Here is a 243,793-nt window from a genome sequence, read left to right as displayed (position 1 = left end):
ACCTCAGGCAGAAAAACTGGTTTAAGAGGTTGGCCAGGGAACCTAGAATTCAGGGAACCACTGACAGATAAGGACAGATGAGAAGCACCAGACAGAAAGTCGCTGGCACTTGGGTGCTCCAGGCACTTGCCACACTATAGAATGTTCGCTCACAGTGGGAACTGTTTGTGTAAGTGCTTATCTCACCCCTATTTAAAATTATTTTCTTTCTTCCTTTCTCTCTTCTCCCTTTCCCTTTCTTTCTTCCTCTCTGTCTGAATTGATTCAATAAATTTTTATTGCTAATTTACCATTTACATGCTAGACTTTGTACAAGGCACTGAAGATTCTAAGGAAAAGCAAACAAATATGTAAATAAAAGGAGGTCACCAAGCAACGAAGTAGAAGTGTGGGCCAGGTTTCAGGGGTGCACAGAGACCTACTAATCTTTTATGGCAGAGCAGGCGATGGGTGTATCCAATGTAAAACAACAACAACAACAACAACAACAAAAAGACCAGAAAGACATCCAGTGAACAGGATGAGAGGAGGACCCAGTGGCACAGTACAGAGGAGGAGGCCCTCGGTCCCCTGAAACTGATTGTTTGGGGAGCTGTGTTCCAATGTGCCTGTGCAGAAGTGAGGGATCTTGAGGTTGGAAGAGTTAGCGGGCCACGTGTGTCATGCTTAAGCACTTAGTTTTAATTCTAAACATTTCAGAGACTACTGCAGGATTTTACGTAGAAGAATGACATGCAGGGTTTTGTTTTTTTTTTTTAAGAGTCTGCAAGACTGGCTCAGGAGTCAGATTGAGTCCAGGGTGTTATTCACGGTTCTACCACTAGGTGGCTGTGTGACCTTGGGCAAGTTATCCTTTCTAGAACTCAGTGTCTTCTTGAAAATAAAAAAAAATACTACCTTCATCATAGGGATTGCTTTTCATTTTATGAGAATGAAGGAAAGCATCATTTATTACCTTCTTAGCACAGCTCTGGCACATAGAAAGCTTTCCAAAACGAACAGCCGCCCTTCCTAGTGCTCATGTCACCTCTGCATTGCTACTCTAATAACAGCTGCTCAGTAACCTGCTGTGACCACGACTCATCTTGGTATAAAAGATGAGTTGGGGACAGGAACAGGCTGGAGGAAGGGAGACCAATGAGAAGGCCTCTAGAATAATCCAGGGTTGAACTTTCTATCTTCTGTGTAGTGTCTAGCTGTCATTTAGATGGTATTAAAAAAAAAAAAAGTTTGTGGAGTCAATGAGAAGGAAGACTGAGCAGAATTTAGTGATTGATTAGCTGAAAGAAATCAGGCAGTGAGTAAAAGATGACTGCAAGGCTTCAAGCTTGGATGAGTGCAGAGTCCTGGTGCTATCGACACGGGGTAGCTCTTTCCCACCCCTGGCCTCTCTCTCAGGCTGTTGCTCATCTGACACCATAGGACGGTTGGCTGCATTTACAATCCCGTTCACTTGCTCAGTGACCATGCTGCAAAAGTCTGCTGTTTTGTCTTTTTCCAGAATGCCTTGTCATACCATAATGAAGGCATATTGGAATTTAGAATCTTCGTATTTTTCAAGTCTTGAACTCCATCTACAAACTGGGTTGTGTATGAGTGTGTGTGTGTGTGTGTGTGTGTGTGTGTGTTGTGGTACTAAAGACTAAACCCAGAGGCATTTTATCTTCAAGCTTCACCCCCAGCTTGATTTTATTTCTTATTTGGAGACAGGGTCTCACTAGGTTAACGCGAGTCTCAATACTTGCTGAGGCTGTCCTCGAACCTATGATCCTTCTGTCCCAGCCTCCCAAGAACAAGGATTACAGGCCTGGCCCAAACTAGGTTTGAATACATCCCTCTGGTTGCTTTAAATCTGCTTTCATTCATAGATCATGCAGATGTCTCAGGAAAGACTATAGCATTTGCACCTAGGTGTAGGGGCATTAATTAGTAGAATCCTGCAATTCTCACAATTAATATTGCTTTGGGAACAAAATATTCTTTATGCTTTGCAATATTATGTAATTATTTTCTCTTCTATCCAAACTAGGCCACATGTTGTTAAAAAACCAAACAACAACAAAAACCTGGCTTGACTTTTAGCTTTTCTATTGCTGCAAATTTTTCCTTCTTCTCTGATTCTGGTGACAATTGGAGAAACATGATAGCATGACTCATGTTCTTATTCTAACCAAATGACCTATGCACTGGTGCCTGGCTTTAGCACAAGGCAATGTGCTAAGGCTGAGGCATGGTTCTCTGGTTTTCTTTCTTTTTCTTGAGATTTACTATTTTATTACTAAAACTACCTTTGTACTGACAAAGACCAAGAGTTTTGAGATTGCCTTGGGCTAGGTTAGCCAGGCTTAAAGCTCTGACAACACTTAGATTGTTTTTAAGAGAGAAACCTTTTGGGGATTGAACCCAGGACCTCACAATTGCTAAGCACGTGCTCTGCCACTGAGCTACACCTCCAGTCCCTAACAGAGAAAATTACAAATGTCTTAAGCAAAACCGAGTGACACATCATAAACAATTTTGCAATGCTCTCTCCTGGTATAAATGATAGAAGTTGACCAGTACAAACTTATGGTCAATCTGCTCTTGAGATTCAGGAAAACATTTGTGAAATAGCTGCCCTGAATTAGGGGAAGTAGAGCAAAGCCCACTGCTATCACAGGCCTCAAAATGGCTGTCTTGACCCCAGCCTCACTAATTTTTGAGTTCCTGCCACTGCTACACCAAGTTAGTAGTTACTTTAGACCCGGAGGTCAAAGGTTAACAGAAAGAATCTCCATGGAGCTCGCAAAGAGCCCTGCTACTGGGTTACTTGATTTTCTCTACTGATCACCTAGAGTGTGTGTGTGTGTGTGTGTGTGTGTATGTGTGTGTGTGTGTGTGTGTGTGTGTGTGTGTTTCAGAAATAGTATGTGAAGGATGGGAAATTAAATGTCTCTGTGGGAAAAAGCAGTGTTTCAGGTTCTCAGCATTTTAGTCAGCTGTTTTCTTACTTTTTCAGACTGTGACGGTACTCTGAAGCTATTAAAATCTATTCCTGGTGATTAAAAAAAGAAAGAAAGAAAAAGAAAAAGGCAAGGATTCAATGGTTCTTTCTCAATTGCCTTGTGTCTAGCAACAACTCTAATTTGCCTTTTTATTTTTCCCAGTGGTGACAAAACAATGCTACTCATATTTGTGGTTGGAAAAAAAAAAATCTCTGCCCTGAATTTCTGTGCTGAGGAGGTAGCAACATGCAAGACTACCTGTGCTGGCCTGTCTTTCCAGGTGAAATGAAAGGAATATGGGTTTCTGGTGGCTGCTTTAAGAGTTTGGCTTAGTGGTAAGGGGGCTGGTCTATGCTGGGTGTGGGAGAAGGGAGGGGTAAGGAGGACTGGAATCCCATTGAGATCACAGAGAAAAGAAACCAGGAAGTAAGGAGAAATTATTACAGTCTGTACATAGCTCAGCATGTTAAAGGCACTCGCTTTGGCCAGTTGGTTATTCATTAGCAAAAGGAAAGGGCTGTGCAGACCAGGCCTGGTGGAATCTCAGGAGCAGGTGTGAATCAGGGAGGCAGCTGTGGGAGACACACTTTACCTGGAGTTAGTATCATTCTCTTGCTAACTTTTTCTTGGGACAAAGGGCTAGGTGGCTGTTCTCTGTTCCCAGTCGTTTGTCTACATAAAGTCCTCTTACATCTGTTTTATTTATCTATTTATTTTTTGTGTGTGTTTGAGATTCCTGAGCAGACAAGAAGAGGCATCTTTCCTGGAGCAGAGCAGCAGCCCATTCCCCGCTTGATCTTGCTGCAGGGCAACAGCTGCGACGCCCCAAAAGCAAGGCGGTGAGTGTCTGCAGGCAGGGCTGGCTGCAGCCAGGCCTGCGGAACTGTTCTGAAACAAGACTCTGCATACCCTCCCAAATGGAGTGAGCTAGAGCTGCTTTCCAAGTTGCCTGGTGGGAGAAAAGACGGTGGATCTGTGGAGACTTACGGGGAGGGGGAAGCCCCTCCCACTCCCCTCTCCCCACCATGGGCTGCAACGTCTGTTTGAGGTTCTGGCAATACTTGGAGCCCTATCTCCCCTGCCTGTCCGGGGTGGTGATTGAGAATCAAGGGGCCAGTTGCCACCCTGAAACTCGCCAGTCACCACAGCAGGAGTCGGAGAGAAGCCATGGTCAGTACTTTGTGGCTCTGTTTGATTACCAAGCTCGGACTGCAGAGGACCTCAGCTTCCGCGCAGGTGACAAACTCCAAGTCCTGGACACTTCCTTTGAGGGCTGGTGGTTGGCCAGACACTTGGAGAGAAGAGGAGATGCCTTCGGAGGCCAGCGACCGCAGGGCTATATTCCTTCCAACTACGTAGCAGAGGACAGAAGTCTCCAGGCAGAACCGTGAGTAGCACTGAGCACTGAGCTCTGCTTTATCTGTTAACCCTCTGAGGGCTGAGAGCCTGTAATGTGTTAGCCTTGCAACCTATCCACCACCGCCCACTCCTCAAAATTGCAGCGAGAGTGGGTGGAAGTCCTGGTAGGTGGTTAATGAAAGCACACCTTGCCTGCAAAGGGAGAGGGAAACTGGCAGGTAAATGTTGAAACAACTTTGGTTACAGTATGTGTTCCCACAGACACTGGGGCATTTTCATGAGCAAAAGCAAAGAGTGTGCCTATGTTTTGGCTGTGAAATGACACGGCTTATTTTAAAAACAGAACTGCATTTCATTTTCAGTAAATCGAAGACTCCTTTAAACCATACTGTCACATTTAAAGTCTCTTCTCCTCCTCCTCCCCCTCTTCCTCGTTGCCCTTGTTTTCCTTCTTTTTATTGGGTTTGGTTTTTGTTATAAATTTTGCAGCATTCAATAGAAACACATCAACTCTAGCCCTACCACAAACCTTAAATCCCCTTCATTCTGATAGGTGCACACAGGCTACCCAACATAGAAGAGAACATTTAGACAGTCCTATTTTTCCAAGTGAAAAGATAGAGACACTTTTCTTTGAATTTTTAGATATGTAACCCAAGCTATCATATCTTTTGGTTATTATAATTAAAAACTGGCCAAGACTTGGTGTAGTGCTATACCTCTATAATCCCAGTACTTGAGAGGCCGAGACAGGAGGTTTGTAGATTTGAGGCCTCAGTATCTCAGTGAGACCCTGTTTAAAAAAAGTCTGGGAGTACAAGCTCAGAGGTAACCCTCCAGTACCAAATCTGGCTAGGTACAACAATTTAGTAAAGTTTAATAAAAAATAATGGCAACATTTCTCCAGAAGACTAGATAAAGATTTATTTTATTTGAATAAACTCTATTAATTATAGTGGAACAAATGATGAAAATTTTATGTACTTATTCACTCCATCCATCCATCCATCCATCCATCCATCCATCCATCCAAGCGTTAGGCACAGCAGTGGGCAGGATGAGTACGGATGAGGCAAGGTTATGTTTGTGGTAGTTGAGTATAAAGTGGAGAAGATCCAGTCTTGACGATGTGCATGTGTGGTCTGGTGAGTTGGGAGCAAGCAGAGACTGTGGCTGTCAGTTTTCAAATGAAATCAAAGACTGGGGATGTTTCTCAGGAAGTAAATTTATTTTATAGAACAGTTCCTAGTGGAGGAATCATTGGAGATTCACTCGTGTGAATAACCCAGGGAATAAGATGGTAGCACAGCTGTGGAATATTGTTGCTGATTTTTAAGCTCAGATGTCCAGATATGAAGGGTGGTTTGGTTATTTTTGAGACTCTTTCCAATACCAAGAGCTTATAAATATTAAGGGTCTTAACTTACTCCTAAATAGAAATGAACTGACATTTATGCTTTTGATGAATGGAATTGATTCTTAAATTGGTTCTTAAGTGAGAAAATCACCTGTGGGAAAATTTATTTTCTATGATAATCTACAGGAAATATCTTTTATTTTTCACTGAATGCTTAGTCAAGTGCACTTCTGTGTTTTTATTACTACATAATTTCCATTTCATATGTGGCACTATGCATATGTTATATTTTGTGTAATATATATTACTAGAATACACACTGTAATGTTAATATTTAGTGCCTTGAATTCACAACCTACTAGTTTTGTTTTTTAATTTTTGGTACTAGAGATTGAACCCAGGGATATTTTACCTCTGAGCGACACCCCTAGACCTATTTTATTTTTTAGTTCGAAACAGGGTCTTATTAAGTTACTGAGGGTGGCCTCGAACCTGCAATCTTCATGTCCTACCCTCCCATGTACTGAGATTACAGATGTGCACCATCATGTCAGGCTTCTACTAGTTTTAAATATATTCAATTCTTTCAACTGCCTGATGCCTCTGTTTCCTCACCTACAAAGTTGCCTAGACTCTGGGTTTCCTAATTATCTGGGAGTACAAGCTTTTATAATTTATATGTAGCTGTTCAGCTACATTCATCCATGCCAGATATAAATGCTAAAGAAGGCAAGTGGAGGAAAAAAAAAAGTTAGCCAAAACTGTAAAAGGAGCAGTGTCATAACTAATTCAGATTGCCTTTGCCTATGGACACAAAATTAGGCAGCTAAACTATTTTGGCTATCTTTTTGACTTTCAGGGACATCGGTTGCCAAGAATACCGGATTTATATCTGCACATACCTTTTGACCTCTTGTCTTAGAGTCCGTTCTCAGCAGTTTCCATCTGTCACTACCTTCCCAGGTCTCTGTAGTGGGCTTCCCTGGGAATCTCCACATCTACTGGAATAAGAACATGGTGTCAGGAAATGTACCACTTGGCTTCCTGACCAGGGCAGGCTACTTGTTTTCTAGTGTGCATGGAGGCTTCACCTGTGAACCCAGGTCACTCCAAAGGTTCTTATCACAATATGGTTAAATTCCTTTAATTTTTTTTAGAACAAGGAGCTCTAGTCTCTAGCATTCCACTCCATTTCAAAGAGAAGTGATTTAACTTAGCAGTCTTCAGAGTAGGGTGTCCAAAAGCACACAGTCCCAGGGACTCATATAAAACAATTTTTCTTAAAACTTTTTCTTTAGAGACTTTGTTTTTTCCAAACGTATGCTTTATTTTTCCTTTGAAAGTTAATGTGGCTTACTGAGGTTAGTAAAAAGAATTTAGGAAAGAATATTGTGTAAATAGAATTAAAGACTGTTTTTGTTTGTATTCACACATATGAGATGAGTGGACAATGGAAAATCAATGTTGAGTCGTCTAGTTCCTAAGGAGACCAGTTTAATGCAGTGTTGATTAATACCCATCTCTTTATGTCTTTATTCTTAGTTTGCATTAGTAAGAAATCAGGACAAATCAGTTGAAAGTTTTAGTTTTGGGTTTGTTAACATTTTTTTTTTTTTACTACTTGGAAGTAGAGATGTTGAAAAAAGAACTAGACTATTGTTAAATCAATTTACTAATCGATTATTATTCTACTTAGAAGTACTTTAACTTTTCTGAATATCTTACATTAAGTGATATAATAACCCAGTTCTTAAAGAATTTTGCCTTTGTGAAGAACCATTGTATTTATCTTCAATTTGAATTCATTCCTGGATCCTTTTATAGATGAGTGTTTTTCTTCAACATCTTCAACATGGAATCCTCAAAAACACTACACTTAGAGGTCTTATTACTCAGAGCTCTCTTTAAATATATTATTCAGTGTTTTTAAAGATATAAAGTTCACCCAGAAAATAATGGCATGGCAATTACATATAAATCTTGAAGCCAAGAAAAATAGCTTTAACTTTCATTGCTTTTATTGTTAAAAAAAATCAAAGATTGCAGCATTCTGACAAAAAGCAAAATGATCAGCAATGGTATAATTTATACATAGCATCATTTGTCTACAAAGAGCTTAAAAAGTTTTTTGCCCAGTTGTTTAGGTGTGCCTTAGATGTCATACCTGAACTTTTATGTTAAATTGAACCAGGGTCAGGGATGAGGCCAGTTTAGTTTCCTGGAGAGGGGATTGGGGAGGAGGGGAGTGGGCAAATGTAACTACACAAGCCAGCAGCTGATATTTTACATCAAACCTGACCACACAGGCCAAGGGTAATAGGAAAAACAATTTGATTCCCCTTTGCATATGGAATATTTTTCAACAGCAACAAAATACACTGTCGTAATTTTGACTCTATAAACTTCTCCAAGATTTAAATAAAGGTTTCATGAAAAATAAAATTGAGGCTCAGGATATAGCTCAGTGATAGGGGACTTGTCTATCATGAGAAGCCCTGGGTTTGATTCCCAATAGCATGGGAAAAATAAAAATCAGATCCCTAGAATAATCTATGAATTTTATTTTTAAATTAAGCTCCATTTGTTTCTGCATCATAGTCTTGTGCATTTTATTACATGAGGATTCATCCTGGTGCTCTGAGTCCATTCCATGAGCCTAGTATGGTGCTAGGTGAATGGTTCTGCATAGTTGCTTTTTGGGGTATATAACTTGGTTTTAGGTTAAGAAGTGTCTTTTCACTTGAGTATGAAACTGAAGGCTATGAAGTTTCTCTCCACCCCCTTAACTTAAGGATGGCATACCTTTGTGTATTGCAGGGAGCTACCAGTACAATGCTTTCTTTGTATCTCTTGTTAACAGAGGAGGCAGTGTTTCGTAGACACAGTTTTCTTTTTCTCTTCTTTCCCTATAAAGGTACATTCTTTCCAGTTCTTTACCTGTTTACAATTTTAGGGTCTGCCTTAAAAAGAGAAAGCAGGAATACATATTTATAACTCATAATTTTGATGATAATTAATCTTGTGGGATAAATGTGTTAGAATGTTATGAAGTACGGAGGTAGAGGAATTTCTCTCCCTCCACATAGGACATATTTTCCTCTTTAATGTGTTAGACAAGTTATTTTAAGATTCTGTATTATCTAAGGTCAAGGCCATCATCTGGCTTAAAGAAAGCAGCATGGTGAAATAAAGTGGCGAATTTTTGTAAAGATTCTTACCTCGCCATTTAAGAACAGATTGAGGCTGCACTGTTTGATGATTTGAATACTGCAGAATTTAATAATTGAAGACAAGTTGTACACAGGGTTCCTAGTCATTTCCCATCTAGATGTCAATTTCTCTCTTAGCTGAGATATGCAGTCAGCTTTTGAATCTTAAATTAGTCAAAGATAAGAGAAACAATGTGGTTTAAAATTAAAATTGCTGGCCAGGCGTGGTGGTGCACGTTTGTAATCCGGGCATTTGGGAGGCTGAGACTGGAGGATCGTGGTTCGTGGACAGCCTCAGCTGCTTAGTGAGGCCCTTTGCAACTCAGTGAGACCTTGTTTCAAAGTAAAGAATAAAGAAATAGGACAGGGGGTGTAGCTTGGAGGTCGAATACCCCTGGGTTCCATCCTCAGACCCGCAAAAATAAATAAATAAATGAATAAATAAATAAATAAATAAATAAAAATTTAAATTGTTGTTAGTAAGGAAAGGGAAAAAGCACCAGAATATTCATAATTCAATCTGGCATAGTAGATTTTAATCACCTATAGGCAATCAACCCTCCAATTATTTTTTCCAAATTATTTCTTTCCCTTTGTGTTTGCTTTCACTGAATACTAAAAGCTCATGTGTTGAAATAAAAATACTGTAATTTCAGTTCTCTAAAAAAAGTATGTTTAGATACTACTGTTTCAGAAACTAAGTTAAAAGAAATATGTATTTACATACATATGTACAACATAAATAATGTAAAATACATTTTTTTGTGTGTGGGTCTGGGGATGGAACCTGGGGCATTCGACCTCCGAGCTACACCCCCTGTCCTATTTTTTTTTTTTTTTTATTCTTTATTTTGAAACCGGGTCTCACTGCAGAGGGCCTCACTAAGTAGCTAAGGATGTCCGCGAACCGCGATCCTCCAGGTCTCAGCCTCCCAAATGTTGGGATTACAAGCATGTGCCACCACGCCCGGCTAAAATACATTTTAAATGTACATTTGGTTGTCTATCAAATAAAATATTTTGGATAAACCCAAGGTGAGAATTTTAGGACAGATAGTTAATTAATTTAATTTTATTTTTATGGTTCTAGAGATTGAATCCAGAAGCATTTTACCTCCAAGTTATGCTCCCATCCCTATGTTATTTTTTATTTTGAAACAAGGTCTCAAAGTTGCTGAGGGCCTTGCTTAGTTGCTAAGACTGGCCTAGGACCTGTTATCTTCCTGTCTCAGCCTCCCAAGTACTGGGATTATAGGTATGCATCACCACACCCAGTTAGGACAGATAATTTAAATTACTCCAAAGCATATTTTTAATTAATTAATTAATTAATTTTTGGTGGTACTGGGGTTCCTGGAAACACTTCTACCTCCGGGCTACACTCCCAGACCTATTTTATATTTTTTTTATTTGGAAACAGGGTCTCTTAAGCCTGTGAGGCTGGCTTCGAACCAGCTCTATTCTCCTGTCTCCGTCTCCCAAATGCTGGGATTACAAGCATGTGCAACCACACCCGGTTTATTTATTTCTTTTTGTGGGTCTGGGGATGGAACCCAGGGGCATTCAACCTCCGAGCTACACCCCCTGCCCTATTTTTTATTCTTTATTTTGAAACATAATCTAAGTTGCAGAGAGCCTCACTAAGTAGCTGAGGCTATCGAGAACCACGATCCTCCAGTTTCAGCCTCCCTAACGCTGGGATTACAAGTGTGTGCCATCACACCTGTCTCCAAAGCATATTTTAGATGTCATGAGATTAATTAGGAACATCTATTATTAAGTGACAGCATTACCTATAGAACCATGACATGTTCTACTCTCCCTATTCTTTGAATCGTCATTATAAACTAATTACCATGATGTAAAATAACACAACAAATATGTTGCTAAAATAATATATTGAAAACTTTTATCTAAAGCTGGGCGTTGTTGTGCATGCTTGTAATCCCAGCATTTGGGAGGCTGAGATAGAATTGGTTTTGGACAGCCTCACCTACTTAGTGAGGCCCTTTGCAACTCAGTGAGAACTTGTTTCAAAAATAAAGAATAAAATAATAGGGCTGGGCGTGTAGTTTGGAGGTAGAATGCACCTGGATTCAATCCCCAGTACCGCAAAAACAAAAACAACAACAGCAAAAAGAACCCTTTCATCTCAAGTTACTACTTAGTAAGGCCCTTTATAACTCAGTGAGACTCTGTTTCAAAATAAAACAATAAAAATAGGACTGGGGGTATTATTTGGAGGTAGAACTCCCCTGAATTCCATCCCCAGTACCATAAAAAAACAAAAACAAAAATAAAACTTTTTGTTAGGGTTTTGGGGAACTGTCCCCAGGGATCTTTGTTAGACCCCTGGGAATAATTTCCCCAAAACTCCCCAAAGAAACAAAAAAACAGAAAAACAGAAAAAGAGGAAAAGATAGAAATACAGGAGATAGAAATATAGCCCCATGCCAAAAATGGTATGGCGGGGTGACTCGAAATGAATACACCAAAGGCATTCATTACACGGGGACCGGACTTTTTATACCCATGACATCCATCTTGTTTACATAATTCTGAAGTAGTGAACATCCCTGTAAGGTACCTCCCCCAGCAAGAAGGGCAAGGTCAAACCCTGCTCCATCCTCCCTAGATCATCATGTAGATCTGTCTTTAGATAAAGGCCTAGTTCTCCTCTCCTATTGACTGGTTAATTGCTTTTGGCTAGGTTAATTTACATTGGAATAGTTGTCTGCTTTTAGGCAGAAACCAAGTCCTTGCACAGATTTGCCCCTTACCCAATTTTTGAAATATATTAATAATCATAGCTTTCTCAAATTTTCCTAGGCCATTCCCAATACTGGTACATTTTATCTCGGGTATAATATTATATGAATTTTCATGTTAATATTACCATACTGTGTTTATGTTGATATAACTGCATATTTATCTCAGTTTGTTTTACAATGATTTTTTATATAAGTTGTCATAATTTTTTTGTGTGTATGTGGTACTGGGAACTGAACCCAGGGCACTTTGCCACTGATTATATATATATATATATATATATATATATATATATATATATATAAAATTTACTTATTTGCGGGTCTGGGGATGGAACCCAGAGGCATTTGACCTCCGAGCTACACCTCCTGCCCTATTTTTTATTCTTTATTTTGAAACAGGGTCTCACTAAGTTATGGAGGGCCCCACTAAGTAGCTGAGGCTTTCCTTGAACCGCGATACTCCTGTCTCAGCCTCCTGAATGCTGGGATTACAAGCGTGTACCACCACACCCGGCTGAATTTTATTTTTTATTTTGAGGTAGAGTCTGCTTAAGTTACCCAGGCTAACCATGAACTTATAGTTCTCCTGTCTCACCCTCCCAAATAAGTAGTTTTACAAGAGTACACCTCTGTGCCCAGTGTATCATCACCATTTTAAAGAAAAATTATAAATAATTGTTAATTTTTTAACAATAAACTGTCTAAGAAAAATGGCGAGGTCTCCTGAACTGTGAGAAAATTTTTCTTGTTTAATTCCCCCTCACAAAGAAAAGAAAAAGTGGCAAAGTCATAGAAATGAGGAAAAGAGGAACCAATTGAAATCACAGTTAAAGGTTAATTAAGTGCAGTTTTAAATAATTAATTAATGGCAGTAAAACCTGATTATGTGCACCTCAAAATAATTCTGGAAGCAATGAAGTGACATAGTAAGGGATTATTAAAATAAGTAGGAGTTATTTTTTCAAGGAAAAGGGATAAACATAATAATGTGAAAGTTTCTATTACAATATTTCATTCAAAATCTCTTTAGCAGAAGTATTGATTACTTTTTTCCTTTTAGGTTTTCAACAAATTACTAATAATGAAAAAAAGGGGAAGAAATAACTACACTCTAGTTTTAAAGATCAGAAGCTGAATTTCAATTTAATTGAATTTAGTCTTTTTATTTTTTTCTTAAATCAAAGGCACTATTGGTGAATTTTGTGTGTGTGTGTGTGTGTGTGTGTGTGTGTGTGTGTGTGTGTTACTAGAGATGGAACCCAGAGACCTTCTATCTCCGGGCTACACTCCCAGACCTATTTTATATTTTATTTGGAAACAGGGTCTCACTAAGTTGCTGAGAGGCTCACTAAGTAGCTGAGGCTGGCTTTGAACCTGTGTGATCCTCCTGTCTCACGCCCGGCTCTTGGTGAATTCATTTAAATGCTTGGGTCATCTGTTCATATAACCTAAAGTTTCTTTTTGATAAATAAAAGTGAAGCATCTCACCAAATTCATATACAGTAAAGGATTAACTTTTTTTTGTGTGTGTGTGGTATTGGGGATGTAACCCAGAGGCATTCTACCTCTGATCTACACCCCCAGCCCTATTTTTTATTATTTTATTTTTTTGAAACAGGGTATCACTAAATAGCTGAGGCTGACCTTGAACCGGTATTCCTCCAGTCTCAACCTCAAAATACTGGGATTATAAGCATGCACCACCACGCCTGGGTGAGGATTAATTTTTAAAAATGAGTTGCTATGTATTATGCACTTTAATTTGTCTTTGTGTCTCTCAAGAGAGAAAAAAAAACCCCTCAAAATTATTTGCCACAATTAATTTTCTGCTCATTAGCTCAAAAAGGAAAGAAAAAGAAAGTTATCTTAGTATTTTTCAATTATGAAGACTTCAGTGAGAATCTACATGTTAAATCAAAATTATAGTGACTTTTGTGTTCTTCCAGTTGATATTTTAACTTGATTCTAACATTAGTGGTATAAAATCCTAATTGGGATATAATGCTGGTTGCTCTTTGTAACCTGTGCTCTGGTATGCTTAAAGTCACAGGCTAAAGCTGGATGTGGTGGCACATGCTTATAATCCCAGTACTTGGGAGGCTGAGACAGTTGGATAGCAGGTTCGAGGACAGCCTCAGCAAGTAGTGAGACTCTCATCAACCTGCTGAGACTCTGTTTCAAAATAAAAAATAATATAGGACTGGAAGTATAGCCAAGAGGTAAAATATTCTTGATTTCAATCCCCAGTAACACACACACACACACACACACACACACACACACACACACATACACACACACACACACACACACACACAGGGTAAGGGCTATAGGGATGGATCTGGAACTGACTCTGGCTCTATGGTGACTTAGTTGTGTGACCCTGAGCAACTTATTGACCATACCACCTCAGTTTCTCATCTGTAGAGTAAAATTAATAATGATCCCCATCTCATGTCCAGACAATGCTTATTATGCACAGCATCACACTAAGGTTAGGGGCAAGGTGATGACTTTGTTATATGGCATAAATTATGTGGCATATATGAGATATGACATACAGGAGACTGCAGAAAGGGTGCAATATAAAGCACCTTAAGCAAGAAACATACTAAGTGTTTCATATTGGTTAGCGGTTCCTCCTGTCTAGGTGGGTCACACCTTCTACAGCTCCATTCTAGTTGTCACAATATTCTTCCTGTGCAGCGGATTCCCTGTACACCGAGCATCTTCCGTCTCTGACAGTTCCATTCTGTCCCTCACCTGCAGCTTTGGTCTTCTAAGAGGCTATTCTGTCTGCTGAAACCCTTGCCTTCCTCTTCCTGTCTGGCTCTAACTGGCCCCTCAGGTCTCGCTGGCTGCCTTCTTTGTTCCTCCCTCCCCAGGCCTTTCCCAGCATTCTAGACTAGGGTAGGTGTGCCTCATAGAGCCCGTGGCATCCTTTTTCATTCTTGCTAATTTATTTTCTGCAAGACTATCAGCTCTGGAAGTGAGTGGCTGGGCGCAGAGCCATCTCCTTGCCCCTAAGCTTAGTGTGATGCTATGCATAACAAGCACTGGATGGACAAGTGAATAATTAAGCAAAGGGTTGCTACAAAAACAGAAAACCTATAAAGGTTTTCTCCAACTCTTTCTTTTCCAGTTGCTTTTTTTTTTTTTTTACCTACCCAAAGCATCTGCATTAAAGACACAAGCCATTTTTCTCTTAATGAACTGTTCATATCTTAATTTTTGGTTTGACTCACAGTTAAAGAAGCATAATTTCTATGCTTCCAGAAATCAACTGATTTCTCATTTACCCTGGGAAGAAAATACTGAGGGTCACAGACTGATTCAAAGATTCTTTATAATGTAGAATGATTACCAAGCTGGCAACAAATTACAAATCTCATGAAAATGGCATCCAAAAATCACATAGACACATATTAAACTATACCATGGTTACCTTCATAGTAGAGAAACTACTGGCCACAGCTTTTAAATGGACAGAAAACTAAAATCTAATTTACAAAATTAATGTTGTAGGGCTACACTTATAATTTCATTTTTATGGTCAACATATATAATTTAAAATGATTATGTATGTGAAATATTTTTCAGCTTATATATGCTGAAAGTTTGACTCTAATGAACATTAATAGACCTTTCACTGCTACAACTGTAAAACATTACCAAACAAAATAATTTCATCTTTTTTTTGGTTAATTTTCTTACTAATTAACTGCTAATTTCTCTGCAGCATTCTCTGATTCCAATTTTTAATGGGGGCCTTAGCATGAAAAGCACAGGGCCACTTTCTCTGGGGAAGGTAGTTATGCAGATTAATAGCAGCTTTAATGGTATTTCAGGGCACTTTATAGCTATTTCCCCAAAAGCCTACAACTTTAGCATTGGTTTATGTGACTGTTTCTTTGAAGATTAATGAAACGGAAGAATTCTGCTAAAATGCATAGATGCAAATATAGATCACGTGATCTGCATTAGCCACCTTATTGCTTATTTGGCTAAATTTGATGCCATCATATACTATCCCTTGTGTAAGATCTTTCTGGCATGATGTCAATTTTTTCTACCAAGGTTATATATTTTTTAAAGTTAGATGTTTTTGTGTTTACGAACTGAGTTAACTTGTATGTCAATATCTGTAATGTTTTTATTTATGTCTTCTTTAAAATTTTTATACGCTATATTTTATAGTGCCTTTAAATTCAGACTAAATTTCTCAATTAGAGATTTTTTTCATGCTTTCTTGTGCCTTTTTGAGGGTAAAATGAAAATGAGATTCAAGGAATGCAAGCACTAGAAGCTTTTGAACCTTATACTATGTATCTTATATTGAAATAAATATCCTAACAAATAGTGCATACAGCATTGGCCCCTTGATTTGAGAGATTCAGAAGAATCCCATGTAGTCCCTCTGAAGCACCATCCTGTTGGCAAGACTTGGGGTCACTGCAGTGCTACTCTGATCTCACATGTATCTTTTTGCCATTTCCAAATGTTAATGAACTATGACATACCAAGACATCATCATGCAAGCCCCAGCTCTGTGCTGCTCTCAGTCACTCTCCAGGAACCATTTCTGGAGGGCACCTGTTATACTCCTGAGATGCAGAATTCACAACACTTGTTTCAAAGTCTTTTTGACATTTGGTTTTTTTTGTATGTGTGGTACCTGTATTAAACTCAGGGGCCTTCTTCCTCTAAGATACATCCCAGCCCGATCTTATTTTTATTTTGAAACAGGGTTTTTATAGGTTAATGAAAGTCTCACTCTTTGCCAAGGCTGTCCTTGACCTTGAGATCCTACTGTCTCAGACCCCCAAGTACTAGGATTATATGCATGTGCCACCAGGCCCAGGTCTCTTTGTAATTGCTCATGATTGCAGAAAATTGTTTTTAAGGAATTGATATATTTAGTCAACAAATTTGTTGTGTGTACTTACTCTATTAAAGGCACTATTTCTATCACAAAAATTATAAGAATTAATATGGGTGTGTTTCTTCTCCAGAGAATTTTACAATCTCAGGAATTAAGGCTAATAAACCTGAATGTTACGTCAATGCCCTTCAGACCTCTGGGAGCACTTCTAGAGTGGGGCATTACTCGTTGCAGGAAAGGAGAACACACAGCATGAGGAAGAGCAGATGCTCTCAGGGAGAAAGAACTCCTTAAATTCAAGGGTATGATTTTGGGGAGGGATTAAGGAAGCACGACCTGGCTCTGGATGGGATGTTGTCAAAAAGTGGAGATAAGTGTGTGGTTGCGTATCAATAAAACTTGTTGAGAAGGAAGAAAGACTAACTGGAAGGCTGAAGCATTGGTGAAGAAAGAGCAATCACTCAGATTATAGATAGGCAGATGCTTGGTTATTTTTATAGTGGGAAAATGTTCATGTTGTGTGGGCCCTTCAGTCATGATGATGAGCTGATGTGATCTCATTTTTGTCTTGGTCCCTCATGGTCACAGAGTGGCCTTGTTTGATGTCAACATTCTGTGAGACTGTTTATGTTTCACAGGGGAAAACCAAGGCCTTCCCGTAAGTGCCTGGTGAGATCCTGGATGTCCGGGGCAGCTTAGCAGTTTCTCAGTATGGACAGATGCAGATTAATGCTGGAAGAGGAGCACATACTGTCAGTCATGTAGCACGCATGAAAAAGTAATTGGTTAATGCATGAATGAGGAAACAAATACATGGATTAATGTGAGCAGAGGTCTTAATTTGGAAGGAAATGATACCTGTCCTTCTAGGTTCAGATCATATGATCCTCTTCCTAGAAGCATTTCCCAGCCTTCATAGAAAGAGTTAATAATTCTTCCCTATGAGTTTGTATTTATTGTTAGTGGAGCAAAAGATTGTAATAATTGGCACTTAAGAGCTTCCCATTGTGTTATCCACCACAGAAACAATCTATTTGCATTGTTTTTGTCTCATATCTTATAACAACGCCATGAGGTAGATGCTTTTGTTATTATTGTTTGTAGATGTAGAGGCTGAAGGAGGTTATAAGAGCTAATTTCAATTTGTGGCACTGGTAAAAAAAGAACAGGGAGGTAAGCGATTTCATGAATATAGACTGAAGACTTAAGAGGGAAGGAAATAACTAACATATTTGAATATCTTCATGATGCTAAACACAAAAACTAATTTAATCTTTATAATAGCTCTGTATGGCAAGTTTTCTTATCACTATGTTTAGAGTTAGAAATTTGAAACCAAAAATTAAATAGATTCTGGAATATTCTTATCTGGTAAGTAGTAGAGAGGCAAAACTACAAATTAGATTAAGAAAAAGAGAGAATGAAATAAAAAATATGTGATTTGGGACTAGGTAAAGAAATATTCACTCACATAATAATTTGGGGGTAGAAAGAACGGTTGAAGCAGAAAGGAAGATAGTACATTTAATTGTAGGTCTGTCAAATTAGAAGTCCTATTAGAACAGCTCAATGAAAATAGCCAAAACAAATTCAGAAACATTACAGCACGACAAAGGACAAGTCTATTCTGTAAAGATGAATTTTGAAGTCATTCACACAGAGGAGTGACAAATGTCATAGGAATATAGGAACCACAGAGTGTTGTAGATGTCATTAGGATCATAGGAACCATAGTACCAGAGTATAAAACATAGGAGAAAGGGACAAAGACCAAGTCTTCAGAGATGCCCACCATTTCGCCGAGGGAGTGTGCAGTAGAGATTGTGACTGCCACCTCAGGGCCATGCCATCTTGTGACCCTGCTCTTAGGTAGCCTCCTGCCACACTGAATCAGCGTGGTCAATTTACTTTCTTGGACCAACAAGACAAGAGTAACTGTGACAAAAGCAGGGACTGACCTGCACAGTGCTTGCATGTTGGGGTTTCCTTTCTCATTGCTCTTGGGATTCTCTAAGTACCACAAAAATCCTCAAGCTAAATTCCAGAAGGGTGAGGGCCCGAGCAGTGACTCAGCAGCCCAGCTCAGATCAGTGGAGCCTCCTTCCATCTACTAACCTCTGTGAGTGCACTGAAGAGTTGATATGAAGCAAACAATACGGGGAAGAAGAGTCATCGAAGGACACTGTGAGGAACTTAAGAAACTAGAAGAAAAACAGTAGCATCTTTCTTTCTTTCTTTCTTATTTTTAATCTCTCTCTCTTTCTTTTTTTTCAGTACCAGGGATCAAACCCAGGGCCTCCAGCATGTTAGGCAAGCATTCCAGTTTGAGATGAGGTTATGGTGCTGCCCATGCAGGCCTGGAACGTATGATCCTCCTGTCTCAGCCTCTTGAGTGACAGGGATTACAGGTTTCTGCTGCAGTTTCCAACCCTCAAAGCATCTTTTTTTTTTTTTTTTTTTTTTTAATGCAAAAAGAACAGCAAGAAGGAAGTTTGGGAGTGAAATACCAAGGAAAGGTCAAGGTAATGAGGAAGAGGTAAGGATGTTAGGTTTGCTGGAGGATTGCTGGTGACACTAGAGAGCAGTTTTATGAGGTAATGATGGTTGACAGCATGCGATAAGGAGAAAGAGTTTGGAAGAGCACTTTTCTTTCTGTCTGGGACTCTTGCACTGGGAGGGTTAGGCTGGGTTGAATCATAGGAAAATTATAACATGGTAGGTCCACACATGGAGCTTAGATCTATTCTGAGACTCAGAGTGGAGGGCAAGCAAATGCCCAGCTGCCTTTGCTTGTGAGCAGAGCCTGCTGGGTCCTGAAGGACTGATCTGGTTAGGGGTTTACAAAATGCTTAATGCTCTTTAGCTTGTCAGAGCTGGTAGGTATTTGGCATTCTCCAGTGGGGGTGGATACCTAGTACTTGGTCATTAAGGAAGAGTAAGAATAGGCTGAGGCTTTGATCTGGCTTTCCAAAAACTATTTTTAAAATCCATCAGAGTTTTTCTCCTGGGTGCTATATTTTAGGGTTAGGGATCACACTGAGGGAAGACTAGACTCCATCTTCGATCTTAAAGAGAAGTAGCAAAATTTATGTTACTTTTAAAGAAATTTGTCAGCTGGGCATGGCCATACATACCTGTAATCTCAGGATTTGGGAGACTGAGATAGGAGGATCACACGTTCAAGGATAGCCCTGTCAATTTAGTGAGATCCTAAGCAACTTAGTGAGACCCTGTTTCAAAATAAAAAAAGGTAGGGGGTTTAGCTCATAGGTAGAATGTTCCTGGGTTCAATCCTCAATACAATAAAAATAAGAAGTTTGTCTATGGAGTAACTTCAGAGATCAGATGTAGGACAGGAGATGAAGGAGGTAGAAGGGTGAGAACTTACTTGGAAAGACTGAATAAAGTTAATCACTCTTCAGAAATACTTAAATATTTAATGTTATATCTGTATCTCTATTTTAAAAATTTCTTCCCTTGGCATAATATTAGCACATTTTTCTGAAACAAAAAGAATGCGTTTAGATTTACCTATCTGAGGAATCTTTTATACAGGAGGAATACATGGCCGTTTTGCACTTTTCAGAAACCCCCTTGGGGAGGGGGTTAGGTAAGGCCTGGTTTTCTCTTTGGGATGCTGTGTAGTTACAGAGTATCCTCGACCTAGCCTCAGGCTATTCAAATACAGTGATGTTTCAGATAAAAACAATACAAAAACGATCCAGTAACTTGTATCTGTGTAATGTAGTAGTTGGTAGCAAAACAGGCAGATAGTGGTTTTGATGTTGAGTAACTTAACTCAATGCTTTCCTATCAAGTGTTACTTATAGAAGTAGTAGTTTTGGAAAATAAAGTTATGTTATTGACTTAGTATAATCTCATACAATGACTGAAAGCAAAATAGTTACATAACAATTATTCACTTTTTTTTTTCAGTACTGAGGATGGATCCCAGGGGCATTCTGCCTCCAAGTTACACCCTCAGCCCTATTTTTTTATTCTTTATTTTGAAAAAGTGTCTCTTAATTTTGAAACAGGTTTGTGGCCAGCCTCAATAACTTACAGAGACTCTCAGCAACCTAGCAAGAGCATATTTCAAAAAGGGCTGGAGGTATAGCTTGGAAGTAGAATTGCCTTGGGTTCAATCTCTACAACCATAAACAAAACAAATCAAACAAACAAACAAACAACAACAACAAAACCCCAAAGAGTCACGAGTATATTAATCACGAGGTCAAATATAGAAATTATAATTGATTATATGTAGTTCAGAATAGAATTCTACTCAACCATGAAAGACAACATTATCTTATCAGGACAATGGATAGAACTGGAGAATATTATGCTAAGTGAGATTAGCCAGACTCAGGAAGTCAAAGATGATGTATTTTCTCTCATATGTGGAAGCTAGAGAGAAAACAGGAAACAAAAGGTATCTATAAATAATGCAGAGACAGACCAGTAAGAGGGGGCTGGGAAAGAGAGAAGATGGAAGAAAGAAACATTTAAATAACAGGGGAATGTCTTCCCACCCGACCCACCATCACAAGTATGGACAGTTACTGCATCCACATTTGCAGACATATTTCTATGGAACACATTTAGTTTGATAAGTATATTATTTATTTTACAATTTCAGTTTTGTATACCTTTCATATTTTTAATGCAATTGTTTTGTAAAATTTATTTTAACTTGAAAGTATGTTTTTAATTCCCTTTATTTAATTACTGGACTGTGTGTGTGTACACACACACATTTAAATGTTAATGTGTGGGGCATACTTATGAAAATTTCACATTGGAAACCATAGTGGTATTGAAAAAAAATCCAACATCTGCCAGTGTGTATTTTTTTCTGCTGGTTTAAGAGAAGATATTTGACAGTTTTCCTACTTCCTACAGAGTCATCCAAACCCAGATATTGCTGAGGAGAATATATGGATGTGAAATATGTGTCTTTGTTTTTGTTCTGCCTTAGATCATAACTATGTGATAAATATTGTCATAATCTGTTATACTAAAATTCATCAGCCAATGTTAGATAAAACGTCTGCCTTGTAGTCTCTAATCACTTTCACGTATATAATTGCTTTTTCATTTTGATTTGTAGAAGAGCTTTATAGTAGAAATACCAGTAAACAACTTTTATACTATTAAAAGGCTTTTCCCCATCCTAAAAAGAAAATAATAATTCTATTGTGATACAAGAAGGTGTAGCTATCACTCCCACTCACCTGTGCAGGGAGGCAGAAGGAGGAGCTGTGGGATGTGGAGGGAAGTGCAGGAAGAGCTGTGTGTATGTGCGCTTCATCACATTGGGCCTCACAATGATGCGTAATTGCAATGTACTAACAAAATAATTTAAAATAAACAAACATATGGAATGCAATGACAAAGAACAGAAATGATTCTGTTTACTAGGATTGTAAATTAAAGAAAGTAATATTTAAAGGGAGCAAATAAAAAAGACATGAGGAATTAGAGGAAATGAGAAAGGGACCGATGAGCAGACAGGTATAGCCTGCACTGGTTTGTAGACTAGGTAAGGATGCTGTGCTGTGTATGGGCATATGTCAGTCAAATATGGGCATTCAGGGAGAGTCATGATTTACTATTACATTATCATTATTATTTTTTGAGGAACTGGGAATGGAACTCAGAGGCATTCTACCTTCGAGCTATACCCACAGTCCAATTTTTTATTCTTTATTTTGAAACAGGGTCTCACTGATTTGCAAAGGGCCTCACTAAGTAGTAGCTGAGGCTGTCTGAAAACTGAGATCCTCTTGTCTCAGCCTTCCAAAGGCTGGGATCACAAGCATGTGCCATAACACCTTGCTCTATGCTTATGTTATTTTTAACTATATTAAAAAATATCTAATGCTCTTGCATTTGTGTTATTAAAGCATTTGACCATCACCAGATGCAGCTTTTTGTCTCCTGCTTTATATCTCTGTTCAAAGTGAAAAAAATATAATACTAATCTTTGTCACTGAAAGTGAGATAAACACATTTCTTCCCTCATTATGTATTTATTTATTTATTCATTTATTTTTGTGCTACTAGGGATTGAACTCAAAGTCATTAAACCTCTGACTACTGCACCCTCTCCCAGCCCTATTGTGTTCTTTATTTTGAAACAGGGTCTCACTAAGTTAGTGAAGGCCTAGCTAAATTGCTGAGACTGGCCTTCAACCTGCAATCCTCCTATTTCAGACTCTCAAGTACTGGAGTTACAGGCATGTGCCTTCTTTATGCCATCCATGTTATCGATTATAATTTGGCATTGATTATCTTTCATAAAGGAAAAAGAAAATCCACAGACATCCACAAACATATTGGATACACAGAGAACAAAGGATCCTGAAGATGAATTGACCTCTATAGCGGGCAAATGGGGTTAAAGCAACTTGGTGGTGATAAAAGAAATGATTTACATTTGCTAATAGAAAATTGGGTACATTGGCCAGTTGGTATGACAAAAGGATTTTGTAGGGAATGATAGTAAATTAATAGCTTTGCTTGGCTCCCAGTGATTCAAAGTCACAAAGAAATCTGATACAATTAGATGGCCCTGACATTCTCTGTTAGAGCAACCTTGAAATGCATGTTATTTGCTGGTTTAGTAGTCAGCAAAATACCATCTTAATAATAATTGTAATAATAATAATAATAAACACTTCTACTTTGCTGGCACTTTTACAAGTAGAATAGGAAATTACTTTTTAAGGAATTAAAGGAATAGTTAAACATGGAATGGACAAGGTTCATGTAAACTTCTGCACAATTCCAGTGTTGATGTCTAGAACAGAGGCCATTTATTTCCTTAAGCCTATCTGTACATTTACATTTGTAGTAGACTGTTCTGTGTCTGGTAAAGCCATCTCACTTTAATGGACAGAATACTATTTTTTCCCTCTTGAAAAAATATTTTAGGTTTTTCTGGCTTTGAAAATAGCTTCACAGAAGCGAATCTTCCCCAAATGCAAAATAAAAACATCTCCCAGGAATCTTTTCTCAACATTTCTTGGAAGAAAAGATATTTTAAAACCTTTTTGTTTTAATGTTTCTAACTGCATCATTGCATCCCAACAGACCTTTGAGCACATAGCGATTGCGTTTTGTACTATGGGTATTATGAGAAAAATGATCCCGGCTTATTTTTTAAGCCTATACTCTTTAGTTATCCATCTGACATATTTTAGCAATTTTTTGTTTACCATAACTTTGTGCTGCTGGGTAGAAATAAGACAAAAAATAATGGATGGTTTAGTTTGATCCAGCAGAGTCAGTATATCTGCTGAGGACAACTTAAGTAATCGGCTCACTGTGTTCTAGGAGCTTACCTTACTTATCTCATGGATCTCACTCTGCTGAGAGAGACGGGCCAACTATCTCTGTTGCTGGAAGATTTGTCATGGAAAGAGGCTTTGTCCAAGCAAAGAAGGAAACTTTGTCATTTCTTCTTAAATTGCGGATCTATTTTCAGAAGCACAGTGTTGGCTTAAAGTCATTTAAAAAAGAACAGACACCTCTCCCACTGCCTATCCTTTTTCTGTTTAGAGACTTTTCCTCGAATGGGAAACTAAAATTAAATCATGCTTAATGGAACTTCCAGGTAATGGTGATTGAGAGAGCCAGATGAAGAGAAAGAAGAGAGATGAAGACAAAATGGTGGTGAAAAAAATAGGACTAAGGAGAAGAAGGCAATACTTAAATTTCTATCACAACAGGAAGTAGCCAGAGTCAAACAATGTCTGTGAACATTCTCTACTGTAAATAGAAACCATAGAAACAGATATCCACCTGCTCACTATTTATTCGAAGGTAGTTGTTGCAACACAGAAGCTCAGTACCTGTTATTGGCTACCAATATTGAGAAAAGAAATCTGCAGTGCAGTAGGGATTAAAGAAGACATTTAATGATAACTCTGTTGAGGGGATAATCAGTTGAAAGCTTAATTTCATGGAGTAGCTACAAGAACGATATGACAATTTTCCCTTGCTTTTTCTTTTTTTGATTCAGGCATTTGTTACATTTAATCCAAACATTCTAGCTACCATGCACTACTACTTTGCTAGTCAAATAGAGTGGCAGATTATAACTTTAAAATGGAATTTTCAATCAATGTTATTAGGTGCGGGTTTCTGAAATTATGTTTTAAATGGTTGAGTAGGAGTGAGTAATGGTTATGGCTAAATTAGAAAAGAGTGAGGTTGTAAGCCAGTTTAAAATGTGCATGATTCTTAAGGCTTCTGTGGGCTCAACTGAAATTGAATATATGGGGATCGATTTCTTATAAAAATTCTTGACCCCTTAAATTCATGACTATCATTTTAAGTTCTGTTTAGTAAAGATTTTACTTTAGTAATTTAATAAAGAATTTAATTATTTTTCAGAACGAATTTCTTCTTGGAAGGCCATGCAATAGCAAACAAATAAAATTAGTATTCTTAACTCTTAAAAACAATTCTTGACTCCATTTCCCCTCTGGCTATAGCATATTAAATATCTCTCTCATACAGCAAAACTGCTTAAAAATGTCCGAACTCAGAATCCTGTTTGTTTCTTTTTTCTCTCTTTTAGTGTTTTATTATCAAAATTTGCAAACATTTACAAAAAATATAGAAAATAGTGCCTCCCCAAACACTATTATTCAACTTAAAAAATGTCAAAATATAGTAATCTTTTTTTTTCTTCTTTTTGCCTGTACCACCACCACTATTATTCAAAGCAAATCCTAACATGTACATATACAGATATAATTCTATTTGAACATGATTTTGTAATAATTAAAAATATTATTAATAAGCAACTATAATTATAATGATCACTCCACCCAAAATAACCCTAAAATCACTAAATATCCAGGGAGAGCAGAACTTCCCATAATTCTATGATTTGTTTTATATATCTTATTTATTTGAATCCTAATTTGGGGGATTCATTTGTGGTTTGTTCTTGAATCTAAATAAAGTCCATTATTAAAACAAATTTTTTTCTTTTTCTTTTTGTGATACTGGGGATGGACTCCAGGGGCATTCTACCTCTGAGCTACACCCCCAGCCCTATTTTTTTATTCTTTATTTTGAAACAGGGTCTCACTGAGTTGCAAAGTAGCTGAGGCTGGTCACTAACTGTGATCAGATCCTCCTGTCTCAGCCTCTCAAATGCTGGGATTATAAGTGTGCGCCAACACAGCCCAGTTTTTTTTTTTAGTCTCTTTTTATTTATTTATTATTTTTGTGATGCAAGCAGGGCTTAACACATGCTAAGCATGAACTGCACCCCAGCTTTAGTCCTTTTTAATAAGGACCTCTCCTCTATGTTTGTTTATTTTGTTTACCTGCAGTTTCTCACAATCTGAATTTTGCTAATTTATTCTCTCTTGAAATCACTGTGATTAGATTGTCTCTTTTACTATCCCAGAAAGCCGTTCCTATCAAAGGTCATCAAGGAAACTTCATGACATAACACTGTTGGTCAGTTCCTAGCCTGGGTTAGCTTATTAACATTGTTTTAGTACACTTGATAATTCTATCATCCGTAATATATTTCTTTTAATCAGTCTCTAGGACAGCCACTCACCTGGTCTCATCTCATCCCTCCAGCTTGGATTTTTTTTTTTCTACTTCCTCTTTCCCCTGTCCATCAGATGTCAGAGTCCCAGAGTTCTAAACATGCTTCTTTTATCAAACTATCTTCTTTTTTTTGTGTGTGTGTGATACTGGTGATGAAACCCAGGGACATTCTACCTCCGAGCTATACCCCCTGCCCTATTTTTTATTCTTTATTTTGAAACAGGGTCTCACTGAGTCGTAAAGGGCCTCACTAAGTAGCTGAGGTTGTCCACGAACCATGATCTTCCTGTTGCAGCCTCCCAAATGCTGGGAGTACAAGCGTGTGCCCCCACTGCAGGCAATGCCCTTACTTTCTGGGTCATTTGTTTGACATGTGACTCAATAATCTACTCAACAGTGCCATATCAAGATGAAAATTTTCAATTCCAGATATTTCCAATACTTCCATAACTGAGCTCTTACATTGCTCCCATGAACCTGCCACGCACAGTCTTCCGCAGGTAGCTCTGCCGTGGCCAGTGTCCACCCATTTGTTCAGACCAAATATCTTGGAATCATTCTGACTCCACTTTGCCTTCCACACTTCACTTCTAATCACTGAGCATAGCATTTTGCTTCTTCCTTCACAGTATATCTACAAATCAATATTCTGTAGCAGCAGCCTGTGGCACCTTCAGTTTCCATCCCTCTTGCTCTTGCAATCTGGCTTAGTGTTATAGTCTTTCCCCTGACTTTCCTAATTCAGCCCTTGCCCTAAATACAATTGCTGCTAAATTCAGTAGACAGTGACTCTGTTATAATGCCCAAATAGTAAAAATGCTTTTTATTTCAGTTCTCTAGCAGTTTCCCATTTTATTTGGTTAATCCTTGAATCTCCTTGCAGTGACGTCAAGGCCCTATTGATCTCCTTTTTCCACTGTTACTTCTGACTTCAGTCGTCATTTCTCAGCTCTTGGCTTCTTCTACTTCTGCCGCAGGGCTTTGGGGTGTGGAGAAAAATAGAGACCTAGCTGAAAAATCACTTTGTAAAGTTCTGTTGAGCTCCTAGAACTGGAATTGTATTGCTCAATAAATTTAAAATTAAAAAAAATAGGGAGAAAAATTAGTGGATCAATTAGAATTGAGAAGCTAAACTTTGCTAATGGTCTCAGACAAAATACCTTGATTTGGGTTAGGCCAAATCACCCCTAAATTTTTTATTTTGATACTTAGTGGGAAAATGTTTTTCTAGGTCCATATATACTCACCCTAAAAATACTGGTAAACATAGTCATATTCAAAGTCTATGGATTCTTGTGGGAAAGACTATTATTCTCACTTTGACTTTTGGATTGAAATATGACCTTTTAATTAGCTTGACCTGGTATTTCATCAGGGTCTGGTATTAAAAGCTGGTTCATATTAGTCAGTGGCTGCCTGTTTTTTGTTTCATAGTCTTGAGAACTCAGTCTTTCTTACTCAAAGATTCTAAGAAAAGGAAGGGAAAATGTGAGAGTTCAAAATAGTCTGTCTCATTTCTAACAATGACAGTAAAACCTATGCTATGAATAAATAGGTATCTAGATTTTAGTCATAAGCATTACAAAATCCCCAATTATGTTTTTCTGTTATTTATATCTTTAGAGAAGAATTTTGTTTTGCAGTGAATTCAGTGCAATATGTATATGCCTACAGTAGCTTTGAACATAGAAAAATAATGTGAGTCAATTCTTTAGTGTCACCACGTAAAATTATTTTCTATCCGAAAGATGTTTCTCTCTTCCCTAAGAAATTAAACACACAGCCATGAAATATAAATGAATATGTGCTTTCCATCATGCTACTTGACATTTTAGTTGACATTAACCAACATTAATTAACAATGTAAAGTGTTTAAACATAGTGTGTAATAACAATGCCTAGCTAATTATGTGTGTTCATTGGTCTTCCTTATGTTTATTAGAGATTTACCTTTGGACACTGTATTATCAAACAAGCTTATTAAGCCGACAGCATGTGTTGTGATTTTTCTGCTATGTTTATTCTGCCATTTTCCACCTTCCTTAGGATACTGGCATTGGATGCAGGTTCCATGGTTTGTACCACAGGGCTTAGAGAAGGGGTCACCTCGGGTGAGAAGTTGATTGGAGGTAGTCTTAGAAAAAAAAGAAAGCTGCTTTCTTGCTTTGATTTTGGTTATGTTAATATTAGATTTTTTCAAAATGGATTGAGTGCTTACTATTTCTTGATTATAAAAGCTAATAAATTCTCTCTACAAAAAGTTTCAGGCAGTAGCCAGAAAGGTGAAAAAATACAATTTTCTCTCATCCGAACACTTTACATTTCCTATGTATGTCTCCTTTAAGGAATTTTTTGTTGCATATCAGTCCTTTTAGAAATTGTGTGTCCATTCATACACATATGTATGACAGGAATCACATATTTATTATGTAGAAATTATATGTGTTATTTGGACATTACATGTGTGTGTTTGTATAGTACTTATAACCACTTACCTGCACTAGAATCTAGTGATATTTTCAATTTTTACCTTTATATTTCCATTAGGTAAGAAGTAGTATTACTATTTGCATTTTTTTAAGCTAGCAAAATAGAATTGATTTACTGTGTTAAATAATCTTTTCAAGTTTTCCTTTTGTGAATTGATATTCACATGTTTTGCTCCTATTTCTCTGGGATGTTGTTTTATTCAAATGCAAGAAAACAGTATGAGGAGAGCAACTCTTTTTCTCTCATATATATTTTGAAAATAATTTTAATATTCTTTGCTTGATTTTCTTTTTTTCTTTTTGGCTGGAGATGGAACCCAGGGCCTACACATGCTAAACAAGTCCTCTATCATGGAGCTGCATCCCGAGCCCTTCCGCTCTCCTTTTAAGTTTGGTTATGTTGTTTTGCAGCACAGAGTTTTAAAATTTTATGTAATATTAATTGTCATCCTTTTATTGTATAATTTGTACCTGTCTTGATTTTTTTCAGAAAGGATTTAATTAATGGTCTCCATGTGCTCAACCTTGTGGGTGAGTTTTAGAGGTGATACAGGATTCGTGAACTCATAGATGTTGGAATTCAGTGAGGGATTCTTTTTGTTAGGAAACAGTCTTATTTTTGGTATCTATTACCTTCTTTTATGTACATTTTGTATCACAATTTAGTTGTAGTTTCAGAATTATGCTAAAGCCTTATTAGTGTAGAGTAATGGTAAGTCATTCTCTGTAAATCTGGAAAGAATGAAAAGATAGATAAGTTTGGGGGAGTTTAATTTACTGCTTTGTTAGATTGACATCTTTTGCTAAGTAGTCTATCAGTTACCACAGTGATCATCTTTTAGGAATTTCAAATATCTTAGAGCTCGGAACATTTTTCATGTCAATTGTCATGCCATTTCTAAAAATGAATTTTATTGTTCCCAATCCATTGTATCATATTTTGAAAATAAATTGATTAAAGATAATATGGTATATATTTATGATAGTTTCATCCTTCAAGGAATAAATTGAAAGAAACTCAAACCGAATCTAATCCTAGTCAATTTAGTTATATTTTTGTGGTAGAGATGGAGGTTGCACAACTTTGTGCCAGCCCTTGGATCCTAATTCTAATTGGTTTAGATGGATGACATCTATTCCTTGGATCAGCTCCTTATTTCTTCAAATTGAGATAATATGGAGATTAGAATAGAAATTGAAAGTATATTGTTTTTAATGTGCTTTTCTTGTTTCTCTACCATCCAAATTGTTAAGGTTCAGTTTTTTTTTTAATTGGGGATTGAACCCAGGGGGTCCTTTACCACTAATTTATGTCCCTGGCTCTTTTTATTTTATTTTGGAGCAGAGTCTCACTTGAATTCTTGATTCCTCCTGCCTTAGCCTCCTGTGTTGCTGGTTTACAGGTGTGCACCAGCATGCGGTTCCAAAGGTCCAGTTTAAATCCAGGCTTCTGCATTACCTCTCCCTTCAACCACTACAGCTAGGTTTGATTTTTCTCTTTAAAATTCACTGAAATGTTTTTGGCACTTAATCATATGCTATCTTATGATGACATTTTTTAATATTACTAAAACATTTTCCCAAGTGATATATATATATATATATATATATATATATATATATATATATATGAAATTTATTATGTAGTTATAAAAATATCTTAGTTTTCATGTGCATATGTCTTCCACATGAAAGTAGCCAGGGTACATAGTCTATTTTTTATTTCTATGCACTTTAATTTCTGTCTTCATATAATTTTTTCCAATTTCCATAATAATCCTGTCAGTGAGCACCACATGACTTAACTTTTCTTTTGATAGTTACCATTTAATTTTTCTGTCACTTTTTATATTTCTAGTGTTTTGAATAGCATAGCAACAACTGACTTCCTACATAAGAATTTTCCCATGTTTTTTATGATTTTTTTAGGATTAATTCCCAGGATTTAAATTACTGAGACAAAGGAATGAACAGTTTTAAGGCTTTTAAAGTTTGTTGCCAAATTTATTTAAAAAGTATTCCACTAACACAGTATAGGGCAGTTATACCATCACAAATCTGTATCACTACCTGGTATTATCATCATTTTTTTTTTTTTTTTTTTTTTTGGTGGTACTGGGGGTGGAACCCAGAGGCTTTCTACCTCCGGGCTATACTCCCAGACCTTTTTTATAATTTATTTGTAAACAGGGTCTCCCTAAGTTGCTGAAAGCCTCACTAAGTAGCTGAGGCTGGCTTCGAACCCGTGTGATCCTTCTGTCTCATCCTCCCAAGCGTGAGGATGACAAGCGTGTGCCACCACGCCCGGCTTATCATCATTTTTTTTCTGCCAGGAAATGACATTTGTTTAAAATTTTTTTTGTGTGGTAACAAATTTGAATTCTTTCTTTACATATCCCTTTTCCAATTGCATTTTACCCTAATATTTTTCAGACTTTTATCCATTTAAAAATTGAATACCCTCCCTTTAATATTATATATAAACTTTATTAAAAAAACATTCACGTGGTGTATTAGTCTTTTAGAGCTGCCGTAACAAAGGACCCACAACAGGTGGCTTAACAGAAAGTTATTGTCTTACAGTTCTCAAGGCTAGAGAAGATCAGTGTTTGGCAGGCTGGTTCCTTCTGAAGTCTGGCATGCCAAGGTCCTTCTGAAGTTCAACTCCTAGTACTGATAAAATAAAATGAAATATAATAAAACAAAATAGTCTAAATTCAATATTCTTATTTTAGAAATGTTAGTGAATACCTATTTAGTCACAGCATGTGTAGTAGAGACTTATCCTTTGAAATAATCAGATAAATGTAACTTAAGTATTCCCCTGTGCTCTGTGAGCTACTCTAAAAAATTAATTGCACCTGAGAAGAGGGTAATAGGGAACCCCAATTTATAGCTAATTAGTCTGAAGTACAGGTCATGACCCGAGACTTGCAATTGGCACTTAAAAAGACCAGCATTTTTTGATCATTTCTGTACTTTTTGACATTCAATGCATTGATAAGAAACATGCACGTAGATTTGTTTTTAAAATCAGTCTTATGACCTGTGACTTGATGGAGCCATTTAGGCCAACTTACATTCATTTTACATTTATATTCATCTTACATTTATAATCATCGTGTTATCATCTGTTAACCTATGTGACACAAAAACGTGCTTGTCTCTTTTCCCTTGATACTATTTGGACTGTGTTTTCATTTTACTTTATTCCTATGAGGGGAAGAGTTTATTTAATCTTAAAGAATAGTCTGTTTGGACTGCTCGATTATTTAAATATGTTCTCTCACTAATCCTTGCAATTTCCATGTAAAGTAATTAGTATCTCTGTCTTGTCTAACAATTCTCAACTCATCTACATATCTTCCCAGTGCATCTAAGAGTTTGGGATGGTCCACAGTCAACTCTAAGGCCAGACCCAGTTCCTGCAGGAACACACCACCACATCATGCATTAAGCAAACATAGTGGCTAGTGTCCAATATTTTTGAGGTGTGTTGAGAACCCTTCATCATCTCTTCCTTCTGTACCTTTTTTGCTTGCCCCACTTTAACACCTTTCTCCACTATTCAACCTGTCAACTTGACCTCCAGTGGTCATTTCTTCAGTTACCACGTCATCCTGGTAGCTTCACTAGCATGCTGCTTTTTCTCCTTTCTGATAGGTCATTTGTAGGATCATTTCTTAAATACATCACCTTGTGGCTTCTCAGAACCTTTTCTTCCCTGATTACTCATGTAAACAGAGAAGCTAGCCCTTTCTAACTTAAAGAATATGGCTCATTGAAGGATACCTTATCCACATTCCTGATATATTTTTAAAGATTTTTATTGGTGCACTGTAGTCATTCATTTTAATGGTGTACAAGATGTTAGAGGCATAAATGTACACATCACTCATTTAGCCCTTTCCCAATTTCTACCCCACTCACTTCCCCCTCCCTCCTCCTCATGTTTTGCTTAGTGAATGACTGATATGTTTGTCAATATCCATCATGTACATTGAGGAATTTCTCTTCCCCCCTTTCATTACACTCAGTTAGGTCACCTTATTTACTCATTCATAGTTTCTCCTTTGTCTAGAGTTCCTTTTATGACCCTTTTTCACCCTAACTTTTGCATATTAGGGAGAATATCCAATTTATTACTTTTTGTGACTGACTAATCTCACTTAGCTGACATTTTTCAGCAATAAACACAAACTCAGTTGTTTGTATATGTATATATGTGTGTACCTATGCAAATATGTGTACACTTCTTAAGTAACTAGGGTTATATCTTCATTGGCTACTCTAATTGTCCATATTATGCACTGGCCATGAGAGTAGGGCCTTAAAATATAACATTTTTGAACACTATAATAAATCAATAATTAGTCTAGGCTCACCTTTTCTTCAGTTGCTTAGAATTTCCTTACTATTCAGCAGGTCTGTATACTATCTCATTGGCTTAAAGTCAGGCATAGACATTGGTGCTCTGGGACTTTGCTCTTTTCCTAGGAGTCAATATCTATCTACTATTTATTCCATTCTTTCTTCTTTTGAAAAATCTTATTGCTAATCTTTTTTTGCTATTGACATTTTTTCCCCATGAAGATTGTGGGAACTCTATTACAAATAGTGACTCAAATACTTTGAAAATGTGGCACAATCTGCATTTTAGAATCTTACATTGTAGCAATTTGTAACTGCAGAAACCATTAATGTCTATAGTACATAAACCTCAACTTTTTTCCAGTTTTTTTAAAATTCCACTCTTGACATTTAGGAGAGGAAGTGATTTGTGAATAATAGTGGCTTTTTAAAATTAAGTTTTTATTTTGAGACAGTTGTAGATTCACATGCATGTGACAGAAATAATACTTAAGAGATCTGGTATACACTTTATACTTTTAAACTGCTTTTCCTAATAGTACCATCTTTAAGTTACACTACAGCATCACAGCCAGGATACTGATACTGTTAGAGTCAGATACAGATACACACATTTCTGTCCACACGAGCATTCACCCTGTTGTTCAGTTATAGCCAGCACTGCCCTGCTTCTGCTTCTTACCACGCCTTCCTCCTCTCCTGCCCCCAGCCCCTACCCCTGATCTCTGGAAACCACTAATCTTCATTTATTTAATTTTATTTAAAACATTATAAATTGGAGTCATATATTTTGGGATCGACTTTTTTATCTAGTAACATTTCCTGGAGATTAATCCAAGGTGCTGTGGGTATCAGTGACTTATTCTTTTTTATCATTGTGCAGTATTTCACAATTTGGATGTAGAGACCCCTGGAGAAACCGGGCCCAGTCATAAGACCCTGAGTCCCGGGCGGGTGTCAGGCGGGGCATGCCGGACCCCAGAAGAGTCGGGGCCCAGGTCGCAGGACTCTGGGCCCCGGGCCAGACTGCACAGAGCACGCCAGACCCCTGGAGAAACCGGGGCCTGGTCGCAAGGCCCTGGGCCACGGGCGGGGGTCAGGCAGGGCACGCTGGACCCCTGGAAGAGCTGGGGCCCAGGTCACAGGACTCTAGCCCCAGGCGGAGTCATGCGGAGCACGCTGGACCCCTGGGGAAACCAGGCTCGGGTCACAGTGCGACTGAGTGCCTGAGCCCACAACCTCCTCAAACCACACATACTGTCTTCTCTTATTAAAAAAAAAAAAAAAAGGAAAAGAAAAAGAAATAAGAAAAATATCAGAGAGGGGTCAAGAAGGCCGTGGTGGATGCCAGGATACTGGAGATGCAGACAAAACTTATCCAAATGAACTGGAACTTTTGGAAAAATTCCCCGCGAAGGAGGACTGCTTCTTCTCTACATTGTTAAGAATCTTGGACATCACCTGTAAGGAAAGAGTTTAGCGGAGACCTAGGAGAAAGGCGGTGTTGAAAGCAGTCTCCTCGATGGCTGTGGAGACTTGTATTCAGGAGAAGTAGAAATCGGATCCTACCAACCTTATTTCTTTGGAGAATTACACCAAATGTCAAATGCTACCGTCGCGCATACTTAGGAACACTGGACAACATTCAGAGTGGAAAAAGAGCTTGGGAAAGATTTGAAATGGTGGGGGCAGTGGCAATGGCAGTGGCGAGTACTCAGGGGAGGCAGAGATCTGATGCATTACACCTGGAACCTTTGAAGTAATGACCCCAGAGGCAGAACGCTACCACCATGCACCCTTGAGAACGTGGGACAAATGTCTGGGCAAAGAGGGTGCTTGGATTGGAGCCTGCTGAAGGGTGAGGCCAGCGACGGACACAGCAAAGCTGGGATTGGAGCCTGCCGTGAGGCAAGGCCGGTGCTAGGGCCTCCGAGGCTGGGATCGGAGCCTGCCGAGGGGTTAGGCCGGTGCTGGGGCCAGCGAGTCTGGGATCAGAGCCTGTCGTGAGGCAAGGTCGCTACTGGAGTCTCCGAGGCCGGGATTGGAGCCTGCCTAGGGGTTAGGCCGGTGCTGGGGCCAGCAGCCGACATCGGAGCCTGCCATAAGGCAAGGCTGCTATTGAGGCTTCCAAGGCCGGGATTGGAGCCTGTTTTGAGGCTAGGCCGGTGCTGGGGCCACCGAGGCCAGGATTGGAGCCAGCCGAGAGGTTAGGCCGGTGTCAGGGCCAGTGAGACCATAATCGGGGCCTCCCATGAGTCAAGGCTGCTGCTTGAGCCAGCGAGGTCTGGATCAGTCCACCGGGTAGCCAGGCCACTACTGGGGCCATCAAGAGTGGGATCGGTACTTGCAACGCCGCATGCAAAGAGAAATATCGCAGAAAATAAAAGCCAGATGCTTCCCCTAATCAGCAAAAACTAGGAGGAAAGGGGCAACTGCAAGAAGTTGAGCTATAGAAAGGGCCCTATATTGAAGCAATTAAGGTGACCAATCAGAGGGTATGGAATAGGGGAGGATGGAGCCTCTTTAAAACCCAGGAGGTACATTAACAAATGTATCAAAGTTAATCACCAAACAAGCATGGGATCGAGGGAGGGGGAGGGAATGGGATGGGGAGTGGATGAGGGCTAATTGGATGATGTGTGCTTGTATATCCTCTCAAGTCTTGTATTCCAATGTGATATATGATTACAATGCACCAATAAAAATAAATTAAAAAAATAATTTGGATGTATACAGCTTACCATTCACCCATTGAAGGGATTTGAGTTGTTTCCAGTTTCTGTTTATTAGAATTAAAGACACTACAAACACTCTAGTACAGGTTTTGGTGTGAACATATATTTTTATTTCTCTGGGATGAATGCCCAAATGTGTACTTGCTGGACCATATGGTATTTGTATGTTTAGTTTTTCAAAAACCTGAAAAATGTTATTCAGAGTAACTGTGCCATTTTACTCCGATCAGCAATATTTTGTCTTGCTTTTAGTGCTAGGGATTGAACTCAGGAGCTTACTTACTCTAAGCCTCACCTCCAGTCCTTTTTATTATTTTATTTTGTGACATTGTTTTGCTAAATGTTAAGGGACTCACTACATTGCTGAAACTGGCCTTGAACCTGCAATCCTCCTGTCTCAGCTCCCCATGTACTAGGATTACAAGTGTTTTTCACTATGTTAGGCTTCTATCACCAATGTAAAAAAAAGTTTCTCCACAGTCTCATCTAAATTTAGTATCATTACAATTGTTTATTTTAGTTATTCTGATAAGTGGTAATGATATCTTCTGATTTTTATTTTCATTGTCTTAATGGGTAACCAGAATTTTTGTGTTTAGATTTTGTATTTCATCCTTTAGAATAAATCTTTCTTTGTGTCTTTTGCCTATAATTTTGAGTAGATTTTCGCTACTGTTTTAAAGAGTTCTTTATAATTCTTGATTTCAGTCCTTTATCACATATGAGGTTTGCAAATACTTTATACATTTTCTCTGTCTTTACATTGTTGTTTTATCCTTCTATGTGCTTTGACAAAGAAAACCTTTGTTGAGATTTTTTTTTGTGGTCCTGGGGATTGAACCGAGGGGCATTCTACCTCCAAGCTACACCCCGAACCTTATTTTTTTATTCTTTATTTTTTGAAACAGAGTCTCACTAAGTTGCAGAGGGTCTCATTAAGTAGGCTCGCTGTGAACCTGTGATCCTGCTGTCTCAACCTCCTAAATACTGGGATTACAAGCATGCACCACCACCCCAGCATTGTTGAAGTTTAATACCCATATTTTCCTACTATGAATCATAATTTTGGTGTCAAGGCTAAGAACTCTTTGTTGGCTTTCAGTCACTGCAACAAAATACCTGAGCCAGATAACTTATAATGAGCAATGTTTATTTTGGGTCATGGTTTCAGAGGTTTCCAACCATATTTGTGTGGTCCTCTTGTTTCGGACTTGTGATGGCACAGTACATCATGGTGGAAACATGTGGCACACAAGAAGCAGAGAGAGAAGTAGGAAGGGGCCAGGATTCTAATATTCCTTCCATGAGCTCTGCCCTCAATGATCTAAGTTCCTCCCATTAGGCCTCACCTCCTAAAGGTTCTGCCATTTCTTCCTCCTAATAGCACCACAGACCAGGGACCAAGCCTTGAGCACTTGGGCTTTTCATATGCAAATGATAGCAAAATCTTTGTGTAGCCCTAGATCCTGAGAATTTTCTCCTTGCTTTTTGATTTGAGAATCAGATTAGAGCATTATTTATTTACTTCTGAACTGAAATCAGTAGTGTTGATTCCAAAGTTGAACCTATGTAAGTGAATAAGTGGATGAGAACATTAGCCATAGACTATACAGTTGGAGTCTTTCTTTAAAAAATATTTCTTAATGAGTCTTATTGTAGTCTTTTGTAGGCACTGTTTTGAAGGAAGGAAAAATCTGCCAAAATAGGACCCCTGTTTTCTTTATAGAGTTTTTGGTAGATTACTAGAATGAAGGACACTCAATGGAAGTGTCAAGAAGACATTGAGGTACTGGGTACTTTCTCATTTATTTCTACTTTATATAATTTTGAAATTGGGTTGTGGGTCGCAAAGGAGGCAAACACCAGCCAAGTTATTAATGGCCTCTTTAATTAAACTGGCACCTTCAGGAAAGGTCTGCCAACCATAGGGGAAGGGACTGATGACTGAGCAGCAGAGTCACTCGGTTAGCAGAATTGGTCAGCAGAGTCACAGTCGGTCGGCAGAGTCACGTGGTAGAGAGGAAGCGAGGATATTCATGTAGCCGGGATCTTGGGGTAGAGATAGTGATGTGGAATGTCATCCAGAGTCTCGCAGCATCTGGAGTCTGCCTCGCAATGTCTGGAGTCTCGGGACACCTGGAGTCTCCTGACACCTCTGCTTCTGGCTTCTGGGTTCTGCCTTTTGTCCCCGCTGTAGGATCCCATGGGGGAAGGGAGGGACCTGACCTATAACTTTACTTTTTGTAAGGCCTATAATGAACACTCAGTTATTTCGTACCACATTGTTACAGAAGAAGAGATTGAGGCCAAAGTCTGTGCAACATGTGAATCATGCTCATTTACAAAGAGTAAACTAGCTAACTTTGGATTCAAGCCTGAGCAGAGAATGGCAGCTTGTTCTCCTAACACCACTTACCAACTTGTATTACCGAACCACTGTTAGATGATTCATATAATTAACAGGATTACAATACACAAAGGTTAGGAATAGGTAAATACACTATTCAGAAACAGGCCATAACGAAGAAGGATAGAACTGTATGATTGGTGTTTGGGTCTTCTAATAGAGTAGTCTTAAAAGTTTAAAAATCAAAATTACAAGAGTGTGCCTTCAAGCTTTATTATTTCTAGAAGAAAAACTTATTTGCTTTGAAAATATGTTTATGATGACTTCATCATTTGGTAGGAGTTCCTTTTAGAACTGAAATTCAATAGAATAGTTACAATTAAAAACAGAGTAGTTTCCCTATATAGATTTTAAGATAAAGCGTTAGTCTTTTTTTTTTTTTTTTTTTTTTTGGTGGTACTGGAGGTAGAACCCAGAGGCTTTCTACCTCCGGGCTATACTCCCAGACCTATTTTATATTTTTATTTGGAAACAGGGTTTCACTAAGTTGCTGAGAGCCTCACTAAGTAGCTGAGGCTGGCTTCGAACCTGCGCGATCTTCCTAATCCTCCTGTCTCTGCCTCCCAAGCGTGGGGATTACAAGCGTGCGCCACCACGCCTGGCTTATATTGTTCATTTTTGCTTTTATTATAAAAATGACTAACGCTGCCGGGTGTGGTGGCGCACGCTTGTAATCCCCGTGCTTGGGAGGCTGAGACAGGAGGATCGCACAGGTTCGAAGCCAGCTGTGCTAGTTTAAGAGACCCTGTTTCAAAAATATAAATAGGTCTGGGAGTGTATCCCGGAGGTAGAAGGGCTTCTAGGAACCCCAGTACCACCAAAAAAAAAAAAAAAAAAAAAACAGAACAATAGATTTTTGTTTAGTTTCTCGTCTTCCTATATACTTTCTAAAACTCCCAGCTAATTAGCAATATAACTTTTCATGACAAATGCTACAGATTAGTGAATTTCTTTACTTTAGGCTTGGAGTCCCAGTAGACCTCTGAAACTTGTGAATATTTCTGTATCTTTATGAATGATAAAACAGTTGCAGTCTATGTGGTATCATTTGACAGATGTTCTGGGGCCTCAACTGATTTCAATTTTTTCTTGCATGAATCCTGAAATTCTTGCTGCTATTTGATTTAAAACCCTCTCTCCTAAAGCCTTAAAAAAAAGTAAACATCTTACCGGGAAGCTGATATTATCTGCAAGCAACTCACATTTCAATACCCAATTTTTTTTTCTTCTGAGAATAGGAAATTAAGGAAGTACAAGCCAGAGAGTTATAGTCACTTATGACAGTCTAGAGAGAGAGAGAGAGAGAGAGAGAGAGAGAGAGAGAGAGAGAGAGAGAGAGAGAGGTTTTTAGAAACTCATGGAAGCAGAGATAAATTTCATGAAAAGAAGATTTCTGAGGTCAGATTTTCCAATTGAATACTTTTTGCCAAAGCTGACCTAGATATTTATTTTCAGGACTAATTAAGGAAATATAATGGTTATAAAAACTACTTAATATAGTTTTAGAGTTACTAAAAACTAACTTTTAAAGCACAGTTTATATACAGTAAAATGCACAGATCTTAAGCTTACATTTCAGTGAAGTTTAAAAAATGTATAAATCCATTCAGACACACAGTTAAGATGTAGAACATTTTCATTCCTTCGGAAAATTTCCTATGCCACTTTTCCTGTATAATTTCTCTTTAATGCTGTGATTTCTATCACAGTTCCTTATTGTTGTCTATTGTGGTACTTCATACCAATGCAATCAATCATGCATTACTTTTTTGTGTGTCTTGCTTCTTTGGTGTAACATAATGGCTTTAAGACTCAACCATACTGTTGTATGCATAACGAGCTTGCTGAGTTTTAATGCTGAGTGCTAGTTCCTTGTATGAGTATACCACAAGCTGTCTTTTCAGTCTCTTGTTGATGGGCATTGGGCTGTTTTCCATTTTTGCCCATTACAAGTAAAGTTGCTGTTAACATTTTTTTTGTGCAAATCTATTTGTGAATAGAATGTTTTCATTTTTTCCTAAGTAAAAAGCCAAGAGTAGAATTTCTGTGTCATTGGGTAAATTTGTGTTTAACTTTATAAGTTACTGCCAAATAGTTCTCCAAAGAGTTTGTATTATTTTACATTTTATAGCGATGTAGTAGAGTTATTCCACATCCTTGCCAATATTTGGTGTTAGTCTTTTTTATTTTAGCCATTCTGTTTAGTATGAAATTTTCTTAAAGGGGTTTTAATTTACATTTCTTTGATGTCTATTGATATTGAGCACTCTTCCTATGCTTACTGGCCAATCTTATGTCTCCTTTTGTCAAAAATTTGTTAAAGTATTTTGCCCATTTTTAAATTCAATATCTAGTCCTACTTGGAGTTAGTTTTTATTGACTGATCCCCCCACAGAGTGTGGTGCACACTTTCCTGTTTTTTTGCTCTGTTGCTAATTTTTGGTTGAACAAAGAATACTGTCGTAGCTACTATAAATTCTGCTGTGCTTTTTTTGTAAATTATTTTGTTTATGTTTTATTAGATAGCTATACCTTGAACTTTAACAGCAAACTTTGTCTACATTAACATATATATATATATATATAACATATATATAACATATATAACTACTTATATCTCTGTTCTGACCTTTGGTCACCATTGAGTACGATGTTAGATGAAAGGTCTTTATTGTTGTCCTTTTTCAGAATGAGGAAGTTTTCTTCTATTTTATCATTGCTAAGTATTTTTGTTTTTAATTATGAGTAGATGTTAACTTTTCAAAAAGATTCTTCTGCATATATTGATCTGATTACATAGTTTTGCCTTTTTTTTTTTTTTTTGGTGGTACTGGGTGTGGAACCCAGGGGCTTTCTACCTCCGGGCTATACTCCCAGACCTATTTTATATTTTATTTGGAAATAGGGTCTCACTGAGTTGCCGAGAGCCTCACTAAATGGCTGAGGCTGGCTTCAAACCTGTGCGATCCTCCTGTCTCAGCCTCCCAAGTGCGGGGATTACAAGTGTGCGCCACCACGCCTGGCTAGTTTTGCTTTTTAGTATATTAGTATGGCTAATTACATTGTTGACCATCAAATAAAAATCAGTCTTCCTGGGCTAAACCTCACTTATTTGTGATATATTTTTTATTTTGAACATTCTTTTATTTGATTTAATAGTATATTTAAATATTTTTTGTATCAGTGCTCGGCAGATATATTTATCTGTAGTTTTCTTTTCTTTTTTTTTGTAATGCTTTTGGTTGGTATCAGGGCAATTCTGCCCATGAAATTAATTGGAAAATATTCTTTCTTCCTATATTTTCTGAAAGAGTTTATATATAAGATTGCTTTTATGTTTTTCTTAAAATTGGTAGAAATCTCCCGTGAAGCATGGAGTTTTCTTTATAAGATGGTTTTAAATTATTAACACAATTTTTTGAACAAATGTAGGGTTACTAAAATTTTCTATTTCTCCTCCTGTGGTTTAGTAAACTATACTTATCAATAAACATGTCTATTTTATCCAAGATGTCAAATTTATTCCCAGATAGCTGTTAACAATATTTATTTATCATTATTATTTTATGGTTGGTGGAAATCTTTCACGGCTATTTTATTTTATTTGTACTGAGGGTGGAGCCCAGGGGCTTTCTACCTCCAGGCCATATTCCCAGACATATTTTATACTTTATTTGGAAACAGGGTCTCACTAAGCTGCTGAGAGCCTCACTAAGTAGCTGAGGCTGGCTTCGAACCTGTGCCATCCTTCTGTCTCAGCCTCCTAAGGGCTGGGATTACAAACGTGCGCCACCATGCCCAGCTTCACTGATAGTTTAATGTCTGTGATTGGTCCTACTTTTAATTGTTAATGGTGATAATTTATTTATTGTTTTATTCTTTAGACAATATTTCTTTTTTTTTTTTTTTTTTCTGGTACTGGGAATGGAACCCAGTACCTAGTATCAAGGGGCATTCTACCTCCGAGCTATACCCCCAGGTTCTACTTTTTATTTATTTATTTATTTTAAACAGGATCTCACTGAGTTGCGAAGTGCCTCACTAAGCAGCTGGAAAATGCTTTACCACTGAACTGTAACCATAACCCCACCCCCTTTTCTTTTAGGCATATTGGGGTTTATACCTAGGGCCTTTAGCATGCTAGGCAAGCACTCTACCACTGAGCTACATTTCCAGCCACCCAGCCCTGATAAAATATTTTGTTTGAGACCCGGCCTCGCTATCAATATTGACCTTGAATTTGTGATTATGCATCAGCCTCTCAAGTAGCTGAGATAACGAGCATGTGCCACCATGCCTGATTTGGAGATGTATGCCTTTTATTAATCTTCCCCAAGTCAATGCTTTCCTTGTGTGCTTTCTATTTATTTTGACCATTTCCCACAATTGTCTTTAATTTCTCTTTTTTTTCCATGTCTTTTGGGTTTAATTTGTTCATTTTACTTGTTGAAAGGAAATATTCAACATGGTTTTTAAAAACGTAATAGAAAGATGCTTAGAACACTGATGTTGAATGGATTTTTTGCAATCTTATTTTTATTATCAAGAGTTATTTTTAAGGGACATGACCATTACTATAAATTTAATTTCAACTAATTTTGTATAATAGGTATGAAGATTGAAAGCAGCATAAAAAAACAAAAGGCAGAAATTTTATTTCCTACTTGTCAAACCAAATTTCTAAAAATAGCAATTTAATTTGAAAGTAGAAGTATGGATATATATCTCAGACAATTATACTGCATAGGTCTTTTTCTTACAGCTTTTGTTTTACCAGCCACTGTACCTGAAATTTTGTCTGTACCATTGACATATTGATCACACATGCCAATTATGAAACATTTCCTCATGATATATTTCTCTTAAAACTTATTTCTTCAATTATCTGACATCAAAATGATATATGGTGTAGTTAGATAGTTTTTTATGACCCATTTATTTCTTCTTTTTATATGAGAGTATACATTATACTTTTCCAGCTATAAGGTAAAGTTATAAATACTCATGGTCTTGTGTGGTTTTCTTTCCTCCAGCTCTTGGCAAGCTCGAACAAATATTTATCTATTTCAATATTTTTTCTATCCACAGGAAATAAGATTTAAAAATGATCATTGTTGAAGCTGGATGTTTGCAAAAAGTGACTATTAAACTAGTTTCTTCACTTTGAAATATGTTGGAAATTTATTTAATTCAGTTTTAAAATGTTTATCATAAGCATCAGTATAGAAACTCAAAAAACTGAAAACAATTTGGTTTTGATTTGTTTTATTTTTTGGGGGGAAAACTGGAGATTCATCATAGGGGCATTTTATCTCTAAAATACACCTCTAGCCCTATGTTATTTTTATTTTTTGAAAGAGGGTCTTACTAAGTTGCAGATAGCCCCACAAAGTTGTGAAGGCTGGCTGTGAAACTGGGATCCTCCTGTCTCAGCCTCCCAAGTACTGGGATTATAAGCATGTGCCACGATGCCAGGATAAAAATTGTATCTTGTCATTGAGATGTCCTGTCTATGAAAATATCCAAACACAGATGGATGTCGTGAGCTGATAGCACATACAATCTAGAGAGAAAATCCTCGTTAGTAAAAGAAATACAAAATTATGTGTACTAAAATTTGATAAGAAGGATAATATTTATCTGGACTAAAAGAAAAAAATCTCTGAATTATTTAAAGATGACAAGTAATCAATAATAATAATAATAATAATAATAATAATAAATGATGATGATGATAATAATGTATTAACTACCTGCTCTTCTATCCATTTGTCCCTATATTTTCAACTTCATTCTCCTTGATTTTTTCAGAAGACAGCTTTTATAATATCACTTTCTATATAAAGAATAAATTACAATTTGGTTTTACTTTTGAAATATCTGATCAAATTTATTTTTTATTTTTAGTACTAGAGATTAAGCCCAGGGGCATTCTACTTCTGAGCTATATCACCAACTGTTTTACTTCTTGTTTTTAAACAGGTTCTCACTAAGTTGCTGAGAGCCTCCCTAAGTCTGGCCTTGAACTTGCAATCCTCCTGTATAAGCCTCACAAGTACTGGGACTATCTGCCTGGCTCTGATCAAATTTTTATTTTTGATAATTTAGAAAAGTTTTTTTAAGCTTCATTAACTCATTATTTGTAATATCATTCACAGTTTTGGTATTGCTTTACTTAAGTATCTATTTGAATCTCATTTTGCTTTCCAGTTTTCATATTTTCTTATATAACCAGGTCTACATATTAACTACAAATAGAAGTTATTGTTTAATTCATAAAAATGCATTTTATTATTCAGCAGGAACATTTTTAGAACATTAAGTGTTTCTCTTAATAAGTCATAACTATTTCTGGCCCACTCTGTAGAGGGGTATTATTATTTTAGGTGCATATTTCCTACTTCACATTCTGCACAATTTTAGAGAGGCCACATGTAGCCACTTTGTAAATATGCTAATATTTACAAATATTACAAATATGGCACTGCTGATGACTTGCATGGAGGATAGTAGCATTTCTCTTGGCTCTAGTTCCCCTCTCCACCAAATGGTTACCAGCTGCGACTACCCCAAGATTTACACGATAAGGCATGATGTAGGTTATGACACTGCAAAGTATAAAGTAGGATCTTAATGTTATCTTCATGATAATTATTATTGTCACCCTCCTGATAATATCATGGCCATCTGATTGACTATGAAGTTGCTTATGACAGGTGAACCTAGACTTGATCATTTGCTTTGTACCAGACCTTTGGATATTTCTCTATTTTTTTCTGCTGTCTGAAATTATTTAGTCAGCTTTTACTTTTAGTCATAAGACTAAGATCCCCTAATAGCTATTTGCTCATCATTCATGTATTTGCTCAATGATATTGAGTATATTTAATACCAGGTATTGTGCTAGACCTGGGAATTGCAATGATAGGCTAAAATCTGATAACTTTTTGTACGTTCTCTTGGAGCTTGCAAGTATAATGGGAGAAAGTAGGAATTATCAAAAGCCCTGAACAGAGTAAACCAAGGAAGAGGATATGAAAGAGCACAGTTCTCAGTCACACCTAGTCTAGAGAAGAATGTTTACCTACCACAGACCTTTGAGCTGCAAATCAGACACTGAGTATGAGTTAGTGGGAAATGCAGCTCTCTTATATAACAAACCTACCATGATTCATCTTTGCAGAAATCTGTTCCTCAAGTCTGCTTGGGGTCCCAATTCTAAGGCTTTATTTAGTGTATTCCTGTCCTGTGTCCCCATTCCAACAGCAGACCATTTCATATCCATAAGTTGTAAAAATCTCTTTCCTGGACCATAAAGGAGAGACAGGATGGATTCCCTGTCCTCCTTATTAGTTTTAGACAGTGAGGTTAAATTTGTGTTTCAGTACCTGGAAAAGTCTTTCCATCATCAAACTTGTGGAATGAAATCTTATTTAACTGCAATTTGTTAATTAATAAGTCATTGAGATGGGACATATTTCAGTTTCTTTAAATACATATCTGTATAATAAATAGTTTACATGCTCTTTATAAATGATATTTATATTGTCATCAAAACATATTCTCTTATGAAGATGCATTGTAAGAACAAGCATTTTAATCTAGTTAAAAAATTCACTATTTTAACAAAATTGCATTATTTAAGACACAAATATAACTGGCAGGAACTCCACCTTTCACCCTTATCTCGGGTCATGGACTTGTCCTAGACATTGAATGTGCTTAATTCTGTCACTAACCTCTGCTATGGGTAATGGTATGCGAGGTACTTTGCCTAAGGATTTCATGGGCCGAAGAAGAGACTGTTTTCAAAACTCTGGTTGTCTGTGTTGCTGAAAGACAAGGCCTTTATTTTATTATTTATTTATTTATTTATTTATTTATTTATTTATTTATTTATTTATTTATTTATTACTGGGGGTAGAACCAAGGAATTCTACCTCCAAGCTGCACCTCCAGCCCTATTTTTTATTCTTTATTTTGAAACAGGTCTCACTGAGTTGCAAAGGGCCTCACTAAGTAGTTGAGGCTGTCTGCAAACCATGAGCCTCCTGTCTCAGCCTCCTGAATCCTGGGGTTATAAGCATGCACCCCGACGTCTGGCTGCAAGACCTTTATTGACCAGAACAATTTAATGAACAGTGGTTTATACAAAAGAAGACTCAGAATCTAGTTTAGAATGAGGTTTGATATGCATACAAAGGCATGGGGTAGTTGTATTGTAATAGCCTGGGAATGAGAGGAGAGTAGCCCTAGTAACTAACTGGTCAGAGGGTCCTGGGCCAAGGGGAAAAGAAGGTTTGGGGAAAGGTTATCTTCATGAGAAAGGACATATTCCATTGCTATGAACTGATATTTCTGGTGTGTTTGAGTGCGTTTCTTATTTAGGATTGTACCGAAAGCTTTGATGTCCACTAACTGCACATTTGGCTTGAATTTATAAATGATGGGTAGGAAATAAAAGGTTGGGGTTTATTGCGGGCAACAAGGGTAGAGTGTCCCAAAGAGAACAAAGGTTGAAGCTGGCTACAGTAGGACCACTCAGGATCAGGAGCAGGCCTCCCTTACAAACACAGGGCGATGCTTTTGAAAATGGGGCCCAGGTTCCACCTGAGACTCTCTGCTGCACTTGGGGATTGCAGCACCTGAGCTCCGCTTCAGACCTTCTTGTAGTATTCTCCTTGTGCACACTTTTACTAGGAAATTCCTTAGAAACTGGAGTTTGAGAGAGGAAGCTAATCTCCAGTGATCACTGATGTGTCTTGGGGTTGGATGTGCAGTTGGCAATTCTTCCAGATTGCCTTTCCCCATAACATAATTAAGAAGTGACACTCCCTTCTTCACTAATTCTAGGCAAAAACAAGCAGGAAACTCATTTTCAGATTTCAGAAAAATCTACCACTACTGGCTGAGCCTTCCCTTTGTTTCCTGACAAATAGCTTGTTGACACCAAAAACAAAAGGTGTATTTTCTGGCACTATTCTGGCTTCCCTTTTGACAAGAACAAGCTGCTTTAGGACATGTTCAGGTTCTGCCATTTTAAGTCCCAGTGTGTGGCATTTGTGTGAGTTACAAAGAATCTCATGTTATTAATGTTGGTGTTATAATTGGTAATTATTACTGATAGCAGTGTTTAATGAGTATCTGGATGCACAGAACCAAATAATTTTGAAGAGAGAGAAAACACTTGCTTGTTTTGACGTTTGGTGGACTTTGTGTCTTACATCTTGTCAACCTGAGGGCACCTGTGCATCTGTGATGGTAACTATGGACACACACACACACACACACACACACACACACACACTCTCATCTGTGTCCCACATGCTGATTAAAATTTCACAGTAGAGATTTTTCTCTGCACTGTATGCTTGCCAAAAAATGAAAGACAAGCCAGTTGTGACCGGCCGTGCATATCTGTAATCCCAGTATGTGGGAGGCCGAGACAGGAGGATCGCAGGTTCATAGCCAGCCTCGGCAACTTAGGCCCTCCACAACTTAGTGTTTTCATACAAATAAAAAATAGTGCTGTGGGTACAGCTTATAGGAAGAATGTCACTGAATTTAATCCTTAGGCCACAAATAAATAAATAAATAATACGAAAGACAATTATATTTAAATTTAAGAGACATCTATGAAACAAATCTACTTTAAACTTTCCATTACAATTGAAAATGTTGTTTCTACTCTATGTATGGTTATTTTTTGTAAAACATTACTCTTTCTATTAAAAAAAATTTTCTCCCTTCTTTAGCTAAAGACCTGCAGCCTCCCCAACCCCATTTCCCAAAAGCTCCTTAGATGATAGAATCTGTGTGGCTTCTGATGCTCTATATTTCTGTACACATCTGTGATGGAAAAGTTGGTGGGCATTGTTGATTTCTTAATTAGAAACAAATGCTAATAGATATTGGCTAAACTGCAGTGAAGAAATTTGGATATTGGGTCCAATCCTAGAGTGGACTGTGGTCCTCATTCATCTCTACCTCTGAAAGGTATGATCCAAGTTTTCTCCACATTCTCCTGATTACTTTGACTTTAGGAACACATGGGAAAGCTTCCTGGAATTCCACCTGCCATATACTGCTGCCTACTTAGAGTAATTTAACAAATGTACTCTCTCCTTTCTCCTTTACTTTTCTTTTTTTTCTTCTCTCCTTTGCACTTATCCCCTTCATGTATACTGTATAGTTTACATATTTATTTTGTTTGTCACCTGTCTTTCTCTATTAGTACGTGAGCACAGCAAAAGCATGCTTGTTCCGCTTACTGCTCTACTTTATTTCTGCCGACTAGCACTTTCCTGGCACTCAGTGAGTACCTGTGAAATGAAAATGATGACTGAGCTGTGTGGTGGTAGGTTATGGCAATGGTCCTGTTACCAGTGTTAGTATGAATCCAGATGAAAAACTCTCAGCCTTTGTGAAGGAGGTACTTAGTTTCTGTCACAGTCATCTTTGAGAATTTAATGAAGTAATGAGTTCTTTCCCAGAAACAAAAGTATATTTGTACTAAAACAAAATTATGCATGAAAATTTCTTAATGCTCTGCTGTTTCCCCTTTTTCCCTTCCTCGTAGAAGAACTCTTCCTCACTTCTGCATTCCATATCTCCACCTTTTAAATGTGTTCATTATACAATATTTGAAGAGCAATCATATTTTCCTGATGAGATCAGAACTTAAAACTACCTAATGTGGTAAATATTATGTAGAGTATCTTATCTCCTAGTGGGCTTTTCAAATTTTGCTGAGGTAGATATTTCTACTTATTTCTTCCATGGCCTTAGTAGTTTCTCTGTAAAATTACTTGTAAACATCAAAGACCCGTCTCTTGTTTCTTTCTATCTACTGTTGCCCACCAAACCAATGCACTCACAGCCATGTAGTTGATTCTTCTGTGTACACATGCCCTGTCCTTCATTTCATTGGATTTCTCATCTCTTTCAAATCCTCTTCAAAGCATATTTTCTTTAAGAAGGCTTCCGTCTTTTGGTGCAGCTAATGGTTAATTTCTCTGACTGCACAGACACTTACAGTTACATGCTCTTTTTTTGCTTTTGTTTTAGCATTTAATTTTAATTATTACTAAAATTGGTTTGTTTTATGCCTCCTTGATACTCTAGAAGTCTCAAAGGGAAGATAATAGGTCCTTTTTTGCCTAATTGTCATCTTTTCTGTATACTGTTAATATAAAATTAATATTAATGACATATCTCAACATATTAATCACATATAAAGCTACATAACAATTAGTTACATAGGTAATAAGGCATATTAGCTCAAAAGAAGGTTAAGATACTTTTAAGATGTTTACAATATTTTATTTGAGATTAAAGAACGTTTATGAAGCAGTATGGTGGTGCTTGCCTGTAATCTCAGTATTTGGGATGGCTGAGATGAGATGATCAAAGGTTCAAAGCCAATGCAGGGAAACTTGATAAGATCGTGTTTCAAAATAAAAGAATAAATAGGGCTGCGAGTGTTGCTCAGGGGTAGAATGTCCATGGGTTCAATCCTCATTACTCCTTCCCCCCTCTCCCCCATTATGAAGCTTAGTGATGGCACAGCGCATTGTTTAAGTGTGAAAGGAACAAGTACCGCTGCTGGAACATAAGCCCCTGGTTTTGCTGGTGTCCATTGTGATGGTGAGGGCAAGTGCAGTAGCAATTATAAAATATTATGAATATCACTTCTGGTATAGTTAAAAAGGAAAACACGTTCACTCTTCATCCTTTGTAATAAAAACCTGGATCCAGGAAATGCAGAATGGGCTACTAAATCTGAAGTGTAACATTATTGACTCATCGTAAGTGGGTACACACCCCAACTACTAACTGACTAAACTGAACATTTAGCTATTTTTCTTTCTTGTAGGCATTTTCCAAAGAATAAGTTACTTCATAGATCTTTTAAGAATGCTCAGTAAAGTAGATGACATACTTCTCATGACACTGGGCATTAAATTCTTTGCAAATATATGAATTAAGTTATTTTCATTTATTTAGAATGAGAAAAGAAATAGTTCATCAGAGGAGGTAATTATATTTTTGGAGGGATAGTGGGAAACTAAGAGGTACTGTCAGTTCTCAAATTAATGTCCCATCTATCCAGTAAGATGTATAGGACTACCCAGAAACTCACAGTAAAAATAGGAATGAACATTTGTGGTGTTATGTGATGTAGGACATTTATATACGCCCAGTCACATTTGCCTTCTTGGATATGACAGGCAAAGATGGAAACTAATGATTAATCTTTTAAACTCTTATTCTTCTAGTCTCTGGGACAAACATTATCACAAATATTGTACAAAATGGAAGCAGATAGGTTAAGGCCTTTTTTTCAGTCTTGATAATTGGCAGAGTTCTTACATATATATACACACTTTTTTTTTCTTTTAAAAGAGAAGTCACTATTGGCTTCCATTTCCTTTTGCTCAAATAGGGGATGGGCATAAAGAATAAACAGTGCTTTGAGACTAAATGCCTGTCTGAACTTTGTTGTACATTTTATGAACTTTTTTTTGTGTGGAGAATTATGTACTTTTGATAACTAGACTCAGGGAAGTAGCTCTATGTTATAACCAGATTCTTTGGCAAACAGTCACCTCCTTCAGTAAGGAAAGCACAAATAGCTCACCTTACTTCCTCTTTAGTGTAGTTCCTCTAAAATTCCACTTTCAGCATGGTTAAGGTGAATAACAGAGATAGAAAGGCTTTATTAAGTGACCCAAGCAAAAATTTCCTGGTTTCTGTGGGACTGAAGTCCTTCCTCAGGTACAGACTTTAAGTGATGTTGTGGCTTTATTACACATTCTTTACAAATGTGCATCCTGAAAGGCTTATATTTTGAAGTGCTGAGAATTCAGCTTCATTTTTTCTTTTACTTTTACATTCATATGCAAATGATCCCTTCCCGAGGAGAGATTAGATTGAAATCTGTGGTCTAAGGTCAATTAACATTAGCCTAAGATCTGCAAGGGAACTGACCCATAGGAGATAGGGTGCTTGACATTGCAAGCTACCTGGCAAGCACCAATAAGAGATCTCATGAAAACATAGGTGTTATCTAAAGTTGAATGTTCAGTATAAACACACACTCTATAAAATGCCCACACTGATGTAGAGTGTATTAATGGTTTCATTAACAGGTGTTTTTTTACATCTCCAAAGGCCACTGCTTCCTGCCAGACATAGGCAGAGTTAGATTTAACCGTTGGCCTAAGGAGTTCTGCAGCCACAAGTGAACATAAAGAAAAATCTGAAATAAACAAATTAATAAAAACACAACACTAGCTTGTATATACTTCATGTCAGACTGGAAGTGCAGTCAGGCCTATCTTGAGAACACAAATGCAGTGTTGGTGGTGTGAGCAGAGGAGAGAGACTGAGCTAATGCATACAAAACCTGTGAGGAGGCTATGCCTGGCTCCTTATATGTGACCAGGAAATATAAACCATTAATTTAAAGAGAATAGATAGTAAAATATTGCCATAGGGCTGGGGAAAATGAAAAAGAAGGAATAAATCAGAAAATGCATGAGAACGTTATTGCTATTTTCTTTTCTTTGATCATACTTTGCCGTGTTGGGGGTGGTGGCGGCGGAGGTGGTAGCAGGGTGACTTACTGTCAGCTAAGGGGACACTGAGTCCAGGAAGAGTTTGGAGAAAGAGACAAACCTGACTACCTGGAAAGGAAGAAACTTCACGGTGTTTTGTTTTTCTCTGGCAACTTTGAAACAGAATGGCTCAAGAGAAGCTGATTCCCAGGCTTTCATTTAGTTACCAGAAAAGATTAAATGTGGTTTTCAGTGTGCCCTGCCAGCTGGAGGTGTTTTGCAAAGGTTCATACCACTGAAACCTCCGGAGCTACGGAGCCACGCTTTGAGGACAAGAGTTGATTACATGTTACATGTAAGCCTTAAGTAAAAGAAAAACAAAACAAAAACATTTAAAAAATATAGATATCAATCAAATGTTAGGGTGTTAGCATACAAAGTAGGTACCAAGGGCACCTGCAATTGGAGCTACTACAGAGTGTGTGTGTGTGTGTGTGTGTGTGTGTGTGTGTGTGTGTGCGCGCACACGCGGTACTGGGAATTAAATCCAGGGGCATTCTGCCTCTGAGCTACATGTAACATGATGAAAATATTAGACATTCTTGACCCTAAGCTCTCATGGACAAATCATCCCGGGTACCTTACCTTCCTCTGGAGAGTTTTGCTAAGTAGACCCTCCTGCTTTTCTGTGAGTATACAACTTTTTTTTTTCTTTTGAGACTGTTTTTTTTTTTTTTTTTTGGTACTGGGGTTCCTAGAAGCCCTTCTACCTCCGGGCTATGCTCCCAGACCCTTTTTTTTAATATTTTTATTTGGAAACAGGGTCTCTTAAGCTAAAATATTAGCTTTTAAAAACAGTCTCAAGCCAGGCGTGGTGGCGCACGCTTGTAATCCCCGCACTTGGGAGGCGGATCGCGCAGGTTCGAAGCCAGCCGCCTCACTGGCTTAGGAGACCCTATTTCCAGATAAAAATGTAAAAATAGGTCTGGGAGTGTAGCCCGGAGGTAGAAGGGCTTCCAGGAACCCCAGTACCACCAAATAAATAAATAAGTAAATAAAAGCATATTTTTTTCAAGATCTGTCTATGGAAGTTGAAGGCCAGCTGTCTTGTATTTTAGGGAGATATTGGAAAACATATAAAACTTTTAAGGTTAACTTTTGTAAACCTTAGTCAGCTGTTGCCTGGCATGGGTTTCCAATTTACAAACCATAGGAGGAGCTGGGTGTGGTAACACAGGCCTCTAATCCCAGTATTTGGGAGGCTGAGACAGGGAGATTGCAGGTTTGAGACCAGTCTCGGAAACACAGCCAGACACTCAGCGACCTAACAAGATTCTCTTTCCAAACAAAAACATAAAAAGGGCTGGGAATGTAGCTCAGAGGCAGAATGCCCCTGGATTTAATTTCCAGTACCGCGTGCGCGCGCGCACACACACACACACACACACACTCTGTAGTAGCTCCAATTGCAGGTGCCCTTGGTACCTACTTTGTATGCTAACACCCTAACATTTGATTGATATCTATATTCTTTAAATGTTTTTGTTTTCTTTTTCTTTTACTTAAGGCTTACTTTGTCTTTTTTTTTTTTTAAATACGGAACTTCCAATTAATCATGCTGCAGATTTTGTTAGTTGTTTTGAATTAGTAAAATGGGCTACTGCCACCTGGTGGCACTGTGTCCTAGTTAGGGATGACAGAAGAGTCACAGGGACAAAACTTTCAATATGAAGTACGTTCATGTTCATATCTTCACTTGTGTTCTATCATGACCTCAAATACAACCTGATTAAAACAAATGTTTAATTTCTCCTCTTAAAATGTGTTGTACACAAATGTGCCTGGACATCAAGCTCTATACAGATGTGTTTTTTAATCTCAAAACAAGGTTGCAGGGTAGTTATTATTAAACGAGGAAGTTGAGGCCTGAGAGGTTAAGTATGCCGTCACTCTTAAGTGTGCCTTCACTCTGCCTTTCAGGATGCTGCCTGGTAGATTGTACTGTAATCACTCAGACTTGAAACTGGAGTCACGTAGGATCTCTCATTTCCCATATTCTTTTGAGATTTTTCTTATATCTATCAGTTTTGCCAAATTTTTTTTTTAGTATGGATCTTTACAACATGTAGACTTTTGTAACATTATCTTTTTTTTTTTTTTTTTTTTGCGGGTCTGGGGATGGAATCCAGGGGCATTCGACCTTCGAGCTACATCCCCTGCCCTATTTTTTATTCTTTATTTTGAAACAGGGTCTCACTAAGTTGCGGAAGGCCTCACTAAGTAGCTGAAGCTGTCAGCAAACTGCGATCTTCCGGTCTCAGCTTCCTGAATGCTGGGATTACAAGTGTGTGTGCCACCATGCCTGGCTTTTATTCTTTATTCTGAAACAGGGTCTCACTGACTTGCAAAGGGCCTCTCTAAGTAGCTGAGGCTGTGCGAACTATGATCCTCCTGTCTCAGTCTTCCTAATGCTGGGATTACAAGCATGTGTCACCATGCCTGAGTGTAGTATATTCTTAAATGACTTATTTTAATTGTTTTTCATATTTAAGTAAAGTTTAAAATGATCTACAACTACATCTTATTGTAGAGAATATCCAAATTATAGGGTAGAATACTGAGTAAAAACTGGACATCTTCTGTCACCACTTTCATCAGCTCTCACTAATCTCCAAGAAGTAAGCACATAAAAGTTTTGGCTTTTTTGTTGGTTCATTCATTCATTCATTCATTTGTACTGGAGGTTGAACCTAGCTCTACCACCAAGCTATGTTCCCAACATGTTTTTTATTTTTGAAACAAGGTCTTGCTAAGTTGCTAAGGTTCTAGCTAAGTTGCTGAGGCTGGTCTCAAACCTGTGATCCTTCTGTGTTCTGAAATTTACTTTATAAATTTAACAATTTATTATAGATCTTTCTCTATCAGTGCCATAGACCATTATACTCAGTAGACACTTGACAAATGTTTGCAAAATACAATTTAGAGTTCCTTTTATCCAAAATAGGTATTTTTGGTTCTGTTTTTATCTAATTGGAAGCATTTCTCTCTTAGGATATAAGTTATCATAGATCTTCTCTCCTTTCAATTGTTATTAATCAATATCCCTTTCATAGAATGGTATGGTATATCAAGAAATATTATTTTTATTAAATATCAAAATCAGTGTGTGTGTGTGTGTGTGTGTGTGTGTGTGTGTGTCATTTCACTGGATACTTTTTCACATGTAAGTGCTAAATTGTAGCTTGTTCTCACTGTCTTGCATAACTTTCTAATATCTCTGTTTTTCTTGTAGGTCAGTAGTTTTCAAATTTTACTGTGAACCAGATCTACCTGGTAGGCTTATTATCATATGCCAGGCCCCTCCCTTAGAATATTTGATTCCAAAGGTCTGGAATGAGACCTATGAATTTTCATTTCTAAAAAAAATTCTGTGTGATGCAGATACTTTTGGCCTAGGGACTCCACCTTTGAGGACCAGTGATCGTGTGTGTGTGTGTGTGTGTGTGTGTGTGTGTGTGTGTGTGTATGTGTATGTGTGTATGTGTGTTTAGGTACTGGAGATTGAAATAAGGGCATTCTACCTTTGTACTACACTCCCAGTCCTTTTTATTTTGTTGTTTTGAAACAGGATCTCACTAGATTGTGGAAAGATTTTTTAAGTTGCTGAGACTGTTTTCAAACCATCAGTCATCTAATCTCAGCCTCACAAGTACTGAGATTACACTCAATTTACAAGTTTCTTTTATACACTTTATATCTCATATCTAGATCCTTTATCAGCACTTACTGCTTACTACCCACAAGAACTGCAGTCTAAAGAGAGGTTAGAAATGGCTGTGGTGGACCCCAAGGCTGGGTCTGTGTTCCCTCCCAGAATGGGGCCAGCAGAGCCCTAAAAGGCAGGGTTGATGAGAGCCACACTCCTGCCAACATCTCAGACTTCAAATTAGGACTAGTTTGCACGTGTGCAGTGGGTAGAGTTACGGTCCTCCTGATAGTCTTCAGTATCACATGCTCTAAAGATTGCACTCGACACCAGATGTGTCATCTTTGAGTATGAAGGGTGGTATTACAATGCCACTACATCTAGAAAAAATTTTCATTTTCTCTCTTCCTGAAGAAGCTCAGCCAAGTAAAATTCTACCTAAGCTTTAAGTGAGTTGATATATCAAGTTGAATACTTGCATGCATTTCATCATTACTATATATTTAATTCTGAGTCAGTAAAGCCATGTGTCTATCTATTAAACAAAAATCCAAATAGCTGGTACGGAAAGGATTTTAAAATGTTACGACAAGCCAGGCATATTGGCCCATGCCTATAATCACAGTACTTGGGAGGCTGGAGACAGTAGAATCACAGGTTGGATAACAGCCTCAACAAGTTGTGAAACTCTCATCAACCCAGTAAGACCCTGTTTCAAAATAAAAATAAAACAAGGTGTGGAGGTACATGCTTTTGATCCCAGCATTTGTGAGGTTGAGACAGGAGGGACACTTAGTGAGGCCCTTTACAACTCAGTGAGACCTTGTTTCAAAATAAAGAATAAAAAATAGGGCTGGTGGTGTCACTTGGAGGTAGAACCTTGGGTTCCATCCTTGGGTTCCATCCCTAGTACTGCAAAATAAATAAATAAATAAATAAATAAATAAATAAATAAATAAATAAGGTTAGGGGTGTAGCTTAGAGTTGTTAGACTGCCCCTGGGTTCAATCTTCAGTACCACCAAGAAAATAAAGTCTTTATAAATGTAGTAAAACTGCTTTATCTTTAATAAATTGATGTAACAAAACTGCTTGCATATATATATGAAATATATATAATATGAAAACATATTATTTTATAGAGTTGGTTATCCAAGAAACAAATATAAAGTATGTGTATAAAACTTATATAAAGGAGCATTTATGCTAAATAATAGAATTCATAAGATATAATAATTTTAAGAATCTAACTTGTTAGATAACTTGTGATTCATATAAAGTTTGCATATTTATATTTTGATGAAATATTTTAGCATTGATGAATAATCAATGCACTTTGAATCAAGAACATGTATTGAGCTAATGAGTATATTTCATCCATGTTATTTCTTTGCTTGAAATATTTGTATGAAGAAATTTTGCCATTTCTGGAAATGCAGTTAAAGGAATGCTTGAATATTGCAACTAAGTTGCTTTCATTAGGCATGCATATAGCTATAAAAATTTTGTACAGGTTTTTAAATGTGTTTGCTTGAACTTTATACAAACAATATTATAATAATATGCATCATTCTTTTACTTCCTTTTGGCCCTAATGATTTATTTAACTTCTGTTTAATATTCCATTTAATATCCATAAGTAGGTGTATTTATTCTCCTATATTGGACATTTAGATCGTCTCCATTTGGTACTAGGGGAATGAACCCAAGGCCTTGTGTATGCTAAGTAAGTGCTCTACCACAAAAATTGTTTCCAACTTTTCTTTTTACTTTTATTTGCATTTATTTGATGTTGATTTTGTTCAACATAAGTTTTTTGTTTCTTCAGTTTCTTCTGGAATATCTTTTTCTTCTGTGCATCCTCTTCTTCTCAGTGAGGGTCATCTCAGTGTTGGAGAAGGACTCATGTATGGGTTAATTTGACTATGAACTCTGTATATAGGGTGATACATTTTAGAGGCTTTGTTCACCTGGATGTGTTTGATGACCAGAGAACCAACATCTAAACCCTTAAGTTCAGCATTGCCTTTTGCATTTTTAAGCATGTACATCAAAATTTCAGCACATCTTATTAATGATATTAGCATTGTTTATTGAATGGTCTACCCTTACCTCACTCATTTCTATGTTTGGGTCAATGTGAGTTTTTATTATGTTCTAGTATTCTCTAGTTCTAGTATTCATAGTAGGAAACATTAATTTCTATTTTTCTATGAACTCATCACATACTTTAGAATATTTCCATGCTTTAACGTTTTCAGTTGGACAAACGCGAGTCTGTGGATGTTGACTTGGCCCTGACATTGAATCAGCTTGGTGTTCATCAGTGTAGTCTGCCAAGTGTTTCCAATTCTCTGTTTTCTGGGAAATAATGGGATTGTACTTTCAGCTCTCTTTGCATTTTGCCATGACCATGTTACTCATTTGCTAATCCTTACTTTCATGAGAAGAAGATTTAAATAGAAGCTCTGGGAACTAGCGTGGTTTGCTTCACTTTTATGTGCTGGCAGCATCATGGAGCTGTAGAGAGAGCTTTCTTGGCTGAGATAGGGCAGAGCTCTACATGACCTTCAGTAGTAGACATGCAGCTGAATGAAAACAGCTCTGCTGTTTTATATCACTGAGTGGTTATTAGTTCATATCGGTTTCTACCCGTCGATATACAATATAGACTGGCTCTGATATTAAAGATCTGTAGTTTTTTGTTAGGTTGATCACATTGGCAAATGTGTGTGTCTAGCATCTGATTCTTAAGTTTGTAGAAGGGTAAGGAGAAGAGGATAATGACAAGAGGTGGAGATGGCACCAACAGGACCCTTTCCAGACAGAAGCAGACCTTTCACATGATCTCTCCACTCACTAAAGTTTTCTTTAAATCAGTAAATTCCTCCTAAACCTGAAAAATCATATCCTATTATGTGGGGGAAGGGTTGGACAGTGATGTAGGTAGGAAAACAAAGTAGTTAACCTTTGGAGGAATTAACAGTTTTAATCCATTATACTTTAAGGTGGAGTGTGTAAGTCCTTTAATTGGAAGCTTTGCCTTCCGCTGTCTAGGAGGTATTAGTGAGGCTTGGGCAGTGTGGTGGTGATGGGGAGTAATGTAAGAGTCTGGAACATGTGTGTATAGGCAAAGCCTACACAGGGGCTTTGGCTTTGATGGAAGGAGGGTACAGGATCAAAGATAGGCTTCAGGGGTGAGAAAGGATGGAGAGCAGACATCAGTCAAATTTCTGACTTGTGATTTCTTTTTATGAATCTTGGTATGGGTTTCAGACGCCCTGAAAACTTATCACAAATGTCAAAAGCTACCATTTATATCTGTAACAATTTTCTAAAGTATATCAAACGTTTTTGATGTTAGAATATTTTCTTGCCAAACCTCTTGATCCTAAAAAAGTGAATGTTGATTGGATAATTAAGACTTACAATATCTTTCGTTTTAGGTGGTTCTTTGGAGCAATCAAAAGAGCAGATGCAGAAAAGCAACTATTATATTCAGGAAATCAAACGGGTGCCTTTTTAATCAGAGAAAGTGAAAGCCAGAAAGGAGAATTCTCCCTTTCAGGTAAGGCATTGTTTTGTGTGTTTGGAGTATGACTTTGAGAGTTTGCAGTCACAAACCTGTTATGTGAACATGGACATGTTAATTTTAAACTTGCCTTATTTATATTTTATCTTCACAATAGAACCAAAATTAAATCTACTGAACTGCTCAGGAGTAATGTATTATTAGCAAAACATTTCTCTGTGGCTAGAAGTCTTTATAAATAGTTTCGAGGTTATGAATTCTAGATATGAAATAGAAAGCACAGGGATCTGGCTATGTTTTCTCATTTTGTAGTATCTAGGATCTTTTAGGAAAATGATAGGCAAGAAGCAAAAACTACACTGTTGACAAGATCAATTTGGCCACAGTGCAGTTAAAATTTGTTCTCTCTCTTTCTCTCTCTCATTTCACCTGTGTTTTTATGGTAAATAAAAACTAAATTGGAATTAACCCTGTGCTTTTAATGAACCCTGTGACATGTATGACATGGTCAAATGCAGCTTTGCAGCCAAAGGCCAAGTATATATTTATACCACTTGAAGAAAACAGAAGCTCAGACCTGAAAAATATCCTAAGAGTATGGATGATGGCATATATACCTTTGCTTTAAAAAATTTGTGTTTTTAGCTGTATGTTGCAATGCTGTAGAATGTTCTTAAAGTCTCTATACCAATTCATTTCTAAATGTGAGAATTTCTTCTTGCCTTATTCTGATTTCTGTTTGGAAAAGGTTGGCATTTGTGTTATCATATTTTCTAAGCAAGTATTGTAACCTGGCTTAAGTGTAAATTTTGCTTTCTTCATATTGACCTGCAATAGTGCCTGCCTGTCTGGTTGAGATGGAAATCAGGGCTGCGTTCCTGGTGCCACAGTGAAGCAGGCCCTGAGCCCATATATACTGAAAACTTTGACTTGACCTGAGTCTGTCCAGATTGTGTGTATTTGGCCCCTGTTATCTTTCTACACATATGGTGGTCCCAAATACCAAAGCAGATGGGTTGGAGCTGGAGAGTCAAGGGCAGTGTTGTCGAGGCAGGTTTTGCAGAGGGTCCTGACTTCAGTTCTGCATATTCTGGCACTGAGTTGGTATGCTATTCCAGAATCATGGGGATTCAGCCTCACTCCTCTTTAGCTCCAGGGGTCAGAGGCCAGCAAATGCTGCTCTGATGAGCATTCTTGAAATGTTCCCTGACCTTCTAAATATTGCTTATACCCATGGTACTATTGAAAATATTTAATGATGGGCTCAGAATAGATACTCTACCAGGTTGGGACTTCACAGTAGTGCACACTTGTGCAAATCCAGGTGGCATATGTGAATCTTTTACGTAACATTTTGCTGATTATGAAAAAAAGCCTAAAATGTTTATAAATAGAAGAGTCGAAAGAAGAATAATATATAATAAACACTCACTGAAGATGTTTTAAGTTTAAAATATCTTTCCTCTCAGGTTTTTTTCTATACTTGACCTATAAGTATATGTTTTTATACACATACATATATACTCATATCTCCATATATATAAAGCAAAATTGAGATGATCCTGTGAATAATGAAAGATATGTCTGTATATACATATGTCTATAGCATAAGTCTATATGTGCATATATAAACATATGTATACAAACATAGTTCTTCATGTATGTGTGATATAAATCCCAGCTCCATTTTTACATTTCTATTTTACAGTGTCCTGTGAAAACTTTTTAATGTTCTTTAATATTCTATACTATTATTTTTAGAAACCACATAACTTTCTATTGTATGGATATATGATCATTTTATTTGACCTATTTCATATTTTGTACAGTTTTTTTCAGTGATTTTGCTGTTATAACATATGATACAGTGGACATTTTTATAAATAAATATTTGAATATTTCCATAAGAATATTATATTTATTCCCCCTCCCTTTTTCCCATGCTTGGCTTAGTGATTGATATGTTTAAGTACATCATGTGCTTTAGAGAGTTTCTCTCTTCCCTCCTCCCATCCCCTCAGTTAGGTCACCTTATTTGCTTATCTATAGAATCTTCTTCTTCATCTAGAGATGGGTGGGAATTGGGTAAGAGCTAACTGGGTGATGTGTGCATGTATGTCTCCTCCATCTTTTATCTCATTAAGATATATGAATACAATGCACCAATATAGAAATTTTTAAAAAGAATATTATATTCAGAGGAAGAAAACTGAATCTTTTTGTAATCTCTTAGAAGAGCTATAAGAGAATTCCTTGTTTAAATGCATCCATATAGCCGGGCGTGGTGGCGCATACTTGTAATCCCTGCGCTTGGGAGGCAGAGACAGGAGGATCGCGCAGGTTCGAAGCCAGCCACGCGTGCTGGCTTAAGAGACCCTGTTTCCAAATTAAAAAAAATATATAAAAATAGGTCTGGGAGTGTAGCCTGGAGTTCTGTAGAAGGGCTTCCAGGAACCCCAGTACCACCACCAAAAAAAAAAAAAAATGCATCCATATTTGTTTAGTTGTCTTTTCCAATATTTATATATGAAAATAATTAGGTGGTAGTTAGCTCATCAATAACTAGATTAAATGTTTCAAGGTAGCATTAAAATGTAGGGGAAAAACATTTCTATGAGAAACAAACTCAGAATTACCCTACTTATATCTTTTAATAATGCTCAAGCTACAGTGACTGTAGAACATTCTCTAAGAAGAATATTATGGAACAAAACGGCTTTACAGGCTTAGCACAAAATCAGAAGGATATTGGTTGTTATGTGTTGTGAATACTCTGGAGCTTGCTTATGGATTTAAGAAGCTTTGTCCGCCTTGCTTGGAGACCAGCATATCATTAGAGATTCTTTTTCAATGAAGTCAAACAATTTAGAGTCTTTTGAACAAATTATCTGATTGCTGTGTATTCACTGGGGGATAAAGTAAATGCATCCATTATGTCCTACTGAAAGGAAATTTTTCTTATTAGCCAGAGGGAAGGCTCTATAGGAAAGAAATGAGCAGGAAAAAGGTCTTCGACATATCTACATCTAACAAACAAACAAACACTCCCAATTGCTGACTGTTGATTATAACAAGGGCTCTTCCAATGTATCACTCATGGATTTATTTCATAGTGCAGTTTTCTCCTTAATCAGTCAGAATTGATGGTCTTCAATTTTGCTGACTGCTGGGCTGCTAAAGGCAAGGAAATAATATTCCTTTTCTATCTCTGTCACTCCCACATGAGTTTTCCTTAGAAGTATTGTCTTTATTCCTTGGGCAACAATGGCTTGCAGCTGTCAGAGAAGAGCTTCATAAGAGAGCATGATTTATTGATGCTGGGGTTCCCAAGGTTGGGGGTGGGTGCTAATTGGGTTGTTGTGATCCTTGCATGGCTGTCGGCTTTTGTGAGGTCTGAGTAGCTTGGAAAAGAGAGCCAGGGCCATGACACCTCTCATAATGCAAGACACTAATTAGCTGTGAATTACAGCAGCACTTTTGGATATTACATGTTATATGTGGTAGCCAGGGAATCGGTCTTCATTAGACACATGACAGGTAGTTTTAGTGGCCCTACTGGAATTTGTCATTAGTAGTGAATTGTTTTCCTGATGAAAAATATAAATTTCTGACTGCATGTCAACTGGTTTGGCTATTTTTGACATTAATCAATTACTTAAAAGGAAATTTTTACTGTTATTATCATTAATATTAATTTGATGTTTGATGTCTCCTAAAGCATTTAGATTGCTGTTTAAAGTAAATTCTTAAAAAGAGTGCACAGTGAGGCTAAAACGGAGTTGTGGGTGAAGATTTTTGGAAAGATTCTGCATTATACCTTGCAGTTTTCCTTTAGCTGTCTCTACATATAAAAATCTATAGGGTAGTAGAGAGACTTGCAAATTCATCCCCAATGAAAACTTTTCAAGATCAAATAATACACTGAAGAGGGAAGATGTTTGAAAAGGTGACTACATTGAAGCATAACCCCCAAATAATCTTAATAACAGTGTAACTAGGAACTGATAATTTTTATTTATACTTTTGTTTATTTCTTTGACAAACAATAAAAGTGCCTACTATGTGCCATGCCCTTTGATAGGTGAATGGAAACAAAGCCCAGCTTTGTATCTTTCTAGAAAAAGATTAGTATACAGTGGTCTTTTGAAGAAGTGGGAGTGTGGCTGAGCTCAGAAGAGGCGACCAGGAAGCCTGAAGCTGAGATTAGGTGCAGCCTCTCTTGGTGGGGTGGGTGATGGTAAGTTGGCTCAGAGGGCCCTTGGCTGGGCAGTCCAGAAACTACTCCCAGGGTTCTTTTCTGCACAGTCCTGCTTGTCTCCACAGATGAGCCTTAAACAAGCATAAAGTTATGAGAAAAGGAAAGAAGGGAATGGAGGTGGGAAATATATAGAGGGTAAAACCAAATGGAACTGATGGTTGATTGAATATGAAGTAAATTAAGGGAGAGTGAAGACTGGTGGTCATATCTCTGACTTGAGATGGGGGCAATGGTGGCTTTAGCCACATGAACTTTATAGGAGGACCTGATTGATAGGGAGAGAAGGTGGAGCCAGGGAATACCTCAGAAGGCACTTGTGGGCACCTTTATCTCTTTTTTGAGTTGTTTCTTTTTACTCAAAAAATTTCACTGATTTTAATTTAGCAAAGAATAATTAGACATTCCTCATAACCAAAAGAGGTTCAGAGTTGTTTCTACTGATTTTGATTATAGTATTTTCTGTGATAAAGTTTCATTATAGTGAACATGAAGGTTCCATGTAGTATGCAGAGGTTTTATGTTAATTATCTATGGCTTCTGCGAAGCTTTAGAGAGTATAAAGTGTGCATTTCAGGAGACATTTAATTTTAAAATAAATATACTAGAATTTTCACAGACAAATGCTTTTCTTCTCAAATATTTATTACTGTTGCTCTAAGGATTGCAAAAGGCAATTCTGCCATTTGTGCAATACTTGAAGCAACATTATTCAATTAACTGATTTAAGGTAAAGCATTTATTCAGTTATGTAAATTCTAGTATGTTTATTTTAAAATTAAAAAAAACAGTATAATTTCCTTTCTAGAAAGACTGTTTACTTGATGTAATATGTATGTGACATTCCTTAGGTGGGGCAATTATGTGTTCATTAAAAGGAACTTTGATATGAAATACTTGGAAATGGCCAGTATTATCTGAAGCAACTTTCTGAATAATATTAATAACTGAATAGCTTGAAGGATACCACATACTTATAACTTTCTAAATATTTTCTGCATGTCTTATAAATTAAGCCTAAAGGTAATTAAAAAAAAAGCAGTGAGAATGGGTGTGTATCCTCTCATGTTCTCCTTGCATAGATTTTTATGTTGAATTTACATATTCAGAGATTCAATTATTTATGAGCAACTCTTTCACTATGGGTAAAAATGTGCTTTTCAAATTATATTATAAACTCCTTGCAAAAAGCGAACATTTTTATTGTTTCTGTTTCATGCTTCTTTTCTATCTCCATAGTTTCCAGTAGTTTTGTAAAGACAGTGGACATTTGAACACTCACCTCTTGATGCTGTAGTCTACAAGGAGAAAAGATAAGCAAGGTCATTGTCACTTTTTATTTTTTTATTTTTTTGGTGGTACTGGGGTTCCTGGAAGCCCTTCTACCTCCGGGCTACACTCCCAGACCTATTTTTACATTTTCATTTGGAAACAGGGTCTCCTAAACCAGCGCGCGCGGCTGGCTTCGAACCTGCGCGATCCTCCTGTCTCTGCCTCCCAAGCGCGGGGATTACAAGCGTGCGCCACCACGCCCGGCCATTGTCACTTTTTAAACCTCTCAAGTTTGGGCAATGTAAGATCACAAATAATCTTCCTATCTGTTGTGTTTTAGACTTAGAAAGATAATTTTACAAGTTGACAGATCAGTTTTCTCCCCAGGTAATACGACTTTCATAGAAGAGACAAGCTGGAAAAGGATATCACTTGTTAGTGTGATTTTCTATCTCTTGGCTAGAAACAGAGTTCAGTCCCAAAGTCACTTTACACAAGACTACTCAGCTACCATCATTGCGCCCAAACTTTGCAGACCTGCTGACTCTTTCTAATCTGACTTTGGCCCAGTGGCAAAAGGTTCTGTGTTTCATTATCAGTCCCTGGAGCCATCCATTCATTCTTCATTTAAAATTAATGTGGACCTTGTGGCCACTAGCATTTGTCAGTAACTCTATTATTATTAACCATGACTGTAAATATAATTGTATATCCTAAGTAGGAGCAAGTGTTAAATGACTGGAAAAAAATTTTTCCTTGAATTTATTATGCAATGAAACTTCAATGGATTCTGGGAGCATTTTGATGTTGGTTAAATATGTTTTGCTTTTTAAAAAATGCACATGCTGCAGAAAGGAAATTTTATGTTAATAACTCCAGTATCTCATATAAAATATATTAAATTTTAAACATGTTGGTGCCATCTTAGAAAATGCTTTTTAATTAAAGTCATAATTTAGTTGTGTTCAGTTTAATTGCAAATATCATTGACTATAATAGCAACTGACTTTTAGGTAAGTTATGGTTTATGCTGTCTTTTCTAAACATTACTACTAATAAGCTATATTTCAGATGTTTTAAATACTCTATAAAGTTAAATTTTATTATGTCATACATATATGTGTGTGTCTATACACACACAGATAGATAGGAGAAGTACTTTTTCTCTAGGGCACTGGCTCATGGAGCAATACTTTATTGAAAATCTATGACTAGCATTTCAGAAACCATAGTATTCTTTACAGGACTTATATTCACCCCCCACCTTTACTTTTTTTGTTTGTGAACCCCTTGTATTGACTCATTGAAATCTTTTGCTTACTTAAAATAGTTTTGTATTGTTATTTTGAACTATGTGAAAGAAGGCACAACAAAAAATGATGTAAACTATTGTGTTTTGAATGTTGCTATAAAAACCAGTTTTCAGATTGATATTCTCTGAAGTTAGCATCCCTTATTTTCTATCCAACTATCAAGAACATACATTAGAACTGGGTGTGGTGGTGCACACTTGTAATCATAGTACTTGGGAGGTTGATATAGGAGGATTAGGGTTCGTGGCCAGCCTCAGCTACTTAGGCCCTAAATCGGGCTGGAGGTATAGCTTGGTGGTAGAATGCACCTGGGTTCAATCCTCAGCACCACACACAAACACACAAATAACATACATAAGAGATGAAGACTCATAGTAGCTCTACAAACTGTCTACCAATCAGTGATTTGTTAGAATCTGTATGGATATTTTTCCTGTGGGAATATAGATGAACTGAGTCATTGGGAGAGGCTGAAATGGTTGATATAGTTAATACATTGCATACTTTCACCTAAATTTGCCAACTGTTAGCAGTGACATTTACTTTTCCTTGTCATCATTCTAGATACATATATGCATAAGTTGCAGATTTCAGGTGGCTTCAATTCTAAAAACACTGTTGCTTTGTAGTATGCATATCCTAGGATTATAGATAGTCTTCTACATTACCATTTTACCATTAGTAAACCCAAGAGATTTCACACTAATACAGTAATATCATCTATTATAGAATACATACTCAAATCTCTCCAAATGTATTTTCTAGGTCTGTATTTATTTGCTGTTTGATACAATGAGGGATTATGCATTGCATTTGGGTATCTCATTTTTATCTAGAAGAGTCAAAAGCCTTCAACAGCTTCCCTTTAGGAAGCATATAAGTTTCTATTTCTTTGCCATTTCAGCTCTTTATAGCTTTACTGAAACCAATTTCCTGTCTAATCTTATTACTTTAAATCATACTATGCTTCTTGAAAGATTTTAACCAACTATTGTGTGATTAATCCTGCATTTCTGGTCTTCCTAATTTTTGTTTTTGTTCTTTGACCAATGTACTCAGGTCTTACCACAGTGTGTATCGGGCATGTTTTTCTCAGCAGTTTTCTGTTGTCAAGATTTTTGATAAATGATTTTTTGTGAAGGTTAGATGGTTTTAAAATGAATGCTCTGGTGTTTCTTTCTTGCTGCACCTCGTTTTCATATAGAAAAGATTCTCAAAAATACTGAGAGCAACATTTTGAACTATCTTCTAACCACTTATTTATTCACCAAGTCATCCATTCACTCATTCATCCCGTAACTTTCATTGTGAAGTACAGTCTTCACTATGCCTGGCAGCGAGCGAAAGCACCAGGAAAGTAGTGTGCACAAGTTACTTTTCTATTCAGATCATGTCCATCCTTGAGAACTTTCTTATTTGAAAAACATAGTGCTCCTCATATTATCATTGTTATTTTCTGTGATACACATTTGAACCTTTAACAAAGTGTAGACCTGTAGATTAATAATCTGTTATCACCAATTTGCTTGGATAACTAACAAAGGTATTGCATTAGTCATGGTAAATTCAATATGGGTTCTATTTTTGGATGGCGAGCCAGTGCCAGACTGAGAATGACCGATCTCTCTGGTTCTCTGCCCATCTAACATTTGATTTTAATGATCTCTTGGTAAAAAAAAAGGGGGGGGAGATTAAAAAAATTTTGAGCAGTATGAAATAGAGAGAGGCAAAGAGAAGAGGGAAGGACATATCAAAAGCCAGAGCACCATGTTTTGAACTGAACAGGAAATTAATGTGTCTTGACTCTATAGACGAAAGCCAGTGGCCCACAGGCCTTCCAGTACCACCTTCTCTCAACTGGTGAGCACTATATTACAGTTTATATCTCAAGTAAATAACAACTAAGTGTGTGTGGCTTCCCAAGACTTCTTGATTCTTAAAAATGAAACTATATATATATATATATATATATATATATATATATATATATATGTGTGTGTGTGTGTGTGTGTGTGTGTGTGTGTGTGTGTGTGTGTGTATGACACTCTTTTTTTTACTGTAAGTGGAAAAAATGTATTATTGAAAACTACTAAGCTGGGTGTGGTGGTGCATGATTGTAATCCCAGCATTTGGGAGGCTGAGACAGGAGGATCACGGTTCACCGACAGCCTTAGCTACTTAGGCCCTTTGCAACTCAGTGAGACCCTGTTTCCAAAAAAAAAATAGGGCTGGGGGTGTAGCTCAGATGTAGAATGCCCATGGGTTCCATCTTCAGTACTGCACAAACAAAAACAAAGAAACAAACAAAAAAAACTGTAAAATTAAGCCTAAGTAGTGTACTTTACATAGTGCCTATATGAAGAGACATTGTATGATGGCCACTTTTTTTGCATTTACATATGAACCCTTCATTTTGAAACTCAAATATTATGGCAGTTTCTTTTTCCTCCCCACATAACAGCTCCTACCATTGGCCAGCTTCCACTCGAACATGTGCTCCCTCTTGTGGCATATCAAGGAATAACGTCATTATGCAAACAAAAGTTTGCTTTAGTTTTTAATTTTCAGTAGCCATTTGTTTATGGGAAAGGGATAAATACATTATTGTACTTGAAAACAAATTTATGATTTTAATATGTTTCTAGAATTGTGCTATAAATGAAAGCACACCCAGTTGGCAGTGGCTTTACTTTATTAATCTCAAAAGATCAGCCAAAGTTTATTAAATTTTTCTTAATTATTTAGGCATCTAGTTTCTATGTGATGATTGTTATGCAAAATGTGCTCATAATATAGAAAGTGAACAAAATAAATACAATCCAATTTAATAATATAATGGCACTATTTTTATACGACATATTTAAAATGATATATGCATATTAGCTAATTTATAACTATTTATCAGAATCCCATCAATCATGAAGTCATTTCTAATGCATTTTAGAGACATGCTTTGCATTAATTTGCTAGAAACTTTGGCACAGGCACTATAATCTGAGAAAATATTCTGTTGTTTTAAAAGCCTATGCATAACAAGGACTGAATTTATTTTCCCATTTGTTTCAGCAGGGTAGGGACTTTCTTTCACTCCCTTCTCTCTGAAGAGCTATTTCCTTACCACCTGCAGATGTTGGTAAAAAGGTTTTGTGAAAAGTAAAATATGGAGGAGGCAAAAGCATAAAATAAAGGAAAAAGCAAAAATTGTGCTTATTTTTATGTAATTATACGTTTTCTGTATCTCTATTATCTGTGTAGTCCTGAAAAAAGAGATGATTCATGCCTGAAAAAACTTGTGGTTCATTTATTCATTCATCCATCAAGTATTTACTTAATTCCTACTATGTGCAGATGCTGGGCTACAATGGAAAACAAGACAGTCCCTGCTTCATGAACATACATTCCTAGTTGGCAGCAGAAAGGGTATGTCAGCTAATGAGAAAAGATGCACTCATAAAGGAAAGATAATTATTCACTTATTGTGTTATTTTGGTTTTTAATAAAGTAAGCTAATAATCAAAATCAAGGAAAACAATTTTTCTGTACATTACATGTTGGTGTAGAAATGGAGATTGCTTCTTTACATTGGGAAATTGAGAAGAATCTGGAAGCAGAATTTTATGCTAAGATTAACTGGGTTGGAAAGACAAGGCCATCAGTGGTTCAACTGGATTTTCCATCAACAGAATTTTGGCTTATGATAATGAACTGGGAAGCCAGGTTGCTTGGCTTGAGTTTTCTCTTAGCAGTGTAGTGTGGCTTTGGGCAAGTTTCTTTGCCTCTTCATGCCTCAGTTTCTTTTTTAAGAAAAGCGGAAATTAAAAATAGTATATAGGCAGGTATGGTGGCCTACCCCTGTAATGTAAGCATTTGGGAGGCTGAGACAGGAGTATCAGTAGCCCCAGCAACTTAGTGAGACTGTCAGCAACCTAGTGAGACCCTGTTTCAAAACAAAAAATAAAAAGAACTGGGAATATAGTTTAGAGGTAGAATGTTCTGGGTCCAATCCTTAATACCCCCTCCCCCCTGCACACTGTCTAACAAAAAATAAAAAGAACTGAGAATATAGTTAAGGGGTAGAATGTTCTGGGTCCAATTCTTAATATACCCCCCCCACATACACTGTCTACCTTTTTATTTTGTGGTGATATTTGGATTCAATGATTTAATACATAAAAAAGTGCTCAGAGCACAACCTGGTGCAAAGAAACAAAGAAGCACTATAAATGTTGGTTGTGGTCATTAGCCTTAAACCAGAGCTTGCTCAGGATGCTGCTGTGGTGTCTGTGACCCCAGCAGGACCATGAGGTTGCCATAACTGCTGGGTGGGATGAAGGGAAGAAGACACTGGACTCCTTCTTTCCTCTTTCTAATCCATGGTGTAAAATTTGGTGTAGCAGCTCATTCTGTGTATTTTGGTAATTTCAGGAATAAAAATGGAGTATTAGGAAAGTCAGTGGAACTGCTATTGGAGGAAGAAGAATTACCAGTGAACAGAGCAAATTCCAGTGTTAGCGAACATTATCCCTTGTTACCCATGTGATCCCCACCATATTTCCGGGGGCATGCCTTTGTCACGATGATGAATCTTCAGAATTTCAGGTTTTGTCTAAATGCTTAAGTATGTGTTTCAGTTTTCTCTTTCAAAATGTAGTTATCATAATGTAGACTCTACCACAGGAGAATATTACCATGGCTATTTCTGTAAGGGTCTTTGCTTGAATATTAGGATTAAAGAACTTGAACTGGAGAGATAACCTAGCCAAAGCACTCTTCATAACTGAAGGAATTGGAGGCCAGACAGGGTAAGTTATTTCATCAACCTAATACAACTTGGTGTGAACTCATAGCTAGTTCTAAACCTGGATCTTCAGGGAGGCTTCAGGTTGAGGCCAGCCTCAGTAACTTTAAAAAGACCCTGTTAAACAAACAAACAAACAAACAAACAAACGAATGGCTGGTGATATAGATCAGAGGTAGACTGTCCCTAGGTTTATCCCCAGTACCAAAATAAATACATAAATAAAGCAAGCAAGCAGGCAAGCAAGGGTCTAGGGGTATCGCTTAGAGGTAGAATACCCCTAAGCTCAATTCCCAGTACCAAAATAAAAACTACATCTTCTGACATCTTTTATATATTATTCAGTAGTGACATTTCTTTAAAGTGTCTTACATATATAATTTTCACATGAAGCAGGTTTTATTATTACCACCAATTTACAGATGAAAAAATTGAGGAGTGTAGAGAGTCAAGTAGCTTGCTCAAGTCCACACAACTAGAAAGGAAAGAAGAACCTGAGATTAATAGCCAGGCGATTTGGCTTAGAGTGTGTGGACATTCACCCTCTTGTGCAGTAAAAAGGAGTGCATCAAAATCCATATTTGATAGATATTTCATTCATCTTCTTTTTAAAAATCATCATTATAGCATCTATATATTTTTAAAGCATCACATAAAAACCTTAGTTACAGTGTTTTGTTCTCACCCCCTCTTTGACTTTATCTTATTTCCTATTTCCTGAAAGGTCTGATAAAGAGAAGCCACCCAAGGAAAGCCCATGCTAGGGGTAGGCTTAGTGGTGTCATCTACATGAGGTTTTGGAAGCAGAGAGCAGTGGCTACCATGCATAAAATGCTTGCCCTGATTTAGGCATATTTACCATAATCTTCATAATGATCCTGCAAGGAGTATTCTATATCAATGAGGAAACAGAAACTTACAGTGGTCAAGTAAATGGCTTTGCAAATATGTAGCCGAATTCTCTGAATCAGTTTTTTTTTTTTGAGACCAAGTCCAGATAATTCCCCACCACACTGCCTTCTAAAGAAAAGGTTTAGGGTAAAATCACTATTACCAAGTGGCCTTCCATCTGCAAGTACTTTGGGTCACGCTCATTAAAGCTTTCTTGTACTGTGATAGAAAAATGCTCTGTGAACTTAAAGCAAAGACCTCCATACTATCACCAAATTAGTACATTAATTTTGTTTAAAAAATCAGATCAGATCTGTGCATGGAGGTGCATGTTTGTAATCCCAGTACTTGAGAAGCTGAGAGAGGAGGATCACAGGTTCGCAGCCAGCCTCAGCTACTTAGTGAGGCCCTCTGCAACATAGTGAGACCCTGTTTCAAAATAAAAAAATAGAAAATAGAGATGGAGGTAAAAGTCCCCTGCATTCAATCCCTAGTACCACAAAAAAAAAGACAAAAATAAAATCAAATACATGTAGCAGAATTTAGCAAATTCCAATAGAATTGGATGTTGGTCATGTAGTTTAAAGTTTAATTCAGTAGCTTTTAAAGATTTTTCTATTCTCCCTCAGACTTATTTGGTTGGGAGTAGGGAAATATGTTTAGGATCTTTTGAATAGAATTACAGGAAAAAAGAAGCAGAATGAATGAACATCAAAACTCACACAACAAGTCATGTTCTGCTTGTGTCTTACTTCTGTGGGTTTATTGTTAATGCATTCATTTGCATACCTACCTGTTTGTCAGACATGTACTGAGAACTCTTACTGGTTCAACAGGATACAGAGCTTAAGACATCAAACCTTCTGGGGCTCCTTTGGTTGCTTAGTAGCTGAGTGACCTTGAACAAATTATTTAAGTGACCATTGCTTCATTTCCCCACATCAGGGTTAATGTAAAAATTCAGAGATAATGTATACAAAGCTTTTGGCTCCATAACTGACATACAATAAAAAGCTCAACAAATATTTGTCATGATGATGATGATGAGATGGTTCTTGCTGGACACTAGCATAATAAAGAAGTTAAGATATATTTTTCATAATCAAAGGGCTCAAAGTCCAATAGGAACAGTGCAGTGAAAATTCGTAGGTGTAATATAGGAACAATATTCCCATATATTTTGTCCAAATGATATCACTAAGCCTGCCCCTGGCATGGGCTTTCCTTAGGTGGCCTCCCTTTAGCAGACCTTTCAGTGAGTAGGAAATAAAGACAGAGAAGGGGTGGGATGAATTTGATAATAAAAGTGGGATATTACAAGCCAAGGGAGCTGTTCTGCTTCCTTTGCTCCTAGCTTAGGCTAGGAGGTTTAAGACAGAGAGAGGTGCCTGAAGTTGGTCTTGAAAAATGAATTAGTCTGTAATATATAAATAGAAAGTCATTATAGTTGTAGTTAACAGTTTATGCAAATGCACAGTGATAGGAAACAAACACAATAGCATATTCAAGGATAAATGATTAAACCTAGAAGACTGGGTGCAGCAGAGAACTCTGTTATGGGATCTGAACTTCAGGCAACTGGGAGTATTTGAGCTTTAAGGCAGAGTAAAAAATCCAAATTTGCATTTTATTTATTTATTTATTTACTTACTTACTTATTTTTTATGGTACTGGGAATTAAACCCAGGGACTTCTACCTCTGAGTTACACCCCAACCCTGATTTTTAATCTTTATTTTGAAACACAGTCTCACTAAGTTGCAGAGTCTCACTAAGTAGCTGAAGCTGGCCACAAACCTGTGATCCTCCTGTCTCAGCGTCTCAAGTACTGAGATTACAAGCTGAAGTTTCCATGCCTCGCTCAAGTTTACATTTTAGAAAGACTCCTCCTGTGACTATGGAGGAATGACAGAAAGGCTGTAGGCTGAGGAAGTAGCATTTGACCTTACTGAAACACTCCAGAAAAGTGATACTTAGGGGCTGCTCGAGTGATGGTAGAGGGGCCACACTGCTTGATAGAGCATAATGCCCAATCAGGGATAAGGAGTCTGGAAGGGAAGGAATAGGCTGATCTCTTCAACATTTGCTTAAGACTGGATGCCATTAACCGAGATGAAAAATCAAAGCAAAGAGGAAGCTTGGAAATAAGATACTGTAGACTACATTTTTGCTTGTTTTATCTGAGGTTTCTGCAATGACTTAGGACATGAGTGAGGACAGCATTACAGAGAGTGACTGGAGAGTCATCACATGAGCCCCCAGAAGAGGAAGCTAAAGGTCTGCGACATATTCAGGAATAGGTTTTAACACGTTATGCTTTGTCTCGGTTCAGGACCAGCGTTAAGAGGGTAGATGGAGAGAGAAGAGCTTGAGAGGCTGCAAGACTGAAAGTGGAGTCTTGGTATTAGATAGTGTAAAATGTTTCAAAGACAGAATTCTCAACCTATTATTTCCATTTGAGAGGGTCAGTTGCAGAAATACACCTTGTGCACAGTCTTGTTATAGTACTGTTGCTCTAAGTTTGCTCTTTTAGAGCCTTGAGGAGTGCATTGTGATAGGGCCCTAAAAATACTTGCTAATTGACAAGTGAGAGAGAGAGAGTGTGAGGATTAGGATTGTGGGTTTCAGAGTCTCACTGCCTGGTTTTGAACCAAGCACTAATACTTCTGGTTCTGTATTCTGAGGCAAATTACTTCCTCCATGTGCTAGCTTTCCATTGCTGTGAAACACCTAAGATGAGTCAGTTTAAAGGAGGAAAGACTTTATGGTCAATAAAAAATTTGTTAAAAAATAAATAAATACAAAAAATAAAACAAAATAATAAAAAAATAATAAAATGTTGCATCTGTGCTTAAAAAAATAAAGGAGGAAAGACTTAGTTTGGCTGAGGGTTTCTGGGTGTCAGACTGTTGTTGGTTGGTGGCACTGCTTTTGAAATTACCGTCAGGCAGAGCATCATGGTGGGTAATGGATGGTGGGGCAAAGCAGCTCACTTCATGGCAACTGCAAAGCAAAGAGAGAGAGGAGAAGAGAATGGAGTCCTAGCCCTTTCAAGAGCACACACCAGTGACGTCCCTTCCCTCCACTAGGCCTCTTTAAGATTCCACCTACTTTCCAATAACACCACAGGCTGGTGGCCAAACCTCTAGCATATGGGCCTTTGGGGGGCATTTAAGATCCAAACCATAATACTCTACAAACTTTAGTTTACTTTCTTACCAAATGGTGAAAATAGCATTCATACTCTGTAGAGTTGTTCTGAGGATTAAATGAAATATTACGTAAAGAAGCACTCAGCAAAGTGTTTGCTTGAGGTATTTGCTCAACAAAACTTATTATGTAAATGATGCTACCTTTATCTTGCACAGAAAGAGCCATTGGCCCCTATTTCCTTAGAAGATATACTTTAACAGATGAATGGATTGCAAAATTATGAAAAATACACATTGGAATTCTACTCAGCAATAAGGAAGAACAAAATCACATCTCTCGCAAGAAGATGGAAAGATCTGGAGAACATTATGTTAAGTGAGATCAGCCAAGCACAGAAAGAGAAGGGACATATGTTCTCAAATATGCCCAAACTAGTAGTATTAGGGATATCAGAGGGACTCCAGATAATGGAGGGAAACCTCAGCAAAGCTAGAAAGGAAGGGTAGGAAAGGAAGAAGGCTGAAGTTGATTAACGGAGGAGGTACTTTTGCATATGTGCATGAGCGTGAATGTAGCATGGTCAACCTGGACACTCATTGTTGGGATGGGGAGAAAGGTGAATGGGGCAAGGGCACCAAGCATTGTATGAATGTATGCCTTTTCCAATATGATCCACATAAAACAAACAAATAAACAAACAAACAAACGATGAGGATTGGTCAGCCTTTCAAGTGTAGGCGGTGACTAGGAGATGGTTTGTCTTTATGAGAAGTGTTTTTACCTGAATATGGCCTGAACTATGTTTTCACCAACTTTTATAAAGAACCAAATTTATACAGAATTTTCCCTTTGTAACTGAAATATATATCATATATTTATATATATTTATATTTGTGTGTCACTTAATGATAGGGATATGTTCTGAAAAATGTATCATTAGGCAAATTTATTTTTGTGTGAGCATCATAGAGGGTATAGGGTATACTCATATAAATTAGAATAGTGTAGTCCACTGTACTCCTAGGATATATGGTATAGCCACATAGGATCTGTTGTTAACTGGTATATTGTTATGCAGCACAGAACTCTGTGTGTATGTGTGTGTGTGTGTGTGTGTGTGTGTGTGTGTGTGTGTGTGTGAGAGAGAGAGAGAGAGAGAGAGAGAGAGAGAGAGAGAGAGAGAGAGAGAGAATGAATAAGGATTGGCTCACACAATTTTGGAGGCCCAAGATCTGTGGGGTAAAGGCTCAGGAAAGCCAGTGCTGTTGTAATTATTTGGTCTGAGTACAAAGGCCTGAGAACCAGGGGAGCCAGTAGTATAGATACTGGAATTCAAAGGTCCAAAAACTAGGGGACCTGATGTGTAAGAAAGAGGATGGATCTTTTGGCTCAAGGAGAGTCAGTTTTTCCTACCTCTATCCATTATTCAACTTAAGTACTCAACAATTGTATGGTATTGGCCCACATTGGTGAGGGTGGATCTTTAATGACTTAAGAAATGTCCTCACAGATATACCCATATATGTTTTACCAGCTAACTGGATATCCCTTAGCCCACTCAAGTTGACACATAAAATTAATCATTCTAGTACTCTTTATCTATTATATATCTGAACTAAAGACATCTTATATCATGGATTCTTATTTCATTTTATGAAAATTTGTAAGAATGAGAGAGCTATATGTTTTCAGAAATAAAATTGAATAACTAGCAGTTACCAATAGTTGCCTTGAAACTTGAAAAATGGAAATAGTATCTACTGTGAAATTAAATTAGTTATAGGCAAACATAATTTATAAAAAAGATAAAGAATTTAATGATTTTAAGGCATCTTAATTATTGTTGGTTACATTCCTCCATGACATTGATGTTCACTCTGTTTCTCATGTCCAGTAATTACTGAAAGTAGTGAGGAAAGGGGACAACTTGAGGCCTGAGTTCTTTATCATGGTAGAGACTTTCTGAGAGTTCTAGGAGAGTTTTGAAAGGGAGGAGGAAAATGGAGCTTTATAAAGTGTTTTTTTTTTTTTTTTTTTTTGTTTTTTTTTTTTTTGGTGGTACTGGGGTTTCCTGGAAACTCTTCTACCTCCGGGCTTACACTCCCAGACCTATTTTATATTTTTATTTGGAAACAGGGTCTCTTAAGCCAGCATGGCTGGCTTTGAACCAATGAGATTCTCCTGACTCCTCCTCCCAAGCACGGGAATTACAAGCGTGCGCCACGTGCACCACCATGCCTGGCACGCTTTATAAAGTTTTGAACCATGCAACAGCCTACTGAGAAATGAGTAAGTTGTCACCTTTTATTCTTCAATCAGAAAATAGGCAATAAGTGGTTAATGGTTTCTGTTGTTCTTACCATCGTTCACAGGTCCCTTTTCATGGCTAGGCCTGGATTTCTCCTATTAATAACTAACAGGTGATGTCAGATCTTTAGGTTTTGTTCTTCTCATTAGTGTACATTTTGAAAATATTTAAATTTCTTGTAGTTTCCATATCATACTGCATTTTCCTTGAGTCTTTTCATTAACAGAGTGCTAGAATTTGCAAATAACGTGTAACCTCATATTCTCCTTTCAGAAGAATCTCATAATTTATAGCTTCAAAACTCCTATATACAAGAATCTTAGAGAATTAGCCTATTCTATTGTTGGAAAGTTATTTAATTAGAAATTGCTTCTTTCATGCAGTTGGTGCACCATGTCAGTTGATTATTTATCATTTCATTTGTGCATATTTTTACTTAAGTCTACAAAAGCATTTAAGTTGTCTTATAATGCCAACACAGAGCATAAAGCCCAGCCAAACATAAAAAGGATAAAATCAATGAAAAAGAACAGAGAAAGAGATCTTGCTGAGCCTCTAATGGGAGATAATTATCACAGTTTAGAAATCAGTTTAGCCAGGGGTTCTCTGGTGGGAAAGGCAAAATGAAAACACACTGTGTTTCTCATAGGCTTAAAAGGCAAGATGAATTAGGATTTGAAGCATTAAATTTAAAGAGAAATGAGTTTATTTTTTATATAAAGAATATCAAGTATCACACTAGACAGTGCTTTGAGCAAAAAGGTAGCCATTGTCTTTAAATGGGTAATTTTTATATTATGTCTCTAAAATCTCTGAATGCATTATGTATGTATTCTTATTTTAAAGGCAGTATACATTTATTACAGTTGATTTGGAAAACAGATGGAGTAAAACACCCACAAATCTGCCAATCGAATGGTTATTTTCATGTTGGCAAATTTAATTATCTTCACCTATATGCAATTATGATTTCCACAAGGAGCCTCAGCTGGAATCCTTCAGCAGTAGAGGGCTCTGGGACATGTGAGATATATCCTCATGTTTGCAATTATAATATTCTTTTAATTTTATATCCCACTTACTTCATTAATATATTATTTCTAGATATTTTTGCAATTATACAATTTTTTGCAATTAACTCTCAATTTTCAGATTTACTACGACCTAACAGCCATTTAATCCTATAAAAATGCTGCAGTGAACATCCTTGGGCATATTGCTTTTCCTCTTTGGGGGTGATTAACTGTTTTGTTTCAGTTTCCCATGCAAATACTATTATTAATTTTATGTTGGAAATTGGTCCACAATAATGGACATTATAAGAACCAAGCCTTTGCAATATGTTGGTGCACTTCTATTAAGAATGTTTTGATGATCCTCCTTATTACATTTTCTTTATGAGAATCTATACGTGAAAAATTTTTCTTATTTTAATACAGAAATAAGCTGTGTGTGTTTGTGTGTATGTTTTAGACTAATAGTTTGTTAATATTTTTCTTCTGGGAATCAGATAATTGATATGCTTTCCCTTTTACTCTAAGCTGCTAGAGAAGCATAGAGCCAAAGATTTGGCCCAAATTTCATTAATTTGGATGGGTATCTGAATGTACTTATGTAAACATACTGGCCTTATTCCTAGAGTCATCCTTTTTTTTAACCTTTTATCCTATTCTTTTATTCACTTATTTTTATTATAGAATACTGGATTCTTTATTTTTTAAATTTATTTTTGGGGATTTGGTCATTGATCCTAGGACCTTGTGTATGCTAGGCTGGTGTTCTTTCACTGAGCTACATCCAGCTCCCATCCACTTATTTTAAATTTTATTTTGAGATATTTGTAATTTATTCAAGACTTTGAACCCTTCTGAAATAAGGCAGGAATATAACTAAATAAATACATGTGAATATTTGAATTATTTCCTTAGGGTAAATTTTGAAAAGTAGAAGCACTGGCTCCTATGTCACAGTATATCTGAGCCCAGTGAAAGATTTTCTGCAGGGAACTGAAATAATATAATTCAACTACGTTAATTTCTGATGATTTATTGCAGATGTAATATCATGTGAGAAGTTGAGTCCTGAGAAAAATAGTCAAGTTATTTTTTTTGAATGTTTCTCTGCAATATTAGATGTTGGAAACACTAGTTTCATGCAAAATCTTGATGGACAAATTTCTATTAAGTTAGCTGACAAAATTTTGAATGTTACAATTATGCATTGTTAATTTATCTATCTGATTTTGATACCAGATATATAAAAAATAAAATGTCCATTTTATTCTGAAAAATTGTGAGCCAGCTAAACTGAATTAAGCTTCAGAGCTAGATACTGATGGCATGGTGGCTTGGTCTATTTCAATAGGGGCCTGGACTATAGGGATCTTAAGAATAAGACCAACATTTTTCTCACAACTGTGATATGTGTTTGAATAGGTCCATGGTTCAGGCCACGATTGCTGTGCTACATAGTGTGAAAGAGGGTCAGTTTTTGACTGCACAGGTTACTGATTCTGTTGCCTCTGACTATAGAGTTACCTCAGCTGGACTTCTGGACCAGTAACAATCGTGAAAGTTCTCAGCATATGGGGGTTCTCAGCTGTGTCCTCCAATAGCTTTTTTAGTAAATATAGTTGTCTAATATAGACATATTCTTAATGAATCTTCACCCAACTCACTCCACTAGTTTCACAGTAAAACTTATTGAATGGTGCTTGTAACACACTCAGTATTCCTGGTGAGGAGTCAGGTACCCGTCACTTCCTAGTTAAGTCATCCACATACTCATTTCTGTTTATCTTCTTTGGTAGTAATGGATTTTTTTCCCCTCAAAAAGGAGAAGATACCTTTTCTACATAATGCCACTTTAATGTTTTATGATGGATATTCTTTCTCCTTTCAAAATTACTCATACTGGAGTCCTTATATTATACTGAGCAAGAATTCAGTATAAAAGAGTAGTGTCTTGAATTCTGTTTTAATGGGAGATGCAACATAATAACTCAATTATACGTTATTTACTTATTGATATAGAACTAACTCCATATGAGTTCTGAGGCAGTGGTACAGGGAGAGCCATCCCTGTTTTCTTTGTAATAGTTTTGAAAAGTATAATCAAATCTTTTAAAGATAAACTAAATAAATAGGAGTTTGTAAGTGCAAGAGCTGTCTCAGCTAAAATTAATGGTAATTTCTTCACTGAATACGGTAGCCATTGTGCTATCCAGCTATTATTGTGCAGAGTGGAAAATGGTACTTTGGAAGTGCCTTTCTTTTGTTGAAAATGCTATTTGATAACACTGATATTGTAATACAGTACTCACACATTGCACATAAGTAATATCTATCATCCTTTGTGAACAATGACACTCAAACTATCCCTGTGGGGGCATATAGATAAGATCATTATTCTCATTTTCTAGATAAGGAAACTGAAATGAAATTCCTTGCCTAAGGTCAAAGAACAAATCACTGGCAGAATAAGATTAGGGTAGAGTGTTCTTGATTTTCAATCCCTTGCTCAATCAACGAAGTCATATTGTTTTACTCACTATGGGAACAGATTATTATCAGTCAGTAGGAATAAAGCTATGCCCAGAAGATGCCAGAAGACCTGCTGAAAAATGGAAATCGGTTCAATCAACCATTTGTTTATCTATAAAATGCCAAACTACTGATTGCATTGATATTTTTTACTGAACCGACTAGAAGCCTTTATGTCTTTCAGAAACAGCTCTGAACTTTGTGTTTATGCTGTGTTCCAAAGTTAGTTTCTGGGAGGCTCTGTCTTTTAAAATCTAATTTTGTGAACATTTTGGCTTTCATATTATATAATGTGTTTAGAATAATGTGTTTCCAGTGTGGTAGAGTTGGGACAGAGGTTTTTTAAGAGTGCTTTTAGATAAAATCTCCTGGCAGTTCTTTATTTAGTGGCTGACAACCCCTTTTCTGAAAAAGTGCAAAATAAGACCTTATTGCTAGAAGAAAGCTGGACTTCTGTATCTGTCACCAACTATATATAAATGCTCTGGAGCCTGGAAAATAGGACTGAAATTTCAGACCCCATCAAGATTACATGAATTCCTCCTCCCAAATAAGTCACTCTGGGTGTTAGGGTGGCCAAAAAGGTGACCCATGGTGTGGTCCAAAGAGAAGTTAATGTGCAGAAATAGATGAGGTCTTTAAACATTCAACAAACTTTTATTGTATTCTTTCATGCTTACCTACATTTCTTTCTTTTCTTTTCTTCTCTTTTCTTTTTGTGGCCCTGGGGATCAAACCCAGGGGCATTCTACCTCTGAGCTATACCCCCAACTATGTTTTTTATTCTTTATTTTGAAACAGGGTCTCACTGAGTTGCAAAGGACCTCACTAAATAGCTGAGGCTGTCTGTGAGCTTTAATCCTCCTGTCTCAGCCTCCTAAGTACTGGGATTACAAGCATGCACCATCATGCCCAGATCCTACATCTCTGCAATATATCCTAATACTTGGATATGTTCTGGTAAATTAATCAGTTGACAGGTGAAACATTTCCCCCTCTCCAGGTCAAACAGCATAAAGAAGAGTAAAGATGTAATCTCAGGATTCCCTAGTCTTTTCACTTAATTCAATCATAAGGGTACTGACTTTGTTAATAGATGATTGCATTATATTTTGTAGTTAGCCATATATATATATATATTTGCAGTTGAACTACTAACATACTTAACCAACCTGATCTCATAGTACTTTATAATTAAAAAATGTCACATAGTCGGGCTTGGTGTGCACACTTGTAATCCCAGCATTTGGGAGGCTGAGACAGGAGGATCACAGTTATCAGACAGCATCAGCTACTACTTAGTGAGGCCCTTTGCAACTCAGTGAGACCCTGTTTCAAAATAAAGAATAAAAAATTGCCACAAACATTACCATTCACTTGTAATCTGTAGGATTTGTAATAGGTTTGGTTCAATAATAAAGATCACAATAAACCACAATAGGAAAAGCAAATTCTTTTCTCCCTAGTTCTAAGCTCTCAAAATTCATTTTTATTAGGAGTGACAATTTTCAAGTGTGTGGACTCTACTATTTAACAAGTTAAAATGACTTTTAAAACATAGTTTCAAGCCTGGCATGGTGGCTCACACATGTAATCCCAGTACTTGGGAGACTGAGACAGGAGGATTGCAGGTTCGTGGCCAGCCTCAGCCTCAGTTACTTAGTGAGGCCCTTCACAACTTAGTGAGACCCTGTTTTAAATGAGGTATAGCTCAGACGTAGAATGCCCCTGGGTTCAACCCCCAGTAACACACACACACACACACACACACACACACACACACACACTTGCATATTTTAGATTTGATTAATCATAATATATGCACTAAAATGTGCATTTATCCTAACTACAATGTATTGAATTACATTGATATAGCTTCTGTAGTCTAATTTTTAAATAATACATATCTCTTAGTTTTGTTTGGATTTAAAACTTGAAGGAACTACATATCAATGTCTGTGATGTCAGTTGAGATAGAAAAATTTTATCATGTTTATGTTGCAAAAACCAAGAAGATATTGACTTGAGACTGTTGTTTAATGGTATTTATATTCTATTTAAAGGAGTTTTTATTTTTCCTTTAAAAAGTAAGATTCCACAGAAGTTTTAAGTCTTGAAAGTATTTGTATAACTACTTGTTTAATTTTGTAGCAGACATTTAAAAAACCTAAGTTTTATTTTATTTCAAATTCAAGAGTTAGCTGGGTGTGGTGGCACACACTTGTAATCCTAGTACTTGAGAAGTTGCAAAAGGAGTATTGCAAGTTCGAGGACAGCCTTAGCAAGTAGTGAGACTCTCATCAACTCAGTGAAACTTCTGTTTCCAAGTAAAAATAAAATAGGGCTGGCAGTGTAGCTCAGAGGTAAAATGCTCCTAGGTTCAATCCCCAGTGTCCTTCCCCAAATATTCAAGAGTTAATTAAAACAGTCATTTCATAGATATTAATGTTAGTTGTTACTTTTTGCCAAGTTCTGACTAGGTATTGGACCATCACAGCAGAGTCCTTGCCTTTTATGAAGATACCTTTACTATGATAAATACCATTACAATTTTATTGTCATGAGCTGGAGGTGTCTTAGACAACTTGACTTATTATCTGAAACCCACTGCTATGGCATGTCTTAGAGTCACCAGGCCCCTAGTGTGAATCCTGGCTGTGCTACCTACTCACTTAAAAATGGTACTGGGAATGAGCCCAGGGACATTACCCCTGAACTACACCCCAAGCCCTTTTATTTTAAAACAGGGTCTCACCAAGTTGCCGAGGGTCTCTCAAAATTGTGAAGGCTGGCATTAATCCTGCAATCCTCCTGGTTTAGCTTCCCAGTACTGGGATTACAGGCATGCTTTATCAAGCTCAGTTCCTGCTCACTTTTTGTTTTTTGGTGGTACTGGGGTCCTTGGAAACCCTTCTACCTCTGAGCTATACTCCCAGACCTATTTTATATATTTTTTATTTGGAAACAGAGTCTCTTAAGCCATCCCCGAACCTGCGCGATCCTCATGTCTCCACCTCCCAGGTGCGGGGATTACAAACAGGCACCACCACGCCAGGGTGGGGCGTGGTGGCACATGCTTGTAATGCCCGTGCCTGGGAGGCAGAGACAGGAGGATCGAGCCAGTTACTCTGTTTCCAAATAAAAAAATATGCAACCCCAGTACCACCAAAAAAAAAAAAAAAAAAAAATCGCTTAAAAATCACTGATATGACCATTATAAAGATACAACAAGAAAATGTAAACTGTAAAACAGTGCTTAGCATAGTGCTTAGTTCAATAAATATGGCTATAAAAGAATATTTAAATGGAATTATTAACGAGACTGCCAAATAAAATCAAAATCAAATTCCAGAACCAGGTTTTGCAAAGGATTTGATGAGAGATTAGTATTGCTTCTCTTGGGTCCTTCAGTTCATTAATGATTTTAAAAGATACAACATGTGGAAGAAAAGAAAGAACTTGTGAGGATATTTTTCTTTTATAGGAAATGGTGAGCACACTGTCTCCCCTTTCTTCCTTATACCTGATGCAGGCTGAGAGGCTAAGGCAGCCTGGGGCAGGAGGATGGAGGTGCCTCATGGCATCAGCCTCTCCTCCCAGTGATCAATTGTCAAGGCAAGGACTGCCCCATCTCCTGTGAGTATTATTTTAGGACAGTCAATAGGCTGCCTATATGAGCAATGTGCTGGGGACCTACAGATAGTTTGGAGGGGTTTTGGGTTCCACTTACGTGTCCAGAGAATGAGGGAAGTCTTCTAGAGGAGGATGTATTGGGTAAAATACCAAGGAAATAAGAACTGAGAGGCAACGGGATGCATGTAACCTGGGAAATACCTGTCTCTTAGGAGCTGCCTGGGGAGATCCTGCAGGGATGGAAAAGTGCCAAGAAGCTGCCTGACTGTCCACAGAGGAGTCAGTTTGAAAATCTGCCATCAGCTCATAGTGTGAGGTCCACTGCAGTTGGTGCTTCTGAGAGTGAGCTTTGTTCCTTCATCCCTTCTCTCTCTGCTCCTACACTGGATACTCAGAATTCAGCAGGCAAGGGGAAGGAAGCAGCTGTAAACAGAGACACGGAAAGGAAGCCACCTATATACTGCCTTTTACTTGGCTGCCTTTCAGCCTTAAGCAGAACTGGTTTGAGGCATTGGAGAAAATTGGATGCTCAGTCAATGAGTAGAATGCTTTTGGTTAATATCTTGCACTGGGTATTCTAAGTTTGAATTGAGACTGTGTCTTTGATTTTGAGTGCCATAGGACTGTCTGATACCTAAAAGGAAGCACAGAAGCTTCTGCTGGAGCTTTTATCTAGGGACAGAATAATGTAATCCTTACTGAACACAAAAATGAAAGAGTATTGGGAAGAAGGGGAAAGGCACATTATTACATTATTAGTTGTGCTTTTTGCTGTATTGGTGTATTATTGTTGATGCTGTTATAGAAAGGCTGCCTTCAAATTTAGTATTGTATTTCTATAGTCTTCACTTTTATTTGTTACTATACATTAATTTTTTTCTGGCTTATAACAAATACTTTAATCCACTAGTCAACTCATTTAGTGATTTAGGGTGGCATTTTGTAACCAGGTTTCTCAGAATGCTTACTAGAAAATATATTTGATTAAAATTAATATTCTTTTTAAAATACTTTTACTGGTGCATTATAGTCTCATATCATAATGTAGCTCATAGTGATCTTGATGTACATGCATACAGCATTTTTGAGATGTTTTGCATCCAGCGTAAAAATTAAGTATCATTTACTTAAACATTACAGATTTAAATATTTTAGTATGCACCATAATGTAGCATTTGGGGGACTTGACCATGAACAGGAGTAGATAACTATTCTTTTTTTTTAGTATTCTTTTAAGTTGGTGATACACATAAACAAAATCACACGGTTTTTAAGAGTTTAGTTTGATGAATACTCACAGAATAAATTCATTTAACCAACACTCAGTCACAAAGTAGAATTACACCCTATTCACTGATTTTTATATCAGCTGTTTTGCTTGTTTTTAAGCTTTTACATACTAGAATTGTATTTTGGTGTTTGTGATATTACCTCATGTTGTGATGTATTGTTTACAAATATGTATTGTATCCCACTGGACAAATGTGAAGCAATTTATTAGTCGATTCTGTTTCTTAGTTGACAGACATTTGGATTGTTTCCAGAATTACAGTCATAAATAATGCCACTAAAAGCATCCTTATACATGTGCTTTGGTAATATATTTTGCATTTTTGTTGAATTTATACTTAGGAGAGGAATTACTACATTATGGTTATGACTATGTTCAAGCTTAGTAGATGCCATGGTTTGAATATACAATGTCCCCAAGAAAAGCTCGTGTGTTGGCAACGCAAAAACATTCAGAAGTGAAATCACTGAATCAGGGCTCTAATATCACCAGTGCACAAATTCATTCGATGGATTAATAATTTAAGTGAATTTACTGGGCGGTAGTGTAGGCAGGTAGGGTTGGCTAGAGGAGGCAGTTTACTGGGGGTGTGGCTTTGTGGCGTATACCTATCCCTGGCTACTTTCTGTCTTCCTCTACTTCTGGCTATCATGAGCATCTATCCTTCACCATGGCATCCCCTGCTGCCATAATGTTTCTGTCTTGGAGTTTGCCTGCCATGGACTGTAACTCTAAAATCATGCGTCAGATAAACCTTTTTTCCTCCGAGGTGTTCTTGTTTGGTATTTTGATTGTAATGTTGAAAAGGCAAACTAAAACAGTAAATTAAAACAAGCAGTTTTACAGCAGGGGTTGTAAAAATCACACCATCATGAGCCATGTATGAGACGTCATTCTACTGCCTTGTCAACTTTGGATATTGTTTTGTTTTTTTCATGGGAGCTAGTCTGGTATGAGGCAATTGTTTCTTAAAGAAGGCTTGCCCTAGCCATTGTCATTGCCTTAGCATACCTCCATGCTGGGATTGGGGTGTCTTCTACCTAACATCGCTTCAGGTGCACCTAGTTATTGAAACATAAGGTTCTATATTTAGAAGGAACCCAGAAGACCTACCATAGTGGTAAATGCTGCTCAATGCTTATCCATAACTTTGGTAAGTGTAAGAAATGAATTACATTAGTCAACATTTTGAATTCAAGTTCAGAAAATTCAACTCAAACAAATGTAAGTAAAAAGCAGTTAACCCTTGCAGTTGTAAAGTCAGAATTGGCTGGATCAAGGGCTAAGCTTTACTTTCCAATTCAAGGCTCCATTCCACCGAGCTGCTTCTCATCTCAGGTTAAGCTTGCTACCTGACTGAAGCAAGGGTTCTACCAATAGCTCTCAATACCAGTTTAGTTAGTAAAACACAAAAATAACAGCAGCAACAAAACGCTTCCTGGAACTCCTTAACATAAGTCCCATAACTGTATCTCTTTGACTCTAATTGCTCAGACTGGACTTTCTTCAGCATAAGATGGATATTATTAGGTCTTTCTGTATCACATGCACTTAGAAGAGCTATGATTCTTTGGGGAAAGTTAGGAGCTATTAACAGAAGAAGGGACAATGGTTGTAGCAGGCAGAAGTAACAAAATACCTAGCACACAAAAATGATGCAGTTTACTTATTTTTATAGATGCTACAAGATTTTTTTTACCCTTGGGTTAAGCAATACTGCAGTAAAGTTGCTCATGTGAACTGTATCATTTTAGGCCTTGGGGATTTCCTTTTATTGAACCATTCTGAGCCATTCCAATATCACTTTGATGTCATTCTGGTATCAGCCTGCATGGAGGGATAGCATAATGAATGGCCCTGCAGATTCATTATAATATTGTAAGATAGTACTGAGGATATCCGACTCTATTTTCCTCTTCATGTTATGACTTCATGGAAGAAATTAAAAGGAAGAGTTGAATTATTTCTAAACACCTTTGTGATTTTATCTTATGGATGCTGATTTCTGAAACTGATAAGGGTTTCTTTCTTGTACTGCTGGGATGATAGAGTCAGTTTTATGGTTTGTTTTAATCAAATGTAGTAGGCTGCCCAGCATGATGTTCTTAGTGCTAACCTCACTTTTTAAAAATAAATTTTTATCATGTATTTCCTTTAGTGTGATCTCTCCATTCTTTTTTCTTTTTCCTTTCTTCTTTTATTTTATTTTTGTTGTTGTTGTTGCTATGTATCTTTTGTTAAATTCCATAGGTCTTTTCTGAGACAGAGTTGAGAAAGAGACTTTTGTAAAGATTTTATTCTAGGCATTGAAAAATCACTGCAAAACAAATCTGCTTGTCTTTGACAATATGTTTACTAACAGGATTTATTTTGTGTCCCAGTTTTACATGAAGGAGTTGTGAAACACTACAGAATCAGGACATTGGATGAAGGTGGTTTTTTCCTTACCAGGAGAAAGACTTTTTCAACACTGAAGGAGTTTGTAAGCTACTACACTAGCATCAGTGATGGTCTGTGTGTCAAACTGAAGAAACCATGCCTAAAGGTGAACTGTTCTCAAGCTATGTTCATTTATCTTTAATGTTAACTTTTCCTTTTTAGATATTTGAGTATTTGTCAAGTGAGATCAGTTCAGAAAAAGAAAACTGGCATTTGGTCACATAAGATAGGAATCACATAAGATAGGAATAGGAAAACTATGATCTGTGGGTCAATAATGTCCAATATTCATTTTTGTAAATAAGTTTACTAGGAAAAAACTTGCTCATTCATTTACTGTTATTGACCAATTCTGTACCATTACAACCATGTTTAGTATGGCAGAGACAGCATGGCAGATGGCAAACTTTAGTATGATTGCTATGGAGGCAGGAGCCTTGTCTTGTTTGTCTACTAAATGGTCCATAATTGATGCTTAAAAATATTTATTTACTTAATGAAATAAATAAGTGAACAAATAAAGAAACAGAAAGTGAGTTTGAAAAAAAGCTTAATTTTTTTCAAAAATAAATAATACATATAATTAATACTATAGCCAAAGAGATTCAGAAGGATTTGTGAGTGAGGTGAGAGTTCACTTGAGGTTTGAAATTGGGAGAGTGTAGAGAGACAAAAGGGTAGACAGAGGCCTTTGTAGACCTGTGTGAGTTGCAGTATGGTTCAGATGGATGTGGGCGTGTAGAATTTGAGAGAGGATTAGCTTAAGGAGTTAACACTACAGGTTCTTCCACATTTTTTTTTTCTATTTTAAACTGATTACAATATAATTTATAGTATTTTGTTTTTAAATGCAGTATTTCCCTTAAAAGCTATCTATACTATTATTTTGAACAAAAAATTAATCTGCCTTTTTTTTACTTACACGTATTCTTATTTTTCTGCAATACAGCTACAGGCCCCAACTCCTTTTGATTTGTCATATAAAACTGTGGACCAGTGGGAGATAGACCGCAACTCCGTGCAGCTACTCAAGCGCCTAGGATCTGGCCAGTTTGGTGAAGTATGGGAAGGCCTGTGGAACAATACCACTCCAGTGGCTGTAAAAACACTAAAACCAGGTGCGAGCATATTAAAGGTCAAATGGCATACATTGAGTTTTGAGCTCAGCTTGCCACTATAGACACCAACGAGGTCATGTGATGGCCAGTGCTGGCAGCTAGCAGGTGTTATCAGCATTCTCTTCATCCAGGTGACCAGCTCCTACAGACAGGCTTTAAAATAAGCATGCAAGAGCTTGGATCTGTCAAGCTTAGAATATCCTCAGTCCAAGAGCCTAGCAATGCTTTTATTCTCTAAAGTTAGGACTTAGTCTTCCAGTGTCCTTTCTCTCATTTGTTCATAGCCTTAGTTAAAAATACTGATTAAAATAATTAGAAAAAATCAGATGGAACGTTGGTGCTATTCAGGAAATAATTTATTAAGCACTAATTGTATGTGATAAAATGATCCACCTAAAAGACCTTAACATTTAATAATGAAAAATGTATTTTTCCTTTGATCTTTGTTTCCTGGTGGTAACAAGCAAAAAATATGCTAAAGCCAAATTTTAACTCATCAGACATTTTCTCCTTCATTTTAAAAGCAGGGTAAGGTACTTTAGAGAAATTAAGTAACATTCCTAAGACTTCTATTAAAATATTGCGCACATTTGAGCTTCTCTGTGCTTTATTTATAAAATGGAGCTATTAATAAGGCCAATCTAGTAAGGTTATTATGAAGATAAAGTTAGGTTACTAGTACAAATGCTTTGTGTGGTGCCTGGTTCATAGTGGCCAATACAAAATATTTTGTTGCTGTTAGAAAGTCAGTAGGTGATAGAGCTGGGATTTGACCACACCTATCACTATGTTATCACCCCATGGAAGTGACATTCTTTAGAAGTGCAACATGACTGTGACGCCTCATACCTACTTCTATACCATAGGTAGGAATCGTAGCTGTAGACTAGACTAGTTTTTTTTTTTTTTTAAATGGGGCTTCCATTATTTGCTGAGCCTACCAGAATTATTAGAAATTTGGAAAACATTTTAGTGGTGGAACTGGAGTACTTTGGGTTTGCTGGCTGGCAATGTAAATCATAGTTTGTGAACTGTGTGCCAAGGCACATTGAGTACCACAGTGACTTTGCTGGACAGCTATGGGATATTTAAGAGTTTTGAGGTAAGCATCTTCAATACAATATGAATTGCTAATTCCAGGTAGTTTGAAGATTCAGTTTTAGATGATGTTATATTGATTATTTTTTGTGGTACTGGGGATACTCCCAGCCCTATTTTTATTCTTTATTTTGAAACAGGGTCTTTCACTGAGTTGCAAAGGACCTCACTAAAGTAGCTGAGGCTCTCTGCAAACCATGATCCTCCTGTCTTAGGCTCCCGAATGCTGGGATTACAAGCGTGAGCCACCACACCCAGCTATATTGCTTTCTGACACCATATTTTTGTGATGCTGGGTTTCTGGTGATAACTGTGATAAAATGTAAGATCCACATAAAAGTCAACATGGACCAGGAATACACGGTAGAAATGTTCAATCTGATTCCAATAATTGAGAAGTTTTGCAGTGCTCAATAGGTGCCTATATCACTTTAGTACGTAATTGTGGCTAAGAGTGTAATAAAAATTATTTTTTCCTTTCAGTTTTCCTGTAATACTTATTCAAAAGGTTGTTAAGCTTTTGGAACAAATGCCTCTTATTGTTTGGATTTAACTAAGTAATCAAAAGAACTATTAAAATTGCATTTCGAGCTGTTTGTTGTGGCACACGCCTATAATTCCAGTTCTTGGGAGGCTGAGGCAGGAAGATAGCAGATTGGAGAACAGCTTCAGCAACTTAGTGAGACCCTGTTTAAAAATATAAAATAAAAAGTACTGGGGTTAGCTCAGAGATAGAGTGTCCCTGGGTTCAGGTTCAATCTCTAGTAGGACACACACACACACACACACACACACACATTTAGGTTTTAGATGTTATGAAGAAAAAAACTACTGAGACACTCAGGGTGTAGTTTGGACTTTATAGGATTTTCTGAGAACAGATTGAGTCAATGTGCATAAAGTATATGCAGTGAGTCCTTGATAAAGGGTGCTTCTGTGGGGCTGCTGACAGATGCAGCCACTGAAGTGCAAATTTGCCTGAGTAGGAGTTCAGTCTCAGCATTCATATCTGCCAGATGAAACAGCAGAGGGGCACTTTAAGAGGCCAGATGCCATCTGAGTACTCCAGGTGAGGACAAACTTTTTGTACCTGAGATTTTCATATTCATCAAGTATTTATGCTTTTAAATTCCAAACTTGTTGACAGTTGAGAATAAACCTCATTGTTCAATCTTATTCTATCCTTCGTAGCATTGCTCTCTAAAGAGAGCCTTCTGGAGGTCAAGCAAGAACAAAAAATTATATTTTTATACTCAAAAAAGCCACAGTAGTTTTCTCTCCAAGAGGAATAATTATTATTGATTTACAGTGTAATAGCAGCAAACAGCTTTGGTGATTGGTTAAATGTTTTCACTTCACTGGGACCATTAATCAATCTTAGCAGCTATTTATTGCTTAGCAGACTACCACGCAATAAAGATGAGCCCAGAAATCAACTCCTGCAGTCGCTTTGACAGGCAAAAATTAATATTTAATGCTGCACTACTAGCTGAGTTGAGTTTGGGTCTCCTCGGTTCTGCAGTTGATCAGCTCTGACCAGCAACCGAGAAGGAGTGTTCTGAACAGCCTTTACCTGCAGAGGCTCCTGTCCTCCTGTGATTTCTGCTTCCCCAGATAGTCTGACTTAGGGATCATTTAGGTATCCTGCATAAATTGTCTGAATGATTTTCATAATTGCTGCTCTCACTAGAAGCTTCATGAATCAGATTATTTTGGGGGGAGGCTGTCATACTGTATCCATATTTGACTGTAGTCCGAATGAGCTATAGTAACCAAGAGTAAAATGCTTTATTATGGTTTAGGTTCCTCTTTTACACCCAGCAACATTTTCTACCATGACTCCAGATTTTAATTCTGATTGATTATGTGAAGTAAACTAATAGAGCTAGGACTGAGAAATTCCAATAGAGGTCAGAAAAATGTGATGAAAAAGAGAATAGGTTTTTTTTTCTTTTCTAACACCTTTCTACTTTCCCTCTTTACATTCTTTAATAGAAACTACTTAAAATTGGTATGCTTGGTTTTCCCAAGTAGGCAGATTAATAATACAAATAATTGGCAGCATTTTGAATACGTATGTGGAAAGCATTGCTGTTATCCTGATAATAATTTTATTATTTGTCATTTTTAAGATAATTCTTTTTTCTTTTTGGTACTGAGGATTGAACTTGGGAGCATTCTGTCTCTGAGCTACACCCTCAGGCCTTTTTAATTTTTTATTTTGAAACAAGGTCTTGCTAAATTTCTGAGGGTCTTGTTAAGTGGTTGACGGTGGTCTTAAACCTGTGACCCTCCTATCTCAGCCTCCCAAGTACTAGGATTACAGGCATGTGCCACCACACCTGGCTCTGATAACAATTTTATGTCAGTAGGATGATTAGTCATGTTTTACGGATGAAGAAACTGGAGTTCAGGGAGATTTTGTAACTTGATCAAGATCACATACAACTAGTAGTGGAGCTGAGATTTGTCCAGAATCCAGAATTTGATTGAACTTAGATTCTGAGCTTCTAGACCTCCAAAGGGTAAACTACTTAAGTGATTTGTGTGAATAATTATAGGTCGTAGATAACTCTTCTTAGCTTGACATTAACAAACAAATCACAGTGCTACCTTGGACTGTCAAAGCTTATCCACACTTGGGTTCAAATATCAGTTGTAAAATCTTTGATATGGAGAGGTTGATGAATGGAATGGTCTCTTTGAGCACCAGCAGAAATGACATTTGAACTATCCACAGTGGATAGTAAGATGTGAAATGACAGTATGGCTTCAATTATAGCAATGGCTCCAAAACATCATATTCTAAAAGAAATAAAAGATTTTAAACTCACTGATGAAATGTAAACCCCAGCTCTCCTTCCTCTGCTTAGATTTTATTTGACACTACTTGGCACCTTACATGGTGAGTCTGAGTTGAATCACTTAAATACAATTTAATTGTAGATGAGTCTTCAAAATGAGCTCCCTTAACCACGTAGTCAAGATTTCGAAGTTATGATGGTGGCAGCAGATAACATAGGGGGAAATTTTGAGTATCAGCTTCACATTATATGTATAAAATTGGTAAGAAAGCAAAAATAGTAACTTTTGGGAATGTCCCTTGAATATTTTCTGTTTGACCTACACCCCATGTTACTACAGAATTATAAATATGGCAGAATTTTATCATTTTGAGGTTGTTTTCTAGCCATTCTCACAGTGGGCATCAAGGACTGGGCAGCCGTTGGTCTTCCCTGGATCCTGAGACACAGAGCTGAGGCTGGAGTAATTAAACATTCAATATCCACCAGTGTTCATGTTAATAGAATGTCTTTTCTCTGTGTTCTTGAGATGCCTGCCTTGTTTTATCAATTAAACTGTCAGTTTCTCCTTTTCTCTTCATTTTTCACGTGGGCCCCAATCCACTGTTCTTCACCTACAGGTCATAACACATAAACTGCACACTGCTGATACAATAACACATCTAGTAATTAGGTTGCCCTGGATGAACCGATTCTATTCTTTGATAACTCTGAAGGTTTGTGACACTGATGCTCTCACATTACTGAGAGGCAGTAATCTTGGTGATTCCCACCAGGCTGCTGGGAGGATAGGAATGCCTCAATAACAGAAAGTGATTTCCTCCTCTTCTTGTTTCAGGTTCAATGGATCCAAATGACTTCCTGAGGGAGGCACAGATAATGAAGAGCCTAAGACATCCAAAGCTTATCCAGCTTTATGCTGTTTGCACTTTAGAAGATCCAATTTATATTATTACAGAGTTGATGAGACATGGAAGTCTGCAAGAGTATCTCCTAAGTAAGTTAAAGACTTAATAAAAGGAAAAAGAAAAGGAGGAATTTAGTTTATCTAGTCCTATAAATGTCAATTTAGCAAGCCTTCGCTAACCCAAAGGATATTTACTATGTGTACATCTGAAAGAATGAATGGGGTAGCCGGCTGGGTGTGGTGGCGCACACTTGTAATCCCCGCACTTGGGAGGCGGAGACAGGAGGATGGCGCAGGTTCGAAGCCAGCTTCGCTGATTTAAGAGACCCTGTTTCCAAATAAAAAGATAAAAAAAATAGGTGTCTGGGAGTGTAACCCCAGAGGTAGAAGGGTTTCCAGGAACCCCAGTACCACACACACACACAAAAAAGAATGAATGGTGTAACCTCGAGTGGCTCAACTACTATTTAATAGAAGAGATTCTGTGTACTCAAAGGGAGGAAAATATTTATGTACTTAAGTTGTTCACAATAGACATATCAGAGTGTTTAGATGTAATGTGGGAAATTGATGAGGGGCTGTTTTGTATGATGCTCTGCTTCTTACACTAACAACACCTTTGGCCATAGACCAGTATTTTCTATGGCACAGAATTTGGGGACATGAAATACTTTGGGGGAAATATTGTGAGAAATCCTAGATTTTTTTTGCCATATATGCTAATATTGTCTTTGTTTAAAATACTTGCAATGCTAGGCAACACTAGAATTTTCAGACTAAAAAGCAGAAATATGCTATCATTTTGTCCCTCCATCTGCTTCCTGCTGTCAAAGAAGACTTAAGGGCATTGAGAAATTTTGATGTTTATTACAAATGAATAATTTAATACACAATAAAGTAATAAGCATTAAAGTAAAAATGTTCAAAGAAGTTGAGAGCAAGTACTGAGAGAATAATTCATGCTTGGAAAACAGACTTTTCTATAATTTCTTAAAATGTCAGAGTGAGATTGATAGGATGCGTGGAAGTAAAGGGGAGGTGAGAATAATGAAACAAAATTTCAGAAAGATAAGTGTATTCTCTGATTTTAGGGAGACCTGTGAAGCTGGTAGTTCTAAATTGCAAAATAAAACAGGAATGGAGAACATAACCTGACCTATTAAATGCTGTTAAAGACAAAAATATACTTAGCTCCTTTGTATAGAGATACCAGATTTAACAGCCTCAGCACGTTACTCCCCACAGACTCGCTTCAGCCTTTGGCTCCTTTTGCCACATTCCCAGCACAAAATGCAAGGATCCTGGATCATCGTATCTAACAAAGTGCTTTGGAAAAGTCACTTATAATATGCCTATTATTAAATCTAATGTTCAATGTCTGATATTCAGATCCTTAAGAATTGTTTAATTTAGCCTCCAAGTTACTTAGCCCATTGGCTCTTTCTCCTTATTGGTGTCTTTTAATCTATGTGATTTTCCTTATCTCCCAAGCTACTCAGCATTTTTTCGACTTCTCTAGTATTATTTCACAGCATCATTAGTTCTTTTGTTAATTTAATTAATTAATTAATTAATTAATTTAGTTTTTGTGGGTCTGAGGATGGAGCCCAGAGGCATTTGGCCTCCAAGCTACACCCCCTGCCCTATTTTTTATTCTTTATTTTTTGAAACAGGGTCTCACTAAGTTGCGGAAGGCCTCACTAAGTAAATTTATTTTATTTTAAATTAAAAAAAATTTTTTAAGACAGTCTCTCTTAGTTGCACATGCTGATCTCAAACTTGGGATCCTCTTGCCTCAGTCTCCTGATTTTCTGGGATTATAGCAAAATCTTTACTCATATTTATTCAAAGTCTTTGCTCAGATTTCCTATCTTAATGAGCCCTTCACTGATAACCTGTCAAATTCTTAAGTTTAATTTCCTACTTATTCTTTTTATAACTTTCCTCAGCTTTTGATTTTTCTCTCTAGCTGTTAATCATCTTAAATTGCATGACATATTTATTTAGCTTTTATTTAGTATCTTCTAAGTACAACTTCACAAGGGTGAATATTTATCTTTGTTGTAGTGATAGAACAGAGTCTGGCAAATAAAAGGGTGTGCTGTAGTTATCAGTAGACTGAATAGTTTAAGCTGAGACCATTCTGAATCTAATAAGATTAGCGCTTGAAATCAAGCTAATTTTGAGATTTTGGATGTCAGCTTAAAAATATCAAGTTAGTACATTGTTAACTCCTCTGCCTTTGAGAATTTGTTTGACTTGCTTGTGTGGTAGTAAGGGATGAGTACAAATCATCTTGTTTTCTGGGTTAGGTTATCAGGGGTAAGTTTACCAAGGAATTCATTAGTAGGGCTACTTCTCCAGGTATGGTGGTGCACGCTTGTAATCCCAACATTTGGGAGGCTGAGACAGGAGGATTGCAATTAGTGGACAGCCTCAGCTACTACTTAGTGAGGTCCTCTGCAACTCAGTGAGACCCTGTTTCAAAATAAAGAATAAAAAATCGGCTGTAGCTCGGAGGTAGAGTGTTCCTGGATTTCATCTCCAGTACCACACACACACACACACACACACACAAAAAAAAAAAAAAGTAGGGCTACTTAGCAGCTAGGAAGGGTAATGGATATGTACTAGCTGTATACAATCCTTCCCAATCAAGAATATACTTAATCAACTTATCTTAAAATGATTCTGTTACTCGTAAGTAGCCTATCATAATAAATAATTGAAATTAAAAGACTAAGAATTTAACTGAATTTCTTTCTTCTTTTTCTTCCTCTTCCTCCTCCTCCTTTGCTTCTTTTGCTGAAGATATGAAATGTTACAGGTTTGTGAAATTTTATACCAGTTTTGTTTGTGGTATTGGAATTCTACCTCTGAGGCACACCCCCAGTCTTTTTTATTTTTATTTTTAAAAATTTAAACAGGGTGTTGCTAAGTTACTGAGTGCTGGTCTAGAACCTGTGATATTCCTGGGCCAGGCTTTCAAGTATTAGGATTATAGGTGTGAGCCATAACATCTGACTTTCTACCAGTTTTGAAACTTGATGGCTGTGTCAGGCATAAGCTCTGATGCTTACTTAGGCAGTTTCTAGGCCACTGTACTTTTCAAGATAAAAAAAATGTATATTCCTGAATTTCCTTCAGTATTGTGCTTGCAGTGAAAACCTTTTCATACCCACTCTAATAGTATTAGATGTTGAATTTGATATTTGAAATAACATACATATTTTTCTATATACCAATCTTTGTAGTTGCTAAGCTTGGCTGCTTTTTTCCCCATAATAAATTTCTTGAAAATGGGAAAGGCCTGACAGAAAACTTTACTACTGAGGGTTATTGATGATGAATATTTTTTTACTGAAATTTGAAGAGAATAAATATCTGCATTCTCTTTAGTTTTAGTTTGGTTGGACTTTTTTTTTAAATCAATAAATGCTTCCAGAGTACCTACCATATTTCAGACATTTAGGTACTTCTTGAAGAGAAACAAATGTTTTCCATTTTTATAAATCAGGTTCAAGCAAGTTGCTTATCATTTTCATGGACAGGTCACCTAAGTGGACTGAAGTAGACAGGTATATTTTTTTCCTTATATCCTTTAGCTGGATATAACTATAATCATTGATGTTTGTATGAATGGATGTCTTTCTTTTATCTCCTGCTGTTTGAATGGTCTCAAGTCACAGAGAAGGTAAGTTTCAGAGAAGCAACATAGAACAGATCTTGAGAGCATGAAATTTCAGGCTCAAACATATCTGGACTTGAATATTCACTCTACAAGTTATGTTCCTATGAATAGTAGGAAATAGGAAAGATAACAGAAAATACTTCATATAGTTGTTCTGAGTATCAAATTAGTTGATGTACTGGAAATCAACCATATGGGAGAGTGGTACTAGAGGAATATATATAAATATATATCAACCTCTGGAATTTACTATGTGAGTTATTTTTCGAAGTTCTTTATAAGTGTTAACTTAGTTCATTTTTAACCCCCGATGAGCTAAGTATTATTCTTATCTCCACTTTGCAGCAGAAGAAACTGAGGAGTAGAGGAGTTCAGTGACTTTTCCAAGGGGGAGGTCCAGCTTCATAAACCATATGCTCAGCACTGATGATATTTTCCCAACTTAATTTGCATTAGTTGGCCACTATGCAATGTATCATATTGCTACAACACTAATGGAGAAAAACTTTATTATCTCACAGTTTCTGTGGTCAGGAATCCAGGCACATTTTCTAGGCCTTCTAGCTCAGTGTCTTATAAGGCCACAACCAAGGTTTTGGTGAGAACCCCAGACATCAGAAGGCTCTAACAAGAGTGGACCAATTTCCCAAACTCATTCATATGATTGTTGGCAGAAGTAAATTGCTCCAATAGCCACCAGATTGAGGAAATCTGTTCCTTGCTGGTTGTTGGCTGCAGAACGGCCTATGTTCCTTGACACAGGGGGCAGCTTATAACATGTCAGCTTGCTTCAGTAGAGTGAGAAGTGAACAAGGAACAAGTGGAAAGCATCAGTAAGACAAGTCTCAGTCTCTTATTTCTTAAGCTTGAATATGGTACCTAATAATTTTTGCCATATTCTACTTGCTAAATGTGAGTCATCAGGTCCCGACCTTCCGGAAGAAAGGGGCTTTCAGAAGGGGATGAATACCAGGAGGCAGAGGTCATTGGAAGCCATTATAGAAGTTGCTTACCACACAGCTTATGGCTGATCATTAGCTTGTCTTAATTTCCATTCATTTATTTTCTTATTGAGAAAATGTGGCATCAAAATGCATAGCTATTTTGTCTATCAGAGCAGCAACATTTTGCCATTGTGCTGCACACTGGGTTATATTTTATCATGATGGTTACAGCCTGTTTTCTACCAAGTAATTAATATTAGCTGCTATAGCATACAATTTAAAACTCTCAGTGACTTAACACAAAGAAATACTTGATTATTATATGGGTTGGACTGTTCCTTTAGGTAGCTTTCTCTAGTTAGAGGTGACACAGATATTTAGATTCTTTCTATCATGTTTAACCATAGAAATGTAGGAGATCTGAAGGTCCAGGTCTATAAGTGATATACATAATTTCTGAACACATTGTGTTTCTTAGAAATAGTGACATAGCTCAACTTAATTGCAAGGGGTACTGGGAAATGTTTTCTGTGTGTGCCTAAGACAAAAGGAAATAAAGGACAAAAGGTATGATGAGGAGTTAGTTTCACCTTACATTCTTTTTAAATGTGCTGTTTACTTTTATACATATCTATATCTACATACACACACACATACACACATGAACTGTATTTAAGTGATTTCTATTTTAAATTTTCTTTGACTCTTTTTTATTGAAAATTATAGGATATATGTGGAAAGTATATAAATCATGTAGTATAATTTGACATATAATTATAAAATGAATAAGTAAGCAAATGTGTAGCCACTGTCCAAATTAAGAATTAGAACATGGCCAGCACCCCAGCAAGCTCTGAGTATTTTACCAATCATGACTTCTTACTATCCCGAATTTTATGATAATTGCTTGCCTTTGACATTACATTTACCTTTACCAGTTTATTCCGGTTTCCTCTTTTTGAGGAGGCTTCTGGAATTTGCCTTCTCCTCTTGCTGCCCCTGTGCCTTCATCTCCTGTTCAGCATTCTCTCCTTTAACCTCCCTACCCCTTACAGGATCTTCAGTGAAACTGCTCTCCAGCCACCATGCTCACCAGTGACTCCCTCATTATTATATTTAACAAATGCCTTTTAGTCCTTACCTTACTGAATTTTTTTTATGAATTCTATGATTGTAACTTTCTCAAAACTTTTGATTTGTTAAAGTTTTTCCTCTATTAAGGATTTTGGCTGATTCCTCTCAGGTTTCTTGCAGGCTTGTCTTCTTCTACTCACCTTAGATAATTGTGTTTCTCATGCATTTGTTACTTCCTAGAGATCTCATCCACTTTTCATGTTTTATTTTTATTTATTTATTTTTTTGGTGGTACTGGGGTTCCTGGAAGCCCTTCTACCTCCGAGCTACACTCCCAGACCTATTTTATATTTTTATTTGGAAACAGGGTCTCCTAAGCCAGCGCGCTCGGCTGGCTTCGAACCTGCGCGATCCTCCTGTCTCCGCCTCCCAAGCGCGGGGATTACAGGCATGCGCCACCACGCCTGGCTCACTTTTCATGTTTTAACTCCAAGTTTTAATGTATGATCATCACATCTATATCTCTAGCAGCATGCTCTTGTCTGAGCTCCGGGCCTGAAGTCTTGTCTTATTTCAGTTATTTCTCTCTGGGTATTTCATATGTATCTGTAGCTTAACAAGTCCCAAACTGTTTCATTTTGCTGGGGAGCAATGACTACGTTAACAACTAAGATCGATTGAGTTCTTCCTTGGTATCAGGAACTACTTTAAGTGCTTTACATGTATTAAATAATTTTGATTATCATTTCAAAAATTCATACAGCCTTGACTTCAAGTCTGACATGCTTGCTTGAAACAAGTTTTTCTAATTCTTGTACTGTAGCTACCCCTCAGGTTGGTTCTTGTGCTTAAGCCGGATAACCAGTGAACTTTAAACAATAATACTTGACTTATTCAGATATGGATAATAATAATAATTTGGATCTATGTGAAACTTTTTAAAAAATTATCCAGATATCTGAACACGCCTTCTAAAAATCTGGCAGCTCAATATTACCCAGGGATGATTTTCCTCATGTTAGAAAGTCATCATAAAATATTACTATTTTATGACTTCTTCTAACAATCAAACTGATCCCATTACATATATTTCATGTACTTAACATAATAGGATGACCAGTAGGTGAAATATTGACCATTAAAGGTTATGTTTATGCCTAGAGCGATGAGCAAACTGTTCTAATGATAACAAGCGAAGAGAAGGAAATATTACATTAAGCTTAATGGTACAAAGGCAGTATACACATTTATAATAACTGATAGACCCATCATTTTAATTAGTGAGCTTGTTTTTTAAGAAAAATATATATGAAAATGAGAACTTTTCATTGGCTCAGCCATGCAAATTAGGGCCACTTGATGAGCTCAGTGACTCAAACAATCTATGTAAAGTTTAAAAGAAATCCAAATGCCCCCAAGTAAAAATTTCCATGGTGAGATAAGTCAGTGAAATGTGGTATTGGAAAAATGGCAATAACTGGACTCTTTTTTTCTTGTGGTACTAGGAATGGAACCCAGGGGCCCTTCTACCTCCGGGCTACACTCCCAGACCTATTTTATATTTTATTTGGAAACAGGGTCTCTTAAGCCTGCTGAGGGTGGCTTCGAAACTATCCGATCCTCCTGTCTCAGCCTCCCAAGTACTGGGATTACAAACGTGCGCCACCACGCCCGGCTGGACTCTTTCATATAACTGCAGCTGGGCTTGGGACATGCGATATGTTTGCTTCTTTCTTAACAGATTGCTGCAGTGGCAAATAGTGCCATCAGAATTCTCAGAATTGACTTCAGTGCTTCAAATATTTTCCAGAGTAAATCACTTATATTCTCTCCTATTCTCTTATTGCTTAGATGATGGTGGGTCAAAAATCTATCTGGCGCAACAGGTAGACATGGCAGCCCAGGTTGCTTCAGGAATGGCCTATTTGGAGTCTCAAAACTATATCCACAGAGATCTGGCAGCCAGAAATGTCCTCGTTGGTGAACATAATATCTACAAAATAGCAGATTTCGGACTTGCAAGAGTTTTTAAGGTAGATTTAAGTTTGTCTTCATTAGTTTTTAGAATAGGTTAAAATCCTATTACAGACTAGTAGGCAAACAGATTGGGTATTATTCTTTAAAACAATGTTTCTCCAAGTTCCGTGGTCCATAGACCCTTCAGTTCCTAAAGACAAACTAGATGCCTATTCCAATTTCTTCATTATGAAAGTAAAAAACAAAACTAAACAAAAAACAAAATAGAACTGAAAACAATGATCAACTAGATTGAAAAGTATGTAATTGTTGGTAGTTTAATTTATGATTTATTTTTCAATTAGTCTGCCTCTATTTTCTTTCTAAAAAGCAGTACACTTTATAGTTACTCTACCCACCTCTGTTCACTTTGCCCCACTAATCTACATGCTGCCAGAATTCTATATCAATCATTGGCTTTTTAGTTCCTCTTCCCTACCATGTTTTGTGAAATCAGTTCAAAAGACACTAAGATAAAGACATAATATGAGATGATTATATCTGAATTTAATTTTAAATTTCCACATTATGCCCTAAAATATGGATGCTGAGCATAAAACATAACAAATAAATGATTCCCTATGATCCTGATAAACTCATCATTTTTTTCTTTTATAAATGAATTAGAACCCTAGTGAGCCAATATATTAATGTAAATTCTTTAGGTACTGCTTTTCCATATTAGCAAGTGGTTACATGGCAATTATCAAAGTCAGTGGCTCTTTAACAGTAAGCCTGGCATGGTGGTGCATGCTTCTAATCCCGGCGCTTGGGAGGTGGAGACAGAAGGATCACGCAAGTTCAAAGCCAGCCTCTCTGGCTTAAGAGACCCTGTCTCCAAATAAAAATATAAAAAATAGGTGTCTGGGAGTGTAGCCCAGAGGTAGAAGGGTTTCTAGGAACCCCAGTACCACCAATAATAATAATAATAATAATAATAATAATAATAATAATAATAATAATAAATAAAACTAACAGTAAGTAAAAAGCCAGACAAGCTACGTTTGCATTTAAAAATACTTGCTAAAGCCAGGCGTGGTGGCGTGCATGCTGTAATCCCCATGCTTGGGAGGCAGAAACAGGAGGATCACTCAGGTTCGAAGCCAGCAAAGCTGGCTTAAGAGACCCTGTTTCCAAATAAAAATATAAAAATAGGTCTGGGAGTGTAGCCCAGAGGTAGAAGGGCTTCCAGGTACCCTAGTACCACCAAAAAAAAAAAAAAAAAAAAAAAGACAAGATATGAAGAAAGAATCATCATGTATTAATTCTACCATATGTGGTAAGATGCTCCTTTCAATGTATTCTTAGCACTTAGTAGGCTTTTATATACTTTATTAATGACTTCTCATAGATTTCTTTAGTCTTGTATGTCAGATTCAGAATTTGCTACTTCAATTATCAATTGATCTAAACCACTTTGAATATGTTCCTTTTATACTTCAATGTGAAATAGGTTATAAATAAATGAGGGTGGCCAAAAAATTGCTTTCACTTGGCTTAAATCCTTAATACATTAACAGGTAGAAAATGAAGACATCTATGAATCTAAACATGGAATAAAGCTGCCGGTGAAGTGGACAGCGCCTGAAGCCATCTGCACTAATAAATTCAGCATTAAGTCCGATGTGTGGTCATTTGGAATCCTTCTTTATGAAATTATTACTTATGGCAAAATGCCTTATAGTGGTAAGTAATTAATTCTGAAGTGGACCTTTCTGCTGCAGGTCACTTACTTAGGTATGACTTTAACTGCTTTGCCCAGACTTGGAGGGCAGAGTTATGAGGCTGACCATACCATGTGCCTGTGGGAGCTTGAGAGATAAAATTTGATGGTGATAATTTGCATTAATGAGGTGGTTTATTGCTTTCTTCTCCTTTGCTCCTAAATTGCAGTCTTATAGACATTACTTGTTACAGGATTTCATTTAATTCCTACAAACTGGTAAGGAGATGGTAGATCTCTAGCTTTACCAAAGAAATCAAATTGCTATGTAACCTAGAGTTTAAGTGTCCATAAATTGAAGACTCTGATCTTCCATTTTTTTATTGGTTTCATTTTTTACTTTTTAGGTATGTCAGGTGCTCAAGTAATCCAGCTGTTGGGCCAAAACTATAGACTCCCCAAACCAACTAACTGCCCAGATCAGTTCTACAACATCATGTTTGAATGCTGGAATGCAGAGCCTAAGGAAAGACCAACATTTGAGAGACTGTACTGGAAATTTGAGGACTATTTTGAGACAGAATATTCAAATGCAAATGATTTCATAGGATGAAGGATAATGAAGAAGCAAAAAAAAAAAAAAAAAAAAAAAGGAAGAAGAAGAAGAATCAGTCCAGAAATACAATCTTATTGACTAACTGAAAAATCAGTTCATCTTGACATACTCAAGTGATAGGGTAAATTCGACCATGCATTATAAAAATATTATATGTACCTTTTATTGATTGGAATATACTGCGGGGTAGTCAAGATGATATATCATTTTCTCACTGCCTGGTAAAATCAAACACAATAAATGAAGTTATTTTTCTTTTTAAGAGATACTTATATTTCTACTTATTGTTAGAAATGCCAATCAAGAGAATCAACAGATGATAGTCGATTTTTACTCAGTGACTGTTGTAGCATTTTCCTGTTTACTCATTAGAGTGGTTATTCATTATTCCTCAGATAGCTGAATCCCATCAGGCTGTTATTATGAAGGAATTTGATTGCTTTGCTGCACAGCAGGACCTGTGCGCTTGGAGATTTTTCCTCTTTTAAAATATCCTGTAACTACAATGATGGCAAAGCCATGTTAAATGACTTGATTGTACTTGAAGTAATTGCACATATTTTTCCTATGCATAAAAAGAAGCAGCTGTTGAGAAAAAGAATTAAAAATCTTTCTAATTTTGTGGAAGGAAATGATGGAATTTTTCTATACCTCAGTATGTGTCATCTGAGAATCATCTACATTAGTTTTAATCTCTTAATGTTAAGAATCAGGTTGTAAAGCTGATGAGCTATTATGTACAGAAATATGTGAGAAACACCTAATAGCCCACCAGGTCTGAGAAAGAGATACTAAAGTAGTTTAGGAAAATCAGAGAAGAGCAGTAGATTTGCTATGGCTTTCTGAGTAATTACAAAAAGAGTACCTTTGGCCTGTAGGCCAGTTTTAAATTGACCACAAAGCAGGTCAAGCTCCATTTCAGTTCTAGAGGCTAGGAAATAATATCCAAACTTGGTTATAAAATTGTAATTTTTTTTATCTAATAGGACAAGAAGATTCTCACTCTGGTAAATTTGCATTAACCTTATGTAATGTGACCCTCTTCTTAAGCAGTAGGTATATCAAATTCTCTGCTTCAACAGATGACCAGCAAGATTTCTCCAAGGTGGTTTCAAAGTCAGATTAAAAGACCTTCTGATACACAGTAATGTGAGTGAAGCAAACTATGAGTATCTCTCATGTATCTTTAAAAGAGAACGTGCTGCGTAGGATGGTACATGCTTGTAATCCTAGTACTTGGGAGGCTGAGACAGGAGAATCGCAGTTTTAAGACCAACTTAAGGAGAGACTCTTAGCAATCTGGTGAGACTCTGTTTCAAAACAAACAAACTACCAGGGCAGGTATGGTGACAAAGGCTTGTAATTCCAGAATTTGGGAGGCTGAAACAGGAGGATCACGGTTCAAGGACAGCCTCAGCTACTACTTAGGTGCTTTGCAACTCAGACCCTGTTTCAAAATAAAATATAGAAAATAGGGCTGGGGTGTAGCTCGAAGGTAAAATGCCCCTGGGTTCCTCCATCCCCAGTACACACACACACACACACACACACACACACACACACACACACACGAGATATTCTTGTTTTTACCCTGATGGATCACAGAGCATGGATCAGGGAGAGATATAGAGAGAAAGAGAGCAGGTGAGAGGAGGAGGAGGAGAAAGGGTAAAGAGAAAGAGAGGAGAGAGAGAGAGAGAGAGAGAGAGAGAGAGAGAGAGAGAGAGAGAGAGAGAGAGAGAGAAAAGAAACTCATATCTAAACAGTTACAGAGACCCCTTTAGTTGGGAGATAGGAGGATAGGAGGTAGGGAGGGTTCCAGGCATAGTGACATTAGCAGTTCAAGAATGTCAAGCAAGTGCTTTCCCTCCCTCCTCTCAGCCATCAACATTGTCTTCACTTTTGAGGTCACAGATGACTCTTGATGGCAACTGGAGCTCCTTGTCCTCTATTCCTCATGTAGCAAGAGACAGTGGGAAATGTCTCTCTCAAATTTGTATAAAAATCATTCTTATTTTTGTGTTCAGGTGAGTTTGAGTCACATGCCCGTATCTGGAGTAATGATACATGTAATATGAATGTTGTAGGTTAATCATCTTAGAAAAAGATCTGCTACTGCAGCTAGAGATCTGGTTACTTTACCCAGAGACAAGATGAGAGGTTAGTTTTTCTGGATAAAATTAGAGATTAGATCCTATGTATCTGTCCATTGAGAAAATCACCTCAGATAAATTGACTGTTGGATTAACGTATGTATCTGTGTGTGTATGTATGTATGTATGTATGCATGTATGTATGTATGTATCTTCCTGTCATTTCGACCCTCACCCCAATCTCTCCATAAATATTAGGCAAGTAGGTATATACTTGTAAATTCCAACGATTTTGAAGATAATAGACTAAAATGGGTCACATGGAACCACTTATAGAAGCAAAGTATTTGTAGTAAGATAAAGTCAAAATGGATATTTTTATCTGTTGATAGGATACAGAATAACTTCAATTATTTATTTAAAATATTCTAGTCTAGCACAATTCTGGAGCAGATTACAAAAAACAAGATGGTATAAATGAAAAGAAAATAGCTCCTTTGCATGGGCTGACTTCTTCCGGTGCCATTCTGCTTGGACATATTTAAAAATGAATGGAAGTATTCCCATTTTACTAGGTAAATTCTGCCTCTATATAATTTTCCTTTTCTAGTAAGTAATATAAATAATTTTTTTGTAAGATAAGGTTTTAAAATATGAAAAGAAAGTTATCCTTTCCTCTTTTAATGCCAGCCGAAACTCGTTTAACTTAGCATGGTTGATTCTTGGGGACGTTTATGTTCAAGGTTCTGTCAAAGCAATCTATTATTCTTGTTTTTACCCTGATGGATCATGGAGCAAAATAATGGATTCCGTTATGAGAAGCAGTAATAGATTTTTTTAACTGACATAAATTTCTCTCCTTGTATAGAATAAAAGGATCAGGAAAAGATAAGTTGAATTTTTCTACAATAAGCCAGCTCTTGTTAAATGTGCGACCCATAAATTGTAGGAAACACTTTTTATGTAATGTTTTATTTATGTAATTCAGTTATTTGGAGGTGGTGGTGAGGGATGTGAGTACATCAATTCATGTGGTATTTCAAATCTCTTTTGACAAAAATACCTTAAGAATTTTTGTAATAGGGGAAATTCAAAATTCCATTAAGCTCCCTTTTAAGAAGGAAAGGAAGGAAATAGGTTTAAATCACCTAAGGTCAAAAGAGGCACAGAGTGGTCTCTTAGACATTGTGGGAAGATGGATATTTTCCTTTCAGAAACACAGGTAAAATCAAAATGAGCAGTCATTGCAAGCTGAACTGTGGGGATGGGGGCACCAAGGATCAGGCCTGTGGGGAAATTGCAAGCTGGGCGTACTCAAAACTTCTCGCAACATGTGTCTGCATGGTGACTACACCGACCCAATGAACCATGAGGACCCATACACTTGTGACTCTTGGTGGCCTGAAGGACATCATTGCCTTGGAAAGGTGCCGCACTGTCACCCAGCTGGAGTTTCCTGGAGGAAGCAGGGCCCAGCTGGTGCTGTATGGCCTGTCAAGCATATGCCATACCTGTAATAATGTTTTACATGAAATAGTTGAGCATATGATATTGGAGCCAGATGATCTTGCTGGTAGTGTTTGTGGTGACTTTTAGCATCCCTTTCAAGGGCGCATTATAAGAGTGAGAATAATGATGATCTAAGTTCCTTATTCAAGTTGCATCATCATCATCATCATCAAAAAAAAGTAAATGACATTTATACATCTGCATCTTGGGAATTGCTATCAAGAAATGTTTGATTCTTGAATTTCCTGACATTATGAAGGAGAAGTTTTGGTCTATAATAATCAACATCATGCAGACATTTGGTGTTGTAGGGTAAAAAAACAAACAAAAAGCAAAATGGGAAATGTGGTAGAAAATACTTGTACATCTTCTAAGTCCATGACTCTGGAAATATTTAAATTTTGTCAGTGCTATATTTTCCCTGCCTACTTTGTTCCATTAAACTCTTTCAAATTTCTTTTTTTCTATCTCATTTTATTTTTTTGGTACTGGGGATTGAGCCCAGGGGCATTCTACCTCCAAGCTCCACCCTCAACTCTATTTTACTTTTTATTTTGCAACAGAGTCTCACTAGGTTGATGAGAGAGAGTCTTAAAATTTCCTGAGTCTGTCCTTGAACTTGTGATTCTCCTGTCTCAACCTCCCAAATACTGAGATTATAAGCATACACCACCATTCTCAGCTCTCTTTTTGGTTATATTAAAAAATATTGATGGACACCGGGCATGGTGACGCACGCTTGTAATCCCTGCGCTTGGGAGGTGGAGACAGGAGGATCACGCAGGTTCGAAGCCAGCCACGCTGGCTTAAGAGACCCTGTTTCCAAATAAAAATATAAAAAATAGGTCTGGGAGTATATCCCGAAGGTAGAAGGGCTTCCAAGAACCCCAGTACCAAAAAAAAAAAATATATATATATATATATATATATATATATATATATATGGATGGATCTCTCTAATTATTGATCACATTTAGAAATAAACCAGAGAATAAATATGGTATATAAACCTATACTGTAGGGATTAGGTGGGGTGGGCTAGAAAACTGATGAAAGCATTAGAAGAGCCTTGAGTTTAAAAATTCTAAGTCAGTTGATAGCACATGCCTCTAATCTTGGAATTTGGAAGGCTGAGAGAGGATCACAGGTTCAAGGACAGCCTCAGTAATGGAACAAGACTCTCAGCAACATAGCAAGACTCTATTTCAAAATATTAAATAAAATAGGCCTGGGGTATATCTCAGAGGTATAATGCCCTTGAGTTCAATCCTCATTACAACAAAAATAGACAAAAAATGAATGCATCCATGAATTTTATTAAAGACATGAATTTTATTAATTTTATTGAAATTTTATTAATTTTATTAAAGACATGATTTTGACTCAAAGTTTCCTATTTTTCAACTGTAATGTTTTTCCCTTTAGATAAAAGATGCCTTTTAAGCCAGGTGTGGTGGCACACGCTTGTAATCCCAGCATTTGGGAGACTGAGACTGGAGGATTGCAGTTCATGGACAGCCTCAGCTACTTAGTGAGGACCTCCACAACTTAGTGAGACCCTGTTTCAAAATAAAGATTAAAAATAGGGCAGGGGGTGTACGTTCGAGGTCGATTGCCCCTGGTTTCTATCTCCAGACCCTCAGAAAAAAAAAGAAAGAAAAAAAGAAAAACAATGCCTCTTGCTTGGTCTAGTAGCCTGACATGGGAAACCCAAAGCATTACAGACAATACCTGGGAAATACACCAATTAATATTTTAAAATAGTATGTGCTACATTGGGAAATTAGCAAAAGTTATACCAAAAAGTACTTAATTATGGTTGTGCTGAGTATTACAAAGAAGAAATGTGGGTTGCTGTGGGAATTAATGAGTACTCATAACTGGGTCTTGGGCTTGGGGAAAAATGAAGTAAGTGGTGTTTCTCTGTGCTCTAAGAAGGATGGAAAGATGTTCATTCGCGCTAGCAGGACAGTAGGAAAGACAAAGGCATAGACCCTGCAACGACAAAGAGCATGCGAGGCTGAAGAACTAGCAGGGAAGCAGATTGACAGGAATGTGAAGTGAGGGGAAGGGAGGCCGTTAGGGCTGGCCGGGAAAATCTTGTCCCAGTTATGAAGGGCTGTACAGTTTGGGTTAATAATTATACTCTTAGTGCTAGTCTCACTGGACAGACATTGAAAATGTTTAAGTCAGTAATGTGACCTGATTTGAATTTTAAAAATATCATTTCTACTAATGTATGGATTAGATGAGGATGGAATGGTAGGTATGGGGAAAGAAGTTAGGATGGATTTTCTGGGTAGGAGATTATACTATCATTGGTCAGATTACTTGATAGCAGAGATATAGAAAACAATGAACACATGGGAGGTTTGGAGGCAGAACCAGCAGCACTTGACCTGTTTGGCGACAGGGGCCAAGAGTACTTAGTTTCAAGGATGATCCCATGAGTCCCTTAGGAGCAATTGAAACTTGGAACAACAGCAAAGGGGCTGGAGAAGTTTCTCAGTGGTAGAATACATGCCCGGTATGTGTGAAATCCTGGGTTCAATCCCCAGTACTGCCAAAACCAAAACAGAAATACTGGAACAATAGCAAGGAAGCAGATGGGTGGGGATAATCATAGCAGCTAGTAAGGTGATTAGTTGAAGGTGTGCTAAAAACATCCCTTTTGATATGCTAATTAAGGAGTTGAACATTTGCACTTGGGGGCGGGGGACAGAATTGAAGTATGAAGCTAACTGAAAATGAAGGAGTTATTGAAAAATGGGAGGTGTTTAGATTGATGTAAAAGGGAAGAGTCTATAGAGGGAAATAGTGCAGAATAGAAGTAAAGTGGTTTTAGCATCTGTCCCTGAGGAGATGCAGCATTTAAAGTCAGGTGGAGTACGAGATGATAGAGGCATACGTGCACACGTTATTCATTTAGCCCTTCCCCAATTCCCACCCCATCCTTTTACCCCATTAAGATGTACGACTACAATAAAAAATTAAGATGTATGCACCAATAAAAAAATTATAAAAAATGTTAGATGGAGTTGGGCCTCATGGTGCATACCTGTAATCCCAGCCCTTGAGAGGTTGAGACAAGGGGATTGCAGGTTTATGGACAGCTTTAGCAAGTAGGGAGACTCTGATCAACCTAGTGAGGTTAATAAAAAATAAAAAATAAAACGGGCCTGGGGGTGTAGCTCAAAGTAGAATGCCCCTAGGTGCAATTCCTAGTCACACACACACACACACACACACACACACACACACACACACACACACGAAAATAAAAGAGTCAGTGAAGTGAGTAGGAAATCAGGAGAATGTTATCATAGAAGCCAAGAATTAAGAAGTGGCCAATTGTATGGAACGTTAAAGAGAAATCCGGAGAAGTGAAAAGTCAAATTTTTCTATTAGCCTTTAGCAACTTGAAGTTCCTTAGGAAGAAAGAGCATTTTTATCTAAGAAGAGGGATCCAAAGTCAGACTGCTGAGGGCTGAGACGCACACGAGAGCAAAGAGACTGGGACTCAGCATGGTGGTGCATGCCCATAATTTGCAGGGTTAGACAGCAGGATTGCAGATAAAGGGCAGCCTCAGAAAATAGTGAGACTCTCATCAACCTAGAGACCCTGTTTTCAAATAAAAAATAAAATAGGGCTGAGGGTGTATCTCAGAGGTAGAGTGGCCCTACATTCAGAGAGAGAGAGAGAGAGAGAGAGAGAGAGAGAGAGAGAGAGAGAGAGAGAGAGAGAGAATATAAAAGAGAAAATGAGAGAATGAGTTTGGAGACAGTATCACAACACTTGGAGCATTTCCCAACATGTGCCTTTGAACTTGAGAGGAGACATAGGTAGCAACTAACTGTGAATGTAGAATTTAGAGGGTGTGTGTGTGTGTTTCTAAACATGGGAAAGACTAGATTTTGTTTGGATTCTTAAAGGATCATTATCAGAGGCTATTTCAAGAGGAATAGAGTAGATAGAATAGTGTGGAAACATTTTGTAACTTAAATCTCAAGGAGTAAACACCTGCTGTTTTGCTCTTTGAATTTGTGCAGATTTTTTTTTAATAAACTAAGTACCTTTCCCTTAGGGACACTTCATGTAGTAAAAACATATTTTGAACTGGCACACCTCTCATTCCAAGACTGATCATTTCCTTTGCTTTGATGAAAGCTTCATAGTATAATTTTCTTACTTGTTTTATCAATCTTGATCCAGTTTGCTAATAATATGGGAACAGATAGGTTGTTCTTCTTTTGAAATAAAAGTTTTGTCTATATTGGAGAAACAAAAAAAGAAAAATTTCAAGTAATTCCAAGTAAAATATCTATTCATTTTCCCTGAATATGGATGTCAGGTCTAATGGTTCCAAATGAAACAATATGACTTATTGGAGGTGAATTATGAAATCCATTTAAGAATATGTTAAATAGTGTCAAAGAGATGATAAGAAGCTTGAGTTTTAATATCTCAGGGGAAGACATTTGAATGGTTGGCCCTAAAGAATATAATTATAAGGAAGAATAAAAAGAAAAAAGAAAGTAAAATGAGAACAAAAAAGGCAAGGCTATTTTAGGAAAATGTATTATCAAAGTCTTTGGAAAAAATGTTTCTTTCTTTATCTGGCTGATCGGCTTATGAGTAATACAAAAATGTTCTTATTTGGCCTTAAAATATCCTTGGTTCAAAATCTTATGTTTTATTTATTTTATTTTATTTTTTGGTGGTACTAGGGGTGGAACCCAGAGGCTTTCTATCTCCGGGCTATATTCCTAGTCCTATTTTATATTTTATTTGGAAACTGGGTCTCGCTAAGTTGCTGAAAGCTTCACTAAGTAGCTGAGGCTGGCTTCAAACCTGTGCCATCCTCCTGTCTCAGCCTCCCCAGCGCGGAGATTACAAGCGTGCGCCACCACGCCCGGTTCAAAATCTTATGTTTTAGGACCAAAGTTAGACAGAAGTGATTTTGTAATAACTATTTACTGGAAATTGTTTCCATCAATCTATTTTTACAACACTGAAGACTTTTAGAACTGATAGGAACCTTTGAGGTGATGTAGTTGGATTACCAGAAGCCTACTTTGGGAAGGGAAACAAAGCTAGTAAAAAGCAAGGGATGTTTGGTCATTTGAGAGAGAGAAATTTTCTTTCAAATGAAACTGTTTTATGGACTCTTCAAGTACTTGTAGGGCTACTTCCATATCTCCATGAAAAGCCACAGGAAAACTATGCCTCATGTTAGTTATTTTTATTTCTGTATTTGGGAGAATGGAAAGCACTTAATGTAGAAAATAGCGAAGATAAAATTGTGGGTTTATTTTGTGGTCTGTGCATTAAAAGTATTAGTGTGAAGCATGTAAGTTGTTTAGTATTGTGCATTGAGAATGGGTGCCAACATCACAAAAATCAAAGCAACAGGGTAAGTTAATTTCACAAGTTCTCAGGCTGACCAGCAGGTGGGGGCCCAGATTGCTGCCAAAGAGTTTATGATTAGGACAGAAAAGGAAAGGACATTAAAGGTTATTTAAAATCTTCTTTTAATATTCAGTTTATGTGAAAAGTAAATATTAGAAGTAATTTCCTTTGATCATAAGTATCTATGTTCAGACCTGCAATGAAGACATTAGTTATAGTTGTTATACTGTGTTCCTCAGTTTAGAGAAATGCAAAATTACATAATCTCCCCCCAAAGCTAAATACTGAAAGACTAAGTACTCCCAGGCAAAGTAGAGTTAATAGCATGTAGAGCTCATGAATGTTTCTTTCTTGATATACGGATTCTAATATTTCAGCTCTCATTTTTATGTGTATTTTTATGATGCATACTGAGTATCTTCCCACATGCCCAATTATATTTCAAATACATTGAAATGCATTTTTATATATCTTCATTATTGTTCTTTGCTTCTTTGCTCTTTTGACAAAGAATTATGAATAGACTGTTGAGAATTTAATTTTGAAAAATTATAGGTACTTAGATTATTAATAGTATAAAAAGCAAAACATTTTCAATACTAACTCATGAACTGTCAATGGATCAAAGTTCATTTTTTTACTCGTAAGAGACTTAAATTATTATTATACCAGGAAAAAATTATACTAGTCTCCTCCCTAACACTGCTACTGTGCTTTAGAATTTTTAGCTCAGGAAACAGTGAAAATGATATGTTGTTTGTGGCATTAACTCTTCTTAATTTGAAACCTTAGAATAATTTAATTTTCTTTCATTAAATCCTTAATGCATTTTCAGCATAAAATTTAAATACTAATGTGTCAAATATTGATTTTGTGTTAACACTTTGAGCCTATCTAAATCACACTGATACTTTTTTTTGGTGGATCTGAAAACCAGTTGATCTGTATTTTATTTCTGCTCAATATTATGATTATAAATCAATGTGTTGTATAAAGAAGAATTATGTTCTTCAGCTTCATTCTATCTTAATAAATAGATTTCTAATAGTAGGAGGAAGTAGAAATATGCACTTCTCCTGCACAAATGACACAATTATACTTTTTCTCTCGTTTTTGACATTGCTTGGTTCAATTTCTACCTGTCTCATATTGAAGCATCCTCACTGTGAGGAAATTTTATTTTATTTAATTTTTTTTGAGGTACTGGGGATGGAACCCAGGGGCATTCTATCTCCGATCTACACCCTCAGCCCTATTTTTTACTCTTTATTTTGAAACAAAATCTCACTGAATTGCAAAGGGCCTCACTAAGTAGCTAAGCCTATCTGCAAACTACGAACCATGATCTTTCTGTCTCAGCCTCCCAAATGCTGGGATTATAAATGTGCACTACCATGCTTGGCTAAATTGTAAGATTTTTAAGAGAGGAAGTGGGTTAATGTGGGAAAAATGCCAGTGGAAGGCTGACTTTCTATCTTGTTGGTCTTGTTTTGGGAGTAAAGTAGATGAGAATACATGGAATGCTAGAATCCCAATGTGGTTCTGATAGACTGCCTGGGCTAAGGGAAAATTTTGCCTTTATCAGAGAACACTTGATTTATTTATGGAGGAAGCAAGCTTTCAGCAATACTTCTATAACTACTAAGTAGTTTCTGGGGAATTTGAATGTATCCAAGGGGAAAGAGTAGCTGTTCTTTAAGGAATTTAGGAATTTCTTGCTTTTTGGCTCCCACAGGTGGCGTTCCATTTCTCCTACTTCATGTTCCCTATGTTTGGCATGAGGTTTGGAATAAGATCAGAGAGGAAAGAAGCAGGAAAGCTACTAGGGAGAAGAAAATATAGAGCTGCACAGAGACTAGCAGAGAGCTAGTGCAAGGAAACTAGTTCTTTCCTTTTGAGATGAGACAGTTGATTTATAGTATCTATTTCAGTCTTAGCCAGAGATTTACTGACAGATCTTTGCCAAATCAAATCACTTAATTTTATAACCTTTTTTTTGCTCTTGGTAAAATATTATTGTTAGTATTTATGAATCACAATGAGGGTTTCATGAATATAAAGCCCTGAATATTTCATGAAGGCCTTGAGATATTTGGGTGTAAGTATGTGTTATCAAATATGGCCAACTCTCAAATACCACTTAGTGTGTTATGTGTGGAGCGCTTAGTTCAGCTCTGATATTCCCTTGCTACATAACATATTTCTGAGCTGTCTCCTTTCACAAGTTGGTCAGTGGTAGTAAAGGAAAGCAATTTAATTTAATTTTAGTATGGGCAGTAAATCTTCTGTGAAGGCTGAGCTATAAGGTGGTGGATGAGTGCAGCTGGTGGAGCTGCTCTGGGCTTTCATTCAACCTTCAACATCTACTGAGCACCTGCTCTGTGCTAGGGATGGGGTGAACACTTGCGAATAAAGGTAGCAATAAATGAGGAAGACCAGTGTGGTTAGTCTTTGAAATTAGAATTTGAATTCAGAAATTAATCTTTGAATTTAGAATTTGAATTTAGTCTTTGAAATTAGAATTTGGATTTGAATTCTAGATAGGAATTTCTAGTTGTTAGGCTTGGGCATGTTACTTAATTTATTTTATTTGTTTTCTTAACTGGAAAAATGGGGATATTTTATAGGTTGCAGACCCTTGAGAATTAAGTGAGAAAAGCACATTGAACAGATAGTGCAGGGCTATTCATTCACTATGGTTAGATCTAAAGATCCAGTCTCTGACCTGCAAGACTGTCATCTGTTAGGAATGTGGATCAGTCACTCATAACTATAGTTTAGTGTAGTCATTGGTGCTATCTAGATGCACAGCGTCCATGGTGAGAGCTCAGGAGACACATTGAAAATTAGAGTATGGGTATGAATTGGAAGAGGATTTCAATACCAGGTTTTTGCATGCTAAGCCCAAGTCCCAGATTCTAATCTGAAAAATATTGGTACACAATTATACACTTCCAATCTAAGTTTCAAACTCAGGAGACTTGAGTTTTGTCTGAGAAACCTTAATGTTTTCAACCTATGACATATCTCTTAGGACATGAAAGAAATTAGGTTTTACATCTTTAGCTTTTGATTATTTTAGTTAATCAGATATTAAGTTTCTTAAAAATTCCTTTATATTACCAAATTTTAAAAATTAGTTTTATGTTTATTCTATTTTTATCTCTTCAATTGTCATATTTTTGAACTACTATATTGTTCTACTACTACATGATACTGTTGCTTTATTCTCTGTAGTTTATTCCTGTTTTTAAAATTTAGTCTTTCTGTAAATTTTGGAATTTATGGATTCTTATAGAATATGTTTATTTGCCTCACACTTTTTCTGCATATATAATGGAAGAAAAAGTACCAACTTAGGTCAGCTGGTTTCAAGGAAGTAAATGCAGCACATGAAAGGGAGCGTGATAGAGAGAACTCGGTGTGCAAAGAAAGAGATCTGGGTCTTAACTTTTAATCTTGAGCTGACTAATTAATCACTGTGCCTCATTTTATCAACTTTTAAAAAACAAGGGTATTGCTTATAATAATTAATATGAAAATGTCCAGCACAAACAAATTTGAGCAATCTAAGTTCAGCTCAGTTTACATTTATAAACAGAACTCCCTAGCAGTTTAAAATGATCTTTCTCTAAATTAAGTTGTAAGTTGGCCACACATCACATATGACCAATTCTGCTGAATTCAGCACTTGACATGTAGTAGGTGATCAATACACATTATATGAATAAATAAACAAAAGAGGGAGACAGACCAAGTTTCCAAAATTAAAGTCCTAGCTTCTGGTTTTTCAGCAGGTGACAAGATGAACATTCATCTAAGGTGGTGTGGTTTGCTTATACCCAAATCACCTCGGTCCTGGCAGCCAAGTGGAATAACTTTATGTATGTCTCTGATCAAGGCACCTGTTAGGCTGGTGACCTGAGTGAATGTGAAGATGTGACCTGAACCCTAGGTCAACAGACAGTCTGTATCTGCCATCTACTCACAATACTGGCTCTACAAAAATTAGGGGCTAAATAAACATTTCACAAAAGAAGAAATTCAAATGGCCAATAAATTCATCAAAACATGCTGAGCATCATTAGTAATCAGAGAGATGTAAATCAAAACTGCCCTGAGATTTCACCTCGCTCAAAACAGAATGACAATCATTAAAACCACAAACAACAACAAATGCTGGTGAGGATGTGGAGAGGTGGGAACTCTAATACATTGTTGGTGGGATTGCAAATTAGTGCAACCACTTTGGAAAAACAGTATGGAGGATCCTCAGAAGAATGGGAATGAGCCTACCATATGACCCAGGAGTACCACCTCTGCATATCTCCCCAAAAGAATAAAAACCAAACTTTCAAACTAATGCGTGCATATCTATGTTTATATCCACACAATTCACAATTGATAAACTATGGAACCAGCCAAGATGTCCATGAACAGATGAATGGATTACAAAACTATGGAATATGTACACAATGGAATTTACTAAGCCTTACATAAAAGAAGAAACAAATTATATAATTTACAGGGAAATGGATGTGGAGAACATTGTGCTAAGTGAGATTAGTCAGTCACTAAAAGTAAGAAATCAAATGATCTTCCTAATATGTGGAAGCTAGGGAGAAAAAGAGTCAGTTGTAATGTTTTCGAGTTCCACAGACACGCGAGATCATCCATGCAGGTGCCATAAGTCTTTATTAGGTCAGCCCATTTGTCCCGGGCAGCTCCCTCCCCCACCCCTGTGTCGCGGGTGCGGGGTGGGGGTGGGGGAGATGTGTGGAAGATAGCCTTCCACGAGTGTAGGAATCTCTCTGTCCCACCAGCTTCTTCTGATCCTGGATCGCGCCGTCCCCTTTTGATCAAAGGGGAGTGGCTTTCCGTAGGAACATCCTGGGCCTCATAGGGTAGGCGGGTCAGCCCCGCCCCTGCCCCATATGGGGAGGGTCCAGAACCTAACATCAGTGTCCTTACTTGAGTTGACCTGCCAACCTTTGTGATAAACACCTGAGTCACCAGAGCTATGGAAGAGGAGAACATATCAACAAAATTACATCAGCCGACAACCTCTCACCTTGATAACATCACTTGGGATACTGTATTTTCTCAAAGAGTTTTTAAAGACTCCTTTGAAAACCAAATGCACAACATCTTAATACTGACCCTAGTCACATATTAAAATGTCTTATTTTGCCAGGTGTGGTGGCACACGTTTGTAATCCCCGCGCTTGGGAGGCTGAGACAGGAGGATCGCACTGGTTCGAAGCCAGCCTCAGCTGGCTTAAGAGACCCTGTTTCCAAATAAAAAATAAAAATAGGTATGGGAGTGTAGCCCAGAGGTAGAAGGCCCCTGGGTTCCATCCCCACTACCATAAAAAAAAGTCTTATTTTTTGTGACCGAGTAATCTCACTTAGAATCTAGGGAGGAAAAGGGAGGAACTCTAGATGAAGAAGGAAAAACCATGGACAAACAAGTAAGATGACCTGAGGATGATGAGAGGGAGGAAGAGGAAAATTTGCTTATGTATATAATGTACACTCACAAACATATCAAAGTCAATCACTAAGGCAAACATGAGAAGGAGGAGGGGGAATGGGGTGGGAATTGGGTAAGGGCTAAATGATGTATGCATGTGTGCCTCTACCATCTTGTACCCCATTAAGATGTTTGACTACAATGCACCAATAAAACATAAAAGTAAATCTGGTGCTGTCAAGTCTTTGCTTGAAAGATTCTATTGAGAAGGACAGACTATAGTCCCTTATCTACTCATTAGAATACCTATTTCCTGGCCGGGTAAAAACAAATGAATTAAATTCATTTTTTTCCAGGGCTAATTTTTTTTTTTCTTTTGGTGGTCCTGGGGTTCCTGGAAGCCCTTCTACCTCCAGGCTACACTCCCAGACCTATTTTTACACTTTTTTATTTGGAAACAGGGTAACCTAAGCCAGGTAGGCTTGCTTTGAACCTGCGCAATCCTCCTGTCTCAGCTTCCCAAGCACGGGGATTACAAGCGTGCACCACCATGCCTGGCTCCAGGGCTAAATATTACAAGGATTATTTTTATCACCATTTTCTTCTCTTAATGTGAAATCAAAGAAGAAATTACCTGGGGTTGGGATTATTAGACACCTAATTTAAGATGAAGATTATTATCTCACCTAAACAGGATAAAATAACTTTTGTGGTCTCAATATCCATCCATACAGAAATCATATATGCACAAATAATCTTGAATACAGGAGGAGGATGTGGTGGTTAGTAGTAGTTTATCAGATCTGTGATTTAGCAGTTTGAGGAGACTTGAATGTCAGGCTAGACCTAGGTTCTGAGCACATTATAGGCTTGTTCTATAAGAGGAACTTTCTGAACCACAAAGGAAATTATTAGATCAAATACACTTATGATTATAATCTAATTCAGTTACCCTCAGGCTAAGTCTTCACTCAGGACCTCAGAATGATACTCTTTTTAGTGCTTTTCTTCATTCTGCAGATGGGTGTTTTGAAGTCAGTTAAAAGTGTTCATTCACACATTTGTTCATCTATTCAATCGTTCACCAACTCTTCATTGAGTGTTTATTATATGCCAGGCCTTTTTGCCTGTGAGGACTGAGGCCAAGAAGACAAGTCTCTGCCCCATATTATAAAATTATTTAAACTTTAATTTTACTTTGACTAAATATTTCTGTCCTAGTCATGCAATTTCATAACCCAAAGCTTAACATTTATAGGAAAATAGAAATAAAAAGAAACTAGTGTTTCTAATTATGCAGTTAATCTCAAAAGTTCTAAAAGACGCTTGTCTATTCACATTGCTGTATAGTTGAGCTTTTCCATAAAGTAAATTCCCGGGGGGGGGGGCTTGATGATTATTTGAAATCATTCTCAACTTTCCTATTTCTAGAAAATAGAAAACTGACAATCTTATCTCTTTGTGAAATAAAGTTTACTAGATTTTTCCTTCTGCCTAGAAAACCTCTAAATAACTCATATAATGTGATTTTAATGTTTTTTTAAAAATATTTTTGCAAAACCAAAGCAGGATTTCAAGTTTTAGATTATCATAGTTTACATTAGGAGAGCTATATATAGCAGGGCACTCATAGCAATTGTAGGTGTTTTATTTTATTTATATTTGGGGTAGTAGCGATTGAACCTAGGGGGTTTCTACCCTCAAACTGCACTCCTAGCCCTTTTAAAATTGTTTTGATTTGTAACAGAGTTTTGCTACATTGCTTAGAGTCTTATCACATTGCTGAGGATGTCCTCAAACCTGTGATCCTCCTTTCTCAGCCTGCCAAGTACCATTATGATTGTAGGTAGGCAAGCACCATCATGTATGGATTCCTTTTACTTTTTTATATCTATAGTTAAAGCAACTTCTTTCTTTTAGTAGTCTGTGTGACTTTCTATACCTCTGAGTCCAGTAATCCTGTAAGTGGTAGAGATTTAGTGGTGACCAAAACAGATAATATTGTATCTTTTTGGTGCTTAATCCTAGTGAGAAATTATAGTGTGTGGGGATAGCCAATATTCTGGTACACTAAAAGTGAAAACAGTTACCACTTATGGTAAGATTTATGATAGCAATAGGGTCATATAAAAGATAAACAGATGTGGGGATTTAAAAGTGATTCTAATTTAGAAAAGAAAATTTGTTTCCAGTGGGGACAAATCAAGTAAGATTTGAATAATCAGAACTAAGCTAACCATTAAAAAGGCAGGAGAAAAGAAAACCAGCAAATACAAAGGGCCTTGGCAATACTTACATCTATATCTGAAGGCTTCATACATAAGTTCTTGTGTTAGATCTGAAGCTAAGTAGTGATGTTAACCCTCAGTATCTGTGCATTCAATATTTGAAGGGACATGGGCATTGCATGGTGGATCCTGAAACCAATTTTCCATGGACACCAAGGAAGGACTGTATTTATATTGACAGTGTTTGCAATGTGCCAGACACAGTTCTAAGTGCATTATATTCTCATTAAAAGCTTAAAAATAGAGCCTGTTTTTCTACTTTATGGAGGAGAAAATTCTGGCATACAGAAGGCACTTCTAAGTGTTATCTAAGACTTGGCAGGCCCAGTGCCAATTTTACCACTTTGAATTCTAGCAGTCTTATTTCTACCAATGGGATCCTTGTTATCTTAATCACATGGAGTAAAAACTTTGCTATTGTGTTTATATATTATTTTCTTTCTCAAACACGAACCTTTGTCAATTGTCCCTTCAAAACATTTCCTACATATTTTCCTTCCTCTCATTCTCACCAGTAATGCCCATCTCCTCCCTCCTGGCTTACTGGCTTACTGGTTTACTGGGGCATCCTTCCAGCATCCTCCCCCTGCCTCAGAAGGGGAGAATATGAGGAAACTGCTATTTCTTTCAGGAAAATCAGTTCATTGTGTTATTTATCTTTTCAAAATTTATTAACATCTCAAAGTTATGACAAAAAAGAGACATAATGAGAGTGTTTTGCAGTTGTGGCACATCTCTTTATTCTTTATCTCTTTAAAAAAATTTTAGGGTGGGTCTTCTCATCTTGATTTATGATCTTCTTTTTTCTGCAAATGGAGAAATTTAGAAATACCATGCTTATCATTGCCATCAAGTATGAATTAGGTGAACGTGCTAGATGTGAAGGAAAAGTGTTAACTTAGAAATGTAATATTTGGAAGATTCAAATAATTTTTTTTACAATGGAATCATGCAGCATCTGCAACTGAGAACACATTTATAAATATGAGAGCTGACTTGTTCTTCCTAACTCTACCAGGCTGACTAAATAGCAGGAAGGTAGAGTGTTGTAACAGCTTTTCTTTTTTTTGTATGTGATTATCTATCATGATTTCATTTGCTTTCTCAGCAGTCCATCAAATGTTGTATTTAACTATGAGAAATTTATTTAAGATAATTAAATCCATTCATTTAGTTAATATTAACTAGTCTATTACTATGTAAAAGTGTGATTTTTAAAAGCCATGGGGAGAAGAATATGACAATCTTTTTCCCCAATGGAGTTGAGAGTCTTTTTACATAAAATTCATTTGGAAGGTAGAAGGAGGTGTTAGAGGAACCTAGGCACTGAGGTAGATTAAAACTATTCATTAATTTATTCAGCACTTGTATTTCATTACTTTTGTAATGGAGTTTAAATTTTTTTTTCCTATTTATCTCAGAGCTGCTCTCTAGCTCAGTGCTTAATCTTTAGGTATGCCTCTTGGCATTAAGGAACTGCTGATATTTGTCTAAAATTAAGGAGTGAGAAATCAATGTTTTAAAAAAGAGCATAGTTACTGATCTCCTAAGGTATTTATTCACTTTCAGAATCACTTCTATTTCAATCAATGTAAAAGCTCCAAGGCCTCTTGTTCTCCCTCAAGATTTAGTCCCATTCTTCAAATATTACATGATCTTTTGTCTGCATCCTTCAGATTAGAATAATGTCCAGGAGTCCAGGAGGAATTTTGCCACAGTCTGCATTTTGGAGTAGTCAGGGTATGGGATGAAGGAATCTTGGTATTTCTAATCCTTTAGAACTCATTGGAATGGCCATATGCACGTCATTCTCAGTTCTCTGTGGAGGTGTTTCCATTTGCTTCTTAGTGTTTCTCGTTATTTGATGCAGTAGCTGTAGAAACACACACTCCTCCCCCAAGCCAACAAAAACTCTTATAGACAATACAGCTTAACCCAGGTAATCTCAAATTTATATGTGTGCAGGGAAGAGCCAGGAAAAACAAGTGAGTACAGGAGCGGTATCTAGAGGTGGGTAGAGATTTTGGCAGCCCCTACTTGTCTTCATCATTTTACTACTACATGAAAAAGAGTCTTCAGCATTGACATACTGATCAATTATGTTGAGAAAACAAAAATTCACTTAAAAATAAGAAATGAATTTAGAATGTTGTGATAGATAATTTTATGTATTAACTTGACCAGGCTATGGGGTACCCAGACATTAGGTCAAACATTATTTTAGGTGTTCCTGTGAGAGTTCCTTAGGATGATATGAACACTTAAATTGAAAAACTGAGTGAAGCAGATTGCTCTCCCTAATGTAAGTGGGGCTTGTCCAACCAAGTGAAGACTTGACTGGAATACCTAGGTGAGAAGAGGTTTGTAAGAGGGAACCTTCTTGACAAGATAGTTAAACTGTAATGTTGGTCTTTTTCTGCCTTAAACTTGACTTGGAAAATTAGCTTTCTAAGGACCTTGAACCTGACAGTTTCATATTGTGACTTTTACTAAATATCAAGTGTCCTGATTCTCCGGTCTTTGGACTCTATGGGAACCATACCACTGGGGTCCTGGGTGGTGTGGTTCCCATGGATTCCAAAGACCATTGTCCATTGCAGGGCTCAGGACTTCTCAGTCACTGTAACTGCATGAGCCAATACTATATCTCTATTCTTTATCTATCATTTATCCATCCATTCATTTATCTATCAATCATAGATCATATATTCTGACTAATATGTATATGTACAGTTAGCTGCAAATTAAAATACAACAAAATAAAATAGTGGTATTAAGTTATTTATAACAAGCCTGAAGGCCAGTACCATCCTTTCAATACTTTATATTGAATATATTAAAGAACAGATAAACACTTTCCTAGCCGTTTCATACTTTTCAAAATTTTCCATCTCACAATAACAATAAGACTGTAGGTTCATGTGGACAGCAATGCTGATGCCTTTTCTTTGTTCCCCTCTCTCTTTTACTCTCTAGGACTTTCTGATAACAAGAACCACCTTGTTACTGGTCCACATAATTGCCAATGCAGTCACTCCCTTAGTGACAACAATAATTAGTGAATTCTTAAAACAGTAACCTCCTCCTTCCCAGCCCCTACTAAAGGTGGTTTTAGGGAGGCAAGGGATGTATATTTCATTATTCCAGTTAGATAAGTAAAGAATATCTATTTATTTTTTTATATATTTTTGAGGTACTGGGAATGGGGCCCAGGGGCCTCTACTTCCAGGCTACATACTTAGTTCTGTTTTATTTTTTATTTTGAAAAAGGATCTCACTAAGTTGCTAGGTGCCTTATTAAGTTTTTGAGGTTGACTTCGAACCTGGGATCCTCCTATCTCAGCCTTCTAAGTACTGGGATTTAAATGTACGTCACCATGCCCAGAAATACTTTATTGATTGATTGATTGTGGTACTGGAGATTGAACACGAGGGCATTCTACACCAAGCTACATCTCCAGCTCTATTTAATTTTAATTTTATTTATTTATTTATTTATTTATTTATTTATTTATTTATTTATTGTTGGTACTGGGGATGGAACCCTTCTACCTCCGGGTTACACTCCCAGACCTATTTTTATATTTTTTATTTGGAAACAGGGTCTCTTAAGCCAGCAAGGCTGGCTTTGAACCTACGCGATCCTCCTGTCTCAGCCTCCTAAGCGCAGGGATTACAAGTGTGCGCCAACATGCCCAGCTATTTAATTTTTATTTTGAAACATGGTCTTGCTAGGTTAATGAGAGCCTCACTACTTACTGAGGCTGTCCTTGAACCTGTGATCCTACTGTTTCAGCCTCCCAAGTATTGCTGCCAAGACCTTATTTTTAAACAAACCAAATCATATATCTTAAAAGGAATGTTGGTTCTCAAAGTAGTCTACTTAAAAATATTTATCTTGTCTGGGCATGAGGGCGCAGGCTTGTAATCCCAGTACTTGGAAATCTGAGGCATGAGGATTACAAATTTGTGGCCAGTCTCATCTACTTAGTGAGGCCCTCTGCAACTTAGTGGGAACTTGTTTCAAAATAAAGAATAAAAAATAGAACTGGGGTGTAGCTCAAAGGTAGAATGCCCCTGGGTTCAATTCTCAGTATTTCAAACAAACAAACAAACAAGCAAACAATTATCTTAATAAATGTTGCCATTATTAAAATAGTATTTTCATTCCTTTTTTTCAGAATTGCCTTCCAAAATAGTTCCAAAGAAAATTAATCTACAGTATAAATTACTCTCCACTTTTTCTTTACTAAAATCATAATTAGTCAACTTAAACATTCACCTTTTAAAATAACTTTTGATGAAAACATGAATTTAAATATACCCTTCAACAAACAAAGGATTTTACCCCACTAGGATTCCATAGAGGAGTGCATCATAGGTCGCTGACATATTTTAAGCAGCAGCTGTATCACTGGAATAAATGCATATCCTGCAAGGACAATTTCTCCAAAGGGGTCATGTGAAGGAGGTTTTGACGGATTTATTTAGAACTCAGTCTTGGTATCTAAAATTAGGGGTCACAAGCTTGAAAGCATTTGTCCAAGTGTGCTACAGAGGGTGTGATACACCAGGAAGTGTGGTGAGTTCCAGGAGTCTACTCAGCCACAGCCATTGTGCAGGAGGCCCCTGGGCCCTGTGTTGCTTGATCATCACTGATATTTCAACATCTGTAGAACCTGTGTGGGAGAATTGTGGGTTGGTGGTTCCTGGTACCATTGATAATCATGTGGTGGTCAGAACAGTCAGAACGGGAGAAGAGAAAGTTGAGAACTTAAGCACAGACTAGGTATTGGAGAAATTTATCTATGACAACAAAAGTATATTAGATATTAGAAAGGTTCACTGGAATTTTTTTAAAATATGGGTATAAGAAGTATGAAAATATTCTGAGGGTGAAATATGAATAATGTGAGTGGAGAGGAAAGAGGTAGAGTGTTGTGGAAAGTAAGACTAACTAGAGGAATGAACCAGGGACCTTTAAAGAGATGAGGTCAAGTCCTTGAAGAAGAGTCTATTGAAGGGCCAAGGAAGGAGCTCTCATCCTCTGGGAAAAAGTTTCATTCTGATAGAACAAGAAGATAGATTATTTGGATAAAAAATAGAAAGCATACTTACCAGATTTGTGCATGCTACCAATCTGTGAAGAGTAGCTAATATGATTAATAATAGAGTCAAGACTCAAGAAGTTGTTTTGGAAGTTGGGAATGATGAATTGAAACAACAAAACAAAGTTTCATGATGATAAATGTAAAATTTCTCCCTTCTACAAAAATAAATCACTTCAAGTACAGAGTGGAGGAGAAATGACTTAGTACTATTTCATGTGGAAAAGACTAGCATTTTACTTACAAAAAGCTTGTATATTAATGATGCCAGCAGGGTGACTTGAATGCTTTAGAGCTAGTGCAGTCCTCAGCAGCTTCTTGAATTGGGAGAATATAGAGCTCATCTCGGGAGAGGCTAAATTTGTCAAGTGAAATATCTAAAATTGGAACGAGGCAACAGTCTATAATTGGGGTAATAAGTAAATAAATTATGACACATTCTTATAATGGAAAATTCTGCAGTTACAGAAATAATAAGTAAGCACCCTGTGTCTTTTAAGATACACTGTTAAGTTAAAAATGATATTATACAATAGTATAGATATCATGTTGCTTTTAATTTACTTAAAATGAAGGAAATAAGGGGGGATAGTGGTGCATGCTTGTAATCCCAGCATTCTGCAGGCTGAGACAGGAGGATTGCGGTTCTCATATAGCCTCAGCTACTTAGTGATGCTCTCCGCAATGGAGTGAGACCCTGTTTCAAAATAAAGAATAAAAAATAGTTCAGTGGGTGTAGCTCGGAGGTAGAATGGCCCTGGGTTTCACCACTAGGCCCACCAAAAATATAAAGAACAAAATAAATATAATCATATTTCTATTTATTTGCATAAAGAAATCCCCACCCCCTGGTATCTGGGCAGGAAGTAGAGGCCTCATGAGACTTGGAGCAGAGGAAACCTCCTAGTGCTAAGTCAGGTGTGAGGGGTGAATCTTGGAAATGGGTAAACTTAAAAATGGTGCTGGTGACATGTTTGAGAAGGGCCTATGGCTTGAAGTTTCTCTAAGGACTGTCATGGAAAGCTATCTTATCGTGAACAGGCTGCTTTTTTAGTTTTTTTTTTTTTAATAAGAATAGTATCTGGTTGGATCAGATGGTCATTTGTTTAATCCTGAGTTTTATAATCATGAAAGACTGCTGATAAAACCTGGCTTAGGCCTGGTATAGTCTCTTATCACTCTCAAAAAAAGAATCTCTTTGAAAAGAAGAAAGGTTCTTTGTTGGTTTGCTTGACCATTCTTCCTAGGAATTAAAACAAAGAAGTGCTTCTTAATAGGGACATTAAATAATTTCTTTTTTATGTATGCATGTGGTAGAAAACTATTAGTTTTCTATTAATTTTTAAATAATATAGTTCTATGTGCTAAGTAGCTTCTATGAATCTTTTTAAAATTGGTTCATATTAATTATACAGAATAGTGGGGTTCATTGTGGCATATTTGTACATACATCAAAACATAATTTGATCAATTTTACTCCCCAGGACCCCCACAGCCCATTCCCGCCTTCCCTCTCTCATGGTCCCACTCCTCTACCCTTTCCACCCTTTTCTAATTTTGTGAAGTCCCTTTTGGTTTGTTTGGTTTCCCTTCTACCTTCCACCTTCTCTGAATTATTAAACACACACACACACACACACACACACACACACACACACACACACTCCTACAGATATAAAAGAAGAGGAACTGAAGGTTAGATAGCTTGCCTAAGATAAATACTCAAAGATCGATTACAATCTTTCCAAATTCCAAGGCTCCAGTCCAGTCTTAAACTATTATGCTGAGAGATTTATTTGCCTTGTTCCATTATTTTTTTTCTTTCCTTGTATTTTAAATTTTAGATCATTTTTAAAAGCTGCACGAAGCAAACAAGATGGGATGTTCTCCCCCTTCAATTTAGCCACCAGGTCCTTGTGCTCATTAAGAGGAAACCTCAGGGTAGCAGCTTGCATTTCCCATGGGATGCCCCTGTCTGCTTTAAACCTTTGTTCTGTAATTTGGAGAACCTGTAGAAGCTGACATTGCAGTGAGAAGGGTGCAGTCAGCTTACTGACATGGCAGGAAAGCCTGGGAAGGAGTCCGTTCCCCAGAGACTCAGGGAGCCAACTGTGGCAGGGAGCTAACAACTTCCAGAGGGAGCCGGGGCCAGCCCTGCCTTTCCAGATGGCTCTTCACAGGATGGAGGGCCCCCGCCATGGGGACTGATGAAGGAGCTGTCCTGGAGACAGGAACAAGCAAGAACAAAGAGGATCCCTTCCGACACCAACTGGGGCACGGGAGCCCTGTGAAAGAAGGATCCAAACTACTGTCACCTCACAGCGGGTGCTGTCTCTCACGCCGCTCAGCTGGAAGCACCCTGCTCTCCCTTTGATGTGAATAATTATAAGTACTCCAGACACAATCTTGCATATGTTCCATTCTTGGGCAAAAGTCATTATACTAATTACCAGCATTATGAGGGTGTGTCATTACAGTCACACTTGAGGTGAATGTATTTTTTTATATCTCACGAGAAAAGCTGTAATGTCCACACATATGGTACTGTATTAATGAGTTAGCAAGAATGCAATCTAGCAATTTTGTCAATTTTCTTCTTACATAGCTATTTCTTCCTCACTTAAGTGGGTGTTTGTGCTGTCAATGTCTACAGCAATTATGACCCTGTACTCATATCTTGAATTTCACTTTCAAGCTATAAGATAAAGCAAATATAAAATCCTTAAAGTTGGTTTTGCACCAAATGCTATGATTTTCTGTTATTTTTTCCTTCTGTGAATAAAATGTAAGAGAAATATATTACTTTTCAAGAACTTTTGTTTAAGCTTTTCTAAGATGTGATTATGTCACGTTCAGCTGTATCTTTTGTTGTATTATTAATGTCCAAAACCTTATACAATCACTAAGAGATTACATTTAACTTCAGCTGGAAACCATTGTTTGACTTACCACTTTGTTACTATTAATTTGCTAAGTTATATTATATACTTTTAAAAGAATATTTAACACATAAGTTATTTGTTCATTAAAATAATATATTCCATTTTCTATCTAAAATATTTACCCAGAGAGGTTAAGTGACTGTAGGCAGGTGGGAGGTAAATTGGGGATCACCAGTCGGCTTCTGATGTTTTTTAATTTAGGGCTCCAGTCATTGTGTGATCTTGATTATGTGAGGGGAAGAATTTATCTCAGTTATTAACAGAGATTTGAAACAGAATAAAAGTAGAATTAGAGCATCTGGGGTTGAGAAGAATAGACAAGATCAAATAGGTTGATCCTCCACTCACCACTTTTGCTTCCCAGGGTTACTTCTTTGGTCGTTCCTGCTCAGTGGGGAACACCATTTCTCTCTCAGTTTGCTGGTTCATTTCTTTCAGAAGAAACAGTAAGGATAAGGGAAAGCTAAAAGATCGAACGACTTAGCCATCAAATGAAGTGGGGGTGTGACTGGGCCAGTTTATTCTATCATCCTGAATTTTTCCAGCTTGTTTATTCCATCTGGTTCTCTTTCCCTTTCCTGCAGTGTTGATATATGACATTTCTCTCTTTGGTCAGTTCTGTGAATCTCTCACTTTTCTGCTTTCTTTTCCAGTCTTCTGTGGCACTTGGAGTGTAGCCATGGGCTGCTGGTAGAACAGATGAGCTGGATCTTTGTTTGAAACATGGTTAAGGAGTCAGTAGCTTAACGATAATGGTCTCTATGACTCTTCCTTTTACTAACAGCCTAATTTGAGTGGGCAACTCAGTAAGAGTTACATGCCATGGCAATTATAAGCAATATTTTGAAATTAAGAACAACATGTAACCAGGCGTGGTGCACATACTTGTAATCTCAGACATGAAAGTCTGAGACAAAAGGATCATAAGTTCAAGGACAGCCTTCATAAGTAGTGAGACTCATCAACCTAGTGAGACCCTGTTTCAAAATAAAAATTAAAAAATATGCTGGGGGTGTAGCTCAGAGTAAGAATGTCTTTGGGTTCAATCCCCAGTGCCACAATAAACAAACAAACAAACAAACAAACAAACAACAAAACAAAGCAACTATAACATGTAATAAAAACATCTGAAAATGTTACAGCAGAGTTGGGGAGGTCAAGAGAAGTCTGATTTCCATTCGAAGAAACCCCAATTACAAGGTACAGGCAGCCGGCAGTCCCTGAACTGGAGTCTGTGCCCTGCTTAATGAATGTTTTTAGTCCAATATATTAAAAATGTCAGCCATATGTGGTGGTGCATGCTTGTAATTCCAGCAATCCAGAGGCTGAGACAGGAGGATTGTGGTTCGCGGACAGCCTCAGCTACTTAGTGAGGCCGTCTGCAACTCAGTGAGACACTGTATCAAAAAAAAAAAAAGAATAAAAAATAGGGCAGGGGGCGTAGCTCAGAGGTCAAATGTCCCTGGGTTTCATCCCCAAACCCCCCACCCCCCAAAAAAAGAGAAATATATTAAAAATGTCCACAAATACGTGATATTTATTATTTAAAATAAGTTATAAATGCAATAGATAGTAATAGGATAGTTTTTCTGTTTTTAATTAAATAACAGTCTGATGTTTTCTTACGGTGAGACTGTTATGGGGGCCCTGTTGGGCTTCCAAACTGTAATAGTGAGATACAGCCACGGGTTCGTGCTCTGAGCAATTTGTAGAAAAGAATAGCCTGAACTCTTTTGCTGTAAGCTTAAACGATTTTATTATTACAAAGATGGAAAAATAGAAACATATTAAAGTCCTATACCCCCAAAGGGGGGAGTGTAGGTGAGTGACTTGAAAATAAGTCACTGAAGTTGTTGGATACAGAACAGTTTTATAGATACATGGCCCTTCATCTTGCCCTACCAATTAATCTTTTGACCTAGGTGTAAATCCTCCCACTAACTCCGTGCAGGCCCATTTTTATGATTATGGGGATTATACTTATGGGGATTTCTAGCTTGGCCAAAAAAACCTTCCTGCCTTACTGCAGGTGTAAGCCTAGTTTCTTTGTTAGGACCAGAATGATTAACAAAATCAGGGGTCACATGGTATTTGCTCCCCTTTGACAGAGATCTGTACAGCCTCCCACACTCTGCACCCTCTTCCCCACATTCTTGAGGAACTTTAGCTTTTCTGATAGATGTCATTTATTACGTAAACCTGTTTTTAGAATATGAAGGCCCTAGGTCCCAACTCTTCTATCTACTTGCTAATTACTTTTAGTGAGGGGACTCTGCATTATAACAGCTGCCTGAGTGCCTGGCAGTAACCGGGCTCTGACTGATTTTTAACATTTTGAAACCAAGTTTTGATACATTACTACCAAATTCATTTTCCAAATTCAGTTTCCAATACATTAATACCAAAGTCATTTTATAATACCAGCACATTAATACCAAAGCTATTTTCAAATACATTTTGAAGCCATTTTCCAATATCAGCACTGTTATGGTTTGGGGTGAGGGTTACTGTTTGGGGCAACAGTCCCCAGAGACCCCTGTTAGGCTCCCTGAGATTATTTCCATAAAACTGCAGGTTCTTGTCCTAAGCTAAGGATAGATATGCAATAGTCCTATAGCATGAGGAGGTGGTTAAAATGAATTAACCGAAATACAAAACATGGAACAGTCTTTTTATAGACACGAAATCCTCCATCTTGCTCTCTCCTATGTAAACTCTGACATAGGTAAAGTCTGTCCCCTTAATTTTTTCAGCCTTACTTTGGTCGAAGCCAAGGTTTGTCCTTTCAGGAAGGTCCATTCCCTCCTCTCATCCTAACTAGATATCAATTACTATGTAAACCTGTCTTTAGAATGAGGAAGTCAGCCGGGCGTGGTGGCGCATGCTTGTAATCCCAGCATTCGGGAGGCTGAGACCGGAGGATCGCGGTTTGTGGACAACCTCAGCTACTTAGTGAGGCCCTCTGCAACTCAGTGAGACCTGGTTTCGAAATAATGAATAAAAAATAGGGCAGGGGGTGTAGCTCGGAGGTCAAATGCCCCTGGGTTCCATCCCCAGACCCGCAAAAAAAAAAAAAAAAAAAAAAAAAAGAATGAGGAAGTCCTAGCTCCCCTCTTCTCTTTCCACTTGCTAATTACTTTTAGCTAGGATATTTTACATTATAATAGCTGCTTGCTTCCTGGCAGAAACCAAGTCTTTCCACAGGTCTGCCCTTCATCTTCTACAAAATAATTTTTGAAATATATTTAATAATAATCAGAGCTTTCTCAAATCTTCCTAGGCCATTCCCAATAATGGTACAGGCACACTAATAACAAAGCTGTTTTCAAATACATTTTGAGACCATTTCCAAACACTGGTCCAGTTTCAAACATTTATGATAGTTAAGAAATTAGATGAGGATTGATACCAGATGCCAGGTGAGTGGTAGAAAAAACAACTCTGTGTGTGTTTGTGTTTGTGTGTCTATATTGTGTGTATGAATGTTTAAGGCAATACTTGTAGAGAAAAAGACCAAGTATTCAATAACAAAGTGTATATTACTAGTTTAAGACTCTCAGGGATAGGGGAAACTAAAAATCATTACAATTTCATACTAAAATGCCTGTGGCATAAATTAATAAATATCTACTTGCCCTTTCTTTTTTCTATAACATGATCTATGTTAATGAGGAGCTTTCAACCCAGGTAAAAGGACATTTCCTGCCTTCCTTGTAGATACAGGTTTTAAGGAAGGACAAGCAGAAATATTTCTGGGGGGGAGCTTACTCAGCTAGGGTAAGCTGAGTACCTCCTTTGCTGCTTGTTTTTTCATTCCTTGACATGGAATGTAGAAATGATGCATGGGGTTCAGTGTCTACTATGAAGATGACAGGCAGAAAGAAAGAAGGGGCTAGGAGCAGGATGACACCGTGGAGCTGTGATACCAGCCCTAGACTAACATTTCCAGGTCTGCTTCATCAGAATATAATTTCCCATGTATGTATGTATGTGTGTGTTTATAATGTGTGTATTTCATATATCATTTGTATATCATAACCAAGCTGGTTGATTCCATTGTTTTCTTCCCCAACCTTCAGAAGTCCTAGGCACATTATACTGTTCTTTTCTTTTTAATTGTAGCACGGCCGAGGACTGAATGTTATTGTCCCCCCACCCCCAGTTCATATATTAAAGTCTAATTCTCAAGTTTTTGGTATTTGGAAGGGAAGCCTTTGAACGGAAATTAGATCATAAAGGTGGAACCCTCATAAATGTGATTAGTGATAAGAAGAAAAAGAGACTAGTTCTTCTTTTCTCTCAGTCATTGAAGGAAATGAGAAGACCACCATCTGCTAACAAGGAAGAGGGCTCTTATCAGATACTGGATCTCTGGTATTTTGAACTTGGACTTTGAAGCCTCTAGAATTGTAGAAAATAAATGTTATCTAAGCCACCCGATTTATAGTACTCAGTATGAACTAAGAATAGCACTTAATATTTTTTCACATACTCCCTAATTTATTTTGTATTATGCTTATTTTTATTGCACGTCTCTCCTTGATAAAATACGAGCTCTATAGGGGGAAGGATATTTGTTTTTATTATCAAAGTATTCTAAGTGCTCAAAGTATTCCAACCACATAGTAGATACTTGGAAAATATTAACCAGATGAATAAATATGCTAATACATATAAAATGTCAATGAAATGCTTAAAACACCTATAAATAAACTGCAAATAATAAAGAACACAGTCTTCCATGAAGAGGTAGGCTCTCTGTCCCTAGATTTTATGTGAAATTTTGGTTATTAAAACTCAATAAAGTATATGAGTATTGAATAAGGAGTAGGGGCAGCTAAAGTGCCAGAGGCTGGATTATAAATTTAGATTTTAAAAGAATGAAGATTGCTTAGTTTGGTTAGCCAAGTCTAGAGGAGAATTTTTTTTTTTTTTTTTTTTTTTTTTTTTTTTGGTGGTGCTGGGGTTCCTGGAAACCCTTCTACCTCCGGGCTACATTCCCAGACCTATTTTATTTTTGGAAACAATGTCTCTTAAGCCCTCTGAACCTGGCTCCGAACCTGCGCAATCTTCCTGTCTCTGCCTCTCAAGTGCAGGGATTACAAGCGTGCTCCACCATGCCCGGCGAGGAAAAATGTTTAAAGTCCAAACACAAACAAACCAACAGACAAACTAACAAACAAACACAAACAAGCATAAAGGACAGAAAGAGAAACTAATTCATTAAAATTTAATTCTAAGGATAAAGGGCTGCCCATCTTAACTTGATAGAGATAAGTTTCATGTAAGTGTAAAGGGTAATATAATGACATAGAGATATCCATATGGAACTCATTGCTCTACTAGTGCATGGGTGTTAACACCAAATCTGAGAAGGTAAGGACAGACACCAGAGAGGTCTCAGATAGGATGAGGCAGAGAAAGAGAGAGAGAGAGGAGAGAGAGAGAGAGAGAGAGAGAGAGAGAGAGAGAGAGAGAGAAAGAGAGAGAGAGAGAGAGAGAGTGTTCAGCAGGAGATACAGGTGAATTATAGATGGGTTAGCTTAGTATGCCTCCAAAGGGGCTACTGGCACAGGGGTAGAGAGAAAATTATAAGAAATGGGGCAGAAAATAAAAATTTTTCTTATAAAATGATAGCTGTTAGTATCAGAACTATTACTAATCCATTTATTTTCAAATGGATTGTCTCCTTTGGCTTACTTTTTACATGTATAATTAGGAGAATCTGAAAAATTACACTGCTAAACTGCCCATTTTTATTCCAATGTGGCAAAACATTTATTTAAAACATTATTTCACAATGTTTTGATAGTTGTTTCTACAAATTTTGCATTCTATAGTCAATATTCTAGAGAAGATACTCATATTTTGGAACTAATAAAACTTTTCTTTGAGAAAGTATTACATGGTTGTATTTGTACATATATGTTTAGATTATTTATATAGAAATAAGCTTAGGGGTTCACTCTGAGCATTCAGGTATATTTACCAAAACAAATGTGTACTCATTAAAGATGGAGAGTTTTGAAACTTTAGTGTCTACCCCCAAAGAAGTGATACTGGCCTCCAGAGGTTATTTTGTGGAGAAAATTTTGCATGACAGATGGTCTCTTGCTGATATCCTTCGTGGTGGTTTGACTTGAGTTGGCCCTGCCCAAAATCAGTACTGTGAAAATTCATTACTAGAAAAAGGAATAATCCTTTTGCCAGAAAATGGATTTTTTTTATCCTTTATTTCCCTCTAGTCATGATGGATAAATACATTAATTCATTGTGTACAAAGGACATGCAACTCAATTATTTACTAGAGACATAAATTAAGTGCTGAGCATAGTTCAGGCAGCAGGGCATCTTTCTGGAAAGAATAAACGAAGGGAGAAAAGACTTGGATGTGTCTAATCCTGCCTGTTCATATTATAGTGAACAAATCAAGTTTAGTCCATTTCAGTGTTAGGCTTTAAATTTTCATGTTTTCTCTCTGGTTTTCAGTTGAAGCTGGCATGTGGACCAGCCAGTATGCTTGTCTGTTTTTATCTCAATAAATGTCTCCATTCCCACCAAAGGGCTTGTGTATTCTTCACCATTTCTCTTCCAAATGACCTGTCAAAACTCAGAAATGTCATGTTAATGTTTTATGGAGAGGCTAACTCAGCTGTTTAAGAAATGGCAGCACTGTTTCAATAATTTACTTTGCATTTCTGCTCTCCTTTTTTGGAGTCTGTGAAGTTTCAGCAGTAACATACCAAACAGCAATAGGACTTCTAGGTAGAATCTCTAGAGCTTTGTCTAGTCTAATCCTGTTCCCTACCCTTTTAAATGAAAAAGCCAATTTCCGTTTGCTAGCACTAGTGAGAAACATCAGCTGACTCTCACAAGATGGCATGGTGACTATGTGCCAAGTTCATGTGACTGCCTGCCTGCCTTCCCTTCCTTCCTTCCTTCTTTCCTTCCTTCCTTCCTGTACTAAGGACTGAACCCAGGGACACCTGCCTCTGAGCTGTACTACTCAGCCCTTTTTACTTTTTTATTTTCAAAACAAGGTCTCCTTAAGTTGTTGAGGCTGACCTTGAACCTGCAATCCTCCTGTCTCAACCTCCCAAGTACCAGGATTATAGGCGTGTGCCACCATGCACAACTCTAATTTTCAAATTTGTTTTACCTATTGTATTTATTGACTGTACTTAAAAATTAGCCATTCTTTTTATATTTACTTGTTTACTGAGGATTCTATTTATAAATATTTTGGCTTTTATGCCAATTAAAATATCCTGGTTGAGAAGAGAATGAATACTACTTTTGTGTTAGTTTGATGAAATTATATACAATCTGGCACATTGCAGACTCTTTAAATTCTTGAAAAGTTAAAAAAGTTAGAATAAACACAATTTGCCTTTTATTTAATGTGAATTATGGTGGAACAAAGAATGATGAAGTCGAAAGGATGTCTACAATTGAGTCCCAGTTTCCCTGGCCTCTTTTGGAATCACAGTCAAGGAGTTCTGTTTATTTATCTGTGAGGAATTCTAATACTTGTCTCACATCTCAGAGGATTTGGATGAGGATGATTAAAATGAAATTCTACACATCATGTTTTGTAAACAGACAGTTTTTTAAACCTAATTTTCTCTATCTATAAATGACTCTTAAACTCTTAACACATTTTGCCTCTCTATCAGCCTTTGTGCAGTGAATAATCAGAAATTCAAGTGGCAGTGCCTACCAGAAGTAACACAGCCTCATCTCTTCTGGGAATGCCAAGATAGGGCCCAAATAAAGAAGTTCAAGCAGCAAGTGAGTGTGACCTATGGCCAAGTGTGAAAGTGGTTGTGAGAGAGAAAACTATTCTCTTGGATATATATATATTCTATTGCATATATGCATATATATGCAACAATGGCAATATGGTATTCATCAATAGCAACAACAACTTTTCCATGTTCTGCAGTCATCTGAACAAAATTGTAGAGACATCCAGCACACTCCATTAGACCAAAAAAAAAAAAAAGAAAAAAAACCAAATCCCCCCAAAATAGCAAAGTTCTGTTACTATTATAATATGTGGCATCATTTTTTTTTTATTAGCTTCTCAATAATAATCTGCAGTTTTTCTTTTCTTTTTTTTTTTTTTTGGGGTGGTACTGGGGGTGGAACCCAGAGGATTTCTACCTCCAGGCTATACTCCCAGACCTTTTTTTTATATATTTTTTTTATTTGGAAACAGGGTCTCACTAGGTTGCTGAAAGCCTCACTAAGTAGCTGAGGGTGGCTTCGAACCCATGCGATCCTCCTGTCTCAGCCTCCCAAGCGCGGGGATTACAAGCGTGCGCCACCACACCCAGCTTCTTTTCCTATTTAAATTTATTTGATATCATGCTCTTGCCTTATTGGTCTGGCAAAGGCATTTAGTACTATATTGAAAAGGAATGGTGACAGCGAGCATCCTTGTCTTGTTTCTGATTTTAAAGGAAATTCTCACAGATTGTTTTCCCATTCAATATGATGTTGGCTTTGGGTTTATTATATATTTCATTACTTATGTTGAAGCAAATTCCTTTTATTCCAACTTTCTGTAGTGTATTTAAATTGAAAGAGTGTTAAATTTTGTGAAATACTTTTCAGAATCTGTTGAGATAATCATGATTTTTGTACTTAGTTCTATATATTATGGTGAATGACATGTTGGTTTGTCTATGTTGAACCAGTCATACATTCCTGGAATAAAGCCAACATAGTCATGATGTACAATTTTCTTGAAATGATTTTGAATGTGCATTTCTAGTATTTTGTTGAGAATTATTGCATATATGTTCATTAGAATATTGTTCTATCATATTTTTTCTTGAGGTATCTCATTTTGTTTTGGTGTTAAGGTGATATTGGCTTAATAGAAGGTGTTTTGAAGGATTCTGTCTCTTTTGATGTTTTGTTGGTGGTTTGAATATTTCCTGTACTTGGCTGGCCAACTCTTCTTTCTATGATTTGGAAATTCTCTGATATTATTTCTCAGAAGAGGTTTATAATGCCCTTGGTTTGTGTTTATAGAACTTTTTCAATGTCTATTATCTGTAAGTTAGGACATTTTATATAACTCCATATTTCTTGGATGTTCTGGTTGTGTCGTCTATGTGGTCAGTTTTGAATGGGCTGATTTCCAAGAGTGAGACTGTATTTTTCATGTGGTCTAGTATGCCAGAGGTGGTTTCTGTTGAGGTTTTTAATTTATTTATTATCTTCTTCATTTCACTCTAAGCCTTTTTTTAGTTCTTACTTAAAATCTCAATTTCTTTATTCATATATTCTTTTATTTCCTGTATGCTTTCTTTGATTTCATTTCAAAGGCTTTCGATCATATTGAAAATTAAAATCTTAAATTCTTCTGGCATTTTCTGCAGCTTGGTATTATTTCCCTTGTTGTGGAATCATGGGAGTTGATTGTTTCCTTGCTAATCTTTATTCTCATGTTTTCAGAGTTCTCAGGACCATATTTCTGTTTTTTTCCCCCCGACATCCTCTTCCTCTTTGTATGAGAATTCTATGTCTATTTGTTATCCCCTTATAATATAGCCTATGCTGAGGACATATATTCGCCTCAAGGAATCTATCCCATATAGTCAGACTTTTGAGTTTGTCCCCCAGAGCTTATTTTTTTTTTTAACAAGTTTTAATTTTTAGTTAGTGCAGGCAAACAGGAGTTTTTGAATGACTTCAGACCACTGTACTATCCAGGACTAGACTCAGCAGGGACAGATACTATGATGTTCTGATCAGAGCTTGCAGCCTGCTAGTTGGAATTCAATGCCCTATAAACATCATCGTTGCTCTGCTGGTTGTGAACCCATGAAACAGTGCAGAGCACTGACCTCTGGTCTTTGTGGCCACTGGGCATAAATTAAGCAGAAACAGAGATTGCTGTGTTTCAGGCTTGTGGCCCAGCTTGCTGAATTTTGATGGTCCAGGGGCACCACTATGGATCTGTTGTTTATGATCAGATGGAGCATTGTCAGTCACTCTCATGCATGTGTGGCAGGTACAAACTCTGCTGGTGGAGAGAATATTGCATTCTCAGTCTGCAGCCATGATCACATAATCCTCTGGTGGCCCCTGGCCTCCCTACTTTCAGATCTCAAGTTCTAGAAGGGAGATATTGTACTGTTCTGAGCCTGAGGCTTGGGTGGCTAACTTATTTAGCCCCAGTGACACTGCTGCTATTTTGGCGAGCTTTGTTCATGTGAGACGTTGTTGGCCTCTGGCCTTGGTACTTGTGGCAACCAAACATTGCCACACATGAGTTTATAGCCTTCTGATCCTGCCACATATTTTGCTGAGTGATTTCATCCTACAGATACCACTCTTGGTGGTCCTGTGGTGATTACTGGACACCCTGCTGGGGCATGGCAAACTGTTGATTCTAGGTACTGTCTCCATCTCTGCAGGGATGGTTTGCCAGCTCACAGACTCTGTGGATTTGTTTGTTGCCATGGAAGATCCTGTGGCTATGTAGGAAGGCTGCCATGTGGATTTTGTGTAAACTCAGGGTCTTGAGGAGTGCAGCTTGTTTCCCTGAAGGAAGGGACAAGTTCATCAGCAGCCACAGGAGTATGCTGGGCAGTTTATTTGGTTGGTCTGTATTTACATTGTTCTTGACTAGGCAGGGTTCCTTGCAGGACGGTCCTGTTGCTTCTCCATGATTTCAGCTCCAGCTGCAGGAGTTTGCTGAGTGCTTTGGTTGGTTGGTTTGGGGAGTTGCAGTCTTTAGGTATGTAAGCTTGGAGAGTAAAATATGATTGCTTTTGATGATGGTTTTCTGTAATTACTGGCTTGGCAGGATTCTGCTTCTTCTTGCTAGAGTTGGTATCTGAGAGCTCCTGGGTTCCAGCAGTCACCGGTTCTGGCACAGGCTCACCAATATCATCCTGTCTCTGCTCTTTAGATGAGATGTGCGGAGCTCTTTTTATCCCTCTGCCCTTTGTGCTATATCCTATTCTGCCACACTTTGACAGTCTTTCTTCTGATGCGTTCTGACTGCTTTTCTCTTCTTGCCTAAAAGTAGTCTTTCACTGGTTGATTTCTGAGTCTTGGAGCAACTGAAATGCTATTTCTCTAACCTGCCATCTTTTCATTCAATTCCCAACTTTATTTATTATTCATTGTCTTCCTTATCAAAGGGATTATGCCTTGATGTGGGAATATTAAGCAGTGAAGTTAAGCTCAACTTGGTGTTTAAAATCAAACTTATATTACATTTATACCTAGATTCATTTTATCTTCCTTTTATGTAAGGGATTCTGTCATGACTTTATGAGCTACAGAATTATTTGAACATCTAGTTGCTCAATACATGCTTACAGAAGAAATGAATATTGTATTGTGTATGGTCTTGAAAGAGTAAATTTTTCTAAAATTATTTTCACGATGTTTTCTTTCTGTTGTTGATGAGGCCTTAAGATAACCCAACCAGTTCAGTGTGAGTTCATTTGGTGCTTATTCCATGTCTCTCAGTGTCAGTTTCCTTATATGTGATATAAAGATGCTGCCACGGCAATTTTTAAATTACCACCCAAGTTATTATAAGCTGACTCCTTTGTGTTATTCTCAACTCAGCCCCACTCCTTGATTTTTATACACTATAATTCTTACCTTAAATCTCTCATGTGCATTAACGCACACACAATTACATGGAGTTAATAACATTCCCATTATATTTGTGTATAAATTATCCTAGAATTACTTTTTATTTTTTAATTTTGAAATTTTTATTACTTTTTAAATTTTGAAACAAAGTTACACTAAATTGCTGAGGTTGGCTTTGAACCTATGATCTTCCTGTCTCAGCATCTCAAGTACTGGGATTAGAGGCATGTACCACCACCTGGCTTTTTTGTGGCTTTGAAGAAAAAACTAGGTGAAAACATAAGTGTATTTGTGTGTGTGTGTGTGTGTGTGTGTGTGTGTTTGTGTATTTGTGTCTGTGTGTAAGCATGAGTGTTTGTGTGTTCTTGTGTGTTCATAAAAATAAAAATCTAGGCGGGCGTGGTGGCGCACGCTTGTAATCCCAGCATTCGGGAGGCTCAGACTGGAGGATCGTGGTTTGTGGACAGCCTCAGCTACTTAGTGAAGCCCTCTGCAACTCAGTGAGACCCAGTTTCAAAATAAAGAATAAAAAAATATAGGGCAGGGGATGTAGCTTGGAGGTCGAATGGCCCTGGGTTCCATCCCCAGACCCGCAAAAAAAAAAAAAATCTTTGATCAAATAGATATTATTTATTTGTAGGTAGACTGATTTTTAAAAATCTAAATGAAGAAAAGGAGATCAATTTATTGAACCAGAAAAAGATGATTTGCAAAGTTCTGGAAAACTTTCCTATGACTTGTAATTTAGGATGCTGAAGGAGGTGGCACCCACAGTGTCCTGGAGAATGCAGTTGCAAAGAAAAGAGAACTACACAGAGTGTGGGGAGATAATATTCTTCTTAAATATCATATTTATTTTTGAAGGAAACAAATTTTGCAAGCTTCATCTAAGTAATGTTATTAAGTATATGGAAACACCATAATTTGAGTTGCAATTTGATAATAGTAGTTATAATTATAAGCGGAGCTTACTATTTTTTAACTGATGCCTATTTTTGCTCATTCAGTCTGTGAAAGTGTCTAAGCACCACCCGCCTGCCTACATTATGGGAAAGGGAAGCATCCCGACAGTCATCACAGGATGTTTTTCCTACAGTGTGTAGATGCCAAGGCTCTTGTGTTGCAGAGTTCCAACTGTTCACTCTCGATTTTGATCTTTAGTTTAAAGAAGGACCATCCATCCTCCTTCTGCTACTTGCAAACAAAAATGAACCATTCACCACTGCTGTGTGTCACAGCCAGCAGATGTTACTACTGTATTTAAATAGATAATGGACATGAAGCACAAAACTAATTTAATGTACCAATCAACATTGTAAAACCATCTGTTATTTCACTTTCTATATTGTGATATTTTTAAAGAAGAAAAGAAAACAAGGGGTGTACTTTCTCCAGGAAAACTGTATCAATTTGGATACAGTACCAAATGGAGTATCTGGTAGGTTTTTAAAAATCTTAAAAGGATAATTTTAATGGTCATGGATAAATAAAGTAGGATATAATGTTAGATATTGTGTTTCATGAAAGCTGAAACATGTATGTGTGACACCTTCCTTTTGGAGGAAACTGGGCAGTAAGAAATGTGCTGTTTTTGGCAGAACATCACTGAGTGGTTCTTTAGTCCCAGCTGCAGGTTGATTGATGGCATCACATTGGAGAGCACTCTTGGGGGAGCCGTTTACCCCCATCTTCCATCTGGAGCTGCTGGGATGTAGTTCACTGTGATGATGGCTACTGAATGAGCTGCACTGGCAGGACCTCTGCAACAAGGAGGGATGGTGGCTGGGGAGCTGGTCCAGAATCAAAGGATGTCAAGGAAATGAATTGAGCTGAGTGCAAAAATAGCCAAGTTTTCTGAAACATGATGGGGTGGCACTTCAAAAAGAAAGATGGTGCACAGCTTTCAAAACTATAAAATGGGGAAATATTATGTTCCTTTGTTCTTTCACTCAGAGAGTGTGCTTTATAGGGATTTCGGTTCAAGGGAACATGCTACTCACAACTAAAATATAATGACTCTGTTGGCCTACAGTTCAAAATACATTTGACTGCATTTGATTATAAGCTTCTTTTAGGGAAGGCATCTAGTATTTATTTGGATATAACCAGCAGAAGGAATGTGGTATTAATACACAGCATCTCTAGGAATCTGTAATTATTATATACTTGACAAATGTTGGAAGTCAAAGTCATGTGTACACACACAACACACACACACACACACACACACACACACACACACACACTTCTATTTAGTGGGGGATAGTACAGAAAATTCCATAGAAATAGTACAGAAAAACACACACAAGATACACATGTAAGCACAAATTCCCTAACCACAGATATAGCTGAGATGCTAAGTATTGCAGGGGCTGGAGGCTGCGGCAGACGTGTGGGCATGTCTGGGAAAGGAGCCAGCAGGAGATTGTCTAGAAGCCTTTTTGAAAGAGCCTTGTAAGCAGAGCTTGCAAAGAGGGAAAGATGTCATTTTCTGTCCCTCCACCCTCGAAGGTACAAATCATTGCTTTAGAAGTGAGTTTTGCTTGACATTATTGTAATGTTTTTATTTTTATATTAAATTTCATTTTATATCTTGTGCTGATAATTAGAGTATGTCATGTAAAATTTCACAGTGATAAGAAACATAAGAAGTTTGAGAGGAATGACTTCCTGAGCTAGATCTGAAGTTGAGTTAGACTTGGGGCCAATGTGACTGGTAGAATAAAATTTGGGAGCAGGACTTGTAATTTGATAGAAGTAATTGCAGTGATAACATTAAAATAATCATTAAGGATCCAGGCCTGGTGGAGCACACCTATAATCCCAGTACTTGGGAGGCTAAGACAGGAGGCTGTATTTTCAAGGCCAGCCTCAGCACTTTAGTGAGACCCTAAGCAACATAGCAATATCCTGTTTAAAAAAAAATTAAAAAAAGATGCTGTGAGTGCAGCTCAGAGGTAAAATATTCCTGGGTTCAATCATCATCATAATAAGTATTGTTATTATATTACAAGTAATATGACATATAATATTATTAATTAATTATATTAATTATTATTGAGGAAGAGAGAGGGGAGATGCAGGAGGGTAAGGTAAAGCAGTGAAAGGGCAATTGAGGCATCTCCAGACGTTGTTTCTAATATGAGGTAAAAGACCAGCCTGAGAGAATATATATTTTACCAGCATTAAGTCTATCATGGAAGTTTTGTTCACTTTGCTATATGGAGTTCATGGATCGGTATTTGCTCACTGCTCACTCTCCTAGTTATGGCTACGTATTTTCACTTCCGTACCCTATTTTTGAACAAAAGTAATATAATGATTTAGTTTTTAAATAATAAAATCCCTCGCTGGGTGTGGTGGCGCACGCTTGTAATCCCCGTGCTTGGGAGGCAGAGACAGGAGGATCACGCTGGTTCGATGCCAGCTGTGCTGGTTTAAGAGACCCTGTTTCCAAAAATAAAAAAAAAAGTATAAAATAGGTCTGGGAGTGTAGCCCGGAGGTAGAAGGGCTCCCAGGGACCCCAGTACCATAAAAAAAATCCATTTCTTCAACTATGTTGATTAAAGTAGTTGTTTTTGAAAGAAAATCACATTGTGTATGTTTTAGAAAGCTTTATAGGCATTTTTTAAAAAGAACTGCATTGATAGATATTAAGGTTCTCATTAACTGAGGCAAGTTATGATTAATGCATGAAAATCAGTGGGAGGTATTAGGCAGCTAATTTGGGCCCATTACTTTATATTTACTTACTCTTTAATCTTTTCATAATAATATTATGTGGGAATTATACTGGATTAAATATCTTTCTCAAGGTGTTGTAGTTAATAAAAGAATGAGCAGAGATTTGAACTCAGCACTCCCTTAGTTGTGCATATATATATGTATATATATGTGTATATATGTATATATATTCTTTTTGCAGTACTGGGGTAAATTCATGGGCATCTTTCCTCTGAGCTACACCTCTAACTCTATTTTTTATTCTTTATTTTGAAACAAGGTCTTATCATCAAGGTGCGGAGGATATCACTAAGTAGCTGAGCCTGCCTGCAAATGTGCAATCCTCCTATCTCAGCCACCCAAGTACTGGGATTTCAAGCATTCACCATCACACCTGGCTAGACTCTTAATGCTCACATTTTTGAGCTTTTGTACTTGTTATTTTGCTATGAGGTCACACTGGATCAGGGTGGACTCTTGTCTAATAACTGGGTTTTTATTCCCCAGAAAAGACAAATTTTGACACAGACACAGAAACACCCACAGAGGAGAATCCCACATGAGTAAGGACAGAAGTAGATCATAGAGTGATGTATCTGACTTCAGACTTCCAGCCTCCAAATTGTGAAAAATTAAAATATCTGCTGTTTATGCCATCTAGTTTCGGGTACTTTGTTCTGGCAGCTCTAAGAATTGAAGACAGTTGTAAAAGATCATCAACATCAAACAGACCATTTTTTTTTTTTGCTTCTAGTGAATATTTCCTTTTTCCAGGGACTATGGATATTGATAGTGGTTCCTAATAGACAACAGCCAACCAGTGTTCATCTATTTTCTTTTAAATAATTTTGAAAACAAACCATTTCCAAGTATAAATGCATATCCAATTTCATAGTTCTGATTCCATCTGGAATGCATTTTTTAAATTTAGGAATGGCAAAGGAAGATTTCCTGGTTCAAGATAAAAGCATTTGAAAAATTTACATGGACTTTGAGGTATTAAATAACATCTATACAATAATATATAGCAGATGTGTTACTGTTATGAACCAGTGTATCATATTTTCTGCAACAAACAGAAGCTTACTGGGGAAAGGACCATTGGAAAAGCCCTAGCAAAAAGGCACACTCATTTTAGAAATGTCATTCTCATATCACCATTTACTACCAGAGAAAAAGACCTTTCATGCTAATATTTGTTCATTGCACAAAAGTACAGATAAAACTCAATATAATTATTAAAAAAGAGATGCTCACAACAATAATTTAGAAATCAAATCGCTATGGCATCATATACTTGTTACTTCTGTGTATGTGATCTGGTAAAGTCTTTAGTAAACCCCTTGAAATATAAAGGTAATGGACAAGACTATGTCTTCTATTTTTTTTTAGTTCAAGGATGTTGAGTTACTGTCAAGACCTTACAGCTTGTCCTTTGCAAAAACACGGTCCCAAACTTCAAACCATCTTCTGACTAAAGACTGGCAACATTTACCTCTTGTGTTAAACTGCCTTCAGATGACTCTGTCCACTAACCTAAAATATACAATGTATTCGTAAGCACATTCAAATTACAGTAGAATTCAATACAAAAGATAAAATGGTTTTAAAATTATTTTTATACTTTTATTCTTACCCATTTTTTGTTCGTGGAGACCAGAAGCTTTACTCTGAGGAGTCAGATAAAGTTTATTGGATAAACATCTCTACATAGTAACTTGACCATTTTATGAGAGGAACTTTTTTGAATGCCTGAACCTACCGTCACAATGGAGAAGTAGACATTATCAGCATCAAAATGAGCAAGCAGTGTGTTATGATGTCAATAATCAGTTTTTAACTAGGAGGGGCTGCTGATATTGCTTCACTGTTTTTGAGAGCTTTGTCTGCAGCAGGCCCTGTGGGATTTGCACAATGTGCCGCAGGGAATTCCAGTTCTGAATGTGGTCTGCTGGATTTGCTAAACCTCACTGTTGGCTTTTGCATTGGACCTAACTGGGGACAAGTCAGTATGAGGCTTAACCAGGTGACTCCCACAATAATGATATAATACTGCACTTATTCTTGGTAATGCTCCAAATTGTGTAAATTCATGTTTACAAATTCATTTTAACACTCGGTCCATGATAGAATGATTTAAAGACTCTTCTTCTCAGCTTATTTCTGTATTCTTTAGTCTCTTAGCCATTGAAGGGGCATCTGGGATTTTTGCCCTAACAGAGACATATAGAAATAAAAAGATACCTTCATTTCTTTTTTTTCTTTACATGTATGGCCTTTTAAAATTTAATTGTGTTAATGATACAGCCTTTTCCTTGGTTTGACTTCGAATATGTCTGTTTAGGAAAAGTGCTTTTGGTCCCCATGGTCCTGGTGTATTGCCAAAGCTATAACTGGGCGGGCACTACATCTGAAGAGCCTCCTTTTGCCATTCTGAAGTCAGTTTAATTTTATATATTTTTAAGATTTTAAGTTAATCTTGGGCACTCATTTTTAAATGCAATTTTCCTTTGAGAACATAATCACTATTAAGGAACTTGTTCTTATAAAATGTGTAGTCTTAAAATGCCGTATTGTACTTGAGGATGGAGTGGAAACATACATACTGTGCTTTTTTTATTCCCTCCTCAGAATTATAGCATGGAGACTACCCACTAGAGGGCGGCATTGAGCTGTTTGGGTCTGACCTGACCTGCAGTCGCAGGGTTTGCTTGCTTGGCAGTTCTGGGTCTCTGAAATGGATAATGCGGATTGTCTAGCAGGCAAGGAAGGAAACAGTAGTGTTTCATGGATTCCTACATTTCTATATATTAACATGGAAAAATGATAGAGGATATACATATATCCTCTCTCTATGTATACATATATATATTTATAAAATTTGAACAAATTAACAAAGCATTTCCCATAAATAAACACACACACAGATAAAACTCCACAATGATCAAATGATAATGGGCTTTAGTAGAAACATTATTCTCTTTAGTGTTCAATAAATCAAATACCTATAATACTGCTTCTGGTCACTCTAATTATTCATTTATCAAAATATTTTATGCGCCAAAATGTTTCTCTAACCTTTACTCTTTTATCTGCCATTACCTCTGATGGATAGGTTTTGTAAAATTTAGAATTGTCAAAATAAGAGTTGTAAAAATTTCAATCTAGATGAGCCACATTATAAAATCAGACCAACACTCACAGGATGCCAAGATGACACACGGGCATCACCATATGCTCTGTAAATGTTCACATTAAGTCACTGGTTTTCTATTCTCCTTTTGATTTCTGAGTGTCGTTAAACTTTACAATGCTTTAGTATCAGTATAGTTTTGTAATTGCTAGCCTCTGCTTTTTAAAATATTTTAGCCTGGTTTCTTTCATTAGATTTTCAATAAAGTGAAATCAGTGATGTCCCAAGATTATTATTAATGATCTGTATTCTTTTATTATTGCTAGTAGAGATATTCAAATTCTTTATCAATTAGATTTCCCTACCCAATGTTTCATCTCCATTGGCACTTACCTAGTTTGAGTTGTCATACTAACCAAATCAATTAATATCACAGCCTTGCTGAGTGGCTGTTGTATATTTTATTTAAAAAATCTTAGAAGTGTTGAATTGGCTTGTAATGCTGCCATTTGGATCAAGCTGTTCAGGTTCATGTCTTTGCTTGTTGTTGCTTTGACCATGCGGAGATACCTATTAGATGCCAAGTTTGACATTTAGAGGAGATAATGAAACTGATATTTTTCAATTACCCCTTTGGTTGTGTTTAGGATCTTTATATGTACTCTAGTATTCAAGTATCTTTCTTTTTAAAATCCCTTTTCTTAAATCTTACTATTACAACGTAGAGGCTAGCAATAGTTTTCATTAATTCTTTACTGAATATTATTTAAGATAATATTCTATCTTGTCTATGATTTTAGTTACTATCTATATATAGATTAGATTCACTATACTAAATATATGTATATACTAGCTTTTTGGTTCTCAAACATTTTGTCCTCAGCAATTCTTTGTTTTTTTTTTTTTGTTTGTTTTGCTAGTGAGGATTGAATTAAGAAGCATTCTACCTGTGAGCTATACTCCCAGACCTATTTTATTTTTGGTTTGAAACAGGATCTCACTAGCTTGCTGGGAGTCTCGCTAAGTTGCTGAGGCTGTCCTTGAACCTGTGATCCTTCTGTTTCAGCCTCTGCTAAGTATTGGGATTACAGGCATATGTTACCACACCTGGCTGTTCTCAGTAATTCTTTATACTTTTAAAATTATTGAAGTCCCCAAGCACTTTTGTTTATATGGTTAAGACTATTTGATATTTATTGTAGTAAACATAGAAATTCAGAATCTTCTAGAGTATTTATTTATTAATTTATCTTTAAAAATGTTAAAATGCATTATTTAGTAATAGAATTAGTATTAACATTATTTACTTAACACAAACAACATATTCTTAATAAAAGCAATGATTTTCCCAAACAAAAACTTATTGAAAAGACATTATTTCATAATTTTATAACTCTCTAAAATCTGGCTTAGTGAAAAATACCTGGTTCTCACCTATATCTGCTTTCTCTGATGTAATATTCTGTTTTGGTTGAAGTGTGTGAAGGAAGATACATTTAATAGGTTTCCCTATAACTATGGATATTTTCTTTGAAACCACACTAAATCTCAACAAAAGTAGTTTTTAAAAAACACAACAGTTGCAAGGTGGAATTAAAAGAGCAAAACACTTCTTGTATTTTACTGTAATAAAATTTAGTGATCTATCTTGTAATTTGAATAGGTCTTTTGCTGGGTATGATACAACATATTGCATTGGTCTTTTAGAAAATACTGATTGCCAGGCTTATTACATTTTTCTAAACGTTGGCATATTTAATTTTACAGTATTAAAACAAGCAAACAAATCACATTTGTCAATGTCACTAGAGATCTTATTAGAAAAGTCTTCTAGTAGTGGATGCCTCTGCCTTTCTATGTGTTGAGGTGCTAGCAGTATTATCCACCATTTTTGCATCATCAGTGCAAATGCTAACACAGTGAAAAAATAGATATGTTCACATTCTAGTGATGTTATTTAAATAGTTTTTACCTCATGAGTTCCCTGAAAGTGTTTTGGACCTGTAGGTTATCCTTTGAGAAGTACTGTATCAATTCAAAGCCTTTCTTTAATACTAGACCCAGATAGTCAACTCTTCAAGGTTCGCTACAGGCATATTCAACTAAAAAATTGTAACAGGATATAGGTCACATTTTCTTCTCTTCCTCTAAGCTGCTTTTCTTTTATATTCTTCCCCAAACACCCTCCTTTTAAAGCTAGTCAAGTCAAATCCTTTGGAGTGACTCTTGATTTTTGTTTACTCTTAACCTTTTTAAACTAATTAGCCACCAAGTAGACTTTTTCAAATATGCTCTTTTCCCTTCAGCCCTATTAAGATTTAGTTCAAACCATCAGCACTTCAGACAACTGACTATAAATACTCTTTTCACCCCGTGTCTCCCTCTTGTATTCATATGTCACATGGATTCTAGAATTAGTTTTTTAAAAGCAACTTGAGATAATGCAAAAGTTAGAGCCAGAGACTTTATGCCACGTGGCTCTGGCCTCTTTGCTTCGGTAATACCACCGTCTAAATGACCATGACAGTTTGTTCAGGATTTTTGTGCTAGAGTATCTTCATTGTAGAACAGTTTTTACATTACAAAATGAACTGCATTTGGCTGAAAAGACAGGTGGACCCAAAGCATAGCCTATATCAAGTTTCTAATGTATATTTCATATTGCTTATTTTTCAATTCTTCTTAAATGCTTACCATTTCATTGGAACCATGAGTTAGTACAATTAGACTCACAGTCTTCAACTTATTCTTGATTTTATTCTCAAGGTAGAGCACCTTGTCTGAAACATAGTTGATGTTTAATAATTATTGTTTGAATAAAGAAAATTTATAACTGAATTATCTATAAATGTAAACTTCCTGTTTTTATTTATTACTTAAGACATTTTTAGTCATGTGTCTTAATTCTGTGTGTGTGTGTGTGTGTGTGTGTGTGTGTGTGTGTGTGTGTGTTGGACTGGTGTTGGAATCAGGGGTATTCTGCCTCTGAGATGCACAGCTAGCTCTTTTTTAGTTTCTATTTTGAAACAGCGTCTTGCTAAATTATTGTGTGCTCACCTCGAACTTGAAATCATTCTGTCTCCAACTCCTAAAACTAGGATTGCAGGTGTGTGCCACCATCTGGATATGTCTTAATTTTTGAAGATTCTTCTAATTATCAGATGAAAATATCTTATAAAAGTTTAACATATTATTTAACTGTATACAATGATTAACTGGTAAACATACGTATGCCCTCAATTTGCAAAGTCCTTAAGCCCATTAAAAAACATACTTTTTCCTCTAAAGTTTTAACAGGGAAATATTTAACTATGGGTGGGTTTGATGAGGGGCTGGGGAAAGTCCCCCAAACTTTTGAGATTATTCAAGATACTTAGTGGATGCATTTTTTTTTTTTTTTTTTTGGTGATGAGTTTTTTTGGGGGGAGGAGAAGGATCAGTGCTTTTACCAGATTCTCAGAAAAGATCTGTAACCCAGGCAAGTAGTTACTACTGCTGTAGAAGATGGCAGGGAATGAAGACCAAGATTCCAGGTTCCATGGTGACTTAGTGGGATGTATTTTTCAGCAGGGAAGATTTTTGGAATGTGTGGAATCACACAACAAGGCAATTGTCCTGCCGTTATGACCAAACTTTGAAAATAAATGACCTGAAGTCTCTAACCTTGAGCCCAAGGATGTGACTCCTGAACAAGAGCCAATAAATAAAATCATCAGCTTGCAGTGCCTATCACACCCACGCTTCTCAGTACGCCCTGGGTTTCTTGCCAACACTGTCTGGGGCTGACATGGAGCCTGTGATGATCATAGCCTTGGCCTTCGTTTCTTTGGTGTAAGTCTCCTGAATCTTTTTAGTCTTTACATCTTATCAATGTGGTGCCTTTTATTTCTTATTTTTAGAATAGAAGTCCGAATAGGTCTAAAAATTGAACATCATGACTTCTATTTCTAAAAAGCCTGAACAGAGAGAAAAAGAAGAGCTTTTCTTTGACCTTCTGACACACTTTGAAAACATGTTTGTTACTAGAATTTTTTTTTTATCACACTCCCTTTGAACTTTAAATTGACTATGTGGATATTTTAACTAAAACTTGGTAAAATACTGAAGGTTCACTTGGATAAAATATAGTATCTAAGTGTAAGATCACAGCCAGATGGGACAGAAATAGGCAAAAAGCTGAGAAATAGTGAGCAGAATGCCAAAGCCATCCAGAGTGAAAGTGTTAATTGGCATCTTTGATCTGAAATTCCATATGTGATATTTGTTAGTACCTGACTAGATTAGGATCTGGGATCTAGTCCTCTCTGCCTAGGGCAGCAGTATGCCCCCACTGGTCCAGGACAATCCCAGATTATACTCATTGCTCAAAAATCTTGTTTTCAAGATTTTCACTCACAAGATTTTCTCTCTTGAAAGTGTCTCAGTTTACAAAATATAATGGGAACATGCTCTCTGCCACTAGGACTACTTATGAGTTCATTAATCCCCCAAGGATTAGGCAAAAATGAAGTTCTTACTAAAACCAAAGAACTGAAGTGTAGAATCCCCTCAAAGTCTAGGGGAAAAGGCCACAGACTATGTTGCTTTAAAGATTCAGCCTAGTATTGGGAACGTGAAGCGTGACTGCATAGAATAACTGACCCTGTCACTCAGCATTCTCCTCGTGGACGACAGACCTCGGCTCAGTGGTCTGTGCAGTAAAAGGATTGTAACCAAGACCCTGTCAAAATGGAAAATGGAGGAGTGCCTCTGCGGGTTCATTACTGCATGTGGGAGTTTGCCGAATTCAAGAACTGAATCCGTGATAAGGGTGTGGGACCACAGGTGTCAGATGGTGCTCCAGGCTGTCTGTCTGATAAGGAAGTGTTTTAATCTGATTTCCTGATTATTCTTTCTCTCCACATGTAACTTTTCTTAAGTACAAGGTAGAGAATGATAAATGGGAATACATTTCGAAACCCTAAAAATAATGCCCTCCTTGTAATAGATTAAGCAGAACAGTAGCCTTAATTTAGTTTGGTGCCTTTCTTTCTCACCCTTTACATTAAGTTTTCTGGTCCTCTCCTTCCAAGTATGGCTTTAAAGAGAGACATTTTGGGCTCTTCTCTTCAATTGCTGACTTATAAAGTCTTTGGATGTATGTATGGCCCAGGATTGGGAATGGACTTGGTCCACTCCTGATTCAATACCCTGGCCCCTGGGCCATTCCCAGGCAGTCAGCCTGGAACTACCAATGTGGTTCCCCCATTGCTGAAAATTATATTTTGGACTTATTGCATCTCAGCAGAACTCTACCTACTTCTCAAGTTTTCTTTCTCTCTTTTTTTTTTTTCTTCCTTTTTTTTTTCTTTTTGGAAGAGGTTTTTTTTTTTTTGTCTTTAGAGTTCATGCACATTTAAGTTCATTGCAATGTATCTTAGAATAAATCTTTTTGAAAACAAACTTTTTTTTTTTGGCCACAGAGCTTCTGGTTTTAGGAATCCGATTTTTAAAAAATGAACAGTTTTTAAAATTGTTTGATTAAAATATGGGCTTTAAACAGATTTGATACTGTTTTTATGATAGATACTTTGTTTTCTTGAAATATTCTATCCTTACTTCACTGCTATGAATAGCCAGAAGTATATCTCTTTCCTTCTTTTTGCTTTTGTCTCACTTACTCATCCTAGGTGATACGTAACAGCTGTGAAACCTGCCTAGCCTTTGCACAAATGGAAAGTGTTTCAGGAAGAAAAAAGGAGTAGAAGGAAGGAATAAATAAATGTGGGAAGTACTGAGCAATAATAATTTACAAGTGTTCTTTTAGTGAAGGGCTGGCTAATGCACACTTGGAAACTCTAAGAGGTGGTGGTGGGGAGTGGGATACTCCACAGAATTGTCTAGTATATTCGGCTATGGGGAGCTTGACCTTGGGGCATTTTTTTTTTGCTTTGAATTTTTTTGGGGAGCCTCTAGAGATGACTCAGGTATATGCTATGCTTCTTCTGTTCTTTTATACTTGTCCAGTGCTATTGCATGAAGAGACTACTTTCACATCTATCAATAGGAGACTGTGGGTCTGCACATGCATATATATATTCAATGTATTTGCAAATGTTGGGCTTTTGGAGGGCTTTTTCTATGGGCATCCTATCTGTACATATGGGTTAATGCCTGCACGTGGAAGGTGCCCCTCCTTGGGCGAGCATGCAGGTGGGTATAGATGAAAATGCTTTGTGTCAGTCATTCCTGTGTGAGACAAGGTGAGAATGGGATTTCAGCATGATTGGTTTCAGGCCAGGATAAGATGATAACTGGCTTTAAGCCAAGATTACTATTTTCTTACCATTACTTGTACAGAACTGCTGGCATAAAGGATGTAGTTTTAGAAAATTGTGAGAAAGTTAACCGTGAGCTTAGAGTAGAAATTGGAGCCGTGTTGAAGGGAACATATGTAATTGAGGTGCTGGGAGCTCCAGTTCCGGGATAATTGTAGCTTCATTGCTTAATGTATGTGAAATTTGTATAGACTAGGACAAAATTATTCCTATTTACGTATTCCTTTTTGCTTATATTGGGCAATGACACACCAATTATCACTGTTCAAATCACTTAGCACTCCAATTACCATTCATTCCAAAGTGTGTGCTTTTGATTTCAGTGCTTAACATCAGTGGATAACTTGGAAAATTATCCTTGGCTAATGGCTAAGAGCTCCCTCACCCTTCTTTGATAATGGTGCTGGCCTCGTTGTATGCTTTTGTACATGAATAAAGATAGAGAATTGCTTCTACAGTGAAGCATGGAAGTTATTTGACACAAGGGCTTCCGATGCCTTATCCCTGGTGAAATCTCAGTGGCCGCCTGTATTTATAACTCCTTTGGGTCTGTGACAGATTATATAATCACAACTGAATCCCAAGAGGAATGGCTCCTGGATTATCACCATTTTAAAGGCTGATCCATGTCAGGAAGGAGGCAGAGTTAAAGTGACCTGAGTGGAAGCTGACAGGTCGTGAAGGCGAATTAGCTGGTCTGGTGTCAGTAGGCACAAATCACTGCAGGGAGCGGTCACCCTGGAAGGAGAGGTCTCCTCTGGGTTAGCTGCTGGGCCATTTAGGTGCTAATGGCAGCCAAGAACCATTCTTTTGGTGGCAGAAGAGGCCTGCTGAGGCCAGTAAGGCAGCAAAGATGAGCATTTTATCAAGTTGTGGAAACATAGATATTTTTAACCTTCTCCTTTTCTAACAGGCTACAAAAATACACAGAGCTATCTGATCAAAATTTTAATGTTCCTAAAGACTTTTACTTTCATCTAAACAAAGTATTTTACCATTTCATAGTTGTATCTTTATATATTTTCCTTCTTTTTTTATCATGCTATTTGGCAAAATGCAGCTCAGAGATGTCCTTGAAAGACCAGCTTTCTAAGAGATTCTGGTTTGGACAATATTTTTCCACTAATCTACTCTTAAAAAACTGGATATGTATCCTTTTAAAAATAATTTATACTGTAATCATAAAGAAGTCACATGAATATGATTAAAATCTGACATCTATTTAAAAATTACATATTATTAAGAGAAGATCAAATGTTTTGTTTTAGTAAATGAAAAGCTTTCAAAATTAGTAAAAATAATAACTATAATACTATAAGTAAATTTTACAACAAAAACTATCTAAATTAAAACTGTGATATTTACCATATGGTAGAATTTGTTACATCAAAGGGAAACTCTGGAAGATTTGTTTATGGGAAATTCTGAGCAAGAGAGTACAGTCCTCCCTCTGTATTCATGGGGATTGGTTCCAAGACCCCCAGCTGATGTCAGAATCAGAGGATGCTCAAGTCCTTACATTAAATAGTATGATATTTGAATATAGCCTAAATGCATCCTCCCAAATACCAAATGTTATGTAAGTACAATGTACATAGCTGTATTGTTTAGAAAATAATCACAAAGACAAAACAGATGGTGTGTGTTCAGTACATATATATGTTTATCAGAATAGGTTTTTTACTGGTTCATGGTTGAATTCATGGATAAGAACCTATTGATATAAAGGACTAACTGACCAAATATAAACACTTTTTTCCCACTGATTCTGTTAATCTTTTGCATCATCTTGATACTTGGTCTCATAAAAGGAATCTGACAAGAATTATTCTGATAAGGGATAAGTGATACACATATGAAAAAGAGGTTATTTTGAATGTCAGAGAGGAACTAAAAGAAGCCAAATGGTTAAGCCAAAGGAATGAATCCGCATGGTGCACATGTACACACATACATCTCACACACTGAAACAGGGAAGGGTGGTGTAATAGTCCTTTTTGGTATTTATCGTTATAAATTCCATAAGTACACATGGCTACAAATCTATTCCATGTCTCTAATCTGTATGTACTTTTGAAAACAATAATATCTCCATTTTACAAGATCATAAAATATTGGGTAAATACATTCAATCCTTTTAGTAAACATAGGATATACTGTTTGGAATGAATCTCTAAATCTTTTTTATTTTATTTTATTTTATTTATTTAATTTTTGTGGTACTGGTGATGGAACTCAGGGGCATTCTACCTTTGAGCCTCACTCCCAGCCCTATTTTTTATTCTTTATTTTGAAACAGGGTCTCACTGAGTTGCAAAGTGTCTCACTAACTAGCTGAGGCTGTCTGTGAACCATGATCTTCTTGTCTCAACCTCCCAAATGCTGGGATTACAAGTGTGTGCTAAGATTCCCAGCTTCTAAATCATTTTTTCCCCCCCTGTGGAACTGAGGGTAGAACCCAGGGGCTTTTCTACTTCTGGCCTATACTCCCAGACTTATTTTATATTTTATTTGGAAACAAGGTTTCACTAAGATGCTGAGAGCCTCACCAAGTAGCTGAAGCTGGCTTCAAACCTGTGTGATCCTCCTGTCTCAGCCTCCCAACCTCTGGGATTACAAGTGTGTAATCAATGTATTCAAACAGTCTCTTCTAATACAACCAAACTGCAATATTCCCAAGAAAATCCAGTATTAAAAATAAAAAAATAATTATTTTAATGAGAAAAAAGAGAAGGACTAAGCAGTTTAGCATCATAACATAAATTTATTATTTTCTTTCAGAAGATTTAATAATGAAATTCTTTTTTTTCCCTTGGTACTGAGGATTGAACACCAGGGGCATTCTATCTCTGAGCTACACACCCAGCCTTATTCTCTATTCTTTGTTTTTAAACAGGAGGTCACAAAGTTGTGGGGGCCTTGAATATGGGATCTTCCTGTTTCAGCCTTCCAATTGCTGGGATTACAAGCATGGGCCACCATGCCCGGCTTAGTAATGAAATTCTTTAAGTAGATTTAAGTATAAAGCTCTGAGATCCAAATATCAAGGAAAAATTCAGCAATTGATCTTATCCATTTATTCTCAAGTGTAATGGAAAATTTATATTTATTTTTAGTGTCTATAACTCATTGTTATGAAGAACAAAACACAAGTCCCCTCAGATGCCGCAGCTCCATTGCAGCAGGGTGACTTTCCTCCTAGCCTTGTCCTTAGCAGAACTGTATTCTAAACTGTTGTGGTTAGCATAATGCAAAACATCCCTAATTGGTCTCTTCTCTTTTAGTCAGTTGTTAAAAATATTTAAGCTGACAGAGAGACATCATTTTTTAAAAAATTTAGCAGTGTTCATGAGAGACAGCATGTGATGAGTTTGGTCATTCCAGGAATTACAGACAATCAGGATTTGGCAAAAGCCAATAAAAGGATTTCCAACCTGGACTCAGGAAACTGATAATTTGTGTGCCCTGGAAGTGAGGTACTCATTTGCTTAATTGACATTACTCTTTACCTAGAAGCAGAGCGGGGGACAATTAATCTTTTTACTGGTGTCTTTTCTGTTTCCAGCTTTGTTGTGTTTTTTCTTTACTTTGAATTCACTCATTTCTTCTCTGCTTTGGTCTTATCTTTTTTCAGTACTGGGGATTGAGTTCAGGGGCATTACCTCTAAGCTACATCCCCAGCTCTATTATTTTTTTTATGGTACTGGGGTTCCTGGAAGCTCTTCTACCTCCAGGCTTCACTCCAATCCTATTTTATATTTTTATTTGAAAACAGGGTCTCTTAAGCCAGCGTGGCTGGCTTCGAACCTGCGCGATCCTCCTGTCTCCCAAGCGCGGGGATTACAAGCCTGCGCCACCACGCCCGGCACCTATTTTATTTTTATCTTGAAACAAGGTCTCACTGGGTTGATGAGTCTCACTACTTGCCGAGGCTATACTTGAATCTGTGATCCTCCTGTTTCAGCCACCCAAGTATTAGGATTATAGGCATGCACCACCATGTCTTTTTCTGTGAGAAGAGGGTAGGACTTGTCTGAAGCTTGAAAAAGGAGAGTGCAGAGACCACAAGGAGGTAAATGAAGGCAAATGTGGGTTAACTGAGACTGAGATGGAGAGATGAACAAAAGTCCAGGAAGAGGGGAAAGGTTCAAATGCCAGGCCACTTGTCATTTCCTTCATATTGTGGTGGATAAATCTACAGCTCTTCTGCTCAACTCATTACCTCTGTCTTCACAGGCCTGATCTTTTTATGTGCTTGACACTTTCATCCTTCTCTCCGCCTTTGTTGCTGGGGGCTGCCCGCCCCTCTGAGCTGGTCAGCACAGTCTGCTGCTGACACTCCCTTGTCATCTTCATACAGGGTGCCAGGAGCGTTCACAACTTGTCAATCATGTCATCACTTTGTACTTATCAGCAATACAGGTGTCACATTCTTGATAGATGCCTTTGGAAATTGGTTAACACTTCACTTTTGTTTTAAACCAAATAAGAGCATCTCCTTTGGACCATATAGAGAAAAATGATTTAAGAGATCAGGGAATGGAGAAAACAAAGGTGGCTAAAAGAAAAAAAAAATGCCTTTATGTGTTGAGCTTGCAGAGTCACTACAACCACCAGTCTTATGTTTCAATGAAAAACGTGTATTGTCCATATATCCATAAGAAAGAAAAGTATTAACAACGATTACCTCTGGCTGGTAAAATTATGAATAATATTATTTTTACTTAAATTTATCTTTCCTTAGTTTTCTAATGCTCTACCTTATACAAATTAAAAATAGTACTCAATTACAAATTATAATCAGAGAAAGTTTAAGTGAGAAACAAAATATAAATAAGCACATATACAGTCATTGTTAATGCCTCTCACCTGTAATCTTCAGGTATAGTGGCACTGTTTTAGTCCCCATTTTCACACCATGACCAAAACACCTAAGAAACAACAACTTTACAGTAAGAAAGATTTATTTGCTCAAAATTCTGGAAGTTTCAGTCCGTGGTAGGCCCATTTGTGGCTGCAGAGATTGCAGAGATCAAGTCATGGTTGGGGAGAGAGAGAGAGAGAGAGAGAGAGAGAGAGAGAGAGAGAGAGAGAGAGAGGGAGAGAGAGAGAGAAAGGGAAAGGGAAAAAGAGAGAAGAGGAGAGGAGAGAGGAGAGGGGAAAGGGGGGAAAAAGAGGGGAGGAGAGGAGATTAGAGAAGAGAGAAGAGAGACAGAGAAAACACTTTAGTGGCTCAGAGCCTGGAAAAAGACCCTGTCCCTGGCCATGCCCCCAGGGATTCATCCCCTCCACCCAAAGCCATGTTCCACCTGAAAACTTGGCTGCCTTGTCTACACATGAGGTGTTGAGGGAAATTTTAAATCCAAACTATAGCAACCATGGATATCCCTGTCTTTCTTTTATTCTTCTTCTTTTTTTTTTTGTATATGTGGTACTAGGAATGGAACCCAGTGGCATTTTACCTCCAAGCTACACCCCCAGCTCAATTTTTGCTTTTTATTTTGAAACAAGGTCTCACTAAGTTTCAGAGGGCCTCACTAAGTAGCTGAGGCTGTCCAAGAACCGCTATCCTCGGGTTTCAGCCTCCTGAATGCTGGGATTATGAGCATGTGCCACCACGCCCAGCAGCCCTGTCTTTTTAATCAGGCCACTACTTGAAGTTTTCGGCTATGGAGCAGGGTGGGGATAGGACAGCAGCAATAGACTGTTTTGTGAATGGCCTGAATCCATATTTTTGCCAAAGATGGCAAAATCATCCATCTCCATAATATTTGTAGAAGACTATCAATTTGATACTTATATAACTTGCTCTTCACTAGATTGTGATCTCCTTCAGATAGACAATAAGTTTCTTTTTCTATGGCTACTGAGGGTTAAACCCAGGGGCATTTTACCTCCAAGTAAAACCCTCAGCCTTTTTACAATTTTTATTTTGAAGCAAGATCTCCTTAAGTTGGTGAGGCTAGCCTTGAACCTATGATCCTACTGTCTCAACTCACAAGTACTGGGATTACAGGCATGCAGCACGGTGCCTGGCACCGTGTCTTTTTGACAGATTTGTGTACTCCGAGGTTTCTGGCATAGTCTCTCACTGCCTAGCCTAGTGCTAGGGTATCGGTATCAGTAAAGGTGATTTGTGCCCTTCCCCAAAGAATGCAATTTAGTCTTGCACTAGTTGCTTTTCTTTCTTTCTTTTTTTTTTTTTGGTGGTACTGGGGTTCCTGGAAGCCCTTCTACCTCCGGGCTACACTCCCAGACCTATTTTTACATTTTTATTTGGAAACAGGGTCTCCTAAGCCAGCGCGCGCGGCTGGCTTCGAACCTGCGCGATCCTCCTGTCTCTGCCTCCCAAGCGCGGGGATTACAAGCGTGCGCCACCACGACCGGCTAGTTGCTTTTCTATATTATTTATTTATATTTTTAAATAACTCATTTTAAGTGATTTTGTTTGTCAAAGGCTGAATCATTTCCCACTTGTCTTCTCTTTATTCCCTTTTATAACTTTTATCGCTTAGGACCACGTGTGATTTTGAAACCTATTTTTCTGGGGTGTTTATTAGTAGGTTATTTCTAAAGAAGAACAAAATTATGCCATTTGCAAGAGAATGGATGAAAACCGAAATCATAATATTAACCAAAATAAGTCAAACTCAGAGAGAAAGTATTGTATGTTTCCTTTCATATGTAAAATATAAAGGGGGAAAAACAAGGGAAAAAAGATGTTATGAAAGCAGAAATGAGACCTTTGAAGTGAGGAAGGGGGTCTGGGGAGAGAGGAAGGGAGAAAGGAGAGTGGGGAATGAAATCAATCAAATTATGTTTTTATGTATGTTTAAATATGTCACAATAAAATCCGCTATTCTATATAATTAATGTTTACCAATTTTGAGGGGTTGGGATCATACAAACTTCCTAAGTAGGTATCTCTCCTGCACCTTCCTGTAGTTGCTTTGAACATGAGTTCACACACACACACACACACACACACACACACACACACACACACATACTTACTTTCTAGTCAAAGACAGGGCTCATGACTCAAGCTTCTGTCCTGGGAATTTAGATCTTTTTTTTGGTGGCACACAACACGAATGTGGGAAATGATAGAGGAGGATTCATCTTTGATAATGGCACCCTGAAGACAGCCCTTTCCTTCCTGTTGCCTTTTATAGCCAAGGGCTGCTTGGTTACAGCCCTCTGATGTCCCTTCTACCATTATACTAAGAGAAAACAGAATTTTCTAACTCAGGCAGCTAGTAGCTTTCCTCTGCAACAAAAGAATTTAGAAATATCAAACTATAATGTTAAAAGTAAGAGAGAGAAAGGCTGCTAAATTTCATTAGACATTCTGATAGAGACTTTCAAGCCTGATGGTTTTTTAAAACTTGGGACCTGAACAGAGTGGCTAGTATTATTTTTAGGGCTGGATTTGAAACATCTGTATCAGATTCAAACTAATATTTGTCTGATTAAAATTCTATAATTATTAGAATTTGTTATGAAGAGCTTTTGGTAAATTGAGAATATTTGTTCTGAAGCATAATTAGAACAATAATATTGAAATAGTGTAATAATAGAACTCTGTATAATTAATTGCATGTATTTTTACTTCTGGATCTCTGGTTTCTAAGTACCTAAGATGAAAGCTAAAAGCCCACTTAGTTTGCTAAGAAAATAAACTCATTTGAGAAGTTTATTGTTTAAAACATGATGCGCAGTAGAAAAAAATTGTTCCAGATTAAAAGTTATTTTATTTTTCATTTCATAACAATAGTATGGTACAAATTCAAAGTGGAAGTCAAGACAACTAGTTGGCCTTGCATGGAAAATTTCAGATCATCTTATTGTATTTCCTATTTTTTTTTTTTTTTTGTGGTACTACTTCTGAGCTACACTCCCGGCCCTATTTCTGTAGTCATTTAAAAAAATTTTTTTGAAACAGGGTCTCACTGTTGTGAGGGGCCTCGCTATGTAGCTGAGGCTGTCCACAATTCACAATCCTCCTGTCTCAGCCTCCTGAATGCTGGGATTACAAGCATGCGCCACCATGGCTGGCCCATTTTTAATTTTTAATTCAGTCTGATTGCTTCTTTTTAGTCTGCTCAAGCACTAGTGAACAGAGAGTACAGAAATTGCAATGTATACTAAGACAGGTCTGTCCTGCTGTCAGCTGAACCAGAGGGTTTGCTATGTCTCCTCAATGGCACTGGTGAAGGGGAGGACAGCCCTTAATCTTTCTAGTCTCTTGAATTTTACATGTTCAAATCTGTTAAACCCTTTTATAAATTACTTCAATTACTTTTGGTAGAAAGTAACATTATTTATTATTCTGAGTGTGAAGTGGGACTCTGTTTTATTTCTAGTTTAGATTAACATTATTTGAGCATCCACTATGGGCCAGGCATTGTGCTAGGAGGTGGGCATGGCAAGGTGTCAAAGGAGAGCCTACATTTTGAAGAGAGGTTAAGTGAGAAAGGTGGTGTAGTGGGATCAGGCCGTAAATAATTATGAGTAAATCTGTGAGTCACAAAGGCAGTAGGTGACAGAGGCTGGTGCTCCACCTGGTGTGTCTAGTGCCTAAGTCCCTTCTTTTGGCTGCTGTGATAGTCATGCAGAGTGGGTGCTGACACACAGTGTGTGTGCTGACACAGAGGACTGTCATCTACTCAGACTGTGGAGTACCAGAAGACTCTTCAGTATGGTCCCCCTGACATTTGCCACTTAAAATAATTAGGAATTAGCAAAGCCAAAGCTATAGAAGACTTTCTAAGGCAGGTGAAAGAGCTCAGGAAATAAAAATGCAGGATAAGCCTAGTGTGGATGACTAGAATAACATATTCATCAGTTGGGAAACAATTTGTAACAGCCCTGATTTTGGCCCAAAACTCCCCCTCCAAAAACAAAACAAAACAAAACAAAAAGCACAAGCAAACAATCAAACAAAAATATCCAAACCCACATAGAAACATGCTGGAAACATGGTTATTGGTTAAAGGCAGTGCTGATTGTTTTATTTTATTTTATTATTATTATTTTTGGTGGTACTGGGGTTCCTGGAAGCCCTTCTACCTCCGGGCTACATTTCCAGAATATATATATATATATATATATATATATATAATTTCCAAATTTTATATATATATATATATATATATATATTTGGAAACAAGGTCTCTTAAGCCAGTGAGGCTGGCTCTGAACCAGTGAGATCCTCCTGTCTCTGCCTCACAAGCGCGGGGATTACAAGCGTGCACCACCACACCAGGCGTGCTGATTGTTTTAAAGCAGCATTATAATGATTCCTGAGGCTAACTTTAGAAAGTGCAGTTGAGAAAGATGGATTTGAGGTAAAAATCTGAGGCAGAAGAGCTAGTTAGAAAAATCACTTTAGCAGTCTATATGAGAAGGAATATCTGGAGGAAGTACTTAAGATATATTTAAGAGTAAATTGGTATGCTTTACACAGGTGTAGTGTAGTACAGTAGAGACAGACAGGGGATGCTTGAAAACTGGTTCTGCTTCATATTAGCTAGTGATCTGACACAAATTTTATAACCTCGCTGAGATTCAGTTCTCTAGCCTGTCAAATGAGAGTAATAAACTAGGAGTGGTGGTACATGTTTGTCATTCCAGTACTTGAAAGGCTGAGATAACAGGATATCAGGTTTGAGACCAGCCTCAGCAACTAAATGACATCCAACTTAAAAAAAAAAAATAAAAAGATAGGGGTGTAGCTTCAAAATAGAATATCTGGGTTTGATTCTAAGTATCACACACAAAAAAAGAATTGAGTAATAGCAGTGTCTATCTCAATGAACTGCCACGGGGACTGAATGTATAGAAAGAATTTAGAACACTTTCTGCCATATATTTTTAGTTCTGAGTGGATGGGAGTGACAGAGGTTATACTATGGTGATTTGGTGGATGGTTGTACAACCATTTGCAACTGAAAGCAAGCAGGAGAGGAAGCTGCTTTGGGCAGATTTAATAATTTTAGTTTCATGTTTATTTGGCTTGATGTGTTCAAGTCACATTATCAAGATAAAGATGTTTTTGTGGTCACTTGCACATACAAATCTAGAACTTCGAAGTGGCTTTTGAGAAGACGTAGATCTTAGAGTGGTCAATATTTCTATGTGGGTGCCATTGGAAGTTATAGATAATGAGGAGACTGTCCATGAAAAGTATTTGAGTGAGAAGAGAGGAGAATAGAGAGCAAGCTCCAGGTAAATCAGAAATTAAGTTGGAGAAAGAAAATCTGACAGAGTGAGTCAGGCATATTGGGAAGACCTTAGTATCTCTTCTGGTGTCCAACCAGAGACATCTGATGACCCTTAGATCATTAGATACTACTTTCCTTCTGGGGGGATGAAAAATAACTTGTGAATCTCCTACAAGAAATGACTTAAAGGACAGGGAGGTTTCATTTTTTTTTTTTTTTAAAGTTCTACTGACAAGAAGGTCAACAGAACTCTCACATTTTTTTCTTCCTCATGGTTTCATCCTGCTTTATGTTTTCTGTGTTCTCCCTGGCTTTTCTTCTTCCTTTCAGACAATCTCTAGTTTCCCTTGCCATTTTTAAGGGTGGTAATAAAAACTGACACACATTTAGATAAGGATGAATCATCGCTTTTTAAAAAAGAAAGCTGATATTTTCTATTTATTTCCAATGTTCAAGAATCCTTTGACCTCGTTTACTGAAAAGATGTGTTTTTGTTCTCACTCTATAAACTTCTAGCTTCCTGCAGTGACACGTGGTTTCTTTATTGGATATATAAAAGCTCCCAATTCTTTATTTTATATGTGCTTTGTAACTATGGATAGAAAACAAAAACACAAATCTTTCCTTCTCTGCCTCTGAGGGCAAATTCTTTCATATCCTAACTTTCTCTTCTCTTGCTGAGTTTTCCTCAGTGGACTACGATTATAAACTTTTTGAGCTATTCATAAAGTTAGTGCAATGACCAGTTTATCTCCTTTTCATTTTACATGGTATGTGGATTACTTAGAACCATAAACAGCATAAATACATTAGTGAGCAAGTGAAAATGGTTTGGTCCTGTTCTCAATGGTGCAGATCATACATAAAACATACTATGAGGTGGAACACTTTCCTATTGGTGTGTGTTTTCTCTTTGATGTAATTAGAATTTATTGTTTCATTCGCATCACTAAACTGAATCTTTTTTTTTTCCCCCAGTTGTACTGAGGTTCCTGGAAACCCTTCTACCTCCAGGCTACACTCCCAGACCCATTTTATATTTTTATTTGGAAACAGGATCTCTTAAGCCAGCAAGGCTGGCTTCCAACCTGCGCCATCTTCCTTTCTCCGCCTCCCAAGCGCGGGGATTACAAGCATGCTCCACCACGACCAGCTAAACTGAATCTTTTGACTTCGACCTAAAAAATGTTTGAATTTCTTTTCATAATGATTGGAATGCTATGAAAGCTGCCTGTAATCTTAGTGAAAAGAACATTTTAATATAAGGTAAATGTCATTTCTGAGCATAAAACTGCTTGTCCTATTCATTAGGCTTTATTTTTGAATGAGAATAAACCACAAAACAAGAAAATACTTGGGAAAATCTGTAGAACCAGTTTCAGATAAAGGATTTCTTTTGCAGTATAAGAAAATGTTTTTCCCCCCGTGAGAGCTTTTGAATTAGTTTTCCCCTGATTATGCATGCCTTTTACCTGTGATGTAAACGTTGAAACATACGATTGATTGTCAAATGCACCTTGTTTACCATCACCGAGCAACCAACACAAATACTGCTTGTCATCTTTGAAAGACTAATGTGGATATTTACACCATAATTATTAAAATTTTATTTCTGTGGTTTTTCTACAATAATGGTTTGTTTCTGTTTGTGTGAAGAATGAGCCTATACCAAAAGAACATAGACTGAACACATTGAGAATGGCTTCAACTTGTAAAATGTTGAGGCCATCTATAACTACAAGTCTCTGGGTATTATGAAGAATCTGGTATTTTAGATAACAATTTTTACTTTGTTCATATTATTAAATGTAGTTCAGTTATGTACTTAACATTACAAATACATAAAAGAATAATTTTATAGGTTTTTAAAATTCAGAGTTTAGTCAGGATTTTTTTTGTAGTTTATTTTGGTAATTTCTTCTAGAAAAACATTTTAGTTAGAAAAATAATTTAGTCAAAAATAGCATAAAGAAACTAGTAGTTATTATTTGATATTATTGTGGCCAGAGCACCAGTAAAAAAGCCATTTATGTTTTCACATGTGAAAGCATAAAGCTTTTGAAAATTAAATGCTAATTTCTAGTTCAGTGATAAAAGCAGGTGAGAGAAGAATTCAATTATCTTGAAAGACAATAGCAATCTTGCTACATCCTCTTTACATAGACAGGAGTAGCTCATTAACCAAATGCTAATTTAATTTTTTTTATAAATGATTAAGATTATTTAAATCACTTAACAAAATGCTTATTCGTATCTATATAGAATAAAGAGACAATTGGAACTGGCTGCTCATAAAATTGTAAAGTTAACTAATATTTCTTCCTGGAAGTCGTTTTCACTATTTACCTCACAATTAGAGAATCCAGTCTTCTTTTCAAGCATTCTTGGGTTGCTTTTTTTTATAGAATTGATCCCAATAATCTTTAAATAAAGATCTTTTTAAGGAATTATTCCTATAACTTCTTCAATGACTTAAATTCTCTCAGCATTTATAGAATTAAGGGTAAGTCACATCAGACCATCTAAAAGACCAGTGGATAATGAGATAAATAATTACTGTAGCCTTGAAGAGATCCATGATAGAAACAAGTCACATCTGGTGTAAGCTGAATAGTAAATGTTGAACTCAACACTTAGGAGAGCAAAAGAGACTTAAAAGTATTTGCAGATTTAGTTTTAATCTAAGACTCATAAGTCTGAAAAGTTGTCTTGTTACTTTTTGAGTATACTCAGCCCAACTTGTACATTTATTAGGCAAAATATAAGTTTCATTTGACTCAGTCATGGAGTAAACGAAATCTCTAGCTGCCAGCTTCTCAGTCCCTATCTTCTGGCCAAAAGTTCTCAAAGATGCAAAGGGCAGGGACAGGACCATCTGTGAGGCTCCCCTGGTTTCTCTGCCTGCACATTGTGGTCTCCTAAACTGGGAAAGCACAGAAGGAAAGGGAAGAGGGTGTGCAGTAGGCCTGTTTGGTGTTCGTTGTCAGGGATGGGATGGAGGGTTGCTGGGCTCATGGTCAGACTGAATCCACAGAAATGTGTTTACTGTCTTTCCCTCCTAGTACTCTCTTGGGAATGGCACATCCAAAAGAATGGCAAGTTAGAGTATGCGGCCCATTTATGTCCATGCCAAACTAGGTGAAAACCCTAAAAATTATGGATAGAAGTTCAGGCTGGTCCTAGATGAACAAAGCCATCATCTCTTGCTTTCTCTAATGTCTGCAGGGCCTCTCTATGAAGCGGTGACACCCATACCTCAGCTCAGGAACCACACTTGAGTCTCCTCTCCCTTTGGACAGCTTCATGCTGAACAGGTACAGGTGTGAGCGTTGGTATGAGATCTGCCATTCCTACTGTTTTTTTCCCCACTTATCATTGAGAGGCACAGAGGAAGAACTACTTTTTATTATAGGTTTAATAAGCCCTTTGACCTTCTACTCACTGGCTTTCTTCAAACTAGCCAGGATGCACATCTGTGGGCATAGACACCTCTCTGCAACACTTAGTAAAACAAACACAATTTCTTTTTTTTTTCTTCTAGAAAATTTAACCTTTATTCTTTCATACCTTCTCATCTACATTTTTTTTACTTATTTAGGAATAATATGCAATTAAGATATTTTAGTAACCTGTATACTTTTCCAGTCCACTGCTTGTCCAGTGCCACTTACCCATCCATCCATCCATTCATTTAACAAACACTATCTACTATGTATCAGGCCCTTATCTTCTTTAGTGAAAAACTGATATAGGTGAAGGGCTGGATATAGGAGGGACAGGGAGTAGGGGTTAAATCAGTGATGTGTACATGTCTGTACAAACAAACACAATTTCTAAGAGAGGATGCTTGTTGTTTGTTGAGTAATGTTGGTGATGTTTGTTGAATGCAAAGGGAGAAATGGGGTGTTGCCCATCATCTCAGCCTTTATTTTAAATATGCTGCATACTGCTTGGCAATTGCCATGGGTTTCCTATGGCAATGAGTAAATAAGTCATGCTGCAAACAAGTTGTCCAGAGGGTTCCTGGACCAGAAGCTGATCAAGATGTTAAAATACTGTGAAGTAAAGCAAACATAAGACTTTGGCTGCCTTAGTAGCATTCAGAGTCACCATCAGCTCCAAATAAAGTTCAATTCTATAATGCAAGTCTTATTAACAATCATAATCTGGTATCTCACACAGGTTTTACCTTCAAGTACACTACTACTTACTGTAAAGCAGTTCATTTTAATTTTACCATTGCTTATTCTAAATGTAGATGCAAGTCTGTTCTTTGTCTTTTCTTTTAATATTGTCCATCAGTCACTTTTACCATCCAAAGTCCATTTAATAGTATTTATTTCACAAATATTTCTACTGAAAACATATTTCTGTTGATTGAGACCACTTTACTTACTCATAGGTACATACTATACATCATAAGTGGACAAGATGTGTGATACAAAGTTTTCTTACTATCCCTTTAGATTTATTGGCTAAATGGAAAACTTGAAGGCCCTAAAGTGATTTTCATTCAATGTCCCCCTGTCTTTGTGCACTACCTCCAGAGCTGAGAGTTATAAAGAGTTGCTCAGGAAGAAACAAAAAGTTCAGGAGATGTAAATATAGGTATATTATCTATCTATCACCATAATCATCTATTTCTCTTCTTACTAGTTTTTTACATCTAGGAGACGTCTTTATTAAGATTTCTTCATGCCAGGTGTGGTGGCACATGCTTGGGAGGCTAAGACAGGAAGATTCCAGATTCTTGGACAGCCTCAGCAACTTGTGAGGTCTTCTACAACTTAATGAGACCCTGTTTCAAAATAAAAATTAAGAAATAGGGCTGGGGGGTGTCAACCCAGGGGCATTCTCAGAGGCAGATTGTCCCTGGGTTCTAACTCCAGTTCCAAAAAAAAGAAAGATTTCTTCATGAATACTTTTCCAGAATCTCACTCACTAGTAACTGCTCAATAAGCATTGTTGATGAATTGGGCTCTAAGTCCACCTCAGGGCACATCTCCTCAGCTGTCACAGGTGTAACAGAACGCAACTGGCCACAGTCAATAAGGGCAGCAATACCCACCAGGTCCTAACAAATGCTGCTATTGATTGTGTGGGTGGCTCATCTTTCCAAAGTTCAATATCTTTAACTAGTATTCCAGTCTAATAAGATAAAATATCTTTTCTTGGCTATTTTCCTTGGGGTAAGAAGACAATGTTCACATTATAGCTTAATGAGACTGCATTAGTACAATCTTGAAACAATTACCTAGAGGAAAAAATATATCAGTTTTTTTCAGGTATGTTCTGGAATGCTTGTTTTCTTATATGATTATTCTAATTGGCATAATTGTTTCTTTGGGGGACGGGTTGATTTTTTGATGGCATTTACTTTCTCTTTTGAACACTGGCTATGCATGTAGCCTATAATGTGAATGTAATCCTAAAGAAGGAAGCAAATTTGGAGCTCACTTAGTCTGTCTGAAACCCCAACCCCTAAGCAAGAACTCCTTCTGAAACATTGCTGAAGATGCCTTTTTGGCTCTATTGAACACTTTCAGCATCTTGGTTTTCATTTCTTTATAGGGCTGCCAATTTTGTATTTTATTTCATGTCATGATCTGAAGCCTCTCTGTCTCTCCTTCCTGCTTCCTCTTACTCCACGGCTCCCAGTTTGGTGCTCTCCTACACATGAAGAATGCATATTTTATCTCCTATGTGACAGTTCTTTCAGATATTTGAAATTAACTCTATTTCAACTTTATTTTTTTTGTGTGTGAACACATCAGTAATTCTTTCAAGCCTGTTTTTCACCTCCTGATTTTGATATTTAAGAATCTAGGTTATTTCTCAGTGTTCCTAAGGTAGATTTCGCACTTACTGATCTCTTCCATAATTAGTTTTAAAACATTTATTCCACTTCTTGGTAAAGTTCTCAAGGGCATTTGTCTTTCTCGAGGTTCGAGCATAGATTATGCCTTTTAAACAAAAGTAAGTTCAAAATAAACACTTGTACTTTTTTTAAAAAAAGAAAGGTGAAAAGTATATTACTAGAATAAAATTGATAACTACCTAAAGCAATGAGTTGTCTAAAGTGATTTGTTGTTTTTACAGATACTCAGATATATTCCCATAGTATCTCCATAGGCTTAGAGGGTCAGAAGGGAAGTTGAAAGTTTGTGTAGTGTAGGACTGCTATCTCCGGGGCTTGATATCCACTGGGAGCCTTGTTTTCACGGAGCACAATTGAATCATTGTGGGCTCAGGCAGATCTTTCTCTTTGCCTTTACTTCATTTGGTTATATAATTTCAGAAAACAAAGATCAGATTGCATTGAAATTACTAATATGATTCTGTGCCTCTAAACTATCATTATTTTTATAGCTTAAAGCAATTTATTTATATTATCATATTTAATTTAATTATATTATTATGCTTACTCCTCTGATGCAGAAAATGAAACACATACATGTTTAGTTTTACTACCCAAGGTCTAACATCTATTAAGGGCCAGAGATGGGTGATTCAGGATTATTTTTGCAATCTTAACATGAAATACTGTTTACTTTTTAATATGTTTCTAATATAATAAAATTTTTTATTGAATGAATAAATATGTTTGCATTTAATGTTAAATTAAGTTTGTATTTATATCATAGTTATTTATGTGCTGAGCCTAAAAGGCCAAATAGTTCTACAAAGCTTATAATTACAGCAGCAATTCCCTCACCTATCTTTTCCTATCTTTAATTTAAAAATTGCAGAGAAAATAAATTTTCATATTCTGTTGCTTCTGAAATCTACTGGCAACTTAGCAAAAAACATGCTTATTCTGTTTCATTTGTATTTTTTGACTTATTACCTCTCTCCACATAGATGCATTCACTTTCTCTCTCTTATTCTGAGTATACGTATATCATTTTTATTAATTCATATTTAGAGGTTACTTTATTATAACACTGTAAACTCTTTTTAAAAAACTGAGCCTCCTATTAAACTGGGTTATACTTTCTATATTGAATAAAGTTTTTTCGGGAGTTAATAATTTCCTCTAACATAAAAAATGCTTAGCTTTTATTTTCCATGTATCATCAGTTCATCTCAAAATTTTATAATGGAACTAAAAGTCCCTGCAACAACCATCAGTTCTACCAGATGACAATTTTTTCCCTAGGAAATCTTTACTCAGAGTCTATGACTTCTTGCCCATCTTGTCTTAACTGGTTTCTATGTAGGCCTCCTACACAGGGGTTATCTAGGAGTCTGTCTCTCTGTGTCATGCTGCGATTCTCATATCTTTTCTCTAGGGCTGCATCTCTGGCTTCCTGCATCCCATGTCTTTTCTTCTATTACTTTACTCTTTCCTTTTGTCATAACAGTTCCTTCAATAGATTCCTCAGTAAAGGGGCATCAAAAGTCCATTTTTCAAAGTAACTTTTTGAAAACATTCACTCTCTTTTCTGCTTGATGATAGTATATGATATATTTTAAGTATATGATATATTTTAAGTTAAAATAAAGTTAGAAATTGCAGTTTTGAAGATATGATCCACTGCTTTCTAGCTTCCATAGTTGTTATTGAGAAATAGTATTTTCTCTTTTCTTTCTCTCTCTCTCTCTTATTTTTTTTAAATACTGAAGATTGAGCCCAGGGGTAGTCTACCTTTGAACTATACCTTTATTTACTTATTTATATTGGTGCATTGTCGTCTATATCTTAATGGGATACAAAATGGAAAATGGTAGAGGCATACATGCACACATCACTCATTTAGCCCTTTCCCAATTTCCACCCCATTCCCTCCCCCATTTTTCTTTTTTTTTAACGAGGTCTTGTTAGGTATCTGAGAATCTCACTCCATGTCTGAGGCTGGTATTGAACCTAGGATCCTCCTATCTTAGCCTTCTAAGTTCTGGGATTACAGGCGTCTGCCACCATGGTATTCTTTTAATGTAAACTGGTTTTCCCTCCTCTGGGAGTACTTAGAAGTTTATCTTTGTCCCTACTGTTCATGAAGTTTCATGAAGATATCCTTTAGTGTTGCCAATTTTATCCACTCTACTGGAGATTTTATGCAACCTTTTAGCATGTAGTTTTCAATTTCGTAAATTTTTTTTTAAATTTTTAGGATAATTTTTTCCATTATGTTTTCTTTTATCTTTGTTCCTGGAACTCCTATTGATAGGAGCTCTAATTTTTTTTAACTTCCAAAGGTTCTTTTGTATTTTCTAAATGTTTGCTTTAGATATACTTCTGTTGTTATTTTATGAATGAAATACTTTTTCTCTTTAAGAATATATATATTTTTGATGGTACTGGGGTTCCTGAAAGCCCTTCTACCTCCGGGCTATGCTCCCAGACCTATTTTTATACTTTTTTCTTTTTTTTGAAACAGGGTCTCTTTAAGCCAGCGGGGCTGGCTTCGAACCTGAGTGATCCTCCTGTCTCCGTCTCCCAAACGTGGGGATTACAAGCGTGCGCCACCATGCCCGGCCTAAGAATATTTTTATAGTTTAAAAAAAAATCTCTTGTCTTTCCTGCGATGTTGCTCAGTGTAGATATATCTCTCTATATAACTCTTGGCATTTAATGAAAGTTTTCTGAGCTGGGTGTGGCGGTGCACACCTGTAATCCCAATACTTGGGAGGCTAAAACAGGAAGATGGGAGATTTGAGCTCAGCCTTGGTGATATAGTGAGATTCTCAGCGACTTAGGGAGAGCCTGTTTCAAACACACACACACACACACACACACACACACACACACACTTAAAAAAAAGTGAAAGGGGTGGGGGTGTAGCATGCTCCTGGGCTCAATCCCCAGTACTGTAAAAAAAAAAAAAAAAGTTTCCATAATCAGTTTGAGGTTCCTTCAAAAAGTAGGAATGGAACCACCATATGACCCAGCTATACCAGTCCTCAGTATCTTTCCTAAAGAACCTAAGTCAGGATACTATAGGGATACATGCATACCCATGTCAATGGTAGCATAATTCACAAGAGCAAAATTATGCAAGCAACCCAGGTGTCGGTCAATAGATGAATGGATGACAGAAATGTGGTACATTTACAAATCATACAATGGAATTTTACTAAACTGTACAGAAGAACGAAATTACGTCGCCTGCAGGAAAATGAATGGAACTGGAAAATACTGTGCTAGTTAGATTAGTTGCAGAAAGTCAAGGTTGGCATGTTTTCTCATACATATGGAAACTAGAGAGAAAGTAGGAAACATAAGGAGCTTTAAATAATTTAAAGATAGGTCTGTAGAGTAGCTGTAAGGGTTAGGAGTGAGAGTAAAGACAGAGGGTAAGAGTGGGGAAGAAAACCGTTCAAATGATACGATGGCGATGTGTGAGGTATGACTACTAATCTCACTAACCTGTATGGAAAGAGGAGGGGTTATGGGATAAGATGTGGAGGGAAATATACAAAGAGCTGTGTGCGTATGTGTTTTTAACACATGGAATCTCACTTTGATATATAATTGCAATTTACCAATAAAATAAAAATAATAAATAAATTTACCCTAAATTACTGATCTTGTTTGTGCCTTCATTTTTAAAATTAAAGAGTTAAAAAGAAGCTGATTTGTACAATTATGTGGTAGGATTTGTTAACTGGTAGACTTCCCAATGAGATGAGTGATACAAATGTGGTATTTTATTATAGTTCCTAAATGTTCAGTTTCAGGGTAGTTTTCTTTTGGCCTTCCTTTTTCTTAGAAATCTTGCTGTCATCTACCAGGGTGAATGAAGCTTCTGACTATCAAAGTCTCACCTTCCTTAATCCACTTGTTTTCTCTATTGTATCCTCAGCCCTGCTGAGCTTGCTGCCTTTAATACAAAATCTCTCTCCAGAAACAAAACCCAAGATTTCAGCTGAGAGATGCAAAGAAAAGCAGCCAGCTAAATAAGAAAGGCAGAGGAATTTTAATGGTCTCACTGCCTCTAACTAGGGACTCCCAGCCCATTTGGCTTAGTCCTATCCCTTTGCCACCATCCAAGGACACTTGTGTCTTTCACTAGATTCCTCTGGAGTTTTATGATGTGAATCAACCAGCCAGGTCAGGCATGTGTGGGTCAGGGAAGAATGAGAGGGTTGTTTGAAGAATGTTCTAGTCCCAGAGAATAGCTTGTGTAGTGTGTCATCAAATATTCTTTTATGTGTATTTTTATTTGCTTCAGAATATCCCATTATGCCTATATTATAGATTTTATTCACTCACTTGTGAGTATTTACTTTGTTTCCAAATTTTAATCATCACAAACAAAACTGAAATTAAAAATCTATTTCTTACATACACCTTTAAGTATTTTTTGATCCTTTTGCTAAGGATAAATTCGTGGAAGTAGAAAATCTAGGTCGAAGTCAGCACTTTTAAGGTGCTGTGGTAATATACTGAGTGGATGGAAGTGAGTTTTTCTTTCTGCTAGATGCCCTGACTGGTTCAGAGTATGGAGAAAGTAAGAAAAGTAGTTACAATCCAATTAGTACATATATTATTATTATTATTATTATTATTATTATTATTATTATGTGGTACTGGGGTTCCTGGAAGCCCTTCTACCTCCGGGCTACACTCCCAGACCTATTTTTTTATTTTTGGAAACAGGGTCTCTTAAGCCAGAGCGGCTGGCTTCGAACCTGCGCGATCCTTCTTTCTCCGCCTCACAAGTACGGGGATTACAAGCGTGCGCCACCACGCCTGGCGTCAATTAGTGCATATTTTAAAGGGCTCTTTTGGTAAATAAGCTCCTGCTCTCTCACTCCTTCCTCTGTTCTTCTGGAGAAGGTTTCTGACCAGGCAAAAGCCAATCCTAGCAAGGAATTTTGATACAACCAACAGTTCCTTAATATTTAATTGAAATGCCTTTCTTTTAATTATAGGCTCCTTTAAATTTATTTTTCTCAGGTAACTTGGATGAATCAGCACAGGGCTGTTTTTCTTTATAAGTTATTTGCTTATTTCAGCCTAAATTGTATAATGATAGTTGCTTATTGCTGCCATTGACATTCTTTATCAAACTGGCTTTATGAAGTAAAATGTCCTGTGAATGAGTGCCACTGAAAACTATATGAAAAACTGTCCCAACTCAAAAAGGCTTTACAGATGTAAAAGCCTGGGCAACACTGAACCTGGCCAGGTGGTCTTGGATTCTGGTTGTGAAGGTCTATTCTACTGCTTGTCTTTGATATTCAGCCTTCCTGCAGCTTCTGCCCAGATTTAGAAATCACTTATTTTCAGGATACAGTATTTTAAAAAAAAAACTCTACAGGGTGAAAGATTTTGGGTTGAAACTTGTGATGAAAAAGAAAAAAACTGATGGTGGCTGGGTTGGTAGAGATGGAGGTGTTTCTTTTGCATGAAAGAACTGTAATTGACTTCTTGGGCGAGGGTGAATTCTTGGAGACCCCTGGAAATTTACACTAAAGATGAAAATATACAATAAAAATGCAATTAAATATAGCCACCAGTGTGGATTTAGTGTATGCTGTATCATATTACGAAGTAATACTGTAACCTAGTGAAGCAATTGTAATGGCATTGTTGCTTAGGGTCAACTGGTTTACAAGGTGTGGGATGGAAACAGACTAAGTGATGTGTGCGTATATGAATCTATCACTATGAATCCATGATGTAAAAAATTATAATGTACCAATAAAGATTAATAAAAAGTACGTAATAAAGTGTATGCTGGGATTCATACTACATAAATAGAATGTTCCCTATAGCATCATACTCACATGTGGAAAAAATTCTTTCTCAGATGGTCTTTGCTCTGATAGATTTTGCCTATATATATATATATATTTTTTTTTCCCTTTACGTTTTCCAATGGTTTTGACATTCTGGCTCTCAGAGGCAACTCTGGGTAGTAGTCAAAACAGACATCTCCTTTTGTGATAGCCAAATCCAAACAGAGACAAAAACAACCTTTCGATATCCTGATGGATTCATGCTTTTTGGAGCTAGTTTCCTTCAATAATTGATTATTTGCTGCAGTTTGACCATATGTGCTGGGGACAGCATGTCTGTTGCCATAACAAACTAATTGAGCAATTCAATTGACATGGCTCTGGTTCCTGCAATGTGGTGAACGGCAGGCGTGACTGCCCAGCACAACTGTCCTCTTAGAACAATGCATCTGGGAGTTTTGAGCCTTTTCCAATTCCCTCCACTGGTGACCCACTTTATGGATTTTAGACATGTGTGAATCTGATCCCAGAAGGGACAGCTCACTTCAGAATCTGGTCCCACAGGCCAAGGGAGTAGACCATCCATTACCCTCTACCTCTCGTTCTTAGGTTAATGACTACATTAAATATTAAACGGGTTTCCGTCTCTAGAGTGCCCATGTAAGTGATTTTACATTAGCTCATCCACTTCTGGCACTGTCTTTTCTTTGATTTCTGATAAAGCATGTTGCTTCTGTGTAACATAACTCAGAGGAAATCATGATTGATTTGACAGCCATTAATGTGATGCTTAATATTAACCTTCATCCTTAGATAGGAAAAAGGAAGTTGAAGGAGCAGGAGAGGGAAGAGAAAGAGGAGGCAGAGAGGGAAATGTCTTAGGCTTTTCTAAGGTGATAATGACCAAATGATCTCATTAACAAACCACAATTTTAACACTTTCTCCCCCTTTTTCTCCTGTGAATCTTTGCAGGATCTCGGCTTGCTCAGACTCTGGTTCTAACTCCTTCCTGCTCCAGCTTCACAGAGCTGCACTAAGAAGGAAAGCTCTTTGAGAACAAAAGATCTTGAGAATGAAATCTTTGGGATTTGCTGCAACTTTTCAAAAAGGGTGCGGGTTTTACCTTTAAACCCTTTAACATTTATGAAGAACAGTGACTGTAGTGGAAGCTTCAAATGTCTTTAACATGACAAAAGTTCATTCTTCTCTGAATTTTCAGAAAGAGCCGCAATGATTTGGGCTTGTTTGTAACACAATTGTCCTTTCTCATTTCTTAGAAACAATCTTTTCCATTTATAAACAGCATTGGGAGGATGGAGTATGGGTCTAGCAACATTCTACTCTATACTTACATCCATTAGTGCTTACCTATTCAGTGAACCAAGGCTGGATATGAACTTCTATTGCATCTATGTATATTTTGCTCCCTTAAGAGTAAATATATAAACATGTTATATTTATATATATGAAAAGGAGTTTTTTAATTCATTCAACTTTCCTATTTTACTCGTAAGTAAATTGATGTTTTCTTATTAAAGTCATCAAAGGCTTCACAGCGGGTAATGGACAGATTAGGAGACCCAGCCTTAAGCCTTCAATCTATGTAATAGACCATTTAACACAGGGGGGATGAGAACATGTGGTTGAGAGCTAACTGGTTAGCGTCTAGGTCACGAAAGAAAATATTGCAAATAATCTTATAGAACATAGAGGACCTTCCTTCCTTCCTTCCTACCTTCCTTCCATTTTCTTTTGTAAAATATATTCTGAAAATCTATCACTTGCTACACAATCTGGGAAAATATTCAAGGAATAGGTTAAAAAAATTTTAACACAAATATCTGAAATCTGGAAACCCACTGGGTTTTTTTTTTTTTTGTCCTCCTGGAGCTCAAGGGTTTAAAAAAGTGAGAAATCTGTAGTGAAATATAATTAGAGCTGGGTACTGAAGCTGATGACTGTGTGCAACATCTCAACAATGCAATCACCATCAATAGCTTTAGGGCTCAAGAAATCTTTTTGTGACCCATAGCAGCTCAGAAACTATAGCAAGCATCCAGCAGTGTGAATGATCAGTTTTCTAATGCCAGCACTATTTACACCGTGTGTTAGATAATTCTTTTGTGGTAGGCTATTTTGTGCACTAGAGAATGTTCAGCAGCATCCCTGGCCTCTACCTACTGGATGCCAGTATCATCCCCACCTCTTTGTAAGCACCAAATATGTTTCTGGACATTGCCCTTAGAAGCAAGAATAGAAAAAAAAATCCTCCAGTTGAGAACCACTGCATTAGATGATAAAGTCACATGAGAATCAAATTATGTGGCCCATTTGTCCAATTCAACAGAAGCCTGTCTTTGTTTCTTTAAAACAGACAACCACACTCCAAGTGTTGGCATAAGTATGTGTGGAAGGAGGCAAGATAATCAACCACTTCTTAAATAAAAGGCAGAGAAGGGCGGAGTATCGCAGATGATCAGATCAGCCAAAGTCTAACTAGGAAGCCAGAAACCAGAGGATTAAGGCATTGGTGCACTAGAAATGTATTGAACTAAGAATCCTAGGAAGAAATGCTAGGAAACCCAGAAGTTATCAATAGTGATTACCTTTGATTGGAGAGAGGAAGATAATGGGGTGCTGTTATCTGCTATGCAGGGACCAAGATACTGAACAACACCAAAATATACTGAAACCATGATGCACCTCTCTAGCAGGAAAGGTCCTACTGTCCAGTCTCTTCTTAGCATTTCTCCCTTGCTGGAACTACTCTCCTTTCTCTTGGTTGGTATATATTACAGATTATAGCAGAGAGGTTTGGAAATGAATCTAAATGTAAGCAGACCCAAGGGTGGTATAACTAACTGCATTCTAATCTATTTAAAATATTAAATGGCATATCCTATTATCCAAAGAATTAGAACACATAAAGTTATCCTACTCTAGGTCCAAAATAGGGCAAACATTTTATTTTTTTTTTTTGGTGACTTTCTTCTGCCCTTCCTAAGCTAATGAGGCAAAAACACAAGTGCCAGTTCAATGAGGATGCCTGTCTTGTGGCAATACCCAAAGGCTTTTATCCTGATAATGATTTAAGAGAAACAGAAATATAGTAGAGAAGAATTTACCATTATGGAGTATTTACTCTGAGCCATAGTCTATGTAATTACATGCAGATTTTAATGGAACTTTCCAAATTGGCTTATGATATAGGCACTACAATTATACCTATTGTAGAGACAAATAAACCAGAGTAGAAACAAGGAAAGTAAATTACCCAGCGACAAATGCCTAGTAAGTGGAGAAACATGGTTTGAATTCAGGCCTATGGTTTTTCATAACTTAACATTTTGGCGACGAGCTACACTTCCATATTGTGTGAAGGCGATGACGAAGCCTACCATTTCTTAAGGAGCTACAGTGTGACTAGTTATTTTTAAGTGCTTTTCTTTTTATAATTTTTAATTCATTGAAATTATATACTAGCCCATTCTATAGAGGAGAAAACTCAGCTTCAGAAAAATCAAGTAGCTCAAGATCACAATATCTCTAAGTGGTAGAAATGGATTTTGGTATCAGTCCTCTACTTTTAACCACTAAATAATATGTAGCATAGTGTTCATGTGATTTACCTATTTATTGTTCCTTTAAAATTCCTGCAAGACTCTAGCTCCATTCAATGTCAGGGACTTTCCTATGCTTTGGAACTATGAAGATGGTAACAACACTAGTGAGACAATTATTTGGTGGAATGCTTACTGATAGGTTGAGTCCCTTCCTCCTCTGTCACCTCTTTCTTGGTCCCTTCCTCTCCCCTCATAGGACAGGAGGCAGAACTCCAGAAGCCAGAAGCAGAGATGTCACAAGACCCAAGAGGTAGCAAGACTCCAGATGTAGCGAGAAGACAGGCATTCTCCTGCTGCTAGCCCCCATCCCCAAGACTCCAGCTACATAAATACCCTCACTTCCTTTCTGTGGTGTGACTCATCACTCCCTTCCCCCATGGTCAGCAGATCTCAACCAAAGGTGCCAGTTAGTTAAAGAGAACTGTTCTCACACAAAACCTTGGCTGGTTTTTGCCTCCTTTGTGACCCCCGACTCAATTTTAATGTTACTTCTGGTATTGAATGCCAGGGGATTTTTTTTTAAAAAAATTCTCTTAATTTTTTACCCCTCCCTGAGTCCCTGTGACTCCCCAATGGTTCTCTCAGGCTCCTGAGGGGAGCCCTCCTCTTTACTCTCAGGAACCTGGATTCTCCAACTCTTAATTGGACCGACTGCTTTTGGACAGCGTGAGTAGTTTCCTTCCCTTCCTCTGCTCAGAATGTCCTCTGGCTTCTTGCCTCCGGCTTCCTGCCTTGAACTTCTGTTTGTCCAAATGTGCAGCCGTGTCAGAGTTGCCTCTGGATGACCAGGTCTCCTCCAGACTTGAGAAGGGAGTGGAGAAATCCCTCCCTTCCTCTTGGTTCCTCCAGCCATAAGAAGAGTGGAGACGTACCTCTTGCACTCTTGGCCCCATTCCTGGATGTTGACCAGGACAAGAGGGACGCCTGTGTCATGTTCTTCGTTCTCTCCCACAGACCAGACATGGGAAGTCAAAATTCCAAAATAATGGGGCACGAAAACAGAACTCTGGATTTTTTTGCAAGCGGTCTGGTAAATGATCAGAAGTCCTTGATATCCAGGCCTTCTTTTTCTTGTGCTCCCATCCCTCTGACCCCTCTCCCCCATCAGCCTCCATTTTCTAACTGCTGAATCACAGTTGCCATCTTTGACTTTGCCGAGTTTTAGGTTCCACCTTCTGATACCACCTCTGCTCCTCAGGATCTCTCCTTTCCACTCCGACCACTACGCTACCCTGCAACTAATCCCCCTTCACTACCAGAGTCCATCTCCGCACCCCAGTTCCCCATATCTACTCCTTCCTCTTCGATATCAACCCACCATTGAAGCCCCCTCTGACAGCCTCTCACCCTAACCTGCTCCTTCTCCGGCCCCCGCTGTCCTCCCTTAAGGGACCTTCAGACCCCTATTCGAGATTTGGTGAACATGGCATTTAAAGTTTTTAATTCCCGAGAGGAACAGGTTTAAATGGAGGTACAATCCAACTCTGCATGCAGGCACCTTGGTACCAGCCCTGTGGTGGCTCAGCCCTCTGGATGATGAGCGCCACCTAGGGGTGGAAGACAGCAATGACAACTACCTCCAGGAACCTGCTTTGAATGGACCAAGGAAGGACACTGGGTTAAGCACTGCCCTCAGCCACACCCACGAACTAGACTGTGCCTGGTGTGGGGCCAGGACGACCACAGGAAATGTGATTGCCCTTGGAAAAGCAGCGAGCCCCAGGTGCCTCAATACAGGGGGACCACCATTCCAGACTAGGCTCTGCCACTACTCGGCCTGGCGGAAGACTGACGGCTCCTGGAATCCTCAACCCCCATCATCCTTGCTTATCCCAGGGTATCTCTCAAGGTAGTGAGTAAGCCAATCTCCTTTTTGGTTGCCTACTCAGTCCTTCCATCCTTTTTGGGTCCCAGTTTTTCTTCTCCAATCTCGGTATAAGGGATTGACAGTAAGCCCTCCTGCTCATGGCTTATGATAAAGGACAAAATTGCCCTGCACGAGGCTCAGTCCGAAGCAGTCATTAACCTAATACGTAATTCCCTAGATGCTGGGCCTATAGCACTTAAACATTTCCTAAACCCCTGATTTATTCTCCCCTCCTGCAACAGTTAAAGTCAGGGCCTCCTGTTGTACTTGCACCACTATTTCTCCCCTAGGAGACCTACGCCTCTATTTTTCTACATACCAAATAAGAGGACATTTGCCAGGACAAAACTGGCAAATTGATTTCACTCATATGCCCTCTCACAAAAAACTAAAATATCTTCTTACCATGGTTGACACCCTAACAGGTTAGGTAGAGACTTTCCCCTCAAAGGGTGAGACAGCCAGCACAGTGGCGAGTGCTCTGTTCTCTCATCATCTCTTAGTTTGACTCCCTAATTCCTTATGGTCTGATAATGGTCCAGCTTTTATTTCTAAGGTTACTCAACAGGTGGCACAGGCCCTTGGTATTTCTTGGAAGCTCCACATCCCATATGGACCACAAGGAAAGGCCCACCTGTTTATGTCTGGAAATTCACTGCCCAGGAGACCTATTTACCCCTTTCCACAAAATGTTGAACTGACCACAAGGTGGGATCAGTGTAGAGCGCTCTCTCTCTGGATGCCAGACAGCTGTAAGTATTAAACTCTCTCTAAAATTTGTTACTGATACTCCTGACCCAATAGCATGTTTTCCATTTGACCAGACTGACCTATATTACCTAACCCAAGTAGAGGCGACTTCAAGTGGTTCTTGAATCTACAACCTCTTCTTTGGCTTCCCTTCAGTCACAAATTGCCTCCCTTGCTAGGGTGGCCCTCCAAAACAGAGCTTTCTGTTTACTCACTGCTGAAAAGGGTGGTGTGTGTCTCTTTCTCAGAAAAAATGCTATTACATTAACAAATCTCGTCTAGTGGAGGAAAATGTCCAAACTCTGACCAAGTTAAGCAAGAACCTAAAAACATGTTATTGACAGTCTACCTCATATTTAGAAGGGTTCCAAGGGCCAGTAGCACGGGACTACTTCCCCTCTTGGGACCTATTCTCATGATTTGTCTTTTCTTTTTAATAGCCCCTTGTCTGCTAAAGTTCATTCAAACATGCATTACCGAGCTGTCCAGGGTAACCTCCAATCGACTCCTGCTCCAGCCATACTCCTTTCTGAATGACCCAACCTCTCCTGGCCAAGGCACCCCTATAATGACATTCCCTCTGAGAGCGGGAAGTCATTATTGACTCGGTCATTGACCAATATCGCCAAAAAGCTGGGATGATAGATCGGGTCCCTTCTCCCTCCATTCCCTCCCCCTCAGTACCTTCCTCTCCCCTCATGGAACAGGAAGCAGAACCCCAGAAGCCAGAAGTGGAGATATTGCGAGACCCCAGAGGTCTCAAGACTCCAGATGTCACGAGAGGGCCTGCATTCCCACACTGCTAGCCCCCACCCCCAAGACCGCAGCTACTTAATACCCTCACTTCCTCTCTGCAGCGTAACTCTGCTGATTGATCATCAGTGCCTTCCCCCATGGTTGGCAGACCTTGTTCAAAGGTGCCAGTTATTTAAAGAGGCCTGGTCTCACAAAAATCGTGGCTGTTTTTTGCCTCTTTGTGACCCCTGATTCAATTTCAACATTACACTTACAAATTTTAAACAACTGATGATTTTACGTGATTCTATTATCAAAGAACAGCACCCTCAGAGGCATGGAGACATAAAGAAACATTATAATACACCAAGGTAGCTTAAACAAAGCAATAAGTATATCAGGTTAGCAAAGAGCATAAGGACCTTCCCATGCCCAGAAAATAAGCTAAGAAAAATAAGGCGAGAAGATTAAGGAGAAGGAGAGGGAATTCAAGAGGGAGACTCACCCTATGCACTATGTCTTGTGGGTCAGCTCTCTAAAAAGCTCTCATTTATGGAACTGTCTCCATCCCAAAACAAGAAAGAAAGTAGAAACTCAGCAATTCATTGTCTTGAACACAGGGGTCTGGCATTGCTAGGCAATGAGGCTAAAAAGCAAAGAAAATTCAGATTAATCCTTCCAGATTAACTAAGTTCTTCTTATGTGATACAGTAAGTTCCTGGGGGGCTTTTCCATTTAGTGCCTTTAAAATTCCTGCTTGATGTGGTGGCATGTACATATCACCCCAGTACTCAGGAGGTTAAGGAGGATCTCTGCCTGGGAGATTCAGACAAGCCTGTGCTACATAGCAATATTCTCTCTCTAAAAATAAAATAATACAGCCAATAATAAATTGTTCTTGGGGCACATACTGCATTTATTCTACATTTCCATTTTTGACCCATTATAAAATTACCTTTTCTGATGTCTTTGAGTGTACTACACATTATCGGCAACAATGAATGAAATCTTTCTCTAATGGTACTTCCTTGTAGCTGTTTTGTGAGTGACATGTACAGAAACACAGAGCTCTGTGCAGCTGGCACTTAGGAGGCTCTGGTGACCTGAATTTGGAGCAGGCCTTGACCTCAGGCAGTAAAAGCCCTTCTGGAGAGATTGCTGCAAGTGAGCTGCTGAAATGTGGCTCTGGCTGCACTCTAGCTTCATGGCTGTCCAGACACTCCCCAAATGACTTTCTTTGGTGGTTAGTATCAGGCTGAATATTTAGGCCCTACAGACAAAGTGGAAACCTGCAATTTGTGATGGAAATGCATCGTTGAAGCTTTAGCCTGAAGAGGTGGCAGCTTTTACTGTTAGACTCTGCATAATGTACAAAGGTAACTAACGTCTGCCATCATGGATGCTATGCTGCTCTGTACTGGAGGAGATGCTGCCCTGGGCAACTTGTTCACTGCGCATTTGTGTACCGTGTTCAATTTTCAAAGCCCTGTGGGGACTTGAATAGACAGGAGAGTTGGGAAAGCGACCTTTGTTTGGAAGGTTTTGACTTGGTGCCGTTGGTTCACTTTTGAAACCTGGAGTTAAATCTCATGAGCATTGTTGCTTCTTTCCTAAACTCTGATCCTTTTGTTCCTTGGTGGCTGATAAAAATATAGTGAATTAGAGATAAATATTAATATTAAAACTTAGCAGAGTAAAAAGCACTAACAAAGGCAGAAGAACATAGATTTAAGTGCCAACTCTCCTAATTTTTTAATTGTATTACCATCAGGAAATTATTTACTCTGTAAATTTTAGTTGCGTAAATAATCTGGAAAATAATTCCTATGTTCTGTGGTTAATCTGGGTAAACGGATTTAGGCATATGAAAGTTATTTGTGAACCAAGAAACACATATTTCTCTTAATATATTGACAAGAACCATAGTGTGCTAGTACTATTTTTATCTCATTTGGAGTTTCAGTATAATTATTGGTTACTAGCAAATGCATCTGTTAGCAATGGGCCCTTTGCATAAAAATCATTTTTCCCCCTAATAGCCAACCCTTGGCTCCTCTGTTTGAAAACACAGTGCAGAGTTGGGCAAATCATAGAGAGACTGAACCTGTTTCTGAGCCATAGTAATCTCATCCTGGCAGACAAACAGTGCATAAGAACCTTGTGAGTCCCTGCATCTGAGAAGGGGGGATAATAATACCCACCATTAGGGGTAGTTTGCAAGGTTAAATGAGTTAATTCTTACAAAGGACTTAGCATAACATGTAAAACAGTATAGTCAATGAATGTTAGCACCTGTGGGCCTTTGTAAGGAATGCATATAATTTTGAGCAGTTTAAAACCACTAAGGGTTTTAAGACACTTTGGAGCCATTAATCTGTATTTGAAAAACTATCCTTATTTTGCAAAATTTATGGTACACATATGTCTGAGCACCATATCTCAAATCACTACTGTTCCTGTTTTTCTGTAGAAAACAACATGACCTTGTAAATCTACTACAAAATACTTTCACAATGATGATTTATGTTTTGAATAACAAATAGAAGTTGGCAATTTAAAGAAATTCTATGAGAAATTTTTGGAGGGCACTCATGAATTTTTTGATGAATAACCTTTTGTTAACATGAGCATGTTGAACCTTTTACTGAAAATGTATTCATATTTAATAAAGAAAAATTAGCAAAAAAAATTTAAAATGTATTTTCTTAGCATTCAGAGATAATTATATTTTGATACATAATTTTTATTTTAAATTTTCAAAACTGTACTTGAATTAGGCAAATGTACTTAGCTTTAAACTCTGAGAAAACTCCTATCATTATAACTTTACTTCAAATACAAAGAAAACACCAATAGAATTTTAAAACCACAATTCAGCCAAAAATCCTTTTTATAGCCTTATTTGAATATACAATTCAGATGAGAGTGTAAGAAATCTTTTGTGTATTTATTTCCAGAATTGGAATGACCAACTTTTGTTTTACTTTTTTTTGCACCACAAGCAATAAATCACAAATTGTCACTTCTGTAAGTAGTGCTTTCTAGCTAAATTATCCTGAAAATTTCCAAAGGGAGAGCCATTCAAAGAATGATTTAAAAGAGAATGATTTAAAAAATGATTTAAAATGATCTAAGTCAAACAGATTTCATAAAAGGATTCATGAAATATGTCTTTTGTGAATTCTTGAATGTCATTCTGAAGATAATTTGTTTCCATCTTTGTTGGTTTTTATCTCTCTATTCCTACAAATTGATGGGAATTATGAATGATAATCCTGTCCTCATAATTAACTACTGACTTTTTGATACACTAGACATAGGGAGCAAATGTACTAGAATATTCTAATGTAATTGTTGAAGGAACACATTTTTGAAAGTAGGCATGTACTACAAGGACCAGGGTAGCCACAGACTGTTTTGTGCATACCTTAGTTTGTGGATACATGGACCTTCAAAGTCACAAAGACCTGATGTTTAGTAAGTTGATGGTGCTGTTTTCTTCCCCCAAACTATAAAAACAAGTTGAGAATAAATCAAACTTACTATCATCAATGCACTCAAATATCAGCATTACTACAATATCAGAAGGAACAATTATACTTATATCTAGACTTTATTGTGAAATTTAGAAAGTTTATTACAATTATTTTTTTCATAAGTTCGCATTTATTTTTTGCAACCATTTCTTCAAATGTATTTAATCTCCAGAAGCAATAAGGTAGGGTTCCTTTCCTCCTGTTTGTCCCTTGCATATGGTCATAGGATCGCAGATATGGAGAACATTAACAGTCTGTCATCCTAGTTTAACTCTCATCAAAGGATGATAGAGGATGACACATTAAAACTCTCCGCACTTAAGTGGGCAGCAGCAGTGCATTGGCTTGCTCAGCTTGTCATGTCAGAGAAAAATTGCACTGGACAAGTTAAACAGGCAAGGAAGACTTTATTCAAGACTATTACAATAGGGGTCAAGGCAGCTGCAAGAAGAGAGAGAAAGAATGAACTTGACTCACTGAAGCAGTTTTTAAGAGTTTATAAGTACTGGACAGAGCTACAGAAAACACCTAAGGACATTTCAAGTGAGGGAAGACGTTGTTTAATGTGATTAGGCCATGTGTTTGCTAACTGGTGCTTATTGAAATTATGTTTCTACTAGTTTACAGTGACTGGAAGATAGGGATGATTCTAAAGAGATGGATCACAGGTCCTTAAGATACCCATTCTTGTGTTGTAAATCTGGCAAGGGTCTGGAGAAGATTTCACTTCAAAGGGGCAGAGAAAGAATTTGCAATTGCCAAGTTTTCTCAAGTGAATTTTCTAAAAAAAAAAAAAAAAAGAGATCAAGGACATACAATTAGAAAGAAACCTGTCTGAAGTTAAGTCGGCTGAGGGGAAACATTTAGGCCATCTTAATCAGTTATTGGAGCCATATATTTAGAAGGTTTCTCCAGTCAAGAAACTCTCCATCTTCCTAGATCTTGTTTGATTCCATTACTGATACAATTGGTGTAAATTTTCCAGATGGAATGACTTTTATGTCTTAGATATCATATATGTGTGTATTTTTTTCTTCTGTGTATATTTATATTGTATACATACATTAAATGTACATAAATATACATTTATAATATATATGATTATCTCTGTAATTCTGCCTTTATTTGCTTATGAAGAGCATACCTGTAGTTATCTTTCTTAGGGAGAAGATTTTCTGCCCTATTAGAATAACTGTCATCTAAACTAAATTATGATTCTTATTAGAAACATGTTATTTTAGAGTTGAATACTTTCATTTCTTCTATTTTATAATAATTACTGTAGAATCTATTTTAAAAACTGACAGGATACTTAAAGATCTTATTTAATTACTATTTTAACATTACTTTTTATTGGACACAATATTTAATTGAAAAGAAGCATGTAGCATGGCATATATACATTTCAAATTTTATTCATCAAACAATAGGATTCAAGGCTTAGAAAGTACATTTGAGAAAAGAAAGTGAGAAAGCATTGTGAGCTACAGAAGGATGATGGTTAATTCTGATTGTGGGTGAAGAAAAGGACCTCCAGGAAGGGGAGAATTTAGGTTAATCTTGGAGAAAGATTTTGATGGTGCAAAGTAGAGCAAAGGCAGTCTGGATAGGTGTGTCCACAAGCAAGATAAGGTGTGCACTTGAGTAACAGCGTGTTCAAGGAGAGGTGAGTAGATGGGTTAAGAATGGGTTTGGCAGGGATGCCTTTCAGGGCCTGGTATATGCTGAGTATTTGTGTTCACCAAAATTTATAGGTAGAAACCTAATCTCCAATATGAGGGTATTTGGAGATGAAATCCCTGGGAGGTGATTACATTGCAAGACAACCTTTTATGAATGGGTCTAGTGCCTTTGTAAAAGGAGTCCCAGAAGAGATCTCTCTTGCCTCTTCTATCACGTGGTGCCACAGGGAAAAGACAGCCATCTATGAGCAAGAAAGTGGTCTTTCACCAGATACCAAATCTGCCAGAGCCTTGATCTTCAGCCTCTAGAATTATGAGTAGCAAGTATCTGTTTATTATAAGACATAAATCTATATCATTCTGTCACAGAAACCAAATATACCAAGGCAGGGTCAGATCAAACCACCTTCTATGCTATGCTAAGTGAAGAATTCTAATTTTATATATTTTTTAGAAAATATGAAAGAACTATGTTTGAAAAATGGAAATAACAATTATTTAAGTAAATAATGTCTGAACTTGTGGATTTCAGGACAGTGGATAGAGAACTGAGATGCATTTAGGACAGAAAGGGAGTGTGGGTGTATCCATGGTATGAGGTGTGGTCTATTCCAGGGCAGTAGGTTGCACTGATCTCTGGAAACTGGGGCACTACCATCCAAAAAAACTGGCTAAATGTAAGGCTGCATGAAAAAATACATTAGATATAGGCAATAAATAAAAGAGAAAAGTAACTGGTGCTTTTAACTAGAATTATTGAGAGGATAGCAATATAATCATTATACAAATGTAACCAGGAGTTTATGGATTATTATGATACGGGATCTTAGTGGAAGTAAAAAATCATCCCTCTGTCTGAGGCAATCAAGTGGTATTCAGTAAATGGGTGCATGCCAGGCAAAGGAGGAGGAGACATATGGACCGGGAGAGTGGACAAATGCATCCAGAGGCAGTGAGCAGAATGGGAAGACTGGTGATGTGAGCAAGGGGTTTGTGAGCAGAAGTGGTCAAAGATGAACTGGAGCCAGAGCTGTATTGCCATGCAAAGGAGTTTTGTTTTGATCTTTTAACAAGTTGTTGTCATTATCATCAGCATTATTACTTGCTATTTGCTTAGAAAAATTACTCTTGAAAATTTGCTAAAAATCCTTCACAAAATAGCATAAAGAATGAAAAAAATTCCCCCAAAGAGCTGTGTTAGCACATAATAATCAACACTGCTATCTACTCTACTATCCTATAACTCTAGCTGACAATAAAATAATTGCCTTTTCTCCTTTTCTGGCATCACTGTACATAGTTTCCATTGCAGAATTATATGGGTATCTCTCAATCATTTATATATCTGGGGAAGCTGTCTCATGAATAATAACATTTTTTACTTTAGCTTCCTTAGACCATTTTCTTAAACCCTCTTTCTAAAAATAAATGTCATGACTCTGAAGACATTTCTTTAAATTACTGTAATGGTGTTATTGCCATACTTCTCACAGTACTTATGAATACAAAGAAATAGAATCTTTCGGCATTGAGTAAAAATGTCACGTTATGAATTTAGAAGGAAACAAGTTAGAAGTATTACCCTGAAAGGGATTTTTCAGATTGACTTTTCTGGAGTATGTGAATGAACAGATATTTTTGTTCCTTCAGGTAAACCAACTTTAAGCATAGAAGATTCTCATTGAATTGTTAAAATTGGTCTATGTTAGCATATCTAAAATAAAACGAATCCAATTGATTTACATTCCACCATTTCATAACTTGTATCCATTTTAGGGTTTTTCCCCATGGTGATTCATTCCTCAAGGAAGAAAGAGAAATTATTGAAATTTTGAATCACAACATGTTATTTTGGACTGAGGTAAATAGAAAGTAAAAAGAGCAAATAAACCATAGGGAGCTTTCATGGTTGGGGAGACTGTATGCACCCTGGATAAACTGAGGCTTCCAGGCAGGAATCTTCTGCCCTGTTGGACCCTGAGGAGTAAAGTCTTCTACAGATGAGTGTACAAGCCCTGGAGGAAGGACAAGAAGATTTCATGTGCTGCTATACTTGACATTTGGAAATGAATCTTTACATGGGTCCTCCTAATTTGAGGCCATCTTCACTAACCAATATCATTAAATAATCTACTCCTAAATCTATGTTTCAGTCCAGACTTACACATTGGGAAATGCTGAGACATTTCTGTCACTTCAGTTGCTTTATGATGCTATGCACTATCTCACTCGTCAGTGATGGCTCCTTGCTTCTCCCAATAAGTCCCGTCTTCCTTGATGTCCTAGAACCTCAAGGTGATCTCAGAGACATCTCCAACACCATCCAACCTCACTCTCTGCAATCACTGGATTTTATAATTCCGTGCTCCTTGAATGACTCCCTATCAAAAGTGTCCTTTTTTTCAGTTGGACTGGTGTAGAAAGCCTATTAATTTTGTAAGCATTGGTCCAGTTCTGTTTAGCACTGGTAGTATTGGAAAATCAGCAGCTATAGAAAAATTTTAACCCTGCATTCCTAAAGGCAAAGGATTGCATTTCACTACATACTGAGAGCATCCTGCCTGCTAATACCTTATATATTTCATGGAATGAGATATTGCAAGTCATATGTTTGCTATAGTCCTGACTTTTAAGAAGAAATTCTGCTATACTCTGAAATTCTAGCAGCTTCTAGCAGTTATGAAAATCCTGTAAACAAACATAGGTGCGTTTTTTAGATAGTAGGTAATACTGGATAGATAGATTCTGAATTATATGCCTCCTATGGTAAAATGTTTTTCTCTTGATTTTAATCATGCTTCATGATAAGTTACACACATGGAGATGGAGAGATATCATTTATTTTTAAGACTGATGTGCACTTTTAAATAACTTGGCTTAGCTTTTCTCTTTAATTCTTGAATGAGAAGTGCTCTGTGATTTTTCTGAACACCCAGATTCTATTGGAGTAAACGATTTAATATCTTCTTAGAAATCTATTTTTATCTATTACCTTGTCCTGCTACTGAAAATCGTTTATTTACGTAGGAATGGTTTCAAGATCTGTAGACAAGAGCTTAATCTCTGTGAAAATGTGCAAATATTCTATGCAAAATGGCATCACTATCTACACAGTCAAAACCACAGCTTAATGAATGTTTAAGTCTTTAAAAACATTACACTATTCTATGATTGCTCTTTTTACTTTGTTACATGGTTTCTTCATAGTAATTAGCAATAAAATTCTAGAAAGAGATGTATTCTTGGGATCCAGCAAGTAAATGCAAGTTTGGGAGATAATATATCTCTTCCAAGGCAGCTTGTGAATGAGACAAACAAAGACTCTGATGGTGGATTTGGTATGAAGAGCTTTGGAAGGAAAATGAAATAGATTGGGTTCACAAGCCTGTTGAATGGAAAAGTGAGCTACTGAGGCTGAGTAATAGAGATTCTGAGCTGTTCTCCAATTGGATGCTTCATGGCAAAAACAATGAGCACTGAATTTTTCTGTACATCAAAAAGACCCACAACCAGAAAACAGAATATTATCATCCATAAATGGGACAGAGTAAAATAAAAATCTTCATGCAAATGAAAACTAAACATCGTTACAGATAAGTACAGATTTCCATTTGCTGGTAGCAGGTTTCAGCTGATTCTAAAATCAGCTGAATTTGGACTTAAAGAGCTAAAGAAGACATAACCATTACAAACAAATCAGAATCCTCTTAGAATGCAAGCAAGGTCACCATATGCAGATTCAGAGGCATAAGAGATAAAATAAGGTTTAGGTCCCTAAACTTTGCTTTTGATGATTCGCTTCTTAGAGACAAAAAGAAGGTACAGTTAATCTGTGAGGGTTATCAGAGCAGAACTAAAGCAGCTCTAGGTGGAACTGAAAATGATTTCTAGATGATTCCCATACAAAGGGATATTGCTTAGCTGTAAAATCTTAAATGTCTGCCTAGGAGCTAATAATGGATGTGAACTTGGAATTACGGAAACATAATTTACTTTGATGAGTCATTTTTTCAGACTTAATAGTTGTTGGTTTTTCTCATGATAGTTATAAACCTGGAATTCCAGATGGACGTTTTTCTACCGTGGAATGTCTCATATACCTTCGTGCCCTCTCTTTCCTTCAGGCTGAGTTAAAGACACTTTTATGTGTTTATCTGAACTACTTTCATAAAATCTCTGCCTTGTAGAATTTTTTAGTGCTATTTCACTCTTTCTTTCTTTCTTTCTTTCTTTCTTTCTTTCTTTCTTTCTTTCTTTCTTTCTTCTTTCCTTTTTTTGTGGTTCTGGGAATCAAATCTAGGGGCATTTGACCTCTAAGCTACATCCTCAACCCTATTTTATTTCTTAATTTGGAAATAGGATGTCACTAAGTTGCTGAGAGCCTCACTAAGTTTTGGAGGCTGGCTGTGAACATTCAATCTTCCTGTTTCAGCTTCCCCAGTAGTACTGAGATTACAGGCGTGTGCCACCATGCCCAATCGATTTGACCACTTTCAAAGTGTACCCTGTAAAGTTGGTATATTAAGAGGTACTGTGCAAATAAAAATTTTCGTCAAATAAGACTGGATACTTGAGGGTTGAAGATATTTCCTTGAGCCAGGCATGTTGGCGCACGCTTGTAATTCCAGCATTCAGGAGGATGAGACTGGGGATCTTGGTTCTTGGATAGCCTCAGCTACTTACCGAGGCCCTTCACAACTCAATGAGACCCTGTTTCAAAAATAAAGACTGAAAAATAGAGCTGAGGGGTGTAGCTTGGAGGAAGAATGCTCCTGGGTTCCCCATGACCCTAGTACCAAAAAAAAAAAAAAAAAAGATAATTCCTTGCTGCATGTTGTTTCAGAGATTTTTAATTTGCTCTAGTGATTTTTAGGAGAGACTATTGATCATTTTCAACTCTATTGAGAATTGGCTTCTGTTTGGGGGTAAATTCTGAGAGGGCTGGTATTCTCTAGAATACAGGTTAAGAAAGTTTTTATATTGTAGGTACTGAATATCTTTTATTTCTCTTACTATTTTATGTGAGTTATTTTGAAAACAGATTAAGTTTTCATTTTCATTTTTCCAAAACCAAGTGCAAACATCTAATCTTAAAAGGACTAATACACGTTGATTGAATCATCGACATATAAGTTCCTTCAAAAGCAATAAAGACCATCCGAGAGGATCTCTGAAGACCAAAAATATTAACATGCTAATTCGAAAGATGCATATTTATTTATATACATTGTGTAATTACCTTGACTTCTTTATCTTTCATTTACCGACTAGTAACCGGTCATTAAGTCCCTTGTATATTCATACCCTTGGATAATCCCTGACCTTTAAACACGAATAAGACAAAACATCTATCTGTGAGAAATGGCTATGAGGAAGAGTTTATTATGTTTTTTGTAAAGAGTAGTCTTTTGCCAAAACTACTAAACAATTGGTTTTTGGACATCTCAAAGATTATTTTTTTCAGTTTACAAGACTAGGTCTTTTGATCTCCTATTTTATATGAGAAATAAGATATAACAGTGTTCTATCTTTGTGAGAAATCAATTAAGAACAAGGTAAACATTTTCGGCATTCATTGATCTGGTATATACTGCTGATTCCACAGAAAGGAAATGTCCATGCTCCAAACACTATGATTTTGTTATAGAAGGAATTATAAATTTATTTCAACTCATATCCTAAATTATTGATAAAATCTATGTGGATGGGAATAGTCCGAAACTTCAAACAAAGTAAAAGATTACTTTATCTCAGTTTTTTATATTTATTTATTTATTTATTTACTTATTTTCTGTACTGGAACTTGAACTCAGGGGCATCCTACCTCCAAGCTACACCCCAACCCTATTTTTTCTATTTTTTCTTCTTTATTTTGAAACAGGGTCTCACCTAAGTTTCTGAGGGCTTCACTTAGTAGCGGAGACTGGCCTCAAACCTGTGATTCTCCTTTTTCAGCCTTCCAAGTACCAGGATTACAAGCAGGTTGCCACCACACACTGTTTTTCATATTATTCACTGATTTTCATATTTTAAACACATGTTTAAGTAACTTGTTCAAATTTCAGGTGACTTGGATATATGCCCTTCTCCCAGAGAAAACTGGGCAAAAATAAGTTTACTTGGAATTATTTATGTTATTATTCAACAACAAGCTTTACAGAAAGATTCAACATTAAAATGATATAACCTCGAAGGGCCTCATATCCTATTGGGGAATAGCAACTAGTAAAATAAAATGACAGCTCTTCATGACACAAAGTAATAAAAGACGTACAGATGGAGTGAGGTAAATATGCAAAGGGAGAATAATGAATACTGTATAGGGAAGAAGCAGTAGTCCATAGGTTAGTTACCATTTGAGTTCTACATGCAAATTTTCCTGAAAGAAGATAGACAGGAGGGACTGGAAGTGAATACTGTAGGAGCTACTTGACAGGAGAAACTAAACTGAACTTCAAGTTTAGAGAGACGTGTCAGAAAATGACTGTGACCGTGATGTGAAGTCATAATAGATTTTGGACAATGGGAGATCAAAAGAAGTTGAACTGGAGGAAAACGACAAGATCATAGTAGAGATTTTTTAATAATCAGGTGGGAAGGAACTATTAGAGCTATTATTATGGTGAGAGGTGGTATAGACCTGCATCAAAGCAATGTAAATTAAAAGGAAGAATGGAAAATGTGGAGACAGGACTCACTGATAGAGTGTGATAGAGGTGAAAGAGATAAGAACTAAACAACCTAAAATATTCCTGTTTTAGGCAGAAGTGCCCACATGAACCACACTGCAAATGCAAAAACAAGATGGAAGCCCACTTTTTTCTTTTTTTTTTTTTTTAATTGGCTTTGGAGGTAGTGGAGTGTATGAGTTTGGTGTTGGCCAAGTAAAATGTTTGACGTAACCTAAAGTGTTCACATAGATGAGGAAAACTAGCATGACCAGTAGTGGAAAACTGAAGGAAAGTCTTTAAGATACTTGCAGAGGAGCAAGTACGAATGAAGACAAAACCAGGGCAGCTGGACAATTAGAAAAAGAAGATAGAAGAATTATCTAGAAGTCCAAAAGAGAAAGGTTAAAAAATGACAGAGAAATAGGAGTAGAGGGTAAATAAAACAAAGCCAGAAAATAGCCCATTGTAGTTTCAGTCAAGGGATCACTGGGGATGTTTGTAAGGTAGTTGCATTGAGCCAGAAGGAATGAAAGATAAAATGTATTGGGGAGGAAATGGAATTGAGAAAGTAGATATGGTAAAGTACCTACTCCTTCAAAAAAAGGTTTTAGTAAACAAAAGGAAGAAGATAAGGAAATAAATTGAAAACGAGATTGGGGTAATGAGAGAATTATATTTTTTCCATATAGTAGAAAATTGAGTTTGTTTCTCAGCGGAGGAAAAAGAACAGGGCAGATTTTGGAAGCAGATCAATCTTTTGGGTTATCATACTCAGAAAGGAGCTCAGCATCTCCTAAAATTGGTTTTGACAGCTATCATCCAGTATTCAAACAGAAAATAATATGAGAACCTATACAACAGGTCAATGTTTTCAGCAGAATGAATAAATATTCTACTGTGTTGAGGCCTGGGATATTAAGCAAATGTTCTTCAAGGGAAAAATAGAAGCCTGTTTTTTGGTTTGGACTGCAAGGTAAGGACCAGTGGGCCTTGGAAACTGAGGTTTAACTCAGCTTACATAGAGGGACGAAGGACTTCATTGTTGGATGAGATGTAGAGATCAGAACTCAATAGGAATTGACAAGAAAAAATTGTGTGTGTGTGTGTGTGTGTGTGTGTGTGTGTGTGTGTGTGTGTGTGTGTTTTAACAGAAAACTGTTATGGTATGAATTTAGAATCCTCCCCCAAATCTCGTGTATTGAAAGTATGGTCTCCAGTGCATCAAGCTTCAGAGGTGGGGCATGGCTGGAGGAGGCAGAGCCTTGAGGACTAGCTGTGCCCCTGGCCTTTTTTTGTTTCTCTCACTCTCTGCTTCCTGGCTGCCATGAGCTGAGCAGCTTTCCCCTGTCACACCCTTCTGCAAGATGTTTCTGCATTGGCCCCTGCTGAATATGGATGGAGCCTATCAAACCATGAGCTAAAATAAAATAAATAACTTTCCTCTTCTAATTTGTTCTTATTAGGTATTTCAGTCACAGCAACAAAATGATAGTCAACACAGGTATCAAGTTTCTCATCTGATTGGTGTCTAAACCATATGAATTTCTTTTACTCCACAGCACAGGATATCTGTCCTTTGAATAGATAGCCAAATCTTCAATTCTGTGCTACTCGATTGTTGTGGAAAGTGGTTTTGATACAAGAAATATAGAGAGAGTGCGAGAGTATAAGGACAGATCTCTGAAATGATGGTGATTTTACCCCTTCAAAGGAAATTTGGCAATGTCTGGTTTAGTTTTGGTGTAACAGCTGGATTTGAGGGCTGATACTGATATTGTTAGTAGAGACCAGAGATGCTTCAAAACATGCAAGGGAAGAGAATTCTTAATGCAAAATGTCAATAGTGCTAAAGTTGATCAGAGATACCATTCGTCTAGGTTCTGTAAGTTTTATCTTTGTTTCAGGTTAGATCACAAAAAAGTCCTTATTTTAACTTAGCCATTTGTTTTGTGAACTGGGCATGGTAGTACACACATGTAATCCCAGTTCTTGGGAGACTAAGACAGGAGGATGACAGGTTCAAAACTAGCCTCAGCAACTTAGAAAGACCCTGTTTCAAAGCAAAAATAAAACAGGGCTTGGGGCTATAGCACAGAGTTAGAATTCCCCTGGATTAAATCTCCTGTAGCACACACATTGATAATAGTAATAATCATAACAATAACAATAAAAATAATGTTTTTGAAAATTAGTAGGCTATTTTCATGAACAATTTTAAGTTTATGTAAAAGTTGAGTGGAAAGTACAGAGACTTATACCTTCTCACTTCTCCACCTTCACCCCATTTTTTCCTATTATTAATGCCTGGCATTCATGTAGTCCATGTGCAATAATCAATGACTTGATATTGATACATAAATTAAAATCCATAGTTTATGCTAGGGTTCACTCTTTGTGTTGTATATTCTACAGCTTTTGACAAATATATAATGGCATTACTCACCAATACAGTTTCATACAGAATAATTTCCATGTTTTAAAAACTCTCTGTTCTTCTATATTCATTTCTCCTTCCCTGATATTTTATTTCCTTTTGTGGTGGTGGGGATTGAATTTAGGGTCTCACTCCTGCTAAACTTGCACTCTACCACTGAGCTGCACTGTGAGCCCTGACCTTTCGGCTACTGTCATATTTTGCCTTTTATAACATGTAATATACATTTATATATTATTTTCCATTTGAATGAATGGCATTTCAGAATGTCTCCACAGTTTTGCCTTTCCCAGAAAACCAACAACAACTTTCTAAGCTTTAGATAGGCCTTTCACTTTACACTCTACATTTACTGTTAATTGGTATCACTTCATGGCTTGCTTGCTGATTTGTTAATACTAATATTCCATTATGTATTTTTATTTTCATATATGACCTTTTTGCTTTTTCTGTATGAACTTTTGTTTTTTCATGTTTTAATGTAGCCACTACAAGAAATTTTTTAAATTATTTTGGTAGATTTTGTAATAATGGGATGATAACATTACTTATATATAAACAGAATGCTAATAATAACACAGCATTCCAAAAGAAGCACCCCTAAATATGAAATTTATCATTTGTCTCTAGATGGAAATGACTGCATACATTAGTCAGCTTTTGTTGTTATGATAAATAAAGAAAAAAACTTAAAGGGGAATGGCTTTATTTTGGATCATCATTTCATCATTTCAGAGATTTCAGTACAAGGTAGAGAGAGAGAGAGAGAGAGAGAGAGAGAGAGAGAGAGAGAGAGAGAGAGAGATAGGAAGAAACAGACAGATGCACCACACACACCAGAGGATAATGTTCCCAGGGAAATGCCTCTTCTTCAATTAGGTCCCACCTCTTACAGCCCTCAATAATGCCTTCAGAGTATTCACTCACTGATGATTTCACACCCTCAAGATCCTGTCCTTTCCCCAAGGCCTTTCCTGTGAATGTCACTGCACTGGTGATCAAGCCTTCAATACAAGGAGCCTTTGGGGAACATATCATATCCAAACCATAACAAATTAATTTGATTGTTTTAACATGAACATCCAATTTTAAGTCAGAAAAAGGCCAAATATAGTCTTTGAAACAATTTAGCTCTATTTTATTAATAGACTATTACAGCTGTCTTAATGGAAGCCCTATTTACACATGAGAGTATATAAGAGATGAACACCTTTGGGAGAGATCTGAAGATATGCAGACCCTTTCCTGGGAAAAGATTTGAAGTTCCTTTGAATGACTTATTAATGGAAATAAGAGTATTAAGTTGTTGCATATTATTAGAAAGTTCACTATTTTTATTTTATTTTATCTTATTTTTCGTGGTACTGAGGATGGAACCCAGGGGCATTCTACCTCTGAGTGACACTCCCATCCCTATTTTTTATTCTTTATTTTGAAACAAAGTCTCACATTGAGTTGTAAAGGGTCTCACTAAGTAGCTGAGGCTGTCCTCGAACTGTGATCCTCCTCTCTCAGCCTCCCAAATGCTGGGATTACAAGCATGGGCCACCACACCCGGCTCAGAATATATGGGTTTGTTGAACATTTGGGCATATATATTAATTTATTTCACCTGAAGAGATTGTCATACAGAAAACTGAAGAGGGGATTTTATCAGTATCTTACATTCTACCCTAGACCTGTGAATGTTACCATACAGAAGGCTTCAGTACACCTTGCAAGAAGTTTGAGGCTCATCTTTGAAAAGATCTAATCCTTGTACAGGATTAACAATTTTTTGAGGAGTTGGATAATTATAACAAAATGTGAAAATTACTACTGTATAAAGTGAAGAGAAAAAAGAAATGTTGAACACCACAAAATAAAGAGTTCATTGAGCTGGGTGAAGTGCTCTACATTTGTAATCCCAGTGCTTGGGAGGCTGAGGTAGAAAGATCATAAGTTTAAGGTCATCTAGGCAATTTAATGAGGCCTTATTTGAAAAATAAAAAGCAAAAAAGACTGGAAATTTAACTAAGTGGTAGAAATCCCAGGGTTTTTTCCCTAGTACCAACAACAAAACAAAACAAGGCAGACAAACAAACAAACAAAAATCTACCACCCCATCAACAAAAAACAAAAAGGAGTACATGTAATTTTAGAAAAATATTATTACAAAGGCAGCCTAATGGATTGAGGTTAAAGGCAAGAAAAAAAATTTTCCAACAGGAAGAACTGTTAACATTTCATGGACATGAAGGGAATTTGTTAAACTCTCCTGGTTGAAAGGTTTCTGGAAGCAGGGTGATCTTCACACATCTGAGAGGGTAAGTGTGGACCTGCCTGCAAGCCAAGGGATGAGATGCATGACCTCTTATCAGCCCCGCAGGGCCAGGAGTCTCTGATTCTATTAGTGGATTCAAAAGTGAATGATTCATCTTGTGTATTAGCAGTTACATTAAAAATGTTAAATCCGTCACAAAGTGATAATCAGTGAAATATTTTATGCTCTGCGAAGCAAGAACAACCTTGAGGCTTTTTGTGAGTCTGAAGTCGTGGAATGATAGCTTACTCAAGAGTCTGATGCGCAGCTCTGGGGTCATTCAGACTAGTTAGCGAGATAATAGTTTCTGCCTTGGAAGCTCAAAATTTGACATTCAAATGGAAAAAAATTGCTATTTGTGCTGTGCCGGGTCATCCATCAACATCAGTGGCATTGATATTTCTACATAATATGCTTGCATGATATAGCATTACAATGTCTTCCATGATAATATTTTCTGGTCTGGACTATAGTTCATGAGTTCTATATTGTATCTTTGACCTTGAGGCTAATTTAGTAATGTACTGTACATGTGACCTTTACATTTTTAGCAACATATTTTACGGTATTTTCATGTGCATCACCCCATCATTTACATAGCAGGCAGGACAGACTCTTGGTCAGTTAAGAATGGACTGCCTGTAGCAATAGGGCTTTGTGGTGTACACCTATAGTCCCTGCTGCTTGGGAGTCTGGGGCAGGAGGACCGCTTAACCCAGGACTTTTAAGTGAGCAAGAGGAAGAAAAGTAAAAAGAAAAAGAAGAAAAAGATCTGTCTTGGATTCCATTTAAAGATCCAGAATTTATATCTTAAAGAACAAGAAAGACTGGCAGGTGGTAGACTTGGTAGATTTACTCTGGAGAAGCCAGGCAAGGCCAGGCTGAGTAGCAGCCTGGGGGAGTTGAGACACATGAGGGCACTTGCCAAGTTGCAGTCACAGAGCAGAGGATCTTAAATCAGAAGCAGAGGATGCTTTTTCTCTCCTAGGCCAAGGCAACTTAGGGTTCAAACTGTTAGCAATAGGCAGATGGAGGCTTTGGTCTTCTGTAGGTGATCAAAGAAGGGGGATATATGTTTCCAGGGGCAGGGTTTGGCATAATGGTTAAAAGCAAACATGCATAAAAACTTAACTCTATTGTTCACTGGCTATGTGACCTCAGCCACATAAAATTAACCTGTTAGATCTTCAGTTTCTCACATTGTCAAAGTAGGGAGAATGTGATTTACATCATTTTGTTGCTATGGCAGAAGTATAGCACACAGCACATTGTGAGTGCTTAATAAGTAGTAACCATGCACCACCACACACATTTAACATAACATAGGACTAAAAGGAGAGAACTAAAAGTAAGAAAGAGAATTTGTGGTTGAGACCAATATGTTCCAAATCCTGTCCTTGCAAGTGACTTTAGAATCTAAATTTTTAATCACTGTTAGAATAAGATAATTTTAAGTTGTGAAATTGTCCCAAGGATTAGGCCAACATCAGTAAAGAGTTTGGTATAGTGTCTGACAAACAGTATGTGTTCAATACAAGATGTTTTTGGTACACTTGCTATTATTATTGAGTGACCTTGGGACACACTAGTAGGCTTTGTACATCAGACGTGTGTGTAGTCATTGACCCAGTGTCAGTCAGGGTTGTCAACATAGTGTTTTTGAAAAAGAAACTCTCACCTGCAAGTTGGATAAATTTGATTAAATCTTTTTAACTAGTCTATAGACACTGCACCTGTGTTGTCATCATTTACGAAAAGCAGGGGATACTTGTACCGAAGCCCCTGTGGTGTGCAGCTGGGGAAGGTAGATTGAACCAAACTTCCCATCTTCTTCCAGGAGTTTAGTTCTTTTTAAAAACTATTTTTATAAGCACACACACACACACACACACACACACACACACACACACACACAGGCACACACACATACACACCAAAATTAAAAATGAATATAATAATCTTGACAAACAGATAAAATATAAAGAACTAATACATAATGTCCAGTGATCTCCAAATGATCATTTGCCATTTCAGTGTAAGTCCTCAAGGCTCTCTTGTCCACATAAAATGGAAAGTGCTTCCTGCTTGGCTCTCAGTCATCCGCTGACTATACACCAAAGTAATTCTCTTTCATGCAGTGGAACCTCAACTCGTGAGTTTCTTCATTATCTGAACACAACAACTCCCAATTCTGGGGCCCCTCTCCCTCCAGCTCCTTGTGTTTGTGGACACTCAGAAGTCAACTCCTCTGCTCTAAGCTGCTGCTTTTTAAAAAAATTTAAGTCAATATTTTGTGGCGCACTCATTGTATCACATGACTTCTTATCTTCTACTCTTAAATGGTTTTTAACATCTAGAACACCCACAATGATCATTGCTTGGGTTATTTGCAGGTTTAAGGATGGTTTTTGGTGGGCACATACCCATGACGCCTCCCAAACATCCTAATAGTCTCTGTTAACTGAAAACCTGCTCCCTATCAGGCAGTTTATGTGATTGCTATGTGATAAAACTTTTCCAAGATTGATTATGGAAATAACATACTAAATATAGTAATATGTATAATTAATATATGTTGCTGAAAAATAAAGTAGCTGCAAGGCACGGATGGTGGTGCACCCTCCCCCCCCACTCCAGTCATCCCAGTACTTGGAAGGTTGTGAAAAGTGAATTACAGGTTTGAGACCAGCCTAAAAAAAATTAGGGTGACAATGTATACAAATAAAAATTAAAAAAGGCTGGAAGTGTGGCTCAGAGATGGAGTCCTCTAGAGTTCAATCTATGGTAGTACCTCACAACAAAATAAATAATAGATAAATAAAGTAGTTACAAACAGAGAAATATCTTCTAACTCATTTTACAGGTGAGTAAACTGAGGCTTAGACAGATTAAAACAAATCTGCCAAGGGCCATGAGGACTTTGTGACTCTGATCTCCACGGGATTCCAAATGCCAGGCTCTAGTAGTTAAGCTGTAGCTTTTATTTCCCTCTGCCCACTCTGATGTTTGCCTTCTCCAAACTCCATTTCACTTCTAGGCTACAGTGCAATTTTGGCTCTGAGATCTGGACTGGGCTCTTTTTTCTGTTCACTTTTCCTTCTGTGTTAAAATCGTAAGTCTGTGATGGTCAGGAACCTGTTTTATGCTTCTTTTGAACAGGCTGTATTGGATTCTAGGCTTAAAGACTATGTAGTCCATAAACAGTGTAATTATCACGAAAAACTCCCACACTCCCTGAAATAGGCATTGTCCTACTCTAGCGTACACACAGAGATTTCAACATACATGAAAACTTCCAAGACCACCATATGCCAGCCCGTGCTTCTCTCTATGTTTTGGCTCTATGACCAAACCACAGAGGAAAACATGTTTTACTGAACCTTCACTTGGATTCTGAGAGTGAACAGATGTAGAAAGGCAGCGATAACTGCCGAGCACTCTGTAAATGCTAGTACCGATGATTATAACAATTTATTAGTAGTAAGGAAGACTGAGGAGAATTGAACAATGATGACATACAGAAGTGCAAAAGAATGCATTTAAGAAATTGTCTTTCTTATTACCCATGGTATTTCAGGCAAGGCATTTATGAGAGCAGAGTGTTTTTATATAACAAATATTTTATTATTGATCTCAGAATAGATAACATAAGGAAGAATATCTCAAACTACATATATGTTTCTGTGTGTTTCTTAGTAGAAGGGCAATAAATTTCAAATTAGTAGTGCTGTTATTATTAAAGTGATACAAACCCCAGACATAGTACCAGAGAAATGTTAAGCTTAGTCTTATTTCTAGGAATACGACTATTAAATATTTCCTGAATTCAGAGTGGGTAGTTCTGGAAAGTTGATGGATAAGATGTAAACAGATTGAACTGGACCCTGAGCCCTAGACCTCCATCAGCTCTGCGGGGGTGGCGCATCACAAATAGAGCTGTCGCTAGCAGGGTCTCTCCATTAAATCTTTCCAACCTGCAAATTTATAGTTCTGTCAGTGAGGCTCAGGCTTATCCACATACACTGAGTGAATATGGAAGGAAAATAATTGGTACTGTTGTCAGTAGTTGGCAGAAAATTTGAACTCTGTGAACAACTCTTTCTTAGGGTGACTCACAAAGGCTTGTAGGCTTGCATATATCTGCCAGGTTCCTGCCAAATGGAAAACTCTCCTGTGGATGTGCAATGGTCATTCCAGAGCCTATGCCCAGGTAGGTTTTAAAAGCTAGCCACTTCTATGTGAGATTCTGTAATTTTTTTTTTTTTTGCAATTCTGAGTTTGGTATTTGAAAAAAACTAGTAAAATAATATGAATGTATGATTTCTGTTTGCTTCCATGACTTACATTGTTGCTACACATGTAAGCCAATTTAACAGATTTAGTAAAAACCAGAAAGCAAATAAATATTCTTGGGTTGTTCGCTCATAAAAAAAAAGCATTTAAAACCCTATTTGGGTTCTGTTTACAAATGATTTTTCCCTTTGCATTTCAATTTTGGAAACTTACATTTGATTATTTTTATTCTGGCATTAGGCAAACTACCCTGAGTCTCAGAAAATGGGTAATTGATAAAGAGATTTTTGAAAGATTCTTCCTTTCTTTTCAATTTTTGACTTTCTTAAACTGACTGGTGATAGCAGTCTAGATGAGTTGGGTATGTGATATTTCCATTTTTGTTGTCATTACAGAGAGATATTAGCTAGAGTTTGACCAAGAAACATAAACTCTATGAGTGATTTGGAAATAAAAATCCATCCTGGGGTTTAGATATCATGCAGCTACAATTGTTTGTGTGTGTGGACCAGTGCAGAATTCCATGAAGGTTCTTGTCCCTGTGTTGGATGTGGCTTTATAGCTGTGGGTCTACAGATTTGCTGGTCAGATAGAAAAACTGACTATGATATAGGTGGAGAGAGGAGGCAAGGGCATGCTTGAAACTCTGAGAAGTTAAGGACATTTTTTCTACTTTCCCTTCCTCCCTCCCTCCCTCCCTTTCATACTGGGGTTGGAACCCAAGGGCATTCTCCCTCCGAGCTACACCCCCAGCCCTATTTTTTTTTATTCTTTATTTTGAAACAGGCTCTCACTGAGTTGCAAAGGGCCTCACTGAGTAGCTGAGGCTGTCAGTGAAACGCAATCCTCCTGTCTCAGCTTCCCAAATGTTGGGATTAGAAGCGTGTGCCACCACACCTGGATTATTTGTACTTCTTATCACATTGAACTTCAGTGATGAAGGCCACGAGTGGAAAAGCTAGCGCTCTTCACTAGGTTGTCCTCAGAGAAGCCAACGAGGCACTGAGCTGTGCCCCACAATAATGAGCTATGAGATCCTGACAAAGTGAGTGTGTCACACTCTAGGAGATACAGCTCCAGTGTATCCAAATCACACAAAGCCACTGCAGGAAATTTCAAACAGTGTACTCCGGTGAAAGAATAGAGTTATTTACATGCCAGAGATTGTATTAAGTCCTTCAGAAGCAGCACTGAATGAAACCAACAAAATCTGTACCTGCACAGAGCTTACAATCTTGCGGAAATAGCTACCAAGTGAATCCTAGGTAAAAACACAATATAGTTACACTTTTGAGATGTACCAAGGGAACTAAAGGTATTGTGATGAAATTGAGGGATGGTTATTCTGGAAAATGGATTGGGAGAGGCAAGAGGGCAATTTGGTGAATAAAAAGGAAGCTATTGCCAGGGACTATATCAGAAAAGATGGTGATTATTAAACTAGTATCATTGAAAATTGGAAGAGAGCTCTGCATTACATTTCAGAAGAATAAACATAACCTTTGTTATAACATTGGATGTGGAGAAAAAGGGGAAAGACAATTCAAGGAAAAGGAAAAGACAATTAAAAGACCTTCATCCCAGGTCTTTGGGCTGAAGTCATTTTGAGGAAGATTGAGAGGAGGAGGTTTGGGAAAGTGGAATGAAACATTACGTTTTAAGCATGACAGTTTTGAGATATTGAAGTGGAAATATGATGTATAGTCATATATGAATTCTGGAGCTCAGAAGAAAAGTTGAGAATAATGAAGCAGATATACAAATTTGGTAGTTATAGAGATAGAATATTGCTATGGATTTTTGGTAAATGGAATTTTAAGAACGGAAATTTGGGAAAATAGAAGATGCATCGTATAATTCAAAGAAACTCAATAATTTAGAAAATGGGTAAGGAAGGAAGATCCATTATAATACGTGTGTGTGTGTGTGTGTGTGTGTGTGTGTGTGTGCGTCTGTGTGTGCGTCTGTGTGTGTGTGCGTCTGTGTGTGTGTGTGTGTGTGTGAGAGAGAGAGAGAGAGAGAGAGAGAGAGAGGGAGGGAGGGAGGGAGGGAGGGAGGGAGAGAGAGAGAGAGAGAGAGAAGATATAAAGAAAATAAATAGAATGTGTTATTATAAAAGTAAAAATGAAAATTTTAACAAGAAGAAAATGTCAGTAACTGGAGAATGAGTCAATTCAGAGGAAACATTTTAGACACTTTGGTCTCAAGAACCCTTCAAGCTCATAGAAATTATGTAGAACATAAAAAAAGCATTTGTTTGCCAGACATGGTTGTTCATGCTTGTAATCCCCGGCGCTTGGGAGAGACAAAAGGATCCCGCAGGTTCGAAGCCAGCCGTGCTGGTTTAAGAGACCCTGTTTCCAAAAATAAAAAAGTATAAAATAGGTCTGGGAGTGTAGCCTGGAGGTAGAAGGGCTTCCAGGAACCCCAGTACGACCAAAAAAAAAAAAAATCCAAAAAGCATTTGTTCATGTGGATTATATTTATCAATATTTAAAACATTTGGAATTAAAACTGAAAAAATTAAAGTATGTTTTTATTAATTTAGAAATAGAAAAATATATTATCATAAAGCATGCTTTTATAAAAATAACTTCTTAAAAGAAATATTAAGAACAGTGACATTGTTTATATTTTTTCAAATTTTATTAATGTCTAGGTGAATTTGCCTGTTTTTAACATTCAATCTGTTGTGCTCCATTTTTTTTTTTGTGCTGAAGTATATGAAGAAAATCTGGCATCACAGCAATGGGGTCTGAAAAGTAAATAATATTGCAGTGGCCTGTTATAATTGTTATGAATTATTATATAATAACTGGGACTGATTATTTGGCAACCTGGTGGTCATTTGGTGACTTTGAAAAGAGTAGTATCTATGGAGTAATGGAGACAAAGCAGAGTTGAAAGGAATGGACTAGTGTGAGTTAGTGTCAGTTTCCCTGTAGAGTATGCTCCAGAAGTATTCATTTGTTAAAATACATAGATAATTGGGAAAGTGCCCCTGGAGGATATGTGGGTAAAGGAAGTATGTGTTTCACTTTAATCTGTTTTTAAAATATAACCAAGTATTTTCATGTCGATGGAAATATTTGACAAGGATGGGAAATATAGCTTCCAATAAGACAAAGAGGAGAAAATTGCAGAAACAATCTTTGTGAAGATATGAGAGGATTATGTTTGAAAACATAGATTTTCCTTCATAAAATGAGCTAAGCAGAAGAGGGTAGGTTCAGATGCAGGTTGATTTGTCGGCTGAGTTTTTAGATGGCTTTTATTTTCTCAGTGAAGTATGAAGTAAAATTACCAGCTGGAATTCGGGCTAAGAGTAAGGGGCTTGGGACTTGTATAAAAGGACATGAAGTATGAAATGCTTTTCTGGGACAAAGGGAAGAGAGAAACATAAAAAGTTTGTATGGTTATCTGGACAGAGAAGGTTTATGAGCATACATTTCAAGTGAACTCAAGCCATTTGCTTGTGTGTATGTGTGAGTATATGCTTGTCCAGTGGCATACAGCTATTTGGGTTCAGGCATGGAGAATGTAAATAGCTGTCTTTATACAGGATTGGGGCTTTTGAAGAAGGCAGAAGTGGAGGAGGCAAATAACTTGAAAATACTTATAAAAGTATTCATTATGATGATATACGATCTAAACTGACCTCATTGAGGGACTTGAATCTAGGAAGAGGTTGATGAAAAGTGATAAAGGTCAGGGAGGGGGTCAATAGGTTAGAGGTCATTAGTGAAGGAGGAAACTGGAAAAAGAAAACAAGGAGCAGTAGCAATGATCAGAGTTTGAGTTGTTTAAATTTAACATGTAATTGTTGCAATTACTGATGGTGATGAGCTCTGTGAAATAGCTATGAGAATAATTGTTAACTATAAAGGAATAAAAGGCTTAGGAAGGAAAACAGTAAAGAAACAGAGAATACAATATATTTTATGTTACGCCCATAGTTCCATGAGGATAGTGTTGTGGGATGGAAATGAAGACTGTAAATCATATATCGAAGCCAGATGAAGGGTTAAGCATAATGATGCTGGAGCTCCAAAGAACAAGGAGAGCCTTGGAACAATACAGAGCATAAGAAGCTCAAATTTAAAAATACATAACTCAGCAATTCACCTGCTTAGCACATTATAAGGTGCTTCAAAATTTATAAAGTCCTTCATTAGTAAGTATACAATGGCCAGGCATGGTAGTGCATGCTTGTAATCTCAGCACTTGGGAGGCTGAGATAGAAGGATCGCACAGGTTCGAAGCTACTTAGTGAGACTCTCAGAAACTTAGCAAGACCCGGTTTTCAAATAAAATATAAAATAGGTCTGGGAGTATAGCCCGGAGGTAGAAAAGCCCCTGGGGTCCACCCCCAGTACCACACACACTAAAAAATCTTAGATAATGAAGTCCTTATATGTAACATTGAGAGTGGTTCCACGATGATGGAAATATGCTAATAATTACTAAAAAAATAAAAAAATTCAGTCTTTGACTCTGTTTTGGAAATTTGTATTAAGATAAAAGGGATTGTGTGTGTGTGTGTGTGTGTGTGTGTGTGTGTGTGTGTGGCACTGGGATTGAACCTAGGGAAATTTTACATCTGAGCTACAATCCCAGCTGTTTTTTTTTTTTTTTGAAACAGTGTCTCACTAGGTTGCTGAAAGTCTTGCCATATTGCAGAAGCTATCCTCCAACTTGAGATCCTTCTGTCTTAACCTTCCAAGTACTGGAATTACAGGCATGCATCACCATACCTGGCCTAAGAAAATAATTTTAAATATTAGAAAAGTGTTATAAGAACTGTGTTAGGGTATGTAATTTAATATTGAAAAATTAGAGATAGACTCATTTATGTCTGATAAAAACTATGGTATATCTACTAAATGGGAAGTATTATTTATGAAAAATAGTTTATTATAGTATTGCTCATTGAAAATAGAACATTGAGATTACTTGAGGCCAAAATATTATACATTGTGATTTAAGTAACAAGATAGAACTTTATACATTATGATTTTAAACATCCCAAACTAGAACAGCCTGGGGATGTAGCACTTTCCTAGCAAGTGCCAGGACCTGGGTTCAATCTCTAGCACCAGGAGAAAAAAAACCCCTCAGAATATTGAGAGTAATTTTTATACAGATATTCTTCCTAATTTATGCTTTTTTGCATTACCAGTTTTCTTCATAAGTATGATTGTTGGAAAAGCAGACATTTGATAGTATTTAGAACATAAGAAAATTCTGGTGTTTTAAAAAACTGCAAATGTCTGGTCCTTAGCCAAAGAGAGAAAACCTTTTTAAGTGGCAATGGGCCTTCCTTCTTTCCCAGTGATTTAAAGTGATTCACCTGAGTTGACAGGTAGTAATTACATATTATTTTCCTTTTACAGTTCAGATAAATATTCCTCCCTCCACCAAAACAATTCATTGCAAACTCAATACTGCCTGTGTAATTGAGCAAATATAATTAATAAAAAGCTGAAGGGACATAGGAAATTGGAATGTGTTCTTCATTTAAAGACCTTCAAATAGATTTTTCCTCCAAAATACTATGCATCTGTCAAGTGATGTTTTGTGGTCTCAAATCAAAATTTCTTATTTTTGTTGTTAGATTAATGATTTGGAGATCCTTTATAAAAATCCTGATATCTTTGGTCAGCCCATGCAGAGGTCAAAAGAGCACCAAGTCTTTCTATTTTTCTCCTGAGCTTGAAGGAGAAAAATTAAGCCCTATGTTATTGAGTTCCATGTTATGCCTCTCCATTGGAATTCAGATCTGATCAGCAAGTGGGTCAAATAAAAAGGACTAACAATTAGCTTCTGGTCCCAAATTGTGCTTTTCTTCAAAAGAAGCACAGCTTTTATGCTTGGGGAGTAATATTTACTTTATTATTTGGAATTAAACCTTAGCTCTGTGCCCTGGGGCTGGATAATTATTCTTTTAGAGAGAATTAGTCTTCTGATGACACATGAAGAGGTTCTTTTAGAAAATAATATATTTTTAACATTGGACTAAGTCCCAGGGTACTTGGAATTAGTGTAACAGTTGGAGTGTCCCCAAATGATGGCTGTAAATGATACCCAGAGTGGCAAGCTTAATGGAGGCAGAGACTTAATGGGCACAGAGTCTGACACTCTCTAGGAACAGGATACTATGCTGAAGGATGAAATGACCAGTGTCTAACACACTGAATGCTCCCATTTGAGATTAATTGTGGCTGTAGGATGATTTCCTCAAAATTAACATTGGCATTTTAAATAATGCTCCAGGGAGGTTTGATTATAATGAAATTTGACTGATTGAACAAAGCATTTTAGATTTATGCTAGCTAGAAACACATTCACTTTATGTTGTTCACTGTCTGTGTGTGTACATGTGTGCATGTGTGAACTTTCTTCCCTCAGGGGTAGATGCTGTGATGCTAAGCAAGTATTATTGCTACATCTGTGAACATGACTTCCATATTAATGGAGTCCCAGATGGGTTGTGGGAATACTTGTGAAGGGTGTAGATGAGAAAAGTCCCAAACTGCTGTTGTGTTGAAGAGGTGTTTTACAAACATTGGAAAGTGTTGTACTGTTACATAAAAAATAATTTTTAAAGATTTTGTGTCTACTGCCATACACTAACTTCTGAACTAGCAACTGGCAATCAGATGAAATTATTATGAATATATTCTACTAAAATATGATATTAAAAGAAGTCCATAGAGAAGCAAAATAATTAGGTATAATCTTCTTATTCTTAGGTTTGTTAAAAAATTATTTTTCTCTGTCCCTCTGGATGGATCCTTTCTCATTTGCTCACTGTGAACACTCATTATCCAAAGATTTAGTCATTATTCATCTCTGTTTCCATCTCTGTCTATTCTTTTAGCCAGTATTGCAACTTTCCAATGTAAATGGATAAGTGGTTCTGCCCTAATGCTCAAAGACCTTCATGACACAGCCTAAGGGCAAAATGGAGAGACAATGAATATTCTGTAAGAGTCTTAAACTTTGCCCACTACTTACTTGTCTTCTCTGAAAGGATATCTGTGCTCTAATATGCATTGAGATAAAAAGTACGTAAATATACACTTATGGCCATGAATGGATCTGATGATACATTTAGAATATGGAGAAAGGACAAAAGGGATGGTTGGTTTTAGAGTCTAGTTGAACCTCCTATGCTAATCTTATTTTTTTGAATTGTTCTTTTCCAATTTATATCATGAGATAGTTTTTATTCTGTGATGGAAGCTTAGTAAGCATTTTTTATGTCCAGGAAGAATATAGGTGATCTTAGAGAAAGAGTTGCATTTTCTTTTTCTTCATGTACTTGATGCTATATTGGTCATTGTCTGGATTTTAAAACCTGAAGAAAGAATCAGTAAACCCATACTTCTTGAACCCTAGTACTAAATGGGACGATGAGAGGTAAGGATGACAATGAAGTCTATGGCTTCATTTGAGTGATTCAAAGTCAAGTCTATAGGTACAAAGTTGCATCTACCAATGGGAATGTGGTTTGGAACTGAGGAGTCAGTAGAATCTTTTGAGATACAGATATGATCTTGGCATTCCCTTTGTATAAACCACACCAATATATTCTTATTATTGATGACAAATCCTAAGTACTTACTTATTTATAAGATCCATTAAATCAGTCTAATTTTGTCATACCATGCTTATATAATTACCATAACTGAAATATGAGAGAAACAGACACGACTAGTTTAACAGCTCAAAGAAGATTTTCTTTTAGAGGGTGTCCTTATCTTTTCAATTTAAAGAAAGAAGAATGGCATGTGCAACAATATTTTTTTTAATGCATGACTTCAGGATTCAGTTGCTAGAAGTAGATAAGATCATTTTCACAGGAAACCATGATTGTGCCTTGATCTAACCATATCTGAGAAATCACTGGAAAGGACACGGAGAACAACCCTGGGTTAGATTAATTTGTTTTGTATAAATTGTCTAGGCTAGGATCAGAAATTAAATTATGTTCCAAGAATATTAATGCTTTTTCCATTCTGAAAAGGAATTAAATTTGTTTAACTACATAAGTACTTAATTCTACCTCCATAGTACATAGCTACTTTTTACTTTATGCTCTCTAATTAGTGATAATCATAACTAATATTTTTGAGTGCTTACAACATATCAGGGCCTGTTCTGCAAATTTTATACATATTAGCAAAATAAATACTCACCACAAGTTCTATGGCAGAAGAAACTGAACTCAGAGAGGTCAGGTAATTTGTCCAAATAGTTAACGAAGAAGGGGTATAGCTGAGATTTCAACCCAGATAATCTGGCCAAAGGCCATGTACTCTTAGCCTCGACACTAATTCCCTGTAATGTAGGAAATGTTGTTTTTATTAAACATAAAAATTAGCAATTATTCATTTAAAACACTCAGAATGGAATAAATGTAAAGAAACTCTAATCCACTTCTTTCTTGTACAGAGGAGGAAACTAAAGTGCTGGGAATGCAATGGCATCAATTTGACATTACACTGAGCACAAGGAGACCGCAGTCCACCTTAAGTCTCTGCAGCTTCACTTCATCTTAGCCCTGTGTACAAGGGCTGTTGTGCTGGGCCCGAGAAAACAACTCACAGTTCTGTTTACAGACTTTTATTAGTAATTTTGTTTTATGTATGTAAATATGTGTATGTGTTTTATATATCTATATACATACACATTCAGGTATATATGGAAATATGTAGCTAATGCATTTGTGAATATGCACATTACACCTACATACACACATGTGCACATTGAAAATATAATTTTTCTTAAGGCATGTGCATTTATAGGTGGAGACTGCCTCAGCAGGTCCTTGGCCCTCCACCAGCCTTCTCCCCAGAAGCACAAGTGCTCCTGCTGCAGTGACATTTCTGGGGTCCTGTTCAGTCTCTCTGGGACTCCACAACCTCAATAGCCTCAGATCCCTTCGTTCATCTTTGTTTCTTTGGAGTTGGATGGAATCAGAAAACTGAATGAGACGCATTCTTTACCTTCTATTTTAGAGATCTGTGCCATGTGTCGTGGCTTAGCCCATTTATATGCAAACATAACTGAGCAGTAAATGCATATGGGTTATCGGTTTTCACATTTTTCTCATGTTGATTTTTGATTCTGAATATTTATATTAAATGTTTATTTTGTTGGACATATTTTTATTATTTTTTCTCTATTCTATTGGAAGAATTCAATCTCTCTCTCTCTCTCTCTCTCTCTCTCTCTCTCTCTCTCTCTCTCTCCTGTACTAGAGAATGAATGGTAGGATATTCTAACTTTGAGTTATATCCCCCAGCCCTATTTTATTTATTTTATTTTTTGTGCTACTGGGGCAATACCCTCAGCTCGATTTTTTATTCTTTATTTTATTTTATTTTTGGTGGTACTGGGGTTCCTGGAAGCCCTTCTACTTCCGGGTTACACTCCCAGACCTATTTTATACATTTTTTATTTGGAAACAGGGTCACTTAAGTCAGCAGGGCTGGCTTCAAACATGCACAATCCTCTTGTCTCCGCCTCCCAAGCGCAGGGATTACAAGTGTGCGTCACCACCCAGGCTTATTCTTTATTTTAAAACAGGGCCTTACTAAATTTCAGAGGGCCTCACTATGTAGCTGAGGCTGGCTGCGAACTTGGGATCCTCCTGTCTCAGCCTCCCAAGTACTGGGATTACAGGGATGCACCACTATGCCTCGCATAATGGTGGTAGTGTCAACTCAGCTGTGGAATGCCCACAACTCTGGTGAAACACTGTATTTGAGTGTGTCTGTGAAGGTGTTTCTGGAAGTACTTGAATCAGTAGACTGAGTAAAGAGTGATCCCCACCAATGCAAGTGAGTCTCATCAATCCATTGACATTCTGAATGGAACAAAAGGCAGGTAAAGGGAGGTGTTCTCTCTTCCTTAAACTGCGGCACCCATCTTCTCTGGCTCTTGGACTTTAGTGCTCCTGATTCTTAGATCTTGGAACTTGCACTGGAATTTACCTCTTTGATTCCTGTGGTTCTCTGGCCTTCAGACTGAATTACACCACTGGATTTTCTAGGTCTCCCTCCAAGACAGCAGAGACTTCTCAGCCTCCATAATCATGAGAGTCAATCTCTTATAATGAATCTCTTTATAGCCATATGTATTATATGGCTCTCCTTGTTTTTGTTTCAGTGGGCAACACAGAAGAGTACAAGTTATTTCAATTACATGAGAGGAAAGACAAAGATTAAATAATTAGCCAACAAAAGGAATTGCCAGATTGATGGGTTGACTGCTTCATGTAACATAAAATTACCTATATTTAAGGTTTATGGTTCCAGTCTTTTCCTTAATAATACATTACATGGATGTATGTGTTTATTAGGGGTAAGCCATGTGTCTTAGAGGAGTACTGTGTTATTTCATTACTTGTGGAATGTCAAAGAACAAAAAAATAAGTAATAAAAATCACTTAATACTAAATATTTATTTTAAATGACTAGATTAAGAAAAGCTACTACTGGTAAGATATAATTAGGTTCAATAAATTATTTTAAAAATTCTTAAAGAAAGTACCTATATTTTAACCTTTTTTGGATTATTGGGGATCAATCTGCTAAAAATTACTTATCCTTTCTGTTTTAGTCTTAATTTATTTTCTTTTATTTTATTTTGTGGTATCAGGAATTGAATCTAGGGAAACTCTCCCTCTGAGCTATACCCCTAGCTTTTTTATTACTTGTTTTTGAAACAGGGTCTCACTAGGTTGTTGAGGCTGTCCTCAAATCTGTTATTTTCTTGTGTCAGCCACCGAAGTATTGGAATTATAAGTGTGTGTCATTATTCTTGGCCTTAATCTTAATTTTGATCACCAGTAGTAATTTACTTAATAGCAAACATCACATTATTTTATAGCTATATACTGATCATATGTGCAGAAAGTAGGATGTGTGAAAATCTGATCAGGCAACTATTTGATAGGGCAATGAGTATAAGTATTTAGGAATAAAATGATTGCACTGATTAGGACAATTTTATAGTTGATATTACAAAATGGTAGTTCATAGATTATATATTAGGTCAGGATAATTGTTTTGCTTAATTTATACAACACTTTAAGAGCCTGTAGCTCTCAACTCATAATCCAAAATTTTTTCTTCTGTTTTGCAGGAAGCCTTCATTGCCGCATGGCAATATCAACTGGACAGACTAATTCTTGTTGGTTTCCCCATTCCCTGTTGTCGATGCCCAGCTTAGGCCTCACTTATTTATGTTTCCTGTCTGAACTTTGTACACATGGTTTTGCCAGACAGATCTGTGAATTAGCTTTGATTGATAACCAGTCAAGTAATACCTAATTTATATAGTGGAAATATCAACTTGTTTTGCATGTCTTAATTTCACAAAAGGATTTTTTTCATTGAATATTGGGTTGGTTGATCAAACCCAAGGTAACCCAAAAGTATGACCTACCAAGTTATAATATAATGTTGTTAATTTTGTATTTTTCCTAGAAGTGGTACTTTTTTATTAACTAGCATAAATTTGACAATTACTTGAGGCATTCTTTGCCTAATAAAGATTATAAATCTGAGATATTATTAGAATATAGTAGCATACCTTTGTCCCTAACAGTGAATATATATCTACAATTATTTTGTAACATTTTCTGATTACACATATAACATATGTTTATAGCAGTAAAATTTTTGTTCAGAAAAATTTAGAGAACAAACAAAATTACCCACAATCCAACTATATTATGCTAGTTGATGAGTATGTTTGTGTGTGCATATAGAAAAATGTAAGAATTTTGCATTTACACAGCTTTTTAAAGTTAAAACTAAAAGTTTAAATCAAGATTAAAAAACAAATTTAAATGTCTGCGGTGTTCCCCGGCAATCCTGATAGTCGGGTTTAGAATTAAGTGTAAGATTTCCCCTATACTTTCCATTGGTCTGAGCCTGAGTCAGTCTGGGCTTCTGATATGATCAACAGCAGATCCCACTCCCACCTCCTCTGAGTTCTCCAATTTACCAGGACTTCACTTATTGTGCTCTGGATCTCTAGGGGATGTGGTTATCTCCGCTGCCACCGCTCCTTCCCTGAGTTGTATTGCAAGGTCTCAGACCAAGGGAGTTTGTTGCAGATGAACCAGACTCTGAGATCACTGGGCTGGGGGCTTTCCTTCAGGGAACTGCGATTAGGGTGCAGCAATTTCTGCTACCTCTATTTCTGCACTGCCTTGCACCACGAGAACTCAGACCCAGAGAGTTTATCAAAGCTGGTTGAGTCCCTGCGGATGCAATGCTGGGATCTCCTGTAGAGGCCACCATTTCACTTACGATTGTACTGGTGCTCTGCTGGTGCTTTTGTGGGCGTGGTTAACTCACCGGCTTGGGGCAATATGGCGTCTCTGCCACGCCTCAGCAGTAAGGCTGGTGTATCTCCCTTCTGGTTTGAGCTCCTCTCTGAATTCCTGGAGATGGTGATGAGCTTGGCCACTGAAACATTTAGCTCGTCTTCGCGCTGAAAAATCTGTTGAATTACATCTGCCTGGACTGCATCTGGTTGCTTCAGCTCCTTTTCCTCCCTGGAGTCTGATTCTGTGAGTCACGGTGGCCTTGGTGCAGTGGCCCCCCCACAGTGGGCTGCTTTCTTTTCTGCTTCTCAGATTATTCTAGTCTTCCTTTTTTCTGTCTCTTGTATTTATAGCTTTTATTTCTATATTGATAGTAGTTTCTGACCCTGTAAGGCGTTATTTTTGCTACTATGGAGATCGAGTGTCAGCAGTGTTGATAGAAGCTGCTTTACTCGGTTGCCATCTTCCTCCGGATCTCCTAAATTCATAGAGATTATGTTTGTGCACAGGAAGACAGCAGGGAGAAACAAATGTAAAGCAAAATAGCAAAATTTAAAATTAACACATTGAAGTCAGGCATGATGATACACACCTGTAATCCCAGTACTTGGGGGGGGGGGGCTGAGTCAGGAGGATCTCAGTCTGAGACCAGCCTCAGCAACCAAGCAAGAACCTATTTCAAAACAAAACAAAAAAAGGGCTGAAACTATGATTTGGAGGTAGAAAGCCCTGGGTTCAATCCCTAGTAGCACAAAATAAATAAATAAATAAATAAATAAATAAATAAATATTAAAAATTAACATGTGTGATAGTATTTTCTTCACTTTTTGGAATAGTCAACAAAATTTTCTTATGGCACCAAATTGAGTGGATATTGCTGAGAAAACAAGTTTTCCTTTTTCTTTGACAACAGATAAAAAATAATAATTGAAAAATCTAGTTAGTAGCAATCAGTCTTACTCAGTTACTCAGTTAATATGAAAGATCAATAAAATAAAAAATAAGATAAATAAAAATATATAAAGAAAAAGGAATAAAAAAGATTTCTTTTCTTCAATTTTATATTCTTTACTAAATTTTCTAACTTGATTCGGTCTGTTAATTCAGACTTAAAGATATTTTTACCATATAAAAGGAAAAATGCTTTTCTAAGAAAAATGCTAGCAAAGTCTAAAAGATCTTCTTTTTTTGGTATTCTATTTTGGTAAAAATAGGATAACAATAAAAAAGAAATAATTCAAAGAAACAGCATTATCCTCTGTTAAATGAGAATACCTTTCTGCCTTCATTTGCTTATGCATGACAACTAGTCGGTCAGATTTGGGGGAACTTATAATTATTCTGCACATGCTTGGAACTAAATATGGGCCCATTTCTATTGCAGAGGACTTAAACTCACAGTGCTACTTTGTTCATTACTAACAATGATGGTAGCTATGAAACTGAGTGTTTTAAATATACCAAATAAAGCTCATGTAAAATTCCATTTCTAAATGAATGCAGTAAATTTTTACATTTTATAATTTACTTTTATGTGAGAAAACAGACTCAGAGAAACAAATATCTTGACCTAGTAGCACGACAAGTTAAGCAAGAAGGTAAGGCTTAGAACACATTGTCCAATATGTTTTTCTGCCATCGATTTGTCACATGCCCTGAAGCTCATCTGGCCTGCTCTACTGAATTCAAAGATTGTACAGGATGTATGTTTTCCAAATCGTATTCAGTTAGCTTTTTGTTCTACAAAACACTCTTTAGCTTCCAATTTGTTTTCTGTTTCCTGACCCAAGTGCCAATGCTATGATTTTGATTAGACTTCATGTACCTGTAAGCATGTCATCAGAATCCAATTTGTGCTTTTCTTGGTTAACTATGCAAAGATGTAGCAATTAAAAAAAATTATGTTGCTTCATAAAACAAAAAAATAAATTTCTAATTTAAAAGTAGAAAATAAGCTTATGAAAAAAATTTTAATCTTTAATACTTTTTTATTTTCTACTTTAAATAATGAAAATACTGAGGCTGGGTTTGGTGGCACATGCTTGTAATCCCTGTGCTTGGGAGGCGGAGACAGAAGGATTGTGCAGGTTCGAAGCCAGCCTTGCTGGTTTAAGAGACACCGTTTTCAAATAAAAATATAAAAAAGAGGTCTGGGAGTGTAGCCAGGAGGTAGAAGAGTTTCCAGGAACCCCAGTACCACACACACAAAAAAGAAAATACTGAATATTGCAACCAAGAATGTATACTTACTATCCAAAGCCAATGGACTGGTGAGCATGCAAAAATTGCTTCTCTTTGCAAATCATTAAATTATTAAACTTATAAAAAACTATTGTATGATAACAAATATATGTCACCATCTCAGACATGTAGTGATTTAAGAGCACTTTTCATTTATTAATACCTCAAACAATATTTCAGGCAATTTAAACATTCTCTTATTTAAAAGCAGTTATCATTTATTTTTATACTTTTGTTGATGCTTTGTAATTATACAGCATACTGAGGTATAGAGTGATAAAAATATACATACACTTAACACTTGGAGCATTTCCCTCTGGATCCCTGTTCTCTTCCTCCACTTCCCCATAAATGTCTTTGAGATTGGCACTGGTAATTTAATATATGTACATAGAATTATTTCAGTTATTACCTTCTTTACATCTTTATTTCTCCTCCTCTCTTCCCTAAACCCTTTCATAACTCAATCGGAGTCTCTGCTCCTCTATCTGAGGTTACCCTAGTTTCCCAATTTTTATCTAGCTTCCATGTATGGGAGAAAACTTACAACTATTTGTTTTGAGACTGGCTAATCTCACTTAGCATAATATTATCAAGTTCCATCCATGTTCTTGCATATGACATAGTTTTGTTCTTTCTTGCTTAAGATTATAGCAAATATATATATATATATATGCAAATATCTCTATATCTATCATCTACTATCTATCTATATTAGAGATTGAGCTCAGGGTTGTTCTATACCCCAGCCCTTTTTGGATTTTTCATTTTGAAATGGGATCTTGCTAAGTTGCTGAGGGTCTCACTAAATTGTTGAAGCTGGTCTTGAGCCTGCAAGATTCCTGTCTCTACCTCCAAATACTAGGATAAAAGGTGTGCACCACCATACCTGATGTAAAAAATATTTTAATAGAATAGATTAAGATGCAGCCATCAGAACATCAGCGGTTACTTTCTTATTGGCATTACCGTGCTCCCCAAGCCTGAAAAACAGGGCTAAAATAACTGCATTTGTTTTAGCCACTCTCTCTTAAACTGTAGAACAATTTTGCTTTTGTTTCCTTCTAACACTTTAGAAAATAAAGGTATTTAAGTATAGTTCTGTGGTTCTTACTGTTTCTAAAGGTCATCTGCTCTGGACCGAAAGGATTTCAGGCGATAAGAAATTGATTTACCCTGAAAACAGGGAGCTTCGTTTTTAACGCTTCCTAATGGCCTTCATGAGGGAATTAGAACATCCTCCTCAGAGAGGCTGACATGCTATGGCATGGATGGGGGTCGAGCTGCACTATAAACATGTTGGTGTCTCCACTGTGAATTGCTTGCCACCTAGATGAATGCTCATCACCGTCTCTGGGAGACACTTGTCACAGCTCAAAGAAGACCTGCTTATCATTCATGTGGTCACTTCCATTACCTCTGCTCAGACTCTGCTGACCTGCTATTAGTGACTCTAATTTAATTTCCCTCACCAGTGTCATGGGTTATTTCTTCCATTACTTGAGAGATTTAATTTACAGGGTAAACTCCATCACAGGAGGGAAGGAATTTTTCATGACAGTAGGAACATGTACCTTTTGAAGATGAGGATGATGCTGACGATTTATCTTGGTCATCTCAGTCACTGGCAGTTGAAACTTCATTGGATGGTAATATATTCATTTATTGATGGTGTCTCTGACAGGCTCTAAGCATTGTGTGCTTTACTGATTTTATGGGGTCACTGTTTGGTGCGATTCGTTCAGAGAATCTTAAGTAGCAGTAGAACACAATTTCTGGAAGGTAGAGAAAGAATAAAAGGATGTTATCACCTTTTTTGTTTCCTTATGAACTTCAGAATCCAACTCTTTAGATTTTGTTATGTTAGAATATTTCAAAAGATAATACTGGGGGAAAAAGCCTCATTTGTCAGGATCAGATTAGGGTGAAAGTTGTTATTTTCTCTGTTTTTATATGTGATTTGAAGGAAATGAAATACCCTCCCTTTGATGTACAAATGACAGAGGCAGAACTGATGACACAGCATTGTGGATTATGATAAAAATAATATGTACTTATTACTTTGTTTTTCTATTTGTTGATCACTAATTTCCAGAGTGTTTGCATATTTTCACCCGCCTTTTTCCTTAACCCTAAGTTTTAGGACCTTGACAAAACAGCTCCTTGGATTGTAAACACTTAACAATCTTTACAAATGATCATAACTTGCTTTGGACTGAGTTCAGTCTAAAAGTGTCTGGTGCTTTGTAAACTTCAATGAAAAAAATAGTTCATAGATCTTTATGTTCCTGTGGGTTTAGCTACTGAGAAAGAAATGAATGTTTATGCATCTAATATTCCCCAACTTGTTGCTGGCTTTCTTGTTGTTCAACCCAAAACTTGAGTTTATTCTCTACTCCTCTCATTTGGTTGCATCCTAGATTTAATCCTTCAGAAAATATTCTACCTTTAAATTTTTACCTGGGATATGATCATGTCCCCAAACATGAATTTCTCTGAGAACTGTGGCAGTGTCAGTCTTCAGTGGTCGGTCCCCATTGGATAATAAGAATAGGATGAGAGAAAAGAGGCAATAAGTGTATGAGGATGCTAAAGTTTAAATCTAAATTTCAGTCCTAATAAAGGAAGAATATTTTTCTTTGTTTTCTCATTTTTTAAAATCCATATAATGGGCCGGGCGTGGTGGCGCACGCTTGTAATCCCCGCACTTGGGAGGCAGAGACAGGAGGATCGCGCAGGTTCGAAGCCAGCCGTGCAAGCTGGCTTAGGAGACCCTGTTTCCAAATGAAAATGTAAAAATAGGTCTGGGAGTGTAGCCCGGAGGTAGAAGGGCTTCCAGGAACCCCAGTACCACCACCAAAAAAAAAAAAAAAAAAAAATCCATGTAATGGCATGTGACTTCATTCTGCCCAATGAGATAAACAGAAACTCTGTTGAGAAAATTTGACTTGAAGTAAAAGGAGACCACTTCAACTCATCCCTTTTACCCTGTGTGGAACGCAAACATGATACTTAAATGCAGGAATGTCATATTGTAGCAGAAGGGAAAAACTTGGCATGATAAGCCAATATCAGAAAGAGAAAGACCCTACGTTCTTGCTGACATTGCTGTGTGACTGAGCCCTTAGATAGTCTTTTCCTGGTTTTCTCACTAAATAAATAATAAAAAAGTTTGTTAGTTTAGTTTACTACTTGCAGCAAACTATCTCAAACTAATGTTGCTGGCACTTTTCTGTCATTATGCTCCATCTGTTGCTGGGTGTTCCTTTCCTTTATTTTGGAGCCCTGGTGCTCTCAATTTGCCTTCACTTTGACTAGGAAGTGCACTGTTGGTTACTGTGCTTTGTTCCATAGATGAATTTAGGCTTTGAGTTCTAGACTTGGATCTTTTTACTTCTGTGCGTCACAGGTTAAGTGTCTAGTGTGTTAAAAAGTCAAATCTTCAGCTCTGCTCTCTCTCCCATTGATCAGCATGTGCTAAGTAAGTCTTAAATTCACCACCCAAATGTCCTAAGTAAGTCTTAAATTCAGGGATATATTTTATTCTTTTAAATGAGATAAAAATATATGCATACTTTTGTAATTATTAACTGAATATGTATAGTACTCCTATTGCTGTAGTAGCATTTTAATTTTTATTGTTTACTGTCATCTTCCTTATTCATGTACATGTTGGACTCTTATAAGTACCTGGAATTCTGACTAGTAATTTATGCTATGGTCAGTATATGGATGAATCAATTAGGCTCTTCTCAGATGCTAGAAATAAGAAAACCACGATGGCCTCCTGAGACGTTAATTATAAAATTAATGCTGAATTGATCAGAATATGTGAACATAAACAATCTCCAAAACTATAAAATTTGTATATAAGTCTAGTGAATGTATTTCAACAGTAGAAGTAGGAGGTACGCTTGGTTAGCTATGGAAGCATTGATAGAAGAGTTTTAAAGTCTGACATTGGTGTGTCCTTGAAGACCATACAGGGAAACAAAACTTAACCTTAAAGGCTTTTCATATTCTGGCACATCAAACTTTCTTGAATTCTGTGATTTCCTTTCTTCAAGGGAATCTCCAATTCTCTTGAAAATAACAGGATTTTTGAGCGGGTCATGGTGGCGCATGCTTGTAATCCCCACGCTTGGGAGACTGAAACTGGATGATCACTATTTGATCAGCATTTGGTGAGGCTCTCAGCAATTTAGTGAGACCCTGCTTCCAAATGAAATATAAAAAAATATGTCTAGGAGCATAGCCTGAAGGTAGAAAGCCTCTGAGTTCCACCCCCAGTACCACCAACAAAACAAAACAAAACCAAAAACCAAGCAAACAAACAAAAAAAAAATACAGGATTTTCAATTTACCTTAACAAAACCAATTATTTTCTTAGGAGTCATTCTGAATGTGTTTTTTTTTATGATGATACAAATTTTACTTGTTATTGATTGAATTGTTTCTTGGAGTGTGATTCCTTATCAACTCATATAAAGTTTTTTTTCTTTTTCTTTTTTAAATTCTACTTGTGAAGGAAGTAAGAAGTGAGTTGAGTTTTGGGATGATGTAGTGGACTGTACTCATAGACATTTGAGAAACTGTAGAGCTTCTGAATAGTGACAACTGTAGAAAATTTTAATGGATATTTCATTAATTTTATACACCCCAAAAAAGTTTGTACAGACAAGATGTTTAATATTGTTGCAAAAAAATTTTCTAATTCTTTTGTATCAATGTGTAGACAATATGTTTTAGAAAATAATTCAACATGGGCATGTTTGATTAATTCTTCTGTGCACTCCTTTTCTCCTTGGAAACCCAGAGGAGTAAAATATTGCATCTACTCTTGGGCCCATCCATGAATGAGTGGATCTAAATGCTTAGTTGGGTGGTGATTAATCACATCCATCCTGACCTGGACCAGCTGTGTCCAGGACCTGTCCCCTTGTAGTTTGTCAGAAACATAATTTATCTCTAGGGATGGCATATGTCTCAATTTATTTTACTATTTTACCCAGTGATATTTTTAAAAAAAGTTTTCAAATGCAGGTGATATTTTGGTAAAGAACCAGACTTATGGTCAAAGATCAAGGTTATAGGTCTGTCTTGCCCCGCTGATTAACAGACTGACCATTGGGAAATCACATGTTGGTCCCATATTACACTCTAGGGTACAGTTTAATACTTTCTTTGTTAATTATCTTGCTATGTTGTCAGAAGCAACTTAAAAATTATATATTATATAGAAAGACTACTTTAAAATAGGTAAAATATTTTTCTTTCCTAAAAAATAATTTTATTATCATCATATAAATAACATATGATAATTCATAAATCATAAAGCTTTTGTTTATCTCTGTATAAATTAAACTGCTGGGAATTTACCTTTTGTTTGAATACTTGATCTAAAATCTGAAGAAATTTTAGCATTTCAAAATTTGTCTTACCAACTTTAGATTTTAATTCTTTCTCCTCAAAATAACTGTACCCCAGGCCTCCTGCCATGCAAAGTTGAGCTGGTAAGGACAGGACATCTGGTATATAGGTATCCTCTGCCCTTCTTGGTCATGTACTTGGATGTTGAACAACAATCCTCTCTTATTCCTTTCTTTTCTTTCTATTGTTTTATACAGGAACCCTGCCCATCCATCTGGTGTTTCCTTTGACTATATACAGAAAGTTCCACTGCAATGTTTCTTTATTCCAACAACAAGATATGTTGTCACCAGTCCTTATGTGAATTCTCTGTCCCCCCACCTCCCGATCCTGTAGGAGGGGCAGGATGACTTGCTCGCCAGAAACCCTCTCTACTTTCCTCACATGTATCAGACTCTAAGAAGACTGCCACCTGCCAGAGCTCATGATGCAAAGCAGGGACTTGCTAGGCTGTACTCCAGCTTCTTAAAATTCAGTTGAGGTCTCAGCATCCCACACCATCAATCTGCTTTGTCTTGGGGGAACCTGGCACACTATAGGGTTATTCCTTCTTTTGCATTTCAACTTCATTTTTTCTTTTGCCACTCTTTACCAGGTAGGGAAGGAAACTTGGAAGAGGAGTGGCTACTAATTCTCCTAGATAATATTTGATTCTGGACTGGACTGGAGCATTTTGAACTTAAAAGTCAAGAATTTGTAGTCATCCTTAATTAGCATTTCTGCTGCTATTTCTCTCCCAGTGCTGGGTGAGTAGGCACTTGGTGAAAGTGAAGAAAAGCTCAGTGAACAAGAGTAGGGGCACAGATCATATTGAATATAATCTGTCACATAAGTACATGTTTTCTCAATTTCCTTTTGATGAGAAACCTTATAGTATTGCTCAAAATTAATAATTTCAGAGAAAGATGGAAAATCTAAACAATGAGCAAGTGCATCCCAATAATACTTAAAAGTATATTTTAAGCTGGGTGTGGTGGCACATGCTTGTAATCTCAGTACTTGGGAAGCTGAGACAGGAGGATTCGAGTTTGAGTACAGTCTCAGCTAATTAGTGAGGCCTTCTGCAACTTAGTGAGGCCTTGTTTCAAAATAAAGAATAAAAAATTGGACTGAGGGTATAGCTCAGAGGTAAACTGCCCCTGGATTCAATCCCCAGCACCATACACACAAAAAAGTTTAAGTTATTTGTAAAAATTTAATTCTATTTTAATGGATTTTTATGAGTTTTTGTTTTCTTGTAACCTTACAAAATTGTTAAGTGATCGATATCAAGTGAGAATACATGCAATCTTATAAAATGAAACAGATCATTGATTTTTAATTTTTATTGTTCTTTTGGTGCTAGAGATAGAATCCAGGGCCTCACTCATCTTAAGCTTATGTTCTACCACTATGCTGTACCCTATCCCCAGAGTGTTGTACCACTTAATGGTACAACATCAAAAGGTGATGAAAGATCTCTGCAAATTTTGATGAATCTGATTGAGATGTGTTTTTAGTTACAGTTAATCACTTGTTCATATGCTAGAGGAAATTAATAACAGGAAATTACCTTTAAATATTTGAAGGGGTATGGAATAGAAGTCAGAATGTAAATCAAGTATAATTTAAAAATGTCTCAGAATTAATAGATTGTTTTTTTTTGGTACCATATTTGCAAAAATGAGGGATATTGAAGAATAAGGAACGAAAATGAAGTAGATCAAAGAGGTTTGAAGAAATATTATCTATCAAACATTTTTACTTAGGATATAATTTTCATGGCCTTGTTCTAACAATGAATGTATTTTAATTATTGATTTAATATAGCAATTATTTAGTGGATAAAATAGTGACCCTGCTCCTCTTCAAGCTTGGGCAAGAAGCTAAAAATGCACAAAAGAAATCAAACAGTAAACCAGAAAATGGAATAAGGAATATCATAAAAACCATGACCCCCCCCCAAAAAAAAAAATGGTGACTGTGGGATGCAGCACATCTCTGTAGCTGTAACAAACAAAAATCAACTACCGAGAAGGCAGGTCCTTGATAAGAAAAACAAAGCATTGAAGATATTTATAAATGAAAACACAAAAAAAGGAACTATGGCAGAAGAATATCCAAATCTCAGATCTCAAGATCCACAGCAAAGAACCCAAGTACAAGCCAGGCATGGTGGCACACGCTTGTAATCCCAGCATTTGGGAGACTGAGACAGGACGATTGCAGTTCAAGGACAGCCTCAGCTACTTAGTGAGGACCTTTGCAATTCAGTGAGACCCTGTTTAAAAATAAAGAATAAGAAACAGGGCTGGGGATGTAGCTTGGAGGTAGAATACTCCTGGGCTTCATCTCCAGTACCGAAAAACAAACAAACAAACAAACAAACAAACAAACAAACAAACATGAGCTACAATATCTCTCATTTGCCCAGTAACCTATTGTCAGTGTTTGGATCCACTTTAAGAGTGTTTGCGCCCCTTTCTTGCCTCTGACTGCTTTGTGTTCAGATGTCAAGGTGGCAGGTCTCACTGTAATTTAATTCTGTGTAGGCGAAGGATTCTGTGTTTTCATGTCCTGACTCTGCATTTTCTAGCCCGAGCTCTGAACTCTCCGGCTCTGGGCTCTGCACTCTTCAGCCTTGGGCTCCACACTTTCTACCCTGGGCTCTGTGCTTTCCAGGCCTGTGCTTTGTACTTTCTGGGCCTGGGCTCTGTGCCTTCAGGCCCTAGATTGCACCTTCTGACCCTGGGCTCTGTGCCTTCCAGCCCTCGGCCTGCACCACCCTACCCACACAGGTGTAGGGTGTCCAGGGTAATCTCAAAGCGACCCCCTGTGAACGTGTGCAGGTACTGTGCTTTGGGCACTATGGGTTTTTTCCTGTGTCTATGGGTCTTACCCAATCACTTCAGGGGTAGGCTACCAGATCTCAGCCTACTGGAGTCTCTGTGGCTATTCTGGGCAGTCATCTGCTGAGGAATGCAGTTAAGTTTCTTCTCTGTGGGCCCAGGTCTCTGGAGGGCACAGTACACCACTGCAAGTGCTGGTTTCTTGTGAGCACCTGGGTTTTTGTATCTTTTTCTCCATTCCTAAGTGTGGAGCTGGTCACTTAAGATGTTGGAGCTCTGCTGCTGCTTTCTTCACTTCAAGTCCTTCTTCACTTCAATTTCTTGGGGCTGTGGAGCTAGCAGTCATGGTTTGGGCTGTTGGTCTGAGATGGCACCAGCTGCCAGACCAGATCAACATACACCGGAATCTACTACAATAAACAGACATTATATGGAACCTGTATATGTAAAGTAGCAGTACTACTTTTTATTGGTTGTTTTTTTTGTCTTTGATTTATTTTAATAAATGTTAGTATTTGTTGCTTGCTTTGTTATTATGTGCATGTTTGTTTGCTCCCTCCATATTCCTTTTATAAGCTTCACCCCTCTATCTTATCTACTCTCTTCTCTCAAAACTTCTTTTTTCCCTTACTGTATTTTCTTGTTTTATACTCAAGCTATTTTATATCTCCATACCTAAATACTCTATACTAACTACAAGAGTCCTACTATACCACCATCTCTCATTCTCAACCAGATACTACCTTATTATACTTAAATTCTTACCTAACTTAATTATATTCCTAATTTTCCCTACTCCTGTACCTATCACCCCAGATCCTTCCCCCTCACCTAACCCTCATCACTGAAAAACACTCTACTTACTCAGGCATTGAACCTTCTCTAAATCTCTATTGCTAAGATTGGATCAGACAGGATAGCCACAGACTCACACATCAAAAGAGAAAGATGCTAAAACAAAAGAAACATAAAACTGAGAATTCTGAAAATATGAGAATGAGGAATAGTGAGAAAATAAGGGAAATCACAAATACTGACCTACAAGAAATGCAAGAAGGAGAATTCAGAATTCTGATCTTCAATATGATAAAAGGCCTAACAGTAATTGTACAGGAGATGAAAGAGGAAATTGAGACTTTAAAGAACCAGAAAGATGCCTGGAATGAAATAAAAGTTAATAAATAAAATGAAGACAGAAATAGAAATTCTTGAGGAAGTGGAAAACAGAATATCACTGTTAGAAGATAGCTCATTCAAAACCCAAAACATGACCAACAATATACATAAGACATTACAACAACAGAGCCTAAACATCCAACAACTATGGGACAATATGAAACATCCTAACTTATGGATAAAAGCATTGAAGAAGGGACAGAGGCACAGACAAAGGGTAACTGTACAGGGGGCATACAGAATACTGTTAAGACAAGATCAAAGAGGTACATCCCCATGCCATGTAATAATCAAAATGACCAAAATAGAGGCTAAGGAAATAATCTTGAAAGCAGTGAGAAGAAAAGAAATGGTGCCATTCAGGTGCAAAACAATGAAAATCACTCCAGACTTTGCAACTTAAGTCATGAATGCCAGGAGAGACTGGTATGATATAATTCAGACCCTGGAAGAAAACAACTTCCAACCAAAACTGCTATATCCAACAAGGATATTATTCAGAATTGATGGAGAAATAAATACAGTAAGGTTATTATTCAAAATAGATGGAGAAATAAAAGTGTTTCAAGATAAGAAGAATCCCCCAAATTTAGGAATACTAAGCCAGCACTAGAGAAAATAGTTAAATAAATAAATTATAAATAAGAAAAAAGAAACAAATTTTAGAATCAGAAAAGAGATGAAGTTGATCAGTGGGGCAACTAAGCAAAGAAGAAATAACATTATAACAGAATATAGAGCACAAAATGACAGAAAACAAGGATCATATCTCAATAATAACACTGAATGTCAAAGGACTTAACTCATCAATTAAAAGGCATAGACTGGTAATGTGAATTAAAAAAAAACATAATTCAAATATATGCTGCTTGCAAGAAACCCACCATACAGCCAAAGATATTCATAGGCTAACAGTGAAAGGATGGAAAAAGATTATACCATGCTAAGGGAGACTAAAATTAAGCTGAGGTAGCAATGCTGATATCCAATAAAACATACTTTAAGCTAAAACACATCAGAAGAGACAAAGCATGACACTTCCTTTTATTAAAAGAAACAATTTAGCAAGAAGATATAATGATAGTCAATGTTTATTCCCTAAATATTGGGTGCACCCACATTTGTAAAACAAACCCTTCAAGACATCAGATCTCAAATAGACTCAAATACAATAATTTTAGGAGACTTTAACACACCACTCACACCACTAGATTGATCTTCAAGGCAAAAGATGAGTAAAAACTCTTCAGAACTAAAGAAAACTATAAACCAAATAGACTTAATAAGTTTATACAGAATATTTCAACCAGGAACAATAGAATACACATTCTTCTCAGTTACCCATGGAACCTTATCTAAAATAGAACACAAAGCAAGCACCAGCAAATTCAAAAGATGTAATATAATTCCCTGCATCTTTTCAGATCACAATGGAATAAAAGTATAAATCAACAATAGGAAAATCAAAAAAAACTACTTAAATACATGGAGTTTGAATGATACACTATTGAATGATGAGTTGGTAAGATCAGAAATAAAGGGAGAAATAAAGAAATTCCTGGAATTAAATGAAAATAGATACAACATATCAAATTCTATTTGAACTTTGAAGGCAGTGTTGAGAAGAAAGTTTATAGCATTGAGTGCCCATATAAGAAGAACTGATTGTTGTCAAATAAGCCACCTAATGATACATCTCAAGGACCTAGTGAAACAGCAAAAATCTAATCCCAAAGCCAGTAGAAGGCAGAAAATAATGAAAATCAGAGCAAAAATAAATGAAATAGAGAATAAAAAAATACAAAGTATCAACAAAACCAAAAGCTAGTTTTTTGAAAAAAATTAAGTTTGACAAACCTCTGGCCAACCTATCCAATAGAAAGAGAGAATCAACTCAAATAATTAAAACCATAAAAGGAAAGGAGATGTCACCATAGACAGTGGGGAAATTGGAAGGATTATCAGAAACTATTTTGAAAGTTTATACACCAATACACTGGAAAACAGAAAGAAATTGATAGATTTCTAAGCACATATAACCTATCTAAATTAAACCAAGAGGACATAACAAGCCTAAACCAACCAATAACAAGCAAAGAAATAGAAACAGCAATAAAAATTCTGCCATCAAAGAAAAGCCCAGGCCCAGCTGAATTCTACAAAACTTTGAGAGAAGAACTAATCCCAATACTTCACAACTTGTTCTGGAAAATTGAAAGAGAGAAATCTTCCAAACTCCTCTTACAAGGCCAGTATCACATTAATATCCAAACTAAATAAAGATACCCTAAGAAAACTACAGACCAATATCTTTAATGAACATAGATGCAAAAATTCTAAACAAAATACTAGTTATATGCATTAAAAACCACATCAAAAGTCAGGCGTGGTGGTGCATGCTTGTAATCCCAGCATTTGGAAGGCTGAGATTGGAGGATTGCGGTTCACGGACAGCCTTAGCTACTTAGTGAGGCCCTCTGCAACTCAGTGAGACCCAGTTTCAAAATAAAGCATAAAAAATAGGGCAGGGGGTGGAGCTCAGAGGTCAAATGCCCCTGGGTTCCATCTCCAGACCCGCAAACAAAACAAAACAAAAAACATATCAAGAGAATTGTACACCATGACTAAGTTGGTTTCATCCCTGAAAAGCAAGAATGGTTCAACTACACAAATCAATACATGTTATCACCACATAAATAGAACTGAGAACAAAAACCACATGATAATATCAACAGATGCTGAAAAACCATTTGAAACAATCAACACCCATTCATATTAAAAATACTGCAGAAAATTGGAACAGAAGGAACATATTTCTACATTATTAAGGCAATATACAATAAACCCAAAGCCAACATCATATTGAATGGGGAAAAAGTACAAGAATTCCCCTTAAAATCAGGAGCAAGACAAGGATGACCACTATCACCACTCCTTTTCAATATAGTTTTCAAGACTCTTGCCACAGCAATATGACAAGAGAAAGATATCATAGAATACAAATATGAAAAAATAAAATTGTCCTAGTTTGCAGATGACATGATCCTATATCTAGAAGACCCAAAAAACTCAACCAAAAGACTACTGGAGCTGATTAACCAATTTAGCAAAGTGGCAGAATATAAAATCAACCTAAAAAAATCTGTTGCTTTTTTATATGCCAACAATGAATCCATGAAGAAAGAAACAAAGAAAACAATTCCATTCACTATAACCTCAAAACCAATAAAATAACCTAGGAATAAATCTAACCAAAGATGTAAAAGACCTATACAACCAAAATTATAAAACATTAAAGAAAGAAATTGAAGAAGACCTTGGAAGATGGAAAGATCTTTCTTGCTCATGGATAGGCAGAATAAATATCATCAAAGCAATTCTGCCAATAGTCATCTACAGATTCAATGCAGTTCTTATCAAAATACCAATGCTATTCTTCATAAACCTAGAGAAATCAGTCATGATTTCATATGTAGAAATAAAAGACCCAGACTAGCCAAAGCAGTCCTCAGCAATAAGGATGATGCAGGAGGCATCACAATCCCTGACTTCAAATTATACTATAGAGCAATAGTATTAAAACCAGCATAATACTGGTACAATAAAAGGCACACAGACCAATGGAATAAAATAGAAGATACAGAAACAAACCCATACACTTATAGTCAATTGATCTTTGAAAAAGGGGCAAAATTCATATGCTGGAGAAAAGACAGTCTTTTCAACAAATGGCACTGGGAGAACTGGCTATCCATTTGTAGAAAGATGGAACTAAATCCTTACTTCTCATCATGCACAGGAATCAACTCAAGATGGCTCAAAGATTTGGAAATTATACCAGACAACTGTAAAGCTATTAGGGGAGGAAATAGGTTCAACACTTCAATATTTAGGCACAGGTAGTAACTTCCTCAATAACCTCCAAAGCTCAGGAAATTAAAACAAGAATTAACAAGTGGTATGTCATCAAACTACAAAGTTTCTGTTCATCAAAGAAAACCCTCAAGAATCTAAAGAGAAAGATTACAGAATGAGAGAAGATCTTTACCAGCTACCACTCTGATAGAAGACTAATATTCAGGATATACAAAGAGCTCAAAAGCCTCTACACTAGCAAAACAAATAACCCAATCAGGAAATGGGAAACTGAATTGAATAGACACTTCACAAAAGAAGGGATACAAATGGCCAATAGATACCTGAAAAAATATTCAACATCATTAGCCATCAGAGAGATGCAAATCAAAACTACACTGAGATTCCATCTAACCCCAATCAGACTGGCAAGCATAAGGAAGTCAAACAACAACAAATGCTGGTGATGATGTGGAGAAATAGGAACTTTTTTACATTGTTGGTGGGAGTGCAAACTAGTTTGGTTGCTATGGAGATCAGTGTGGAGATTGTTTAGTAAACTGGGAATAGATCTACTGTATGATCCGGCTATACCACTCCTCAGTATCTTTCTAAAGGGGTTGAAATCAGAGGACTACAGTGACATATGTATACTCGTTTTCATAGCAGTACAATTCTCAATAGCAAAATATGGAACCAATATAGGTCTTCATCAACAGATGAATGGATTGCAAAATTATGAGAAATACACACAAGGAATTCTACTCAGCAATAAAGAAGAACAAAATCATGTCATTTGCAAGAAGATGGAAAGATCTGGAGAACATTATGTTAAGTGAGATTAGCCAAGCACAGCAAGAGAAGGGACATATGTTTTCTCTAATATGCCCAAGCTAGGGAGTATTAGGGATGCCAGAGGGACTCCAGATAATGGAGAGGAAATCTCAGCAAAGCCAGAAGGAGGGGTAGAGAAGGAAGAAGGCTGAGGTTAATTAATGAAAAATCTACATTCAAATATGTTTATACATGTGAATATAACATTGTTAACCTGTACACTCAGTATTGAGAGGAAGGGAAAAAGGGGAATGGGGGAAAGGGCACCAAGTATTGTGTGAATATATGCCATTGTCAACATGATCCACATTACGATGTGAGATTAGTGTATCAATGAAAAAATAATGACCAAATGTCAGAATTCTGAGGGAGAACCACCAAAATATCAGTTTCTTTATAAAATTGCATTATGTCTATATGAATTTTTAGTTTTGACTCATAATATAAAAATATATAACAACCTACAAGATTTAACTACTTAACACTTGTGCAATTAATATCAACCAAGCTTCCTTCCATTGAGGATGTTACAGTTTCATTGAGACAGTGACATAATAATTCTTTAAAATATTACAGCTTATTTTCACACCATTTTCTATTTGAGAAGTTCTGTAGCAAAGGTATGCTGTTACTTTGAACAAACAAAATTGCTGTGAACAATTCAACTGATTCAGTCTGTCTCTGTTGGCCCTTTCTAGTGATTAATAAATTACGGAGTTGGATGCTCAACCTAACCCAGCCTCGCTGAGACTAAATACTTAATTAGCTGATTTGGCTCAAGGCCTCCTTATGACTGCATGCCCTGTTTTTTCCTTAATTTCCTCTTGGCTTACCCACAGCTGGCATAGATTATGTTTTTATTTGGTATCATATTTATAAAAACAAGAGGTTTTTGAGGAACAGGAAATAAGAAAGGAAATAGGTCAAAGAGATTCTAACAAATATCACATGTCAACATTTTTTTCTTAGAACCTCATTTTTATGGTTTGGTTTATAAAAATGTTGCTAGAATCTGAACTTGGTGATACATGCCTATACTGCCAGTATGTAGGAGGCTGAGATAGAAGGATTACAGATTAGTTGCCTGCCTCCCTCAGCAATTTATTAAGGCCTTCAACAATGTAGCAAGACCATGTTTCAAAAAAAAAAATTAAAATAGGCTAGTGCTATAGCTCAGTGGTAAAATGCCCCTGAGTTCAGTCCTTAGTACCATTTACTTAAACACACACACACACACACACACACACACACACACATACACACACAATGTTGCTAGGGCAACACAACCATGTAGAAACAAAACATCTTTCTAGTGTCTCTGTGTTAGTCTTCACTGAGCTACCTACAAGGGTCTCAAACTTTGATTTCTCTGAAGCAGAAGCTGTGGAGTCCATCTGTATCAGCACAGCTGGCAGCCTTAGTGTGGGTTCCTGGGTATCTGTTCTTAAGGCAGGATAAAAGGTGAAGGCAGTGTAGAGATGGTACAACCCTGATTTACCACCACACACACACACACACACACACACACACACACGCACATGCACATGCACTCATGCACACTTGGTACTGGTCATTGAACCCAGGGACATTCTTTCTACCTCTGAGCTATCACCCCAGCCATATTTTATATTTATATTTTATTTTATTTTATTTTATTTTGAAATAGTGTCTCACTAGGTTGATGAGAGTCTTACTACTTGCTGATGCTCTCTTCCAACCTACAATCCTCCTGTTTCAGCCTCCCAAGTGTTGGAATTACAGGGCTGTATCATCGTGCCTGGCTTCTAATATTTAACAAACCAAAAATTTACCTAGACTTTTCCTAGGACAAAGTTCGTTTCTTAGCAATTTCTTTAAACAAGGCCCCAATGGTTCTTCACACTGAGCCTTTTCTCTTTGAACATCAGATTTCCCCCAGTGTTCCTATTTATAAAAGAATGATACAACTGGCTGACACATGAGGAACAACCTCAATTATTGTATTCAGTGGTTGTAATATTTATAACTGCCATAAAACAAATGTATAATTTAAATGATAAGAAAATCAGGTCCAGAGGTCCAGAACAAGGAGGAGTTTTCATTTTATAATAAACTTCTTATTTTGAAATGGTCTGAGTTACAGAAAAATTATAAAGATAGTGAGTTCTCAGAAAGGCCACACTCATTTCCTGTTATTAACACCTTGTTTTACTTTGGCACAATTACCATAATTAATGAATCAATATTAACGCACATTGTTACTAAAGTCAATATTGTACTTAAATTTTTCAAAGTTTTTACCTCAAGTCATTTTTCTGTTTCCAGGTCTTATTCAGGGTACCACATTAAACTGAGTTTTCATATCTCCTTGGGCTTACTACATTTGACAGTAGCCAATTTGGTCTATGTGTTTCCATCAGTTTAATTAAATTTAGGCAAGATTTTCATTTTTCTTTTTAAAGTTAATTTACTTTTAAAAAGTTGCAATTCTAAATTATTTCTCTGCCACATTTTTTTTTTTTTTTTTTTGGTGGTACTGGGGGTGGAACCCAGGGGCTTTCTACCTCTGGGCTATACTCCCAGACTTATTTTATATTTTATTTGGAAACAGAGTCTCACTAAGTTGCTGAGAGCCTCACTAAGTAGCTGAGGCTGGCTTCGAATCTGTGTGATCCTCCTGTCTCTGCCTCCCAAGTGCAGGGATTACAAGCGTGCACCACCATGCCCAGCGCTCTCTGCCACATTTTTTTAACATTGTATTGGTACCTTATAATTGTACATCTTGATGAAGTTTGAAGTTTAGGGTGGTAGAGGCATACATGCCCACAGTACTCATTTAGCTATTTTGAAATATATATATTTATATATATGTTCTTTCAGCCTTTGTTGTTAGTTTTATAACCCGAAAATGCCTTTCTCTAAGGTCTGGAAACCACCTTTTTAAAAGAGAAACAAATAAGGAAGTAGCACCCTGTCTCTCAGTGTCTGCAAGAATTAAATTTGGCTGAGTTAACAAATACACAAGTAGGGTAATAACAGGAAAAAAAAAAAAAACATGGGAAAATTCAGTAATATCTCAATGTATTCAAAATATCCCGATATGGTTTAGTGTATCCTCCAAATCTCATATGATGAAACCTGAGCTTTAATTTCTAATGTGTCTATGACCTCTCTCTCTCTCTCTCTCTCTCTCTCTCTCTCTCTCTCTCTCTCTCTCTCTCCCTCCCTCCCTCCCTCCCTCCCTCCCTCCCTTCCACCTCTGGCTACAATGAGCAAAGCAGCTTTACTCATCCTCATCCCTACCTTGTTGCTTTGATATTTCTGTCTTGGATCCAGGTTATCACAGATTGAACCTCTAAAACCATGAGCCCAACTAACCTTTTCCTCTTCGAAGTTGTTCTTCTCAGGTATTGGTATTTTAATCACAACACCGAAAAGCTGACTACTGCGGTTCCACTAATCAGTCTCCTCCTAAAGCCTCCCATTACTTTTTCAATAGCTCATTGAGTTGCTTAAGAAAATTCCACCCTTTCATTTCAATGGAGTGATTTCAGTTTTTCTCCCTTATTTCAGTAGGCTTAAATAATGTCTTCCTTGTCTACATAACATTTTTTTTATAATCTTGAACTTTTGAAAAGTTCTGGTCAGGTCTTCTACAGACTGCCTCTCAACTGGGATGTCTGATGCTCCTCTCATGATTAGAGCAGTGGGTATTTTGGGGAAATGGCACAGATATAAAGTGCCATTTTCTTTTTCTTTTTTTATTCTTTTTTGGCGGTACTGGGGTTCCTGGAAGCCCTTCTATCTCCAGGCTACACTTCCAGACCTATTTTATATTTTTTATTTGGAAACAGGGTCTCTTAAGCCAGAGAGGCTGGCTCTGAACCAGTGTGATCCTCCTGTCTCCGCCTCCCAAGCGCGAGAATTACAAGCATGCACCACCACGCCCGGCCTTAAAGTGCCATTTTCATACATCATATCAAGTCATGAAAATCAACAAGATTTATCACTGCTGATCACCTGTATGAGGTCACTTTTATCAAGTCCTTCTCCGTTTTATGCTTTTTGCACTGTGGGTAGCCCATAGTTGAGGAGGGTTAGGTGCTCTATTTTTGAGGGTGAAATATGTACATATATTATGTGCAATTTTTCTTCATAGAAAGATGCATTTATTTTCTTCATTTAGTAACCCGATCAATAACTTACTTAACTTTACAAGGATGCTCGGATATTAATTTTATATTTTGGGTTATAATTCAGTACTATATTACTATGTCTATTTCATTGTTCAGCCACTGGGCACACTTTTGGTTCCTCCTGTGTCACTTCGTTATTCATTTATTTTTGAGTACTTATGTTCTGGAGTTTCTGAGATTGAACAATTAAGTAAGTAGATGGCAGAGGGTAGGAGCCAGAGTTCTCACTGTTGGTGTAGCAGTTTATAGATAAGCAAAGAGAGGAGGATAGAATAATTCCCAGGTTAAAAGAGTTTGAGAGACCACTGTAAACGGATTTAGTTTATTATTGCTTTTAATTTTATTCTTAATTTATTTTTGGTAGTACAAAGGATCCAGGTTTATCCTGTGTGTATATGTGTGAATGTGTGTTTTGCCTCAGTCGTATAGGTAGCTATTTTTCAAATGTACCTGGTTCCTTTTAATTAATAATATCAGAAATTAACATCTTGGCATTAAGCATGCTTGCTCCTGTTGAGGTATATACCCTCTCAGTGGGTGCACACATGTGCACACACACACAGGCACGCACACTTCTTTGTATGTGATTTTCTATATTTATGCAATAAAACAAAGCTATAATAAATTAAATCAGTTTGCAATTACAGCTCAGCCTTCAATTTATTAATTTGTGGATCATTCTGACTTCTTGCTTATCTATAAATTCCAACCCAACTGTGGGAAACGTGGCTTTTACCTCTGCCTCTCATTTGCTTAGTTGCTCAATTCCAGAAGCTAATAGGATCAGAATTGTAAACCTACACTCATACGGGAATCACTCTACCTACCAGGGTTCGGTGCTCGTGCATGGTTCCTTTTGCCCTTGGTTTACAGACTCCATTCATGACCAGTGACTTGGATCAGCACTTTCCTTACCTCATGTCAGCAAGGTCATTTTATACACGTAGAATTCAGTTATATCCTTTCTTCATGTTCTACATTCTGTTCTGGAATTTCACTTCCAGAAATTCTTAAATAGTGTTTATAATTTAAAACATGATAATTTAGAATTTAGAATCTAAAACACTTCCTAAATAGTGTTTTAGAATTTGCATGATTAAAGCTTCAGTCTTTGGGATTATTGATTATATGCTTTTATTATTTTCTAATTATGCACTCAATGCTATAAACTACTGAGCACTGCCTTTATTACATCACACTAATTTTAATACATTTTGTTCTTACTTTTATTTCAGAATATTTAAAATTTATGTTATGATTTCTTCTTTGGTCCTAGTTTATTTGAAAGTCTCTGTTTAATTTCCTGATATTTAGAGTTTACCTAGATACATTTCTCATGATTCCTAGTTGAATTCTCATTTTGATAATGTGATTTGCATTATCTGTATTCTTTTAAACTTGTTAAGGTGTTCTTTGGCCCAGAATGTGGTCTACTTTGATGAAAGTTTTCTGTGAGCTTTAGAAGATATGTATTCTGCAGTTGTTGATGGAAAGGCCTGTAAGTGTCAATTAAATCAAATTGATTGATAGTGCTATTCAGGTCAATTCTATCCTTACTGATTTTCTGCCTGCTAGATATATCAATTACTACAGGACAGATGCTGAATTCTCCAACTACAGCCATATATCTGTCTATTTCTCCTTTTGGTTTTTGTCAGTTTTTGCTTCACGTTTATGATACTTTGTTGCTAGGTACATAAATATTTAAGATTATTACATCTTCTTAGAGAATTCACTCTTCTATTATTATGCAAAGCACTTCCTTATCTCTGAATTTTTCCTGCTTTTAAGTCTGATTTTCTGAATTTATGAAAGCTACTTCAGCTTTTTTTTTTTGATTAAGGTTAGCATGGGTTATTTTGTGTATATCTTAATTTTTAACCTATCTGAATTTATATATATAGTGTGAATTATTTGAAGACACCATATTTTTTTTTATTCATTTTGACAACATTTGCCTCCTGAATAGTCTGTTTATACCATTTACATTTAAACTGTTTTACTGAACTGGGTATGGTGGCACATACTTGTAATCCCTGTACTTGAGAGGCTGAGACAGGAGGAGGATTGTGGGTTCATGGCCAACCTTAGCTACTTAGTGAGGCCCTTTGCAATTTAGTGAGACCCTGTTTCAAAATAAAGAATAAGAAATAGAACTGGTGGTATAGTTTGGAGGTAGAACACCACTGGGTTCAACCCCTAATACCTAAAATCAAAAACAAAAACAAAAAACAAATAAGATGCCTTACTGATGTGTTGGATTAGTATCAGTCATGTTTTCTATTCATTGCATTGCTTTTTTCTTTCCCATCTGATTTTAACGAAGAATTTTATATAATTCCCTCTTATTTTTAATAACATATAGTCTTTTTTCACTTGTTCATTTATTTATTAGTGGCTCACCCTTGAATTTATAATATACATCATTAGGTAATCTAACCCCACCTTCAAATAGAAGTATACCACTGCACAAATAATGCAGGTATTGTTTTTGTTTTACTGATACTGGGAAAAAATACTTTTTTCTTCTAACTTCTTCTATTATATTTCCTTTGCCTCTGGTCTTCTGAACTCTGAAGATGATTTTGTTAGATGTGGTTGGTTTTGGTACTTACACTGCTTCCTTTTCTCTAAACTTCCCGGGTCTGTGTTTTGGTATTTTTATTAGTTTTATAAATCTCTTGGCAATTATTGCTTCAAGCATTACTTCTATTCTGTTTTCTCATCTGGTATTACAGTTACACATACATTATACTTTTGAAATTGTACCTGAGGCTTTAAATGTTTTTTTCATTTTCTTTTAATATTTGTTATTCTGTTACAGCTATAGGTGTTTCTATTGATGTAGTCTCAAGTTGACTGATGCTTTTCTGTGTTGAGTCTATTAATATGCCCATTGAGGATATTTTTAACAATTTTTGCTATAGTGTTGTTCAATTTCTACTCTTTCTGAAAATTCTTATCTCTGCTTACATTTTTCATCTGTTTTACATATTTTCTATCATTCGATAAGTGTTAACAAATTAGGCAATTATTTTAAATTCCCTGTCTAAAATTACAACATATTTATCAGATCTGAATTTATTCTGATATTGCTTCCTCTCTTTAAACATTTCTTGTTTTTTGCTTACTTGCATGTTTTATAATTTTTTTGAATGTTGTGTATGTTATATAGTGTGCATAGAAACTTCTATAAAAATAACTTGGTGTGAGGGTTTATGTTAATCTGTTAGGAATTGTGTATATGTGTGTATGTATGTATGTGTGTATTGTGTTACTGGGGACTGAACCCAGGGGCAGTCCTCTGAGATACAAGCTCCCCCCAGCCTTTTTCATTTTTATTTTGAAACAAGATTTTGTTAGGTTGCTGAGCATCTTGCTATACTGCTCAAGCTGGCTTCACCTGTGATCCTCCTGCCTCAGTAATCCCAGTACTTGAGATCACAGTATCTCAAGTAGTGGGATTACATGTGTGTGCCAGTGTGCCCAGGGAATTGTTTGCTATAGGTGTGAAAGACCTCGAATTCCTTCATTGCCTTTGTTTTTTTTCTCTCTTTTTTTTTTTTACTTGAGCTTTTCTAACTATAAAAACAACATGGTACTGGCACAAAACAAACACATAGACCAATGGAGCAGAATACAAGACTCAGAAACAAATCTGCACACTTATGGCCAATTGATTTTTGACAAAGTGGCTAAAAGCATACACTGAAAAAGAGATAGCCTCTTCAAAAAATGGTGTTAACCATATGCAGAAAAAATGAAATAAAGCCAATTTTCTCACTCTGCACAAGAGTCAATTCAAGATGGATTAAAGACTTAGAAATCAGATCAGAGACCTTGCAGTTCATGAAGAGGGCATAGGTCAAACACTTCAATATGCAGGAACAGGTAAAAACTTTCTCAACAAGACCCCAAAGGCACAAGAAACCAAAAGGCAGACCAATACATGGCATTGCATTAAACTGAAGCTTCTGTACAACAAAAGAAACTATCAAGAATACCAACAGAGAGCCAACAGAATGGGAAAGATTTTTGGCCAACTATTCCTATAATAGGGATCTAATATCTAGAATATACAAAGAACTCAAGAAACAGCCCCAAGAAAACAACCCAATAAAAAATGGGCAAGTGAACTAAATAGACACTTCACAGAAGAAGAAATTCAAATGGCCAATAAATGTATTAAAAAATGCTCAGCATCATTAGTAATCAGATAAATGCAAATTAAAACTACCCTGAGATTTTACCTAACTCCAACTAAAAAGGCAATTGTTCAAAATACAATCAAAAACAAATTCTGGAAAGGATGTGGAGAAGTGGGAAGTCTAGTACATTGTTGATGGGAATGCAAATTAGTGCAACCACTCCGGAAAACAGTATGGAGGGTCCTCAGAAGAATGGGAATGACTTTACCATTTGATCCAGCAATACCACTTTTGGGTATCTACCCAAAAATAATGAAAACCAAACTATCAAACTAATGCATGCTTATCTATGTTCATAGCTGCACAATTCACAATTGCCAAAATATGGAACCAGCCAAGATGTTCATCAACAGATGAATGGATTACAAAACTATGGGGTATGTACATAATGGGATTTTACTCAGCCATAAAAAAGAATAAAATTATTTTATTTACAGAGAAATGGATGGAACTGGAGGAAATTATGCTAAGTGAGATTAGTCAGTTACAAAAAGGAAAAATTGGGATGCTCTCCCTAATATACAGGAGCTAGGGAGAAAAAAGGTCATAGGAGGATCTTTAGATGAAAGAGAAACCATAGGTGAGAAAATAAGGTGACCTGACTGAGGGGGATTGGGGAAAGGAAGGGAGAAATTCCTTAATGTACATGATGTACATTCACAAACACGTCAAAGTCTGTTACTAAGCCAAACACGAGAAAGAGGGAGGGGTAAGGAAATGGGGTGTGATTTGGGTAGTGGCTAATTGAGTGATGTGTGCATGTATGTATCTGCCATCTCGTACTTCATTAAGATGTTTGACTACAATACACACACACAAAAAAAAATTTTTTTTAAAAAGAGAGTCTGGATCTTGCAGCCCTGTCACCTCTACACTGTTGTTATATTTGAGCCCTATTTGTAGGGTGAGTGTTGTAGCCAGTGTAGAGAGGAGGTATTCTGTAATTTCTTGATTAAATATTAGTCTTTTAGTGATCCTGTGTCTAAGGGCTATGACTTTTATACTTGTATCTTCAGTGGCATCCATGAATGTGTAGGAGGCCCTACTAAAGACTGTGACATCTAGGAGGTTAGCAATTCATCAAAATTACCTTTTGGTGGTAGACAATAATTTTTCAGGGGTTCCTACCAGTTTATGTCTGTGGCAGCTGTGGCTTCATGTAATCAAGTTTCAGATGCAACTTTCTAGATGCATCCATTTCTTCAAATTTTTTGGTCACAATTTGTTCTGATGGGCCTAAGAAGTGTTATTGATTTCAGTTCTTTCAGGTTTTAATGTAAATAGAAAGGGCTTTCAAACTCTCTACATGGCACAGCTGAAATTGGAGGTTGAAGGGTTTTTGTGTAATGTAAATATATTTTTCTAATGTAAAAATAAGTAAAGTTCCAGGTAAGATAAATATATAAGATGTTTCTTATATGTGTGCCTCCAAAGGTTCATTAAATATCATCTTCTACCTTTATCTTGAGGAGTAAAGCAAAACATCCTAACTGCAACAACAAATATTCTGTATCAGAGAAATACTAAATAACTTGCCAAAAGCTATAGAAAAGCATCATAGCAAATGTAGGTTAAGAAATTAACAAAAATGTCAAGTGTTTTAGTTTCTAGAACCAGCTTTGTATGACCTCTCTCTCTCTCCCTTTCTCTGTCTCCTCACTCCTAATAAATAAAACGATGGATTTAAATTTTACTCTGGAAGTGAGACCCAGAGCTTCCTGGCTAGGTGATCCTCCTGCACTTATAGGTAATTTTGATATATATAACACCACTTGTTCCAATCCATCGTCTTTACTCATATTCTAGCGCCAAAACATTCAGTGCTTATAAACTATTCCAAAAAGGCATAAGAGTGATATCTTCTAAATCAGGGTCTTTGCACATCAGGGATTTGATCAATTGGCTATGTGAGCACAGAGCTAGACACTTTAAATATGTGTAATGTGGTAATCTACTCTGTGCATCTTGCAAATTCTTTAATTTCTAGTATGAGTGCCTAGGCACTGACTTAGAAAATTAAATATGAAAAGTGGAAGAGAATAGCGAGGCAGCTTGTGTGAGGGGAGGACTGGGAGTGTCAGGAAAACTATTAGATATGCCTGGATGTTTGCAGCCCAGGAGCCAAGCCTGGCATCCTAAGTTACCCAGGACTCTCCAGTTAGCTAGGCTCATCCTGCTGATCCCCAGAGACAAGGAAAAGTGCTTCCTCTGTGGTGCTGACCCAGCAGTGTGAGAGAGTGCTGACCGCCACAGCCTTGGAGCCTGTGGGAGAAGTGCATCTTACTTGACAAGGTTCACAAATCTAAAGTGATGTGTAGGACGTCTCCTGTCTTAACAGTGACAGTCTCAGTGCGGAGTGTCAGCGAAAAGAAAGGCAAATGGATCTCTTTATTTTCTATTCTTCTTCTGGAAGAACCTAACAACTGTAATCGATAGTTTTTATATTTATTTTTTAAGGAACAAGTAAAGAATAGCATTAAAATTTTACTTCCAAGTGGCAAAATGAGGTGAAACAGGAAGATGACAAGTGAGATCTTTGTGCAAAGAATGGTTCTCTGGGGAGAAAAACACCTGAGTCACACATTTTAAAAAATAAGATTTGGAAACAATTTTTTTCGAGGAAGGCTCACTTATTAAATCAGAAGTAAATCTATATGCAAGAATGCTTATTGAGAAAAAGTAATAGAACCTGAAAATTATAGATGATTGAGAAAAGCCCATGATAAGGTGACTAAAATAAAAACATAGGATGTTGCTATGGGTAAATAGCTTAAAACACAGTAGTCCCCTTTATCGGTAGGGAATACATTCTGAAACCCTCTTGAAACTGTGGATAGTATCAAACCCTACACATATTCTGATATATATAGATATCTATATATATCTATATATAGATATCTATATATATCTATCTATCTCCGTGGTAGAGTTTAATTTATAAATTAGACACAGTAAGAGATTAACAATAACTAATAAGAAAAAAGAACAGTAATAACAATGTATAAGAGCTAGGCAAATGTGCTTTTTCTGTCTTTGTCTTTCAAAATGTTTCATTGTACTTTTAACTTTTGGCTTTAAAGAAGCACTTTATGACTTTTTCTCGACATGTCCAAATACTCTTGGATTTCAAAATTATAATTAAGTAAAATAAGGGGTACTTGAGCGTTTACAAGTCCTGCTAAAACTTGATCTCTGTTGCCACAAAATCAGCACTTTCCATAGCCAGAAAACACCATCAGCAGAGAACTAAAAAATGTAAACACAAGGGACAGAGAAAAAAATGACTAGAAGAACAACCAGAGACCAGAAATCAAGCCCCCAATGCGGCAGCAGAGCAGCACCAGTGCCATCTTCCCTCACAGCACCAGGCCCCAGAGAGGAAAGGTAAACAAGGAGCTGAAGTGAGCAGTTGGAGATCATTCGGGTACATTTCAGCAGTTCTTTCAGTGCAGTGAACGTCTAAAACTCCCAGTGGCCAAGCTCATCATGCCTTCCA

General features: G+C 37.0%; 1 protein-coding gene across 1 annotated transcript; it reads left to right on the top strand.

Moving 5' to 3' along the window:
- Positions 1–4,009: 4,009 nt before the first annotated feature.
- FRK (fyn related Src family tyrosine kinase) lies at positions 4,010–103,764 on the top strand (the record flags this gene model as incomplete). Its single annotated transcript, XM_080700107.1, has 8 exons — positions 4,010–4,371; positions 58,857–58,978; positions 87,779–87,942; positions 88,786–88,954; positions 93,695–93,853; positions 101,324–101,505; positions 103,009–103,174; positions 103,559–103,764. The coding sequence occupies 8 exons, from the start codon at positions 4,010–4,012 to the stop codon at positions 103,762–103,764; spliced, it is 1,530 nt and encodes a 509-aa protein (XP_080556233.1).
- Between the last annotated feature and the right edge of the window lie 140,029 nt (positions 103,765–243,793).

Source organism: Muscardinus avellanarius, assembly GCF_963383645.1.
Source record: "Muscardinus avellanarius genome assembly, chromosome: 8".
Classification (NCBI taxonomy): Eukaryota; Metazoa; Chordata; class Mammalia; order Rodentia; family Gliridae; genus Muscardinus; species Muscardinus avellanarius.
Note: the sequence above shows the minus strand (reverse complement) of the source record. Positions and strands in the feature narration are given on the sequence as shown.